At 45.0% G+C, this 228,242-nt stretch overlaps 1 protein-coding gene across 1 annotated transcript; it reads left to right on the top strand.

Moving 5' to 3' along the window:
• Positions 1-68,963: 68,963 nt before the first annotated feature.
• LOC144797937 (extracellular calcium-sensing receptor-like) lies at positions 68,964-223,474 on the top strand. The gene is made up of 7 exons (XM_078668740.1): positions 68,964-69,220; positions 126,201-126,492; positions 130,421-131,248; positions 176,685-176,912; positions 182,925-182,933; positions 186,918-187,041; positions 222,564-223,474. The coding sequence occupies exons 1-7, from the start codon at positions 68,964-68,966 to the stop codon at positions 223,472-223,474; spliced, it is 2,649 nt and encodes an 882-aa protein (XP_078524866.1).
• The last annotated feature ends 4,768 nt before the right edge of the window (positions 223,475-228,242 follow it).

The following is a 228,242-nucleotide window of genomic DNA, read 5'->3' as shown; positions in this document are numbered from 1 at the left end:
ATGTGGTGTGACCACATTGGGTTTTGAGCCATTTCCTGTCATGGGCGCTATGCCTACCCACACAAGTGAGGTACCATTTTTATTGGGAGACTTAGGGTAATTCAGATGTGTAAAGCAACTGTTATTACCTATTGATTTTTGATGCATTTCTGCCTTCCAAATGAAAGACATTGTGTAAAAATGACCGATAATTCTCATGCCAATACGAGTATTCCCAATTTCGAAAATGTGCAAATACGTACTTTTTCTAAACTCTATAATTTGTTCCCATTACAGAAATACATAGGTGTCTTTCATAGCGATTTTTCCATGTATACATTTTCCCACAATAAATGCTATATACCCGGTACATAATAAAAAGCCATTGAAAATTGCTGCTCAGTTTTTGACTCTGAGTTCATCTGGTTCTTGATGAACGTACAAGTCCTATATATCCCCTCAACCAGCAATGTCCTTTTAAAACTCAAAGAAGAATGATAACTAATTATAATATTATTGTTTGATCTCAGAAAAAAATTGAAACTACAATTCCACTATAATACTCACGCTCTCAAAAGACAACATCCCAACTGTCAGACTCAACTCACAACGACATCCAGGATGCGAAGCCCAATTTCTGTAGATCGCAGGTACAGGCTTTTGGTACGATTATTACATAGTATTTAAGACTGACAAAGTGGTTAAACAAACTCTTTAGAATCATTTGCTAAGGGTGCTTCTTGTTGCTTCACAGGTCGACTACAAGAACTCCATTAGCGTCCAAATGCGGCCCTCCTCCCTAATTATCATCATCAACCTCTAGTGTGTCATATAAATCACGGATTGTAGGATAGGGTTCCTGAGTGTTTGGCCCATAGAGTCTCTGCAAAACTCTACTAAGCACCTTACAGGTGAGAGTCCAGGACTAATCAGGTAAGAGTGCCTTGGTAACCTTGACAACCCTGGCCCTTACCCATACCAATACCCTCTTCCCAAACCTATGCAAGGCACACACAATCATTTGCGCACAGCCACTCACACAGAGCCTAGCATCACATCCACACATAAGCAGAAACCCTAGAAAAATGCATGCATTGAAACAGACAGACACCACACCACTGACCACATCCACAGGGTCCCTCATCACCATCACATCCACAACCACCAATCATGACAGCACTCCCACATCCTCACGCCACTCCCCCATCACATTGGTACACAGCACAGATGACAGCACACACTACAACCCCACCACCACATCCACAGCCAGCATACAAAACAGCACACCTACTCCCAACCACCATCGCTCCCATACACACACCACACAACACCCAGCATTTCCACTGCTGTGACATCTAATCAATCAATCAATCATGCCATTTGTATAGCGCACTACTCACCCGGGAGCGTCTGAAGGCGCTTGGGGGGAGGGGTATGCTACTGCTCGAACAGCCAGGTCTTGAGTTGTTTCCTGAAGGCGAGATGGTCCTGGGTCAGCCGAAGGTGGATGGGGAGGGAGTTCCAAGTCTTGGCAGCCAGGTAAGAGAAGGATCTTCCTCCGGCGGTGGCTCTTCGGATGCGTGGTACGGCTGCGAGGACGAGGCTGGTGGACCGTAGCTGGCGGGTGGGCGTGTAGAAGGTCAGGCGGTCGTTGAGGTACATGGGGCCCAGGTCGTGGAGAGACTTGTGTGCGTGGGTGAGGAGCCGGAACGTGATCCTCTTGTCGACGGGGAGCCAGTGCACGTTCCTCAGGTGGCTGGAGATGTGGCTGCGTCGGGGGACATCCAGGATGAGTCGGGCGGAGGCGTTCTGGATGCGCTGGAGTCTTTTCTGTAGCTTGGCTGTGGTTCCGGCGTAGAGGGCGTTTCCGTAGTCCAGTCGGCTGGTGACGAGTGCCTGGGTGACAGTCTTCCTGGTCTCGGTCGGGATCCAGCGGAAGATCTTGCGAAGCATACGCAGGATGTTGAAGCACGATGAGGAGACGGCTTGACTTGTCTGGTCATCGAGAGGGAGGGGTCCAGGATGAAGCCCAGGTTGCGTGCGTGGTCGGTTGGCTTGGGTGCGGTGCCCAGGGCTGGGGGCCACCAGGAGTCGTCCCAGGCGGAGGGCGAAGATCCCAGGATGAGGACTTCCGTCTTGTCCGAGTTCAGTTTCAGGCGGCTGTCCTTCATCCACTCGGCGACGTCTTTCATCCCTTCGTGTAGGCAGGTTCTGGCGGTGTCGGGGTCTCTGGTGAGCGAGAGGATCAGCTGGGTGTCGTCGGCGTAAGAGATGATGTTGAGGTTGTGCTGGCGTGTGATGGCTGCGAGAGGTTTCATGTAGATGTTGAAGAGGGTGGGGCTGAGTGAAGATCCTTGCGGGATGCCGCAGATGACTTCGGTGGCCTCGGAGCGAAACGGGGGAGGCGGACTCTTTGTGTTCTTCCGGCGAGGAACGAGATGATCCACTCCAGTGCCTTCTCTTGGATACCGATGTTGCTGAGGCGCTGGACTAGGGTGCGGTGGCAGACCGTGTCGAACGCAGCGGAGAGGTCCAGGAGGATGAGGGCCACTGTTTCCTCCTTGTCGAGCAGGGTCCGGATGTCGTCGGTGGCTGCGATGAGGGCGGTCTCGGTGCTGTGGTTGGCTCTGAAGCCGGACTGCGAGGGGTCGAGGGATCCGTTCGTCTCGAGGAAGGCGGTCAGCTGTCTGTTGATGATCTTCTCGATGACTTTAGCAGGAAAAGGGAGGAGCGAGATGGGGCGGAAGTTTTTGAGATCGGTGGGGTCCGCTGTAGGTTTCTTCAGGAGGGCGCTGCTCTCGGCGTGCTTCCAGCTCTCCGGGAAGGTGGCGGTGTTGAAGGAGGCGTTGATGATGTTCCGGAGTTAGGGTGCGATGGTGGAGTCGGCCTTGTTGAAGACGTGGTGTGGGCAGGGGTCGGTCGGTGATCCGGAGTGGATGGTGTTCATCGTGCGGGCTGTGTCTTCGGTGGTCACCGTGGTCCAGGTGCGAAGGGTGGCGGTGGGGGGTGTTGGTTCGACGGTTGGGTGCGTGGGTGGGGCGCCGAAGCTGTTGTGGATGTCGGCGATCTTGCGGTGGAAGAACGAGGCGAGGGAGTCGCAGAGGTCTTGTGACGGAGTGATGTCGTTGGTGCCGGTGCTGGGGTTGGAGAACTCCTTGACGATAGTGAAGATCTCTTTGCTGTCGTGGGCGTTGTTGTCCAGTCGTTCCTTCAGGGATTTCTTCTTGGTGGTGCGGATGAGCTGGTGGTGCTTGCGGGTAGCGTGTTTGAGGGCGGTCATGTTGTCGGTGGTCCGGTCGAGGAGCCAGGCTTTCTCGAGGGTGCGGCAGGTCTTCTTGGAGTCCTTGAGGTCATCGGTGAACCAGGATGCCTTCTTGCTTCTGGGTCTGCTGGGAGCGTTCTTTAGTGGTGCAAGGTCGTCGGCGCAGGCGGTCAGCCACTGTGTGAAGTTGCGGGCTGCTTCGTTGGGGTTCGTTGTGTTGGCGGGTGGGCTCTGGCTGAGGGAGGTGGTGAGCTGGTCTGCGGTGATCTTGCTCCAATTCCTGTGAGGTACCTGTTGCGGGTGGTGGTGGGTCATGGTTCTTTTGAAGCTGAAGTGGACGCAGCTGTGGTCAGTCCAGTGGAGTCCGGTGGCGTGGCTGAAGGTGATGTACTTGCTGGAAGAGAAGACGGGATCAAGCGTGTGGCCGGCGTAGTGGGTGGGGGTGTTGACCAGTTGCTTGAGTCCAAGGTTGGCGAAGTTTTCCAGCAGGGCGGTGGTGTTGCGGTCCTTGTTGTTCTCCAGGTGGAAGTTGAGGTCCCTGAGGAGGATGTAGGGGAGGGGAGGGCATGCGGGCTGATGAAGTCTGTGATGTCTTCGCTGAATTGTGTGCGTGGTTCCGGGGGTCTGTAGATGAGGGTGCCTCTGAGGGTCGTCTTAGGGTCGGTGTGAATCTGGAAGTGGAGATGTTTGGCTGCGGCGAAGGAGTCGTTGGCGTCGGTCGTGATGCGGATGGTGTTCCTGTGGACGATGGCGATGCCACCTCCGGTCTGATTGATGCCGTCCCTCCTGATGATCTTGTACCCGTCCGGGATGGCGATGGCGATGTCGGGTGCAGAGGAGGCGTTCATCCAGGTTTTCGTGAGGAAGGCGACGTCCGGTGATGTAGCGTCGAGGAGGTTCCAGAGTTCCACGGCGTGTCTGTGGACAGAGCGGGTGTTGATCAGGATGCACTTGAGGTGGTTGCTGCTGGTGTTTGTCTTGGCGGGTGCGGGGCAGGTTCGTAGGCAGGTGAACTTGCAGGTGCAGCAGGTGAAGGGTCCGTGGGTGCGTCTCGGGGTGGCTCAGCAGCAGGCGTGGGTCCGGCCGGCATTGAGTGCGTTGAGAGTGGTGGCATCGTAGGTCAGTCGGGTCGTCTTGCCTCGGCGGGGAGGGCCAGGGGTCCTGGCGCTGGGCGTGGGCCAGGCCCGGACGGGCGCAGAGGGGCTTACCTTTGGCGCACCTTCGGCGCTCCCGCTGCGTGCGTCCGCTGCGCGGTCGCTCTGGGGGCGTCATAAGTAAGGAGCCGGGCGGGAGGAGCAGCTGGGTGGCGGGAGCGGGGCGGCGAATGGAATCACAGGGGGGCGGGGCCGCAGGGAGGCAGCGGCGGGAAATTCCAAGAAGCAGCGGGCAGCGGGAAATTCCCAGGAGCAGCGGGAAATTTCCAGGAGCAGCGGGCAGCGAGCGAAGGAATCTGCAGGCAGGAGGCGGCAAAGGCAGGCAGGAGCGGCAGCAGTGAGTGGGGCGACCAAGCCCTGTGGAGGGCTGAGCGGTCACACTCTGTGGTCCCCTACGGTCCCCTTAAGTAAGGAGCCGGGAGGGAGGAGCAGCTGGGTGGCGGGAGCGGGGGGGCGAATGTTATCACAGGGGGGCGGGGCTGCAGGGAGGCAGCGGCGGGAAATTCCAAGAAGCAGCAGGCAGCGGGAAATTCCCAGGAGCAGCGAGAAATTCCCAGGAGCAGCGGGCAGCGAGCGAAGGAATCTGCAGGCAGGAGGCGGCAAAGGCAGGCAGGAGCGGCAGCAGTGAGTGGGGCGACCAAGCGCTGTGGAGGGCTGAGCGTTCACACCTCAGATGCACCAGTCACATTCTACACACATAAGAAATACCGACACACACAATCAAGCACCACAGAAACTAATCACACCCCTACTTGTAGCACATACACCTGACACACAACCATCTACACCCTCAACAGACCCAAGCACATCACACACAGTCACTACCTTCATCTCAAGACCCCACTCATTACCATTCTCACTACTGAGTACCCTGTAGAATATCCTTAATTTCCCCTTGCCCTCATCCCTCCCAAACCACCAACCAAAACTTCCAAGGACCTTAATACCCCTTACACATGCAGGGCCACCTCTCCCACCTCCAAATTCAATGCTATTAATGGCCCATCCCCTCCACTTCCCAAGGCACCCCTGCCAAATGTCCCTGCTCTTCACATTCCAAAGTCCCCCTCCTAAACATATGTCCACCCTTTCCACTTCCAAAAGAGCCACTTCTGTACCCAAGGACAATCATCCAAAAACAACAAAAGTCCCCATCCCAAATAACATTTTTGAGGTGCCTGTTCTGCCCTCCTATGCATGCCCAATTGTGAGGAGCTTACTAAGCATGGGTGGATTTTGAGAATTGGCAATCCGCGAAATTGCGTATTTACGGATTCACAATCCGTAAAATCTGCGAACTCTCGCAAATTTTGCGGATTCCTTTTTTTTGTGTTCGCAAGTGTTTCTGCCATTTCGCAAGGGTTTTTTACCAGTTCTCAAACGCGAACTTACTTGTCGGGTAGCAACGGTCGCGACCATGTTGTTTCTACGTCTGTTTCACCACTGCCACCCTCTGTTTCACCACTGCCGCCCTCTGGCACACCCATGCCACCCTCTGGCTCACCCATGCCACCCTCTAGTTCATCACTGTAGATTATGGGGGGGAAAGCACACCTGCCCTGCCTCAACTGACATGAATAAATTAGGGGCTGATTAATGTGTCACTGAATTTGAACTTCCAGGCTGGCACCTGCTTCCTTATCTGTAATTGCTTTCTGTTGCAGTGTAATGTTTTTAACAGGACCTTTGCTGTATACTTGTAGCTATTCTCTGAGCCTGCTGTGAGGGTCAGAGCAGGGTCATAGAATAGTTGCAAGTAGGCAACTGAACTCTGAAGGGGCCCCTCAGGAAGCACTACAGGAAATGGTTACTAATGATAAGATTGAACATTTGCACCTGCTGAGTGCTTTCAGTTTTGCAAAAATCCAAATATCCAGCAGCATCCACAAAAAGTAATCCTTCCAGGTCAAGATCCAAATCAAAGTGACCAGCACATGAAGAAAGCACTAGGAGGAGCCTGCTGGACAGGAACAGGAAGTTGGAGACTGTGGGGCACTTCCTTCCTCCCACCCCCCCCCAAAATGGACTCCTTGCAGAAAAAAAAGTGCAGGCAAATGTCAACCTGAGGAGTTATTCTGATAAAAATCATAATTTTCAAGGTTTATGCTGCCTGCTGGTGGATTTCTGGTGCGAAATTGCAAATTTTGCACTCTCGCAATTGCGAGATTGTTGCTGCCCGCCACATCTACGTGTTCGCAAGTGTTTACTCCCGCGATGCGTGATCACGGGCCTTTATGACGTACTCGCGTTGCCAAACTCTCGCTGTGCAAGGTGGCAAGCCGCGATGACATCGACAAACTCCCGCGGGATCCCGCAGCAAGATCCAAAATGGCGAGCACACGCAAACATGGAGAAAAACAACTCTGCAAACGCTGAATGACGGTAAGTGAACGCTGCGCGCCGCAAAATTGTATAGTATTCTAGTTGGCAAGTGCGACCAAGCAAAAAATCCGCTTAACGCGGATTTGCGAATTTTCGACAAATTCGCGAGAGTTCGCGGATTGCGAATTTGCCGAATATCCGCAAGATCCGCGAGCGGAACGGATTTTACACCCATGCTTAGAGCTTACCCTACCAGTGTCTTTTAGGCAAGTTTTGTGAGACTGCAGTGTGGTAAGCCACACAATTTCTCCATGGACTGGGTATTGGCCTTCTGCTCTGTTTTGTCTGTGTAGTTTGTTCAGACAAATACATTCTGCTTCGTTTTTGAATACATTAGTCCTGGCATTACTTTTTCTGAGCTATTTCTGAGAACATAGCAATGTTTCAGAGGTCAGATTGTTACCCAATCTTATTGTGTTTACATATTTTGGCAGGCTATACTACATATATTTTTAGAATGTACTTTGTTTTGCACATGCACAATTTGATATCATATGTGATTAGTTTTTATGGGCAGGGATTCATCAAAGTGATGACCACTTGTACAACCTAATTCATGTGATTTGATACATTGGAATGTGTGACTACAGATGTGTTTGTTTCACCCTGATTGGTGATGAATATGAACAGGTTTTTTTTATTTAGAGCTTTGAACCAATTCAAGAGTCACACAGGGCAAAGGGAAGTGTTCCATGGATTGATAAGCGTTATGAATCCAAATTGGGCCAAACATTGATTTGGGTTGTATTTCAAATGGAATAGGTTTCAGCTTGTCTTGAGAAATGTTCATATCCGTTTGCATGCACTTCTCCCTTTGATATGTGTTGAATATATGTTTAATGTGTGTAAGTTAGTTATTTGTTTAGCCACACCTGGAGGCTGGTTAGTTGACATAACTTTTTGTCTTATGTTTTTGGACATGTGTCCATTATTTTGTGTGTTCCTTCCACTTACGTTAGTTCTATGAGAAGAATGCTGTTACTGATGTTTCTGTTCTAATATCTTGCACTTACATATTACACACATATATGCATGGCACTTGGTGATGCTATTGATTGTCCCTGATATACTTAAAGCCAGGGGACCAGTACAGAGAGACGTTTAGAGGCATGAGCAAAGTGAATTCTGGACTAGAGAGCCAGACTTTTAGAGTGCCCCCTGATTGAGCCTGCTTTGTTCCATAGAGAGTTGTTCCATAATGACATTGAAATGCTTCTTGAACAGATTTTTTTAATCAATATTTTCCAAAAACGACTTTTTAATGAAGGTACCTCAAGAAACTTCCGGCCCATCTCCCTGCTCCCGTTCCTGGCAAAGGTGACAGAGAAGATTGTCAACAAACAGATAAACCCGCTACCTTGAAGACAACAACATCCTGGACCCTTCTCAATCAGCACCGAGACCGCCCTCATCGCCGCCACCGACGACATCAGGATCCTGATGGAAAAGGGAGAAACAGCCGCCCTCATCCTCCTGGACCTATCAGCAGCCTTCGACACGGTCTGCCACCGCACCTTAGCAGCACGCCTCCATGACGCTGGAATCCAAGAGAAGGCCCTGGCCTGGACCACATCCTTCCTCTCCGGCAGAACCTAGAGCATCCGTCTCCCACCCTTCCGCTCAAAAAACACCGAGATCATCTGCGGCATCCTTCAGGGGTCCTCCCTCAGCCCGACGCTGTTAAATATCTACATGGCACCGCTCGCCCACGTCGCACGACAACATAACCTCAACATCATCTCCTACGCTGACGACACCCAGCTGATCATCTCCCTCACCAAAAACCCCCACACCGCCAAAGCCAATCTCCACAAAGGAATGAAGGCCGACTGGATGAAGGACAGCAGACTGAAGCTGAACTCAGACAAGACGGAGGTCCTCATCCTCGGACCCACCCCATCAGCCTGGGACGACTCCTGGTGGCCCACATCGCTAGGCACTGCCCCGGAACCCATCGACCACTCACGCAACCTGGGGGGTCATCCTCAACTCCGCCCTCTCCATGACCAAGCAAGTCAACGCCGTCCCCGCGTCATGCTTCAACACCCTCCAAATGGTCCACAGGATCTTCAAATGGATGCCCCCCCGACACGAGAAAACCCGTCACCCAGGCCCTCGTCACCAGCAGACTCGACTACGGGAATGCCCTCTACTCAGGAACAACAACCAAGCTCCTGAGACGACTACAACAAATTCAGAATGCCTCGGCACGGCTGATCCTCGACGTTCCCCGATGCAGCCACATCACAACCCATCTGAGAGGCCTACAATGGCTCCCCGTCAACAAGAGGATCACCTTCAAACTCCTCATCCACGCACACAAAGTGCTACACAACACCGGACCTACATACCTCAACGACCAACTCAGCTTCCACACCCCCACCCGTAGCCTCCACTCTGCCAGCCTCGCCCTCGCCTCAGTTCCTGGTATCCGGAAAACCACCGCCGGCGGCAGATTCTTCTCCTACCTCGCCCCCAAGACCTGGAACACTCTCCCTACCAGCCTATGACAGACCCAGGACCTGCTGGCCTTCAGAGGACTCCTCAAGACCTGGCTCTTCGATCAGTAGCAGCCCCGCACCCCTCCCCCCCAGTGCCTTGCGACCCTCACGGGTATGTAGCGCACTTTAGAAATGCAGTGATTGATTGATTGATTGATGTGTGAGAGTCTACTACAGAAATTTTGCAGAGACGGTGTTCTTTCATATCAAAACAAGACCTAGCATGTGAGAAAGGGAGGGTGTCACAGAGATTATTTTCTCAAATATAAGTGAGGAGCTGCTGTTGTGTTTCAAAATTAAAAACACATGTCACTATCCATGATTATTAGAAGTGTGCACATTTTGCATTTAGAAGACTGTGCCTGTACAGTTTCGATGACCTGGCCAAAGAGCGCATCAGAGTGCTAATTTTGGATCAGAAATACATAGCTTTTTCGAACAGGGACACACAAAATAGGTTTGCCCCAGGCCCCTCCAGAAACATTAAAAGTCTCTGCCTGTGCACAGAAGTCAACAGAAATGGGTTAGATTGTGGCTTACTGTCGGTTGCATCCACAATGGTGTCAGTTTTGGACATCATCAAGCAGCAGCAGCAGAACGTGTACACGGCAGCACAGGACGTGTGAAGCAGAGTATATGTGAGTTTCTGCCTTATATCTATCCCTTTTCACTAACTCAGGTGTGGAGGTTTTTCCGCCACAGTAACATCTGAGGGAAGGGGCATCGTAATTGGGCTGGCGGGGAAACTGTCTGTCTGCCCTCCAACAGATGCATTGGCCCATCAGGCCGCCTTCATGGTTGAGATTTCCTGATGGTGATGGCAGTGCTGGAGCGGTCTATAGTTTATGCACTGCTTACTTCGAAATTCATCTGGCAGACTTCCAGATTGGTTGGCGAGGAATCCAAAGCCCTATATATGGTGAATTTGTGGTACAGTGTTCATGAAGCTCTTATTATTTTTTACCACCAGTGTCAGGCATGCTCAAAGCAGGGAAGGAGTTGCAAGTGGTGATAATGAAGTGGAAGGAAGTCCTATCTATCATCTCTGGCTACAATGATGTTTGCTGCTGCTTACTGGGGCTGAAATCATTGAGGGAGTTATCTGGCTATTTCAACAGTACAATGGGAGCAGTGGATATGATTAATCATACATCCCAGTTGTAAAGGCTGTAATGGAAACAAGCACATTTTTTTAAAACAGGATTTAATTGAAGGGTGCTACATTAGATAAACACCTTGCTACCATAAGGCTTCAACTCAGATGTAAAGGAAAATACCCAACCCCAAAATACTATCTATCTATTTCAGTCTGGAGCACACCAAAACAAACATATGAAGAAATGAAAGTAAGCAATCAGACCCTGCAATACTATTTTGTTCACACAATCAGTTAGGGTTGCAATATATTTAAGCAAAATAAAGTTCATGCGGGAAGTTATGTAAAATGTTGAGATAAGTCTTAGTAAATGAAAGCACAAGCCTCTAATCATATGGCACTGGTTAATGCTCTGCAGTAGGATTCTTGTTATAAGAAGGTCAACAGTTCAGAATTCACAGCCAGATGATAATTGCCAACTTGTCAAAGCAGTCATGACGGAGGTGCGCATGGAACAGGTGCTACATGGTCACCTGCCCACGACTCTCCAGACCCTCCAGTGCCTTTTGGATGAGGAAAAGCAGACATACCCCCTTCTCTCATGTTTGGTGGTCAGAGGTTGTAGCACAGGAGAAGGAGAGCAGGAGGGTGAGTCCGTAGACCTTTTCTTTGTCTGTAATTCAGGGGCATATTTAGAAGTGAAAGGGATTTTGCCTTATTTACAAGCCAGCATTAGCCATTAATGTGGCTTAACGATGCCTTATAAATAAACGAAAATAAACAATATCTCCACTGGTATCACTAAGAGAGTCAGTTAAACGAGTATGTGCAATACATTACGAGGAAAGAAGAAGGGAGACTCTTGATACGTTTTTGAAATGTGCACATGGCATCATATATTTTCCATAACAAACAAAAAAAGGGTACAGTTGTAACAGCACTGTAGGCATAGAATGCAAAGGCTGCCCGAATTGGACTTGGTGCACAATTGTGATCGTGACACAAATAAGTGGCAACGCAAGTGCCAATGTGTAATCAGCGAATAGGCGCAAGGTGACAAAAATAGTGTAATATATTCAGTGAACTTTGCGGTTCAAAAGAACGATTTACAATATTAGGGTATGTAATAACTGAGCAATTTAATTGAACCTCAAGAGGGTTTCCATTGCAACACCATTATTTGTGCAATAAATCACCCAGTTCATCTTTGTTGGATCTGGCACTTTCCAGTTGGCTGAGGCGATGCCCTAGCCAGGCAGAACCCACCACTCCTGTCAGGAGTAGGTTATTACACTCACTGCATAACCTTGCTCACCCTTAGGTAGCTTGTCACTGAGCAGTCAGGCTTATGGAGGCAATGTGCAAAGCATTGGTACAGCAGTATTTTCATGCAATAAGCACACTGAGCGCAAAAAAGTGACTTCACACGTGGGGTATGTAAAGTAAATTCTGTATTCAACACACACATTTATTAACACAACATGAAGATCCTGTATTTCTGGGCATAAATCACATTTTGAAATATCAATAGCAATACTAGGCCAACAGTGTTAAAATGACATCAGTATTATGCACACTTGGGAAAGAGCCTATTTTACCCCTAGAAGCATTATGCAGTGCAAAATGTTGCCAGAACAAGGCCCACCCTGGTATTTGTTACAATTCAATACCACACAGTTATAGGGTGCACCCCACATCACAACAATATAAAAAATGTGTCCACAAAGATAATTACAACAATTTTAAACAGCACTGTGGGCCAAGGTTGCCCGGGTAGAAAACAATGTCAAATGTTGCATTATTTTGGCAAGGAATGAACACGTAAAGCAACACCGCCATGTGGTGTAATTAATACCAGGCGGTCGTCATGCAGTCATTCCCACATGCTCACACAGCACCGCTGCACAGTGCAACGGATATCATTCATGTCCGTATGGAGTGCAATATCACACATGTCCGTAATGCAGCGCAACTGATATCTGGATGGTCAATGGATAATACACATGCGGGCTCCGTGGGCCAATCCCTGCTCCACCCTCCAGATTACCCCAGCTACTACGTGTGCATGGGATGGAGATAAAACAAAAACCTCCCCTTGATACTGGTCCGATTGTGGTCACACTTAATCAGGGTCGCAGGGAAGAAGGTGAGGGTAGGTAGCATGGCTATTTAGGTGGCAGTTAAAAAATGGGGGATTGGCTACCACCCGAGAAGTTCACCCACGCTATGCATAGCAGAAGCAGGCTGAGGACAATAATTGTTCAATCAAAGGGTTCTACAAATGGACTTCTGGCACCAGTCCAGTACTGTGAAGCACAGGGGGTGGGGGTGTCCTGCAGTCTCTTGACCTGCTTTCAATCACTTTTGGAAGCATTCTTATCCCAGTCAATTACTCTCACTACCCAGGCCCGATCCGAGCAATACAATCTGGCAACACAAAGTATTTGGGGCTGGGACGAGGCAAGGGCAGTTGAGCTACCGCACTGATGTTACAAAAGGAACAATTGACAAATAGGTGGTGAATCAGGAGAGTCTCTGGGACGAAGGATGTACCCCGTCAGACTCACGTTGATCAAACTAGCACCCAGGAAATCCAGGCACAACTGAACATGAATCCACTTCTCCGTGCCTCCATGGAAATGAGGCACGACATCTGGTGTGCTTAGATACGAGTCACATCAGATGGCTCTGGTCACACACAATGAAGAGTTGCACACTTAATAGTAACTCTTTGTAAATGAGGCACGTTTGGTGCGCATTTATCTTAGTCACACCGGACAATACCGGTCACACGCAATGGAGAGTTGCAAATTATGTACCTCCCTGGCAAAGAGGCACCACATCTTGGTCGCGTTGATACGTAGAGAATACCATTGACACACAACAAAGAGTTCCAAATTCTATATCTCCCTGGAAATGAGGCACAAAGCCTGGTGGTGTTGATATGGGTTGCACCAGACAAATCTGATCACACACACAGACACGAGTTTAGCAGTGCCACACAAGGTAAAATGAGGCACTTCTACAGGTATGCCTGCCCTCGAGGGTCACAATCTGTGAATCAGACACTGCACGCAATGAGCATCCAGTTGGCGTGTCACATGAGAGAGATGCAGTACGATTGATGATGCGGGCCGCACTGGATCCTGCAACTGGCAAATCCGCTCACCACAAATAACACACATATGTGTGTTGAGGCCCCTGCGATGCAAGGGCCACACTACTTAGATGTGGGCAATACTTTTGGGGCTCCTCAAAATGCAAAGTGGCCTCCAGGCACAATACTTAGTTTCATGTTCACGCCCAACCACCAGTGGGATTCAGTCGATGGTGTAGGCACTTAATAGTGCACTGATCTCCAGGTATCACAAGTAGACAGTGTGGGTCCCTTGCAGCAGGTCTTTGATGTCCTTGAGACCTCGACAAGGGAACAGTGGGCAAGACAACAAGCCCTTGGAGAGTACACTTCAGGGTGTCACACAATAGTAGGTAGTCAACCCAGGCGAGCTACTATTCAGGAGGGGTGCACAGTCAATTCCAATTGCAATAATTCTCTTTGTGAACAACAGATCCCTGTGGCAGTGTACACCACGCTGTTCCTGGATGTGTGGTTCCTTGTCCCCACAAGTGTATCTCTGCCCTGCTGAATTATAGCACCAGTAGTTCTGCTGCAATGTGCCTTTGAAGTTGGGGGTGGTTCAGAAGGTTCTCATTGAACCACAGATGTCTACCCTAAATGTCTGTCCTGTCTGCCATGATACAGTGGAATGCAGATCTTAATCTTTAGTGGGGCCATGATGTGGCTTCCCAGAGACCAAGTGTCAAAACCTCTTCCTCCAATCTATCCAGCCAAGCCCTCAGAAGGCAGAGGTCTGTCATTCGAGTTGAATGCCAAATAGCTGTCATTGGGGAATGCACAGATGTGCTCCCAAGCCTCCAGTGTGTGCTGAAGTCAAACTAAAACGATTCAGAAAAGGGGGTGGTGATGAACAGAGTGTCTAATTAAGCAGACCACTCTTACCCAGTCCAAAGATCAGGGCTTGATCCATCACCGTTATTTAGCTCACTGCCCCATCCCAGCTCAGAACCTGCCTATATGCAAATTAGTCTGTCCCTGGCCCAGTGCATCATGGGAACAGGGCAGACCAAACTACCAAGCCAATTCTTCACCAGAAAGGAGACAAGCTACCGGGGACCGGTTTCTGGCATTTCAGCCTCGTCGGCCCGGCTTGCTTGAATCCTGATGGAGCAGTGAGCAAGGGACTCATGTCTGAGTATACCCTGCCACACCTATAGTGGCCAAAAACGATTCAGAAAAGGGGGTGGTGATGAACAGAGTGTCTGAATTAAGCAGACCACTCTTACCCAGTCCAAAGATCAGGCTTGATCCACCACCACAAGTGTGGAAGGGTATACTCAGATGTGAGTCCCTTGCTCACTGCACCATCAGGATTCAAGCAACACGGGCCGAAGACGGCTGCAATGCCAGAAACCGGTCCCCGGAAGCTTGTTTCCTTTCCAGTAAAGAATTGGCTTGGTAGTTTGGTCTGCCCTGTTCCCATGATGCACTGGGCCAGAGCCAGACTAATTTGCATGTAGCCAGGTTCTGAACTGGGATGGTGCAGTGAGCTAAAAACCGGTGATGGATCAAGCCCTGATCTTTTGACTGGGTAGGAGTGTTCTGCTTTATTCAGATACTCTGTCCATCACCACCCCCTGTTATGAATCGTTTTGGCCACCACAAGTGTGGAAGGGTATACTCAGATGTGAGTCCCTTGCTCACTGCACCATCAGGATTCAAGAAAGCCGGGCCGAAGACGGCTGCAATGCCAGAAACCAGTCCCCGGAAGCTTGTTTCCTTTCCAGTAAAGAATTGGCTTGGTAGTTTGGTCTGCCCTGTTCCCATGATGCACTGGGCCAGGGCCAGACTAATTTGCATGTAGCCAGGTTCTGAACTGGGATGGTGCAGTGAGCTAAAAACCGGTGATGGATCAAGCCCTGATCTTTTGACTGGGTAGGAGTGTTCTGCTTTATTCAGATACTCTGTCCATCACCACCCCCTGTTATGAATCGTTTTGGCCACCACAAGTGTGGAAGGGTATACTCAGATGTGAGTCCCTTGCTCACTGCACCATCAGGATTCAAGCAAGCCGGGCCGAAGACGGCTGCAATGCCAGAAACCGGTCCCCGGAAGCTTGTTTCCTTTCCAGTAAAGAATTGGCTTGGTAGTTTGGTCTGCCCTGTTCCCATGATGCACTGGGCCAGGGCCAGACTAATTTGCATGTAGCCAGGTTCTGAACTGGGATGGTGCAGTGAGCTAAAAACCGGTGATGGATCAAGCCCTGATCTTTTGACTGGGTAGGAGTGTTCTGCTTTATTCAGATACTCTGTCCATCACCACCCCCTGTTATGAATCGTTTTGGCCACCACAAGTGTGGAAGGGTATACTCAGATGTGAGTCCCTTGCTCACTGCACCATCAGGATTCAAGCAAGCCGGGCCGAAGACGGCTGCAATGCCAGAAACCGGTCCCCGGAAGCTTGTTTCCTTTCCAGTAAAGAATTGGCTTGGTAGTTTGGTCTGCCCTGTTCCCATGATGCACTGGGCCAGGGCCAGACTAATTTGCATGTAGCCATGTTCTGAACTGGGATGGTGCAGTTAGCTAAAAACCGGTGATGGATCAAGCCCTGATCTTTTGACTGGGTAGGAGTGTTCTGCTTTATTCAGATACTCTGTCCATCACCACCCCCTGTTATGAATCGTTTTGGCCACCACAAGTGTGGAAGGGTATACTCAGATGTGAGTCCCTTGCTCACTGCACCATCAGGATTCAAGCAAGCCGTGCGGAAGACGGCTGCAATACCAGAAACCGGTCCCCGGAAGCTTGTTTCCTTTCCAGTAAAGAATTGGCTTGGTAGTTTGGTCTGCCCTGTTCCCATGATGCACTGGGCCAGGGCCAGACTAATTTGCATGTAGCCAGGTTCTGAACTGGGATGGTGCAGTTAGCTAAAAACCGGTGATGGATCAAGCCCTGATCTTTTGACTGGGTAGGAGTGTTCTGCTTTATTCAGATACTCTGTCCATCACCACCCCCTGTTATGAATCGTTTTGGCCACCACAAGTGTGGAAGGGTATACTCAGATGTGAGTCCCTTGCTCACTGCACCATCAGGATTCAAGCAAGCCGGGCCGAAGACGGCTGCAATGCCAGAAACCGGTCCCCGGAAGCTTGTTTCCTTTCCAGTAAAGAATTGGCTTGGTAGTTTGGTCTGCCCTGTTCCCATGATGCACTGGGCCAGGGCCAGACTAATTTGCATGTAGCCAGGTTCTGAACTGGGATGGTGCAGTGAGCTAAAAACCGGTGATGGATCAAGCCCTGATCTTTTGACTGGGTAGGAGTGTTCTGCTTTATTCAGATACTCTGTCCATCACCACCCCCTGTTATGAATCGTTTTGGCCACCACAAGTGTGGAAGGGTATACTCAGATGTGAGTCCCTTGCTCACTGCACCATCAGGATTCAAGCAAGCCGGGCCGAAGACGGCTGCAATGCCAGAAACCGGTCCCCGGAAGCTTGTTTCCTTTCTAGTAAAGAATTGGCTTGGTAGTTTGGTCTGCCCTGTTCCCATGATGCACTGGGCCAGGGCCAGACTAATTTGCATGTAGCCAGGTTCTGAACTGGGATGGTGCAGTTAGCTAAAAACCGGTGATGGATCAAGCCCTGATCTTTTGACTGGGTAGGAGTATTCTGCTTTATTCAGATACTCTGTCCATCACCACCCCCTGTTATGAATCGTTTTGGCCACCACAAGTGTGGAAGGGTATACTCAGATGTGAGTCCCTTGCTCACTGCACCATCAGGATTCAAGCAAGCCGGGTGGAAGACGGCTGCAATACCAGAAACCGGTCCCCGGAAGCTTGTTTCCTTTCCAGTAAAGAATTGGCCTGGTAGTTTGGTCTGCCCTGTTCCCATGATGCACTGGGCCAGGGCCAGACTAATTTGCATGTAGCCAGGTTCTGAACTGGGATGGTGCAGTTAGCTAAAAACCGGTGATGGATCAAGCCCTGATCTTTTGACTGGGTAGGAGTGTTCTGCTTTATTCAGATACTCTGTCCATCACCACCCACTGTTATGAATCGTTTTGGCCACCACAAGTGTGGAAGGGTATACTCAGATGTGAGTCCCTTGCTCACTGCACCATCAGGATTCAAGCAAGCCAGGCCGAAGACGGCTGCAATGCCAGAAACCTGTCCCCGGAAGCTTGTTTCCTTTCCAGTAAAGAATTGGCTTGGTAGTTTGGTCTGCCCTGTTCCCATGATGCACTGGGCCAGGGCCAGGGCCAGACTAATTTGCATGTAGCCAGGTTCTGAACTGGAATGGTGCAGTGAGCTAAAAACCGGTGATGGATCAAGCCCTGATCTTTTGACTGGGTAGGAGTGTTCTGCTTTATTCAGATACTCTGTCCATCACCACCCCCTGTTATGAATCGTTTTGGCCACCACAAGTGTGGAAGGGTATACTCAGATGTGAGTCCCTTGCTCACTGCACCATCAGGATTCAAGCAAGCCGGGCCGAAGACGGCTGCAATGCCAGAAACCGGTCCCCGGAAGCTTGTTTCCTTTCCAGTAAAGAATTGGCTTGGTAGTTTGGTCTGCCCTGTTCCCATGATGCACTGGGCCAGGGCCAGACTAATTTGCATGTAGCCAGGTTCTGAACTGGGATGGTGCAGTGAGCTAAAAACCGGTGATGGATCAAGCCCTGATCTTTTGACTGGGTAGGAGTGTTCTGCTTTATTCAGATACTCTGTCCATCACCAACCCCTGTTATGAATCGTTTTGGCCATCACAAGTGTGGAAGGGTATACTCAGATGTGAGTCCCTTGCTCACTGCACCATCAGGATTCAAGCAAGCCGGGCCGAAGACGGCTGCAATGCCAGAAACCGGTCCCCGGAAGCTTGTTTCCTTTCCAGTAAAGAATTGGCTTGGTAGTTTGGTCTGCCCTGTTCCCATGATGCACTGGGCCAGGGCCAGACTAATTTGCATGTAGCCAGGTTCTGAACTGGGATTGTGCAGTGAGCTAAAAACCGGTGATGGATCAAGCCCTGATCTTTTGACTGGGTAGGAGTGTTCTGCTTTATTCAGATACTCTGTCCATCACCACCCCCTGTTATGAATCGTTTTGGCCACCACAAGTGTGGAAGGGTATACTCAGATGTGAGTCCCTTGCTCACTGCACCATCAGGATTCAAGCAAGCCGGGCCGAAGACGGCTGCAATGCCAGAAACCGGTCCCCGGAAGCTTGTTTCCTTTCCAGTAAAGAATTGGCTTGGTAGTTTGGTCTGCCCTGTTTCCATGATGCACTGGGCCAGGGCCAGACTAATTTGCATGTAGCCAGGTTCTGAACTGGGATGGTCCAGTGAGCTAAAAACCGGTGATGGATCAAGCCCTGATCTTTTGACTGGGTAGGAGTGTTCTGCTTTAGTCAGATACTCTGTCCATCACCACCCCCTGTTATGAATCGTTTTGGCCACCACAAGTGTGGAAGGGTATACTCAGATGTGAGTCCCTTGCTCACTGCACCATCAGGATTCAAGCAAGCCGGGCCGAAGACGGCTGCAATGCCAGAAACCGGTCCCCGGAAGCTTGTTTCCTTTCCAGTAAAGAATTGGCTTGGTAGTTTGGTCTGTCCTGTTCCCATGATGCACTGGGCCAGGGCCAGACTAATTTGCATGTAGCCAGGTTCTGAACTGGGATGGTGCCGTGAGCTAAAAACCGGTGATGGATCAAGCCCTGATCTTTTGACTGGGTAGGAGTGTTCTGCTTTATTCAGATACTCTGTCCATCACCACCCCCTGTTTTGAATCGTTTTGGCCACCACAAGTGTTGAAGGGTATACTCAGATGTGAGTCCCTTGCTCACTGCACCATCAGGATTCAAGCAAGCCGGGCCGAAGACGGCTGCAATGCCAGAAACCCGTCCCCGGAAGCTTGTTTCCTTTCCAGTAAAGAATTGGCTTGGTAGTTTGGTCTGCCCTGTTCCCATGATGCACTGGGCCAGGGCCAGACTAATTTGCATGTAGCCAGGTGTAGTTACCGGGTTTTTGGCTCTATTTCTGAGTGATGGTGACTTTAAGCTTGCTACCATCCTGGATCCCTATTCTTAGCTTGTTTTGGTCCTTTTAGGCCTCTTTTCAGACCTAGAAGCATAAACTAGAGGATAGCTGCTTTATATGATGATAGATCCCTTATTCCTGACTCTAATCCATCTATTGCTTATTGGCTTTGACATGATTCTGTGCCTTTTTCCCCTTAGTTAGGCCTGAAGGCCCGAAAACCAGAGGACAGCCATCTTGTATGACTGTCTCATCCATTTTAGATGGCTGCTTCTGCTGACTGAGGCCTTGCAGAGTAAAGGTGATGTTTATAGTTAGCCTGTTGTGCACTAGTTAGAAACCGGTGAGGACCGGCCCTTTATCGAAGGAATGTGTTTTTCCTGAGCTCCAGACTCAACCACAGGTGGCCACTGTGTGAGAGCAGAGGAGCCAGGACTTGGCACAGGAATTCGGTGGGAGGCCGGGGTGCTTGCTGGAAATTTCCACGAGTAGAGAGCACTCTATATTATCAAATTACAGAGAGGCGGAGTTAGGCAGTTGGATCTTGGAAGAGAAGAGGACAGTCAGATGGAGAGCTCTTGAAGTTGCAGAGCATTGAGTCAGTTGGTTCTTGAACAGAGAGAAGTCAGTGAGTTGAAGCTGGAGAGAGAAGTGAGATGGTGTTTGGAATGGAGAGAGCAGTCAGATGAATCCTGGAATGAAGTTGGAACTGTCAGCTGGAGCTGCCAGTTTATCAGGATGCATTAAAGCAGTTACCAGTCAGATGGCCGTGGTGACGGAGGGAGAGAGAGAGCCCTGATTCTACCCGAGAGTGAAACAGACAGTACAAATAATAGGAAAGAGAGGTTCCGGTGACCTGGAGGGAAGCAGAGAGGAGACAGAGCATAGCGGTGCAGACGTGTATCCGTGACTGCAGGGGTGATCCCAGAGATGGTCCAGGGCACAGACAAGCAGGAACCCGAGATGACGACTGAGTCCAGACCCCGTACTCATAAGGTGAAGTCTGCCCTTTCTTAGTAGTGTGCATATATCTATTCTAATTCTCTTATTGCTTTCTAGGTTATATGTTTATTAGTGTTATTGTTGATATTGTGCAATAAAAGGGACCCCAGGTTTATAATGAACCAATGTGTATAAGTTATTGTATCGAACTAACCTTTTCTTCTAGCTGGATGCTGCTTTGTGGACGGATGCTTCTCCCGTCCGGGTAAGTGGTGTGCGGATAAATAGGAAGATGGGAGAGTTTGGGTTGTTCAGCAATTCCTATACACCATGATTTTGGCCATCTTTGTGTGAGAGGATTGGATCACTGATCCACTGCATACAGAATTCCAAATATATATATTATATACCACATAGTAGATATAGATAGTGATGTGTCCGATATAGATAAGGAGGTTTGCATAGGAAGAAATCACCGCGGTGTAATGTGGCCAACGCCGGATTGTGTTGGTCGTGTGAGGTACCGGAAGGAGACGGTACGTGGCAGTGCGTGAGACGCTGGGAGGATACAGCGTTGTATACCCGACGGAAGACTGCGGCTTGCGTGAGCACCAACCAGGGTTGGTGTGTAATAGTAATCTCATAGGAACTGCTCCTTCACGGGTGGAGGTTGGTAGTATGGCTTGGGTATGACTTACCGCGAGGCCACTAAGTATAAATAAGTGTAGTTTAGGATAGCAATTTGGTAAGTATTATCATTAGCAACCCCTATAGATTTAGAGATATTGTATATATATATATATGTATATTATGTGCATGTATATTGCTAATTCCCCATCCTCAGGTAGGTACCCAGGTGCCTGGATGAATGGGTCCTGAGGAGGGAGGTGGTTACGTTTTGGCTGGGTGAGTGGTATTTTGGTGAGCTGATTCTATCTAGTCCGAAAATCCAGTCATTACACCAGGTTCTGAACTGGGATGGTGCAGTGAGCTAAAAACCGGTGATGGATCAAGCCCTGATCTTTTGACTGGGTAGGAGTGTTCTGCTTTATTCAGATACTCTGTCCATCACCACCCCCTGTTATGAATCGTTTTGGCGACCACAAGTGTGGAAGGGTATACTCAGATGTGAGTCCCTTGCTCACTGCACCATCAGGATTCAAGCAAGCCGGGCCGAAGACGGCTGCAATGCCAGAAACCGGTCCCCGGAAGCTTGTTTCCTTTCCAGTAAAGAATTGGCTTGGTAGTTTGGTCTGCCCTGTTCCCATGATGCACTGGGCCAGGGCCAGATTAATTTGCATGTAGCCAGGTTCTGAACTGGGATGGTGCAGTGAGCTAAAAACCGGTGATGGATCAAGCCCTGATCTTTTGACTGGGTAGGAGTGTTCTGCTTTATTCAGATACTCTGTCCATCACCACCCCCTGTTGTGAATCGTTTTGGCCACCACAAGTGTGGAAGGGTATACTCAGATGTGAGTCCCTTGCTCACTGCACCATCAGGATTCAAGCAAGCCGGGCCGAAGACGGCTGCAATGCCAGAAACCGGTCCCCGGAAGCTTGTTTCCTTTCCAGTAAAGAATTGGCTTGGTAGTTTGGTCTGCCCTGTTCCCATGATGCACTGGGCCAGGGCCAGACTAATTTGCATGTACCCAGGTTCTGAACTGGGATGGTGCAGTTAGCTAAAAACCGGTGATGGATCAAGCCCTGATCTTTTGACTGGGTAGGAGTGTTCTGCTTTATTCAGATACTCTGTCCATCACCACCCCCTGTTATGAATCGTTTTGGCCACCACAAGTGTGGAAGGGTATACTCAGATGTGAGTCCCTTGCTCACTGCACCATCAGGATTCAAGCAAGCCGGGCGGAAGACGGCTGCAATACCAGAAACCGGTCCCCGGAAGCTTGTTTCCTTTCCAGTAAAGAATTGGCTTGGTAGTTTGGTCTGCCCTGTTCCCATGATGCACTGGGCCAGGGCCAGACTAATTTGCATGTAGCCAGGTTCTGAACTGGGATGGTGCAGTTAGCTAAAAACCGGTGATGGATCAAGCCCTGATCTTTTGACTGGGTAGGAGTGTTCTGCTTATTCAGATACTTTGTCCATCACCACCCCCTGTTATGAATCGTTTTGGCCACCACAAGTGTGGAAGGGTATACTCAGATGTGAGTCCTTTGCTCACTGCACCATCAGGATTCAAGCAAGCCGAGCCGAAGACGGCTGCAATGCCAGAAACCGGTCCCCGGAAGCTTGTTTCCTTTCCAGTAAAGAATTGGCTTGGTAGTTTGGTCTGCCCTGTTCCCATGATGCACTGGGCCAGGGCCAGACTAATTTGCATGTAGCCAGGTTCTGAACTGGGATGGTGCAGTGAGCTAAAAACCGGTGATGGATCAAGCCCTGATCTTTTGACTGGGTAGGAGTGTTCTGCTTTATTCAGATACTCTGTCCATCACCACCCCCTGTTATGAATCGTTTTGGCCACCACAAGTGTGGAAGGGTATACTCAGATGTGAGTCCCTTGCTCACTGCACCATCAGGATTCAAGCAAGCCGGGCCGAAGAAGACTGCAATGCTGGAAACCGGTCCCCGGAAGCTTGTTTCCTATCCAGTAAAGAATTGGCTTGGTAGTTTGGTCTGCCCTGTTCCCATGATGCACTGGGCCAGGGCCAGACTAATTTGCATGTAGCCAGGTTCTGAACTGGGATGGTGCAGTGAGCTAAAAACCGGTGATGGATCAAGCCCTGATCTTTTGACTGGGTAGGAGTGTTCTGCTTTATTCAGATACTCTGTCCATCACCAACCCCTGTTATGAATCGTTTTGGCCACCACAAGTGTGGAAGGGTATACTCAGATGTGAGTCCCTTGCTCACTGCACCATCAAGATTCAAGCAAGCCGGGCCGAAGACGGCTGCAATGCCAGAAACCGGTCCCCGGAAGCTTGTTTCCTTTCCAGTAAAGAATTGGCTTGGTAGTTTGGTCTGCCCTGTTCCCATGATGCACTGGGCCAGGGCCAGACTAATTTGCATGTAGCCAGGTTCTGAACTGGGATGGTGCAGTGAGCTAAAAACCGGTGATGGATCAAGCCCTGATCTTTTGACTGGGAAGGAGTGTTCGGCTTTATTCAGATACTCTGTCCATCACCACCCCCTGTTATGAATCGTTTTGGCCACCACAAGTGTGGAAGGGTATACTCAGATGTGAGTCCCTTGCTCACTGCACCATCAGGATTCAAGCAAGCCGGGCCGAAGACGGCTGCAATGCCAGAAACCGGTCCCCGGAAGCTTGTTTCCTTTCCAGTAAAGAATTGGCTTGGTAGTTTGGTCTGCCCTGTTCCCATGATGTACTGGGCCAGGGCCAGACTAATTTGCATGTAGCCAGGTTCTGAACTGGGATGGTCCAGTGAGCTAAAAACCGGTGATGGATCAAGCCCTGATCTTTTGACTGGGTAGGAGTGTTCTGCTTTAGTCAGATACTCTGTCCATCACCACCCCCTGTTATGAATCGTTTTGGCCACCACAAGTGTGGAAGGGTATACTCAGATGTGAGTCCCTTGCTCACTGCACCATCAGGATTCAAGCAAGCCGGGCCGAAGAAGGCTGCAATGCCAGAAACCGGTCCCCGGAAGCTTGTTTCCTTTCCAGTAAAGAATTGGCTTGGTATTTTGGTCTGCCCTGTTCCCATGATGCACTGGGCCAGGGCCAGACTAATTTGCATGTAGCCAGGTTCTGAACTGGGATGGTGCCGTGAGCTAAAAACCGGTGATGGATCAAGCCCTGATCTTTTGACTGGGTAGGAGTGTTCTGCTTTATTCAGATACTCTGTCCATCACCACCCCCTGTTTTGAATCGTTTTGGCCACCACAAGTGTGGAAGGGTATACTCAGATGTGAGTCCCTTGCTCACTGCACCATCAGGATTCAAGCAAGCCGGGCCGAAGACGGCTGCAATGCCAGAAACCGGTCCCCGGAAGTTTGTTTCCTTTCCAGTAAAGAATTGGCTTGGTAGTTTGGTCTGCCCTGTTCCCATGATGCACTGGGCCAGGGCCAGACTAATTTGCATGTAGCCAGGTGTAGTGACCGGGTTTCTGGCTCTATTTCTGAGTGATGGTGACTTTAAGCTTGCTGCCATCCTGGATCCCTATTCTTAGCTTGTTTTGGTCCTTTTAGGCCTCTTTTCAGACCTAGAAGCATAAACTAGAGGATAGCTGCTTTATATGATGATAGATCCCTTATTCCTGACTCTAATCCATCTATTGCTTATTGGCTTTGACATGATTCTGTGCCTTTTTCCCCTTAGTTAGGACTGAAGGCCCGAAAACCAGAGGACAGCCATCTTGTATGACTGTCTCATCCATTTTAGATGGCTGCTTCTGCTGACTGAGGCCTTGCAGAGTAAAGGTGATGTTTATAGTTAGCCTGTTGTGCACTAGTTAGAAACCGGTGAGGACCGGCCCTTTATCGAAGGAATGTGTTTTTCCTGAGCTCCAGACTCAACCACAGGTGGCCACTGTGTGAGAGCAGAGGAGCCAGGACTTGGCACAGGAATTCGGTGGGAGGCCGGGGTGCTTGCTGGAAATTTCCACGAGTAGAGAGCACTCTATATTATCAAATTACAGAGAGGCGGAGTTAGGCAGTTGGATCTTGGAAGAGAAGAGGACAGTCAGATGGAGAGCTCTTGAAGTTGCAGAGCATTGAGTCAGTTGGTTCTTGAACAGAGAGAAGTCAGTGAGTTGAAGCTGGAGAGAGAAGTGAGATGGTGTTTGGAATGGAGAGAGCAGTCAGATGAATCCTGGAAAGAAGTTGGAACTGTCAGCTGGAGCTGCCAGTTTATCAGGATGCATTAAAGCAGTTACCAGTCAGATGGCCGTGGTGACGGAGGGAGAGAGAGAGCCCTGATTCTACCCGAGAGTGAAACAGACAGTACAAATAATAGGAAAGAGAGGTTCCGGTGACCTGGAGGGAAGCAGAGAGGAGACAGAGCATAGCGGTGCAGACGTGTATCCGTGACTGCAGGGGTGATCCCAGAGATGGTCCAGGGCACAGACAAGCAGGAACCCGAGATGACGACTGAGTCCAGACCCCGTACTCATAAGGTGAAGTCTGCCCTTTCTTAGTAGTGTGCATATATCTATTCTAATTCTCTTATTGCTTTCTAGGTTATATGTTTATTAGTGTTATTGTTGATATTGTGCAATAAAAGGGACCCCAGGTTTATAATGAACCAATGTGTATAAGTTATTGTATCGAACTAACCTTTTCTTCTAGCTGGATGCTGCTTTGTGGACGGATGCTTCTCCCGTCCGGGTAAGTGGTGTGTGGATAAATAGGAAGATGGGAGAGTTTGGGTTGTTCAGCAATTCCTATACACCATGATTTTGGCCATCTTTGTGTGAGAGGATTGGATCACTGATCCACTGCATACAGAATTCCAAATATATATATTATATACCACATAGTAGATATAGATAGTGATGTGTCCCTTATAGATAAGGAGGTTTGCATAGGAAGAAATCACCGCGGTGTAATGTGGCCAACGCCGGATTGTGTTGGTCGTGTGAGGTACCGGGAGGAGACGGTACGTGGCAGTGCGTGAGACGCTGGGAGGATACAGCGTTGTATACCCGACGGAAGACTGCGGCTTGCGTGAGCACCAACCAGGGTTGGTGTGTAATAGTAATCTCATAGGAACTGCTCCTTCACGGGTGGAGGTTGGTAGTATGGCTTGGGTATGACTTACCGCGAGGCCACTAAGTATAAATAAGTGTCGTTTAGGATAGCAATTTGGTAAGTATTATCATTAGCAACCCCTATAGATTTAGAGATATTGTATATATATATATATGTATATATATGTATATTATGTGCATGTATATTGCTAATTCCCCATCCTCAGGTAGGTACCCAGGTGCCTGGATGAATGGGTCCTGAGGAGGGAGGTGGTTACGTTTTGGCTAGGTGAGTGGTATTTTGGTGAGCTGATTCTATCTAGTCCGAAAATCCAGTCATTACACCAGGTTCTGAACTGGGATGGTGCAGTGAGCTAAAAACCGGTGATGGATCAAGCCCTGATCTTTTGACTGGGTAGGAGTGTTCAGCTTTATTCAGATACTCTGTCCATCACCACCCCCTGTTATGAATCGTTTTGGCCACCACAAGTGTGGAAGGGTATACTCAGATGTGAGTCCCTTGCTCACTGCACCATCAGGATTCAAGCAAGCCGGGCCGAAGACGGCTGCAATGCCAGAAACCGGTCCCCGGAAGCTTGTTTCCTTTCCAGTAAAGAATTGGCTTGGTAGTTTGGTCTGCCCTGTTCCCATGATGCACTGGGCCAGGGCCAGACTAATTTGCATGTAGCCAGGTTCTGAACTGGGATGGTGCAGTGAGCTAAAAACCGGTGATGGATCAAGCCCTGATCTTTTGACTGGGTAGGAGTGTTCTGCTTTATTCAGATACTCTGTCCATCACCACCCCCTGTTGTGAATCGTTTTGGCCACCACAAGTGTGGAAGGGTATACTCAGATGTGAGTCCCTTGCTCACTGCACCATCAGGATTCAAGCAAGCCGGGTCGAAGACGGCTACAATGCCAGAAACCGGTCCCCGGAAGCTTGTTTCCTTTCCAGTAAAGAATTGCCTTGGTAGTTTGGTCTGCCCTGTTCCCATGAAGCACTGGGCCAGGGCTAGACTAATTTGCATGTAGCCAGGTTCTGAACTGGGATGGTCCAGTGAGCTAAAAACCGGTGATGGATCAAGCCCTGATCTTTTGGCTGGGTAGGAGTGTTCTGCTTTATTCAGATACTCTGTCCATCACCACCCCCTGTTATGAATCGTTTTGGCCACCACAAGTGTGGAAGGGTATACTCATATGTGAGTCCCTTGCTCACTGCACCATCAGGATTCAAGCAAGCCGGGCCGAAGACGGCTGCAATGCCAGAAACCGGTCCCCGGAAGCTTGTTTCCTTTCCAGTAAAGAATTGGCTTGGTAGTTTGGTCTGCCCTGTTCCCATGATGCACTGGGCCAGGGCCAGACTAATTTGCATGTAGCCAGGTTCTGAACTGGGATGGTGCAGTGAGCTAAAAACCGGTGATGGATCAAGCCCTGATCTTTTGACTGGGTAGGAGTGTTCTGCTTTATTCAGATACTCTGTCCATCACCAACCCCTGTTATGAATCGTTTTGGCCACCACAAGTGTGGAAGGGTATACTCAGATGTGAGTCCCTTGCTCACTGCACCATCAGGATTCAAGCAAGCCGGGCCGAAGACGGCTGCAATGCGAGAAACCGGTCCCCGGAAGCTTGTTTCCTTTCCAGTAAAGAATTGGCTTGGTAGTTTGGTCTGCCCTGTTCCCATGATGCACTGGGCCAGGGCCAGACTAATTTGCATGTAGCCAGGTTCTGAACTGGGATGGTGCAGTGAGCTAAAAACCGGTGATGGATCAAGCCCTGATCTTTTGACTGGGTAGGAGTGTTCTGCTTTATTCAGATACTCTGTCCATCACCACCCCCTGTTATGAATCGTTTTGGCCACCACAAGTGTGGAAGGGTATACTCAGATGTGAGTCCCTTGCTCACTGCACCATCAGGATTCAAGCAAGCCGGGCCGAAGACGGCTGCAATGCCAGAAACCGGTCCCCGGAAGCTTGTTTCCTTTCCAGTAAAGAATTGGCTTGGTAGTTTGGTCTACCCTGTTCCCATGATGCACTGGGCCAGGGCCAGACTAATTTGCATGTAGCCAGGTTCCTAACTGGGATGGTGCAGTGAGCTGAAAACCGGTGATGGATCAAGCCCTGATCTTTTGACTGGGTAGGAGTGTTCTGCTTTATTCAGATACTCTGTCCATCACCACCCCCTGTTATGAATCGTTTTGGCCACCACAAGTGTGGAAGGGTATACTCAGATGTGAGTCCCTTGCTCACTGCACCATCAGGATTCAAGCAAGCCGGGCCGAAGACGGCTGCAATGCCAGAAACCGGTCCCCAGAAGCTTTTTTCCTTTCCAGTAAAGAATTGGCTTGGTAGTTTGGTCTGCCCTGTTCCCATGATGCACTGGGCCAGGGCCAGACTAATTTGCATGTAGCCAGGTTCTGAACTGGGATGGTGCAGTGAGCTAAAAACCGGTGATGGATCAAGCCCTGATCTTTTGACTGGGTAGGAGTGTTCTGCTTTATTCAGATACTCTGTCCATCACCACCCCCTGTTATGAATCGTTTTGGCCACCACAAGTGTGGAAGGGTATACTCAGATGTGAGTCCCTTGCTCACTGCACCATCAGGATTCAAGCAAGCCGGGCCAAAGACGGCTGCAATGCCAGAAACCGGTCCCCGGAAGCTTGTTTCCTTTCCAGTAAAGAATTGGCTTGGTAGTTTGGTCTGCCCTGTTCCCATGATGCACTGGGCCAGGGCCAGACTAATTTGCATGTAGCCAGGTTCTGAACTGGGATGGTGCAGTGAGCTAAAAACCGGTGATGGATCAAGCCCTGATCTTTTGACTGGGTAGGAGTGTTCTGCTTTATTCAGATACTCTGTCCATCACCACCCCCTGTTATGAATCGTTTTGGCCACCACAAGTGTGGAAGGGTATACTCAGATGTGAGTCCCTTGCTCACTGCACCATCAGGATTCAAGCAAGCCGGGCCGATGCCAGAAACCGGTCCCCAGAAGCTTTTTTCCTTTCCAGTAAAGAATTGGCTTGGTAGTTTGGTCTGCCCTGTTCCCATGATGCACTGGGCCAGGGCCAGACTAATTTGCATGTATCCAGGTTCTGAACTGGGATGGTTCAGTGAGCTAAAAACCGGTGATGGATCAAGCCCTGATCTTTTGACTGGGTAGGAGTGTTCTGCTTTATTCAGATACTCTGTCCATCACCACCCCCTGTTATGAATCGTTTTGGCCACCACAAGTGTGGAAGGGTATACTCAGATGTGAGTCCCTTGCTCACTGCACCATCAGGATTCAAGCAAGCCGGGCCGAAGACGGCTGCAATGCCAGAAACCGGTCCCCGGAAGCTTGTTTCCTTTCCAGTAAAGAATTGGCTTGGTAGTTTGGTCTGCCCTGTTCCCATGATGCACTGGGCCAGGGCCAGACTAATTTGCATGTAGCCAGGTTCTGAACTGGGATGGTGCAGTGAGCTAAAAACCGGTGATGGATCAAGCCCTGATCTTTTGACTGGGTAGGAGTGTTCTGCTTTATTCAGATACTCTGTCCATCACCACCCCCTGTTATGATTCGTTTTGGCCACCACAAGTGTGGAAGGGTATACTCAGATGTGAGTCCCTTGCTCACTGCACCATCAGGATTCAAGCAAGCCGGGCCAAAGACGGCTGCAATGCCAGAAACCGGTCCCCGGAAGCTTGTTTCCTTTCCAGTAAAGAATTGGCTTGGTAGTTTGGTCTGCCCTGTTCCCATGATGCACTGGGCCAGGGCCAGACTAATTTGCATGTAGCCAGGTTCTGAACTGGGATGGTGCAGTGAGCTAAAAACGGGTGATGGATCAAGCCCTGATCTTTTGACTGGGTAGGAGTGTTCTGCTTTATTCAGATACTCTGTCCATCACCACCCCCTGTTATGAATCGTTTTGGCCACCACAAGTGTGGAAGGGTATACTCAGATGTGAGTCCCTTGCTCACTGCACCATCAGGATTCAAGCAAGCCGGGCCGAAGACGGCTGCAATGCCAGAAACCGGTCCCCGGAAGCTTGTTTCCTTTCCAGTAAAGAATTGGCTTGGTAGTTTGGTCTGCCCTGTTCCCATGATGCACTGGGCCAGGGCCAGACTAATTTGCATGTAGCCAGGTTCTGAACTGGGATGGTGCCGTGAGCTAAAAACCGGTGATGGATCAAGCCCTGATCTTTTGACTGGGTAGGAGTGTTCTGCTTTATTCAGATACTCTGTCCATCACCACCCCCTGTTTTGAATCGTTTTGGCCACCACAAGTGTTGAAGGGTATACTCAGATGTGAGTCCCTTGCTCACTGCACCATCAGGATTCAAGCAAGCCGGGCCGAAGACGGCTGCAATGCCAGGAACCGGTCCCCGGAAGCTTGTTTCCTTTCCTGTAAAGAATTGGCTTGGTAGTTTGGTCTGCCCTGTTCCCATGATGCACTGGGCCAGGGCCAGACTAATTTGCATGTAGCCAGGTGTAGTGACCGGGTTTCTGGCTCTATTTCTGAGTGATGGTGACTTTAAGCTTGCTACCATCCTGGATCCCTATTCTTAGCTTGTTTTGGTCCTTTTAGGCCTCTTTTCAGACCTCGAAGCATAAACTAGAGGATAGCTGCTTTATATGATGATAGATCCCTTATTCCTGACTCTAATCCATCTATTGCTTATTGGCTTTGACATGATTCTGTGCCTTTTTCCCCTTAGTTAGGCCTGAAGGCCCGAAAACCAGAGGACAGCCATCTTGTATGACTGTCTCATCCATTTTAGATGGCTGCTTCTGCTGACTGAGGCCTTGCAGAGTAAAGGTGATGTTTATAGTTAGCCTGTTGTGCACTAGTTAGAAACCGGTGAGGACCGGCCCTTTATCGAAGGAATGTGTTTTTCCTGAGCTCCAGACTCAACCACAGGTGGCCACTGTGTGAGAGCAGAGGAGCCAGGACTTGGCACAGGAATTCGGTGGGAGGCCGGGGTGCTTGCTGGAAATTTCCACGAGTAGAGAGCACTCTATATTATCAAATTACAGAGAGGCGGAGTTAGGCAGTTGGATCTTGGAAGAGAAGAGGACAGTCAGATGGAGAGCTCTTGAAGTTGCAGAGCATTGAGTCAGTTGGTTCTTGAACAGAGAGAAGTCAGTGAGTTGAAGCTGGAGAGAGAAGTGAGATGGTGTTTGGAATGGAGAGAGCAGTCAGATGAATCCTGGAATGAAGTTGGAACTGTCAGCTGGAGCTGCCAGTTTATCAGGATGCATTAAAGCAGTTACCAGTCAGATGGCCGTGGTGACGGAGGGAGAGAGAGAGCCCTGATTCTACCCGAGAGTGAAACAGACAGTACAAATAATAGGAAAGAGAGGTTCCGGTGACCTGGAGGGAAGCAGAGAGGAGACAGAGCATAGCGGTGCAGACGTGTATCCGTGTCTGCAGGGGTGATCCCAGAGATGGTCCAGGGCACAGACAAGCAGGAACCCGAGATGACGACTGAGTCCAGACCCCGTACTCATAAGGTGAAGTCTGCCCTTTCTTAGTAGTGTGCATATATCTATTCTAATTCTCTTATTGCTTTCTAGGTTATATGTTTATTAGTGTTATTGTTGATATTGTGCAATAAAAGGGACCCCAGGTTTATAATGAACCAATGTGTATAAGTTATTGTATCGAACTAACCTTTTCTTCTAGCTGGATGCTGCTTTGTGGACGGATGCTTCTCCCGTCCGGGTAAGTGGTGTGCGGATAAATAGGAAGATGGGAGAGTTTGGGTTGTTCAGCAATTCCTATACACCATGATTTTGGCCATCTTTGTGTGAGAGGATTGGATCACTGATCCACTGCATACAGAATTCCAAATATATATATTATATACCACATAGTAGATATAGATAGTGATGTGTCCCATATAGATAAGGAGGTTTGCATAGGAAGAAATCACCGCGGTGTAATGTGGCCAACGCCGGATTGTGTTGGTCGTGTGAGGTACCGGGAGGAGACGGTACGTGGCAGTGCGTGAGACGCTGGGAGGATACAGCATTGTATACCCGACGGAAGACTGCGGCTTGCGTGAGCACCAACCAGGGTTGGTGTGTAATAGTAATCTCATAGGAACTGCTCCTTCACGGGTGGAGGTTGGTAGTATGGCTTGGGTATGACTTACCGCGAGGCCACTAAGTATAAATAAGTGTAGTTTAGGATAGCAATTTGGTAAGTATTATCATTAGCAACCCCTATAGATTTAGAGATATTGTATATATTACCTACTGGCGGTCGCCAGTAGGTATATATAGTTAGGATTTTTTCTCTATGGGTTTTTTGAAAATTCTATGTCTAATAACTTTGGCGTTTGTGGACGGAATTGGCTGAAATTTTCAGGAAAATGGCACATTTTGTTTCTGAGCAGCCCCTGAAAATTTTGGGGGGGTTCGTCAAGGGGGGGCCGAGAAAAAAGGGGGGTCCCAAAACGCGTTTTTCCCATGTTAATTTCCATAGGGCGGTTGGCCTCACTTTTAGCCCGAACGGCTGAATGGATTTGCACGAAACTTGGCAAAATTGTAGGGACTGGTAGCCCGATGTGCCTTTTGTAGGTCTCAATATATGTGCTTCAGTGGATTTTGAGAAATTAATGTTCAAAAAAAGATATATATCTGTAACAGCGGACTGGGCAGCGCTCCGCTACGCGTACTTTTCGCGCAACGGAGCTTTGTGAAGCGAAGCTGATTGGTTCTCCGGCGTCTGTCAACATTCCAAACAGTCCGTAGCGGCCGCCATCTTGTCTCTCGGTAGGATCGAGAGACAAGAGGAGGCCAAAGCGAAGGGGCAAATGACCATAAGGGGGCATAGTACATTGTCGCTCACCCCCTAGGTTTGATGTGGAGGTTTTAAAAGGGCCCCGCGGGGCAAAAAAAAAATAAAATAATAATAATCGAACAGCTGAATGGATTTGCACGAAACTTGTCAAAATTGTAGGGACTGGTAGCCCGATGTGCCTTTGCTAGATCTAAATATATGTGCTCCAGTGGATTTTGAGAAATTAACGTTCAAAAAAAGGTATATATCTGTAACAGCGCACCGCTTCGCGTACTTTTCGCGTTACGGAGCTTTGCGAAGCGAAGCTGATTGGCTCTCCGGTGTCTGTAAACATTCCAAACAGTCCGTAGCGGCCGCCATCTTGTCTCTCGGTAGGATCGAACAGCTGAATGGATTTGCACGAAACTTGGCAAAATTGTAGGGACTGGTAGCCCGATGTGCCTTTGCTAGGTCTCAATATATGTGCTTCAGTGCATTTTGAGAAATTAACGTTCAGAAACAAGATATATATCTGTAACAGCGCTCCGCTTCGCGGAGATAAAATTATATGTGTATTACCTAGCTGTTGCTAACACCAGTTAGCGACGGCTAGTAGAAGATAGCGACCATCTTGGGCCCCACTTTGCATGTGAGTGATATTTATCACTAATGACATGCAAAGTGGGCATGCCAAGATGTTAGCGACTGGAAACAGTCGCTAACATCGCTATCTCCTATTATCAACTTTTGGAAATATTCGAGATAAGGGCGAATATCTCCAAAAGCTACCACCTGCCCTGAGCAGTTCTTAGCCATGTTATCCAATGGGAGGTGGATAACATGGCTAAGAGCATTAGCTCGGTAATGCATGAATATCGCTGAGTTTTCAGCGATATTAATGCATTGCGGTCGTTTTTTATCGTATTTCCGATAAACCTTGATAATAGCAAGGTTTATCTGCGATAATTTCTGACGGTAAAAAAATCGTTGCTAAGCATCGTTAGGGATAAATATCGCTTAACTTTGGTAATATGCCCCAACGTCTGTTAACGTTCGATTCGAAGGAAATCAGGAAGTGTTGAAAAACATTGTCTGCGCCATCTTGTCTTTTTTCAAATGCCACACTTTTGTCGTGCACGGCAGCCATTTTAGATGCCTTGACCAGACCCACTCTGTGCACGCTGTCGATCCTTAGCATGGCTCCCCACCCTCGCAAGCATCTCCCCCAGGCAGTGGTCACCCCCGCTCTCTGTCTTATGCATGGGTAATAAACCTCCCCCATCTGCGCTGCTGTTCCCTGAGAATCACACCCTGTGCCCGCCCGACACCTCCCTTTCGCCCTATTCACTACCGCACCCTCTGACACTCCTTCTCCTCTGTGTCCGATTGTCCAGGCTGGTCCTAGGGTATCAGCTAGCCCTGCAGATGTAGTTTATGGCCACAGCTGTAAAGAATCACCCCTCTTCAAAGGAGTTATAGTAGATCAAGGCCCACACTCGATGAGATCCGTCACAGCAGAAGCGTTGCTATTATCTGAAAACCATCCTGTATTGTGATTGGGGAGGGGACCGAGCCTGAAGCGGAAGATTCCAGGGATGACTGTTTGTACATCAAAGTTTTTACAATTATGTGTCACATTAAAAATATATAGCACTCCGACAAAGTAGTAAGATTATAAAACTTTAATAATTTATAAATATATACAAGAAAACAAAAATAGTAATAACATATAAACATTTTTAGGGAAAAACAACGAAGTAGCGGTCGGCTGTGCGAATAGTCCCAACGCAGCACAACGTCCAGATTTCCGGCGTGGGGCGTCGCGGGGGGTGGGTCATCAGTAGCAAACTGTTGTGCGAATAGTTCCAAGGCAGCAGAACGCGCCGAAATCTAGATGACACGAAAGTGATGTCTAGTAAGTTGCCACCCAGCAAATAACGGCATGGGGCGTCGCGGGGGGTGGGTCATCAGTAGCAAACTGTTGCGCGAATAGTTCCAAGGCAGCAGAACGATGGCACCAAGGTGATGTCCAGTAAGTTGCCGCACTGGTTTTGGTGTCCTACAATGCTGCTCCGAATAACGGCGTGGAGCGCCCCGGGGGAGGCGGCGTGAACGGGCCTCTCCAGGTGGAGTGTCATCTGTTGTAGTGGGGCGCCCCTTTACCGTTTCAGTTGCCATTCCGTCCGTTTTTGGTCCACTGTGTCAAAAGCCGCAATTCAGCTGAGTTGCGCCCACTCTTGCGGTGCAGCGATAGGCGGCTGTCACAGGACTCTCAAAATGGCGGCAGGCTGTTTCCTTTTTGGGCCTGGTCCACTGAAATGGCCCTGGGACACCTTGGAAATCGGACGCTTGTCTGCTAGGTCTTGGACCCCATTCTCGAAAGCGTCCCCTCCGCCTTGAGAATTCATCAAAAGTTTTGGGGGCTCCGACTCCTGCAGGCTTCTGGTGGGGAGCGGCTGCCATGATTGCTCGCGGAATGACCACGACTGAGCTACGAGATGGTGGTGCTTTCATGCTGACGCCAGCTTCAGTCTGAAACATCCAGAAACAAGGTGGGGCTTTCATCGTTTGGGAAAAAAAAAAAGTTTTCATCCTATGAAAAGTGTTGTTTTTAGGTCACATGATCATGCCTTCCATCATTAGGAAACCAAAAGTAAAATGAACCAATGAAAAGTTTTATAAACAAGTCACATGACCTGTTATGCGGCATAGGGTGTAAAATGCGGAGAAAATACGTTGGCACGTGAGGCGGCGTCAGTAGCGGACCGATGTGCGAATAGGCCGAAGGCAACACAACGCGCCAAGATCCGGATGGCACCGAGGTGGTGTCCAGCAAGTTGCAGCACTGGTGTGGCCATCCTACAATGCTGAAAGTCGGTGTGGGGCGCCCCGTTGGCCTGTGAGTTTGCGTCAGTAGCGGACCGATGTGCGAATAGGCCGAAGGCAGCACAACGCGCCAAGATCCGGATGGCACCGAGGTGGTGTCTAGTAAGTTGCCGCACTGGTGTGGCTATCCAACAATGCTGAAAGTCGGCGTGGGGCGCCCCGTTGGCCTGTGAGTTTGCGTCAGTAGCGGACCGATGTGCGAATAGGCCGAAGGCAGCACAACGCGCCAAGATCCGGATGGCACCGAGGTGGTGTCTAGTAAGTTGCCGCACTGGTGTGGCCATCCAACAATGCTGAAAGTCGGCATGGGGCGCCCCGTTGGCCTGTGAGTTTGCGTCAGTAGCGGACCAATGTGCGAATAGGCCGAAGGCAGCACAACGCGCCAAGATCCGGATGGCACCGAGGTGGTGTCTAGTAAGTTGCCGCACTGGTGTGGCCATCCTACAATGCTGAAAGTCGGCGTGGGGCGCCCCGTTGGCCTGTGAGTTTGCGTCAGTAGCGGACCGATGTGCGAATAGGCCGAAGGCAGCACAACGCGCCAAGATCCGGATGGCACCGAGGTGGTGTCTAGTAAGTTGCCGCACTGGTGTGGCCATCCTACAATGCTGAAAGTCAGCGTGGGGCGCCCCGTTGGCCTGTGAGATGGCGTCAGTAGCGGACCGATGTGCGAATGGGGCCAAAGGCAGCGCAACAATATTTTCTGATTTGAAGACACCACAAGGCGCTGAGATGCCAAGATCCGGATGGCACCGAGGTGGTGTCTAGCAAGTTGTGGCACTGGTGTGGCCATCGTACAATGGTAAAAGTCGGCGTGGGGCGCCCTGTTGGCCTGTGAGATGGTGTCAGTAGCGGACTGATGTGTGAATGGGGCCAAAGGCAGCGCAACAAAATTTTCTACTATATTTTCGGAGTAGAAGACACCACAAGGCGCTGAGATGCCAAGATCCGGATGGCACCGAGGTGATGTGTAAGTTGCGGACCGATGTGCGAATGGGGCCAAAGGCAGCTCAACAATATTTTCTGAAGAGAATACACCACAAGGCGCTGAGATGCCAAGATCCGGATGGCACCGAGGTGATGTCTAAGTTGCGGACCGATGTGCGAATGGGGCCAAAGGTAGCGTAACAAGATTTTCTGTATGGAAGATACCACTAGGCGTTGAGATGCCAAGATTCGGATGGCACCGAGGTGATGTCTAGCAAGTTGTGCCACTGGTGTGGCCATCGTACAATGGTAAAAGTCGGCGTGGGGCGCCCTATTGGCCTGTGAGATGGTGTCAGTAGCGGACTGATGTGCGAATGGGGCCAAAGGCAGCGCAACAATATTTTCTGACTGACACCACAAGGCGCTGAGATGCCAAGATCCGGATGGCATCGAGGTGATGTCTAAGTTGCGGACTGATGTGCGAATGGGGCCAAAGGCAGCGTAACAATATTTTCTGTATGGAAGATACCACTAGGCGTTGAGATGCCAAGATTCGGATGGCACCGAGGTGATGTCTAGCAAGTTGGTGTGGTCATCCTACAATGCTGAAACTCGGCGTGGGTCACCCCATTAGCCTGTGAGATGGCGTCAGTAGCGGACCGATGTGCGAATAGGCCGAAGGCAGCACAACGCGCCAAGATCCGGATGTCACCGTGGTGGTTTCATAGTTGAGAGGCACTTCATCTGCAGTGGGGCGCCGAGATCCGGATGGCACCGAGGTAATGTCTAGCAAGTTGCTGTACTTGTGTGGTCATCCTACAATGCTGAAACTCGGCGTGGGTCGCCCCATTAGCCTGTGAGATGGCTGTTCTTTGGATTTGGGCCTGGTCCACTAAAATGGCCCTGGGACACCTTAGAACTCGGACGCTCGATTTTTTTTCCTTTCCTGTACATGCAAAAAAAGGTAAATGCCCGGTATGTTACACGCTTCATCTGCCACGATGAACTCTCCAGAGGAACCGAAAAAAAATATAGTTGTGGTAACTATACCATGCATCGTCATATGGAGAGGTGGCACCAATTAATTATAGTGCTGCATAAAAGAGAGATTTGGAGGAGAACCCCTGACCTGCTAGTACATTCATCAAAGAAGTGGCACTGAGAGCTTCAGAGGCAAGGGAAACGGTCCCAAATATTTAGAAGAACTTTGGAAAGATTAAAATGACATGTTTAGATTGTGGTAAATTAATTTCATGTGGGCAGATGAGTGTTACTCTAATAAATACAGCATATGAACATCATCATAGTCGATGGTTGGTAGAGACATTTTGACTATATCCTGGACCTGCCCGTCCTCGCCCAAAATGGCGCCGGAATAAATGGGACTCGTAACTCCTTGTTGTGTACTGGTTGCAGAACCTTGAAATCACGAGATACGTATGCAGTTTTGAAGCACATGGCGGGCGGGGACGAGAATTGATTGAATATTTCGACATCCCTATTGATATTAAGTTCTGATGTGTTATTGATTACTGTACTGTTGAAAATTCGAATTAACGTCACCCATGGTACTTGCCCGCAAATGTATATCTAGATAATTTTATTGTAACTGGCCCTGTCGTATTTTAATTATAAAATGTACGTCCACCGATTCCGTAACTGTTAGACACCTTAGTTTTTGCAACCTAATGGCCCGCCCGTTACGTTCCTCTACAGTGTAAATGTCTATTCATCATATACGATTACAGTTTGCTCCGTGGCAGGCCCACGTGGTTATAGGCTCGTATTTGTATAATGAAATTTTCACAATAAAGGTTTTTAAAAGAAAACATGGTAATAGTGTATACATTGGTAAAGTTTTTAATAATAGTCACTGTTTTAGAATCATTAAAAGGCAAGTGAAATAAAGCAGACCAATTACATGAAGGGTAAAAGGTATAATACGAAGGAACGCAGTAAAGATAAATGGTCAAGGGCTGTTGTGTTTTCTATTCCTGCAACATAAAGTGATCGATAAGAATCTCATATTCAGGCGTATCGGCGACTAAGACAGCAGGTCGACCCTCTTTTGCTCAACGGCTCCGTCATGGGACGAAGAAACGCTCTTTTTCTCGAAAAAAGAATATATTTTACTTGCAGGACAGTTGTAAAATTTCCGGGAAAGTACATTAGCCTGGAACATTATAACATATATTTAAGAGAAAATAATGTTCGGAAGTAATTAAAAGCGTAATTTTTAGGTGATATGACCAAGGCTTTCATCATTAGAATAAGAAAAGTAAAATGAACCAATGAAAAGTTTTATTAACAAGTCACATGACTTGTTATGCCTACGTTACGCGCTGCGCGCCCCGGATGACTTCCGGATGCGCTAACGCGGCGCGTCATATGACGCATTACGCGACAACGCAGGTCCAGAATATAGTCAAAATGTCTCCACCAACCAGCGGTCGAAACACAACCCCTTTCAGCAGGCTAAATAGTTCTGTTAAATGACAACAGAAGGGACAGGCAACAAGAACCATCAGTCAAAGAGGGGAGGGCTAGTTCTTCTCTACCGGGTTACATTGGGGCGCTACCGGAACTGATCGAATTGGTAGTCTACAGTGTTTCTGGATGTTTCAGACCGAAGCTGGGGTTAGCATGAGAGCAGCACCATTTCGTAGCTCCGTTGTGGCCATTCCGCAACCAATCATGGCAGCCGCTCTTTATCGTTATTTTGGGCGGGGTGGGTGGCGGAGCCGAGCTGTTTTGCAGCCATCATTGTGTGGAGTTCAGTTCATCTCACTAGTTTTGTATTTGTCATGAGGGGTTGTTCCTAATGTTTCTATTTTAGCGAGGTCAAAAAGAGATCCCATTAGTGGCCTACTGATTTTGCTCGATTCCTTTTCTTTTTTTTTACACGATTTTTCGTTATCTGCAAAGACTAAACAGAGTATTGCGACTCTGTGTTTGTTTGTAAATAGAGAATGAAGCAAAGAGAACTAATTCTAAAACAGTAAATACTTGGATAACAATCAATCAAATGGAGAGAGAAGCAGGCACGACGGATTACAACGGGGGCAAAGGCCTGCGTTAACTACCTTTCACTATCTGCAAAGAGAGAGTACTCCTAATAGAAATGAGGGGGGGGGGGCACCATTCAAAGCAGATCAGTGTGCATAAACACGAAAAAATTTTCACTTACCACGTACTTGACATTCGACAGCTTATGATATTTGCTATTAAAAAACCATTGAAATTCACTGAAAAAACCATAGGTTATAGACCATATATAGTTAGGAATTAGCATTTACAAAACCTTGAAAATTCACTGAAAAAACCATAGGTTATAGACCATATATAGTTAGGAATTAGCATTTAAAAAACCTTATTTTACTCACACAAAACCATTGAAATTCCATATATAGTTAGTTGCACTAACTATATATCGCGCACCCGCAATCCACTGCTGATCATGTCACATATTACATCATTCATGACATGGTCAGTGACATCACTGATGACATCACTGATGACATCTCAAATGACATCACTGATGACATCACTGATGACATCTCATTTGACATCAATGACCACATCACTGATGATATCATTCATGTGACAATACAATGCATCTCCTCACATTTTAATATAACCTCTGTTTCACCCAGTGTTAAATACAGAGTATAATTTTTGAAACCATTGACACACCAATACTAGTTACTACATACGTACTCACTGATTCCTACGTCTACACACACATTCACTCATTCACCCATACAATAATTCATACATACAATCACTCATCTTTACAACACTATCATATGCACTCATACACCTATACAGACACTCACACTCTGCCACTCATCCATGGAGTTACTCACACACCTAGTCAGTCCTGTAAAGAATCAATCACACTTCCATTTTCTTGTCTATACAGTTAAACATAGAGCACCTTACATTTTCAAACATATAGTAACACATACTTACTTTCTTATACAATCATTGATACAAGTACACATTGATCTGCACAGAGTCACACACCTCCCAGCCAGCCACACACACACTCAGTCTCCCATACAAATACTTGGACAATCAATCAATAACCCATATAGTTAATCATATAGCTACTGATCAACACATGCAGTAGTTTACAGAACAACAGACATAATGATGCACAAATTAAGACAGTTTAGTCACTAACCCATGCACTCAGTGAGACACATTTAATCACTCACTCATACATTCAGTCATGCACCTACTAAATCCTTCGTCCAGACAGTTATACATCTACTCATTCTTCAATATCTAAAACATATTTAAACTTTACAGAAACACACAGTCACTGGATGATGTCATCAGTGATGTCATCAGTGATGTCATTTGAGATGTCATCAGTGATGTCATCAGTGATGTCACTGACCATGTCATGAATGATGTAATATGTGACATGATCAGCAGTGGATTGCGGGTGCGCGATATATAGTTAGTGCAACTAACTATATATGGAATTTCAATGGTTTTGTGTGAGTAAAATAAGGTTTTTTAAATGCTAATTCCTAACTATATATGGTCTATAACCTATGGTTTTTTCAGTGAATTTTCAAGGTTTTGTAAATGCTAATTCCTAACTATATATGGTCTATAACCTATGGTTTTTTCAGTGAATATATATATGTATATATATGTATATTATGTGCATGTATATTGCTAATTCCCCATCCTCAGGTAGGTACCCAGGTGCCTGGATGAATGGGTCCTGAGGAGGGAGGTGGTTACGTTTTGGCTGGGTGAGTGGTATTTTGGTGAGCTGATTCTATCTAGTCCGAAAATCCAGTCATTACACCAGGTTCTGAACTGGGATGGTGCAGTGAGCTAAAAACCGGTGATGGATCAAGCCCTGATCTTTTGACTGGGTAGGAGTGTTCTGCTTTATTCAGATACTCTGTCCATCACCACCCCCTGTTAAGAATCGTTTTGGCCACCACAAGTGTGGAAGGGTATACTCAGATGTGAGTCCCTTGCTCACTGCACCATCAGGATTCAAGCAAGCCGGGCCGAAGACGGCTGCAATGCCAGAAACCGGTCCCCGGAAGCTTGTTTCCTTTCCAGTAAAGAATTGGCTTGGTAGTTTGGTCTGCCCTGTTCCCATGATGCACTGGGCCAGGGCCAGACTAATTTGCATGTAGCCAGGTTCTGAACTGGGATGGTGCAGGGAGCTAAAAACCGGTGATGGATCAAGCCCTGATCTTTTGACTGGGTAGGAGTGTTCTGCTTTATTCAGATACTCTGTCCATCACCACCCCCTGTTATGAATCGTTTTGGCCACCACAAGTGTGGAAGGGTATACTCAGATGTGAGTCCCTTGCTCACTGCACCATCAGGATTCAAGCAAGCCGGGCCGAAGACGGCTGCAATGCCAGAAACCGGTCCCCGGAAGCTTGTTTCCTTTCCAGTAAAGAATTGGCTTGGTAGTTTGGTCTGCCCTGTTCCCATGATGCACTGGGCCAGGGCCAGACTAATTTGCATGTAGCCAGGTTCTGAACTGGGATGGTGCAGTGAGCTAAAAACCGGTGATGGATCAAGCCCTGATCTTTTGACTGGGTAGGAGTGTTCTGCTTTATTCAGATACTCTGTCCATCACCACCCCCTGTTATGAATCGTTTTGGCCACCACAAGTGTGGAAGGGTATACTCAGATGTGAGTCCCTTGCTCACTGCACCATCAGGATTCAAGCAAGCCGGGCCGAAGACGGCTGCAATGCCAGAAACCGGTCCCCGGAAGCTTGTTTCCTTTCCAGTAAAGAATTGGCTTGGCAGTTTGGTCTGCCCTGTTCCCATGATGCACTGGGCCAGGGCCAGACTAATTTGCATGTAGCCAGGTTCTGAACTGGGATGGTGCAGTGAGCTAAAAACCGGTGATGGATCAAGCCCTGATCTTTTGACTGGGTAGGAGTGTTCTGCTTTATTCAGATACTCTGTCCATCACCACCCCCTGTTATGAATCGTTTTGGCCACCACAAGTGTGGAAGGGTATACTCAGATGTGAGTCCCTTGCTCACTGCACCATCAGGATTCAAGCAAGCCGGGCCGATGCCAGAAACCGGTCCCCAGAAGCTTTTTTCCTTTCCAGTAAAGAATTGGCTTGGTAGTTTGGTCTGCCCTGTTCCCATGATGCACTGGGCCAGGGCCAGACTAATTTGCATGTAGCCAGGTTCTGAACTGGGATGGTGCAGTGAGCTAAAAACCGGTGATGGATCAAGCCCTGATCTTTTGACTGGGTAGGAGTGTTCTGCTTTATTCAGATACTCTGTCCATCACCACCCCCTGTTATGAATCGTTTTGGCCACCACAAGTGTGGAAGGGTATACTCAGATGTGAGTCCCTTGCTCACTGCACCATCAGGATTCAAGCAAGCCGGGCCGAAGACGGCTGCAATGCCAGAAACCGGTCCCCGGAAGCTTGTTTCCTTTCCAGTAAAGAATTGGCTTGGTATTTTGGTCTGCCCTGTTCCCATGATGCACTGGGCCAGGGCCAGACTAATTTGCATGTAGCCAGGTTCTGAACTGGGATGGTGCAGTGAGCTAAAAACCGGTGATGGATCAAGCCCTGGTCTTTTGACTGGGTAGGAGTGTTCTGCTTTATTCAGATACTCTGTCCATCACCACCCCCTGTTATGAATCGTTTTGGCCACCACAAGTGTGGAAGGGTATACTCAGATGTGAGTCCCTTGCTCACTGCACCATCAGGATTCAAGCAAGCCGGGCCGAAGACGGCTGCAATGCCAGAAACCGGTCCCCGGAAGCTTGTTTCCTTTCCAGTAAAGAATTGGCTTGGTAGTTTGGTCTGCCCTGTACCCATGATGCACTGGGCCAGGGCCAGACTTATTTACATGTAGCCAGGTTCTGAACTGGGATGGTGCAGTGAGCTAAAAACCGGTGATGGATCAAGCCCTGATCTTTTGACTGGGTAGGAGTGTTCTGCTTTATTCAGATACTCTGTCCATCACCACCCCCTGTTATGATTCGTTTTTGCCACCACAAGTGTGGAAGGGTATACTCAGATGTGAGTCCCTTGCTCACTGCACCATCAGGATTCAAGCAAGCCGGGCCAAAGACGGCTGCAATGCCAGAAACCGGTCCCCGGAAGCTTGTTTCCTTTCCAGTAAAGAATTGGCTTGGTAGTTTGGTCTGCCCTGTTCCCATGATGCACTGGGCCAGGGCCAGACTAATTTGCATGTAGCCAGGTTCTGAACTGGGATGGTGCAGTGAGCTAAAAACGGGTGATGGATCAAGCCCTGATCTTTTGACTGGGTAGGAGTGTTCTGCTTTATTCAGATACTCTGTCCATCACCACCCCCTGTTATGAATCGTTTTGGCCACCACAAGTGTGGAAGGGTATACTCAGATGTGAGTCCCTTGCTCACTGCACCATCAGGATTCAAGCAAGCCGGGCCGAAGACGGCTGCAATGCCAGAAACCGGTCCCCGGAAGCTTGTTTCCTTTCCAGTAAAGAATTGGCTTGGTAGTTTGGTCTGCCCTGTTCCCATGATGCACTGGGCCAGGGCCAGACTAATTTGCATGTAGCCAGGTTCTGAACTGGGATGGTGCAGTGAGCTAAAAAACGGTGATGGATCAAGCCCTGATCTTTTGACTGGGTAGGAGTGTTCTGCTTTATTCAGATACTCTGTCCATCACCACCCCCTGTTATGAATCGTTTTGGCCACCACAAGTGTGGAAGGGTATACTCAGATGTGAGTCCCTTGCTCACTGCACCATCAGGATTCAAGCAAGCCGGGCCGAAGACGGCTGCAATGCCAGAAACCGGTCCCCAGAAGCTTGTTTCCTTTCCAGTAAAGAATTGGCTTGGTAGTTTGGTCTGCCCTGTTCCCATGATGCACTGGGCCAGGGCCAGACTAATTTGCATGTAGCCAGGTTCTGAACTGGGATGGTGCAGTGAGCTAAAAACCGGTGATGGATCAAGCCCTGATATTTTGACTGGGTAGGAGTGTTCTGCTTTATTCAGATACTCTGTCCATCACCACCCCCTGTTATGAATCGTTTTGGCCACCACAAGTGTGGAAGGGTATACTCAGATGTGAGTCCCTTGCTCACTGCACCATCAGGATTCAAGCAAGCCGGGCCGAAGACGGCTGCAATGCCAGAAACCGGTCCCCGGAAGCTTGTTTCCTTTCCAGTAAGGAATTGGCTTGGTAGTTTGGTCTGCCCTGTTCCCATGATGCACTGGGCCAGGGCCAGACTAATTTGCATGTAGCCAGGTTCTGAACTGGGATGGTGCAGTGAGCTAAAAACCGGTGATGGATCAAGCCCATATCTTTTGACTGGGTAGGAGTGTTCTGCTTTATTCAGATACTCTGTCCATCACCACCCCCTGTTATGAATCGTTTTGGCCACCACAAGTGTGGAAGGGTATACTCAGATGTGAGTCCCTTGCTCACTGCACCATCAGGATTCAAGCAAGCCGGGCCGAAGACGGCTGCAATGCCAGAAACCGGTCCCCGGAAGCTTGTTTCCTTTCCAGTAAAGAATTCGCTTGGTAGTTTGGTCTGCCCTGTTCCCATGATGCACTGGGCCAGGGCCAGACTAATTTGCATGTAGCCAGGTTCTGAACTGGGATGGTGCAGTGAGCTAAAAACCGGTGATAGATCAAGCCCTGATCTTTTGACTGGGTAGGAGTGTTCTGCTTTATTCAGATACTCTGTCCATCACCACCCCCTGTTATGAATCGTTTTGGCCACCACAAGTGTGGAAGGGTATACTCAGATGTGAGTCCCTTGCTCACTGCACCATCAGGATTCAATCGAGCCGGGCCGATGCCAGAAACCGGTCCCCAGAAGCTTTTTTCCTTTCCAGTAAAGAATTGGCTTGGTAGTTTGGTCTGCCCTGTTCCCATGATGCACTGGGCCAGGGCCAGACTAATTTGCATGTAGCCAGGTTCTGAACTGGGATGGTGCAGTGAGCTAAAAACCGGTGATGGATCAAGCCCTGATCTTTTGACTGGGTAGGAGTGTTCTGCTTTATTCAGATACTCTGTCCATCACCACCCCCTGTTATGAATCGTTTTGGCCACCACAAGTGTGGAAGGGTATACTCAGATGTGAGTCCCTTGCTCACTGCACCATCAGGATTCAAGCAAGCCGGGCCGAAGACGGCTGCAATGCCAGAAACCGGTCCCCGGAAGCTTGTTTCCTTTCCAGTAAGGAATTGGCTTGGTAGTTTGGTCTGCCCTGTTCCCATGATGCACTGGGCCAGGGCCAGACTAATTTGCATGTAGCCAGGTTCTGAACTGGGATGGTGCAATGAGCTAAAAACCGGTGATGGATCAAGCCCATATCTTTTGACTGGGTAGGAGTGTTCTGCTTTATTCAGATACTCTGTCCATCACCACCCCCTGTTATGAATCGTTTTGGCCACCACAAGTGTGGAAGGGTATACTCAGATGTGAGTCCCTTGCTCACTGCACCATCAGGATTCAAGCAAGCTGGGCCGAAGACGGCTGCAATGCCAGAAACCGGTCCCCGGAAGCTTGTTTCCTTTCCAGTAAAGAATTGGCTTGGTAGTTTGGTCTGCCCTGTTCCCATGATGCACTGGGCCAGGGCCAGACTAATTTGCATGTAGCCAGGTTCTGAACTGGGATGGTGCAGTGAGCTAAAAAACGGTGATGGATCAAGCCCTGATCTTTTGACTGGGTAGGAGTGTTCTGCTTTATTCAGATACTCTGTCCATCACCACCCCCTGTTATGAATCGTTTTGGCCACCACAAGTGTGGAAGGGTATACTCAGATGTGAGTCCCTTGCTCACTGCACCATCAGGATTCAAGCAAGCCGGGCCGAAGACGGCTGCAATGCCAGAAACCGGTCCCCAGAAGCTTGTTTCCTTTCCAGTAAAGAATTGGCTTGGTAGTTTGGTCTGCCCTGTTCGCATGATGCACTGGGCCAGGGCCAGACTAATTTGCATGTAGCCAGGTTCTGAACTGGGATGGTGCAGTGAGCTAAAAACCGGTGATGGATCAAGCCCTGATATTTTGACTGGGTAGGAGTGTTCTGCTTTATTCAGATACTCTGTCCATCACCACCCCCTGTTATGAATCGTTTTGGCCACCACAAGTGTGGAAGGGTATACTCAGATGTGAGTCCCTTGCTCACTGCACCATCAGGATTCAAGCAAGCCGGGCCGAAGACGGCTGCAATGCCAGAAACCGGTCCCCGGAAGCTTGTTTCCTTTCCAGTAAGGAATTGGCTTGGTAGTTTGGTCTGCCCTGTTCCCATGATGCACTGGGCCAGGGCCAGACTAATTTGCATGTAGCCAGGTTCTGAACTGGGATGGTGCAGTGAGCTAAAAACCGGTGATGGATCAAGCCCATATCTTTTGACTGGGTAGGAGTGTTCTGCTTTATTCAGATACTCTGTCCATCACCACCCCCTGTTATGAATCGTTTTGGCCACCACAAGTGTGGAAGGGTATACTCAGATGTGAGTCCCTTGCTCACTGCACCATCAGGATTCAAGCAAGCCGGGCCGAAGACGGCTGCAATGCCAGAAACCGGTCCCCGGAAGCTTGTTTCCTTTCCAGTAAAGAATTGGCTTGGTAGTTTGGTCTGCCCTGTTCCCATGATGCACTGGGCCAGGGCCAGACTAATTTGCATGTAGCCAGGTTCTGAACTGGGATGGTGCAGTGAGCTAAAAACCGGTGATAGATCAAGCCCTGATCTTTTGACTGGGTAGGAGTGTTCTGCTTTATTCAGATACTCTGTCCATCACCACCCCCTGTTATGAATCGTTTTGGCCACCACAAGTGTGAAAGGGTATACTCAGATGTGAGTCCCTTGCTCACTGCACCATCAGGATTCAATCAAGCCGGGCCGATGCCAGAAACCGGTCCCCAGAGCTTTTTTCCTTTCCAGTAAAGAATTGGCTTGGTAGTTTGGTCTGCCCTGTTCCCATGATGCACTGGGCCAGGGCCAGACTAATTTGCATGTAGCCAGGTTCTGAACTGGGATGGTGCAGTGAGCTAAAAACCGGTGATGGATCAAGCCCTGATCTTTTGACTGGGTAGGAGTGTTCTGCTTTATTCAGATACTCTGTCCATCACCACCCCCTGTTGTGAATCGTTTTGGCCACCACAAGTGTGGAAGGGTATACTCAGATGTGAGTCCCTTGCTCACTGCACCATCAGGATTCAAGCAAGCCGGGCCGAAGACGGCTGCAATGCCAGAAACCGGTCCCCGGAAGCTTGTTTCCTTTCCAGTAAAGAATTGGCTTGGTAGTTTGGTCTGCCATGTTCCCATGATGCACTGAGCCAGGGCCAGACTAATTTGCATGTAGCCAGGTTCTGAACTGGGATGGTGCAGTGAGCTAAAAACCGGTGATGGATCAAGCCCTGATCTTTTGACTGGGTAGGAGTGTTCTGCTTTATTCAGATACTCTGTCCATCACCACCCCCTGTTATGAATCGTTTTGGCCACCACAAGTGTGGAAGGGTATACTCAGATGTGAGTCCCTTGCTCACTGCACCATCAGGATTCAAGCAAGCCGGGCCGAAGACGGCTGCAATGCCAGAAACAGGTCCCCGGAAGCTTGTTTCCTTTCCAGTAAAGAATTGGCTTGGTAGTTTGGTCTGCCCTGTTCCCATGATGCGCTGGGCCAGGACCAGACTAATTTGCATGTAGCCAGGTTCTGAACTGGGATGGTGCAGTGAGCTAAAAACCGGTGATGGATCAAGCCCTGATCTTTTGACTGGGTAGGAGTGTTCTGCTTTATTCAGATACTCTGTCCATCACCACCCCCTGTTATGAATCGAAGTCAAACTAAAAGGCACACAAAGAGTTTTAGAGCAGAAAAAGTGCCACTTTCAAGAAGTAGCATTTCTAAGCTATTAAAGACAAATCTACCTTTACCACAAAAGAGGGTTTGTCATTGTGAATCCAATGAAAGTTAACATTATGAGGCTGCTCCACTGCAAGCCACTATTGCAGCTTAAAGTAATTTCATCCATTCCCCCATGTTAACCTATGGGAAGAGTACACCTCACACATAGTGAAAAGACACATGGGTATTCTTCACTACCTGGGCAGGGAGCTCACATCAGTACCTGCCGTGCCTTTCACCTACCACTTGCTTCACCCCCCATGACGTATCCTACGGATGCTCTAACAGTAGTGAAAGGTCCCCTAAGGACTGGCCAGTGGTTTAGACAGGTCAAACTGAGCATAAGTGCAATTGCAACGGTAGGCTTGAGACAGTTTTAAACACATCAGGTAGGCACCACTTCCTAAAATGTGTATGAAGGACGTGCTCACTTTCATATCGCATTACATTGGGTAAATGTCCAGAGCCCTAAGAACACGAAAATAGAATCAGCAACCCCAGTGTTGTCCCATGAAAAGAGCTGACTTTCTTGGGAGGGAAAACCCACATAGGGGGTTTTCAATATGTGAGCATCGAACACCCATGTGCTCTAATGGTAGAGGAAGGCCCACTCAGGGTTGGAAATTAGAAATGCTGCTCTATGCATAAGCCCACCTGCACACCCACAGGCCTGCAATGGCAGGCTTAATACATGTTTGAGAGGCTAAAATGGTATTCTGGTGGGTGGCACAACCAGTGCTGCAGCCCACTATTAGATAGTGCATTACCTGCCCTGGGTATGTGGCATACCTTTTTACAGTCCACTCAAAGGTACAACACCTAAGCCAATCAAGTAAGCACCACTTCCTGGCATGTGTAGGAAATATGCCCAGAGCCATTAGGCCATGGCAAGAGAATCAGGAAAAACCAGGAGGGTAAAAAAGCAACAATCTTGCCATGCAAGTTTCTAGTAAGTAAATTAACAGCGCTCGAATAACAAATTGAACAGATTAATGTTCTCTATTGATCCTGTTTTAAGTGAAACATCTGCTATAACCTGGTTAACAATCTGTTTATTGCTAATGTCTACAACATTGATCAAGAGGGTGGGTTTGGAACCTCCACAGATCTAACTGTAGAGCGTGTAGCACCAGTGTCAATTAGAACTAATAAGGGGTGGCAATCCCCCCCCACCATCTACATATGGGGCATTCTCCTCCCGCTCTAAGTCACTGTCACTGGGAATTACTCTCTGTTAAAAACTGAGAAAATCATTATTCAGCGTAAATGAATTGTGCTGGTAACTTGAAGTGTAAAGCATTTCATTTATCATGTTTTACTGCATCACTGGAACTACTTATTGATATGGAACTGCCCTTCATTTTGCACATTTTGCACAGGAGCTGGCTGTACTGGGGTCACTACCTGGTTCTGCATATGATTTGTATTTCACTGAATCTGGGGAACAAATTCATTCTGGATTGGGTCTGGATTCTGCCTGCACTCACTTTTCAAATGCTAAATTGTAGAGCAGAAATAACAAACAGTGTTCTTCAGCAAATTCATATTTTCATTCATTACAAAATTGTAAACAATTCCTCTACTGCACCACAGCCTTCTGCATGATCGCATGTCCCATTTTCAGACCTCAAATGGGATTTCAAATGTATCAGGTTCCACAAAATTTAAATCAGAACTCATCATCTGATTAGTACCACTTATTTAAATCTGTTTAGTCTGAAAAATCATCCAATTTCAGGATATCAGCGGTACCCTTAATCTGCCAACACATCACACTCTGCTGAATATGCAAACTAAACTTGGATTGTGAATCTATAACAAAAGCTGATATTAAACCACTAGCACCTTCTTTCTTGGGATCTTCAATGCTGGTGTGTTTTTTTGATAAATCTTCTTTATCCTCCCATAGTAGGCATGCACTGCCTCCTTTTGCTCTTCTATATCTCTCAGAATCTTGGGTGTGGCCTTCGCACTAAATGGCCGCGTAGCCGAGAGACTCAGCTCTACAGAGCCTGTTCGAGACGAATCCCATCCTTTAATCAGCTTTAATCCTCACTGAAATTTTCACCAACTGCTTCGGAACCTCCATAGAGAGACCCGATAGAGAAACAAATGAAATTGGGTGAAGGAAAGTGGAGCTTGTCTCAGTTCTGTCCTGAGTTGAGCCAACAACACCGCAGCTGTAGAGGAGGAGGGACGCTGTGAGATCCAAGGCAGCTGCGAACATCTGAAAGTCGGCATCGTAAGACCCCCCCAAAAAAGATGATGAAACAACCCCTACACTGCAACCTCCCGATATCTATTACGGCTGAGAGCCCAGATGGCGCGCGAACAGCAGTGACAGAGCCCCTAGAAGAACCACGTCGGCGTTGGAGACTCACAGGGGCACAACCGGGAACAGCGAGCGCTGGTAGGTGCCAAGGCACGACGGATGGACTCAGGTGAGGGCATGGTTTCGCAGAGAGACTGCCGGCTGTGCTGCGGTCCGCACCCCCCTCCCCAGAATGGCCAAGCACAATTATTGGCCCGAGAGACTTGTGGCCCGCAAAGCAATCGGTGGAGCCGTAAGGAGAAATCAAACTTACGGCTTGTAACTGCTCCTCTGCTGCCTTATGTAATTCAGCAACTTCCCGCACAACACACGGGCTGGCCTACACACAAGATGGCAACTGAGCAGTTTTGAAGCCAAGATTTTCACGCAGCACACCTTCTTGCTTCTTTGATTAGAAATCTCATTTCATCTATATTGTAAGACATCAGCCTACTTAAAACAACTATTTCTTCTAAAATGTCCCCAAATCAGTTTTTTAAAGCCCAATATGTGTTTCACTCTCCTTAGTAATACATTTTTATTAATTGATTAATTTATCATTATTTTAATTATAATTAATTTATTATTCTTTTTTATTTATTGTTATTGTTAATGAATGTATTGTAAATGTATTATAGTAATTTTTAATCTCTTTGCTATCCAACATTTTCCCTACTGTTGCACTCACTGGAGTGGGAATAGTAATTTTTACCCCTACCCTATCCAACACGTTCCCTACTTTTGCACTCCCTGGAGTGGGAATAATAATTTTAACCAGTATGCTATCCAACACTTTCCCTACTGTTGCACTCCCTGGAGTGGAAATAGTAATTTTTACCCTTACGCTAACCAATTTTTTCCCTACTGTTGCGCTCACTGGAGTGTGAATAGTAATTTTAACCCTTACGCTATCCAACACTTTCCCTACTTTTGCACTCCCTGGAGTATGAATAGTAATTTTAAACCCTACGCTATCCAACACTTTCCCTACTGTTGCACTCACTGGAGTGGGAATAGTAATTTTTACCCTTATGCTAGCCAACACTTTCCCTACTGTTGCACTCACTGGAGTGGGAATAGTAATTTTTACCCCTACGCTATCCAACACTTTCCCCACTGTTCCACTGTTTGGAGTTGGAATAGTAATGTTATGGAGTGTGAATAGTAATTTTAACCCTTACGCTATCCAACACTTTCCCTACTTTTGCACTCCCTGGAGTATGAATAGTAATTTTAAACCCTACGCTATCCAACACTTTCCCTACTGTTGCACTCACTGGAGTGGGAATAGTAATTTTTACCCTTATGCTAGCCAACACTTTCCCTACTGTTGCACTCACTGGAGTGGGAATAGTAATTTTTACCCCTACGCGATCCAACACTTTCCCCACTGTTCCACTGTTTGGAGTTGGAATAGTAATGTAACCTGCACTTCTGTTTAAATCCCATCCATATACTAAGGAGGTTTGGAATCTAAAAGATCATTTAAAAAGTTATCCTCCTCATCTGAATTCTGTTCTTTCTTGCTGCTGGCTGCTTCTTTGACCATACACATTTATGTGTATAGATGTATTTATAATGTTGGATATTTTTTACCAATGTATACGTTATAAAAATAATTATAACAAAATATTAGTAAGTATATATATTACATGTGTATGTTGAATTTATTTTTTACATTATATATATTAGTTATAGTTTTAAAAATGTTGAACTATTTTAAAATATGTTTATTTTAATTATATGCATTATTTACTTTATTTCACAACTATATTTTTGACATCAATATTTTTGACATTGATATTTTTGTACTTACCATAATGTAGATAGGATGTCAATATTCTTGACTTTCAAATTCTTCTGTCGATATTTCTGTATGTCGATATTCTGACCTTCGATATTCTGTCAGTGATTCTTTAAAGTCATCAATGTATTCTAGGGTGGGGCACTCCCTGATCCACTTTCTATGGCAAGTGCTGTCAATGCTTGTGCCTATATACTTGTATCTTCTCCCGTTGCACCCATAACAGGTACTGTTGAAACATGCACTTCTGTCTAAATCCCATCCATATACTACGGAGGTTTGGAATCCAAAAGATCATTTAAAAAGTTATCCTCCTCATCTGAATTCTGTTCTTTCTTGCTGCTGGCTGCTTCTTTGACCATTGCAGAGAAAACACTCCTTCTACCATAACCTCTCTCCTGCTCCTCTCCTGATTGTCCCACTTTCTCTAACCATTGTCTGAAGGAACTCTTCCCCTGCTTTTTCATTTTCTATCTCCCCTTCTCTGTGGCCATTCAATTCCATTTATTCAATGCCTCTGATGGAGCGAGTTTCTGAAAATATATTTATTTTGACTCGCAAAGTTAAACTTCTATAATAAAAGTAATTGTATTAATAGACATGGAGTGAATATTACTAATCAACCTAGATTAAATTGCAAAACATGACATAAGGGACTAATACATGTGCTCATATATGTGCTCTATGTTGCAAATGCATGTACGTGAAAAATAATAAACTAATTCTGTCTATTATCTTTGTCATTATTAAATGTGGCTTTTTTTATTAATGGCATGTGCTTATTTGTGTGTGCTTATGTTTTGTCTTTTCGTCTTTGTTTGGCACAATCCTGTTTGTTGCTAAAATGCTTTGGCTAGGTAACATTTGTTAATGGGTTAATAATTAGTAAAGGTGGGTGGGTAACAGAACGAATTCTAATTCTTTCATTAATTATTCCTTTGTGTTTGTTTGAATAATAGTCACCAAGAAAGAGGCTTGAGGCCTAGCGTTTCTAAAGATGGTGTTGTCGAGTCCTGTCCAGAAAGAGCAAGAGCCCTGCATGGAACATTTTATCACGTTTAAAAAATGCAAGTTCTATTGAAAATTGTTTTATACGTGCTCTTGGAAGGACTAAACCAAGGACGGAAACCGGCAGAGATTGCCAAGCTAAGGAAGTCACGGACTGTCATTTACAAATGTTTCATTTTGGAGGAAGCTGCGTGACTTGTGAATAGGAGACAATAGACTCTAAGAAAAAGTCTGAACCAGGCTTCAAAAAGTTGATGACACCATGTGGGTTGACATCTGTCAACCAATGAGAACTTTGGAGGGCAGGAAAGAATGAATACATTTTAGTGAGATTAGTTAGGGAAAAAGGTATAAAAACTGTCCCCCTTGGAGGGAGGGCGCTTCTCGCTTTCCGAATCCTGTTAGGCGATAATAGGGTTAAATTACTTTTCCTTTATTTCATTAGGTGCAGTGAGTTTTAGACAGGGAAAATAGGGCTTAAGTGATGGAAACTGTTATTCTTCTATAATCATGCTAATTGATTATGCTTGAAACTGACAGTCTAATTTCCTTATCCTCAAATAAAGCTGCTAAATGTTATGCAAATAAAGAGAATTTAATAAAATGCACTTTCTTCGAATAAATAGTCAATAAATAAGATTTTTGAAAAGACAAGCTGGTCTTGTTTATTCATGGTCTTGTTACCATTAGCAGATCCATTTGCCTAAGTGACTTAATTAAATGATGAGTTTTACAAAATCCATGGTGAAATCATTTTACTGCAGTTGTATATAAATGTGTATATATATTTTGTGAATAGGTTTATTAATTAGGTCACATGATTCAGTTGCCCAAAATATGCCCCGTTAGTTTATGGGCCTTGTGAGTATTTTATGATTAATGGAGTTGGGTAGCATTGCTATGACATATTTTCTATAGGGGCGCTGGATCAAATCTGTGGTAGCAGAGTCCGGTTGCTATGGTAACTGACATGTTACATGGTAATTACATAGGATCAATGACTAAAACATGTTAAGTTTTTCAAAGTTGTTATATGTTGTCGAAAGGTTTTTTCCAGCAGTGTGAAAATTCCTAGTTGTGCCGGCATATGAGTAGTGCGACAAGTGAAGTTGCACAGTGCATTTGTTCTGTTTCAAAATAGTGGTATTGTCATCACTAGTGTTGTGGACGTACAGCGCAAGCTTAGGGATTTCAGGTGTGCTAGGTAGAATGTATAGTGAGGATTGTCTATGAAATTGTAGCTTTCGAGTATAGGGACTTGGAGCCTGTTTTAAAACTCACTGCGAAAAGACTAGTAGAATTAACCAAACTTGAGTGAAGGGTAAGGTAACGTTGTTTATTTTACTGACGAATGTGGATTTCTATGGTTGGTTAAAGTCCTACCAGGATTTCATGTATGCATGGTTAGCGAAACTTTCCGTTTGAAAGTGCGTAAATGATTTTGTATTTCCGTTCGAGTCAAACTTTGAATTGTTACTTTATGTGCATTCAAAGGGAAACAAGTTCGTTATTACCTGTTAGAAGGGTTACTTTACCAACGATTGAATATTCTGTGAGAGTAGCGTCGTCTATTCCACGCAAAAGAATACTTGAATGACTGTAAAAGCTATCACTTCATTTTAGCGAAACAGACAAATGGTTTGTTTTTCTGTTGTTATTTACTGAAATTCATTGAAAAAGTTTTCTTAAAATGGCGCTTTGAAAAGATTGTGTAAAGGAGGGGTGAGCTCTAGGAGTGAGAGACGAGAAGCTGCAGCGGCAGTGTACGTCACAGGGTCTGCGCTGTGAATGGCTAACATACGTCACAGCTAGCGCACTGATTGATTCGTGTGACTAAGTCAAGCTGTAAGCTGATTGGCTTGTCCCGAAAGCAGCAATTCTATTGGTTGAGCAAAGTGGTGACGTAGCTTAACCTGATTGGCTTGTTGGTGAGTTTCGCGCACAGATTGGCTGATTTTGCGGAACAACCAGGAAAAATTTACGATCATTTAGAATTAAGCGGATTTGATTAAAAACATGAGTTATTACTACAGAAAAGAAGAAAAGAAGCTTACATGGCTTCAGAAAATTGCTTCATAAGTACAAAACACCTGCAGCTTATATGGAAGGTGAATATGGCTATCATACTTGCCTTTGGTTTGATAATTGGATGGATTATACCAAAAATGATGGTGTGTTAGCATGGCCAGAAGATGGTTCATTTAATATGAGGGTTTTGAAAAATTTGAGGGAAAAAATGATGGCTCTTGTGCCGAAGCCTAGACCTACACAATTTGAAGCTTTAGTTGAATGGGAGGATGAGATGTTTGAACTTCAGCGAGAAACGAGAGGTATAACAAGAGGTCCGAAATCAAACACCAATAGAGAAACTCATGAGGACAGAATGCATCGATGGAGACAGGCAGACATGTGTGATGGTTTGTACCCAGTAAGAGTGATGGTTACTGAAATACCAGGTCAAAAGAATACCCAAAAGAAAAATAATATTGAAGAAAGTGAATTAGAAGATCAAGTTTTAGAAGAAATTTACATTACAAATCAGAAACAGACTCCTTTTAAACCAGCTTGTACATGGTCTACCCCGATGGTTTCTCCAGGAACCACTCCAAGTGCACCACCACTTAATGAGGAATCACCCAGATTATACCCGAATAATTCAGAATCTCCCGAAAGACTAGAAACAAGAACTCATTCTAGTGTATATGGTGAAAATAGAAATTTCCCTGAAACCCCAGTTTTGGGAAATGAGACTTCTAGAAATCTAATGAGAACAGAAAGAGTTGAGGAAATTCCAAGTACTTCAAAATATTTACGATCAAAAGAAGAATTAATACGACAGTTAACTGAAGGCATGGAAGCGGTGACAGTACCAGTAACAATGGGTCCTGTTCAACCAGTATTTGATCAGGGAGAAATCAGACATCCAGGCTTAACTATTCCATTAAATGCAGAAATTCAGAAAGTGGCTGAAAAATTTTACTCAGATTTAACTGAAATACACGGAGAGAAAACAATGATGCCTGATTTAACTTTTAATCAAAGTTCGTCATGCAGAACTCCAGCAGGTGCAGAGTCAGATACCGAAACTCCAGAAAAGAGTGTTGAGAAAACAGATTCAACCCCAAAACTTGATGTTGCGAGACTAAAAGCAGATTTAGAGGAATTAATCATTGGCACAATTGGACCTGACAATTTGAAGCATTATCAAGATGATGAATTGTTATTCATTTGTAAAAGTGTACAGTGGAAAACGAAAAATAAATATGAACAGTTAGAAGAATTGGGTGCAGAATTAGAGATTGACTTGAGCAAACAGAAAAATTTGGGAAAACATTACAGATTAGAATTTTCTGAAAGAGATATTGAGAACTTTAATTCAATGGGAAGAATTCTGCATATAAAAGATTTGATAGTGTACATAAAAAGATTGGGAGATTTAAGCAAATGGAGGGTGAAATGGACAAAAAAAAGAGAGAAAGAAAGGAGAGAAAGAGGCATGGTGGCAAATCAGTATCCAATGAGGGAAATAGCAGGAGGTGGATATGTGCATGTTCCCTGGTCAAGACAGGACATCTTGTTGTTCACAAATGATTTTCCTCGGCTAAGAGAAAAGCCTGTGGAATGGTATTGACAGGTGGACAGATTCATAAAGATTTCAAAAGTTCAGTGGATTGATCTTGATGGATTCTTTGACATTGTTGTCCCATCAGATCTTTGGACAGAATGTAAAATTGCTGTAACTTGGCCAAAAGTAGAACCTGCTTGAGATGCTTCAACAGGTGCTCCATCATCAGAGGTCATGGGACTGTATGATAAAGTGATTTACTGGTTGAAAAATAAGATTTCCCCGAAAGAAGTTGATTGGGTTAAAATAGACAAAACAAATCAGGAGCCAAAAGAGTCAGTACATTCATTCTATGAGAGATTACTGTTGGTTTTTAAACAGTACAGTGGCTATGAAAAATTAAGTGAAAAGGACATGAGCCACTTCATATACAGATTTGCTTATGGCCTGAGACCTGAAATTGGTGAGATGATCAGAAACGGAATTGTAGGTTGGCAATCACTCTCAGTTGACGACATTCTGAGAAAAGCAAAATATTGCAGTGACGAGATAGATGCGAAGTAAAAGAAGCTTAAGGAAAAGGCAATGTGGGCACAGGTGAAAGTAGCTGAACAGCAAATTGCAAATTTGGAAAACAAAAATGTCAATGTTAATCAGAATCAGAATCAAGGAAAATGTAAGGGTAATCTTAATAAACCAAAATTCTCCGTTAATATTGAAGAGCTGAAACAAAAGCTGCCTTGTTTTAATTGCGGCGAAATTGGACACTGGAAGCGTGAATGTAAAAATCCGCCCAGAAATTTAAAAAAATGCATCATTAAATCCACAGATGCAGAATGATGTAAATCTGCAGCAACAGCTATAGCGACAGTTAAATTAGCTGAATTTGCAACAACAGCTACAGCGACAGTTAGTGAATCAGCAGAGTCAGATTTCACAACCACCACTTCCAAACTGTGTGAATGGTCAGAGGTACAATTCGGAAACAGGATTCTGCGGAGGTGATCAGGTAATCAGACCGCAAAGAGTGAATGTGCCAAATGTTTCTCAACAATTTTTGATGACAGAAAATGGTGGAAGTGATTCTGAGGATTACTTATGACGGTGCCTGAGAAAGGGGGAAGAGTGTGTGCTTGGAGCCACTCTTGAGGTTGACCAGTCTGGTCCATTTGTAAATGGTAAAGTGAATGATGTAGAAATCACTTTTCTTGTGGACAATGGTGCTACCCGTTCTACTGTAAGATCAGTGGAAATAGAAAACCTGCCTCTCTCTGGGGAATCAATCCAAGTAGTTGGTGTAGCTAGTCAAAAAATTAAAACAGATTTGACAGAGCCTGTTAAGGTCGAGATTGGCAAATTTAAAGACAAGCACAGATTTATAGTTTGTAACAGCAGTCCTGTAAACTTGTTAGGAAGGGACATTTTGTGTAAGATGAACTGCAAAATATACTGCTCACCGGAGGGTATTGAGCTTCAAACACTAGAAGAAGATGGGCTGTACAAATTGACAATGTTAATGGTTGAAGCAGAGGAAAGTAAATTATTTCCTGCGTTTGATAAAGATAATCTACCTGAAGAACTGAAAAAGACAGTCAAAACTGAAATTTGGGATTTGACAGGAAGTGAGATGGGTTCGATGAAAAATGTAGACCCAGTTAAAATTAGAGTAAAAGAAGGAATAGATTTTCCAAACATTCCTCAGTACAAAATGAAAGCAGAAACAATTGAAGGTGTCATTCCTGTAATTGACAAATTCATAAAACAAGGTGTTCTAAAAGAAATTGAAAGCAGTCCTTGTAATTCACCGGTTATGGAGATCCAAAAAGCCAAACGGAACGTACAGGATAGTTCAGGACCTGGGAAAGGTTAATCAAATAGTTGTTCCATGTTGCCCAGTTGTTCCAAACCCAGCAGTGATTCTTTACCAGATTCCGCATGATGCAGAATGGTATACAGTCATTGACCTTTGCAATGCGTTCTTTACTATTCCATTGCATCCAGACAGCCAGCAAATGTTTGCGTTACGGTTCCAAGATTGCATATTAGCATGGTGTTGTATCCCTCAAGGGTATACAGAGAGTCCATCCATCTTTAATCAGTTGCTAAAGAAATCTTTGGAGAATCTAGAGTTACCTGGAAAATCGACATTGGTTCAATACATAGATGACCTCCTTGTAGCAGCAAAAACACGAGATTACTGTAACACAGATACCATTACTCTTTTGAATCATCTGGCAGATGAGGGACATAAAGTATCACCTGCAAAATTACAGTTTTGCAAACAAGAAGTAAAATACCTTGGTCATAGAGTTGCAAAAGGAATCAGACAGGTGACAATTGAAAGAATAAAAATGATTCAGGGGATGCAACCTCCAAAAATACAGAGACAGGTCAGACTATTACTAGGGATGGTTGGCTATTGTCGCCAATGGATTAGTGGATTTTCAGTAATTGCAAAACCACTGCAGAGATTAACAAAAGCAGACATAAAAGACCCAATTGTTCTCACAGAAATTGAGATGGAAGCTTTCGAAAAGCTAAAAAGAAGCTTGTGTGAAGCTCCAGCTCTAGGCATGCCAGATTATGAAAAGGATTTTGAGCTGTACTGCAGTGAGAGGGAAGGATGTGCATTGTCAGTTCTAATTCAGAGACATGGGAAACTGAGAAAGCCAATAGCATATTACTCAGCGGTACTTGATCCTGTTGCAAAAGCATTACCAGGCTGTTTAAAAGCAGTAGCTGCAATTAGTGTGAGCCTTGAGCAAAGTGAGGGAATTATAATGGGATTTCCTGTAAAAGTCTACGTACCCCATTCTGTTGAAATTCTCCTTACCAGAAGCAAAACACCGCATTTGACAAGTAACAGGCTTACCAAATACGAGAAGGTTATTCTGGGATCAGATAATGTCTCGATAGCAAGGTGTGTGAATTTAAATCCTTCCACATTGTTGCCTGATGGTACTGTAACAAAAAACAGAAATGAGAAAGACATTGACCATGAGTGCTTGGATGTTTTGGAATATTGCACCAAGCCTAGGCAGGACATTAAAGATGTTCCTTTGCCTGAGTCAGATTTTGTTTATTTTGTTGATGGCTCGTGCTTGAGAACGGAAGAGGGTTTTCTGAGAGCAGCATATTCAGTATGCACAGTTGCAAGTGTGGTTGAAGCATCATGTCTCGAAGGAATTCGTTCAGCTCAAGAAGCAGAATTGATTGCTTTGATTCGTGCTTGTGAAAGAGCAAAAGAGTTAAAAATCACCATAGTGACTGACAGCCAATACGGATACGGAGTTGTTCATGATTATGGTCAGCTCTGGTCTCAAAGAGGTTATTTAACCTCTGCAGGAAGACCCATTAGAAATGCAAATTTGATTAAGAGATTGATTGATAGCATTCAGTTACCAGAAAAAATTGCTGTCGTGAAATGTGCAGCACATAAAAAGGGTGAGGATTATATCACAAAAGGAAATGCCTATGCAGATCAAATCGCAAAGTATTGCGCGAAAAACAATTGTTCAATTAATCGGGAAAAGGATGATGAACATGTTTTGAGTTCACTCATGCTAACATCTGTAGTTGAAACATGGCAGGGAGTAAAAGATTTACAAGATGAGGCAAGTGATGAGGAAAAAAACACATGGTTAAAAGCAGGTTGCAGACAGCAAGAAGAAGATGAGATTCGGGTTTATAAGGACGACAGACCAGTTTTACCAAATAGCATGATTGCTGACATGGCTAGGATGTATCATGGTCCAGGACATATTGAAAGAGATTCCATGATTAGGCTATTCAGACAGGCTTGGTTTAACCCAAAGTTCAGAATAATTGCAGAATCTTTTTGCCAAAGGTGCTTAGTTTGCCAATAAATGAACCCTAACAGAAAAACAGTTGTGAGGATGGGAACCATAGGACGGGAGGGTGGTCCTTTCACAAGGTTACAAATGGATTTCATTGACATGCCACCCCACAACAAACTACGTTATGTCCTTGTGATAATCTGTTTGTTTTCAAGGTGGGTTGAAGCGTTCCCAACACGTCACAATGATTCAGTTACAGTTGCAAAATTACTTTTAAGAGAGATCATACCAAGGTACGGTTTTCCGGTGACTGTGGAAACAGATCGTGGAACACATTTTGAAAACAGACTATTGCAAATGATTTGTGAAGCATTAAACATAAAACAGAAAGTACATTGTGCATACAGACCAGAAGCATCAGGTGTTGTTGAGCAAGTGAATGGAACGATTAAGAATAGAATTGGCAAAATGTGTCTAGCTACAGGAATGAAGTGGACAGATGCACTTCCACTTGTCTTGATGTCTTTGAGAAGTACCCCTGATAAAAAGACAGGTCTAAGCCACATGATATTGTTATGGGCAGAGTCATCAGACAAGCATTTATACCAGTAGGGAAGTTGATGAGTATAAATGATAGCGTCATTTTGGAATACTGCAGGAACCTTTCTGACGTCGTGACTTCTGTGTTCCATCAGGTGGGAACCGAAGTGCTAACAAGAGAAAAAGAGCAAGCACATGATCTGTTACAAGTCATTAGTAGTAGGGCAAAGAGAGTTGTGAAACCTAACCAGAAGTACAAGTCCCATGAATGGACTTACATCATCATCCCACCTGTGGTGAAGGTGAACAGCAGTAGTCAGGAAGAGATAGATGACAATAGTGACAACGATTGAAGTGTCTTCTGTTAAAATTTGAGGTTTTTGTTTTTGGCATAAGGCTGAATACCTAACTCTAGATGTTCCATTTTAAGGAGATGCTGTAAAATGTATTTGATTTGTGTGATTCTAATAATCTTGCTTTGGTTAGTTTTAGCTGTCATTTTCCCTTTTGGAATTGACAAGGAAATGTACAAGGCTAATATGTCGAGTAAAGCTTCAGTTAGACAAGATAAACATGGTGCAACAGGCAAAACTAACAGAGTTATTGATCACAAACCAGAGATCCACCAAGACCGATCTGTTGGTGATTTTTCTAGCAATACTTTTTCAAGGCTTCTGGCTGAGTATGTAAAAGTCATGGAGGTTAAAGACTGTTATATATGTGTGAAATTGCCTGCTTCTGTTTCGGAGGGAGTAACATATAACATGCTTCCTCTCACTTATGGCATAACCTGCAGTGTGATAGCTAGCTTATTTTATCAGACTGGTCGTTTAGAATATTACTATTCGAATCATGACGAGATCTTTGCAAACCTGAAAATTGACAAAAGCTTAAATAAGCACAAACAAGCTAAACAGATGAGGGAATTTTTCACTGTAACAAATGAACTCACCTATGAGTATGCTTTTAAAAACAATTTGACTTGTAAATTAAGAAATGAGGAAAGATCTTTCCTGAATTTAGTTGAGGAGAGAAGAGCAATTTATAAAAGAAATGAGATGCTCAAACAGACCAAATCAAAATTCTGGCAGTTAGAGGATGAAAAGCTTAATGGTACATCTTTTGAAAATGTTGCTATTCACATAGACAAACCAGTTAGTGGAAAATGTTGTATTAGGAGAGATAATACATTGTTTGACAATTACTTTGTGGGTGCAAGTCATTGTGAAGACACTTATCAAATCATGGGGGGTTGGGGATTCAAAGGTGGCAAGGATCCAATTTTTCCTGGAATTTATTTTGTATGTGGAGACAAAGCTTACTACAACCTCCCAGATCACTGGTATGGGATGTGTTTTGTTGGATTAGTTTTTCCAAAAATATTCCATGTTGACAGAAATGCAGAAGGTTCATTTGAGATCAGCAATCATCTGAATAGATTTAAAAGAGAGAGTTTCTCAGAAATTTTGGGAGACATTTTTGAAGCAGTAATACCTTTAGTGGGTATAACCCTGAATGCAGGAAAAATCTGAAAATTATCCACAATTGTTGACAGGTTGTCAACTAATACAGCTAGTGGCTTTCAATTAGTGGATACTGAGCTCATTGCAATTAGGTCTATGGTAATGCAGAACCGACTTGCTCTAGACATTCTGCTGGCAAAAGAGGGAGGAGTTTGTGGTATTTTACATGTCCAACATTGCTGCACCTATATCCCTGATAAGAGCCAGAATATCGAGATGTACATTAAAAACATCACTGAGTTGCAATCTGAAATTGTACCTTTAGAAGAGGAAGATTTCTCAGAACGTTTGAGCAAAAAATTAGCAGCAATCAAAACTTGGTTTCAAGAGATTGGTGGTTCAATTCTTGGCAAAATACTGACACCTTTATTAGTTATAGTCTTTGTGATACTGTTGTTGAAGATCAGTTGTATGCTACACAAGAGAAAGAAATACGTGAGGGAAAAGAAGAGAATCTATAAGCTCAGAAAGGAGCAGGAGAGAGAAATAGAACTAGAAGAGTTTCGTAGAACTCAATATGAGAGTTGCAGACAAACAGCTGAGACAAGACTTTAGAGATACTAACACAGTGAAAATCAAAACATGTTCTTCTGAAGGTTAAAATGTTGCTAAATTTTTGGGTGTAGTTTGGTGATTTTGAAATCACCAGATGAGGGAGTTGATGGAGCGAGTTTCAGAAAATATATTTATTTTGATTTGCAAAGTTAAACTTCCATAATAAAAGTAATTGTATTAATAGGCATGGAGTGAATATTACTAATCAACCTAGATTAAATTGCAAAACATGACATAAGGGACTAATACATGTGCTCATATATGTGCTCTATGTTGCAAATGCATGTACGTGAAAAATAATAAACTAATTCTGTCTATTGTCTTTGTCATTATTAAATGCGGCTGTTTTTATTAATGGCATGTGCTTATTTGTGTGTGCTTATGTTTTGTCTTTTCGTCTTTGTGTGGCACAATCCTGTTTGTTGCTAAAATGTTTGGCTAGGTAACATTTATTAATGGGTTAATAATTAGTAAAGGTGGGTGGGTAACAGAACGAATTCTAATTCTTTCATTAATTATTCTTTTGTGTTTGTTTGAATAATAGTCACCAAGAAAGAGGCTTGAGGCCTAGCGTTTCTAAAGATGGTGTTGTCGAGTCCTGTCCAGAAAGAGCAAGAGCCCTACATGGAAAGTTTATCACGTTTAAAAAATGCAAGTTCTATTGAAAATAGTTTTATATGTGCTCTTGGAAGGACTAAACCAAGGACAGAAACCGGCAGAGATTGCCAAGCTAAGGAAGTCACAGACTGTCATTTACAAATGTTTCATTTTGGAGGAAGCTGCGTGACTTGTGAATAAGAGACAATAGACTCTAAGAGAAAGTCTGAACCAGGCTTAGAAAAGTTGATGACACCATGTGGGTTGACATCTGTCAACCAATGAGAACTTTGGATGGCAGGAAAGAAAGAATACATTTTAGTGAGATTAGTTAGGGAAAAAGGTATAAAAACTGTCCCCCTTGGAGGGAGGGCGCTTCTCGCTTTCCGAATCCTGTTAGGCGTGACGTGCTGACGGACTCTTTGGAGCACGTAAGGATAATAGGGTTAAATGACTTTTCCTTTATTTCATTAGGTGAAGTGAGTTTTAGACAGGGAAAATAGGGCTTAAGTGATGGAAACTGTTTATTCTTCTATAATCATGCTAATTGATTTTGCTTGAAACTGACAGTCTAATTTGCTTATCCTCAAATAAAGCTGCACAATTTTATGCAAATAAAGAGAATTTAATAAAATGCGCTTTCTTCGAATAAATAGTTAATAAATAAGATTTTTGAAAAGACAAGCTGGTCTTGTTTATTCATGGTCTTGTTACCATTAGCAGATCCATTTGCTTAAGTGACTTAATTAAATGATGAGTTTTACAAAATCCATGGTGAAATCATTTTACTGCAGTTGTATATAAATGTGTATATATATTTTGTGAATAGGTTTATTAATTAGGTCACATGATTCAGTTGCCCAAAATATGTCCCGTTAGTTTATGGGCCTTGTGAGTATTTTATGATTAATGGTGAGTATTGTGGAGTTGCGTAGCGTTGCTATGACAGATTTTCTATAGGGGCGCTGGATCACCTCAAATCGACAGATCTCGGTAATGGCTTTCTCTCATTCATTGTCTGCCTTAAGAAACATACTTTTCTAGGAAGGAAATTATAAGTCATTGTCACCAGAGGTGTATGCATGCCAAATGAGAATCCAAGTACACGTAAGGAACATTTGTCAACATTTCCAATGCAGGTGAACTCTTTTAAGGTATTTTCTGTCCCTCCATAGCAAGTACAGTTGGAGTTTTAAATGTTTCAACGCAGCACACATTATTCTTACTCAAAATAACCTAATACCACAAAAAACAAGAAGGCAATTACTAACCAATCCCAGTGCAGCTATGTTGAAGGTCAATCAATGACAGCACGACTGACATCACCTGACCAATGACAGGGCAACTCTTTAGTAATGTCTAACCAATCCCTTTGCGACTCCTCGACCAATTGCAGAGACGATTTCTCTGTGAATTGGAAAACAATTGGGCAACCTCTTCTCAATGAACACACACAAATAAACAAAAACAGATCTTGTCTGCTCAGCCTATACAGGGGAAAATCAGTAAGCTAGAATTAAATAAATCTTGCAAACAATAGAAAAGAGACTCGTACTTCTGCAGCACTTGTCAAACTCAATTCACATTTAAGCAGACTCCCTTCCAGGGCAATCTATTTCTGCTTAATGTACTTACTCCTGTGCACTAAAGAGCAAATAATTCCAACCTTTTTAGACATACACACCCTACAAAGGAAACTCATTAGTTCAGGAAAAGTCTTATTTCTGTGAATGTGGCACCTCACAAAGCACGCTACCTTTTCTGAAGAAAGTTCAACAATAATATCTCAAGATCTTGAATTTTAATGAATACATTTACCAAATCAACCAATAATTAGATAAAAAGTTCTTTGACGCAAAATCACAAATATGTCAAATACATTCAAATGAGTGGTCAGACCACTGACTTAACCAAGAATCAACATCACTTAACCTAAAATCTCACTTGCAGCTTAATAATCCATTACACAACACAAATCACAATACTTTATTAACATACCAAATCATTCTCCGTCCCAACCATTATTCTGTCATATTTATACTTACAATCCCCTTTGCTCAGCAGTGCTGATCAGGAACTTCTCAAGTAAATCCACTTCAGTAACAGTAAGGACAGACCTAAAAGACAATTTCTAATGTAGAAACGGTGGTGCTGCTATCTCGTAACCATCCTCTGCTACCTAAGTTCTTGCCCTAAATTTGTATACTCCAAAATATTACCTCAATACTCGCCCATGGGTTGATAAATCGAAGACGGTGTTAAACTCAACTTAATTTGTTCAAGAGAAAAAGCACCCAACAACATACTGAAATAAAGTCAATTAAATAAGGGCCAGCTCAATAATTGAGATCTAGAGCTTGAATAAATATTTTAAGGATTTGTTACAAAAGGTCAAACGGTTCTAGTACAAAAATCCTAAATGCAGATCATGAAGTCATTGCAATGAAGGCTTTTAGTAAATAGCACAATGCAGATTGATATACAGTCAGGAAAAATCTGGAAAAATTCTAATCCCAAGTGAGTAGCAAATTCAATAAGAACTTAGGCAATATCCCTAGTAGGATCAGAAAGACTTCAGGAAAGCTCTTACTCACCACCAAAATCAAGGGTTTATATGCAGTTTTCTTGCATATGACATCACATTTTGCAAAATCATCATGTTGTGAGCTAAAGCGTGACATTTTCAGCAAATCAGAGCACAATAGTTTTAAACTTCATATTGCCTTAGCATCTAGGCACTATCCCACTACATGAATATTGATTCTGTCCACTCTATACTAATGTCATCTGGAGACGACAAGACATATAGGTTACATGAACAACAGCAAAACTATTGTGAATGAATGAGGTACAGTGAGATAGTGGAAGGGCCTTGAGAAATGTAAAATTACTGTGTCCATGTTGGAAAGTTTTCTTTGAGAACAGGAAATAAACAAACGTGACTGCTTGACTGTGTGCTGCAGAAATAATGAACAGAGTCTATGCAGGAGAAGACAACCATTTTGAACAAGATTTAATCAAGGCCTAAATTGAGGCCTTGTTTACATAAGCCATAATAACATTAGGTGGCAGAACTCCACGGAGTTACATAAAAACTCTGTGAGATTCCACAGAGTTCAGTCAGTGGGTGGAAACAAGGCGTGTCACTCTTCTCATGGTGGGATTTAGGGGATGTAGCAAGCTGCAAGAGCATGCAGACACTAAAATTGATTTTGCTGCCGCTTGAGTTTAAAATCCATTCGAGAAGCAGCCCTCTAACCTGATCGGTCATGTTAGTAAATCACGCTGGAAGGCTCCTCACGACTGGATATCACGCTACAGGACCACAAATCTCTCCCACATTTGCCTGTTTGCTTGCTGGACCCTTCCATTGTTCCCGTTGTTATTGTGTTGCTCGAACGGAAAATAAAATCCACCATGCAGTGATTGGCGGAATTTCGACGGAACTCTACATTGAAACAGTAACGCAGAGGCGCCAAATTCCTCCAATTCTGCAAGCGGAATTAAAAATTCTGCCTGGAGCTAAAAAACACACTTTCGCAAGACATATCAAACTCATTTCAAACGTAATAGCACCATATCAGTATCCCCATTTAATTTTGAAAAATAAATCTGCGTTGTGCACGCTGTTACAAAAGCATACAATGCACACACACACTTTAGCGTGTTTCATCTTGTTGACAGGTAATTTATCTCTCTGTTCAATTGTTTGCCCTTTCATAATGTATTGATCGCAGGGCACCCAGTGTCCAACAATGGTATTACTCAACTTGTTTTTAGTTTACTTTCACTCTGTTATTGTTGCGAAAGTGCGCAGCACTTAATGCAAGAGTGCCTCTGGGGACAGCAGATTGGTTTGAGCATCATTTCTCACCAGTGCACGTAAAAATGTCTCGCAAGGCAATTCATTTATGTTAATGAAGTTATGACGTAATGAAGCCAGCTGCACATATGGTCGCTCCTATTCCCCGCACACAATCTAATCTAAGCCTGAGGGCTTTATAAAGGCGGCCAGTGCCAGCACCCTGATAGCACAGGGCACGCGGCCAGGGCAAGATTACCTCGACTCGTGTGTATGCGGTGTGAACGTGTTAGCCAGGACTAGAGCAGGTCATGTGTCCACGCTGCCCACTGATGAACGAGCCTTCCTGACTTCACCAATTGCAGGACAATGTGTAAATTGTGTTGTCGTTCTCTGCCTTGGTGACCTTAGACATGTGTTAACCAGTAAGATTAGGGCTTAGACTGATCTCATTAGTTGAGGTATGAAACCAGCAGAACTTCTAACACCCATAATTCTCCAACAGAATCTCAAGTATAGCTTAAGTAAACCAGTCACCGCACCCCTATGGATGCTCTGTGTGTTCTTGGCCAACTCACTGCCAGGGCCATTGTAGTGATATCTGAAGCTTTATGTGAAATTGCATTTCCTGGCTCCTACTGGCTCGTGTGCCATATTTGATGCTTTCAGGGGCTCTTTGGCACCCACCTCTGTTTGTGGCTTTCTTGTTACTCAGTGACACTGAAGGTGTCGACAGTGAGTATGTGAGGTAGGCTCCCTATTCATCAGACGTGTATATTTGTATGAAATTCAATTGGACGTTTTGTGCAGGTTTAGGGGAAGAGGCGTCTCTAGACCCCACCAGTCATTTCTAATACCATGGAGTAGGACAATCTTTGCCCTCCACCCAAGGACACACATCCACCCCTTCAGGGAGGAGGCATCCAGCCTCAGACCATGGAGAGTTGGCTGCTAAGAAGACACACAAACCACTTCTTGAGTCAGAAGGTGCTGCTGTATCTGCTGACCCACTGCCTGGTCCCAGCCTCATCGGACCCGGGTGTGGACCCCAGGTGCCGGCTGCCCACCCCGGGGGTGAGCGGGCTCTCCAGAGATGGGGACATCATCCTGGGCGGAATCTTTGTGGTGCACGATGACATAGAGTTGCAGGAGACCACCTTCACGTCAACGCCTGCGCCCATCACCTGTCAAAGGTAAGATGAGAAATGATCACGGCAATAATAATAGCTACATGTGTATGAAGAGCTATCTGCGGCTTCTGGGTGCTTAAAAAATGAAATCAGAATGACCCCCTCTTAAAGACATGGATCTTTTTGTAATTACTTCTGCAGGATGTAAAGTTCCCGTTGCTTACTGTCAAACCAAAATATAATAAAAGTCAGGGGGGCAATTTTACAAGCCCCTTGCGCCTCTTTTACCCCGCCGTTGCTTCACTTTTGTGACGCAGTGGCAGCGCAAAGCCAGCGCCTTGCTGCCGGGTATTTACAACGTGACACATCTGGGAGATGCGTCACGTTGTAAAGCCCTGCGCCACATGTAGGTGTTCCGGCGCAGGGGGGGGCGTTCCGCCGCATGAACGCCTCCTAAAAGTGACTGAGTGAAATCTACAAGATTTCACTCAGTCACTTTTGGGCCCATGCTGCGTCAAAACCCTGCGCCTGCTTGAAGCAGACGTAAGGATTGATGCAGCATGTTAAAGATAGGGCACCCCCGAGCCAGCAATGCACCGCCTTTACGGCAGCAGATGCGTCATGCATCTGTCCATTCTTGCCCCATGGTGCGTCACATTGTAAATGTGGCGCATCCATGGTGGCGCAGCCGTGATGCCCAATAACTGGCGCATCCCTGCTGATATGCAGGGATGCGCCAGTTATTGTAAATCTGCCACCCTGAGACCATGAACTGGGAGTTCCCACACAGATTGAACGAAACTTGTATTTATATCTGAGTTTAATTGTATATCCTGGTGCATGCTTTTATAGCTCCTCGTCAGGTTTCACACTTGCTAGAGACTCACCGAGGGAGTTCTACAAAGCCGAAGGGGCAGCAGGGAGCTGAACAGACACAGTTTCAGGGTCTTTGCTGAATCTGTTCAATGGGTTCGCATCAGGAACTCGCAGTGAGCAGCAGGTCACAACTGAGGTGCATTGGTGGGATAACTAATGGGGTTCAAAGAACCCAATGATAGCTGAGTGCTGAAGGTCACACCGAGCGCTATAGCTTGAAAGGTCGAAGTGGCGTGAGGCAATCACAGAGTGCAGCTGGCCAGGATGAAAGTGCATTGCTGGCTCCGTGAATGAGGCACATGTAATTGAACAGAGAATGAATGAGGTGCGCTGGTAGAGCTATCAATGCATGTATATCAGTTAATAACAGAGGAGCAGGGCATGATGGAGGTGCCCCGATGGAGCGCTGTGATGGGCCTATCAGTTCCTAGCAGAGCACGTCAATCAGAGAACCGCTCATGTGGTTCATGTATATTAACAACAGGGCATGGATTCGGTCAATCAATAACAGTGCAATGGTTTGGGTCAATTAATACCAGTGCAATGAATTAGGTGAATTAGGGCATTGACTGATCAACTGATGTATATGTCTCTAGATGTTTTTCTCTTTTAAATACCATCTCATTGTAGATGCTTTTTTAGATGCTTTTTTTAACTGACCTACTGTTTTAACTATGATAGTAACATGCATTACGTTTGTACATGATTTTAGGTAATCATACAATAAAGTATATGTATTGTGATTGTATATTGTGATATATTGTATATTGTGAGGTGAATTAATAACGTGCGTTGGTTTGGGTCAATTAATACCAATGCAATGCATTAGGACAAATAATAGTGCAATGGTTTGGGTCTATTAATACCAGGGCAATGATTTAGGTCAATTAATAACGTGCAACAGGTCAGTTTTCAGTTGTATTGGTGAAACTTTAATGTGGTTTGTATCAGTTCGTGTCAGTCAGCAGAAATACGCTCAATGATGAAGTCAGAAGTGCCTGTTATCGGTTTCTTAAAAGAATTGTAACCGTTTTAAGCGACAAGCTTTTCGTTCGAAACACTTTTTAGGCTCTCTTTTAGGACCACAACCCAAGACCTTGCATTAAGCCGCCCTGTTCTTTAAATTCATACCAGCTCAATAAGACTGTCTCCGAGCCTCGACTCCAAACCTGTCAACACTTGGCCTACTTTGAGACACTTCTATGCGCTATGAAACATCATCAGCTCGCTCCTTTAAATGACAGGTTTCTTCAGGCAAACAAGCAAGTCTGCGATGGAGATCCTGCACATATAGTGAGATGTGTGTGGAGGGTGGGGGGAGGGAGGGGTGGAAGGATGTGTATCTCAATCGCGTGAAGCTGGAAGATTTTTTCAAACTTATTCCAAACTAAAACGCTTTTGCTCTGGTACCAGTGCGATTGCATCCTGGCAGGTAACCTGGCATGCTCACCATCACCGACGCAGGATACTGTTCAGCATCTCCGTTTTCTTTCAGACTTAATTTGAATTTGATGCTTCTATCATGAACTGTTATTATGTTTCATGTATGTATGTGTCCGTATTGAGTGATGTATTTCGTCGCTTGGAAGAACATATTTGGCCCTGCCATTTGCTGCACTTCATCAGCAAAATAAAAAATGTGTTCCCGTGAAACTCATCGATCACTTCTCGGAGCTGCATTAACCCTTTCATGGCGCAGGTGGTAATGCACCTGCCAGCAAGAGCTGTGTTCCAAAAGGCGGTGCTCGGTGGTTTAAACATATTGTACCTCTTCAGTCTCTTTCTGCACCCAAGCACACTATATGTTGTGTTTTTGGGAAAATTCTAGACAAGCGGTGCAAACCCCATATCAGCTTAATGATCAATAATGTTTGTTTAAAGCCCCCAGAATTTGCCTGGCCTTACAGGCAATCCAGAAAATTAATTTGATTTTAAAATCAATGTATAGCGCGTGTCTAGCTTACATGAAACTTTGCTTCCTTGTTTTACTAGCTGAGCATGCTAAAATACAAGTAAAGTGCATTTGTAATAAAACTGAGAATTTCCGGTGTCAGTCTGATTATTTACTTTCTGCCCAGCTGTGAGTTACGGTCTGTAGGTCTCTGAATCCCTTTACTAACACAATTGTCCTGGCAATACTGCTAAAGGGAGCCTAATGTGTTAATTCAGGCAATCAGTGATAACCAACTGTGTAGTCTCCTTCTTGCAGTAGCGATTTTGCACAAGGGGATGGGAATGGCATTTCTACCCCTTTGAGGTAGCCTCATTGAGGTGCTTCTGCTTTCATAGCTTGATCGTGAGCGCGTAGAAACTTTATCATTTTGCAGTCCGTTTGGGAGTCGGATGGATCCAATCCTCTAATGAAGGCAGATCTACAGGAATTTATTCCTCTGTCCAAGAAAGCTCTCCTTAAGAAAGTGACTTGTGCTGGTTGTAATTTCTTACAGTGACAAATAATCTGAATGAGGTCTTTTATTTGACTGCCTCACAAACGCACTCCTTTGAATCAATGTGCTTCGAGTATGCTGCATCAGTGTAGGGAATTTCTCAAACCGCAGTGCCTTTAATTGTCTTTTTATGTGCTTAGAAAATGTAGAATCTAGGTAGGCTGCCGGTTTGAGGACTTTATAGTTGTTAATAACAGCCCATGAGTGAGATCTTTGGGAGAAAATGCTTTTATCCCGTATCAAGATGGTGACTGTAAAAATTCAGGGCAAAGGATCCATATTCTGGACAAAAATTCAGGACAGAAGGTAAAAATTCAAATGTTTGGGACAAAAGGTAAGTTTTACAGACACATTAGTGTAGTTCACGCAATAGTATATAAGTAAGTAAATAGACAACTGACATAAGTACAAGTCAGAATACGTTCATATCAGGTGGACAAAATCATGCACTTCCCGTTTTTTGGTATGCGCGCATCTTTGAGCAACTGTGCAGGTCTTTTTGTGGTATTTCATATAATCACAATCTTTATATATAGTTACTGCACTGGGTTGTCCGGTTTGATATTTTGTTTACAGTTTGTGGTCCTGAGCAAGCATGTTTGGTGAGAGAAGTGGTTGGGAAGATCTGCTCGGATAGACTTTGTTACTAACATCTCATATCTCAGTGCCATTGTGACATGTAAAGCGGCACACATAGGATGTAGCTAATTGGGACCTGCAGTGCTGGAATAGAGTGCCGTTTTCGGATTGGCCAGCTTTATGTGTCAGATCTCTTCAGGTATTCCATGTCTGTTCAGCTGGTGATGAGGTACAGTACTGAGTGATGGAAAAGACCCATAGCAAACAGGTCTTGAGTGAGGGTAAGAGCATTAAGCAAAAACAGGGAGTTATTAATCAGCCTGCATGAGCTATAATTGGCACTGATGAGTGATATGGGCCAGAATAGTTATATAGGAGTTGAGATTACTATATATTACCCTGGCTCGCCATAGACCAGCCCTCCATATTTTAGCTGTATATGGAGAATAGTATACTGATTGAGCTGTTTCATTTATGTGAGCTGGAAACTTCAGATTCTCAATGTTGCAAGAAGTGTACTACAGCCTAGAAACTGTATACGTTGTTGAGGCATTATTGTGGGTCAGAAGGAGGCATTGTCTTTAACATACATAGCATGTTCCATTGAATGGAAGCAAAATGCCAACATGCAGTTTTACTGATAAAACGATGTAGCCAACAAACAATAATGGGTGGAAATGTGGTCTCAGCAAACATGTATCATTTGAACATCACCAAGTAAATTGTCTTGATGGTTTTGATCCTTTTAAAACTCTGTTTCCAGCACATTTCTGAATTACAAACAAGTACTCCATTTGTGGGTTCCTAACAGTTCATTTATAGGTACTTAAAAGTTGTTGTGTGCTACAAAAAAACTGACAGTTTACAGCCATTGGTTTCACATGCTCTTTTCCTCCACATCAAGACTGTAAACTCGTCCACTTTACTATTCAGTCTTTGACTGCAAAGTTAGAGAATTTTGTAAACACCAATCCACATGTTAAAGGAAGTAGCAGACATTTGTCAGGCAATGTAGCCTGGCATTTGGCCTCTATTCTCGAAGGCATAGCACTTGTGACAAGCTGGAACCACAATTTAAAGACATGTTCCTTGCCCATTCATTTTCTCAATTCAAATTCATGATAAGTCTGGGATGTTTTTGTGATAGTTTGCTAGGCTTTGTCCACTTGGTCCTAGGCTGGTTGTGCAAGGGTCAGTAATGGCTGCTCTTATTTTGAGGAGGTGGTGGGGTACGGGATGAGGGGAAGATATATATATTCTTTAAACTTGCCTGCTCCTGTGGGCACTGCCTCTGTGCTTCTCTTCCAACACTGGTCCTGCTGCACAGGCTCCCAGGGGTCGATCATGGGACTCCTCTCATGCTGGTAACACCGGCATGAGAGCAGCGCTGAGATTGGCCTGAGCGGGCTGAGTTGATGGTCATGCAGGCCCAGGGAGCCTGGGGCTTTTCTCCAACCCAGATGTACAACACAGCTTGGTTGAAAACTTGTCTGTTTGGCCAGCCTGAGACAGCCGTCAAAACTGACCTGTGCACTTACAAGTGTCCAAACACTCCTCCCTGACCATGACTCTCAGCAGGATGGCCATGCTCTAACACTGGCTGAGAGTAATGAAAAAATAAATGATGCTAACGTGGTTTTATCATCATTTTATTTTTCAGCTGGTTGATGCTCCTCCGCCACAACAGAGAAGGATGCAAGGTTGTGAAGTTGGTATATTTAGGATGTTCTTGTGGCTATTGCTGTAGAGGAGATCCGTGGTGTTCCGTTGCACATCCTCTCATTAATTCTGTTAATTATGTTTTGCCATTATCAGTACCCAATTGTTTGATGTAGAAAGATTGAAGGCGAAAGGCAGCATTACTGGGTTTGATTCACCTGTCCTGCATTGGGACTCAGTGAAGTGAGTACATGGTGGCAGAGGGGTAGGGGAACTTACAGGATGAAAGCATATGCCTCTGTAAATAAATTAAATTTTGTCTTGGCTTGTCTCAAGTGGGTCTACAGGCAATTCAGAACTTTGGCATCCTCTGTTAAGGACATTACCCACCTCCGGCTAGAAAGTGTGGGGTGAATTTCTAGCCCACACTTCTGTTGTGCCTCATATCTCCAATTTAGACATTCAGACACTATATTTCCACTTGTATGGAGTTCCTACTACTATACAATCATGTTTGAATGGGAAGGTTCAGTGGGTTACACCCTCGGAGATTAGCACAGACACCGCAAGTTATTTTGATGTGAAAGATGGTTGACACATCTCTGTTGTAGGCTGTGTCTTCACATCGCAATGAGGTTAAGAGGACTTTCATCAATGAGGCTTGATGCATATTCATACACCATTGAAAATTGGATGTCCTCAGATGGGGAGACAGTTAACTCCTTACACAACAGTAACTATTTGAAAAGTAATGACAAATAACGAGTATTCTCCCATTCTATTATGTTACACCTCAAGCAATCCACTATGTGTTGCAGTACCCAGTCGTATTTTATTCTTGTTACGCCTGCCAGAGTCTACATATCCTATAAACTGGTAATTTACATGCTCCTTCATGAGGCTCGCCCAAACATGTGCTTAAAGATCTCCATTCAATATCAATGTTGTGTATTACCCCATTATTGCACTCCAAGATAACCAGAGGATGTCCTAATACAATTCATCGTAGCCTCAACTACACATTACTAAGCCAATTTAAATACTGTTTCTGCAAGGGCAGTCCATATTAATCCAAATATGCACCAAGCAGCCTCCTAAATAGCCCCCCATGCACTCTACAAGGTATACTAATGTACAGTTTAAAAGATATTAAGTGGTGGGCTAGCTCAAACCCTATTGTAGCATAACTCGACAAAGACTTGGCACATATGAAACATCAAGCATCAGACTACCCATAAAAGTAGTCTGAGTGATAGCACTGTTGACATGTGATAGCAGCCACATCACACTGTCAACCATCATACAGTAGCCTGGTCACATTTCACCATCAGACAACTCACTGAGACTAAGTAAGCCTTCGGACAGACAGAGAATCATCATGTACCAACCTGATCAAACCATGAATATTCATTCAGCAGCTTGAATACACAGTGTACAATTTCACACCAGCCTGCACACATAGAGATTTATAAGACACAATGCTAGACACAGTGAACCTCTGGACATCACCCTGGTCCCACAACCAGCCATATGAGAGTAGACTGGCAATGCTATGGACCAAATGATCTAAGGAATGACAAAGTATAATATAGTTAGTGGCATGGGAAGCCATTGAAAAGCATCATTTCGCATAGTGGAGATAATGAGGGAGAGCTCATTATCATGAAGTTCAGGATGGGTAGATTCATAGCATGCTTCATATTTAACCTTGTAAAAAAATATCACTCTTGCATCCATTGTGGAATACAGCAACATTGCCTACATTCTACTATACATAAACTGTTGAGTCAGTGGTGGGGCATTTCTTGGTAAAATGGTTTGCAGAGCTTTCTGCAGCCTCACAAACAGAAGTACTCCAGTCTCTGGTTCTTCACCAATCTAGCAGTCATATTTAAAAAAAACTGAGACTGGAACATCAAAATAAAGATCAAGTCACACATCTTTTAAAGCTGACAGTGCTAACTTAACTCACCCATAGCACTGGACTTCAGTGTATTATTCTCAGCCTTTGTTTGTTTGTTTGGGGACATGTACATACTATTGCAGCACATGTGAACATTGAACAAAATTGCAAGTAGATCGTGGCAAAGTTTGAGGTGAAGGAGGGCCCTGGGAGTGGGAGCTAGGAGAGAAAGAGAGAGGTTTTGTTCCAAGTTGCATGGATAGGCTGCACATAAAACGAGGGTAAAAGGTGCCAAGGAGGAGGCACACAGAAAATGGAGGAAAAGCTAGGAGGTAGCAGTGAAAAAGAGAGAACAGAAAGGAGGAGGCAAACAAAAAACAGGGGAACCAGAAAGAGAAAGCAGTGAAAAGGAGAGTAAAGCACTTTGCTTCAACTCCTCTTTGAAAAGTTGATAGCAGGGGGTGCATCTCAATGATCTAAAGTAACCCAAGATTGGGTAGCCTAAAGCTTTTCTCATTGTCCCAGAAGCAGTCATGCAGTAGAGAAGCAATCACTAGGATTGGCTGAAGGCTTTCAGGCCAATCCTTGCTAGCTTTTTAGGCTCTCTATTCAAGATCCTGGGAGACATTTGGAGGATGAAACATGCCACTTCTTTGTCTGTCAGCCAAAACCATTAAAATTGCAGATCAATGGTGTAGGAAAGTTCCCCTTTTTTCATGGTTGCCCCCCCCCACATTTTGCCTAATGTTGATGTACTTTGACTGAGTGTGCCCCAGGTTCCTGCCTACCAGATACCCAGAGCATATGTTCATTCCCTAAACTGTACTGATGCAACACCCAACTGGCAACTCTCTGGCTACATGTAAGCCCCTTGTAAAGTGCACCATAGGTAATAAGGGCACTGTGACCAGAAAAGGCCCCTAAGGGCTGAAGCACTTATTGTTCCACCCTTTGAGGCCCTGTACCTTTAAGCCCACCCACTGCCGGTGCAGGCTGCATGTTTTGGTGCAGAACAAAGTGAAAAGTCGATATGGCACACATCCCTGTGTGCCATGACTACAATCCACTGCCCTGGCATAGGTCAGCCACCCCTCTAGCTGGGTGCACTATAACAGCAGTGAAGGTACAGGGGCATGAGCCATGTACCCCTACAGTGTCTAAGCCAATTCTTCGACATTGCAAGTCCACTAATGCCATTAAGAGTATATGGTGCTGGGAGTTTGTCATTATGAACTCCACAGCACCATAATGGCTTTACGGAAAACTGAGAAGTTCGGTATCAAACATTCGTATTCGTATATCTGGCTAATTAACTGGACCCCTCCTGAGGCGATAAGCCGGGAGGTAGACTGTTACTGAATTTTGTCTGTTAACTTGCTGAATGCGAGCGTATGTTAACTGCATTTTAAACGGCGATTTTTTAAAACTTATTTTCATTTACTGCACCTACCTAGAATTCTGCCCTCACTTTACCTTTTCCCTGCACATCGACGGTAACTGCCGATTTTCGGGGCTAAGTACCGAGTTCAAGGGAACATACTCCCAAACGGCAGACATCTTAGGTGGGAGGCGTGAGCTTCGTCAGCGCTCTAGCCATCCCTACATAAGGAAACGGTAATCCTCCGCGATAGCGGACGCGATTTGTGGACGCGCCTTCTTCAGCGCCGGAGTCACGCCAGAGTCAGCCCGTCTGTGCCCGTCCGCGCCTCGGACGAGCCCGACGGCCATGGCTCTGAATCTCTTGCATCCCAGATACTTATCACAGGTACCAACTAGTAAAGTAATAAACACACCCTATACAACTCCCTGCCTCGTAAAATATAGTCCCGAGCAATTAATGGCTCTGAGACCCCTTATACAACCGCCCTGCTGTCTTTTTGAGTTAGCCAGGGAGAATAATGTTTGTCACAACTGTACTCTTGCTATAAACTCTGCTGGAACCAAAAATATGGAGGATAGAATCCATAAGAAATATCCTAATCCTGATTCTGGATCATTTACATTTCTTAGTCTGAATTGCCGTTCCCTACCAAAACACAAGACTGAGATATTTAACCTATTACTAGATGAAGCTCCTGACGCCTTGTTCGTAACTGAAACCTGGCTTCAGGAAAGTTCCGGACCTGATGTTGTCATGGCTCTTCCGGATTCATATGCGATTACACGACTTGACCGAATAAATAAGTTGGGTGGTGGCATAGCCATCATTTTAAAAAAAATCTACAACTGTGATTTCCAAAAACTCCCATGCGCCGGGTGCGAAGGTGCCATTTTAAAAATCATTCTTGCCCCTAATTTCACCTTTTCAGGAGCACTTATCTATCGACCGCCAGGTGCGGCATCAAACTGGCTGACCAATATGTCAGAACTGATTGGCCCCCTAGTAATGAAGGCTGCTAATTTCACAATTATCGGTGATTTGAATCTACATCTGGACAAAGATCACTGTATAAATGCCACCGAATTGATTGCTGATCTTGCATCTCTTAACCTAACCTTGAAAAATTCTGGTCCCACGCACATCGCCGGTCATCTATTGGATCCAATTTTCTCCAATATTACTAATTTTGACACTTCCCCCGCCTTACCCATTCCTTGGTCAGACCACTTTCCCATTAAATTCTCATTTCGAGTACAACTGTTAAATAAGGACATATCACCAGTTCCAACCCATGCTGTTAGGAAATGGAAAAGATTAGATATTAATATTCTGAATACTTTTTTAGAAGACACTACACCTTGCACTAAATCAAGAGTGAAAAGTCTTTCGACATCCGTCCAAACACTGCTCATGACAGCCATTGACTTATGTCTGCCCAAAACTAAGCTAAAAGGTCAAAATCAGCGCCCCCCTGCCCCATGGTTCAATGAATCTTTAAAGCAAGGAAAAACAAAATGTACAAATGTTGAATGTCGATGGAGGAAGACTTACTCCCTGGAAACTAAGAAGGAATATAAAATAAAACTAACACACTATCAAATGATGTGTAGCAAAGCTAAAGCAGATTTTGTATGCACCAAAATTACACAAGCCTTAAAATCAATCTAAAACACTTTTTAAAATAGTGAAAGAGCTGGCTGGCTCAAATACTTCACAAACCCCACCTGACCTCAATAAAACACAATGTGACCAACTAGCTACCTTCTTTGTAAACAAAGTGGATAAAATATATCAGAGCATCGAACAAGCACAGAATGAACAAAAACAAAGCTAATATGGATGTTCATAATTCTTCCCTTGACAGACCGAGCGATCTTACTGATATACTAGGCCCTAGTGTCTGTGACATTCATACCGCTTCACTAGAAAATTGGCCCTTGCTCAATATTGATACTGTTAATGACCTAATTAACACGATCAAATCAGGATCACCAAGAGACCCGTTACCATGCCCTATCCTAAAACTACTTAGTAGGAAAGCTATGTCTATTATCACCGACCTCTTAAATACATCCCTGCAGGAAGAACATGTGCCGGATGAATGGAAACATGCAATGATCCATCCACTGTTAAAAAAAGCTGATGCTGATCCAAACCTGCCTTCTAGCTTCCGGCCAATTTCTCTCCTCCCCATTTTTGCTAAGATTCTGGAAAAACACGTCCACCGATCACTCACGGATTTTATAACCACGCACGACCTGTTGCCCTCCCATCAGTCAGGTTTTCGTGCAGGTTTCTCTACTGAGACTACCTTGTTGGGTGTGACAGAGAGTATCCGAGCCTTGATAGATAGAGGAGAAACGGTGGCACTTGTGCTTCTTGACCTTAGTGCCGCATTTGATACGGTGTCACATGCGGTACTAATGCAGACACTCTATTCGATAGGCATTCGTGGCGCTGCCTTAAATTGGATCAAATCATTGCTAGAGAATAGAACGTTCCAAGTCTTCTCTCAATCTGCCTGTTCGGATACCCTGACCTTCAAACACGGAGTACCACAGGGCTCGATTTTAAGTCCGCTACTTTTTAATTTGTAAACGGAGGGAGCACACTCCTGACCTCTCAGCCGGGCCATGTCTCGGGTCTAGAGATTACCAAACTTTCTAGAGCTGATTTGCACCAACTAAGGTGATACACTTTGAACTCTCCGGTTTCCTGTGCTACTCACACTACGTATTCCAGAATGCTGAGGGGCGAACCGGTGGAGAGTCCAGCAGTGTCGCGCCCATCTTTGCTTTTTACTTAAGGGCTTTTGCGAGCCTCCAAAGCCGACGGGCTTTTTGGGAAACGCACCTGCGTGCCGAGCAGGCAACAAAGCCCTTGATGGATCTACGGCGGCTTTCTTCACCACCCCTGAACTTTATCTCTACTGATGAGGGATATAAATCCCGAAACCCGGGCCATGTCTCGGGTCTAGAGATTACCAAACTTTCTAGAGCTGATTTGCACCAACTAAGGTGATACACTTTGAACTCTCCGGTTTCCTGTGCTACTCGCACTACGTATTCCAGAATGCTGAGGGGCGATCTGGTGGAGAGGCCAGCAGTGTCGCGCCCATTTTTGCTTTTTACTTTTTAATTTGTACATGAGTCCGCTCGCAAAAGTAGTAGAAGAGACTGGATTGCTGATGTTCTCCTATGCTGACGACTCTCAGCTTCTTTTCTCTCTTTCCTCCACGGAAAGCGTTAATCCCTCCACCTTAAATCTAGGATTGGGAAAGATTGCAGGGTGGATGCAAGAAAACTTCCTCAAATTAAACGGTGATAAAACCGAGTTAATTGTCCTTGGAAAAAACAAAGAACTTTGGGGGCCCCAACATTGGCCATTAGAAATGGGTACTCCCCCGATTCCAACTAAACAGGCTCGTAATCTAGGTTTCATTGTGGATGACTCGTTGAATATGCATCAGCAAGCTGTGAAAACATCGGCTACTTGCTTCGTAGTTCTGAAATGGCTAAAAAAATATGCTGGATGCTACCTGAACACACCAAAAAAACGGTCATCAATGCCTTAATAACATCCAGGCTTGATTACGGCAATGTGCTATATTTGGGGGCAAAAAAGGCAACGATCCGCAGACTGCAAACAGTGCAGAACGCAGCGGCGAGATTGTTAGGGAAAATTCCCATCTTCTCATCCACCTCCAAATTCATCCGAGAGCTGCATTGGCTGAGAATAGAGAACCGGATCAAATTCAAATCCCTATGCTTCATGCACAAGATCTCTACCAAAAAAGCCCCCAAGTATTTACAAAATCTAGTCCGCCCTTACCACCCTTCTCGGACTCTAAGATCTACAACAGCCAACAATTTTGTTATCCCTAAAATAAAACTATCACGCATGGGTGGCAAATCCTTTGCTTTCCTTGGACCCTCACTGTGGAATACTATGCCACATGCTCTGCGCTCTGAGGTGAGCTATATGAAATTCAGGAAAGCCTTAAAAACTTGGCTATTCAACATCTAGGTTGGTTGTCCTGTCATTTACTACTGAATCATAGCGCCGGGAAACCCTTTGTTGGGTAGCTGTTGCGCTATATAAGCTAAATAAATGAATAAACATCTCAGCACATTAAACCCACACTGATGCCAGTGTGGGACTAATGAAAAATGCACTCAGAGGGCATCTTAGAGATGCCCCCTGAAAATGACCTAACACTAGTGTCCAGACTGAGTGGCTGCTCACCAGGTGCCATCACCAGACATGTTTCTGGACCCCTGGGTTGAGAGCCTGCTGATCTTGGGGGTCTGAAACAATGCACATCCTGGGACAAGGTGCCAAGCCTCCTCCCCAGAAAGGGCAGAGGTTCAGGAAAGGGAAGCTTCAAAGGCTTATCAACTTTGTGAGCTACCTCAGGCCTTAGCTACTTCCAACAACTGGCTCCAACGGTTCTGACCCCCACTTTTGGTGGGAGAATCAACAGGAAAACCAAGTGAGGCAGGAAGAGGTGCCCACCTTTGCTAACCTCACCCCTCAGGTAGGGGAGGTGAGGTGGAGCACAACTCTCAGTCCCCACCATCCTGAAGATGGGGGGACCTAGCCAACCAGAGAGAGGCATAGAGGGTGGCATCGTTGGGGGTGTACCCACCCCACGGAAGGGACCCATTGGTCCCAACCTTTTACTTACCTGTAACACCCTTCAATTTAGTATAAAGGGGCAACCCTGAACGTTGCCTCCTCAGACAAGAACCGACAAGAAGAAGAAGGACGGAAGAAACCATGCTGAAACTAAGAAGTGGAGGATGCCCACTTACTTAGCCCCAGCGCTATAGGCCTCTGGTGTGTCCTGTAGCCAAAAGCCTCAAGAACCTGAATGACCTGCCCTGCCTTCCAAGCCAAAGACTTTGTCCCCTGTGCGCACCGGATTTGCTCACCTACAGACTCAGACTCCAGCCAAAACAGTGAGTCTGCACCCCTCAGTACCCGATGCCCATGGCCCAAGTTTGAGTTGCCCAACTCCATGAGGAAGTCTCCCCAGTGATCCTGACCTGAGATCTTGTCATCTCGGACCTGCCTCAAATCTCCAACCGAAGCCTGCATCCTCTTTCTAAAGGATCCCCCCTGACCGGAGCTGGTATGAAAACCCAATGCCTTAAGACACCCCTAACCCAACGCCACACGTCCTTGAGTGGCCCAACCGATGGTGTCCTAGCATCCCTAGGAAACCCAACTTACCTCTCCAACCAGTGGTCACCTCCAGAAGATCTTCATCCCCGAGCCTGCAGTCTTTGTTGCAACCAGAGAATCCCCATTGAAAACAACAGGGCAACCAACCCCAAAACAGCATCCTACACCCAGCCTCCCCTGCGCCGCTCCAGGTGTACCTTGGGTGCAAACTCAGATCCACCTTTGCAATGAGCCTTACACTAGGAGCTTTGCTCCCACAACCCTGTGGCCTGCTTGTGAGCAGATACCAACCGGAGGCCCCCTATCTCCCAATTGATTACATTGGTCCTCAGCACTCTGCACCCGGCCGTGTTAGTGCTGCTAAGGGTGCTTTAAGAGGGCATCCTTGACCCTAGAGGAACCCTGGTTCTAACTCCAGAATACAAAATCAAAAAACGTAAATACTTACAGTTAAAGTAATAACACCTTTTTCTCCATTAGGACTGCATTGACTGCTTTTCTGTGAAAAATCTTCTAATCGTGGAGTTGGTTTGTATGAAATCTTGAAAAACTGCAAATGTACAAAAACTGAATTATTTACCTTTTCTCTAGTCAATGTCCCAGTGTGAAATCTAGGCATATCACACTGAGTGGAAAAATAAATTAAAAACAAATCTGAAAAGTAACGTACAAAGTGATCTCCAAATTAACTGTAAACTAATTTTGACTATTGACTTACCTGTAAGCAAACCAGTTGCATCCAACTGCATTTCAATTGTGTTCAACTGCATTATACCTGCAAAAGTATTATTTCACTTAGAAATAAAATTACTAAATAACATTTTTATACAAGCAAATTGGTCTGAGCTCAGTCTTTGAGTGTATGAAATCATTTCTTGCCTGAGTGTGTACAATAAAGGCTCAATACTACCCTCCGATTAAGCCTTTCTGCTCAGCCACACTACTACAAATAGGGAGTAATGTATTATCTACTTTTACCACTACCTACCTTTGGGGTCACACTGCAATCTGTGCACACCATACCTTACTTTCGTATAGTACATAGAGAGCCTGTTTCCTACATTGGTGGGTCAGCGGTGGGGTCTACAACTTTGCATTTGTCGGACTGATATGGCCATAACCGATCACATAACAGAACTCCTAAATTGTCTTTAGAACATCGGATTTTTGAATTGACAAATTTTTCCAAATTACTAAAAGTCTTGTTAGGGCCTTGATTCCGTCCTTTTAGAATTTATTTATAAAAATAAATAATCACTGTAGATAGGGTTCATTTTTGTTAGAATGTATCTTAACAAGAACCCAGCTATTTGTGCAAATATAACCAATGACATAGAGAACATTGTTGAGGAGCTCAACCTCACCCTTTATCTCCACTTAGAATTTAGGGAGTTAAGGTCTCTATGTAAACTTAAAAACATTACGATGGGGTTTCATCCATCCAAACAAAGGCTTCGGGAGCTGTGCAAACGGTATGCTAAGGAACATCTCTCTGAGCAAGGTGAAGACCTCTCAGAAGAGAAGAAGATGGAGGGGATGAGGATAACTTCCAACCCTCCTCCCCACTTCCTAGGGAGATCAGGGCCCCTGACCCCAAGAATTTGACTCACAGCACCTAGATCCCACACATGTGGGTCAGGTGCTTCTGCGTCCATTGAAGACAGCCTCAATGAGGAGACCAACCTCTTAGTGAGGTTGACCAAACGATTGGATCTAGAGACCAGACTCCTGGCTCTGGAAAAAGAGAGAACAGAGATGGTATTCGCTCCCATCAATGATGGCACAACTTAATAAATAGGGACAGAGAGTGATCTTATGATCCCAAAATACCCAAAGATTTTGTCCCCAAATTTAAGGAAGGTGATGACATCACAAAATGGTTCACAGCTTTTGAAAGAGTTTGTGAAATGAGGAAAGTGGGGAAGTCAGACTGGGGGGCACTCCTTTGAGAACTGTTCACTGGTATCTGCAGGGACAGACTCCTGACCCTCACAGGGGCAGATGCTGGGTTTATGACCTCATGAAGAACACTCTGATTGAAAGCTTTGGACTCACAACTGAGAAATATAGGATTAGATTCAGGGGGGCTCACAAAACCAAAAACCAATCCTGGATTGACTTCATAGATTATTCAGTTAAGACACGAGATGGATGGTTAACAGGAAACAATGTGCATGATTCAAATGAACTTTACAATCTTTTTATGAAAGATATGAAAGAACATATTTTGAGTAATTGCACTACTGAAAAGTTACATCTACATCTGGTAGATTTAGGTCTAATTTCTCCCCAAGAATTGGGAAAGCAGGCAGGCCACTGGGTCAAGATTAGGGTAACCAAAATAACCACTGTTTTTAACAAAAAGAAAGGGGTTATAAAACCTCCTCAGGGGAAAGGGAGTGAGAATCCCAAAGATAAAAAGACAGAGTCTTCTCAAGGGCCCCAAAAACCTGCTCAGGGGGGTGGGTCCCAAATCTTTTTCCAGTCTAATGGTAGGTGCAAAGGGAAGAACTTTGATCCCCAAAGGCCTGGTGTTTCAAAATAGGAAGTTGGGACCGTTAGCCCCAGAGCAATACCTGATTGGAAAATCTTATCCAGTCACCAACGCTGACAGTGTTACTACTAACCATGCGATGGCTATGGTAACATTAGATTAAGAGGGGGGGCATAGTTTACTGACCTGAAACACATAGTGGTCTCTCCAAAACTGCCAGCAGCATGTCTGCTTGGAAACGGCCTGGAGACCTCAGCATGGGCTGAGGAAGAATTGAAAACCCATGCAGTAATGATGGACATCCCTGGGATTTGGCACAGAGGCGAAAGCAGGGTGATAAAGAAGTGTTGGAGCCTAAAAGAATTACCCTGCCTTCCAAGAGGGAAGGTAAGAAGACTATGAAACCAGCTTCTGAACAACTAAAGGATCAGGGCCCCTCTACTTAGGTAGAGGACTTGGAAGCCCCAGAGGGAACTGAGCCATGGAACGTGACCCTTACCAGATTGAGCTCTTAGGCTCAGGGGGACCCATTAGGGAACAACTGTGCCTTGGACAGCAGACCTGTTCAACTCTTGAAAGCCTGAGGCAGCAAGCTGCTGCATTAGAAAAATGAGATGTCAGTGGTCCCCACAGAGCCTATTGGGTGGAGGGACTCCTGTACACTAAGGCCAGAGACCTCAACCTTGGTGCCACTAGTAAAGTGGAAGTGCCTCAGATGTACAGATAGTTTTTACTCACTGTAGCTCATGACATCCCCCTAGCTGGGCATATCGGCCACACCAACACTTAGGAAAGGCTAGTTAGACACTTTTACTGGCTGCAGTTGTCCCAGAAAGTCAATGAGTTTGCCAGCTCCTGTGTCACCTTCAAGCCAGTGGCAAAACAGGTGAACACCCAAAGGCCCCTTAATTCTACTACCAGTGGTTTGGGTTCCCTTTGAAAGGGTAGGTGTGGACATAGTAAGTCCACTTGTGACTCCACAGCATCAGGAAACCTATTTATACTGATGGTAGTAGATCATGCCACCAGGTATCCTGAGGCAATTCCCCTAAGAACTACTACAGCTCATGCAGTAGCCAAGGCCCTCATTGGTATCTTCACCAGGATAGGGTTTCCTAACAAGGTAATCTCAGACAGAGGGTCAAACTCCATGTCTGCATACCCCAAACACATGCGGAATGAGTATGGAGTGCAGTACACATTTACTACACCCTACCACCCACACACCAATGGTCTTGTTGAAAGTTTCAACAAGACATTGAAGGGTATGATCATGGGACTCCCTGAAAAACTCAAAAGGAGGAGGAATGCCCTATTGCCATGCTTGCTTTTCACCTACAGGGAGGTGCCTCAGAAGGGAGTAGGGTTTTCCCCTTTTGAATGTCCCTTTGGCCATCCTGTTAGGGGACCACTCTGTCTTGCTAAAGTGGGTTGGGAAAAGCCTCTTCAAAAACCCAAGCAGGATATTGTGGACTATGTACTAGGCCTAAGGTCCACAATGGCAGAGTACATGAGAAAAGCTTCCAAAAATCTTGAGGCTACCCAGGAGCTCCAGAAGTCCTGGTATGACCAGAAAGCTGCACTGGTGGAATTCCAACAAGGGCAAAGGGTGTTGTATTTGGAGCCTCTGGCACCAAGGGCTGTCAAGCACAAATGGAGTGGCCCTTACCCCATCATAGAAAAGAAAGGTGAGGTCACCTACTTGGTAGATCTGGGCACAAGCAGGACCCCCAAAAGGGTGATCCATGTGAACAGCCTAAAGATGTTCCATGTCAGGGCTGACATAACCATGCTGATGGTTACTGATGAGGCTCAGGAGACAGAAAGTGAGCCTCTCACTGACCTCCTCTCTTACAGACCCAAAGATGGATCAGTTTATGGAGTTGTCTATTCAAACACCCTCCCTACCCAACAGTAGGCTGACTGTAAAAGAGCCTTACAACAGTATGCTAAGCTATTCTCCTTCACCCGTGCCCAGACAAACTGGTGTACCCATGATGTGGACACTGGGGACAGTGCGCCTGTCAAAAACAAAAGCTATTGACAGTCTGATCAAGTCAAGGAGAGCACTAAAGCTGAAGTTAGCCAGATGCTGGACTTAGGGGTCATTGAACCCTCTGAGAGCACCTGGGCCAGCCCAGTGGTTCTAGTCGCCAAACCTCATCTACAGGGTGGAGAGAGAGAAATGAGGTTCATTGTGGACTATAGAAGACTCAACCCTTTCATCAAAGCAGCTGCTCACCCTGCCCAAGAGCTGGTTAGTTGATAGGGTGCAGCCAAATCTCTAAGTACCTCTGACTTGACTGCAGGGTCCTGGCAGATTGGCATTGCCCCAGGAGCTAAAGAGAAATAAGCACTCTTCACAGCTGATGAGCATTATCAGTTCACTGTTATGCCCTTTGGTTTAAAGAATGCCCCTGCCACTTTCCAAAGGTTGGTGAGCAAAGTCCTTGCTGGAATGGAGGCCTTTAGTGCACCTTATCTTGATGATATTGCTGTATTTAGCTCCACCTTGCAGGAACACCTAATCCACCCAGGGTAGGTATTGAAAGCCTTGCAAACCTGCAAGCCTACCTATCAAGGCATCCAAATGCCAGGTGGGGCAGGGAACAGTTGTATACTTGGGCCACCTTGTGGGTGGAGGCCAAGTGCAACCTTTACAACCCAAGATCCAGGCCATCCTGGAATGGGAATCTCCAACATCAAGACACAAGCCAGGGCATTCCTTGTCTTGATAAGGGACTTCAGGAGGTGTGTGAAAGGGCATGGGTCCATTGTGACAAAAAGGTAAACTGACAGTTATCTGTCAAAAGGCATTTGACAGCCTGAAAGAGGCAATGTGCTCACCACCATCTCTCAAAGCTTCATACTACACCAAGCAGTTCATTGTGCAGACTGATGCCACTGAGCTAGGGATAGGAGCAGTTCTATCCCAGACCAATGATGATGGCCAAGACCAGCCTGTTGCTCTTATAAGCAGGAGGTTACTCCCCAGGGAGAAGCTTTGGAGGGCCATTGAGAGAGAGACCTTTGCTGCGGTTTGGTCCCTAAAGAAAAACACACAAGATGATGGACGGAATGTTGCACAATGGCAAAATATTCACCCCCAGTCACAGATCTGGGTTCAATCCATCGTTATTTTTCTCACCAAGCCACCCCAGTTCTGACATGGCCATATGCAAATCAGTCTTGACCCTGTGCCTAATGGGAACAGTCCAGCCCGAACGTCCAAGCCATGTCTTCCCTGGACCAGAAATCAAGCATCCTAGGACCGGTTTCTGGCTATCAGCCGTCTTCAGCCAGGATAGCTTGACTCCAGTGGCGTAGTGAGCACTGGACCCACGTCTGGGCATACCCTTCCCACATAGGGTGAATAGCAGAACACACAAGATGGTGGACGGAATGTTGCACAATGGCAAAACACTCACCCCCAGTCACAGATCTGGGTTTAATCCATAGTTAATTTGCTCACCAAGCCACCCCAGTTCAGACATGGCCATATGCAAATCAGTCTTGACCCTGTGCCTCATGCGAACAGTCCGGCCTGAACTTCCAAGAATTTGAGACCATGCTTGCTTGTTACTCACTTCGCAGTTCAAACTGACCACAGACCTCTCAAATGGCTAATGAAAATGAAGGGTGAAAATCCCAAACTTCTGAGTTGGTCCATCTTCTACTGGGAATGGAATTTACAGTGGAACATAGACCTGGGACTGCCCATGCCAATGCAGATGGACTTTCCACGTTCTTCCACTTAGACAATGAAGACTCTCTAGGGAAAGGTTAGTCTCATCCTCTTTTGTTTTGGGGAGATTGTGTAGGAAAGTGCCCCTTTTCTGCATGGTTGACCCCTCCTACTTTTTGCCTAATATTGATGTACTTTGACTGAGTGTGCCCTGGGTTCCTACTAATCAGGTACCCAGTGCCTATGTTCTTTCCCTAAACTGAACTGATTCAACACCCAATTGGCAACTCTCTGACCATATATAAATCCCTTGTAAAGGGTACCATAGGTACCAAGGGCATTGTGACCAGTGAAGGCCCCTGAGGGCTGCTGCACTTACTGTGCCACCCTTAGAGGCCCTGTACTTTACTCTCACACACTGCCAGTACAGGCTGCGTGTTTTGGTGCAAAACAAATTGTAGATTCAACATGGCATACATCCCTGTGTGTCATGCCTACAACCCACTGCCTGGCATAGGTAAGCGACCCCTTTAGCTGGGTGCACTATACCAATGGTGAGTGTACAGACAGGGGCATGAACCCTGTACTCCTACAGTGTCTATTTCAACTTATAGACATTGTAATTGCAGCAATGCCATAAAGAGTATATGGTGCTGGGATGTTGTCATTACAAACTCCACAGCACCATAATGGCTTTACTGAAAACAGGGAAGTTTGGTATCAAACTTCTCGGCACATTAATCCTACACTGATGCCAGTGTGAGCTCTAATGGAAAATGCACTTAATGGGCATCTTAGAGATGCCCCCTGAGAAACGACTTAGGTCTAGAGTCCTAGCTGAGTGACTGCTCACCAGCGGCCACCACCAGACATATTTCTGGACCCCTGGGTCGAGAGCTTACTGCTCTCGGGGTCCTGAATCAAAGCACATCCTGGGACAAGGTGCCAAGCATCCTCCCCTAGGATGAGCAGGGTCCACGGAGGGGAAGCTTCAAAGGCTTGTCACCTTTGTGTGCTACCCCAGCCATTTGCTGCTCCCAGCAACTGGCCCCCACTGGTTCTGACCCCCACTTTGGGTGGGAGAATCGGTGGGTAAAACAATTTAGGAGGAGAGGTTTGCCCACCTTTGCCAATCCCATCCCTCAGGTGGGGGAGGCGAGGTGAAGCACAACTCTCAGTCCTTGTCATCTTGCAGATGGGGGGACTGAGCCGATCAGAGTGAGGCTTATGCCCCACTCCCACTGGAGGGTGGCATAATAGGGGGTGTACCCATCATAGGAAGAGACCCATTGGTCCCGACCTGTACCTACCTGTAAAGCCCCTAAATTTAGTATTATGGGACAACCCTGAACCTTGCCTCCTCAGACAAGAAGAGAGAAGAAGGAGGACCAAAGAAGCCATGCTGAAAGAAGAAGAGGAGGACACCAACTTATTGGCCCCCGCCCTATCGGCCTATCCCAACCTTGAACCTGCTTCAGCTAAATCCCTGTGAGTCCAGCAGCCAGCATCCTTCAAGAACCAAGAGGACCTGCCATGCCTTCCCAAATCAGACTTGGTTACCCATGAACACTGGATTTGCTCACCAACAGTCTCTGGCTCTGGCGAATTCCACGAGTCTGCATCACTCTACACCTGATGCCGTCGGCCAGAGTTTGAGTGGCCCAACACCACAAGGCGGTTTCCCCAGCAATCCTGACCTGGGATCTGGTGATTCCTGCCCTACCTCAGATCTTCATCCCCGAGCCTGCTGTGTTTGTTGCAACCTGAGAATCCCCATTAAAATCGACTGGGTACCCAACATCAAAACAGCAACCTGCACCTGGCTGCCCCTGTGCTGCTGTGGGTGCCCCCTTGTGTGCTAAATTGGATCCCCCTTTGATCTGTTCCTAACACAAGGAACTTTGCTCCCACAACCTTGTGGCCTGCTCGTGAGCAGATGCCAACCGGAGGCACCCTATCCCTCAATGGATAACATTGGGCTTCAGCACTCTACACCCAGCCGCCCTAGTGCCGCTAAGGGTGCTTTGAGAGTGCATCCTCGACCCTGGAGGAACCCTGGTTCTAACCCCAGAATACCAACTCCAAAACCTAGGTACTTACCGATAAACCGATAACACTGTTTTCTCCAATAGGACTGCATTGACTGCTTTTCTGTGAAAAAGTGTGGAGTTGATTGTATGAAACCTTGAAAAACTGCAAATGTACACACACTGAATTACTTACATTTTCTCTAGGGAATGTCCCAGTGCAATATCTAGGCATATCACACTGAGTAGAAAAAGTAACAAAAAAAGTAATCTGAAAAGTAACATACAACGTCATCTCAAAAGCACTGTAAAGTCATTTTAAATATTGACTCATCTGTAAGCAAACCAGTTGCATCCAACTGCATTTCAATTGTATTCAACTGCATTATACCAGCAAAAGTGTTATTTCACTTGCCTTCACCAGGTTCTAGAAATAAAAAAACAAAATAATATTTTTATACAAACAAATTGGTCAGTCTTTCAGTGTGTGAAACAATTTCTTGCCTGAGTGTGTACAATAAATGATTGGCACTACCCTCTGATGATGTCTTACTGCTCACCAACACTACCGCAAATAGAGAGTAAGGTATTATCTTCTTTTACCTCTACCTACCTTTGTGGTTCCACTGGACTTTGTGCACATTATACCTTCCTTTGGTATAGTATCCACAAAGCCAGCATCCTACAAATGGTATCTGTTAAAGAAATTATCACAGACAATGAACAGACGGCCAGAATTCTGGACTGTCCATTAAATGTATGGATGGTTGGTCATCCTAGATCTGTGCTACTTATGTGCTCAACTCTTACCATGGAAGGATAGATGTTACTGGAAAAACATCAATAGATTTGTTCAGATGCAAGCAGCATGTGGATATTTGTATGTACAAAACAACAAATCCCACTGGGAAACAGCAAAGACATCCACAGAATACATTAGACAAAACATTGAGAACACATTCCACACAGTTCAGATGTTCCATACAGTTGAGCATCACCATGCTCAAAATTGTTTCAACCATAATAAGCTCTAACGCTCTCCTCCTAGTCCCTCCCTTACTAAAAAAGAAATCCACACAGTCTTGCTCCTTTTCCGGCAATTACACAATCATCTGGAATGCGATCCCAAAAGACCTATGTTGTAACCCCTCCTACTCCAGCTTTAAAAAAGAACTCAACTTACACCTCTTCTGTAAATGTTGGGGTGTCTAATCTGCACCATGGGTGAACAACCTTTACAACGCAACCTTTACCACACAGTGCCTTTACGACGCAACTTTTACAACGCAAACCATTACAACGCATTGTGCTGGGGGCGCTCTAGGATAGGGAATAGGTTTAATGTACTATCCAACACCTTCCCTACTATCCACGGGGACTGGAATTGGAATAGTAAATTAAACTAGTCACTATCCAGCGCCCATAAGCATTATGCGTTGTAAAGGTATTCGTTGTAAATACCACGTTGTAAAGGCATGCGATGTAAAAGCATGCGTTGTAATGTCATACATCCTGCACCATGATCCAATGCCCAATAGTCATAGACTCGCCCTTCTCCCCTTCTAATCTCCTTGGCCCCCCATTTAATTTTTAACATTCTCTCTCTTCCCCCACCCACCACCCCCTTGCCGCCACATCCTACTGACGTGGATTTCTCTCCTCCCCTCCTCCTTCCTCCTCTAATTCTCTCAGTTCTCTTACTCGCCCATCCCTTCCCACCTTAGTTTTCCCCTATGCCTCCCTGTTTGCTCTTCTAACCTCCCACCCCCAGCTGTTCACTTGCCTTTCCCCATTTCATGCCACCACTCTAAACATGTTCTTTCACATCTTGATATCACTGATGTATATTGCACTAGCTCTCTCTATTGGTGTTCTGCAATGTTTGTTGACTTATGCAGTTTCTAGTTTTTTAACATGTTGATTTGTTTTTTTCTCATGCTGTTGATTTATAGTTCTGCAATGTGACCTCTTTCCTACCCTTGAAAAGCGCTCTGATACCTCCGGGTCCAGCCAGAGCTATATAAAACGTCTAAATAAATGAATAAATAAATAACAATCATAGTCTGCAAAACAACATAGCAATTCACACTCAGCTAGCAGAGTTCAAATATTCTGGATATCTGTTTTTGTTATTAGTTTGTATTACACATTGGAGTGTTGAGCAAACAGTCCCAAATAGCAGGACAGATTTAAAGATGAAAAAGCTAGTAAACATATACACTCCAAGCAGAATTTGACAGCCAACACAAGAGGCAGATTTCACAATTCTACCCCGTACCATGAATGATAGTTCTGGAAGCATCGCTCTGTTACTGAACATTGACTTAGAATTCAAAGGCAGTAGGACTATTAAAGAGTGTGAAAAACAGAGGGAAATGATGGTGAGACACGAGAAAAGACCATATGCTGAGGGGGAAAGATAGATGGTTGGAACAGTGAGAATGAACAGTGAGAGAAGACTAAAGAAAGCTAGTGCCTGCCACCTGAGAGAAAGAACAGATAGTGAAAAGGGAAAAGATGATAACAGAAGGAATTGGAACAGAGATAAGACCAAAAAACATATACAGGAATATGGTGAGGGTGACACAGAAAAGGTTGACAAGAGGAAAAAGGGTACACATAAATGGCAAGGTAGGTGGAACATAGAGAAAGCATGTGGGAGGAGAGAGGCAGAGACGAATAGCAAAGTAGGGGCGAGGAGGGAACAGATACAAAAAAGGGAATCAAGAGGTGAAAAGGTTGAATAAGGAGTGAGCAAAGAGATTAAGTGAGGGTTCAGTTTGTAGTTTGCATGTAAGACTTTTCAATCCTAATTCCAATGCACCATATCTTTACAAATATGGTGCTACTCTACTCTCTCCCTTTTACGCAATGCAGCTAAACTTCACTTACTGTGCCGTGTTGTGTGAAATGTTAGTAAGTATATCCCTCAAAGATTTAGCGTAGGTTTTCAGACTTGGAGTCTAATTTAGAAGTCGGTGGAGGTAATACTCCATTACAAACGTGACAGATATCCTGTCCACTATATTATGATCCCTAAAGGACAGAATTTTATTGTAATACGGTGGACGGGGTATCTGTCTCATTTGTGACAGAGTATTCCCTCTGCCACTTCTAAATCAGTCCCTTAACTTTTGTCTTGGACTTTGTGCAGTGCTCCTCTGCCTTCTGACTGGTGTTGCCCACATACAGGCAGAAAATCACTTTTAGAAAAAGGCTATTTTGCAAGGAATGAGGGAGAAATCCATCCAAGGTTTCAGACTGGAGCATTTGTCTGGGAGGTTAAGGGGGACACTAAAAGATTCTGGGTTTGGGGACATCCGCTTTGTTATGTAGGCATTTCTCATTTGTGCTCTTCATTCTCCATTACCTGGAAATGTTGAAATAATAACTTTACAGAAACACAGATTACAATAACAATGAAATCCCTCCGTTCAAACAGTATGCCTTTCTACCAGCCCATCCCACAATCAGCAGCAGTGTCTATTCCTCAGGCACTGGGGCACTGCACAGGCTGCACTGGCTGCAGAATGATCACTACACCACTGAGAAGGCTCCAGTGATAGTGCCAGACAGTGTGGGAATCTTTGTTGCTCCCCCCCGAAGACTTACTTCTCCAAGGATTCAATCAGTACCACCATCCAATGGTGCCCCTCATCTCTACATAGATCCGCATTCATGTGTAGTTCATTTTTCTTAAACTGCAATTCATTTCAAGTATGTAGATTGGAGTAGGTTGTTAAAGTGTGTTATGTCCCACACATATTATACAGACACAATGGCTTGTATAAGTGTGTAAACCGATGTATAGGGAATGTAACTTGAGACCAGGGCCACTGGAATTATTCAACTGTCCGGACGCTGCGATTTTCACATAATTATAGATTTGCTGCATTTACCATATAATCCCTCATCTGCCGTATATTCTGCAGATTTTAGCTGAAACGATTTAAAAGTTACTAAAAAGCAGCAACACATTTTTCGGTGCAGTGAAAGGCTCTTTGCAATGGGTGACTAGTCACTGCGCTGTTGCTTATTGCTATATTTGGGTGTTAAACTGGTACTAATGAGGTGTAACCCGTGTCCAAACAGTGTTAACAAGTTTAAAAATGGTAAAATATTGAGTAATAGAATTACAAAATCTCATGCATTATGACACATAATTTGCTATTTCTTGCTGCATGACTTACTCAACCCTGCTGTATAATTTGGCCTTTCCTGGACCCACTTTAAGAGATCTAGAATGACATACTGCTGATGCACTTGGAGAACCGCTATTGTTTTTTAAACTGTCTTGGAGCACTGCTCCTTTTTAAAATTGTGAATCTGTAAAAATGTATTGTTTGCTCGAAATATTGTTTTTGAGATCAGTTTGCCTAAATATTGGTCACTGGCACCACGCTCCCCCAAATTTCGCATTGCCTGCACTATAATAGGAAATAACAGCATATTTCACCATTTTGGTGATTCCCTCGCCGCCTCACGCCGTCCGCCATCTTGGATGTGTGCTTGAGACGCTGACACCACGCTTTGGTGGGTAGCGGGCTAGTCTTTAGCGAGGGCCTCAGGCAAAGCTATTTAGCTGGGCACTCGGCGAGCGCGCCGATTAGATCTAGAATGACATACTGCTGATGCACGTGGAGAACCGCTACTGTTTTTTAAACTGTCTTGGAGCACTGCTCCTTTTTAAAATTGTGAATCTGTAAAAATGTATTGTTTGCTCGAAATATTGTTTTTGAGATCAGTTTGCCTAAATATTGGTCACTGACACCACGCTCCCCCAAATTTCGCATTGCCTGCACTATAATAGGAAATAACAGCATATTTCACCATTTTGGTGATTCCCTCGCCGCCTCACGCCGTCCGCCATCTTGGATGTGTGCTTGAGACGCTGACACCACGCTTTGGTGGGTAGCGGGCTAGTCTTTAGCGAGGGCCTCAGGCAAAGCTATTTAGCTGGGCACTCGGCGAGCGCGCCGATTAGATCTAGAATGACATACTCAAAGGGATTTGGAGCACCCTGCTGACACGTCACAGCTGAATTACCTCATGCATCATGGTCGATGTGGTTCAGTGTTACTCGCTTCACACACAGTTCTCACAGTTTGTTGGCCAGTGCCAGTGCCAATACCAGTATTCTTTTCAAGTGTATCCCCAGACACGTGTTTCTAGATTCCTCTTTCATCAGTGGGGAAAATGTTCATAGGTCGCTGGACGTGCTGCCGCAGTTTCCTCAGGGTTAGTGCCACTCTCAGCACGCAGGTGCTCACAGAGCTCGTCAGCTCACGGCCCACGGGAGCCATCTTAAACAATCAAAGGGATTTGGAGCACCCTGCTGACACGTCACAGCTGAATTACCTCATGCATCATGGTCGATGTGGTTCAGTGTTACTCGCTTCACACACAGTTCTCACAGTTTGTTGGCCAGTGCCAATACCAGTATTCTTTTCAAGTGTATCCCCAGACACGTGTTTCTAGATTCCTCTTTCATCAGTGGGGAAAATGTTCATAGGTCGCTGGACGTGCTGCCGCAGTTTCCTCAGGGTTAGTGCCACTCTCAGCACGCAGGTGCTCACAGAGCTCGTCAGCTCACGGCTCACGGGAGCCATCTTAAACAATCAAACGGATTTGGAGCACCCTGCTGACACGTCACAGCTGAATTACCTCATGCATCATGGTCGATGTGGTTCAGTGTTACTCGCTTCACACACAGTTCTCACAGTTTGTTGGCCAGTGCCAGTGCCAATACCAGTATTCTTTTCAAGTGTATCCCCAGACACGTGTTTCTAGATTCCTCTTTCATCAGTGGGGAAAATGTTCATAGGTCGCTGGACGTGCTGCCGCAGTTTCCTCAGGGTTAGTGCCACTCTCAGCACGCAGGTGCTCACAGAGCTCATCAGCTCACGGCCCACGGGAGCCATCTTAAACAATCAAAGGGATTTGGAGCACCCTGCTGACACGTCACAGCTGAATTACCTCATGCATCATGGTCGATGTGGTTCAGTGTTACTCGCTTCACACACAGTTCTCACAGTTTGTTGGCCAGTGCCAGTGCCAATACCAGTATTCTTTTCAAGTGTATCCCCAGACACGTGTTTCTAGATTCCTCTTTCATCAGTGGGGAAAATGTTCAAAGGTCGCTGGACGTGCTGCCGCAGTTTCCTCAGGGTTAGTGCCACTCTCAGCACGCAGCTGCTCACAGAGCTCGTCAGCTCACGGCCCACGGGAGCCATCTTAAACAATCAAAGGGATTTGGAGCACCCTGCTGACACGTCATAGCTGAATTACCTCATGCATCATGGTCGATGTGGTTCAGTGTTACTCGCTTCACACACAGTTCTCACAGTTTGTTGGCTAGTGCCAATACCAGTATTCTTTTCAAGTGTATCCCCAGACACGTGTTTCTAGATTCCTCTTTCATCAGTGGGGGAAATGTTCATAGGTCGCTGGACGTACTGCCGCAGTTTCCTCAGGGTTAGTGCCACTCTCAGCACGCAGGTGCTCACAGAGCTCATCAGCTCACGGCCCACGGGAGCCATCTTAAACAATCAAAGGGATTTGGAGCACCCTGCTGACACGTCACATCTGAATTACCTCATGCATCATGGTCGATGTGGTTCAGTGTTACTCGCTTCACACACAGTTCTCACAGTTTGTTGGCCAGTGCCAGTGCCAATAGCAGTATTCTTTTCAAGTGTATCCCCAGACACGTGTTTCTAGATTCCTCTTTCATCAGTGGGGAAAATATTCATAGGTCGCTGGACGTGCTGCCGCAGTTTCCTCAGGGTTAGTGCCACTCTCAGCACGCAGGTGCTCACAGAGCTCGTCAGCTCACGGCCCACGGGAGCCATCTTAAACAATCAAAGGGATTTGGAGCACCCTGCTGACACGTCACAGCTGAATTACCTCATGCATCATGGTCGAAGTGGTTCAGTGTTACTCGCTTCACTCACAGTTTGTTGGCCAGTGCCAGTGCCAATACCAGTATTCTTTTCAAGTGTATCCCCAGACACGTGTTTCTAGATTCCTCTTTCATCAGTGGGGAAAATGTTCATAGGTCGCTGGACGTGCTGCCGCAGTTTCCTCAGGGTTAGTGCCACTCTCAGCACGCAGGTGCTCACAGAGCTCGTCAGCTCACGGCCCACGGGAGCCATCTTAAACAATCAAAGGGATTTGGAGCACCCTGCTGACACGTCACAGCTGAATTACCTCATGCATCATGGTCGATGTGGTTCAGTGTTACTCGCTTCACACACAGTTCTCACAGTTTGTTGGCCAGTGCCAGTGCCAATACCAGTATTCTTTTCAAGTGTATCCCCAGACACGTGTTTCTAGATTCCTCTTTCATCAGTGGGGAAAATGTTCATAGGTCGCTGGACGTGCTGCCGCATTTTCCTCAGGGTTAGTGCCACTCTCAGCACGCAGGTGCTCACAGAGCTCGTCAGCTCACGGCCCACTGGAGCCATCTTAAACAATCGAAGGGATTTGGAGCACCCTGCTGACACGTCACAGCTGAATTACCTCATGCATCATGGTCGATGTGGTTCAGTGTTACTCGCTTCACACACAGTTCTCACAGTTTGTTGGCCAGTGCCAGTGCCAATACCAGTATTCTTTTCAAGTGTATCCCCAGACACGTGTTTCTAGATTCCTCTTTCATCAGTGGGGAAAATGTTCATAGGTCGCTGGACGTGCTGCCGCAGTTTCCTCAGGGTTAGTGCCACTCTCAGCACGCAGGTGCTCACAGAGCTCGTCAGCTCACGGCCCACGGGAGCCATCTTAAACAATCAAAGGGATTTGGAGCACCCTGCTGACACGTCACAGCTGAATTACCTCATGCATCATGGTCGAAGTGGTTCAGTGTTACTCGCTTCACTCACAGTTTGTTGGCCAGTGCCAGTGCCAATACCAGTATTCTTTTCAAGTGTATCCCCAGACACGTGTTTCTAGATTCCTCTTTCATCAGTGGGGAAAATGTTCATAGGTCGCTGGACGTGCTGCCGCAGTTTCCTCAGGGTTAGTGCCACTCTCAGCACGCAGGTGCTCACAGAGCTCGTCAGCTCACGGCCCACGGGAGCCATCTTAAACAATCAAAGGGATTTGGAGCACCCTGCTGACACGTCACAGCTGAATTACCTCATGCATCATGGTCGATGTGGTTCAGTGTTACTCGCTTCACACACAGTTCTCACAGTTTGTTGGCCAGTGCCAGTGCCAATACCAGTATTCTTTTCAAGTGTATCCCCAGACACGTGTTTCTAGATTCCTCTTTCATCAGTGGGGAAAATGTTCATAGGTCGCTGGACGTGCTGCCGCATTTTCCTCAGGGTTAGTGCCACTCTCAGCACGCAGGTGCTCACAGAGCTCGTCAGCTCACGGCCCACTGGAGCCATCTTAAACAATCGAAGGGATTTGGAGCACCCTGCTGACACGTCACAGCTGAATTACCTCATGCATCATGGTCGATGTGGTTCAGTGTTACTCGCTTCACACACAGTTCTCACAGTTTGTTGGCCAGTGCCAGTGCCAATACCAGTATTCTTTTCAAGTGTATCCCCAGACACGTGTTTCTAGATTCCTCTTTCATCAGTGGGGAAAATGTTCATAGGTCGCTGGACGTGCTGCCGCAGTTTCCTCAGGGTTAGTGCCACTCTCAGCACGCAGGTGCTCACAGAGCTCGTCAGCTCACGGCCCACGGGAGCCATCTTAAACAATCAAAGGGATTTGGAGCACCCTGCTGACACGTCACAGCTGAATTACCTCATGCATCATGGTCGATGTGGTTCAGTGTTACTCGCTTCACACACAGTTCTCACAGTTTGTTGGCCAGTGCCAGTGCCAATACCAGTATTCTTTTCAAGCGTATCCCTTTGACTAGAATGACATACTGCTGATGCACTTGGAGAACCGCTATTGTTTTTTAAACTGTCTTGGAGCACTGCTCCTTTTTAAAATTGTGAATCTGTAAAAATGTATTGTTTGCTCGAAATATTGTTTTTGAGATCAGTTTGCCTAAATATTGGTCACTGACACCACGCTCCCCCAAATTTCGCATTGCCTGCACTATAATAGGAAATAACAGCATATTTCACCATTTTGGTGATTCCCTCGCCGCCTCACGCCGTCCGCCATCTTGGATGTGTGCTTGAGACGCTGACACCACGCTTTGGTGGGTAGCGGGCTAGTCTTTAGCGAGGGCCTCAGGCAAAGCTATTTAGCTGGGCACTCGGCGAGCGTGCCGATTAGATCTAGAATGACATACTGCTGATGCACTTGGAGAACCGCTATTGTTTTTTAAACTGTCTTGGAGCACTGCTCCTTTTTAAAATTGTGAATCTGTAAAAATGTATTGTTTGCTCGAAATATTGTTTTTGAGATCAGTTTGCCTAAATATTGGTCACTGACACCACGCTCCCCCAAATTTTGCATTGCCTGCACTATAATAGGAAATAACAGCATATTTCACCATTTTGGTGATTCCCTCGCCGCCTCACGCCGTCCGCCATCTTGGATGTGTGCTTGAGACGCTGACACCACGCTTTGGTGGGTAGCGGGCTAGTCTTTAGCGAGGGCCTCAGGCAAAGCTATTTAGCTGGGCACTCGGCGAGCGCGCCGATTAGATCTAGAATGACATACTGCTGATGCACTTGGAGAACCGCTACTGTTTTTTAAACTGTCTTGGAGCACTGCTCCTTTTTAAAATTGTGAATCTGTAAAAATGTATTGTTTGCTCGAAATATTGTTTTTGAGATCAGTTTGCCTAAATATTGGTCACTGACACCACGCTCCCCCGAATTTCGCATTGCCTGCACTATAATAGGAAATTACAGCATATTTCACCATTTTGGTGATTCCCTCGCCGCCTCACGCCGTCCGCCATCTTGGATGTGTGCTTGAGACGCTGACACCACGCTTTGGTGGGTAGCGGGCTAGTCTTTAGCGAGGGCCTCAGGCAAAGCTATTTAGCTGGGCACTCGGCGAGCGCGCCGATTAGATCTAGAATGACATACTCAAAGGGATTTGGAGCACCCTGCTGACACGTCACAGCTGAATTACCTCATGCATCATGGTCGATGTGGTTCAGTGTTACTCGCTTCACACACAGTTCTCACAGTTTGTTGGCCAGTGCCAGTGCCAATACCAGTATTCTTTTCAAGTGTATCCCCAGACACGTGTTTCTAGATTCCTCTTTCATCAGTGGGGAAAATGTTCATAGGTCGCTGGACGTGCTGCCGCAGTTTCCTCAGGGTTAGTGCCACTCTCAGCACGCAGGTGCTCACAGAGCTCGTCAGCTCACGGCCCACGGGAGCCATCTTAAACAATCAAAGGGATTTGGAGCACCCTGCTGACACGTCACAGCTGAATTACCTCATGCATCATGGTCGATGTGGTTCAGTGTTACTCGCTTCACACACAGTTCTCACAGTTTGTTGGCCAGTGCCAGTGCCAAAACCAGTATTCTTTTCAAGTGTATCCCCAGACACGTGTTTCTAGATTCCTCTTTCATCAGTGGGGAAAATGTTCATAGGTCGCTGGACGTGCTGCCGCAGTTTCCTCAGGGTTAGTGCCACTCTCAGCACGCAGGTGCTCACAGAGCTCGTCAGCTCACGGCTCACGGGAGCCATCTTAAACAATCAAAGGGATTTGGAGCACCCTGCTGACACGTCACAGCTGAATTACCTCATGCATCATGGTCGATGTGGTTCAGTGTTACTCGCTTCACACACAGTTCTCACAGTTTGTTGGCCAGTGCCAGTGCCAATACCAGTATTCTTTTCAAGTGTATCCCCAGACACGTGTTTCTAGATTCCTCTTTCATCAGTGGGGAAAATGTTCATAGGTCGCTGGACGTGCTGCCGCAGTTTCCTCAGGGTTAGTGCCACTCTCAGCACGCAGGTGCTCACAGAGCTCGTCAGCTCACGGCCCACGGGAGCCATCTTAAACAATCAAAGGAATTTGGAGCACCCTGCTGACACATCACAGCTGAATTACCTCATGCATCATGGTCGATGTGGTTCAGTGTTACTCGCTTCACACACAGTTCTCACAGTTTGTTGGCCAGTGCCAGTGCCAATACCAGTATTCTTTTCAAGTGTATCCCCAGACACGTGTTTCTAGATTCCTCTTTCATCAGTGGGGAAAATGTTCATAGGTCACTGGACGTGCTGCCGCAGTTTCCTCAGGGTTAGTGCCACTCTCAGCGCGCAGGTGCTCACAGAGCTCGTCAGCTCACGGCCCACGGGAGCCATCTTAAACAATCAAAGGGATTTGGAGCACCCTGCTGACACGTCACAGCTGTATTACCTCATGCAACATGGTCGATGTGGTTCAGTGTTACTCGCTTCACACACAGTTCTCACAGTTTGTTGGCCAGTGCCAGTGCCAATACCAGTATTCTTTTCAAGTGTATCCCCAGACACGTGTTTCTAGATTCCTCTTTCATCAGTGGGCAAAATGTTCATAGGTCGCTGGACGTGCTGCCGCAGTTTCCTCAGGGTTAGTGCCACTCTCAGCACGCAGGTGCTCACAGAGCTCATCAGCTCACGGCCCACGGGAGCCATCTTAAACAATCAAAGGGATTTGGAGCACCCTGCTGACACGTCACAGCTGAATTACCTCATGCATCATGGTCGATGTGGTTCAGTGTTACTCGCTTCACACACAGTTCTCACAGTTTGTTGGCCAGTGCCAGTGCCAATACCAGTATTCTTTTCAAGTGTATCCCCAGACACGTGTTTCTAGATTCCTCTTTCATCAGTGGGGAAAATGTTCAAAGGTCGCTGGACGTGCTGCCGCAGTTTCCTCAGGGTTAGTGCCACTCTCAGCACGCAGCTGCTCACAGAGCTCGTCAGCTCACGGCCCACGGGAGCCATCTTAAACAATCAAAGGGATTTGGAGCACCCTGCTGACACGTCATAGCTGAATTACCTCATGCATCATGGTCGATGTGGTTCAGTGTTACTCGCTTCACACACAGTTCTCACAGTTTGTTGGCTAGTGCCAATACCAGTATTCTTTTCAAGTGTATCCCCAGACACGTGTTTCTAGATTCCTCTTTCATCAGTGGGGGAAATGTTCATAGGTCGCTGGACGTACTGCCGCAGTTTCCTCAGGGTTAGTGCCACTCTCAGCACGCAGGTGCTCACAGAGCTCGTCAGCTCACGGCCCACGGGAGCCATCTTAAACAATCAAAGGGATTTGGAGCACCCTGCTGACACGTCACATCTGAATTACCTCATGCATCATGGTCGATGTGGTTCACTGTTACTCGCTTCACACACAGTTCTCACAGTTTGTTGGCCAGTGCCAGTGCCAATAGCAGTATTCTTTTCAAGTGTATCCCCAGACACGTGTTTCTAGATTCCTCTTTCATCAGTGGGGAAAATATTCATAGGTCGCTGGACGTGCTGCCGCAGTTTCCTCAGGGTTAGTGCCATTCTCAGCACGCAGGTGCTCACAGAGCTCGTCAGCTCACGGCCCACGGGAGCCATCTTAAACAATCAAAGGGATTTGGAGCACCCTGCTGACACGTCACAGCTGAATTACCTCATGCATCATGGTCGATGTGGTTCAGTGTTACTCGCTTCACTCACAGTTTGTTGGCCAGTGCCAGTGCCAATACCAGTATTCTTTTCAAGTGTATCCCCAGACACGTGTTTCTAGATTCCTCTTTCATCAGTGGGGAAAATGTTCATAGGTCGCTGGACGTGCTGCCGCAGTTTCCTCAGGGTTAGTGCCACTCTCAGCACGCAGGTGCTCACAGAGCTCGTCAGCTCACGGCCCACGGGAGCCATCTTAAACAATCAAAGGGATTTGGAGCACCCTGCTGACACGTCACAGCTGAATTACCTCATGCATCATGGTCGATGTGGTTCAGTGTTACTCGCTTCACACACAGTTCTCACAGTTTGTTGGCCAGTGCCAGTGCCAATACCAGTATTCTTTTCAAGTGTATCCCCAGACACGTGTTTCTAGATTCCTCTTTCATCAGTGGGGAAAATGTTCATAGGTCGCTGGACGTGCTGCCGCAGTTTCCTCAGGGTTAGTGCCACTCTCAGCACGCAGGTGCTCACAGAGCTCGTCAGCTCACGGCCCACGGGAGCCATCTTAAACAATCGAAGGGATTTGGAGCACCCTGCTGACACGTCACAGCTGAATTACCTCATGCATCATGGTCGATGTGGTTCAGTGTTACTCGCTTCACACACAGTTCTCACAGTTTGTTGGCCAGTGCCAGTGCCAATACCAGTATTCTTTTCAAGTGTATCCCCAGACACGTGTTTCTAGATTCCTCTTTCATCAGTGGGGAAAATGTTCATAGGTCGCTGGACGTGCTCCCGCAGTTTCCTCAGGGTTAGTGCCACTCTCAGCACGCAGGTGCTCACAGAGCTCGTCAGCTCACGGCCCACGGGAGCCATCTTAAACAATCAAAGGGATTTGGAGCACCCTGCTGACACGTCACAGCTGAATTACCTCATGCATCATGGTCGATGTGGTTCAGTGTTACTCGCTTCACACACAGTTCTCACAGTTTGTTGGCCAGTGCCAGTGCCAATACCAGTATTCTTTTCAAGCGTATCCCTTTGACTAGAATGACATACTGCTGATGCACTTGGAGAACCGCTATTGTTTTTTAAACTGTCTTGGAGCACTGCTCCTTTTTAAAATTGTGAATCTGTAAAAATGTATTGTTTGCTCGAAATATTGTTTTTGAGATCAGTTTGCCTAAATATTGGTCACTGACACCACGCTCCCCCAAATTTCGCATTGCCTGCACTATAATAGGAAATAACAGCATATTTCACCATTTTGGTGATTCCCTCGCCGCCTCACGCCGTCCGCCATCTTGGATGTGTGCTTGAGACGCTGACACCACGCTTTGGTGGGTAGCGGGCTAGTCTTTAGCGAGGGCCTCAGGCAAAGCTATTTAGCTGGGCACTCGGCGAGCGTGCCGATTAGATCTAGAATGACATACTGCTGATGCACTTGGAGAACCGCTATTGTTTTTTAAACTGTCTTGGAGCACTGCTCCTTTTTAAAATTGTGAATCTGTAAAAATGTATTGTTTGCTCGAAATATTGTTTTTGAGATCAGTTTGCCTAAATATTGGTCACTGACACCACGCTCCCCCAAATTTTGCATTGCCTGCACTATAATAGGAAATAACAGCATATTTCACCATTTTGGTGATTCCCTCGCCGCCTCACGCCGTCCGCCATCTTGGATGTGTGCTTGAGACGCTGACACCACGCTTTGGTGGGTAGCGGGCTAGTCTTTAGCGAGGGCCTCAGGCAAAGCTATTTAGCTGGGCACTCGGCGAGCGCGCCGATTAGATCTAGAATGACATACTGCTGATGCACTTGGAGAACCGCTACTGTTTTTTAAACTGTCTTGGAGCACTGCTCCTTTTTAAAATTGTGAATCTGTAAAAATGTATTGTTTGCTCGAAATATTGTTTTTGAGATCAGTTTGCCTAAATATTGGTCACTGACACCACGCTCCCCCAAATTTCGCATTGCCTGCACTATAATAGGAAATAACAGCATATTTCACCATTTTGGTGATTCTTTCGCCGCCTCACGCCGTCCGCCATCTTGGATGTGTGCTTGAGACGCTGACACCACGCTTTGGTGGGTAGCGGGCTAGTCTTTAGCGAGGGCCTCAGGCAAAGCTATTTAGCTGGGCACTCGGCGAGCGCGCCGATTAGATCTAGAATGACATACTCAAAGGGATTTGGAGCACCCTGCTGACACGTCACAGCTGAATTACCTCATGCATCATGGTCGATGTGGTTCAGTGTTACTCGCTTCACACACAGTTCTCACAGTTTGTTGGCCAGTGCCAGTGCCAATACCAGTATTCTTTTCAAGTGTATCCCCAGACACGTGTTTCTAGATTCCTCTTTCATCAGTGGGGAAAATGTTCATAGGTCGCTGGACGTGCTGCCGCAGTTTCCTCAGGGTTAGTGCCACTCTCAGCACGCAGGTGCTCACAGAGCTCGTCAGCTCACGGCCCACGGGAGCCATCTTAAACAATCAAAGGGATTTGGAGCACCCTGCTGACACGTCACAGCTGAATTACCTCATGCATCATGGTCGATGTGGTTCAGTGTTACTCGCTTCACACACAGTTCTCACAGTTTGTTGGCCAGTGCCAGTGCCAATACCAGTATTCTTTTCAAGTGTATCCCCAGACACGTGTTTCTAGATTCCTCTTTCATCAGTGGGGAAAATGTTCATAGGTCGCTGGACGTGCTGCCGCAGTTTCCTCAGGGTTGGTGCCACTCTCAGCACGCAGGTGCTCACAGAGCTCATCAGCTCACGGCCCACGGGAGCCATCTTAAACAATCAAAGGGATTTGGAGCACCCTGCTGACACGTCACAGCTGAATTACCTCATGCATCATGGTCGATGTGGTTCAGTGTTACTCGCTTCACACACAGTTCTCACAGTTTGTTGGCCAGTGCCAGTGCCAATACCAGTATTCTTTTCAAGTGTATCCCCAGACACGTGTTTCTAGATTCCTCTTTCATCAGTGGGGAAAATGTTCAAAGGTCGCTGGACGTGCTGCCGCAGTTTCCTCAGGGTTAGTGCCACTCTCAGCACGCAGCTGCTCACAGAGCTCGTCAGCTCACGGCCCACGGGAGCCATCTTAAACAATCAAAGGGATTTGGAGCACCCTGCTGACACGTCATAGCTGAATTACCTCATGCATCATGGTCGATGTGGTTCAGTGTTACTCGCTTCACACACAGTTCTCACAGTTTGTTGGCTAGTGCCAATACCAGTATTCTTTTCAAGTGTATCCCCAGACACGTGTTTCTAGATTCCTCTTTCATCAGTGGGGGAAATGTTCATAGGTCGCTGGACGTACTGCCGCAGTTTCCTCAGGGTTAGTGCCACTCTCAGCACGCAGGTGCTCACAGAGCTCGTCAGCTCACGGCCCACGGGAGCCATCTTAAACAATCAAAGGGATTTGGAGCACCCTGCTGACACGTCACATCTGAATTACCTCATGCATCATGGTCGATGTGGTTCACTGTTACTCGCTTCACACACAGTTCTCACAGTTTGTTGGCCAGTGCCAGTGCCAATAGCAGTATTCTTTTCAAGTGTATCCCCAGACACGTGTTTCTAGATTCCTCTTTCATCAGTGGGGAAAATATTCATAGGTCGCTGGACGTGCTGCCGCAGTTTCCTCAGGGTTAGTGCCACTCTCAGCACGCAGGTGCTCACAGAGCTCGTCAGCTCACGGCCCACGGGAGCCATCTTAAACAATCAAAGGGATTTGGAGCACCCTGCTGACACGTCACAGCTGAATTACCTCATGCATCATGGTCGATGTGGTTCAGTGTTACTCGCTTCACTCACAGTTTGTTGGCCAGTGCCAGTGCCAATACCAGTATTCTTTTCAAGTGTATCCCCAGACACGTGTTTCTAGATTCCTCTTTCATCAGTGGGGAAAATGTTCATAGGTCGCTGGACGTGCTGCCGCAGTTTCCTCAGGGTTAGTGCCACTCTCAGCACGCAGGTGCTCACAGAGCTCGTCAGCTCACGGCCCACGGGAGCCATCTTAAACAATCAAAGGGATTTGGAGCACCCTGCTGACACGTCACAGCTGAATTACCTCATGCATCATGGTCGATGTGGTTCAGTGTTACTCGCTTCACACACAGTTCTCACAGTTTGTTGGCCAGTGCCAGTGCCAATACCAGTATTCTTTTCAAGTGTATCCCCAGACACGTGTTTCTAGATTCCTCTTTCATCAGTGGGGAAAATGTTCATAGGTCGCTGGACGTGCTGCCGCAGTTTCCTCAGGGTTAGTGCCACTCTCAGCACGCAGGTGCTCACAGAGCTCGTCAGCTCACGGCCCACGGGAGCCATCTTAAACAATCGAAGGGATTTGGAGCACCCTGCTGACACGTCACAGCTGAATTACCTCATGCATCATGGTCGATGTGGTTCAGTGTTACTCGCTTCACACACAGTTCTCACAGTTTGTTGGCCAGTGCCAGTGCCAATACCAGTATTCTTTTCAAGTGTATCCCCAGACACGTGTTTCTAGATTCCTCTTTCATCAGTGGGGAAAATGTTCATAGGTCGCTGGACGTGCTGCCGCAGTTTCCTCAGGGTTAGTGCCACTCTCAGCACGCAGGTGCTCACAGAGCTCGTCAGCTCACGGCCCACGGGAGCCATCTTAAACAATCAAAGGGATTTGGAGCACCCTGCTGACACGTCACAGCTGAATTACCTCATGCATCATGGTCGATGTGGTTCAGTGTTACTCGCTTCACACACAGTTCTCACAGTTTGTTGGCCAGTGCCAGTGCCAATACCAGTATTCTTTTCAAGCGTATCCCTTTGACTAGAATGACATACTGCTGATGCACTTGGAGAACCGCTATTGTTTTTTAAACTGTCTTGGAGCACTGCTCCTTTTTAAAATTGTGAATCTGTAAAAATTTATTGTTTGCTCGAAATATTGTTTTTGAGATCAGTTTGCCTAAATATTGGTCACTGACACCACGCTCCCCCAAATTTCGCATTGCCTGCACTATAATAGGAAATAACAGCATATTTCACCATTTTGGTGATTCCCTCGCCGCCTCACGCCGTCCGCCATCTTGGATGTGTGCTTGAGACGCTGACACCACGCTTTGGTGGGTAGCGGGCTAGTCTTTAGCGAGGGCCTCAGGCAAAGCTATTTAGCTGGGCACTCGGCGAGCGTGCCGATTAGATCTAGAATGACATACTGCTGATGCACTTGGAGAACCGCTATTGTTTTTTAAACTGTCTTGGAGCACTGCTCCTTTTTAAAATTGTGAATCTGTAAAAATGTATTGTTTGCTCGAAATATTGTTTTTGAGATCAGTTTGCCTAAATATTGGTCACTGACACCACGCTCCCCCAAATTTTGCATTGCCTGCACTATAATAGGAAATAACAGCATATTTCACCATTTTGGTGATTCCCTCGCCGCCTCACGCCGTCCGCCATCTTGGATGTGTGCTTGAGACGCTGACACCACGCTTTGGTGGGTAGCGGGCTAGTCTTTAGCGAGGGCCTCAGGCAAAGCTATTTAGCTGGGCACTCGGCGAGCGTGCCGATTAGATCTAGAATGACATACTGCTGATGCACTTGGAGAACCGCTATTGTTTTTTAAACTGTCTTGGAGCACTGCTCCTTTTTAAAATTGTGAATCTGTAAAAATGTATTGTTTGCTCGAAATATTGTTTTTGAGATCAGTTTGCCTAAATATTGGTCACTGACACCACGCTCCCCCAAATTTTGCATTGCCTGCACTATAATAGGAAATAACAGCATATTTCACCATTTTGGTGATTCCCTCGCCGCCTCACGCCGTCCGCCATCTTGGATGTGTGCTTGAGACGCTGACACCACGCTTTGGTGGGTAGCGGGCTAGTCTTTAGCGAGGGCCTCAGGCAAAGCTATTTAGCTGGGCACTCGGCGAGCGCGCCGATTAGATCTAGAAGGACATACTGCTGATGCACTTGGAGAACCGCTACTGTTTTTTAAACTGTCTTGGAGCACTGCTCCTTTTTAAAATTGTGAATCTGTAAAAATGTATTGTTTGCTCGAAATATTGTTTTTGAGATCAGTTTGCCTAAATATTGGTCACTGACACCACGCTCCCCCAAATTTCGCATTGCCTGCACTATAATAGGAAATAACAGCATATTTCACCATTTTGGTGATTCTTTCGCCGCCTCACGCCGTCCGCCATCTTGGATGTGTGCTTGAGACGCTGACACCACGCTTTGGTGGGTAGCGGGCTAGTCTTTAGCGAGGGCCTCAGGCAAAGCTATTTAGCTGGGCACTCGGCGAGCGCGCCGATTAGATCTAGAATGACATACTCAAAGGGATTTGGAGCACCCTGCTGACACGTCACAGCTGAATTACCTCATGCATCATGGTCGATGTGGTTCAGTGTTACTCGCTTCACACACAGTTCTCACAGTTTGTTGGCCAGTGCCAGTGCCAATACCAGTATTCTTTTCAAGTGTATCCCCAGACACGTGTTTCTAGATTCCTCTTTCATCAGTGGGGAAAATGTTCATAGGTCGCTGGACGTGCTGCCGCAGTTTCCTCAGGGTTAGTGCCACTCTCAGCACGCAGGTGCTCACAGAGCTCGTCAGCTCACGGCCCACGGGAGCCATCTTAAACAATCAAAGGGATTTGGAGCACCCTGCTGACACGTCACAGCTGAATTACCTCATGCATCATGGTCGATGTGGTTCAGTGTTACTCGCTTCACACACAGTTCTCACAGTTTGTTGGCCAGTGCCAGTGCCAATACCAGTATTCTTTTCTAGTGTATCCCCAGACACGTGTTTCTAGATTCCTCTTTCATCAGTGGGGAAAATGTTCATAGGTCGCTGGACGTGCTGCCGCAGTTTCCTCAGGGTTAGTGCCACTCTCAGCACGCAGGTGCTCACAGAGCTCGTCAGCTCACGGCTCACGGGAGCCATCTTAAACAATCAAAGGGATTTGGAGCACCCTGCTGACACGTCACAGCTGAATTACCTCATGCATCATGGTCGATGTGGTTCAGTGTTACTCGCTTCACACACAGTTCTCACAGTTTGTTGGCCAGTGCCAGTGCCAATACCAGTATTCTTTTCAAGTGTATCCCCAGACACGTGTTTCTAGATTCCTCTTTCATCAGTGGGGAAAATGTTCATAGGTCGCTGGACGTGCTGCCGCAGTTTCCTCAGGGTTAGTGCCACTCTCAGCACGCAGGTGCTCACAGAGCTTGTCAGCTCACGGCCCACGGGAGCCATCTTAAACAATCAAAGGAATTTGGAGCACCCTGCTGACACATCACAGCTGAATTACCTCATGCATCATGGTCGATGTGGTTCAGTGTTACTCGCTTCACACACAGTTCTCACAGTTTGTTGGCCAGTGCCAGTGCCAATACCAGTATTCTTTTCAAGTGTATCCCCAGACACGTGTTTCTAGATTCCTCTTTCATCAGTGGGGAAAATGTTCATAGGTCACTGGACGTGCTGCCGCAGTTTCCTCAGGGTTAGTGCCACTCTCAGCACGCAGGTGCTCACAGAGCTCGTCAGCTCACGGCCCACGGGAGCCATCTTAAACAATCAAAGGGATTTGGAGCACCCTGCTGACACGTCACAGCTGAATTACCTCATGCAACATGGTCGATGTGGTTCAGTGTTACTCGCTTCACACACAGTTCTCACAGTTTGTTGGCCAGTGCCAGTGCCAATACCAGTATTCTTTTCAAGTGTATCCCCAGACACGTGTTTCTAGATTCCTCTTTCATCAGTGGGCAAAATGTTCATAGGTCGCTGGACGTGCTGCCGCAGTTTCCTCAGGGTTAGTGCCACTCTCAGCACGCAGGTGCTCACAGAGCTCATCAGCTCACGGCCCACGGGAGCCATCTTAAACAATCAAAGGGATTTGGAGCACCCTGCTGACACGTCACAGCTGAATTACCTCATGCATCATGGTCGATGTGGTTCAGTGTTACTCGCTTCACACACAGTTCTCACAGTTTGTTGGCCAGTGCCAGTGCCAATACCAGTATTCTTTTCAAGTGTATCCCCAGACACGTGTTTCTAGATTCCTCTTTCATCAGTGGGGAAAATGTTCATAGGTCGCTGGACGTGCTGCCGCAGTTTCCTCAGGGTTAGTGCCACTCTCAGCACGCAGGTGCTCACAGAGCTCGTCAGCTCACGGCCCACGGGAGCCATCTTAAACAATCAAAGGGATTTGGAGCACCCTGCTGACACGTCACAGCTGAATTACCTCATGCATCATGGTCGATGTGGTTCAGTGTTACTCGCTTCACACACAGTTCTCACAGTTTGTTGGCCAGTGCCAGTGCCAATACCAGTATTCTTTTCAAGCGTATCCCTTTGACTAGAATGACATACTGCTGATGCACTTGGAGAACCGCTATTGTTTTTTAAACTGTCTTGGAGCACTGCTCCTTTTTAAAATTGTGAATCTGTAAAAATGTATTGTTTGCTCGAAATATTGTTTTTGAGATCAGTTTGCCTAAATATTGGTCACTGACACCACGCTCCCCCAAATTTCGCATTGCCTGCACTATAATAGGAAATAACAGCATATTTCACCATTTTGGTGATTCCCTCGCCGCCTCACGCCGTCCGCCATCTTGGATGTGTGCTTGAGACGCTGACACCACGCTTTGGTGGGTAGCGGGCTAGTCTTTAGCGAGGGCCTCAGGCAAAGCTATTTAGCTGGGCACTCGGCGAGCGCGCCGATTAGATCTAGAATGACATACTGCTGATGCACTTGGAGAACCGCTACTGTTTTTTAAACTGTCTTGGAGCACTGCTCCTTTTTAAAATTGTGAATCTGTAAAAATGTATTGTTTGCTCGAAATATTGTTTTTGAGATCAGTTTGCCTAAATATTGGTCACTGACACCACGCTCCCCCAAATTTCGCATTGCCTGCACTATAATAGGAAATAACAGCATATTTCACCATTTTGGTGATTCCCTCGCCGCCTCACGCCGTCCTCCATCTTGGATGTGTGCTTGAGACGCTGACACCACGCTTTGGTGGGTAGCGGGCTAGTCTTTAGCAAGGGCCTCAGGCAAAGCTATTTAGCTGGGCACTCGGCGAGCGCGCCGATTAGATCTAGAATGACATACTCAAAGGGATTTGGAGCACCCTGCTGACACGTCACAGCTGAATTACCTCATGCATCATGGTCGATGTGGTTCAGTGTTACCCGCTTCACACACAGTTCTCACAGTTTGTTGGCCAGTGCCAGTGCCAATACCAGTATTCTTTTCAAGTGTATCCCCAGACACGTGTTTCTAGATTCCTCTTTCATCAGTGGGGAAAATGTTCATAGGTCGCTGGACGTGCTGCCGCAGTTTCCTCAGGGTTAGTGCCACTCTCAGCACGCAGGTGCTCACAGAGCTCGTCAGCTCACGGCCCACGGGAGCCATCTTAAACAATCAAAGGGATTTGGAGCACCCTGCTGACACGTCACAGCTGAATTACCTCATGCATCATGGTCGATGTGGTTCAGTGTTACTCGCTTCACACACAGTTCTCACAGTTTGTTGGCCAGTGCCAGTGCCAATACCAGTATTCTTTTCAAGTGTATCCCCAGACACGTGTTTCTAGATTCCTCTTTCATCAGTGGGGAAAATGTTCATAGGTCGCTGGACGTGCTGCCGCAGTTTCCTCAGGGTTAGTGCCACTCTCAGCACGCAGGTGCTCACAGAGCTCGTCAGCTCACGGCTCACGGGAGCCATCTTAAACAATCAAAGGGATTTGGAGCACCCTGCTGACACGTCACAGCTGAATTACCTCATGCATCATGGTCGATGTGGTTCAGTGTTACTCGCTTCACACACAGTTCTCACAGTTTGTTGGCCAGTGCCAGTGCCAATACCAGTATTCTTTTCAAGTGTATCCCCAGACACGTGTTTCTAGATTCCTCTTTCATCAGTGGGGAAAATGTTCATAGGTCGCTGGACGTGCTGCCGCAGTTTCCTCAGGGTTAGTGCCACTCTCAGCACGCAGGTGCTCACAGAGCTCGTCAGCTCACGGCCCACGGGAGCCATCTTAAACAATCAAAGGAATTTGGAGCACCCTGCTGACACATCACAGCTGAATTACCTCATGCATCATGGTCGATGTGGTTCAGTGTTACTCGCTTCACACACAGTTCTCACAGTTTGTTGGCCAGTGCCAGTGCCAATACCAGTATTCTTTTCAAGTGTATCCCCAGACACGTGTTTCTAGATTCCTCTTTCATCAGTGGGGAAAATGTTCAAAGGTCGCTGGACGTGCTGCCGCAGTTTCCTCAGGGTTAGTGCCACTCTCAGCACGCAGCTGCTCACAGAGCTCGTCAGCTCACGGCCCACGGGAGCCATCTTAAACAATCAAAGGGATTTGGAGCACCCTGCTGACACGTCATAGCTGAATTACCTCATGCATCATGGTCGATGTGGTTCAGTGTTACTCGCTTCACACACAGTTCTCACAGTTTGTTGGCTAGTGCCAATACCAGTATTCTTTTCAAGTGTATCCCCAGACACGTGTTTCTAGATTCCTCTTTCATCAGTGGGGGAAATGTTCATAGGTCGCTGGACGTACTTCCGCAGTTTCCTCAGGGTTAGTGCCACTCTCAGCACGCAGGTGCTCACAGAGCTCGTCAGCTCACGGCCCACGGGAGCCATCTTAAACAATCAAAGGGATTTGGAGCACCCTGCTGACATGTCACATCTGAATTACCTCATGCATCATGGTCGATGTGGTTCAGTGTTACTCGCTTCACACACAGTTCTCACAGTTTGTTGGCCAGTGCCAGTGCCAATAGCAGTATTCTTTTCAAGTGTATCCCCAGACACGTGTTTCTAGATTCCTCTTTCATCAGTGGGGAAAATATTCATAGGTCGCTGGACATGCTGCCGCAGTTTCCTCAGGGTTAGTGCCACTCTCAGCACGCAGGTGCTCACAGAGCTCGTCAGCTCACGGCCCACGGGAGCCATCTTAAACAATCAAAGGGATTTGGAGCACCCTGCTGACACGTCACAGCTGAATTACCTCATGCATCATGGTCGATGTGGTTCAGTGTTACTCGCTTCACTCACAGTTTGTTGGCCAGTGCCAGTGCCAATACCAGTATTCTTTTCAAGTGTATCCCCAGACACGTGTTTCTAGATTCCTCTTTCATCAGTGGGGAAAATGTTCATAGGTCGCTGGACGTGCTGCCGCAGTTTCCTCAGGGTTAGTGCCACTCTCAGCACGCAGATGCTCACAGAGCTCGTCAGCTCACGGCCCACGGGAGCCATCTTAAACAATCAAAGGGATTTGGAGCACCCTGCTGACACGTCACAGCTGAATTACCTCATGCATCATGGTCGATGTGGTTCAGTGTTACTCGCTTCACACACAGTTCTCACAGTTTGTTGGCCAGTGCCAGTGCCAATACCAGTATTCTTTTCAAGTGTATCCCCAGACACGTGTTTCTAGATTCCTCTTTCATCAGTGGGGAAAATGTTCATAGGTCGCTGGACGTGCTGCCGCAGTTTCCTCAGGGTTAGTGCCACTCTCAGCACGCAGGTGCTCACAGAGCTCGTCAGCTCACGGCCCACGGGAGCCATCTTAAACAATCGAAGGGATTTGGAGCACCCTGCTGACACGTCACAGCTGAATTACCTCATGTATCATGGTCGATGTGGTTCAGTGTTACTCGCTTCACACACAGTTCTCACAGTTTGTTGGCCAGTGCCAGTGCCAATACCAGTATTCTTTTCAAGTGTATCCCCAGACACGTGTTTCTAGATTCCTCTTTCATCAGTGGGGTAAATGTTCATAGGTCGCTGGACGTGCTGCCGCAGTTTCCTCAGGGTTAGTGCCACTCTCAGCACGCAGGTGCTCACAGAGCTCGTCAGCTCACGGCCCACGGGAGCCATCTTAAACAATCAAAGGGATTTGGAGCACCCTGCTGACACGTCACAGCTGAATTACCTCATGCATCATGGTCGATGTGGTTCAGTGTTACTCGCTTCACACACAGTTCTCACAGTTTGTTGGCCAGTGCCAGTGCCAATACCAGTATTCTTTTCAAGCGTATCCCTTTGACTAGAATGACATACTGCTGATGCACTTGGAGAACCGCTATTGTTTTTTAAACTGTCTTGGAGCACTGCTCCTTTTTAAAATTGTGAATCTGTAAAAATGTATTGTTTGCTCGAAATATTGTTTTTGAGATCAGTTTGCCTAAATATTGGTCACTGACACCACGCTCCCCCAAATTTCGCATTGCCTGCACTATAATAGGAAATAACAGCATATTTCACCATTTTGGTGATTCCCTCGCCGCCTCACGCCGTCCGCCATCTTGGATGTGTGCTTGAGACGCTGACACCACGCTTTGGTGGGTAGCGGGCTAGTCTTTAGCGAGGGCCTCAGGCAAAGCTATTTAGCTGGGCACTCGGCGAGCGTGCCGATTAGATCTAGAATGACATACTGCTGATGCACTTGGAGAACCGCTATTGTTTTTTAAACTGTCTTGGAGCACTGCTCCTTTTTAAAATTGTGAATCTGTAAAAATGTATTGTTTGCTCGAAATATTGTTTTTGAGATCAGTTTGCCTAAATATTGGTCACTGACACCACGCTCCCCCAAATTTTGCATTGCCTGCACTATAATACGAAATAACAGCATATTTCACCATTTTGGTGATTCCCTCGCCGCCTCACGCCGTCCGCCATCTTGGATGTGTGCTTGAGACGCTGACACCACGCTTTGGTGGGTAGCGGGCTAGTCTTTAGCGAGGGCCTCAGGCAAAGCTATTTAGCTGGGCACTCGGCGAGCGCGCCGATTAGATCTAGAATGACATACTGCTGATGCACTTGGAGAACCGCTACTGTTTTTTAAACTGTCTTGGAGCACTGCTCCTTTTTAAAATTGTGAATCTGTAAAAATGTATTGTTTGCTCGAAATATTGTTTTTGAGATCAGTTTGCCTAAATATTGGTCACTGACACCACGCTCCCCCAAATTTCGCATTGCCTGCACTATAATAGGAAATAACAGCATATTTCACCATTTTGGTGATTCCCTCGCCGCCTCACGCCGTCCGCCATCTTGGATGTGTGCTTGAGACGCTGACACCACGCTTTGGTGGGTAGCGGGCTAGTCTTTAGCGAGGGCCTCAGGCAAAGCTATTTAGCTGGGCACTCGGCGAGCGCGCCGATTAGATCTAGAATGACATACTCAAAGGGATTTGGAGCACCCTGCTGACACGTCACAGCTGAATTACCTCATGCATCATGGTCGATGTGGTTCAGTGTTACTCGCTTCACACACAGTTCTCACAGTTTGTTGGCCAGTGCCAGTGCCAATACCAGTATTCTTTTCAAGTGTATCCCCAGACACGTGTTTCTAGATTCCTCTTTCATCAGTGGGGAAAATGTTCATAGGTCGCTGGACGTGCTGCCGCAGTTTCCTCAGGGTTAGTGCCACTCTCAGCACGCAGGTGCTCACAGAGCTCGTCAGCTCACGGCCCACGGGAGCCATCTTAAACAATCAAAGGGATTTGGAGCACCCTGCTGACACGTCACAGCTGAATTACCTCATGCATCATGGTCGATGTGGTTCAGTGTTACTCGCTTCACACACAGTTCTCACAGTTTGTTGGCCAGTGCCAGTGCCAATACCAGTATTCTTTTCAAGTGTATCCCCAGACACGTGTTTCTAGATTCCTCTTTCATCAGTGGGGAAAATGTTCATAGGTCGCTGGACGTGCTGCCGCAGTTTCCTCAGGGTTAGTGCCACTCTCAGCACGCAGGTGCTCACAGAGCTCGTCAGCTCACGGCTCACGGGAGCCATCTTAAACAATCAAAGGGATTTGGAGCACCCTGCTGACACGTCACAGCTGAATTACCTCATGCATCATGGTCGATGTGGTTCAGTGTTACTCGCTTCACACACAGTTCTCACAGTTTGTTGGCCAGTGCCAGTGCCAATACCAGTATTCTTTTCAAGTGTATCCCCAGACACGTGTTTCTAGATTCCTCTTTCATCAGTGGGGAAAATGTTCATAGGTCGCTGGACGTGCTGCCGCAGTTTCCTCAGGGTTAGTGACACTCTCAGCACGCAGGTGCTCACAGAGCTCGTCAGCCCACGGCCCACGGGAGCCATCTTAAACAATCAAAGGAATTTGGAGCACCCTGCTGACACATCACAGCTGAATTACCTCATGCATCATGGTCGATGTGGTTCAGTGTTACTCGCTTCACACACAGTTCTCACAGTTTGTTGGCCAGTGCCAGTGCCAATACCAGTATTCTTTTCAAGTGTATCCCCAGACACGTGTTTCTAGATTCCTCTTTCATCAGTGGGGAAAATGTTCATAGGTCACTGGACGTGCTGCCGCAGTTTCCTCAGGGTTAGTGCCACTCTCAGCGCGCAGGTGCTCACAGAGCTCGTCAGCTCACGGCCCACGGGAGCCATCTTAAACAATCAAAGGGATTTGGAGCACCCTGCTGACACGTCACAGCTGAATTACCTCATGCAACATGGTCGATGTGGTTCAGTGTTACTCGCTTCACACACAGTTCTCACAGTTTGTTGGCCAGTGCCAGTGCCAATACCAGTATTCTTTTCAAGTGTATCCCCAGACACGTGTTTCTAGATTCCTCTTTCATCAGTGGGCAAAATGTTCATAGGTCGCTGGACGTGCTGCCGCAGTTTCCTCAGGGTTAGTGCCACTCTCAGCACGCAGGTGCTCACAGAGCTCATCAGCTCACGGCCCACGGGAGCCATCTTAAACAATCAAAGGGATTTGGAGCACCCTGCTGACACGTCACAGCTGAATTACCTCATGCATCATGGTCGATGTGGTTCAGTGTTACTCGCTTCACACACAGTTCTCACAGTTTGTTGGCCAGTGCCAGTGCCAATACCAGTATTCTTTTCAAGTGTATCCCCAGACACGTGTTTCTAGATTCCTCTTTCATCAGTGGGGAAAATGTTCAAAGGTCGCTGGACGTGCTGCCGCAGTTTCCTCAGGGTTAGTGCCACTCTCAGCACGCAGCTGCTCACAGAGCTCGTCAGCTCACGGCCCACGGGAGCCATCTTAAACAATCAAAGGGATTTGGAGCACCCTGCTGACACGTCATAGCTGAATTACCTCATGCATCATGGTCGATGTGGTTCAGTGTTACTCGCTTCACACACAGTTCTCACAGTTTGTTGGCTAGTGCCAATACCAGTATTCTTTTCAAGTGTATCCCCAGACACGTGTTTCTAGATTCCTCTTTCATCAGTGGGGGAAATGTTCATAGGTCGCTGGACGTACTGCCGCAGTTTCCTCAGGGTTAGTGCCACTCTCAGCACGCAGGTGCTCACAGAGCTCGTCAGCTCACGGCCCACGGGAGCCATCTTAAACAATCAAAGGGATTTGGAGCACCCTGCTGACACGTCACATCTGAATTACCTCATGCATCATGGTCGATGTGGTTCAGTGTTACTCGCTTCACACACAGTTCTCACAGTTTGTTGGCCAGTGCCAGTGCCAATAGCAGTATTCTTTTCAAGTGTATCCCCAGACACGTGTTTCTAGATTCCTCTTTCATCAGTGGGGAAAATATTCATAGGTCGCTGGACGTGCTGCCGCAGTTTCCTCAGGGTTAGTGCCACTCTCAGCACGCAGGTGCTCACAGAGCTCGTCAGCTCACGGCCCACGGGAGCCATCTTAAACAATCAAAGGGATTTGGAGCACCCTGCTGACACGTCACAGCTGAATTACCTCATGCATCATGGTCGATGTGGTTCAGTGTTACTCGCTTCACTCACAGTTTGTTGGCCAGTGCCAGTGCCAATACCAGTATTCTTTTCAAGTGTATCCCCAGACACGTGTTTCTAGATTCCTCTTTCATCAGTGGGGAAAATGTTCATAGGTCGCTGGACGTGCTGCCGCAGTTTCCTCAGGGTTAGTGCCACTCTCAGCACGCAGGTGCTCACAGAGCTCGTCAGCTCACGGCCCACGGGAGCCATCTTAAACAATCAAAGGGATTTGGAGCACCCTGCTGACACGTCACAGCTGAATTACCTCATGCATCATGGTCGATGTGGTTCAGTGTTACTCGCTTCACACACAGTTCTCACAGTTTGTTGGCCAGTGCCAGTGCCAATACCAGTATTCTTTTCAAGTGTATCCCCAGACACGTGTTTCTAGATTCCTCTTTCATCAGTGGGGAAAATGTTCATAGGTCGCTGGACGTGCTGCCGCAGTTTCCTCAGGGTTAGTGCCACTCTCAGCACGCAGGTGCTCACAGAGCTCGTCAGCTCACGGCCCACGGGAGCCATCTTAAACAATCGAAGGGATTTGGAGCACCCTGCTGACACGTCACAGCTGAATTACCTCATGCATCATGGTCGATGTGGTTCAGTGTTACTCGCTTCACACACAGTTCTCACAGTTTGTTGGCCAGTGCCAGTGCCAATACCAGTATTCTTTTCAAGTGTATCCCCAGACACGTGTTTCTAGATTCCTCTTTCATCAGTGGGGAAAATGTTCATAGGTCGCTGGACGTGCTGCCGCAGTTTCCTCAGGGTTAGTGCCACTCTCAGCACGCAGGTGCTCACAGAGCTCGTCAGCTCACGGCCCACGGGAGCCATCTTAAACAATCAAAGGGATTTGGAGCACCCTGCTGACACGTCACAGCTGAATTACCTCATGCATCATGGTCGATGTGGTTCAGTGTTACTCGCTTCACACACAGTTCTCACAGTTTGTTGGCCAGTGCCAGTGCCAATACCAGTATTCTTTTCAAGCGTATCCCTTTGACTAGAATGACATACTGCTGATGCACTTGGAGAACCGCTATTGTTTTTTAAACTGTCTTGGAGCACTGCTCCTTTTTAAAATTGTGAATCTGTAAAAATGTATTGTTTGCTCGAAATATTGTTTTTGAGATCAGTTTGCCTAAATATTGGTCACTGACACCACGCTCCCCCAAATTTCGCATTGCCTGCACTATAATAGGAAATAACAGCATATTTCACCATTTTGGTGATTCCCTCGCTGCCTCACGCCGTCCGCCATCTTGGATGTGTGCTTGAGACGCTGACACCACGCTTTGGTGGGTAGCGGGCTAGTCTTTAGCGAGGGCCTCAGGCAAAGCTATTTAGCTGGGCACTCGGCGAGCGTGCCGATTAGATCTAGAATGACATACTGCTGATGCACTTGGAGAACCGCTATTGTTTTTTAAACTGTCTTGGAGCACTGCTCCTTTTTAAAATTGTGAATCTGTAAAAATGTATTGTTTGCTCGAAATATTGTTTTTGAGATCAGTTTGCCTAAATATTGGTCACTGACACCACGCTCCCCCAAATTTTGCATTGCCTGCACTATAATAGGAAATAACAGCATATTTCACCATTTTGGTGATTCCCTCGCCGCCTCACGCCGTCCGCCATCTTGGATGTGTGCTTGAGACGCTGACACCACGCTTTGGTGGGTAGCGGGCTAGTCTTTAGCGAGGGCCGCAGCCATACTCTATATATTAACATTGGTATGCTGGCGCGCAGCGATCGCGCGCAGCATCGCGCCGGAGGAGCGCCTGAGGAAAGCCCGTCTGTGCCCGTCCGGGCCAGGACGGGCCCAGGGGCCACAAATTCTGGTCAAATTCGCACATACTCGCCCAATGCTCTATGGGCATTAAAGCCTGAATCGACCTGTCTAGATGAAAGTACCTTGGTCAATTTGCAAGCTGATGCTCTGGTGCAGACCACAGGTACAGGCCCCAGGTTTCGCCCTATTTTTGCTGGTCAGCAGTCACATGGCCTTAGACTAGCGATACTTAATATGCAGTCTTTACAAAAGCACCATCTAGAAGTCTTCTCCCTACTGCTTGATGGAGACATTAATATCCTTGCCCTTTCAGAGACATGGCTGGGCTCTGCCTCCCTGCCCGACATTCTGGCTGCCCTACCCCCAGATTATGACGCGCTTTGGTATAATCGCCCAAATGATTGTAAAGGGGGGGTGTGGCCGTTCTGTTTAAGAAATGTCTCGTAGTGAAAGAGATTGTAGCACAAAATTGTGCCAGTGCAGAGCTGTTAGGGATAAAAGTCTCGTTTAAATCCTCATGTATAATAATACTGGTGGTCTATCGCCCGCCACAAAGTTCTCCGGATTTCAGTGACGTCTTTTTTGACCTTCTAACGGACTTGGCTACTAGATACAAGTCCCTTTTGGTGGTGGGTGATTTCAATTTCCACTGGGACAAGGCACCCAGAGGCCCCACGGAGACTGAGTTCGAAGCCAATCTTTCGTTGCTCAATCTGCAACAGCTAGTGGTGGGCCCAACTCACGTGAAAGGCCATACACCTGACCTTGTTTGGTCCTCCTTGCCCAACACAGAAATAACGGAGATTAGTCCATGTATTTGGTCAGATCACTTCATGATAAAATGTTGGGTTCCAGGGGACCTTGTCAGGGTTGTCCCTAATAAGTCACGGAGGAAAATCCGATCCTGGAGTAAGGTGGAAGCCAACCTCCTAACCTCGACCCTGCTCTCCTCTACCCCCCCCATTATGCATGGTACAGATCTGGACCATGATGCTAGGATGTTAAAGACCTGGTTACTCGCCGCTCTGGACAAACTCGTCCCTGAGCAGATGGAGAGCACTAGAACTAAAGGGAGAGGAGCACCCTGGTTTGATGCCTCCTTGAAACAGAAGAAGCTAGCCCTCCGTAAGGCAGAGAGAAGGTGGAGACTTCACTATAGCCAATCAGAGGCCGAAACTTTCAAAACTCTGCTGTCAAAATATAAGGCAGACATCCTAGAAAGAAAGGCTGCTTTCTATGAGGGAAGAATCAGGGAGGCAACTAACCTACAGCGAGAGACATTTACGATACTAAGGGAACTCACACAACGAGAAGGGAAAATCTCGGTGGGCGACCAACCTGACTGTGACTCCTTCCAAACCTTCTTTCTACAGAAGGTACAGGACATTATTGCTGACATCAATGCACGAACAGCCATAACCATGCCGCCTAGCCAGATTGCTCAGGCGCCATTCATGACTTTGAACAGCTTTCCGCCCATCGACGACAAATGCCTAGTGGAACTGGTCGGTCAAATTAAGTCAGGTTCTAACATAGATCCTTGCCCCCCTAAAATCTTCAAAATGGCCTTGCCAGGCATCCAGCGTCAGGTACTGAGTCTACTGAATGAATCACTTAATTCAGGTTATCTGCCAACTCAGATGAAAGAAGCTAGGGTCTCCCCACTCTTGAAGAAAGCAGGAACGGACACGACAGCCTTAAAAAACTACAGGCCCATCTCGCAGTTGCCTTTTCTAAGCAAGATCTTGGCACTCTAGCCGGCCATCTGGAAGAACACCATCTCCTTCACACCAGGCAGGCTGGGTTCCGGCCCCAACATAGCACAGAATTAGTCATGGCCTCGGTCGCCGATGAGCTGAGAGTCAGGGCAGATAATAAACAGCCATGTGCCCTGAGTCTATTAGACTTATCGGCGGCCTTCGACACGGTCAGCCATACCATCTTGCTGGACCGTGTCGCGAAATTGGGGATCACAGGCCAGGTGCTCAAGTGCCTAGAATCCTTCCTGTCAGGTCGAACCCAGAGAGTGCAGCTTGGAGACCAACTGTCTAAGATCTGCAACGTGACCTGGGGGGTGCCCCAGGGGTCGGCTCTATCCCCCCTGCTTTTTAACATCTATCTACAACCACTGGTGGAGGAGCTTATGCGGATGAACTGCGAAATTTTCAATTACGCAGATGATACTCAGCTTCTAGTCCGGCTGGATAACACCAAGGAAGACCAGGAATCAGTGAGGAACCTGCTCTCATTCACAGTCAATTGGATGACCACCAATCTTTAGAAAGTGAATGCTGACAAAACGGAGGTGCTGGTGATCAGTAACAAAGAGGATCCCTGGAGTGACCTGTACTGGCCCCCCGAATTGGGAACCACACCGCATCCTGGTACTGTAGTAAAAAGCTTAGGGTTAAGGATCGATGCAGATCTCTCAATGGCCCCTCAAGTTTCTGCCGTGGTTGGATCCTGCATAGGTGTGTTGAGGCAGTTGCGAAAGCTAGTCCCCATCCTATCTGCTTCCACCATGCAATCCATCGTATCCGCCACAGTCATCTCGAGACTTGATTATGGTAATGCCCTATACCTAGGCCTGCCTCAGAAGCTGTTGAGGAAGCTGCAGGTAATACAGAACGATGCAGCCAGGCTGATCCATTCTCTGCCTAGAAACTCGCACGTAACCCCCCTGCTTCAGAAGCTGCACTGGCTGCCAGTAAAATTCCGAGTCCAGTTCAAATGTCTCTGTGTGGCCCACAAGGCACTCTTCGGGAAAGCCCCAGAGTACATCAAGCAACGTCTGAAAAGGTACATCCCCGGGAGACCATTGCGCTCAGGAACCACCTCCAACCTGATTCAACCTAGGTTCAAATTAAAGACCAAAGGAGGCAGGGCCCTGTCTGTGCTTCTCCCGCAACTGTGGAATGAGCTCCCGCCCACCTTGAAAGAGGAATCGCAGCTCCTTCCCTTTAGAAAGAAATTAAAAACTCACCTTTTCAGAAAGGCTTTCATGGCAGTATAGGAGGTGAAACAACTGAGGTTCTAAGGGCATTAGTGTGTTATGTTTCTTTCTGGTAAGCGCTTAGAGACCGGTGGTGATAGGCGCTATACAAATAGTCCTTAACATAACATAACATAACAATGCGGACTACAAAGTAGGAGTCAAATGTCGTCCATACTGGCAGGCATTATATGTTAAGACTGCTTGGTCTGAAGAAGTTCAAACTCATGGTTTAAAACAGAACATTGAAGATTTATTTGCTAATAAGTAATTATTATCCAAAGGAACCCTATTTAACAACCTTGGGAAAATAATTAAGGCTGCTATTTGATTTTTTTTCTTAGCTCACTGTGTTATATTATGATTGTATTTTATGATTAAGAAAAGGGTCGCCGTGACAAAAATAGTAACCAACTGAGCTTTCTAGATTTAAAAAAAAACGATTCTTTGATCTCAATGTTTCACATTGTGCTTCACTGAAGGTACACTATCAGACAAGACAAAGCTCAGATCTCTCAAACAGACACATTAATCACTAGAGTTAAACTGATGTTTTTAGCACATAAATTGCTGGCACACAACAGATCAGAAGTCTGGGCCTTTGCACCTGTAAGAAGTGTCAAATTGCAATCCCCCACCTCCTCAGAGCTTGAGAGGTTGGTCTCTAGTGAGGTGACACCAGGCCCTGAACAAAAGCAGAATGTTATGCCCCAGGTTTGGGCAGGAGGAGGCCCAGCCAATGATGTAACTGCACAGACAGGCCCAATATCATTCTATATGTGATAATCACCAACAAACAAATGGATAATGGGCCAGTAGAAGTCTTTGCCCTGGAGGGGCTGCTGCAGGCCCTTCAGTTCACAGTAGGGTTGCGAGTTGCCCATATAGTGAGAGTTGCAGAACTCAGAATTTCGTGCGAGGGCAATGCAGCTCACTCCAGTGTCCAGAATTACAGACAAAATGCGTCCATGAAAGGGATCACCATGGACAAGAGACCCAAATAATGGATGTCCATGAAATTTGGTTGGTCACCCTACCTTCCAGCGAACACCCATGGAAGCCTAAGCCTAACATAGCTTTTCATGTATGTCCATGGAAATGTTTTTGAATTTCAGAAAGTCATAAATCTACACACATGCGTATGTGTAAATCTGCAAGCATAGATCTGTGACTTTCTGTGCATGAGGTTCCTCGTTTTTAGTCTCCCTAAATTTGCTTTAATTAGAGTTTCATTTTCAAGTAATGCATGGTCAGAAATCAGTGAAGGCTTTTTTGAAGTGTTTTAGGGGGATCAAAGAGAAGGATTGTAGACTATGGCTCAATCACCAATGACCACTAAAGGGACTGGAGATGATAATCCATCTTAACTCTCATGTGCTGTGCAGGTCAAGAAGGGAGTTCCCCTGAAAGGCTGTCTTGACTGTTTAGCAAGAGGTGATTTGCTATGTAGTGATTGAGAAACATTGCTAAAAGTGTTTTGAGTCTCAGCCAAAGCATGTTTTGCAAAACAAAGTGCAATGTCAAATGCAGTGGCAGGGAAATGCTCTCATTGTCCACTCCCAAGGCACTAGAATGTTATTAAAACCAACACAAAATGTTTTCTCAAAGTGCATGCCCATTTTGTAAACTATTTTTAAACTTACAAATAATTTAAATGATTCTTTGTAACAACAAACCTTTTTGCTTGTTTCAGGTTTGGTTTACAGAATTACCAGTTTATGCAAGCTATGGTGTTTGCAATTGATGAAATCAATAGCAATCCCCACTTCCTGCCCAACATTACCTTGGGATTCTGGATTTATGATTCCTGCGCCATGATGCGACGGGCTCTTGAGGGCGTACTATGGATACTAACTGGTCAAGGTGAGCTTGTTCCGAATTTTCGATGTCAAAGTAGCCTACCACTCCTTGGCATCATGGGAGATGCTGGTTCATCATGCTCCATCGTCATGGCTCGAGTGTTAGGCCTGTACAGATTTCCCCAGGTATGAATGAATGTGACATCCATGTATATAATATATATATATATATATATTTTTTTTAAACATGCAACATCTAATGAGTTAGCTATACAATACCTATTTGGGGAAAGTGCTGATGGACAATAGTGTTGGGTCCATATCATCAAAGCTCAAATAACTACAGGAATCTGAACCATGAAAAGCAATCAAACAAACTTGTCAGTGTAGGTTCATTCTACTGGTTTAGTAATTAGTTATCTAAGTATTCATTTATTTATTCAAGAGGTGTGTAGAGTCTTATGTATTGTCTCTCAGTGACCTCAGGGGTCTATGATTGGGCCTGGCAAAGTACTTTTCGAGAAGGAGGAAGTAAACCAGTGAGTGAAAGGGAGACTCCACCTGATATTTTTCAATCACAAACATGTGTGATCCAAATATTTTCAGTTTTCACACTCTTCCAGATGTGTGTATATATTCACTCAGGGGTCCCTCGGGGTATTAAATTGTATTGTGCCTCCATTTTCCATCTTTTTGAAATCTCTTTTGAAGTTTCCATACGAAGGTTCACTAAAAGTTGAAGCCTTTGAACGCTGCATTATCTGAGGAATGGAGGTGATGAAAAGTGCTATAAGGCTTCTCACTTTTGACAAGGTGGAATGAGCTGAGACAAGTTGGGGAAGGACGGCAGAAGAATGGTTGCTCCTCCTTATGCCATGACCTTAGCTATGACTTTAGCTTAGTGCTGGTTCAGTTCATCCACTGGATGATCTATTTGATTAAGAGAACAACGTGGTACATTCTTATTCTAATGTTATAATGTCTGGTTTCTGATCAATGTCCAGCTGGGAATAGACTAGGATGTTGTTGTTCTATATCAAGAGCCTCAACTAATACATAACACATGATGGGTGTATGTGGAGTAAAGGAATCTTTTCCATTTCAAGGTGGTTCCAGACTATCCACCCCATACAAGGGACTTTGTGGTCGATGGTATCATAACCTACTGTAAGCTTGAAAAGTATGACCCTGATTGTATTTATTTGAGGAATCTAATAGTTCTGGACCAGGGTAGATGTGACTGTCATAATTCTGAATCTAGACTGATTATCATAAATAATGTAGCATGGTTACAGATAGTCTTGTAGTTGTCCCATAAACTGCTTTTTTAGGATGTACTGGGACTAGGAGATCAGAGATTTGACTGAAGGCAGCAAGATCCCTCAAGTCAGATGCTGATTTCTTCACATGGGGCAATATAACGGTTTCTTCAGAGATTTTGGAACTTATTACTTCCATAGAGAGGCCTTGCTTTGGTATGGTGATGTAAATTCTGGAACTTTTCTTCAGAACTGCAGGGGTGTGATTTTAAACCCATGTTGCAGTGACTCAGTACAGTGCACAGAGAGTTAGAGATGTCAAATCGATTGCAGACCTAAAGCAAAGCCAACAAGCTAATCTTTTGCTCAGGCAGTGTTTTCAGGTTACTTATCAGCAGTCCTGGTAACCGGGTTCAGAGACACAGTGGTCTTCAAAACAATTTGTTTTTCTTGTAGACAAGACACTCAAACTTTCCACTAAGATATTGGGACTTGTAGTTTTACAAGTATATTTTAAAAGACTTGATCTAGTGCAAATACAATAAATGGTAAATACACAGAAAGAGAATAAGAGTGCAGTTAAAGTGTTACTAATATTGACAACAATAATATTGCAAGCATGTTTCCAAGCTAGATAGCATCCTAGACCCTACAGCCAAACCCATATCTCATCCCAGCTCCTGCAGCTGGCTCTCTCGATGTAGTACTCTGGTTGACAGCTGAGTCTGGATGAGAAATCAGCAAATTGACATGGTCTCTGGTGATAATCTCTATGATAAATACTTCTAATCAATGATCGAAACTCTGGAATTTTTATTGGGATTCGACCACTGATTTGATCTAATGTTTTCAAAATAAATCACAGTTTGAGAAATTGTTACCATCTTAGTCTAAAATATTATAGTCTAAAATACAAAATCTTAACTCCACATATTTGCATTTGAGGACAGAGGAATGTTAGATTTGAGCACTCATAGAGAACTTCCATGTTATCATGTACGTAAACGTGCTTAGTCAAGCAAGATGTCAGCCTACAATGAAGAGTTCTATTGTGAAGATGAAAATTGAAACAAGAAATGTCTGCCTGCACTTGAGGCATTTGTGTTTATCAGCAGTTTGCATGCAGAAGGAATCTGACACTTTCTAATGCAACTACAACTATGATTTAACCCGTTTGCTATGGGGGTCTGCCAACGGCCGTCGCAAGCACTACCTCGGTAGTGCTGCGCACGTCCCTTGGCCGACACGGCCCGCCCGTTTATTAGAACGTTACGCACTGGTGCTGAATGTTCGAAGCAGTTAAGGTATTTCTAAAGAATGGCATGTTAGCTAGAGCCCTGATGACCAAGTTTCCCCTCAACGGGTAATTTCCTAGGGCATCACATCATCCCTGTTTTCTTCAGGAAGCTCCTTCCCAGATTGTTTAAGAGACTTCCACTTTGAGACCCCATGTTAATACCATGGAAACTTACTGGATTCAGAATGCAGTTGAGAGACAGTTTCTTAGTTTACCAATACAGACTTTGAACATGCAATGGTGCAAGATCATTAAAAGACTCCTGGAAATCTGGTCTAAGAGCTCATTCCCTTCTACTAACCATTGATGCTATAGAACCCATTGCCACTTTTGTGACAAACACACAACTCAAATTGTTTTAGGCTCCTTTTCGGCAAAATATTGTTAATCCTTTGGTCCCTTTCCCAAAGGGTGGATTATAGAACGAAGAGCACCAGTGTTACACAAGTGATGATCGCTCTGCCCAATGTATGCTTCATTTACTGTTTATTTTGTACATTTCATAAGATACTTCAGAAGTGGTATTTGATACTGATGCTTAGCACCATAAATGGACAATGCCTTCTGAAGCCATTTGTTTAGAAGTAATTAATTTTGCAGCTGGCAATCAAACCAGGAAAAAGTTTACAATAGTATGCATTTTAAGTCTGTGTTCTACATGTTAGTAGTTTTGATTAACTTTTTACTAATGTGTTTTAGAACATGAACTGCTTTACTAATTTTCATTTATTGTTTTCGACTTTTGATACATTTTTTATTAATATCTTCTGTATATGTTTTATGATTTTATTAGGCTAAATAGCGTATTTGATGATGCTCATACCCCAGGGAAATTGCAGAAAACTCAGATTGCAGCTGACAGACAGCTTCTTACCCTACCAATGTGAACTCACATGATGCCAGCCATCCTATCCCTACATTGGCCTTTTCGCCCCACTTTTGACTGTGCCACTCTTGAAAAAGTCACAGTGAAGCACATGCATCTCTATCCAGATGCCAAATCTCCGAAACTTGATCTCTGTACATATAAAAATATTCAACAATGACCATGATGGTAGCGATCACTAAAACTTGCCTGACCCCAATCTTACAATGAGAAGATACAGATAACATTCTATATAAATTGCAATGTAGATATGCTTGAATGCGTTTATTCTCAAACCCTCCATAATAGGTCATCCGTATGTTCATTGATGTGCACTGCAGCGTATTTGAAACATCCTGGACCTTCATGTAGTGCCTTCAACAAGCCCTATATATGGCATGCAGCAGCCTGTAGCCAATACATTCTGAAAGATAAGTTCAGCTTTGACTGGGGACCTAGATGAAATTTCTAAAAACATTTTAAGCAACTGTACATTACCAATCGTTGTTACCAGTACTGTGTAACCAATGTTAAAAGTGTGTTACCAATAGTCATTTCACAGCCGGTAATTATCTTATAGTCATATATGGTAGACTGAAAATATTGATTGATAGATACAATGGAATTAGAGGATATTTTCCAAAGATCAAGACTTGATGTTAATCTTTAAAAAAGTGCTTTTTCCTTTTGCAGATCAGCTATTTCTCATCAAGTCCTGCCTTGAGTGACCGTAACCAGTTCCCCTCTTTTTTCCGGACTATTCCAAGTGATGATTTCCAATCCCATGGACTGGCACAGTTACTGGTGCACTTCGGCTGGACTTGGGTAGGCCTTTTAATTGAAGACAATGACTATGGGCAACAAGGAGTTCAGAAATTAAGGCAAGAACTGGCTAAAACTGAGGTTTGCATTGCCTTCTCAGAAAACATTGTCTTAAACCAAGCAGACAGAAATGCCCTGCACATTATACAGGTTATCAAGAGCTCGACTGCTGATGCTGTTGTCATCTTCTGCAGTGATGCTGGTTTGATTCCATTGATAGATGAGATGGTGGCACATAATGTGACTGGGAAGACCTGGATAGCCAGTGAAGCTTGGTCTACCTCTGCCCCTCTTTCAATGGCTAAATACAGAAAATTCCTTGCGGGCACCATAGGGTTTGCAATTCGTAGTGGAGCTCTGCCAGGATTTGAACAGCATCTCACCAGTATTCATCCCTCAAGATCATCAACCAATGGATTTATCGGCAGGTTTTGGGAAGAAGTGTTTGGATGCAAGTGGCTTGACCATAAACTGCACAGTTACTCTTTGGATAACAGATCCATACTGTGCACTGGAGAGGAGAATCTGGAGGGACTTCATAATGACTATACCCTTGTATCTAATTCAAGAGTTGCTTACAATGTATATAATGCTGTTTATGCAACTGCATGGGCGCTACAGAATCTGAAATTCTGCAACAACAGTGAATCTGCATTGATGGATAACTGTGGTGACAATACAGACTTCCAGCCATGGCAGGTACACTGAACATGTTCTTTTGGAAAAATGCATATTGTATATAGAATGAGCATTCCCAAGGTAATGATTAACAGTCATTATCACCTTAACATCTATTTATGGAACTGTAAATATGGTACAGATCATGATATGCCTTGTATAGTCAAACATATTAGACTATAAACAGTATTTATAAAACCAGGTTTAAATTGATTTGATGAGTTTCATTAAGCATACTAAAGGTTCTATGACTGCAAATTGACATACTGCCTAGTATTGGTGCATTTACTATTCTGACATTGTACATCAAAGAAAGGGAGCAATCCGTACCTACACACTAAATTGTGAGAATGGATTTCATTCATCCTAGACAATACCAACAAGCAAATACTGCTTCTGAGGCTCCCAGATTTTAACAATACATGAAATTATCTCATATTAAGTAGCTATAAGGAGGTTTGGAGCTGAGTTTTCCAACTAGATAAATGGGTTTGCAGGTAATTAACACACAGAGCATTGCCCCATACCTTTTTGTTGAGTTTCCCAACTTAAAGGTAAACTTCCTCAAAAAAAGAAACTAACACTAAATAGAACAGAGAGATCAACAGAAGAAAGACGTTTTGTTTGTGTATGATTAATTGAGCACTGTGTCTCACTTGAGGCTACATTTAAACCCTAGTAATAGTGGTAAAAAAAAGCAAATTGTATCCAGAATTGTATCCAAAAGCTCTTTCCTAGTGTCCTGCTGCTTTCAATAAATAGGGTTAAATTCCAGAAGTTGTCTGTAAGATAACTATGGATTTAGGGACATACGTGTAAAACTTCAATTTTTCATTTTCTGCATAGCGAATCATAAGAAATCGCTATTTAGGAAATGGAATGTACAAAAACAACGATTCATGCTGATTGCAATAGCAATTTGGAAATCGCCTGTTAGTAAATGGAAACCCATTAGTCCCTATGGGCCTAAGGCCCATAGGTATGAATGGTTTTGCATAACCAAACTAATAGGAGATTGCAAATTTTTGAATGCAAAAGCATTCCTACCCAAGGGCCTTAAGCTCCCTGTCAAATAAAAAGGGGAAAATTGGTGCTATAGGACCGTAATCCTAAGAATTTAGGTATCTCTATCCCTTTTCTTCATCCAATACTTCCATGGACTTTGGACTGGCAGCATTAAGGGGGGTATAGGCCCAGGAATTCACACTTGCACCATTTTAAGTAATGAAAGTTACCATGCCGCCACAATGACTGTTTGGTTTGTTACAATACCATACAACCACATTAACGCTGTCACAATGATAAGTCACACAATTTCACTAGTGCTTTCCAAGCACAGTTTTGTTCCTCGTTTGATAAAGATTGTTTTTCTATAATAAATCTTTGACGCGTTAGACATTATGTTTAAAACAACTTGGGTTTCCCCCTTTTTTAAGAAATCATGTCTACCGTGCTGCTTTTGCCTAATTTACATGTCTCAATGGGTATCTGGCAATGGCGTTAATTGTCTTATACCCACTTTAATACAATTGTGTATCTTATATATTTCTTAGCCCTGAAAAAGTCGCTATGTACTTCATGGTAGCAACGAAACACGTGTTGGCTAGGCTAAGACTCTGTAACAAGGAACGGACAACAAGGATAATAAATCCTAGAACCACACAGAGCAGTGGATAAATAGTGTTTCTTTCTTTCCTACACTCATTACTGTACTAACTTAAATCTATGTACTACTAGGGTGTGCAGGGGACCTTGGAGTTCTTTCTCTGTGGTTTACCATAATCTAGGAGTAGTTCTACATACCCTTTTGCACCGCACTTGCACCTAAGTTTACCCTATAATATCTGTGTACTGCCTTATAGCACCATCACCCCACTAGACCAACCCCTGGGCGTGCAGTGACTAATAGTAAGTCAATTTAGATTTGCATGTGCCTTGTGCCAAACCGAGAGCCAAAGCAAAACTGAGGCAAGTTTAATAAAATCATCTAAATAAAAAAGTCCCAACTCCTCATATATGTAGCTGGAGCTAGAAGGAGTAAGCCCCAAAAGTTGTTGAAGACAATGATTCTATTTTTACTGTACCAACTTTGTATTGGCAAAGCTCCAGTCTCCTACCCCAGTGTTATTGCCAAGGGAACAAATTGTCTCTTATATATCTTGAGTATTGTTGCAAGGGGCTTATTTCCAATTGCAGACAATAGATTAAACCGAGCTCCCAAACTGTCTCAATTTTCAATACTTGACAGAAAGTCTATGCCTCTACAAGGCAGAAGAGTCAAAAATAGTCCCTAATGGGAGAGCTGAGAGACATTCATCAATTTATTACAGTCTATAAAGACATCTCACAAAGACGAGCTGTGTGAGCTACATACCAATAGTTGGGATTTGTTAAAATTAGTATCCAAATCTAAAACAGACATGAATTTGTAGAAATCTCCAACCAATAACTGCAGGCTCTTTGGGGTGCATGCCATTAAAACTCTGTTGTCTGCATACAATAAGGCCAGGACCACTATGGACTTAATTTTGCACAACTTCACTGTAAGCTACTCAACTTTACGCACCTCCAGTGTACAACAATCACCTTCAGTGTATGCTACTCCATTCAATTCTGCTCCACTCTATGACACTCCACTCTGCTCTATTCTAGTGTATACAACTACATTCTACAGCACTGCTTGCCACTTTACTTTAGCAAACTGTACCACATTCCAGTCTATTCTACCTCACTCTACTGTACAACAGTGTACGCCACTCTATGTCAGTACACTGTACTTCACTCTATGACAGTTTCACACACTCTACAACACGGCATACCACTCCACTATACAACACGCAACTCCACTCTATAACACCTTACTTTACTACATGCTCTACCATTACAATGTACTAGACTCCACGGTACTGTACTATATAAGATACCACTTAACTACATGACACGTTTGTCCACTCTACGCTACGCCACTCCTCTTAATTACACTGTATGACAGTTTAGCCTATTGTACACCATTGTACGACACTCCACTCTACAACAATCTGCTGTACTCTATAAAATGCACTCTACAATACTCTATCAGAGTGTATGCCACATTATGACACAGTAGAACACTGTATACCCCCACACTGGGAAACAACATTTACAACGCAGTCATTACATCACACTACCTTTACATAGCAGTCATTACATCACAACATCCTTTACATAGCATGTCAATACAACGCAGCCATTGCATTGTATGTCTCTACAACGCATGTCACTACAATTCAGGCATTACATCGCAAGTCAACACAATGTATACCATTACAAAGCATAGTACCCTTACACTATCCAACACTTACCCTACTGTTGCACTCACTGGCATTCTACGACACTCTACTTAACTCTCTACCACTCGACGACACTCCAGTCCAGTCCACTCCAATGCACTCCATGACACTAAACTGCACAAAACCACAGTCAACGATACTCCACGGTTACGATTCTCAACTGTACTGTATGAATTGCCACTCTACTTTATAACACGCCACTATACTCTACAATATGCCACTGTACTCTACAGTAGTCCACTCCATTATACGACACACAATGTCTGTTTACTATGTAACAATTTACCACACTATACACAGTGCCACTCAACCTTACTCTACTCTACTGTATTCCACTCCAAAACACTCGACTGTATGACACTGCACTGTCTTTTAGTTTACTCTACAACACTACACTTAAGAACATTCAACTAATTGACACTTAACTCTGATTTCAAACACATTTTTAATAAAAAAAGCATTCAAATTTATTGACAAAACAAAGTTTTAAGCTAAGTTATAGTTAAGAAAACGTTATTTAACCTTCATATACAAACCCAACAAAAGCTATACAAACAGGAGAAATTCTAAAGTTATATTATGTACCACTAGCTAGAACCTATATTTATAAGTAATGCATCACCTTCAATTTACAATACACTGTGCATCGCCATACATATGCTGCTACCATCAGACGCCACACTTCATTAACTATAACTTGCACCTCTACTGCACTGTGTTCTGAGAAGTGATGTCATTTCAGATGTAATGTGTCCTATTAAAACTGCTATCCTTCCACAAGGTATAAGTTATATAATATGCAAGGGTATAAACAGTGCAAAGAAAAAGAAAAACCGCAGGCTGATTTGTAATCGTCACAAAAATCTGGGATTGGATTTCAGCAGTGGGGATCAAAAATATGAATCTTAAGAACGGATTCCTCCAATCATCATTTAATTCTTTGTCAAATTTCAGAAGTCAATGTTCAACACCCTTCCTGAGCCATACTATGGCTTGCCACAACACATCACAAACGTCATATGGAGATGTGCTGTCCACATGCTCTTCCCTAGTGTAAAGAACGACATGAAAACTTCAGCTGTAAGCAGGTAATTAGTATCCGATGTATCCCAGCCACAGACTCCTCCAAATAGCACTATCAACTGTCACCACCTTCCACTTCATCGCTCTGTAACATTCTATCAGCTCAATATTATTGTATGACACAATACAGAAAACAAAAATATTGAAAAACAGAAAAATCACCAAAATAATATTGATAACAAAAGTATTGTCATCCTATACTCAAACAGAAAAAAAAATGAATACCGACTACAAAAATCACCCTAAAAATATCTAAAATACCCAAATATTGAAAACAAAAATATAATCACAAAAATATTCAGAACACTACTCAAATATAGAAAATATAATTATTGACAACCAGAATATTGTTGACAATTAATTAAAATAACTATAATTAAAATCCACTTCAATACTAATTTAAAATGCCATAAACTGCTAACTAGCACATTAACATGTTTAAAATCCTAATTATTTAACGAAATAAACACAAAATAAAATATTTCTACAGAATAAATAAAACAAATAAAATTAATACTTTGCTAAATATACATAACATAACATCAAACCAACATGAAATCAAAGTTATAAGATTAAACAAACCATTACAGCACCTATACAAATATTTATTTAGTAAACCAATAATAAAGAAAATTAAGTTAAATAAGTATAACTTTGAAAATAAATATATATATATATAGGGATAAAACAATAACACATAAACACTAATTAGCATACGACAATAGGGATTAAACCAAATACGTGAATTAAAATATCGAATAAAACAAACAATGAACTGAAACTCAAAAAAAACTAGCCAATACAAAAACATTACAAACTAAATAACAACTATGAGAATAGCACAAAATGTATATTAATTTTCAGCACAAATGCCAACACTTCAAGAAGGTGAAACTATCTCAGATTCTGCACAGAAATATTGAAGAAGCCAACTGCAAGAAGAAAGTAAAGCTAACTCTGAAAAGTAATTAATATAAATAAATTTTAACTAAATAACACCAACAGCCAAACATTTAAATGAAACCCACAAAATAAATATATTGCTTTCCATTTAGCAAACACCAATGATGCAAAGCCAAAAATTAGAAGCCAAAAATAAGAATATCTTCTTTCTAAACTCCCAACTTGACAAACAAACTTTGACAAACAGGTGAAAATAACTATAAGGCAACCAAAAATCTTTATAGTTTAAAAAACGAAAGTAAAATAAAATTAGACAAAAAGATAAATTATTTTTAAACATCTAATGCTCACAATTAACGTTTTTAAACTTGAAAAAATCAAGCACCCATCCCATATTGTTCTATCAAATTGAAGACCACAACAAATATGTTTACAAAATAAAACAACTTCAAATCTGAACGTACAACATTTAAAAATTGTAATGCATGTTTAAATATTGATGCTAATTAAAAATCCAGATATTACAAACATATTGTTACCATATCATCCTAAAACCCACAGATGCAATTTCCGATGTCCCCAAATATCAAAAAGGTATACTGTTACATGGCAAATACTTGACGGTTAGCAAGGACCAGGTTGCTAGCCAAAAAATCGACACTTACACTAAAACCTTTGGCTATTCTGGCACCCTTGTACTTTTCTGACAAAGCCATATGTATGAACCTAAAACAGCAATGCTACTTTTGCAATTCCATGATCAAACTTTTGATCTGTACATTTGCACTTAAAAACACCTTTCTACCAGGACCTTGTAAGGTCTCTAGGCAAGCCCCGTGCCTGACAATCCCAGAAAGTATTTTTAAAATATAATTTTACATATCCTTTTCATTCTATATGTTGGTAATCTCAGGACTCTGGGGCTGATCAATACCTTATGTGACAACACTGATGCTGCTCAGACTTTGGATACCTGCACCGCAGGATGGTGTTTTAACTGAACTTGCATTTAAAACAGTTGAAAATGATGAGATGAGTATGTAATACACATAACCGAGATATCCACAATAAAGAGGAAATGGCTCAAAACTATTGCCATGCACACACATCTCCCAAACTGTGCACCAAACACCATGCACCAGGGTCATCCATCTTGCCAGTACATTCCCACTCACTGTCAGGAAAGCAGAGTTCCAGGTAGGCAGGCAGGTTGGGAAGGTGTGTGCAGGACAGAGCCTGATGGGAGATGTTGTCATTGCAAACACCCATCCTAAATTCAAAATCCATGAGTTGTGTATGCATAAAGGTAAGCAGTGACACGTTTTTGTCCTTAGGGGGCAGTCAATCAAGGATCATGAATTGGAAATAATAAGCACATCTCTCACACCAGGATTACAAAATTACTGGGAAAGAGACGGACTGTGAGTGTGTAGGCAGCCACACCTATGTGACTGATGATTCATGGACACAAGTCAGACAAAATCAACATTAGGAACTAAAGAGTACGTATGTCATTGACATTCTACAGATGTGGAGCACACAAATCCAACAGTCTACAGAGTGTTAGGTACAAGTTAAGGTCAGTGAACACGTAATAAGAACTAAACAGAACATGGCCATTCCTGCACATAGGTGGAGCTGATAACCAATACACATCTTTACAAAGTTGCATTGTATATCTCAAACGTAGGCAAACATCATGGATAAAGGAGGCCAATAAATCATCATAAATTCATTCTTTGGGCTGTCTTTACGTAATGGTTACCATGTGATTAGGACATTCACATAATTGACTGTGTAATTTTTCTACCTACTAAGCAAGGTGGAACATTACAGTGCACAATGATGACAGATAGGCCTACACTACAGCGGACAACAAGCTCTCCACCAGCATTGACGGCTCTCACTCATCCTTGGACGAGGATTAGCAACTAGGCCCATCAGGTTTGGGTCGGCAGACAGCTTCAGCAGCTTCAGCAGGATCCAATGGAACAACTCCGCCTCAGCAACCTACACCGAGCTGACCCCAACCCAAACAGACAAAACTACCACGGCTACCGACAGCAACATAGAGCACTCTAGAGTTGACCAACGACAACAACACAGTCAACAAGGAAGGAGGCTCAGGGTTGACTGGGCCACCACAAACTGTGCATTTCCGTGGGGTAGGGGTAGTGTGGATCCATGCCATCAATGACCACCCAAACCCCTCCCATGTAATCAATGAATAACTGTGGATATGCTCCCTTGGATTTCATCAGCAGACACTCTCAACTCCAATCTGCACTCTTGTTTATTAGTAAAGCAGCATTATGTGGCTTCAACTATGCAGTATGTTTTCACAAATAAAACAATTTACACAGCAATTCTAGCTCAAGTTGTGACTTTGACTTCAAAATGAAAATATTGTCATCACCTTTTTATCATAATGATGGAAGTGTCACCAACATAGGAAATCAAGTACTTGTAAGTAGTAAACTGAGTGCCAGTAAGTAAATTAACTTTTGCACAGGATGATAGATATATCCAACCAGAGTATAAGACAGACTGTAGTACAAGTCAATTGTCCACACAAATATCCCTTTTTGCCAGCCAAAACAAGAATCATTATTAGCCAACTATTTCATCATTGTCAAACTATGATCAGAATTTGTTTGGATGTGTGATATCAGACAAGGCACGCCTCAATGTGGAACACATTTCTATTGGCAAGATACAACCTGGGGCCTGAACACAAACTGCAATTATGTAATACAGTACTGAAAGGCACTAAAGGCAAAAACAACAGACTAGTATGTGTGAAGGAAGTGTGTGCTAGGGAGTCCAGCAAATATATACATGCTGTGTCTGTAACAGCATCATATGTCTGGAGATGTCACAACTCTGCAAGTTCACTCTGTAGATGACATGGCAAAGTACCCTAGTAAAAAAGCACACAGAACAGAGTTTAGCAATCATAAATAATGTATCACAAATCAGAGAAGTTTTATATCTCAACCACAACAATGTCATTGTTAACACTAGCTAGTCTTTACTTAAACACTGTACATGTACAATTCAACATTTCAATAACCTGTCTCCAAAAATTCTTCAGGACACTTATCCTACACTCTCAAGAATACATACACATTATCAACCAACTACACAACACCCAATGGTGGTCAGTCACCTCCTCTAATTGCATATTTACAGTCATGTAAAAATGTTGTGGATATGCTGTTGTCTAAAATCCACTCTATCATCATCATAACCACTGTCATTGCCCAGTCCTGGATCCTCCATAGGTGGCACCTGCTGCTCTCTTTCGTCCTCAATTAGAGGAATGTTCTTACATATTACTACGTTGTGTAGCATGCAGCAAGATGGGATTATCTTGCACACCATCCCTGATGCATATTGGAGGGCTCCTCCCGTCTTATCCAGACAGCAGAATCTTGACTTCAGGATGCCAAATGTCTGTTCCACTACCTGCCTGATCCGGCCATAGGCCTCATTAAAGTGCACTTCTGCTGGGGTGACTGGGTTGCGCAGTGGTGTCAGTAACCATGGCTGGTTGGGGTATCCCGAGTCTCCTATATTGAATACAGAAAACAGTTTAGTTGTCAAAAAACATCTCACTATGTGACATACACCCAACATACACTACAACATTCATATACAACATCACCTACCAACAATCCTGGCACTTTCCGAATCACCTGCACTTTCCGGCTGCAGGTGATTCATCAAAAGTGGGATGATGCTGTTATGCAGTAGTTTAGAAAGGTTTTTTTGTTATGTGGTTAAAAACCCTTACAATATAAAAACAGTTGCAGCATATTCTTTAAAAGAAAAAACAGTATATAAAATTACACAGAAGTCCAAAATTTGCATTGTACTTTGGAACTTTGGAGACCTTCTTGGCGATTAATGTTCCAACCAAGGGCCAGCTTAGGGTCGGCAGGTTTTTAGTAGTCAAGGAACAGATGCTGAACCCAGAGATGGGGTGCCACGCTGCCGTAATGGGGAGTGGTTGGGAACATTAACGGCTTCCAACTGTTTTAGCGCCTTTGTTACAAGTTTTGTTAATCCGATGTTCAGCTTTGTGTTGCTTGGGTTTAAAGCTGCTATTATGGCTTGGCGGCATGAGCAAATTCTGAGCCTGTTCCATTCTCCACGCAGTAAAAAATGTCTGACGTTGAGCAATGCGGGACATAGGCAAAGTATGTGTTCCAGTCCTTCGCTGTGGTAGCCACACAGTCTACAATGAGTGTAGTTTCTGGCAGATTCATTAAAAAAGGCATTCACCCATCCTTAGGGTCAAAAACTTTCTTTTTTTTAAAAGTGCAAATGTACTTGATAAATAGGGGGGTACAACCCCGGGTTTAAAATTCATGATCATTGCCCAGGTGTGTTTCCTTTTTGACAGTATTGCCCTGTCCGAATGGAAGGACCACAGCCTGACGCTCTTCTTAATGACTACTTTTATTGCAGACTGGGAGAGACTTGTTCCCCAGAATTCCTCAACACCCAGTTGCTGTAAACTATGGTCCAGGTGGAGCCGATATTTATTACTGGCTTGACATTTCTGGATTTCTTGCCAGAGTCTGGCCTCCAAAGAGCCCTCCCTGGCATGACGCAGTCGATTACAAAACTTTATGAATGCACCAGCCTCTATGCCGTGGTGGTTGAGTAGACCTAGTTCAAGGCGAACCTGTGCAGTGGATACTGACTTTGGCAAATGAACTTCACGTTTTAATTATTATGTTATTAATTTATTTAAGAGGGTATTTGTGGAGCCCATCATGATGTCTTGACCATACATTAATTAATTAGTTATCTTGGCGTTCATCACCTTCAACAGTGGGATTAACCTGGGGCCAAGTAGCTTTTTGGAAAGTTTCGTGGCGACAACCGCCAAAGCCAGAGCTTTGGTCCTCAGTGCTTCTTTCTGTTTGACAAAAGAATTTCTGGAGTCAAGAAATATGTCCAGATATTTATAGTCAGTTGTTGAGTCAATTTTTACCTTGTTGAAATACCACCCACCACACGTTTCCTATGCTTCCCAAAGGAGATTGTTTTTGACAGATTCAACTCTAGGAAGTTGCATTTAGTGTAGGGGAGCAGTTCATCAATTAGCCTCTGTAGGCCCACTTTCGTGTGGCTAAACAGCACCAGATTGTCGGTGTATAAAAGGTTAGTAATATTACTCCAGCTAGTTGGAGCCGGTGGCTGTTAACGCTGTCGAGAAATTGTGAGAGATCCGATATGAACAGGTTAAAAAGGAGTGGTGCCAGCACGCAGCCTTGTTTTACCCCCCTTCTCGTCTCGATCTTTCTTGAGACATGAGAGCCTTCACCCAGCTTCATTTAAGTCCATGTTTCGCAATGGAGTTGAGCTATCTCAAGTAGTAGAGACCGGGGTGTGCCCCAAGACTTTAATTTTTGCCACAGTAGGTCCCGGGGCACTCGATCCAAAGCCGCTTTAAATTCTACAAAGCAGCAGTGCAGTTGGGATTGTTGGACTGACGCTTTCTCTATCAAAACGGATAGGGTTAGTAGGTTAGTTGTTGTACCAGAATTGGCCACAAACCCAGTCTGATTAAATGGGAGGCGCCTAGTTTCCTTGGTCCAGGCCAGTAGCTCGTCCAACAGAATACTGGCGTAGTATTTAGACTCAACGTCTAAAAGTACTATCATTCGGTAGTTGCTGGGGTCGTTTCTCTTCCCACCCTTATATATGGGATGAATGATGGCACCTCTCCAGGACTCGGGGACAGTGTTGTTTACCCTGCAATAAGAAAACAGGGGGGTCAGGTGAACTGACCAGAAATCAGCTTCCAATTTAAACAGGGCCTGGGGGAGACCATTTGGCCCGGGTGCACCATCAGCTCTAGCTTTCTTAATTAAACATATAATCTTATGATTTAGTTCTTCTGGTGTCGCTGTCATCTCTGAGAGGGAAACGATGTTATTCACACGAACCGCATTTATGGGTGCTAGTGATGTACTTATGAATGAAGAGCTGAGTCCCGGCCGTGTTGGTTTCGTAGCCTCCAAGGCTGGTACCTTTGCTTTAGGCGTGGTAGAAGGGTTGGCTTCCTTATCATTACTCATGAAATGAGATGATAAATAGAGGGCCCATTCATCTGCACTGATGTTTGCACTGCCATGGCCACTTCCATCTAGCTGACCCCTATTTACAAGACTCCAGAATTTTATTGAGTTTGGGCTCTTGCTTTCGTAGAGGAGCTTCACCCAGAATTGATCTGTGGCTGCTTGTTTTTCCCTACGTGCTGTGAACTTGAAAGCTGCTTGAACTTGCTTGTAGTTCTTAAGAGCGGTTTTGTTACCTGGGCTCTTCCTGCATTTCCGAAGGGCCCGATTTCTGCATAGCTTTAGCTTTTTTGTAGCAGTTGAAGTGTGTGGTCGAGATTCAAAGTGGTCAGTGCCCCTCTTAAGTGGGACTGCTTCTAATAGTTGGTCAATAAAGCTAGCCCAGGTGCAGACAAGAGAGAAATCGGTGCCGGATGGTTGGGTTAAAAATGTTCTACATTTTTCAATTAAAAAGGATGCTGCGTTATCTGACCATTTCATCCTTTTTACATTCTCCGGGTAGCATTCTGCATGTGTATGAGCAAGCTCCTGGTGATGCGGGATGTTGGCACGAATTGTTATAATTAAGCATGGGCGGATTTTGCGGATTCGCAATCCGCGAATTTGCGGATTTGCGAATTTGCGGATTGCGAAAATACGCAAAATCCGCAAATTCTCGTGGATTTTGCGGATTTTTTGGGGGGGGTGTGTTCGCACGGGTTTCTGCAAGTTCGCGAGAGTTTTGTACAATTTCGCAAATTGCGAACTTACTTGTCGGGTCGCCAGTTTTTCGAACTTGTTGTTTCTAGGTGCCCAGCCTGTTTGCAAGGCTTTCTTCATCACTGCCACCCTCTGTCACCACTGGCACTCTCTTTGTTCACCCATGCCACCCTCTGGCTCACCCATGTCACCCTCTGTGTCATCACAGCACCCTCTGGTTCACCAGTGTACATTATTGGGGCAAAGCAAAACACTGCCATCCTCTGTCAACACTGGCACTCTGGTTCACCCATGCCACCCTCTGGCTGGCACACCCATGCCACCCTCGGTGTCATCACAGCACCCTCTGATTGACCAGTGAGTGTACATTATTGTGGCAAAGCAAAGCACACCTGCTAAGTGCTTTAAGTTTTGCAAACAACAACACCTGCCCTGCCCCAACTGACATTAATGAAGGCTGGCACCTGCTTGTCTGCTCCCTTTCCTTTTTGTTGCAATGTACATTTTTTTTAACAGGATGCAATGGCATACTTCTAACTATTCTGTGACTGTCAGAGCAGGGTCACACAATAGTTGCAAGTAGGCAACCGGATTCTGGAGGGCCCCTTCAGGAAGCACTACAGGGAAATGGTTACAAATGATGAGCTCGAACTTTTGCACCTGCTCGTTTGTTTTGCTTTTGCAAAACTCGTTTTTCGGTAATTTCGCCCTATTCGCGAGGCGCGGCGTTGTGTGAAATCGACCGTGGAAGCCGCAAACTCGTGCGAGTTACCCCAAGGTTGAGTACGGGCGCCGCCATTTTGTTTCCGTGACGTATTTCCGTTTCCGTCCGCTATGTGTAATCTCGCGGAATGAGCACCTTGCGAATGCAAGTTCGCACGAGTTCGCGAGAGATATCGCGTGCGAACTTACTTACGCGCACGTGATCGGGCCGCCATCTTGTTTTTCATTCATTCCTATGTGTCTGGGCATGGTGTTTCTATCCTCTCTATATCTCTGCCATCCTTTGCTTGTTTTAATATTTTTTTGATCTATTTAACTTTTTTCTATCCCTCTAGTTTTCTAGGTCTATATTTTTGTGTTTTAGTCTACTTTTGTTTACTTTTCTACTACTTTTTAAAACTTTTATTTTCTTCTTCCCTAGTCTTATTATTTTTCATTTTGCCTCCTTGTTGCTAACACCTGCCCAGACCATGGTGAAGACAGCTGTGAAGCTGCCCAAGACGGGCCCCGCAGCCCGTGCCCGGCTCCCGTGTGGCCGTTTGAGGGCGGAAATGGTGGTGCCCAGGGAGATCTTCAGCCCTGAGGAGGTGGGCGCACTCGTTTTCTATGTACAGCGCCACCTCCCCAGGACCATCGCGGCAGGCGGCAGGATCGCTGGTGGCTACACCAACCGCCAGGAGCGACGGAAGCGGTGGGAGCAGGTGTGCCGGGCCCTGTTTGACATCTCGGGGGTCCAGCGCCCCTACAACCAGGTGACCCACCGCTGGACCGATATCCTGGACCGGGAGCGTGACCTGCTCGACCTGCTGGGAGTGGAGGTCCCCGGGCTTGGTGAGTAGTAGTAGCAATTTTTTCATCACTCACTACTCTGTTTTTTCTCCTGCTCTGTGTGTTATATTGCAAATGTTTGCTTTAACTTTTTTACAAAGAGCAATAATGCTGCCGATTACATTGATAGGAGAGGTAAATTAATATTTCAAAATCTTCTGTGCATTTCAGGTGCACTGCTCTCCTTCTCTGTGGCGGTGCCACTGCTTATTTGTTTTCTATTTTGTGTTCATTTAATTGGGCTGAGTAATGTATGAGTGTACTTTACAGAACTGCGTAATGCTAGACACAAAGGGGCAGATTTACAAGCCCCTTGCGCCACGTTTACGCTGCCTTACCTGACGCACAGCGACGTAAACGTGGCGCATCCCTGCGAGTCATGTACAACGTGATGCATCTAGAGAGATGCGCCACGTTAAGGCCTGGGCCTGCGCCAGAATGGGTGCGTTCCCACGCAGGGGGGGGGGGGGGGGGTGGTCAGGCAGCTGTGCGCCTCGCAAAAGTGCCTGCTGAAATCTACAAGATTTAACGCAGGCATTTCCGTGACGCTACTATGTCAATTCTTTATGCCTGCTTGCTTGAAGCAGGCGTAAGGACTGATGCGGTATGTTGAGTATTGTGCAGCCCTGAGCATTGCTAGAGTTGCATCGCGCCTGCGACGCGACTCTAGAGATGCGCCCCTCTTTCGTCACGAGATGCGTCACGCATCTGCCTACCCTTGCGCCAGGGTTTGCCGCATTGTAATTGCGGCGCATCTGCCGTGACGCAAGGTTAGTTTTGCGTTACGCATTTGTTCTGGTGCACCTCTGGAGGTGTGCAGCCCAGAACTCATAAGTATGCCCCTAAGTGTCAGATTAGCAATTACCTGCGCATCCCTGCAAAGTGTGCGGCACGCCAGCACTACCCATGGTGCGCCGTATTTACAATGCGGCACACCATGGTCCCAAAACGTCACCGAAGCGTTACGCATCGGTGCCGTAAAGGCGGCTCATTGATGGAGTTGCGTTGCAACGATGGCGCAGCTCCAGCAATGCTGCGTCAAGTCTTACGTCTGCTTCATGCAGGCGCAGGGTTTCAGTGACGTATCATTGTCCTAAATGACTGATTGAAATTTTATATATTCCCCATAGCCACTTTTAGCATGCGTTCCTGCGCAGGAACGCCCTCCCTTGCGCTGGAACGCTCCCTTATGGCGCAGGGCATTAGAATGGGATGCATCTCCCATATGCGTCACGTTGTTAATATACGCCACACCATGGCGCCTCTCTTGTTGTGGCGCTGCGTCACAAAAGTGACGCAAGAACGGAGCAAAAGAGCTGCAAGGGGCTTGTAAATCTGCCCCTAGAGTAGAGGCTCAGGTGCAGTCCTTCCTTTGTAGCCCTCTTTTTGGCTGAAATAGTTGGTTCTTGTTCTTTCTAAATGTTTGATTTGGTTGACAAGGACATCGACAAGCAGCAATCATCAATGTTTTCTGTTCTTTCTTTCATGTTGTACGTCAGGTCCGCCCAGGGGCAAGCGGACGGAAAAGGAGGATGCTGTGGCTCCAAAGGAGGAGGATGCAGGCCAGGGCGGCGAGTGCTCCTTTGCTGGCCCCAGTAAGATTTCATTTAAATATAGAGGACCTATTGTTGTCCAAGCGTTCCTAATTTAATTTTTTCAACATAGTGTTTAGATAGGAGCAAAATCCATAATACTACTGTTGCAGGGACAATTCTCCACAAACCGAACTATGGACACCAAATACCAGAGTAATAATATTTCAGAGTGGCGTGTTTGGCACACTGTATAAACCTGGTAGTGTCAGCGGCACGGACTCCTCCTTGCAAAAATTGCAAAACCTTTCGCTCAGTCACTCTAGTCTGGAGGACCAAAAACCACAGAGTCTATTCAAGTTTAAAAGCTTTATTAAAAGTAAAAGTAAATACATATATTAAAATAAAGTTAGCTGGAAATGGAAAAGTGCTTGGTGCTGAGTTGATGAGTAATGGAACACATTTCTTGTGGTGTAGCCGAGCTTTCACCTGGTTTGAAGTTGATGTTGCTCTTGTCCTTAGAAGTCCAGCTTCTGTCTGTTCAGAGAAAAATGGTGTGTGTTAAAATTAAGCAAGCATTCATCAATTGTGACAAAAAAGTGCAGCAAGACAACAGCCTTCCCTGGAAGGAGGGACATTTTTACTTTAGACTAGACAGTCAATTACTTTTTCTGTTGTTTTCACATTTCTTCATTCCTAGACCAAATACTAGTGAGTGGTGTAATCTAACATTCTTAAATCTACTTTGTAGGTGGAACATCTGGTGGCGGGGCCAGCTCGGATGTGGTGGTGGTGATCGACTCCGAGTCCGAGGACAACTCTGCGGAGGAGGCGGCGCAAGAGGGCCAAGAACAGACTGTGAGGAAGCAGACAGTGGTGGTGGCGAGTACAGGTAAGCTGGATCATGGTACTATCTGACTCTTAGATAGCATATGATGTGTATCTACAGAGAGTAGATGGTCACTGGATGAACTACGAAAATACTATGAAATGTTTCCAGGGGGGGGGGGGGTGCAACATCATCACCATCTCCTGAGTCCTACTCCTGACATGATTGAGCACAAGTATTAAATACATTTTTTTTAAATCTAACACAACATAGAGCTTAAATAAACAAAGAACCCCATAGGGGGAAGAGAAAAATCTTGTGCGGCACCACAGCAGACGACCTGGCAACTACATTAAAACAGAGGGAAAAACAAAAAATGCCAGAAAAAAACAATTCAATCTAAATCAGGAGGATGTGGTTATAGAGCATGGGTCCTCAGAAACTTTCTCTAGGGGCCAAATTGACAGTGTGGTTTGTGGCCAAGGGCCGCACCGAAGGGGGCAGGGTCAGTGGGGGAGGGGGGTGGATCTAGAGCAACAAAAAAACTATGACCATGAGGTTGAACTCATGCCCCTGCAGCGGATGCCTTCGTCCACTGAGCCACCAGACCTGGCATACACATTACACACATCTTTCTTTCTCTCTCTCCCTCCCTCTCTCTCTGTCTCCCTCCCTCTCTCTCTGTCTCCCTCCCTCTCTCTGTTTCCCTCTCTCGTTCTCTCTCTGTCTCCCTCTTTCTGTCTCCCTGTGTCTCCCTCTATCTCGCTGTCTCTCTCTCTCTGTCTCCCTCCCTCACCCTCCCTCTGTCACCCTCTGGCTCCCTCCCTCTCTCTCTCTCCTTCTGTCTTCCTCTCTCTCTGTCTCTGCCTCTATCTGTCTGTCGGTCCCAGCCTGCTGTAATTACCATATTGTAATTTGTCACTGGGCCAGCACTGGATTGACCTGCGATCCAGGGGGGGTCAAGCGCCCCCCCTTGCCCCTCCCTGCGGACGCCCATGATACTGGCCTGAATAGTTTTGTACTGCGCTGGCTAGTTGCTAGTTGTACTGTGACTCAACTTCCTGCTGAATCATTTTGTGTTAATCATATTCTTAAAGAGCATTGGTTACAGATTATGTCTTTCTTTCTTCATATAGTTGGGCATACTAAAACATCAAAACCAACAAGGAGTATGCAGGCTGTACTGGCCCGGCAACGGAGGCTGGATGCTACTGTTGCCCAATATCGGCGGCTGGTGGAACTGGAGGGGGACGACACGCAGTCCAGTACATCGAATGGGACATCTGCATCCTCCTCCGTGACCCCACGTTCTGCCGGTCAGCGCAGTGCTCCGGCGAAACGGAGCCGTGCTGGCAGACGCCACCGCCGAGCAGCAAAGGCTGCCCCACACAGTACTCTAAAGGCTCGCTTGCGCCGTGCAATCCACAGAGTGTCCGACCTGGAGGCGGAGGTCCGGAAATTGAAAAAATATCAAAATTTGTTGGAGGGCCTCCGGTTAGACCACGCCACCCTCCGGCAGCAGTACGATGCCCTGGCCCTAAGGCATGATGCCCTGGAGGCCAAAGTCAACACCATGCATCCCTAGAGTGTCCCTTGCCCCTTTTTTAGAGACTTTTGGGGGGTGGGAATTGGGAGTTGGGGTTTTTGGGGACTTTTGAAGGACTATTTATTTGTTGGGGTTAGGGAGGGTCTTGCGGGAGTTTATTTTGTTAGGGATATAAAAATATACTTTTTCAAACTTTATCTGAGCATACCTGTTTTTTACTACTTTTGAGCCTGGTGGGTGGTGGTTTTGCAGTAAGTTCGTTTTACTGAACACTGTCATCGTGTTGGTTCACGTGTAATTGGCCAAATGTTTTCCAAAGTAAATGCCTGTCACAGAGTTTGTTAATTCAAGAGTCCTAGGACTTTACTACTAGTACCACTGTCACTCTCTCGCCTCTCCTAATACTCCATTATACTACCTCCCATCCAAACGCTTATCTTACCTGTAATTTGTATTTGAGGGCTGGCTCCACCTGGAATTCACATTGTCCTAAAGCGTTCTGCAGCAGGGCCCCAACTGGAGTTTCCCGGCGTGGATTTTCTGCAAAACAAAAGCAATCAACATTAGAAATGTGGCAGCGGTGCTCACAGACCCCGAAAACCTAGAAGCCCCACAGACAGCACCCCTAAGACAGGCAAGCGAGCAATAATAACGCCTAAAAGTTCACGTGTAATTGGCCAAATGTTTTCCAAAGTAAATGCCTAACCAATTTCATCCCTTAATAGACCTTGCCAGCAATGGCCCAGCCAAGACCCGTAAACCCAAGCGCAAACAAGTTTGCCACCCCCCAAACAGCCAAAAAGCAACTCGGGGAAAAAAAGTCACACTTAGCAAAATGTATTTAAATGAGGACTCACTACTTCCAGTCCCTCTTTAGGGGACTCGTCAACGTAAGTTTCTTCATTGTGCAGAATCCAGGCATCAGCATTACGGGAAATGGATAGGGTGAGTCTGGAGGAGGAGGATAGACGACCAGGACTGAGTTCTTGTCAACTAACTGTTGTGAACCTGAGGAATGCTGCGGTATCAAAATCAAGACAGTTCTGCTGATGGGCTTGTTGTTTGATTGGGTGATTACAGTTTTGTTGTGAATGTGATGAAGCACTTGCTAAACAAAGAAAGACAGACACACAGGAATAAAAGTGAATAAGGACGAAAAATAAAGTAAATGAATAATTGACTCATTTTCAGAACTCGCTGTCAGGGAAGCAGAGCTCGTCCTCAAACTCTGCAAATTGAGTCGGTAGTACTTCTGGTAACTGAGGAGAACTTTCCTCGGGTAGGTCGGTGTCCTCTTCTTCCTGCGTGCATTCTCGTACTTTGTAATCTGGTGGTATGAAGTGCTGGTTCATCTTTATCATGGTGAGCCGCTCCACATTTGCGGGCAAGAGGCGGGACCTTTTGCAAGTCACAATGCCACCAGCAGAACTAAAAACACGTTCTGAAGACACGCTTGCGAGTGGGCAAGACAAGTAATTGATAGCCAGGTTGGTGAGCTCTCGCCATATGTTTCTTTTCCCATGCCAATACGCCAATGGGTCCTCAGTAATATTGACCGCTGTTGAGTCATCCAGATAGGCCTGCACCATTGAAAGAATGTCCTCCCGGATTCCTGTACTTTGCACTTCTGTGTCCTTTCTGGGACAAGGAAACCCTAGCTCACTTAGCCAATCCACTTCAGACATATCGCCTGGGCCTGGTGCAGATGATACGGTTGCTGGTGTGGTTAACGGCTCAGAGGAAAAGTCACTCACTTCTGCCACAGGCACAGATGCAGCAGTGTTTTTTTGGGACGCCTGATGGCCTGCTGATTCACTAGTAGTACTGTCTTCTCCTACAGTTTCCTTCCGCTCTCTTTCAAAACAAATGGCTGACTGAGCTAGCCAACCTTTGTACTCTGTAACATCTGATGTTTCAAAAGGAATTATTACTTTGCCAAACAATGGCTTTTTGTAACGTGGATCCAGAATAGTAGCACAAATGTAGTGCTGTTGTTTCTTGATATTTACAAGCCGTTTATTGCTAACTAGGTGTTGTAATAATCTCTGCGCCAACTCATATGCTTCATTCTTTCCAGCATCTTTTAATTCTGAAGACACCACTTTGACTTGGTGCTCGAGCTTCAGCAACAATGGGATAGCTTTGCTCAAAGAACAGTCCTCCCTGCTGACGTCACGCGTGAAGACCTCAAAAGGACGAAGCATGTCTGTCAGGCTTTTAACTAGCTGCCATTGCTCCACCGCTAGCATAATTTCTGTCGTATCACCACCCAGGTTGTAGAAATACTCATTGACTACTGGAAACAGCTCATGCAGACGCTCAAGCATGTAGAAGGTTGAGTTCCAACGTGTTGCCACCTCCTGGATAAGTGCTTTCACTGGCATTCTACGTACATTTTGCTGGCGCCTCAGCTCCTTCCGGGCCTTAAAAGAATGGTTGAAATGTGTGCATATTCTTCTGCAGATGGTCAGTATTTTGTCGACGGCAAGTTCTTTTTTCAAGAACTTTTGCACGACAAGGTTCATACAGTGCACCAAACACGGCACTCTGAAATAGTAACCGTTCTCCATGGACTTAACTACATTGCTGCCATTATCAGTAGAAACATAACCAACCTTGCAATTTCTTGGGGACAGCCATTGCGAGACCTTTTTGTTAAAGTCATCCAAAATGTTGGCTGCAGTATGAGTTTTCTCCATGCCAAACATGGCTAATGTTGCATGTTTACGAGCACCCTTAAAAATCTCGAACAAGTCACCACCTGCATTTATCTGTTTTGCAACCCCTGAAAAAGAGACCCAGTGTGCAGTGATGCAGATGTAATCAAGGGCTTGGCAACTGGTCCACATGTCTGTTGTCAGGTGTATAGTGTGAACAGCACTCGTCTGCAAAGCTGCCCCAACCAACTCAAGCACCTCTTTATGTAGTGCTGGAACAGCAACCCTGGCAAAATAGAACCGGCTAGGAACCTTCCATTTAGGGGCCAGTGTTGCCACGAGTTCAAGAAAACCCACACCTTCGACAAACGAAAAAGGGAGAAGGTCCACCGCTAGCATTTTAGCCAGCTTAGTGTTATACAGGCGTACAATTGGGTGGTTGCGTTGAAATTGCGCATCTGAGGAGAACATGTTTTTAATGGTGCGCTGGACAAATTTACTGGATGATGCTGATGCCTTCTTTGACCCACTTCTGCTCAGTGTTGACATTTTCCGCATTGGTGTGTCTCCCAGACTCTCAGTGTGCCTCCTATGTGTTCCGGAGGGTGTGGTGCTGCCAGGGTTACTGGGTGCAACCGGACAAATGTCTGACGCTTCTTCTACCTCCCCGTCATCTTCAGATGAAACACCTAGTATGGGTATATTTTGGCCACTTGCCCTTTGGGATTGCTTTCCCTTGATGTTTGCTAGGTGCGCAAACCATACGACAGCGTGCCTTCTTTTAAGATGACCTATCTGGCCTCCGGTTCCATAGTTGGTACCAGTCTTACCACGGCTAACTCTAGTCTTACAAATGCAACAAACCGCTATGTTATCATACTTTGTATGGACACTAAAAAAGTTCCAAACTGGGGACTGGAAACTTCTGGTTTTGCCGCACGAGATGATACTGTCAATGCCAGATGAAGCAGTGGTGGATGAGCCTTGCAGACATCTACTGGGTTGTGCAATTATTGCAGCAACCCTACTTGAGGGAGTCGAGCTGGATGGAGTCCCTCTCTGGGGAGAAAATATGGGAGCTGTAGGTTTTGTTGAACTTGTTGTACTACTTGACTGCGTTGGTGGTGCTACCAGTGCCACGTCGCCAGGGTCACGCTCAGCATGACGTCGGGATAGGGTATAAATGTCTGTCTGCTGCATGGCCGGTGTGGCTGGAATGACGTGTGTGATGACTAGGTCATTGCTGTCATCCTGTTCAACAACATCAGAATGCACCACTTCATCAAGTCCGACGTTCGGATCCATAAGTATGAGCTTTCCGGGGCCCTTCCTTTTAACATTTGATACCTTTCGCAGCTCATGGTGTGTCTCCCTCTCAGACGTTGGAGATGGTTGCCAATCTAGATCCAGATCATCTGATAGAGCGGGGCTAGAAGAGGAACTTCTACACACACTCCTTGATCTTTTCCTTGCTGGGGAGCTGGGAGAAAATGAATCATCAGGAGGAGTGCCTTCGTCTTCCTGACATGATACCCCGGCTCCAAAGTCAATTTCCTCCTGTGCCCCTACTTCTGGAAGAACAACCATTGTGGGCACTTGCACCGCTCCATGCGCCGCTACATGGGCCTCTTCACTGACCTCTACTTGCAACTCTCCATGGACCTCTCCTTCTCGGCCTTCTCCTTCTCGGCCTTCTCCTTCTCGGCCAGCTCCTTCTCGACCAGCTCCTTCTCGACCAGCTCCTTCTCGACCAGCTCCTTCTCGACCAGCTCCTTCTCGGCCAGCTCCTTCTCGGCCAGCTCCTTCTCGGACAGCTCCTTCTCGGACAGCTCCTTCTCGGCCAGCTCCTTGCGCATGTACTTGTGCTTGTACTAGTAGCCCATGCAGTTGTTGTTGCGGCTTTGCTTGTTGAATAGTACTTGTGAGATGAGTTACAACCTGTGTTGATGGTGTGCTGCTACTTTCTTGCGATGAGCCAACATCACTGGTCGTTGGTGATTGAACCAGTAAACAGGCTACCTGTGCAGCACTCATGGTGGGCCTTTGTTTTTTCCACAAAAATGTAGTGGTCGAGCCACCAGTCTCCTTGGTAAGTGGTGCCACTTGCTTCTTCTTCTCCTTAGTAGAGACATCTCTCTTGCAAGAGGAGCTACGGGCACCTCTTTTTGGAGCCATCTTCTTCAGATGTCGGAACAGCAGGCCGCAGCAGGACTTCTTCCTGGCACTGATGCTCAACGATGATGCGGAGTTATTGACTTTGTGCACCTAAAAGCAAACGAAGACAGAGGAACATCAGTAAATATATGTTGCATATGTAGGGCTTCAATAAATAGTTTGCAAGTAGGCATTTATGAATACACACGTGCACACCACACAATATGGAAATTTCAAAATTAAGAATTGCTAAATTTTTGGGAAACAGGAATTTAACATTGATCCAAGAGAGCACACACAGAGAGGGTTATAGTTTCATGTACCACTGACTCCCCCTGGGCACAATGGGTGAAAGCAAGGCAAAATGGGTGCAGGCCTATGGCACAAAGCTCACTGCCTGCCTTCAAAATGGCCGCTTGACCCCCATCCACATGGCCAGGACCATGCCTCAAAATGGCCCCCACCAACATAGCCAGCCCCCAACCCCTACTCCAAAAAGTCAAAAAACACAACACCAATCAAATCACCACAATCCAATGCCATCCATCAAGTTTCAGAAGGTTTATGCTGCCTGCTTGTGGTTTTCTGGTGCAGAATTGCAATTTTTTCAATTTCGCGAGTGCGAGATTGTTGCTTCACGACGCGAAAGTGGCGAAAAACCAGCAAAATCCGCGAACAGACCGATTCTGGGCCCCCTGGGCATGATAAAATCACAGCACACTGGGTGCAGGCCTATGGCACAAAGCACACAAACTGGCTTAAAAATGGCCCCTAGACCCCCACCCACATGGGACCAGGCAATAAAATGGCCCCCACCCACATAGCAAGCCCCCAACACCACCCCAAAAAGTCGTAAAACACAAAAAAATAACCACAATCCAATGCCATCCATGCCCTGGCCAGAATCATGTTAAAATTCAACAAAACAGTTGTATCATGCTTGCACCCATAACTAAGCCTGGTAGTTTTCAATTCATGTGCAGAATTGTAATTTTTTCAATTTCGCGAGTGCGAGATTGTTGCTGCGCGGGACGCGAGCAGTGCGAACACAGGCAACATTTTTTTTTAAAAATCCGATTTTCGGGTAATCCGCGGGAGTTCTAGGCCCCCTGGGCATAATGAAAGAAATCAGAGCTTGACCCCATCCACATGGCCAGGACCTGCAGGACCATGCCTCCAAATGGCCTCCCACCAACATAGCCAGCCCCCAACCCCATCCCAAAAAGTCGAAAAACACACACAAAAATCACCACAAACAAACAACATCAACTTATCAACTTACTTGTGAAATCAAATTTCGAATCCAAAAGTAATCCAAAAGGCCTCAAAGCCAAATCTCCAGCATCATCCACAAAAAGTAATCCTTCCCAGTCAAGATCGAATTCAAAGTGGCCAGGAAATGGACTAAGCAATGGGAGGAGCTTGCTGGACAGGAACAGGAAGTTGGAGACTGGGTCACTTCCTTCACCCCTCCCCAATTGTAATTTTTGTAATTTCGCGAGTGCGAGATTGTTGCTGCCCGCGCCGCGGACCGCGAGCAGTGCGAACACAAGCAAAAAATCCGCTGCACGCGGATTTGCGTATTTTCGCTACATCCGCGAGAGTTCGCGGATTGCGGATTTACAGAAAATCCGAAAAATCCGGATTTTATGCCCATGCTTAGTTATAATTTGGGGCCGGTGGTCACTCTCACCTTGTGGTGCAATACGATAGCTCTCTATAAAAGGGAGAAGTTCTATGCTACCTAGGGAATAATCCAGAAAGGAGAAAATACGGCCATTGGTTCGGGTCCAGGCTGGAGGAGTATCCGTGTGGAAACAACCATTCAGTAGGATATAGCCTATGCTGTCTAACTGGGTAACTGCATACTCGCCCAGTTTTGAGGGTCTGTTTCCTACGGGAGTTGACTTTGTGACAAGGTGTAATGGAACCATAGAGAGGGCTGATTTTGGTTCTTCGAGGAAGTTACAGTGAAGGTTGGTGTTAAATATATGTAAACGTTCAGAAGAAGGAACTCGCTGTCGATCTCATGATTACCCTAAAGGATTCCGGAGAGCCAGTTTTCCTCAAATTTTAACTGCTTAATGGACTGTTAAAGTTTAGTTGACACGTAAATCGCCAGGCCGCCACTCGGCCTGCCAAATTTGGATTGTCTTGTTGCGAGAGATGCAAATTCAAGGTAGCCATCGATAGAATAGCTGTCTGTTGCCCAGGTTTCCTGCAGTAGAATAATATCATGTTCCTTTAGAAAATCAAGGGTATCTGCTGATTGGATTTTGTGACCAAGGCCGCTTATGTTCCAGGAACATATTGACAGACCGAGGTTGGGGTTTTTTCGGTCATTCCGGCTCCTTACTAGGGCTCCAGGGAGCCATGACCAATCGACATTTTCTGGGTTTTGCTGGGTTATTGGGTACTCCTGGGTTGCTGTAGGAGAGCGACTTCTTGCTGACTTTAATACTGAAAAAGGGACCGAGCTGTCACTTGGGGCCTGGGTCTGGTTATTTTCCAAAATTGATGGATAAAGAGGGGAGCTAAACATTGACATTGTTATGCCCCAATTTTTTAATTGTCAGTTTTTTAAATGGACTAGTTCTCGAATTGTTGAGGACCCAATCGTTAATTCAGTTGTATCGCCCGCGTTAGTACCAGTTGGTGGAATAAATTTGATGGAGATTATATCTTGGACCTGCAGGGAACACAAGTCGGGAAATGATTTGAGAAGTCTTGGTATGTTCCCTCGATTTAAAATGTAGTGGAGGCCTTTTGAAACATACTCTGGAGTTAGCAATAATACAGTGCCTGGGTTAGAGGGAGGCTGAGCAGGAACTTCGTTGATCATTAAAGGCTTTGATTTCTTTGCGCTATCAACCTGAACTTACTTCATCGAACATGCAACTGTCGATGAAGTAGATGGATCGCAGTATCTAGTTGATGGGGGTAAGGTGGAGAGACTTTTGCTCATAGGCACCAACTGTTGATCGCTTGAAGCGTTTGAAATCTGGTAAACGGGTTCATTTGACTGCACATTGTGGGACGTGGAGGGGCTTACCCACCTCTGTTGAACAATAATTTGGGTAGGTAACTGAGGGGAAAGTCATGGGAATTTCGGTTCCCAGTTATTCTGTAGCTGGCATAGGCACGGCTATTGCAGGTCGACTGAATCCAGGTGTTGCTTGCGCGAGGTGCTGTGAATGGGGCTGTTGGTCTTGAAAGATGTCCTCTTGCTTGGTGTGGGGGAGTGAGCAGTCTCTTTGGGAAGTCGGGCTTTTTGCTACAGAGCTCGAAGACAGGTTTATCCCAGAGGTATGTAACGGCACACTGCTTGGTCTAAGTTGGCAGTGATGAGACTACTATCATTTAAGGTTTTAGTTTCGATTGTATGTTCGTTCCGGCTCTTCCGTAGTCTTTTTCTTTCCTGTTTGGCAGCCTATGTTTATTATATTGTTAAAATAATTGGATGGGAGTTGATTTACTGTCTCCAGGCTCCATGGAACGCGGGGAGGTGGATGAAAATTGGTCTTCAATGTGGTGGGCCCCTTGCCGGTGTTAGGAGCGGAGGCGCGAGGTCTGGTGACTCTGGCAATGGGAGTTTCTTTATTTCTGTTGGTTCTGAGGAAAGAAATTGTGGTAGAGATGATAAGGAATCGATTATGGGGGGACAGCAGCACACCGACTGTACCATTTGGACTTGAGATTGGGCTTTCGTGATGAGCTGATTGAGAGCCTCTAGTTTTTTGTCAATTCCTGCAGTGTACACCACTAGCGTGTTCAAAAGGTGCACCTGCAGGTCCATCTTGTCCGAGTGATAAGCTAGGGCTGCTGCCTAAGTTTGGAGAGTTTGCAATAACTGAGACCAGAGATCATTGATGCCGCTTGGAGGTCTTGCCTGAACGACAGGTTTTTGAGGAGCTGATGGAAAAAACGAGAGATCCAGAGGGGAAAGGATAACATTCTCACCCAGTCCCTCTGAATTACCGGTTTGGTCACCTTGATCGGCCTTTTCCGTGTTGGGATTGTCAAATTGGGGGCGGAAATGAGACACAACTTGAGGGGTCAAGAACCTAGTGATCTTTTTTTGGCTGTCGGGTAGAGTTACAGGTGTCAATTTTGATGCTAATGGGGAAAACTGACTTAGATTCTGAACTGGGTGAGCAATTGGCGGATTGGCAACATTAAAAGAGGGTACTTTAGAGAGAATCGGTTCAATTGAAACTGAATTTTGATCCAAAAAGGGCTGTCCAGATGACTGAGACAGTTGTTTTCCTTCTGGGGCTTCTGCAGAAACCGTGCTTTGGGAGGCCGTCTTTGATGTAGAATATTGTAGCAAGCAACTTTCACCTTCATTAGCAACTGTGTGAATCATAGGCTAAATCAAAGTTTGGTTCAAAGACGCAATAGTTTTCTTTGGCGGGGTAATCTGAGGTGGGTCTGCTGTGCTGGGATTTCTCTTCAAGGACGCCGATGGTGCTAGGCTCATAAAGTAGTCCCTTAATGTAAGTTGTTTAATCGTTGACTTGGGCTTGGGGGGGTCTGTTGTGCCCGGTTTCAGTCCTTCTATTCTCTGATGTTCCTGCGCTGCAGCCATCCCATCAACTGCGGAATGTGGCGGGTGTGCTTTGGAAAGTTGGTCTTGTGAGAAGTAGTTGTGAGAAGTAGTTGTTGTGATTGTTCGGGGGGTTCGGGAAATTCGTCCAACCCTTCCAAATTACTCAGAGGTGATTTTACTCCTGTGTTTTTTTCCCCAGACCTTGCTGGTACTTTCCGCACCCACCCCGATCTCATGCTTTAAAAGAAAAAAAAAACTCTTGCTGAGAGGGGGTGCAACCGCCCTTCCTGGGGAATTCGGCTATGCGGGCGCTTAACATAGGAAGATTGGAGAAACTGGGGTAGACAAAGTGCGTTCGAGTAGTCTGAGACAAAAAGAAACAAAAAGGACTAGGAGCAAGAAGGGCACCAGAAATCGGTGCGAGCCACTGGCTGTTGGCTGTTGGCTGTTGGCTGTTGGCTGAGGGCTGATGGCTGTGAACTGTAAGCTGTGAGGTGTGGGCTGGAAGCTGAACACTGAGCTGAGCTAGAAACCGTAGGTTGGTGGATTCTGGATGCTGGATGCAAAGTGCTGAATGCTGGGTGGCTGCTGGGAGGGTGGCTGCTGGGAGGGTGCTGTGACTGGGACGGCTTCAGGCGGCTTCAGGGTTCAAAGTGCGGGCATTCTCAGGTTCAAGTGTAGCAGAATGTGGCAAGTGGGGCTCACAAGGCAGTTGCGGGCTTCAGGCTGCACCAGATCTATCGGGTTGCCACCGCAAACTACCAGGGGCACTCTCTTGGTGAGGCCGCCTGCTAAAGGGCAGCAGCGCTTGCTCTTGAGATTGCTCCGATGACCGTGACCTCCAACCACCAAGTTGTGACCTGATTTGCTGGGGATCCGGGCGATGGAGGGGGGTGAGGCGGGGCGGGGGGAAGCTATAGAGTGCTGGGCTGGGCTGGGAGATTTAATCGGTCAAACAGTCATACAGACCGCCGGACGCACGGAACCAAACCCAAGCCCGCTTCCGACGGCCTCACCATTATTCACTTGCCGTCCCTCAGCCCGCCGTTCTCCCACGTTCAGCTTTCACCTTTCCCTTTTCACCTATCCTGCCCCTGGACGACTCCCACTGGTTGACCCTCGCTGGTTGAACAGGTCAGGTCCGGTCCTGGCTCGGTGCACGGAGCTGCACTCTCCGCTCCACTCTGCTCTGCTTTGCGAACGTCTGTCACATGAGTAACCCTGGGCGTAGTGTGCGGAGTGGGGCTTCGCGGAGCTACGTGAAGTGGGCGCAAAACTACGCCCACCCGCGCACTCCGCGTAGCCCCACTACGCGCCGCCCGCCTCCCTCCCGCCCTCCCTAAATATTTAAATAAAAGGAGTCAAACTGGTTTTAAAAACACTTACCTGTCCGCCGCGTCCCCGGGGCTCCCTCTCCCGTCCCTGGATTCGCGCCGCCGCCATTTCGGATACTAATGCGCATGCGCGGGCGGCCGCGCATGCGCATTTCTCATGAGAAATGCGCATGCGCGGCCGCCCGCGCATGCGCATTAGTATCGGAAATGGCGGCGGTGCGAATCCAGGGACGGGAGAGGGAGCCCCGGGGACGCGGCGGACAGGTAAGTGTTTTTAAAACCTTTCAATCCTTTTATTTAAATGTTTAGGGAGGGCGGGAGGGAGGCGGGTGGCGGCCGGCTACGCTCCGTCTGCGGAGCGCGCGTAGTGCCGCCTGGCTACGCCCGCTACGCAAAATGCGTAGAAGACGGCACTCCGTGCACCCCGTGCACGGAGCGTAGCTGGCCGCCCACCCTTACACATGAGTCACGGGTGAGGACGATCTCCGCAGGGTAAGGTTACTGTATAGTAGCACCGGGCCTTCAACCGAGTTACTGTTATGCAGTATATATGCAACATGTGCAGACCCCGGAAATCGTGCATAGACATGGGAAATGCACATTTAAGGCCAACACATCACCTGAACATTGATGTTGTGGAAATGATTCCTGTTGCGACACACTTGTTCATTGGCCTTTGGGGGTACCAAGGCAACACGAGTGCCATCAATAGATCCAATTATATGGGGCACCTGTCCTACTGTATAGAAATCACCCTTGATGTCGGACAATTCTCCAGGTTTTGGAAACTTGATATAAGGGTCCATGTATTGGGTCAATGCCTTCAACACATGCAAAAGAAATAATTGATGGACGGAATACTGGACAATGTAAGCATTCAACCCGAGTCACAAGGATCTGGGTTATATTTCCATCATTCTTTTGCTCACCACAGCACTCCACTTTAAGCCCAGCCATATGCAAATCCATCTTGACCCTGTTCCTTGTGCGAACAGTCCAGCATGAACTGCCAAGCCAGGTCCTCCCTGGGCCGCAAACAAGCATCCTTGGACCGGTTTCAGGGCATCCCCCTTCATCAGCCAGACTAGCTTGAATCCAGTGGTGTAGTGAGCACGGAACCCACGTCTGGGAATCCCCTTTCCACTTAGGGCGACATATGCAAAAGAAACAATTGATGAACGGACTGCTGGACAATACAAGCATTCACCCCCAGTCACAAGGATCTGGGTTTAATCCATCATTATTTTGCTCTCCACCCAACCCCAGTTTAGACCCAGGCATATGAAAATCAGTCTTGACCCTGTTCCTTGTGGAAACAGTCCAGCCCGAACTGCCAAGACCGGTCTTACATGGACCGGAAACAAGAATCCTGGGACCGGTTGCAGTGCATCACCCTTCATCAGCCAGGCTAGCTTGAATCCAGTGGTGTAGTGAGCACGGGACCCACGTCTGGGCATACCCTTGCAACTTAGGGCGACATATGCAAAAGAAACAATTGATGGATGGAATGCTGGACAATGCAAGCATTCACCTCCAGTAACAAGGATCTGTGTTAAATCCATCATTCTTTTGCTCACCACACCACCCCAGTTTAGAACCAGCCATATGCAAACAATAATAATAATAATAATAATAATAATAATAATAATAATAATAATAATAATAATAATAGGTAAGCTTGTTATGTGCATGGTTAGACCTGCTGGTGTGTCCCCGCGCTGAGGCACAGACTCTTCAGATGTAAAGGGGCAGGAAAACAGAAAAAAGGGCCCTATGTGCGGGAGAGCCAGGTTTTCAATTTCTTTTGAAAGAGTGACTTTGATGGTTCAGCACTTAGGAAGAGAGGAATTGTGTTACAATGCTTATAGGCCAGGTAGCTGAAGGAGCGAGCTCCCATTCTTGCTTTTTTAACACTAGGGACCTTGACCAAGCGGGTACCGGTCGATCTCAGATGCTGTGTTGGAGTATAGGGAGTGAGTAGATTGTGTAAATAGCTAGGCCCCTTCTCCTGCAAGATGGGTGGCTGATACACAAGGTTTTAAAAAATATTCTTTCCATAAGTGGTAGCCAGTGTAGAACAGAGAGAGCTTTCCTGGAATAGGTTCTCCTAGAAAGCATCAGAACAAGGCGAGCAGCCATGTTCTGAATGCATTGAAGCCTATGCAAGCATTTGCTAGTTGCTCCTAGGTATAGAGCATTACCGTAGTCCAGTATTGGACCTGTTCCTTGTGGGAACAGTCCAGCCCGGCCTGACCGAGCCAGGTCAAGCTATCATGGCTGATGAGGGCTGAAAGCCTGAAACCGGTCGTTGGATGCTTTATTCCAGTCCAGAGAGGACCTGGCCTCACAGTTCAGGCTGGACTGTTCCTATTGGGTGCAGGGTAAAGACTGATTTGCATCTGGCTGGGTCCAAACTGAAATGGCTTGGTGAGCAAAATAATGATGGAGTTAGGCCCAGATCTCTGCACTGGGGTGAATGTCTGACATTGTTCTGCATTCTGTCCATCAATTGTTCTTTTTGCAAATGCCTTCAACACACCATAAGGAACATTACTGAACATGGGTTGGGACATTCCACCTGATGTTCCCACTGTGTACTGGAGTGTTCCAGTGGCAATGAAATGCAGTGCGGCCATCACCTTTACCTTGGGGGTTAGTGATGTTAGATAGGTGCGCTGAGGCCGCAAATTAGATGGCGACTGCTTGCACAACTCATCCATTGTTGCCCCTTTGAGACAGTATTTATTAATGATGTCAAGCTCTTCCAATATTTGTACGTCTGCAAAGGGCATGTACACAGGAGACTGTCTTCTTTGCTACTCCGCGACACCTATGTGTGTAGGTTATTCACAGTTGGTGTTAGTTCACTATGGACCAAGTAGCATGCACTTAGACCATCAGTGTTAGAAATGGGGGACTTTAGTTGGCAGAGGAAGGGACCCTTGTTTCTAGTCAGGATACACGCTTTAGATAACCCCTGCTCACCGCCCAGGTAGCTTGGCACAAGTACACAGGCCCATCCCAAAGGCAATGTTTAAAGTAATTCAGTGATGACATCACAAATGGGAACCACACCGGTTTAGAAAAAAAAGTATCTTTATCCAAACTCAACAAGGCCAAAACACAAGTATTAAGAAAATGACTTTTGAAATGGGTTTAAAAAGGGTTTATGCAACTGGGTCTACAGAAAACTGCTTGCGTGATTTCTCTCAAAATACCTGTAGTTGTGACAAAATTCAAAAGGCCAAACAGCCATAAAGATCAGAAGCATCAAGACCACAAAGATGCATCAGTTCCTGACAACATGGGGAGGCATGCAACAGTTCTGCTGCATGCAGGAAAAGATGATGTGTCATGTCTGGTCTGTAGGGGGAAGTGATGTATCGATTCCAAGAAGTTTCTGGTCCGTGGGTGATGCGTCAAGAAAACTTGCCACACAGGTACGATGCGTGGAAATCCGGGATGCGTCTGAGATCGATGCAGCAGCGTCGAGTGGCGCTGCATCGGTTTCTTCAGCCACAATCCCTGGATGTGTTGGTTCTTGCAGCAGTGACAGGTGCTGCATCAGTTTCAGCAGTGGCACGGCAATGCTTGAAGATTCTTCTCGTGCCACGATGCTGCGTTAAAAGAACTTCCGCAAGAAGAGCGATGCATAGATTTACTTGTAGTTGCATTGCTTTTCCAGTTCCCAACAGAAGAAACAACCTCCAGAGGCCTAACACAGTCACAGACATCTCCTGGCAGGTGGTAACTCCTAGCAAGGAAGTTCAGGGGAGCTGGGGTGAAGTCTTTTGTCTCTGAGACTTCAAATCGGGAGGCTAGCTCTTCTCAAGCCCTTAGATATCTTCTTCAAGCAGGGATCACCGCACACAGCAAAGTCCTTCTCCTTCCCTTGGAAGAAACAGCTACTAACGGCCAACTCGAGAAGAACAGCAAAGGGGCAGTACTTTTCCACTGTTTCTCCAGCTCTTTTCCTTGGCACAGGTCCTGCTTGATTCTAGAAGTAGTCTAATGTCAGTGGTTTTAGGTCTAATACTTATACCCCAAAATGTCTTTGTTCTCTTTGTGCAAGTGCCTCTGTGCCCAGTCTAAACCAGTTCTGTCCTCACGAGTGAAGAATGACCACATGGGGTGGAGACAGCATTGCGCAAGGGACACAGGCCCTATTCAGGTGCAAGGAAATCTCCTCCCGCCACTCTAAATTCAACCAAGCCTCATTCATCTCAGGTCTGAGTCTTTCAGGAAGGGCCAGGCATACCTCAACCCCCCAGTGGCTGTCTATATTGAACGCACATCCACAGCAACTGTCCCTTCCAAACCACACAGTCAATGCACAAAGAGGCAGAGGAACACAGCATGTTTAAACAAGAAAATGACTACTATCTTAAGGTGGCATTTTCAAACACACAATTTAAAAAACATCTTTGCTAAACAATGTGTTACTAAATTCTGAATTCAGAGAGTCTTAACTTTATTTCTCTATCTTGTTCCTATGGAAAGGTTATATTTGTAATATGTTATAAACAAACTCCCATGCAGGCCTATTGGGCAAGATTGCCTTTCAATAGTGAAAAACTAAATTGGCAGTATTTCACTATCAGGACATGTCACATACACCTTTACATGTCCTACGTTTCACATACAATGCACCCTGTCGGGGGGCAGTACCTTGGGCCTACTATACGGGTGCCTTAGATGTAAGAAAAGGGAAGGTTAGTGCTTGGCAATGGGTGCACTTGCTAAGTCGACATGGCAGTTAACAACTGCGCACAAGCACTGCAGTGGGAGGCCTGAGTTACCTTTTCAGACCTACTCATGTGGGTGGCATAATCAGTGCTTTAGGTCTACTAGTAGCATTTAATTTACAAGACCTGGCACACTCAGTGCACTTTACTAGGGACTTACCAGTAACTCAAATATGCCAACCAGGGAAAACAAATTGTAACAACAATTTACACATGGAGTACTTGCACTTTGACACTGATCAGCAGTGGCAAAGTGCCCAAAGCATCTAAGCCAGCAAAAACGAAATCCAGCACAGCATCATAAATACAGGAGGTAGAGTCAAAAAGTCAGGGGAAACCACATCAAATATGCCAAGTCTAAACTGTCAAGCTACGGAGAACTACCCACCCTCTTGGGAGTTCTCATCACTTAGGTGGAAAAATGTTGACAGACCATCAGCATTGGCGTGTTCTGTACCAGGGTGGTGTTCCACGGTAAAGTCCATTCTCTGTAGGGACATGGACCACAGCAACAGTTTTGGGTTCTCACCCCTCATCTGCACCATCCATCTGAGGGGCCTGTGGTCTGTCTGAACCCAGACGTGAGTCCCAAGTAAGTAGGGCCTTAGGTTCTTTAGCGCCCATACCACAGCAAAAGCTTCTCTTTCAACTGCACTCCACCTCTGGTCCCTAGGAAGTAAAGTCCTACTAATGAAAGTTATGGGTTGGTCCAAACCATTGTCTTTCAATTGTAAGAGTACTGCTTCCACACCATGCTCTTAAGTATCTGTCTCCACAACAGATTCTTGGGAGAAGTTGGGTGCCTTGAACATGGGCGCTGTGTACATAGCATATTTCAGGGCATCTTCAACAGTGTGACAGGCATCAGTCCAGATCACTATCCTTGGCTGCTTCCTTGAAGTCAGATCTGTCATGGAGGCCACTGTGGTGCCATATCCCTTGACATACAGTCTGTAATACCCAGTGAGTCCTAAAAAGGCTCTCACCTCTGTCTGGATCTTGGTGGTCCCCCAGGCCAGAATGGTGTCTATCTTAGGTTGCGTGGGCACCACCTGGCCGCTTCTTACCTGTTGCCCTACGTCCACCACTGAACCCTACCCTATCTGGCACTTACTAGCCTTGATAGTGAGGCCTGCCTTCTGCAGAGCCTTCAACACTTCACAGAGGTGTTTCAAGTGTTCCTCCCAGCTGAACACAGCAATGTCATTCAGGTATGCAACACTGAAGTCCTCTAGTGCGGACAGTACTTGGTTGACCAGTCTCTGGAATGTGGCAGAGGTGTTTTTCAACCCAAAGGGTGTGACACAGAACTGGTAGTGCCCCTCTGGCGTTGAAAACGCAGACCTCTCTCTCACCCATTGGTCATGGCAATCGGCTAGTAGCCAGACGTTAGATCAAACATGCTAAGGTACCAGGCAGCTCCAAGCCAATCAATGAGCTCATCAGCTCTGGGTATGGAGTGCATGTCGGTTCTGGTAATGAAATTGAGCCCACGGTAGTCAACACAGACCCTGGTACCCCTGCTTTACCCTTCACACCCTCCCACCCCCAGGCCACCACAAAAACAAATACCCCCAAAGGTTCATGGAAAAGAAAATCCCCCTTTCCAAGAAGTCCCAACTGCCTCCTAAAACCCTGACTTTCACATTCCACCCCAGTACCTCACACCCAAAAAAAACAGCCCAGGCCCAAGAAAGCATCTGCCCTCCCTGTTCCCTTGCATACCCTGTAATATTACCATTTCCCCAAACTCCTGAAGCCCAGCCCATCTTCCCTCCATCTAGTCCTCCCACTGCAGTTGTCCCATCCTCCTCCATCGAAAGCCCCACTGCAGTTGTCCAACGCCCCCATCTGACCCTCCCATTGCAGTTGTCCAACCCCCTGCATCGGACCATCCCACTAAAGTCATCACATCCCCCCTCTTGATGTCATCCCTACCAAAATCCTACCCAGTCCTCCCCAGTCATGTCCCCTTGGTGCCTGGCCTGCTCCCTAAATGCCCCTCCCATGGGAGGTATCCCTTTGCAGGACTAGTGAAGGCAAGAGAAGATGGGCATGATGTTTGTGGCCCATGAAAGCAAGGAACATTTTTGGAATGGGCATTGCCCTTTTTTTTCATATTAAAATTCCCCTTATATTGCTTAAAAAAACATGTTCTAATTCTGTTTTAAGGTTAGTGTGTCCCCAAAATGTAGACTAATGTGTGTGCCTTTTATAGATTTGGTTGACTAGTTGCAATGACAACCTTGCCACAGGTGACATGCCACTGTAGGCAAACATCCTTTCAACACAATTACCCATATAATACATTTCCTGTTCCTATAGTGAGTGTGAGGTAGGTATTGTTAACAGTGTCTTGACCTTGTTGCCTTCCACGACTCCCCTTTCTAGAGATATTCCTGTTAGGCAGGGTGTCTGTGGTCTGTATTATCCAGAGCCTTGAAAACTGAATGTTAGCCATTACATCCTGATTTTGTTTGGGTACATCATGTGAATGGTGTGTTTGTCCAGGACATATCTTAGTTAGTTACAGTGTTTTGCTGTCCTCACAGAGACACAATTGTTGTATGTGTTAATTGTGTGTATGCACAGCTTATGGTACATGAATGGTTGTCATACAATTAGAATGCTTGTGATAACATGCTGTGATTGTAATGCTGTACTGTATATAGTGCTGTAATGTACATATCAATCTGCCCTTATGCCACAGTTACAGTGTGAGAGTCTGGCCGTTTCCCTAATATGTGAATTGGACAATGGCCACATCATGCATATGTGATGTTCCATTGGATTCTGTATTGGGGCACATATAGCAGCAGCATAGGGGCAGTATGACTTTGGCTTATGTATCCCAAGATTATGTTAGTTGCAATATGTTGTCCAAGCTTTTCAATGAGCATTTGTGAGATAATTGAAGTTGAGTTGGCCATAGAGCATGCGTGACAAAGCTAACTGTGACCAAGACAGAATGTGTAGTACTTCTGGGTTGTGGTTTTGTGGTTTATTCTACATGTGTTTTGCATTGTGACAAGCTTTATGTCATTTCTTGATGACACCTATTGTGTATATTAGTTTGACAAGGGTGTATTTGTGTGGAGTCATATGGATGTGCATCATGATTATGTGCCTACCTTTTCCACACAAATGAGCAACTTGCTAGTGCATTTCACATATAGACACTAGTTCTCAATGTTGTTTCAGGCATACGATGGTTCTGAGATAGGATATGACACACCTAATACTGTAACTAAGATGGCAACCAGTTTGTATTAGCCGAAGACTGTGATAGTCATATCAGTTAAGTGACACACATGTTACCTAGATCCATAGGGATTACGAGGCACGATACTGCCAGGAGTGGATTGTGCGTGTTGTTTCCAAGATATGTCCTCTACTTGTTCAGGGAAACTGGTGGGTGCTGCATGGTGTAAGTGTGTCATCTATGTTTCACAGAATTATCCTATGTATATACATTTCAAAGGGTATGTATGTACATCAAATTGCCCTGTGGGGAAAGCTAGGTTATGTCAACTCCTGTGAATACATTATGAGTGTACAACATTTGTCTGTGCTTAGTCATCAAATGCCCCTTCTAGCCCCGTCATGTGACACAGATGGTATACCTTTTCTGGATGACAATGCAAATCAACAATATTATTCTTGGCTCAGTTCATGCAAGCAGACTGACCTCAGTCATTAATAACAGGAGTGGTGTAGAATGGATTTAGTACAGGGTGGATGCTGTGTGCCAGCCCGGGCTGATGCTGCCCGTGGATACAGAGCCCGGCAACAGAGCACTGACTTTAGTGGGCAGTCAGTGTTATGAGCTACATTTGGACAGACACCTCCCTTGACTTTTTTAGCCATTGTGCATCAGGGTGATGCACAATGAACGCGCAACATCCCTCACCAGGGTTCCTTAGGAATGGGCTGAGATGTCAATCTGCTTGGCACAAACAGCCTTTCAGTTTACAGACTTAAATGAGAATGTTTAATCTGAGTTTCTTGTCCTGCCAGACTTGACTTGCTCTAACCCCTCTCTCGGCGTACAAATTGCATTGTCATCATTACAGCATATAGCCACATCACTTGAGGGTGCTATGGATGTGACAGGCACCTGCCTCTGCCTGGATGAAGATCGTGGAATCCTATGGTACGCCCACACAACTGAAGTTTGGCAGCCATAATGGCATCATAGCACAATGGGCACTGCTCAACAGGGATGGGGCCAGAGGGGGAAGAGTGGAGAGTTGATGGGAGATTGGTTTTTTCCTACTTTTCCACAAAAAAATAATTTGTTTGCACATGTAGGACTATATAAATGTATCCACAAATCATTTGTAGTTGAACATATGATAGGTGTGTATATAGTCATTTGTGTATTGAAAACAATGGAGGGCTTTTGAGATATACTTGATGCTGGCCAGGATCACACAGAGATGAACTTAGAGTGTTGTTAGCCCTTTCGCTGCTAGGCCTTTTGCCCCTCTGTGCTAAGCCTTTTTTGTCTATTTGGAGTAGTTATCGCTTAGGCCCCTGTAACTTTTTGTCCACATAAGGTATTCATGTCAAATCTCCGTCCTTTTCTTCCAACCAACACCCTGTAGATTCTAAAAGTATGCTGGAGGGGACCCAGAAATTAGCCAAAATACATCTACATTTCTTTGGAACAAATGGGAGAAAAGTGCTGCAGAAGAAACGGTCTGTTTTTGTCCATGCAAATGACATCAATAAAGGTTTTGTGGTGCTGAAATCACCATCTTCTCAGCTTTCAGGGACAGGCAGACGTTTGTCAGAAAAACAACATTTTCTACACAGTTTTGACAATTTACTGGGACATAGCCTATTTTTGCTATTTTTTGTGCTTTGAACGTCCTCCCAGTTAGAGGTAGAATTGGGTGTGAAGCAGTAATAGAACTCGGCGAGCTATACATTTCTGCAAAATTGACATGGGGTCATTTATGCAGATCCTTCCAGGTTTTTCTATATAGAAACTAACAGTGAAAAATAAAAAATAAAAAAATTGAGTTGAAAAAAACAGCCATTTGTGCCAACATTTTCATCTGTAAGTTCTCTTAAGTATGACAGATTTTTAAAAGCAATATACCCTTACATTCACTGGACCCTTTTGGTTGTGTGGATATATAGATCTTATAGGTTCACCAAGAATAGAGGTCCCAAGAGCTAATAATTGAGCCATGTCTTGCAATGCTTTTTCATTGTGTACCAGGTATATAGCAATTCATGTGGTAAAATATAAAGAGTGAAAAATAGGTACCAGGAAACATATATATTTCTGAAACGGGAACACTATAAAATTTAGAAGCAGTGGGTATTTGCACATCTCCAAAATTGTGGGCAGCCATACAAGCATGTGAATTGGAGGTCATTTTTCAAAATGGCTTATTTTTTTTAGAAATTGTCATACATTTGGAACTCAGAAATGAAAAGAAGTCAATTAGTAATAACACCTCTTCTACTATTCTGTGTTCCCCCAAGTCTCTCGATAAAAAAGCTACCTGACTTGTGTGGGTAGGCCTACTGCCCATGACAGGAAACAGCCCAAAATACATGGTGGACACATCACATTCTTCCAGTGAAAACCAAACCCTTTTTTGCAATCTGCCTAGCTGTGGATATTGAACAAAAGCTCAGCCTGAACCTAGGGAAACCAAGCTAACCTATAAATTTTGTAAAACTATACTCTCAGGGGAATCTAGAATAGAGTGACTTGACTTGCTCTCACCAGGTTCTGTTAACCATAATCCCTTGCAATCCTCAAACTTTGTAAAAAAAACACATTTTCCTCACATTTATGTGATGGAAAGGTCTGGAATATGTATGGATCCACAAACGTCCACTCACCCAGAATTCCTCAAAGTGTCCCAATAAAAATGGTACCTCACATGTGTCGGTGGGCCATATGCCTGTGGCTGGGAAAGGCCCAAAATGTATTGTGGTGGCATCACCAATCACAAAAGACCTAGTTTTGCAAGGGGGGGTCACCTGTGTTTTTTGTCCCAGGCTCGGCGTCCATCTATGGAAACATACCAAACCCAGAAATGTATGAAAACTAGACACCCAGTAGAGTCCAGGGAGGTATGGATCCCCCGACATTGTCCTACCCAGTTCTTCTGCACCCCTCAAATGTAGCTGAAAAAATAAAAAATTTCACACGTTTCTGTGTGGGAAAGTTGAGGGATTCCAAAATTTCCAAGTTTCCCACCTCCCAGCATTCCCCTAAGTCTCCCAATAAAAATGGTAACTCACTTGTGTGGCGTGGGCCGAGTACCTGCGGCAGGGAAGGGCTCAGAATGTTAAGTTAATCTATATAAATAAAAATGTAACTGTTCGTTTGTTCAAAATCTCAAATCTCCGAAAGTTCTTCACCGATTGCTTGAAAATTTTGGCACAACCTTGCATTCAAACACACAAGTGTTTTTATATACACAACGTTGGATTCAAATATGCGCGTGTCGAATGCACGCGTGTTTATAATCGAAAGCACCAACAGTCACATAAAAATGGCAATGTGCGTTTAATAAAAATCTTAAATCTATGAAAGTTCTTCACCGATTGATTTGAAATTTTGACACAACTTTGAATTGGAATAAGCACGTGTTTATATATACACAACGTTGGATTAGAATAACCGCGTGTCAAATACGCGCATGTTTTTAATCTAAAGGACGAACAGACCCTATCAATTGGGCTGCTGCGCAACAACTACAACAGACGCATAGAGACAATAGTCTACTTATATTAGGATGGACAGTTGTTGTCAGGATGGCAGAACGGGAAGTGGGTGGAGGGAGGGGGGAGGAGTTGATTTACTTGGCAACATTAAGAAAGGACGCATGGAGACAATAGTCTACATATAATAGGATGGGCAGTTGGTGTCAGGATGGCGGACCGTGAAGTGGGTGGCGGGAGGGGGGAGGAGTTGGATCATTTTGCAACATTAGCGTGTTTTTATATATACACAGAACCTTGGTTTTGAATACTAGCGTGTCCAATGCGCGCGTGTTTTAATCGACAGACCCTATCGATTTGGTTGCTAAGCAACAAATACAAGGGACGTATATAGACAATAGTCTACATATATTAGTATGGACAGTTGGTGTCAGGATGGCAGACCGGGAAGTGGGTGGAGGGAGGGGGGAGGAGTTGGTTCACTTTGCAACCCAAACAGACCCTATCGATTTGGTTGCTGCGCAACAAATACAAGGGATGCATATAGGCAATAGTCTACATATATTAGGATGGACAGTTGGTGTCAGGATGGCATACCGGGAAGTGGGTGGAGGGAGGAGGAAGGAGTTGGTTCACTTTGCAACATTAGCGTGTTTTTATATGTACAGAACGTTGGATTCGAATGTGCACATGTCCAATACGCGCGTGTCTTTAATCGAAAGGACGAACAGACCCTATAGATTTAGTTGCTGGGCAACAAATACAAGGGACGCATATAGACAATAGTCTACATATATTAAGATGGACAGTTGGTGTCAGGATGGCAGACCCGGAAGTGGGTGGAGGGAGAGGGGAGGAGTTGGTTCACTTTGCAACCCAATCAGACCCTATCGATTTGGTTGCTGCGCAATAGATACAAGGGACGCATATAGATAATAGTCTACATATATTAGGATGGACAAAAACATATTGTATACCCACAAGCATTGTGAAATTAAACATATTAGAAACGTGCATTACTCTTTTCTTTCTCTTCCATTTAACCAGACAGAGCCACAGCAACGCGTGGCCGGGTACAGCTAGTAAATAAATAAATAAAATGAATTACAGTGCACACGCTGCAACGCAAATGGCGTATACACCCTCCAAAACCAATTAGTTTAAAAATGTAAAAAAAATATATATAAAGAAAATATTATGAAATGGCCAAATCTATATTTGTTAAACTAATTTGTGTATACTTCTCACCTCTTTCCCCATATAAAACTAGCTCCTGCCACTGAAATAACAAAAATTAGACTAATAAAAACATCGGAAGAAATACCCCTACCAAAACAATATTCTGCTCTAATATATTTAAACACCGTAATTAAAAATTATGAAAAATATAATGTTTATAATAATACAACGATATAGAAATATTATATGAAGTACACATATATACACAAATGTGTTTAACAGTGATAATAAATACAGCACTTAAAAACAATGTTCATACCTTTGATATTCTAGTCAATATTTTGGATATCGCAATATAAAGGAAACAATATAATGGTAAGACAATGTTTGCAACTTGATATTCTGTTAAAACGCCTCCAATTATTCCACACGCAGACATAGTTTAAATATTTTCCGGCAGTGGAATTGTGTTGTACAGTACAGTACACATGCATGTTGGAAAAGTTAAGAGAAATTAAAATGTTTCTCCTTTTTTAATACCTCTCTCGATTAGGTATTGCATGTTTGGTAAGTATTGGATAGTGTAGGGGTAAAAATTAATATTCTAACTCCAGGGGGGTGTAACAGTAGGGAAACTAACAGTGAAAAATAAAAAATTAAAAAATTGAGTTGAAAAAAACAGCCATTTGTGCCAACATTTTCATCTGTAAGTTCTCTTAAGTATGACAGATTTTTAAAAGCAATATACCCTTACATTCACTGGACCCTTTTGGTTGTGTGGATATATAGATCTTATAGGTTCACCAAGAATAGAGGTCCCAAGAGCTAATAATTGAGCCATGTCTTGCAATGCTTTTTCATTGTGTACCAGGTATATAGCAATTCATGTGGTAAAATATAAAGAGTGAAAAATAGGTACCAGGAAACATATATATTTCTGAAACGGGAACACTATAAAATTTAGAAGCAGTGGGTATTTGCACATCTCCAAAATTGTGGGCTGCCGTACAAGCATGTGAATTGGAGGTCACTTTTCAAAATGGCTTATTTTTTTTAGAAATTGTCATACATTTGGAACTCAGAAATGAAAAGAAGTCAATTAGTAATAACACCTCTTCTACTATTCTGTGTTCCCCCAAGTCTCTCGATAAAAAAGCTACATGACTTGTGTGGGTAGGCCTACTGCCCATGGCAGGAAACAGCCCAAAATACATGGTGGACACATCACATTCTTCCAGTGAAAACCAAACCCTTTTTTGCAATCTGCCTAGCTGTGGATATTGAACAAAAGCTCAGCCTGAACCTAGGGAAACCAAGCTAACCTATACATTTTGTAAAACTATACTCTCAGGGGAATCTAGAATAGAGTGACTTGACTTGCTCTCACCAGGTTCTGTTAACCATAATCCCTTGCAATCCTCAAACTTTGTAAAAAAAACACATTTTCCTCACATTTATGTGATGGAAAGGTCTGGAATATGTATGGATCCACAAACGTCCACTCACCCAGAATTCCTCAAAGTGTCCCAATAAAAATGGTACCTCACATGTGTCGGTGGGCCATATGCCTGTGGCTGGGAAAGGACCAAAATGTATTGTGGTGACATCACCAATCACAAAAGACCTAGTTTTGCAAGGGGGGGTCACCTGTGTTTTTTGTCCCAGGCTCGGCGTCCATCTATGGAAACATACCAAACCCAGAAATGTATGAAAACTAGACACCCAGGAGAGTCCAGGGAGGTATGGCTTGCATGGATCCCCCGACATTGTCCTACCCAGTTCTTCTGCACCCCTCAAATGTAGCTGAAAAAATAAAAAATGTCACACGTTTCTGTGTGGGAAAGTTGAGGGATTCCAAAATTTCCAAGTTTCCCACCTCCCAGCATTCCCCTAAGTCTCCCAATAAAAATGGTAACTCACTTGTGTGGCGTGGGCCGAGTACCTGCGGCAGGGAAGGGCTCAGAATGTTAAGTTAATCTATATAAATAAAAATGTAACTGTTCGTTTGTTCAAAATCTCAAATCTCCGAAAGTTCTTCACCGATTGCTTGAAAATTTTGGCACAACCTTGCATTCAAACACACAAGTGTTTTTATATAAACAACATTGGATTCAAATTTGCGCGTGTCGAATGCACGCGTGTTTATAATCGAAAGCACAAACAGTCACATAAAAATGGCAATGTGCGTTTAATAAAAATCTTAAATCTATGAAAGTTCTTCACCGATTGATTTGAAATTTTGACACAACTTTGAATTGGAATAAGCACGTGTTTATATATACACAACGTTGGATTAGAATAACCGCGTGTCAAATACGCGCATGTTTTTAATCTAAAGGACGAACAGACCCTATCGATTGGGCTGCTGCGCAACAACTACAACAGACGCATAGAGACAATAGTCTACTTATATTAGGATGGACAGTTGTTGTCAGGATGGCAGAACGGGAAGTGGGTGGAGGGAGGGGGGAGGAGTTGATTTACTTGGCAACATTAAGAAAGGACGCATGGAGACAATAGTCTACATATAATAGGATGGGCAGTTGGTGTCAGGATGGCGGACCGTGAAGTGGGTGGCGGGAGGGGGGAGGAGTTGGATCATTTTGCAACATTAGCGTGTTTTTATATATACACAGAACCTTGGTTTTGAATACTAGCGTGTCCAATGCGCGCGTGTTTTAATCGACAGACCCTATCGATTTGGTTGCTAAGCAACAAATACAAGGGACGTATATAGACAATAGTCTACATATATTAGTATGGACAGTTGGTGTCAGGATGGCAGACCGGGAAGTGGGTGGAGGGAGGGGGGAGGAGTTGGTTCACTTTGCAACCCAAACAGACCCTATCGATTTGGTTGCTGCGCAACAAATACAAGGGATGCATATAGGCAATAGTCTACATATATTAGGATGGACAGTTGGTGTCAGGATGGCATACCGGGAAGTGGGTGGAGGGAGGAGGAAGGAGTTGGTTCACTTTGCAACATTAGCGTGTTTTTATATGTACAGAACGTTGGATTCGAATGTGCACATGTCCAATACGCGCGTGTCTTTAATCGAAAGGACGAACAGACCCTATAGATTTGGTTGCTGGGCAACAAATACAAGGGACGCATATAGACAATAGTCTACATATATTAAGATGGACAGTTGGTGTCAGGATGGCAGACCCGGAAGTGGGTGGAGGGAGAGGGGAGGAGTTGGTTCACTTTGCAACCCAATCAGACCCTATCGATTTGGTTGCTGTGCAATAGATACAAGGGACGCATATAGATAATAGTCTACATATATTAGGATGGACAAAAACATATTGTATACCCACAAGCATTGTGAAATTAAACATATTAGAAACGTGCATTACTCTTTTCTTTCTCTTCCATTTAACCAGACAGAGCCACAGCAACGCGTGGCCGGGTACAGCTAGTAAATAAATAAATAAAATGAATTACAGTGCACACGCTGCAACGCAAATGGCGTATACACCCTCCAAAACCAATTAGTTTAAAAATGTAAAAAAAATATATATAACGAAAATATTATGAAATGGCCAAATCTATATTTGTTAAACTCATTTGTGTATACTTCTCACCTCTTTCCCCATATAAAACTAGCTCCTGCCACTGAAATAACAAAAATTAGACTAATAAAAACATCAGAAGAAATACCCCTACCAAAACAATATTCTGCTCTAATATATTTAAACACCGTAATTAAAAATTATGAAAAATATAATGTTTATAATAATACAACGATATAGAAATATTATATGAAGTACACATATATACACAAATGTGTTTAACAGTGATAATAAATACAGCACTTAAAAACAATGTTCATACCTTTGATATTCTAGTCAATATTTTGGATATCGCAATATAAAGGAAACAATATAATGGTAAGACAATGTTTGCAACTTGATATTCTGTTAAAACGCCTCCAATTATTCCACACGCAGACATAGTTTAAATATTTTCCGGCAGTGGAATTGTGTTGTACAGTACAGTACACATGCATGTTGGAAAAGTTAAGAGAAATTAAAATGTTTCTCCTTTTTTAATACCTCTCTCGATTAGGTATTAATGTTTGGTGCAAATCTCTGTCTACAAATGTTAGTAGATAGTGCTTGGCATCTAAAACCAATGTTTACCGTCTTTAAACAATGGAGTGCTTGAGCTACTTCAAGTTACTTTAAGGGTAGTTTCCAGTGCAAATAAAGTTGAAAGTAATTCTCGAATCAACATTTATTACGCAAACCAATGAACTCCGTAAAAGCTTAGATTTTACATGGATTAATGTCGAGTGTTATTGCCGAAGGATGTTCTTGGATAGAGAACTGTTGAATCCCCAATGGTGGATTCTCTTTCAGTGGATAATTCCCTGGCTGACATACCCCCAATTATTCTCAATATTGTAGAGTAATTCCACTAGCAGTTTACATACCAGTTGAAGATCATCCTATAGAAGATTTATATCCTTAAATCAGATCTTTGCTAGAATAGAGACTCATATTTGTATAACTATGCTAATGTGTTTAAATCCCACACAAATTGTGTTAATATGGTTATCTCTCTTCCTAGCTCCTCCATTATGTTAAGAATGTGAGATTTCAAAGCAAAGTTGGGGCAGAGATATTTTTCAATAACAATGGTGAAGTTGGTGCTCAGTATGATATTGTAAACTGGCAACTGGATCCTGATGGCAACCTCAGACAAGTGACAGTTGGCATATACGACTACGGTGCTCCTGGAGGACAGACTCTCAAAATTAACACAAGTGCCATTCTGTGGTCCTCAGGGATCTCTCAGGTATGCCTATATGACTATCCATATTACATTTGCTCCAACTGATTGTTTTCACCGCATTTAATTTCTGGCAGTGGTTGTGAAGTATGTATTACAGAGAAATGAACGTAATTTATTTTAGCAAAAAGCAGGCAAGCTTTCATGGTTGAGAGAAAGTAGTCATTTCTTTAAGGAATGCACAATCAAAAGAAGCAGGAAACGATGGCACAATACATTTATATTACGCTATCATTGATTATTTGGAAAAGTAGAATCAAAGAATTCTTGGTTTCTTAACTGGCTTAGTTTTGCAAGTCATCCTTATAAACTTCACTGAAATCAGACTTTTGTACGAGTTTTTTAAAGATGTGGGTATTTATTTCCCCGATGCCATGCTTAAGCTACTACCATGGTACTTGCTATTCTGTAGAATCAATCAATCAGCAATAATATAGTGTTGCTAATCACCCTCTAGGTTACCCAGAAGCTTGCAGGTCCCAGAAACTCTTTTAAAAAACCAGCTCTTGAATGCCTTTGAGAATTTCATAAGTGCACAGATTTACAATTGACATAATTTGTTCTGAGCATGGCAATGAAGACATTTGTAATCATACATTAAAACGGATGTATGACGTTACGACGCACACTTTTACAACACATACCTTTACAACGCATTTTTTACAACGCAACATCCATTACAACGCATTCCCTTACAACGCATGCCATTACAACGAAATCTTAAAAACTACATTTACAACGCATTCCATTACAACGCATAATACCTTTACAACGCATACCATTACAACGCATAACATTACATTGCATATTTGGTAAGTATTGGATAGTGTAGGGGTAAAAATTACTATTCTAACTCCAGGGGGGTGTAACAGTAGGGTAAGTGTTGGATAGTGTAGGTGTAAAAATTACTATTCTAACTCCAGGGGGTGCAACAGTAGAGTAAGTGTTGGATAGTGTAGGGGTAAAAATTACTATTCTAACCCCAGGGGAGTGCAACATTAGGGTAAGTGTTGGATAGTGTAGGGGTAAAAATGACGATTCTAACTCCAGGCGGTGCAACAGTAGGGTAAGTGTTGGATAGTGTAGGGGTAAAAATTACTATTCTAACTCCAGGGGGTGCAACACTAGGGTAAGCGTTGGATGGTAATGTTGTGCGTTGTAATGATATGCGTTGTAATGACTGCGTTGTAATGACATGCGCTGTAGTGGTGTGCGTTGTAGTGCCATGCGTTGTAATGGTTGCGTTGTAATGGCATGTGTTGTAATGGATGTTGTGTTGTAAAAGTTTCGCTGTAATGGTAGTGCCTTGTAAAAGTTGCGTTGTAAAGGTTGTTTCTCCATTAAAACAACCATAGTTAAATTGAAAATTAAATTCAGTTGTAGCAAGAGGAATTTTTGGAGTTAAAATCTTTAAATGAAATGCAAATGTATTTCGGCACTTTTATTCTTTTAAAAAAAGTGAAGCTATTCACAAACTGATTTCTGTAATATATGTATTAGTACTACAGTAATAATACTCACCTGATACAAAATTCCAGTCACTAATCTACAGGTGGTGATCTTTGTTTCCTTCTATGATATCTTTCCTATGCAGAAAGCTCCACAGGTATAAGTCTTTTTTTTTAAATAAATGTATGAGATACCAAGAATGGTTGGATAACAAGAACATGTGAAACGAATATTATCAAAACTCCAGCAACATTGTTTCACTTCTAAGCAAGAAAATATCAATTTAAGGAGGATAGTATTAGTAACAAGGATTTTTTTAATGTATGCACTCATTCTATTGACCCAATGTCATGTTATGTTATCTTATGTTATGTTATGTTAAGTTAGACAATCTACCGAAAAATGGGCCTCCCAGCGCTGAAGGCAGGGAAGGTTGGTCAAGGTTTTAACCAAACTTGAATGGCTTTTACCTACAAATGCTAAAGAGATTCAAAGGTTTATTGGATTTGCAGTTTTTTGTGAATAATTTATTAGTGATTTTGCAATGATAAACCTGGACATCACCCATGACTTTAGGAAGGAAAATATGAAAAGAGTTTTTTTTGGGATGCTCAAGTTGAAAAGGCCTTTAATATAATTAAAAGAATGCTGATTTCAAGTCCAATGTAATGCCCTCAAGACAGCAATAATGCATTCATTGTAGAGGCTGATGCCATTGCTTGATATAGCATTGGCTAGCTATTAGGGTGAGAAAGCACACCCTGAATGAAGAGGCATGGGACCAACTGATGTACACCTGTAATATGGAAGACACTAAAGAATTCTGTAAGATATTTAAGGAGAGACAACTGTCCCCAGGTACCCCTTTGGACATAGGTACACATTTATCCCCAGAGCAGTGGTTAACCCACTTTACAACAATTTAGTCAATGGGAGCAAGGGAGCCATTGGATAGTATTGAGGAAACACCAAGGTTCTTATGAGATATTAAATTTGAGCTGGATGAAGTCAACTCCGTCATTCGAGTTAACACTTCCAATGAGGTCAGGGGCCCTGACGAGATCCTTCTAGACTTATATAAGTTGAATATTCCTTTTTTGGGCCCCACTAATTATGAATGCTGTATAAGGAATCCCCAAGGCATAGAAAGTTGCTACAATTGTACCTGTATTTAAAAAACTAAATAGTCAGGACCCAAGCTGTTGCAGGCCTATCTCCCTGTTAAACTCAATTGATAAAGTGGCAGGCAGAATTATTCTGAACCGAATTGATGAGTGGGACCAGCTTAATAATATTTTTAGGACAGGCCATTATGGGTTCGGGGAAGGTATGCGTACATTGGAGCAATGCCTGAAACTCAACCTGATGATACGGAAATATGATGTGGCATTCATGGACCTGACTAGCACCTTTGAACGAGTTAGTCATTCAAAGACTTGAGTTTTATTGCTAAATCTAGGAATGCGCCAAGCCCTGTTGAATTTACTACGAGCTCTACGCACAGATATTGCTGCCTTTGTTATGTACAGACAGGAGAGTGAATGTACAGAAGGTCTAAGACTTTCCCAAGGGGTCAGGCAGCTTTGGGTCTTTTTTTATTTTTGTTATATATTTACGTTCTGAATAATTTTTTGTCACTAAATGGAAGACATGCCAAAGGTCCTGACTCTGCTATATACTGAGGACGTGGTTCTGCTATCTCGTACCTCAAATGGTCTTACAGGCTTGGTGGACCTGTTTCTCAAATGTGTAGACAATACTGACCTTGATTCCAAGACTGCAAAAACCCATTATATGTTCTGTGGGAGGTAGTCCTCCAAAATGAGGCCTTTAACCATCAATGGGAAGGTTATCTCAAAGGTCAGTGTTTTTCCATGTTTGGCTGTAAAATTTGACCAACAAAGTAATTGGATTCCTCGTTTGGCCGTTAGAAGTCAGTGCTTCAATCGAGCATGTGGTGCCCTTTTAAAGTTTTTGTTACTAATTGGTAACAAGCCATATTTGCTCCAGATCCACAGAATAAATTGTTTGCTGGTTCTCACTTATCATGCCTCCATATGGGGCTATCACAATTGGGTGAGAATACAGCAAGAGGAGAATCGATTGTGCAGGAAATTGCTTGGAGTGGGTCTAGCTAGCCCGAGTTTTTTTCTTCAAGATGAACTGTGATAGGGTTATGCTGAAGAATATGCAAAATTAGCCCAACTGCTTCTATGGGTATATGTTTGAAGTTGAGAACACACAATCTTTAATAGAGAAGTGATCCAGGACTGTCTGAAGTGCCACCATGGGCATCAAATCCCGTAGCTGTCTTACATCAAAAATTCAGCTTCTCAGTTGGGATTGCCTGAATTTTACCAAGCCCCCCAGCTTATCACCAGAAGCGATGGGAAGAAGATTAAGGAGCTGTTTGTTAAAACAGGCAATCGAGAGCAGGGAATCAGTGCTTTGGAAAAGCAGATCATGAGAGCCTTTAAGATCATCCAGACTAGAGAGGGCCTTGAGCCCTACCTAGCTCAAGTCAGAAATCTTTGAGAGAGATCTCTGCTCCCTGAATTGTTGTTTGGTACGAGTTGATACAGGCTACGTTTTCCCCCGGACCATATGATCCCCACTCCATACTGAATTGCCCTTGTAATAATAGATCACCACACACCTTGGAACACTTAATTTTATTCTGTAAAATGTATGGATTCCCCCAAAGAAGGTACTTGTTGCCTATTTTAAGTTCAAGGAGCTTTTATCAATATAGATCATACTTTCTCCCTTTTCAGATGCTTGCAGATCCTGCTGTTATAATTTCTGTTGGGTGTTACTTGAAAAGTGCCCTGTCTTTGAATTTTGCATTGAATACATGATCCATGTATTAGGTTTTATTATGTAAATGTTAGTCCCATGGATCAGACTTACAATGTGCCTTAATATGATCTAATACTGTTTTACCCAGTTTTAATGGTTTATGTAATAACTTTGACCTTATCCTTTTTTTTGCTGTGATATATGAGTTTTAATGCCTATATTTTTTATCATGTACTTTTATGATTATTAATTAATATTAGGATAAAGATATTTTTTTCATATTTCAAAGCTAAAGAATTATACTTTTGTAGTGTTTTATTTCAATTACTCTGATAAAAGAATTATAATCCTTCAAGAGAGAGTCAGGACACGCCAAAAAGTTGTTGTTTCACACTGAGAAAATTCAGATACAAGGTATGCAGGGTAGTGATTTTTATTTTTGAGTGTTAATGACTCGCTTCAAGGATTCCGAGTCAGATCGCAAGAGAGGAGTAACAGCCAACACGTGTTTCGCCCCTTTACATGGAAATCCAGCCTGGGGCTTCCTCATGGCTGCACACATCAAGATGGAGAAATGACCCACAACAACAGCAAAAAACAAATCATACAAAGATAAGCAAAAACGTGCAGTGCGCGGGGGGTGCAGAATGGACCACAAACGCATATGTACAACATTTATAAAATGACTAGCTTACCCGTCGCGCGTTGCCTCGATCTCCGAAAGAAAGGAAATTCAAGGAAACTCGTTATGATAACATTCAATTTACATTGTGTTTTAATATGGAAAACATTTCAAAGTGTCGTTTTAATTCTATTTATTTATTCGAGTGCTTGTGGATACACGATTTTTTGTTTTTACGTCTGGTGCGTGCATCAGTATTCAAAAGATTATGAGGGCCCTGGGGGGCCGATATTTAAACAAATGTTATGCCAGAAACCTTTGCGGGAGTGTACTCAACAACTTCCCAAAGTTTCCTGGCGATCGGATAAATGGTGTTTTAATTCTATTTATTTATTCGAGTGCTTGTGGATACATGATTTGTTGTTTTTCCGTCTGGTGCGTACATCAGTATTCGAAAGATTCTGAGGGTCCTGGGGGGCCGATATTTTAAAAGATTTTATGCAAGAAACCTTCGCTGGAGTGTACTCAACAACTTCCCAAAGTTTCATGGCGATCGGATGAATGGTGTAGTAATGCATAAAGGACAAACAGACAGACAGACAGACAGACAGACATACATTCATTTTTATATATATAGATGTGGCATAAATATACATTTAAGAACGATCAATAAACAAATATGCAATTTGGTGTTAACAAAAGACAAAACAGAAATAAGGAGAAAAGGTTTTGGAGATATGTTTGCAGAAAAAGGGATTAGGATAGTCATGTGGGAGGGAAGGATAGTAGGAAAAAGACAACAAACTAAGAAAAAACCTAGAATGAGGAAAAGGAGAGGGTGGGGTTGGCAATAGTGGTACCAGGACAGTTCAAAGATATCGACAGACACGTATGTAAAGTCGCAATACGAGATTATGGCATGGTTGGACATTTGCTGCCATAATGAAAATGTGCATGTATTATATTTGTAGTATAGAGATAATCAGAGAGGTATGGTATGAAAATATGGCATTGATATACAATCATAACCATAAAGAGATATGCAAATAATTCATATATGTGTTGAAACAGTCAGAAGGTGCACACAAAATGTTAATTGAATGTTATGATAAAAGAAAAATGGTAGGGAAGAAAAGGCCAGTAAAGAGGGAGAGGAGGTCCATAAAGGAAACGAAAAAGGAGACCTCGAAAGAGCGGGGGATGGACGCCAACGGTCAGTGTTCAGAGCACAGAGTATATACACAAGAAAAAGTTTGTAAAGGACATAATTTGTTTCAAATAAAAGTCATTAGATAAGTCACATATTCAGACAGTTGATATGAACAATTGTTGGTATGTAGGTAGAGTTACATATATTCACATTGAAAGGTGAATTATCAGGTCCCATGTTCAAGTTCCAAGAACACGGTGGGGAGAAAACAAAGAGGTACTGGGGTTAATTCATGAATTGATGCTCAGAATAATAATCGAACAAAGGTGGACCTAGTAAGCTGTGAAAGCAGTCTAGGTCTATTGGTCCTGTGAACTTTGAGAGTTTGCAACCTTACGAAACTGAAGTTATGTGTGGTGCCCTGACCTGAGTGTTCTAAGGAAAAAAGAGGGTGCGTGTAATTAGTGTGGGTGGATTGCACGATATTATAAATGGGCCAGGCTAGGATAGGTCCCATTGGAAAAGTGTGCATGCGTTCTAATAATGCGCTTTTGGTCTAACGTGAAGCCTGGTAGCGTGCGGCACGTTCAAGCTTACCGCAAATTGCTTAGTACAGGACCGGTGGAATCTGCTCAATTTAAGTATTTCTGTTGGGGAAAAACCTGGGTAGAGGTCAGCATATGTTGCTGGCATCTGTAACAAGGTTGTGACACGTAGGACTCGGTTGTTACACCGGGTCCATAGCCATTTGCTCACATCAAAATGTCACAGCCATAATGCCCTCACTTCGGAAATCATCACAGTCGGTATCAGAATTGGACCACTCAGATCGTGGTCTTAAATACAGTGCTGACACTTTCTGTTTCCTGGTCAATAGTGACTGGTTTCAGTCTGGTTCCCGGAATATGGACGCCATATTTGAATGGGAAATGTGTGAAGCTACTATTGCGACTGGTTTCATGGAAAATCTATTACAATGATATGTATAAACGGGGCCCCCTGATGAAGTGACCTACTATCGCAAGTGAGTAGGAATTAAGATTCTAAGTCATTATGTACGGGTACAAGTTCACAGAGTTTGCGGGTTCTGAGGCTGTCCTTATGGTTATAGTAGTAATTGGTACTGGTGAACACCAAGACAGGTTGGTGACCTGATCTCCCTATAAGTACGATGAAGAAGAAACCTACTGCTAGGTCTCACAGAGGCTTCCGTGTCTTAAGGGCATATTATGGCCTATGTCCCAGTTGAACATGTACACCAGATATGGAGCACAAGGGGAGCATGATTTAATCTTCTCCCAACCACACGTGCATTTCTGCATCGTTTTTAAGTCCGAGTGTAACTGTATTGAACCTAAGGATGAGTTTGCTTTCTCTTCTTCTCAACTTCATTTTGCGGTCTCGTCCGCATTTGGCTGGGCGTATCACTTTCAGACCAAAGAAGAGGAAGTCTTTCTTGTGCAGATGTGTTAGATGAAAATGTTCTGTAAGTGGATGGCCAGTATTGTACTTATGTATATTTCTGTAATGTTCCTGTATGCGAATCCTAAGTGGCTGGATTGTACTTCCATTATATATGGTCGATTACAGGGGCAGAAAATCACATAGACTGCAAATTTGCTGTTGCAATCTATCCATTCCGTGATGGTGAATTTTTTTCCTTGTGGCATATCTAACCTTGTGGTTTCTTAAGCTGAGTTTGCATATACTGTAGTTGCGACATGTATGAAAACCTGGCGGCCTGCCCAGCCAGGTAGTGGTTTGTTTTCTCTTATCTTCGAATTCAGATCTACACAACATCCTTTTTTTAACTTTGGAGCTCTTTGGAAGGTCATTTCTGGTTAGTTCTTCAGATAGCCATTCAAACTCGGGGTATGTTGTAAAAGATGCCAGTGTCGTTTGAGTGTTTGTCTTATATGGTGATGGCCGTTATGGTAGTCAGTGATGAACCCGATCACAGCATTTTCCTCATGTTTGTTTTTGGGTTTAAGGGTGTTCATCCGCTCTATTTTGGAAACTGTGGTTAAGGTGTTAGTCAGTATGTTATGATCATATCCTCACTCTTCCAGTCTCAATATGGTATCCTTTCCTTTCTCCATGAATACCTGTTCCTCACTGCAGGTTCTACGAGTTCTTAGGAATCCCCCCTTCGGGATGTTCCTGACATTGTGTTTAGGGTGGCAGCTGTCTGCCCTAAGGATCGAATTAGCTGCTGTTTCTTTCCTGTGAAGTCTGGTGTGCAGAGTGTTTTCTTTGACATATAGTGTTAGGTCCAATAGGTTGATCTCCTTCTAGGAGAAATTGTAGGTGGATTGGATTCTCCAAGTATATATATCCAGAGATTCAAGAAATCATTGTAGCAGGGGTGTGTCTCCCTGCCAGATGTAGAGGATATCATCAATATACCGTCACCACAGTATAATGTGAGAAGTGAAGTCAGCAAAAAAAGGGTCCCACAGCCAAGATTTTTCAATGTAACTCACAAAGATGCATGCCTACGGCAGCGCACATTTGGCCCCCATGGCATTTCCATGTCTTGGCTTGTATATTTTTCCATTGAAGTTGAAAACATTGTTATCTAAGCAGAATTCTAGCATCTCTAGGATCATTTTATTGGTCTCTATGAAGTTGGCCGGTTGTGTCCAGAGTGATTGTTGTGCTGCCTTTTTTCCATCCTTGTGTTCAATTGATGTATAGAGACTCACAATGTTGATGCACACTAGTCCAAATTCTGGTTCCCATGTAATGTCCTGTAGTTGAAGAAGAATGTCTTTGGTATCTTGGATAAACAATGGAATCTCTTTCATACGCATCCTGTAGTTTTTCATCCACCTATTCTCCCAGTCTTGAGCATGGTGAATTGATGCCTGCTATGATGGGTCTACCTGGTGGCTGGTATGTGCCTTTGTGTATTGTCGGGAGGAGGTAGAATGTGGGCATCGTTGGGATTGCAATGTAGAGAAATGCTTTTTCGGCAAGGGATATTAGCTCTGATCCATACCTTTTCTCTTTCAGCTTGAGGATCTCAGGTGTGGGGTCTTGTGACAGGAGTTGGTAGCATTTTCCATCCGCAAGTTGACGATGTGCTTTGAGATTGTATTCATCAATGTGGAGTGCCACTGGATTACCTCCTTTATCTGCCTCATTCAGGATCAGATCTTGTCTTCATTGTGGTTTTTTATCACGGTTCTCTCATCCTTGGTAATATTTTGTGGTAGGTATTTAAGTTTCTTCTGGTATTTGGCATATTCCTGTTCGAGATCATGGGTGACTTCTAGTTGAAAGGCAAATCGACCTTATATAGGTCGATTGCATTCTGGTTGGATTCCATGAGGCTGTAGGACAGAAGGAAAGTCCCTTATTTAGGATACTTGTCTCCTGATCGGAGAATTTGATAGATGAAAGATTCTTAATCAGACTCCCCGTTGCTATATTTTTCTCTCTAGTTCTTTTTTCCTGGACCTGGTGGTCACCCCTGTTGATGGGGTGGGTGTTCGTCCGTATCGTGGAGAACCTCTAGTTGTTGAAGTATTTGGGACATTTGTTGTTTTGATACCCAGTCTGTAGCGCAGGACCTTCTAAAAAAATTCACCTTGCATTGTGAGGTGCCACCTTTCAAGTTGGGTGCTGGTGAATCTATCTCTGAGCTGGAAGGGCTCCAGAATGTTGGGCTGTTTGGTCTTCGTTTGTGTTGGGTGATAGTTTGACATCGTATAGTTTGGCAAACTTTTAATCCTTGACTGCTTGGAGAAATTCTGTTAGAGAATAATTGCATGATAAAAAGTTTGGGACTTGTGAATCTTTGAACTTAAAAATGGTCATGGAATAATAGTGGCAAACATAAACAAAAGCAAGCTGTATGTGTGGACCCTAAGGGTATGTCCTCCTACCATACATTTTAAAGATGTTTGATGTTCTTTCTTCCAGTATAAAGCATTATAAGCGATATATAGATATAGAAACATTTTCTGTATGTGGTTATGTGTTTCAGGTCCCCCCTTCAGTGTGCAGTCAAAGCTGCCTGCCTGGGTTCCGAAAAGCTGTGAGAGAAGGACAGCCAGTTTGTTGCTTTCTATGTGTCCCTTGTCCTCAGGGTGAGATCTCCAACCAGACAGGTACATTTATCTGCATTTTTGGTTCTTTACATTAATAAGTGACATACATTTTAGGTCCAGTGAACAAAGGTTTGCTTCTCAGCAGCACTAACAGGAAGACACAACACTTCAGGAAACCTTGCCATTAAGGCCTGCTTTTGTGATCCTGAATTATTTACTCCCTCCATTTCGAAGAAAGCTCTCATGTAAATCCCATAATATAGAATTCAATATCTTCAAAATCAAAGATCTATACTATGATCTAGGCACAATCCTTAAATTTCTTTACAGGAGAAATAATGTTGTCCAGTTTGTGAATACACTGAAGCTGCCACTGATATCAATTCTCTCCACTATCTGCCAGCTGCTTGCCTAAGCCATTCCAAGACTTCAGACTACAGTATTTCTCCATGAACACATCATTCTGCCATACCCGCCACCCAGACTACAGATATCAGCCTTGCAAAAACAAATTGATTATTCATAAAGCTTCATAAGGAGAACCTGGCAGTGGGTGCCCTCGGGCACAGAACTAATGCCCACTCAGCATTCTTGAAGCTAGAAAGTTAATTCCTCAAAGTCCATCCCTTTCACAAAATGGCAGTTGCAAGTTCTTCATCCTCTCAATGCACAGACGTTTCTCCTCTCATCACTGCTTACGCACTAGTGTTCCAACCCTCATGGGCAATTCAAAATGTTATGTACTTTATAATCATTTCAGCTTTGTCATCTTACTGTTATTTCTAAGAATGTCAAATATAAGGGTTTTCAAGGAATATTAGAGTTCTATTGGATGTATCCAACTACTTGTACAAGTCGCTAGATCCCAGGCTTTCCTGATTTTATCAACTATTAGAACACACACCTGACAAGGATTTAGAGGGAACCCTCCTCCCATCCTTCAGAGGCCCCTGGTGAGCCCACCCCGGGCTGACATTTGTTTATAGGGAAAGGGGGGACACAAGGCCCCCCTCCACAAGCCCCAAAGTCCCTGGTAACCCACCCCTGGGACTTAGTGGTTTCTCTGCCTACAGCAGCACGGGCAGGGAAACCTGTGTTTGCTTTCACTCGGCAGAAGCATTTTTGAATTTACCACCAAGCAGGAGCAAACACCGAGTATGCCCCCAGCTTGCAGGAGCTTTGAAAATGCTCCCATTGTCTGGGTAGCAGACTTTGGATCTGTTTCCCTGCCCACAGTGGCATACATATGCATTCACTAATATACTCACACAGTCACTCATACATAGTCAGAGACACCATAGGACTCACTTATACATAGACTGACATACTTATAGATGCGTTCATTCATTTACAAAAATAGTCACTCACTCATTCCAACACAAACTGCAAGACTCTAGTGCTAACTGATACATACACTAACACACCCATGGACACAACTATCCATTCACTAACTCATTCATGCACTTACTCATACACCCTAAAAAACCAGAGGAGTCACTGGTACATACACGTACACACCTATGGACACTCTAATCAGACCCCCCAGGATATAGCGGCATGGATTAGCAAATTTAGCGGCACATAAATGGAAATTTAGCGGCACAAATATGGAAATTTAGCGGCAATTTTGCGGCATTTTATTTGGCCATTTTTCCTACAACAAACACAGATATCTTCGTTTTTTTAGTTATTTAACAACATGAAGCTATGTATATTTGGTTTATTTACAATGTAGACACTTTGTTTCCCTCGAAAAGCAAAAGACTGCCCGTCAGCAGCCCAGGGCAGCAAAACAGCATTACAGGCGTCCCGTGTTGCGTGCGGCAAGGCGGTGCTTTATATCGCGGTGTCAGCGCCTCCCCAATGCAGCAGCTGTGCCCAATTCAGTGGTGGTGCACCCTGGGACCACAAGTCCCATCAGGGCTCAAAAGGTTTCCAGGTCCGTGCTTGAATTATCAACTAGTCCAGATTTTCACTTTGCATGTTGGGATTTTTAGCTCTGTAGTTATAATAGGGTAAACAAACTACAAGTTCCAAAACCCAAAGAAAAAGCTTGGTATGAATATAGGCCGTGTACACAGCGCTATCTATCTCCAGCGCGTCTAGCCTCCGTCCCAGCCACTCCTGGAAGCCAGACGACTCCATTCCACACTGGGACAGTGCTCTGACTGCCGGCCAGCCTCGCCACCTTTGCAGTGGGTGACCTGTTGACAGCCACTGGAGCTGTATTACGCACTGAGCTGTTCGAAGCCTATACTTGGAGCTGTGAATGGCATGCTCCTCTAGTCTACAGGGCACAACAGGAAGGATCCTGTGGGATGTAAGTAGCCATGAGTCGGGGGATTTTGTGAGCTGCAAGATGCTGAGAGCTGTGGGTTGGTAGGAACTGCATGCTGTGTGAAATCAATGATGTTGATGCCGTTGTGATGTAGTGCTTGGAGCTGTAGGAAGGTGCGAACTACAGGATGCCTGGATTGCTGTGAGGTGCTGTGGGTGTTTGCATTCGGTGAGCTGTAGCCTGCTGTGGACTGCATGTTTTGTCAGCTGTGGGATTCCGAGAGCTGGGTCTGCCGGCGCTCAGAGGGCTTTGAGCAGGTGGATGCTGTGAGCTGCAGGATGTAAACGTTCTGAGCACCAGGATCAGATGTCAGTATCCCTGTCCTTCCGTATGATCTCCCCTCTCCCAGGGCTGACACGAAATCACTTCAGACAACTCTCAAGACACCAAAGAGCAGGAGATCAGAGACACCCCTCCTCCCCTCCCGGGCTGCGACACCCTGCCTCTCCCTCCGCTCAGGCATGTGTCTGATGCATACAGGGTCAAGGGCAAGGTGCACCGCCCCCTCCAACAGCGAATTGTTAATTGTCTCCAGCCGAGCAAAATTAATCTGAGGGAATGATCGCCCACAGCGGCGCCCCTCACAGCTCTGTCTTTCTGACAGCTGACCCCCCTATCACCGTCTGTATCCTCAAACTCTGTCATAGATAACTCTGTCCACCACACATCCCTGCACTCCATTGCACCGCCACGCCCACTCTACACGGTACAGCTCTCGTTTCCAGATGTGCATCTGTCACAGCTCCCTGCTGCATTCACGGGTCTCGGTTCCGGCTCACATCCCCGCACTGCATTGCACCTCCACGCCCACTCTACACTGCACAGCTCTCGTTTCCAGAATAGGGTGGCCAACATGGCATGGGTGCAAATTCAAGACGGTAAGGTTAAAAATTCAGGACAGAGGGTCGAAATTCAGGACAAAATGTGAATAAATGTACTTTTTCCAGACACATCATAGGAAGTTGCACGATAGTATAAAAGTCAGACCCCCCAGGATATAGCGGCATGCATTATCTTTTGTAAAAATGCTGCGATTTCTACAAAAGTGCCGAAATCGCGAAATCCTGGAGGGTCTGTCTAATACATTCACTGACCCAAATATGTACTCACTCATTCATACAATCTTGCACCCTGGGCATTGGTAATACAGATCCTAACACACCCAAAGCCACATACCAACATACACAGAAAAGTACACAAAAGATAGCATGTGCCATTCTAAGTTTTAGTAACTTATACAAGCACTTTCAGACTGCTATGCTCACTTATATGTGCAGTGTTCTGCCCATAGTGTAACTCATAGCTATTAAGAAAAGGAAAGGGTCACTGATATACCCACTGAAACACTGAGTGGGCTGTTTATATATGCATGTACATAGCCAGGCAGCACTTATGATTTCAGTAGTATTGGATACAGTTTCACACAGGGTTCACACACTAAAAGCACGCACTTAACTTTTTCTTTTTCCCCCTCCCCACCCTGTTTCAACTGTTTCTACTCAACATATTTACTTACATATGTAGTGGGATACTGATAGAGGTAGTGATAAAATCAGTCAGATATGTAGTAAAATACTGAAACAATCTACTCACCTATGCACAGAAATACTACTTTAAACATGGTTGAGGGCTACTACTACAGAACCTTTGTATGCAGTTTTACTGCTAGCGCGGAATATTGAAAATGTATTTGCCATATTCTAAACTCTAGTTTAACTACAAATACCTCAGCTACAACCTAGGCAGTCAGTGAAACAGATGTATTTGATATCGAACTCACTCAAACACCTCTTTGTTAGTACTATGTAATGTAATTGTATTTTCTGTAGAGCTAAATGTATTTGTTATTTATTTCTACATATCTACTTGTAGTGAGAAAAAAATCCAATGCCAGATAAGAGACAAAGAAGAAATAAACAGAAGAAACAATACTACATAATTGAAACCGACAGTAAAAATACATTTTTGCAGTAAGAGCAGGAGTTTAAACAATAAACAGGAAGGACTACATGCTTCTAAAAATAGAAAATGGAATAGGAAAGACAGAATTTGACTTGGAGACAGAAACAGTTTAAGGAGATAAGAGTAAAAATGTTTCAAACTTGAGTAATTGGATTCCTACTGGGGGGTGAGCTGTGCACCGTGCACTGTAATGCTGGTAGAAGGACCACAACTCCCAGCATTCCTGCTGCCACCTAAGGCCTTACGCATTAAAATGCGCCACTGTTCCGCACTCACCGTAATTGATGTGGACTCCTGCTGGGGGCTGAGCTGCGCACTGTGACCTGCATTGCTTGGGAGAAGGACCACAACTCCCAGCATTCCGGCTGCCACCTAATGCCTCGCACATAAAAGTGTGCTGCTGTCCTAGGGCATGGGATGCGCCCGGGCCAAGGGCAGGCCCGTCCACGCCCGTCGGAGGCTGGGCTGGGCAATCCCTCTAACGCCTGCTACACGACCCCTGTTTGTTTGTTGTAACTGAAAGCTTGGCAGAGATGTGTAGAAAGAATACTACAGTGGAGGCTACGCCTGGGATAACTATAGCCACCCTTGATTAATTTTTAACTAATGCCATTTCCATGGAAATTGCTGTAGCAGAGTGAGAACTCTCACTGGGGGCGGGTGCTTGTGTTTCTTCAGAAGTCCCTGAGGATGTGATTCTCCCCACCAAGCCTAATGATAATCTTGGAAGACTGTTCCTTGTACTCAGAATCTGATAGTCTACCTTTATCGGTCCCGTTGACTTCAATGGTTAATGCCATGGATAATGTCACACTTATTACTCCAACCATACGAAGACAACCATTCTACTGCACGCAAGCGGTAAGAGGAAAAAAGGTCCGTATAAAGACTCAGCCCCTCAAAAACTAAAAAAGCAAGGAAAATCGACCCACTCCCAGTCAAGTCTAGTGCCCGATTCTGTCAACTGGGATTTAGCATGGATCATGGCTCCTCCGGAGGATCTGTACGTTTTTATTGTCTCAGTTTGGAGGCCATTGAACAGAAACTACAAGAGCTCTTAAGTCATAGCACAGCCCCTTAACAAATAAACTCTCTTGCTAATAATGTCATTCAACACCAAGATAATCTCTCTAACTTTCATCCTCTGCATTTAGGGGTGAATAGCTGCTCAACTGTGGGCAAACCCGGGCTTGGAGCAGTAAAAACACCCCGTACTATAATGACACAGTCGAATATCAGTGTGACGCAAACAAGTGTGAGAGACTTTCCACCAGTGATCAGATCCTTGGATGAAACCACTCTAGGCCCTTCTCTCCTAGTTGTTTGCAAGACTAGACCATCTATTCAAAATTCACAGAAAGAACCTCATCAGCCACAGGGGATTCTTGCAACCACACATTGGACCTTCCTCCAGCGGCATGTCGATATGTCTTAGTATTGGTCAAGTCTCCAGTCCTTAAATCCTCCCAAAGAGAATCTACCTCACATGAATGGACAAATCCAGGTAGTAGCTTTTTAATCATACAAGATCGGGGCACTTTTTAAAAAAAATAAATCTGCAATGAAAAAATCCCAATTACGGGGCAGCATTTCCCCACATTCTATAGAGCAGAATACTCTTCTACAATCGATCTCATTATCACAGACCATTGAAATAAGTTTCCCAGAGATAAATTCACAATTTACAGTCCTTAATGATCATGCCATTCTCTCTTGTGCTCTATGTTCGCATGATCCAAAATCTCGTAATGGCACCAGAGTTCCCGAACCTATTTTAGCTAGGAAAAATGGCTTTGTGTTAAAATGGTATAAAGTTGAAGACACAACGTTTTTTGCTTATCTTATTCTGGTAAATCAAGAGGACATTAATCTCTGTTTGGGCCCACTGGTAAACCAAACCTAGATGGTGGAGGCGTTCAGTAATCTCTTAACTAACATTAACCTACTATGGACACGTCTAGTATCGGTAAGAGCCTTTCCGCAGTACCGTTGGTTTGATAAGTCCTGTGTCACAGCCTCAAACAACCTACAGGTAGCTCTTAAGACCTTACCAAGGGACAGAGGCCATATTCGTACTTTGAGGGATGCATATATAACTGCAAGAGCTTCTAAAATTAAAACAGATTAAATCAGAGGCCTGGGATAACTTAAAGCATGCCTCCACACTTTGCTATAATATTGCATTTTTGAAGTTGATTAACACCCCTTTTTTAAATGATCATGGAGGACCTTAAATGGATACAAATATTGATGAAGCTCCGGGATAAGGTACTTCCAGGAAATCTTCAAAATTCCAGATGTTTTGAATTTGTCAGATAGCTGTTTACACAATAAGTTGCGTTCCTGCCTGTCATTTAAGCTTGAAGAAATCACACTGGTGCTGATTCAATCACCACACATGAAAGTGCCTATGGCCACTTTTCTCTTGAATGTCCCTTTTTGGGCTCCTTTGTTAAATGTGGTCTTTAATTCAATAGCTCAGCCCTGTCCCATGCCCTCCTAGAAATAATCTGTTATTATCCCAATTTTCAAGAAAGGGGACACTTCTTCCCCTGTCAACTATCGACTTATGTCATTGCTTGACAGCATGGCCAAGTTAATGGGCAGGTTATTGTTAAAAAAATTAGAAGCATAGACTGAGGATAACAATATCCTCCCAGAAGTACAGTATGGGTTCAGGAAGGGCAGGGGAACCATTGACCAGTGTCTTAATTTGACCCTGATGGTAGAAAAGTACACTCTGGCAAAAAAGGGTACCAAATACATGGCCTTCATGGACCTTTCCAAGGCCTTTGATTGGGTTGTGCTTAGCAAACTCTGGCTCATCTTGAAGGAAATGGGAGTAATCGAGGTAATCATAGAGTTTATTCAGGATTTGTACCTGGATGCTACCACCATGGTTTGCTATGGGAGGCATGGCGAATGCACAAATTCCTTCAAAATCAAAAGGGGCGTCAGACAAGGGTGCGTTTTGGTGCCGTTTTGTTTGCCCTCTAGACTAATAACTTAAGTATTTCCTGAGTAACACTGCAAAAGATACTCCACATGTACTGACAACCAGTAGCAGCCCATGGAGGGAGCTCCGCGGGGCAGGGGAGGGGCAGGTGGGGTGTAGTAAACACCGGAATATAGATGAATGGAGGTAAGTAAACAATTAAATAAATAAAATGAATTTCGTAGCGCGTGAAAAGTTTTGCAAAAATTGAACATTTCTTAATGGGACGGTTGGTGCTGCATGTCAGCTAATTACTTTTTAATGTTTGGTTTCATTTCGCGGTACAAGACTTCTACCCCTGCAAGGGCTGGACTGGGAACCCAAAGCCTTCCTGGCAAATGTCATCAGACCATCCCTCTTACAGTCCATACCAATTGAAGCGAGTGAGCCTGGCCACAACAAATGGGACCTTTGGGGTCTCTCCCCCCAAGAAGGTTTGGGAAAAAATGTTGCATTCTGCCACACATTTGTCATTATATATTGCATTATATTAGCTTTTAAAGCATAGTAAATTATGACCTTACTGTGCACCAGGATACAACTATCTTTGTTGGGGCTCTTCAGTGAATCTCTCACTAACACCCTCCAACAATGCCTTTCATATCACCTTAGCCCCTTTGTCACATTTATTTCTTCTGTTTTATAGCACCTCTCATACCATTGTAGGGTTTCAGTGCACTTTACAACACACACATACAGAGACAAATAATCATACATGTGTAAATCAGTGTATAGAAATGTGACATTAGGCAGAGGGGACTACAAGGTGTAGGATTTACATGTCATCATCCACACTGGTGTGCATTTTTTAAGAATGTATGGTCTGGAGAAGCACAAACTCGGGAGTTTGAAGATAACACAGTGGTTAGTGTTAACTTTTTATAAAACAAATGTATTTCTACCCACATTTTTGCTCTATAAGGATAATGAAAGACAGGGAAAAACATATTTTACTAAACTTACTAACTTCTACCATGGAGTTTGCATGCATTTCTTTGATGGCAATTCATTGCTCACTGTGCTAGATTACGATTGTAACTTATGAACTACACAGTAACAAAATCTCTGTGACAAAAGCAGTAATTCATGGTACACATTCTTTGCAGCAAGCATATTATCCAGCGATAGACTCAACTAAACTTACTAACCAACTAGTAAAGTATGCCTCAGAGATGGAAAACCCGATGTTTATTCTGACAGGGGACCCTAATCATTATCTTATCGGCTCGGCAGAAAGGGAGGAGGCATTGGCTTTAACTGAAATTCACAACATTCCCATACAATGCGTCTCATTGCATATGAAGAAGAAATGCTGCAATAGTCGCTTCTTTGATGACCTAGAACATTTGAATCTCCGAGCACTAAATGGAAGATTTCCTGAAGACTCTCCTCCAGATCAATCATTTTACTCTGCCATGTCAAGCTCCATATTGGACTATACCTTTGTAAGCCTCACACTGTTCCCATATATCCCTGGCTACAGAATGGGGAACAAGGGCGATAGTGACCATCGCCCCCAGGAAATTCAACTAACGGCCACCGCACACAGATCATTTAGGCCAGACGCAAGTTTGGGGCCTGCTTACACCTCAAACCTAAAAAGGATCATATGCACAACAAAAAATGCAAATTTGCAGGCCGATGCTGCAATTCAACTTTTTAACTCACAAGCTTCCAGCACAGATGATCAAATCGCTCATTGGGGACACTTCACTGCCACACTACAAGTGAAACTTACAGATACTTTCCCCACAAAAGTCAATACAGAAAGCTCAGAGAGTACAGCTAAAGTCACTGAAAAAATCAATAAACTCGACTGTGCGCAAGTGGAGAAGATCTCCAGGGAACATTAGCGCACGAGCATCCCTGAAGGACCAAAGGGCAGTGCTAAAAAAACTGAAATGGAACATCAGGAGAGACAGCGAGAATAAATCCTGGGCAAAACTCCTACATGCCACAAACTGTAACAACAGCGCCCGCTTCTGGAAAACTGTGAATGGGATCATGCGCCCACAACATAAGGGCATAGGGTCTCATATTCTGGAAGCTAACTGGATAAAACATCTCACTAGCCACTTCAACAACCAAATAAAAATTGCAGAGGCCCAAACCGCTAACGGCAGGTTCCCAGAGGGTCAAGTAGAAGCAAGCATAACTAAAAAAAAGGGAGCAGGGCTACCCAGCCATCAGGCGTAGCAAGCCACCCAGAGTCATTCTTAATTAAACAGCAGATCGCTAAAGGGAGGAAAGAAGGAGCCCCGGAACCAAATGGCATCCCACCTGCTCTGTTCAAAGTGAAAAGTGAAGATTGGGCGGATATCCTGCAACCTCTCTCTCTGGAAATCAGGCTGCTAAACAGAATACCAGAATCTTGGAGGGGCTCGACAATAGTCCCAATTTATAAAAAAGGAGACAAGGCCAAGCCCAACAACTACCGTTTAGTAGCCTTGATAGACAATGAAGCAAAATACTTTGCGGGCCCCATCCTAGAGGAGCTCACACTCTGGGCTGAGACGAATCAGATAATACAGCTGAATCAGACCGGCTTCCTCAAAATGGCCAGTACATCTACAAACATCCTTGCAATCTCTCTAATATTTGATGCAGCAAAAGCATGCAAGCAACCTCTGCACCTGTGCTATATTGACTTTAGTGCTGCCTTTGACAATGTAGAGAGAGGCAGACTGTGGGGGAAACCATCCGCGCTACCTTAGATGAGTCAAAACTGCCACTTGACTAAACTTCCATCTCTCTCCATCAGGTTCTCAACACTTTTTGTGTTGCCTGCCAACTGCTGATCATAAAAGGAGTGTTGCAGTGCTTTTAAAACTGATGCCTGTGGACCCCCTGGGGATGAGTTCGTACCCCTGGGGGTCCACGGACCACAGTTTGGGAACCATGGACTTAGACCATTTGAAACAGTATTTTTTATTTTGGACTTTTACCGAATTGTTTGCTATTAATCATAAATAGGCTAGCTTTTTAAAAAAAATCCATGGTGGACTTTCTTTTGTATTTATAACAGTGTAATTTATTTCATAACAAAAGCGTTCTTTTCTAATGTATGCAAAATGACTTCCAGAGGTAACTTGTGGTCCAGCATGATATGTAATTCTTTTAGTTGAGGAGTGTTCCCTTACCTAAAGAAATAGGGTCAAATTTAAAAGATAATTTTGGTAGAAAGCGTTTACCATATGCCATGGCCCTGCGCATTTGCTATCACCCTATGAGTCAGTTAATTTCCCGACTAATTACTTAATCAAAATACAGTATACATTTGTATGGAACAATGTATAAAAATTTTACCGTTTTGGGAGAATCATTAATAATAATTGATATATTATTCCTTTAATATATTTATTATAAATGTTTATATTAAAATCCCTTTTCATTGCAGTTTTATTACAGAATGCACAATTGTATAAGTAATCTTCAATTCCTTGCTAATGATGGCAACTCTTAAAAAAGTCAAATATTTCTCCATGCCCTATTGCATCCGATTTAGTCCATTCAAGCATCCATATTGACTGCTACAGATGCAGCCAACACACATTTGACAGTAATGAGATGCTTCTTCAGGACTGTACTACAGACAAATATAACATAAGCAAACACATAAGGAAAGCAGTTCAATTACAACTGAATTAGTGTCAAAGTTCGCTAAGTGAAGTATTAAATACACAGTAGCATCCTCAATTAGATGCAATAGATAAAAAATAAAATTGCAGCTTGACATATGTCAAGCTTCATTTATTTTATATATTGATATACATTTACTTTCAGTGATGTACATCAGTGATCTAAACCTTTAACCTCTTCAATATATGGACATTATTACTTTTTCCACATTCACACTAGGAGGAGTCGCATCTCCAGTACCTGAACATTTCAATGCATTTGTTATAAAATATGCCTACATGCATATATAGAAAGTTCTCCTGGTTATTTTAGACCTGCATTTAATCACTTCCCAGTCATATTAGTCCTCATATTTCATTTCCCATTTATTTTAAAACCTCAGTTATTCAAAATATATGTACATATGTGTGTTTATAGATTGTAGATGATGATGAAGTCAAGGCATCTGGTATTATCTGTGAGCTTGGTTGTAAAGATACAAAGTATTTGAATAGTCCTAGACATTGCACCTTCATTGGCAGTTTCACTCATCGGCAACTTCCACCGGGAGTCAGGACTTCGTTTCCAGAGACCCTCTGCAACAGGGACGCACTCTTAAAGCGCCGGCAGTCCCGCGCCTTTGTACAGCGCCATTGGCAGTTTCAACCCCAGGGGCAACTTCCACTGGGAGCCATGACTCAGTTTCCTGAGACCCTCTGCAACAGGGATGCACTCTTAAGGTGCCAGCAGTCCTGCGTCTTTGTACACCGCCACACTGGCAGTTTCACACACCTGCAACTTCCACCGGAAGCCAGGACTCAGTTTCCCGAGACCATCTGCAACAGTGATGTGCTCTTAAGGTGCTGGAAGTACTGCGCCTTTGTATAGAGCGACTGGCAGTTTCACTCTCCTGCAACTTCCACCGGGAGCCAGGACTCAGTTTCCCATGACACTCTGCAACAGGGACACGGTCTTAAGATGCCAGCAGTCCCGCGAAGCGGGACACATGCGGGGACGTGCACGGGCCAAGGGTGGGCCCGTCGAGGCCCATTGGAGGCTAGAAGGGGCTGGGCCTCCATCTATCAACCTGCATCAGACTAAAGGTATTGATCTCCCCTGTAGTTTTGTTTTGTATCATCATTATGGGAAAGTGCAAAGGTCCTACGGGAAGAACGGGTGATGGGTCTGTAGCAATGCTGGATGCATTCCTGTCTAGAGCAGCTAGCGTTCTCACCCAAGAAATTGAATGAACTCAGAGAAGCCTGTGAATGGAACCACTTCTTCCTCTCCTGGGGTCTCCCGCATGGAGAGCGCAGGAGGTCCTGCCACAAGCCTATTCACCTTGATCAACGATATCAGGTGACCTCCCACCAGGGCAACAGGAATCGTCACCGATAACTGATGCCCCGTCTGCAATATTTAGAAGGGATTTGGAGTCTTCAGCTCCCACCATTTCATCAAGTGAACATATAAACCATCCTCCTGAAAAGCAGTGCAAGGCTCGCGCAATTACCAAGCCCAAGCAAATTAAACCTACTTGTGCTCCCAAACCTAGGGGTATACCTCCTAAAGCCTCCACACTGAGTCATGTAACATCAGTAGAGACCCAAACTGGAAATATATTAGCCCTGCATTTAATGAGGCTTTATGGGCAGAAGCAAGTAAAAGGCTTACAGCGCTGTTGGACCCTATTTTGACAAAGTTATCACAGATTGAACAGTGACTCGTCGGTTTAGAATTACATAATATAACCGCCCATTCCTGAGTGAGCCCCAGAGAGTGCAACTTTTGTGTATACCCATAGATGCAACTTTATGATCAGATGAGGAGTCCTCATCTGACCGCGGCAGCCAGCACTAGGGAGCTTGTGGAGCCTGTGGATCCCCTGTGTTCGGGATCCTTACCACCACCGCCACCACGGACATCACTGCTGCCAGGGGAGGCAGCAGACTACAGCACCCAGCACGCCTTGCGGCAGGGTTGCCATGGACGCACTCAGTTTGTGCCAGGAGGTGCTTCAAAACCGGCCTGGGCTTCCCGCAGCACGGGAGTCCTCATCAGACCGCAGCAGCCAGCACTGGTGAGCTTGTGGAGCCTCTGGATTCCTTGTGTTCGGGATCCTTACTGGCACCGTCACCGTGGACATCACTGCTGCCAGGGGAGGCAGCAGACTACAGCCCCCAGTTCGCCTTGCAGCAGGGATGCCATGGGCACCCTCAGTTCGCGTCAGGAGGCACTTCCAAACTGGCTAGGGCTTCCCACAGTGCAGGACATGCGCGGACGTACTCGGGACGCGCCCAGGTGATGCCCGGGCCAAGGACGGGCCCGTCTGCGCCCTTCAGAGCCCAGAGGAGACCGGGCTGGGCCAACCCCCTGACATTTACTACAAAACTCTGGTTGAACAGTCGCTCCAAGCATCATTAGGTACTATGTCTTTGGCATTAAACACTTGCATTGTTATTGTGGGTCCCTTTTTAACATGAGTACTTTCTACCGAGGGCCCTCTACTTACTGGCAGTTTTGGTGTAGGCTTGGCTTCGGCAGGGATGGAGAAGAGCGAAACCACAGAGGGAGGAACAAGGGTCCCCATTAAGAAGGCAAAAAAGAAGCAAAAGTTATCAAGTCTAATGCCAGGAGGGGGGTACTAGATCACATTGTCAACCTTTAGGCAGAATGCAAGGTTCTTCTTAATCCACACAGCTCCACTTCCCCCTCTAAATCGGGCTGTGTGAACAATTTTTGTCAAGTCCTTTGCCCTCACGCCACATACCAGCTATGTTTAAAAAAGTGGGAGAAAGGAAGAATGCGTCGAATAAACCTGATTGGGCCTCAGCCAGGCCAGACTACGGTGAAGGAAATAAGTTAATGAATGTTGGGGATTTGTCTTCTTTTATTTGCCATATTAGTTTCTCACCACTGTTAGAATGTGCAGACCTAGAGGATGCACCTGAAACCCCAAATAGCGTAGTGCAACCTATGAGGCCACCATGGGACATATGCCCAAATGTGAATGCCTTACTAACTGATGGCGCATCTGCGAATAGTGGCAGTATAGCCACCAACTGCAAGGCTAAACTACCCAGTAGCCCACTAACCCACAGTACCGAGGCTCCTACCCAAAGATTGCTAGCACACCAAATTACGGCCATAGCTCAGGACATCAAATCACTTAAAATAGCTGCAGGTAACCTCGTAGCTTCCCTGAGTAAGATACATACCGAGGTACAGAGTATTCAAAATCAACTGCAGGTACAAGCAGCCACACAGAAGCACACTGAAGGGGGCATAAGCAGCACGAAGCAGCTGAACGGGGCTAGCATTAGTCGACACCCAGGAAGGCAAAGTAATAATCCAACAGAGCAGACCCACACCTTCGATATGTCCACTAGTAGTCACCCCATTCAAAGTACAGGAGGAAGCCAATCTAAATTTAGCAGAGGTCAATCAGATAATCTAAGTAACAACGAAAGATCCTGGGAAGGGCCTGTATGTCATTTAACAAGTCTCACACAAGCTCCATCATGCTCACACAAGCTTGCAAATACAGGAAAGATAATCTACTTAGTTAACGTTCCAAAGAATCAAGGGAGGTCAGAAACAGAGGATTAGTGCTCTTTAATTAAAAAATGCATCCATTGGATATGGAGAGTGAGAGGATGTTTGTCAATTATTCAGGAAGACATCATCGGGGCCAAAAGACAATCTAGTCGGGGGGCATGGGGTTGCTCACGATGTAATAGCTCTCACTCTGATGCACCACGATCTGGTATAACATTTGGCTGCCTTTGACTTATGCACCCAACACTTGGTTAATACAAAAATGCATTTCAAGTATAACTGCCCAGAAACACAATCGGCGCAAACCAATCATCATGAGTAGTGTCCCTAAACAATGGGTCTCCAATGAACGTGATCGATTGAAGGTTCAACTCGCCCTTTGCAGTACCCGTGTCCCAGGCCGATGCCCCAGTATATGCCATAACACAACCACAGCCGTACCATATTGACGACCCCCATGTAGAAGAACATAGGTTGACTAATTTGATGAACAAGCCAGATTGCACCTCAGAGGCTGCAGTCGCTACGGTTGGGTTTTTATTTCCACCCAACGGTCTATCACGCAGTCCAGAGGTAGTGTCATGGAATATTGCAGGATTGCAATCTAAGTGTCTCCTAACTGGAACTCCTTCGTTGAGGAATATGACATATGCATTTTCCAAGAAACATGGCTAATCGAAACGCTTTAAAAAAAAAAAAAAATGTGTGCATACTAGGAAGTTGCAGGACCCAAATTGTTAGCCCATTTGTCCCAAAGCCCCCAAAATCTAGTTATTTTCTTTGCCTTACAGCCCATATCTAACATGTGGATTCTTTTAACAGAGGACACCCAATCTAAAAACTTTGGAGAATTAGGTTAAATCCAATTTAGACAGATTTCTCTTCTTGCCAGAGGAATTTAAACAAACAATGGGGAAACTTGGAGATTTGACTGTTTGGTATTAGTACTGTCTTCGGGTAAAATACCCAAAATAATTATTACCAAGCTTACCTGAATTTCTTGGCCCATTACATCTGACATAGTCTTACCAACTTGCCTCCAGAAGCCCTGGATCTGAGGACAATGCATGAACATATGCACATCATCTGCGCTTCTCAGATTACATTTCACACAGAACTTCTCTCCGCCTCCCAGATTGGAAAACCTCTTCAGAGTGCAATAGGTTCTGTGGAGTGTGAACAAATGATTTATCCTCAATGATACAGCCTTAACAACCTTCCACAAAATGCATATAGATACTTGCCAGAAAGATGAAATGTCGCTGGAAGGCAGTTCTCTTCTCCAGGGCTCCTCCATAGGAATCAATTGCAGATCTCTTTAATCAAAATCCAGTACCATTTCACCACTTCTTTGCCTTAGTGACACAGGACTAAAAACCTGCTCTCCAGTTCCTCATATATAACTCAATTTTTGCCCTGATGTGTAGCACAGTGGGAGAGTTGATAAAATATTGAATCTGGATAACCTTTGATTTGTTTGAGATTTAAGCTCATCCCATTACAAAAGTTTGTTAACTCGCAGTAATTGGCCCCATTTCTGATATCCATTTTCCCATAAAGGGGCTGGAATCTGTCATTTAGGCATTCTGGAGTGCCTGGAGATTTCCATATGGGAGCACTAGCACAGTAATATGGAATTTTAAGCAGCTTCCTCATCTGGGACCATAATTCGCAGGCCGACTTTATCACCTTCACCTAAGTATTTAGGGTGACCGAATTTAAAAAGAAACCCATCACCCCCCTGCGGCACACTCTTAGACATAGCTAAGAGGCAAGGCGTAAAATAGGTGGAATTAAGAAGAAGGGATCTCATGTTCCTAAAAAGAAAAGCCCAACTGTAAAACTCAAAATCAGGACTAGCTATTCCCCCGGCTGCTTTCTCACATCTCAATTTCTTCCATGCAATCCTATCCCCTTTGTCAGTCCAGAGGAAACTATTTATGTCCAACTGCACGTTTTTTAAAGTTGCTGAACTAAATAGTAGAGAGATTGCATCAAAGATGAATGTCATTTTGGGCAAAACCGACATTTTGACAAGATTGGAACGGCCACGAATTGATAATGGGAGATTGCACCAAGATTTCAATAAGGCTCCGGTCTCCTTCCTTTTAACCTCTAAATTAACCTGGGCCAATTTGTTGATGTTCTGAGTGATTTGAAGTATCTTATTTGATGTTGTACTAAAGGCAAACTAGATTGCCAATTCCATGAGATAATCTCGTATTTTTGTGAGTTAATTTGGTAACCTGATATCTTCCAGAAATCTGTCAGGAGTTGTTCCAATTTTGGCAAAATTGCTGGTGATTCTTTTGTAAAAATCATCAGGTCTAACTTTTTTGACCATCCCCTATATTCAAATGGAGCAAAGAACTCACTGGACCTGATGATTTGCGCCAGTGGTTCTATGTACAAGTCAAAAAGGAGAGAGGAGAGAGGACAAGCCTGCCTAGTGCCTCGCTCTAAAGTAACTGAATTGGTTAGGTTTCCATTAACTATAATCCTAGCTGTGGGAGTTTTATAGATGTTCCTAATAGTTCTTGAGATATTTTCTCCTAGGCCAAACGCTTGAACTAAATGATGTAAGCAGGTTCAGTTCACCCAGTCAAAAGATTTGGCCACGTCAAATGCAAAAATCGTAAGTGGCAAATTATTGGCTGAAGCGATGTCGATAGCTCCTATCAGCTCATGAGTTAAGTCATGCAGTTGGTGCCTCTCATAAACCCCTTTTGATCTGGGTGAATTAATTTTCCCATTATATTATTCAATCGTTATGCTATAATTTGAGCAAAGATTTTATAGTCACAATTAAACAGGGAGATGGGTTTGTAAGACTCACATTTAAAAAAAATCTTTATTGGGTTTCAGGATCAGGGTAACAACTGCCTCGTTCCAGGAACTAGGGATTGGGGAATTAGTTGAAAAATGCTATCAAATAGTTTCTCCATGACCGGAGCAAGCGTCTTGTTAAGGGCGATATAAAACTCGTTAGGGATAGCATCTAGACCTGCAGCACCGCCTATCTTTAAATTTTTTATTGCAGCTCTGATTTCAGATAGTGAAAGCTTCCTATTAAGATGTTGAGCCCGGTCTTCAGGTAACAAATGTAAGGATGCTTTATCTAGATAATTTTTAATTTGGGAGTCAGTAACTACTAGGTCTTCCGTGTACAGATCTTAAAAGAATTGTTCAAACGCGTTTTCCATCTTGGCCATATCTGAAAACATCTCCCCTGTTTCTATATTGCATATCTCTTTACTCACATTTCTAGTTAGGTTTTGACTCGAGATTTCCAGGCCAGGAGCTTCCCACTGCCTTCTCCATATTCATAATTAGCAAGTTTGCTAACGTCCCACCTTCTTCTAATAATACTATCAAGATAGGTTGCCATATCTTGTCGCTGAGCTAGTAGCTCGGCACTTTCCTCCCTCTGTTCTACACTACTCCGATTGGTTGTTTGGTTAAGGCTCTGAGAATTTCGGCTTCCAATGGCTTAAATCTTTCTTTATTTTCCTTATTGATTTTAGCTGGATGCCAATAATTCTGCCTCTGATAAAAGCCTTATAGGCATTCCATATTATCTCCAAAGGGGCCAACCGATTGTTTAATTCAAAGAAAAACAAAGTGTCAGTTTTTAACTGTTCAACCACTGACTCATCTTTAAGGATAGCTTAATCGAAAGTTCATCTTTTCGTTTCTGATTGGCTAGAAAATTTGAGATTTATCTGGACCGCTGAGTGATCTCATAGATGTTCTGTGATGTGGGAAACTACCCTGACCTGTTCTATCAACCTGGAATCTATCAGGAAGTAGTCTATTCTGGAATGATATTTGTGTTTTTTATTATGAAAAGTAAAATTCTGGGGGCCAGTTATAGTCTTATTTTTTACTCTCCAAATATCTACAAGATTTGGATCACCCATACGGACTTTGATCAGGGAGCCCATTTCCACCCCCCTTGAACCTGTCAAGAGAGGGGTTCAAAAGAATACTAAAATATCCACCTATTATAATGGGGAAATTAGTATCAAGTAAGTGATTACACATCGTTCTAAGAGTTGACTCATCGTCTATGTTTGGGCCATATATCGCACCAAAGTCACCCACTCATTTCATATTTTAATGTCTCTTATTATCCTGCGCCCCCTGTTGTCTATCTTAGAGGAGCCCAAGATTGCTTTGTCAGATTTTTTAACAATAATGGCGACGCCTTTGGTACAGAAGGGTTGTGTGGTAAGAAGCGAACCGTCTGTCCATCTTTGCTTAGCGACCGCCAAATCCCATTCCTCAACTGTGAGGTTCCTTGTAAAATCATAATATCAAAGTCTACTTGCCTTGAGTATTGAAAGATCCTCCTTCGTCTACTTTGGACCCTTAAGCCAATAATATTCCAAGTACAAATTCTAAAGTCATTTGTGCCAGGGCAACGTATCCTAACTCTGGACCAGGAGTACTCGCTCCGTGTTTAGGCTATTCCTGTCTGGTTACCAACTTCCTTAAGAAAACTATGTAAATGAGGACTTTTTCTTTTTTTTCCTACTTTGCTCCCCACCCAGTGAAAAATTACCATTGCATTCTTCTCGTGTGTCCCCGCCCGTCCCCCCGGGACCCCTCCTATACCACATGAGGTTTGATGTAGAATAACCCCTATGAACTCACTACCCACCTACCCAGCAACCAATACTTATAATTCAACTTCTGTACACAATTATCCCTGAGCTTTAATTAGATCAACAAAGGCCCCTACCTCCTCAGGGTCCCTAAAATTAGACATTTTGTTTTTCCACTACACCCTAAGTAAGGCAGGGATCCTCAACTGCACCGTGGCACCCAGTTATCTTAAAATTGGCATGAATTTTCCCAATTCCCATTGTCTGCCGTGCGTAATTCTTGAAAGAAATAACATTGGACCCTCCTGAGGCTCAGCCGGGAGTAGACACGAACGCTCTCTGTTTTAAACTTGCTGTTTATTTGTTTTAAAACTTTCACTCACCAGCTTCCTTGCAGACGATTACTGTCTGCAAGCACTCCTTAAGGCAGCGGACTTTAGCGCTCAGAGGAGATTCCTGGGCAAATCCCAGCCGCCATTCCCCACGCTGTGACCAGGGACACGCCCACTTGAGGCCACGCCCCCCGCACAAACATAAAAGCGCGCTGATTCGCTAGCGCGTTAAATAACATTGGACCCTCCTGAGGCTCAGCCGGGAGTAGACACGAACGCTCTCTGTTTTAAACTTGCTGTTTATTTGTTTTAAAACTTTCACTCACCAGCTTCCTTGCAGACGATTACTGTCTGCAAGCACTCCTTAAGGCAGCGGACTTTAGCGCTCAGAGGAGATTCCTGGGCAAATCCCAGCCGCCATTCCCCACGCTGTGACCAGGGACACGCCCACTTGAGGCCACGCCCCCCGCACAAGCATAAAAGCGCGCTGATTCGCTAGCGCGTTAAATAACATTGGACCCTCCTGAGGCTCAGCCGGGAGTAGACACGAACGCTCTCTGTTTTAAACTTGCTGTTTATTTGTTTTAAAACTTTCACTCACCAGCTTCCTTGCAGACGATTACTGTCTGCAAGCAATCCTTAAGGCAGCGGACTTTAGCGCTCAGAGGAGATTCCTGGGCAAATCCCAGCCGCCATTCCCCACGCTGTGACCAGGGACACGCCCACCTTGAGGCCACGCCCCTTCCCTGACCTATAAGAATGTGCATCTACCGGAAGCGCAGCGGACGAGTGCAGCGGGCGCGACGATTGCGCGCCGAAGGCGCGCATAAGGCAAGCTCGTCTGAGCTCGTCCGCGCCGAGCCCGCGCCTAGGGCCATAACCCCTGCATTACAGTTACCAGAGCCCAGGTACTATAGTGCGGAAACTCTGTATAGCCTCAGGCCCCCTGTTATTGTTTGCACTCAGCATCCCTACTGCGCTGATCTTCTACCACAAGTCTGCCCGAAATGTAAGTGCTCCCTCAAACCCAAACCCCACCGCCGATTTAACCCATGACTTCCATATGTTCCTTCTGAACTGCCGTTCTCTGCCGAAACATAAGGCTGAAATTGCACTTCTGATAGAGGAGCATTCGCCAGACATATTGTTTCTGACAGAAACCTGGCTTACCTCTGAGTCCGACCCCGCCTTAGCCGTCGCCCTCCCTCCAGGCTTCCAAATCACGCGGCTAGATCGACCGAAAGGGAGGGGAGGAGGCCTAGCTATTATCTATAAGGAACGGTTTCAATGCCGAGTCACCTCTGAAACCATCCCAGACTGTGAGAGCCTTACTTTTGACATCGATCTCTCTCCTAATAGCTGCTTCTCAGGCACTCCTATTTACCGCCCCCCTGGTCCCTCTAAGCAGTTTCATGAGTGCCTACCTGCAAGCCTGGCGGAACGGGCTAGCACCTCGTCCAATTTCACCCTGCTAGGTGATTTTAATCTTCATTTTGATTCCTCCTCAGACCACACAGCCACTACCCTGGCTGACGATTTGGCAGCCCTGCAACTCACCCAGCATGTGAAGACCTCCACACATGTCAAGGGTCACCTGCTAGACCCTATTTTTAGCAACTGCATTGACCTTGTAGCCGGGCCACCAATCCCACTGCCTTGGACAGACCACTCACTGGTCCCCTTTGACTGGACCTCACTTAAGCCCCCCCCCGACTGGACCCACCACAAGGGTCATGCGAGCTTGGTCTCGCCTCTCAATTGACGACTGGTCTATCAAACTTGCCAGCAGCTACCCCCCCTTATAATGAAGACCCTTGCGTAGCCAACCAAACTTACGCTGATTGGATTACTCAAACCCTGGATGTCACACTACCAAAAAAGAAAATCACGCTAAAACGCCCTCACAAAACTGCTCCCTGGTATACTGAAGCTCTCAGGGACATGAAGCGTCAGTGCAGGAAATCGGAAAGACGTTGGCGTCTGGACTACTCGGTGGAGAATAAAACCCTCTACCGAGAGTCATTTAGCAAATATAAAGTAGAAGTTAAAACTGCTCAGGCTGCCTACTTCTCGAACAGGATTTTGCGTGCCAAATCACAGCCTAAAGAAATTTTTCAAATTGTGAAACAATTATCAAAACCCCCACCCAACCTACAAATCACTAAATCTTCTACCCATTGTAATAACATTGCCGAGTTCTTTCATCAAAAAGTGAATAAGATCTACTCAGCTTTCCCCCCCAGGGACATCACTTTCTCAGCCCAACCCAATGAAGCCTCAATCTTCCCCCACTGCAATCTCTAACTACCCTGACCCATTTCCCCTCCCTAGACCCTGCAACCCTTGAATCCATAGCCCGAAAAGTAAAGTCCGGATCCCCTGACGATCCAGCCCCTCCAGACATCATAATGGCAGCCTCACAGTTCACTCTGCCGACCATTAGGGATGTCTTAAATGCATCCATCACAGCCGGCATTGTCCCGCCCGCCTGGAAGCAGGCCATGGTCAGATCACTATTGAAGAAACCCAACTTAGACCCGACTGACCTTGGTAATTACCGGCCCATCTCCCTGCTCCCATGGGTGAGTAAGCTTCTGGAAAAATATATAAATCTCCAACTGGTAAACTTTCTAGAAGAGCAGCAATTACTAGATCCCACCCAGATGGGCTTCAGACCCAAACATGGGACCGAGACCGCCCTTCTTATGGTCACAGAGGAGTCCAGAAAGATCCTGGACCAAGGAGGATCAGTGGCAGTGATCCTCCTTGACCTCAGCGCGGCATTTGACACGGTCAGCCACGACATCTTGCTGCACCGCATATCCAACGCCGGATCAGGGACAAAGCCTGGCTGTGGTTCAAATCCTTTCTAGAGGATAGATCCTTCCGAGTCTTCGAGGGTGAGTCTGTGTCCACCTGTAGACCTTTAAAGTGCGATGTTCCTCAGGGCTCCTCTTTGAGCCCCGCACTGTTCAACATATACATGAGGCCACTGGCTGAGGTTGTCCGCCCTTTTGGGATTAAGATCATCTCCTATGCGGACGACACGCAGCTGGTGGTCTCACTGGCGCAGGAGGCCAACATGCCTGCGCCAGGCGGTCTCAAAGAATGCCTAGAAAAGGTCAAGGGCTGGATGTCCTCCTCATTCCTCAAACTGAATGGGGACAAAACAGAGCTGATGCTCCTAGGTTCCCCTGATCCCCGCCTCCCCAACTCTCTGTGGCCCCCGTGTCTAGGCCTTCCTCCAACCCCAAAAAATAACATCAAGAGCCTTGGGGTCTGGTTGGACAGATCCTTATCTTTTAGTACCCAGGCCACAAAACTCTCAGCCACCTGCTTTGGACTCATGAGGATGTTAAATAAAATCTTCCCTCTCCTTCCCATGGAGGCAAAACAAGTGGCTGTACAGGGTCTAATACAATCACGCCTAGACTTCAACAACGTGCTTTACCTCGGTGCCCCAGAATATACCATACACAGACTCCAGATAGTGCAGAACTGCGCAGCACGCCTGCTGCTCGAGATCCCTCGCAGACAATCAGTGAGGGCCGGGTTGGTCAGCCTTCATTGGCTACCAGTGCGCCAGAGAATTCTGTTTAAGGCCATGTGCATTGCACATCAGGCCTTTTGGGACACGGGCCCCAGGATTACCCGGGACCTAATTACCCACTACCTTCCCAGCAGAAACCTCCGCTCCAGCCAGACTTTCCTGGCGATGACACCAAGAATAAAAAGATCCAGATCTGGCGGCAGGACGTTTGCCTACAACGCATCCATGGCCTGGAACAACCTTCCCCTGCATCTGAGAGCCAATTCCAATCTTCCCACCTTCCGTAAACAGTAAAAAACTTTCCTTTTCAATTTGCCACACTAATCCCAGCTAGCCTCCCTTGTAGGTTCTTGGTTATTTCTAGCGCTTGGACGCCTCCGGGCAGCAATTCGCGCTCTATAAATCCACATCCATTTCCATTTCCATTCCCAAGATGTGACCTTATCTGGAAAGCCAAGTCATCCCTCGTGAAAGTACCAGCTTTTAAGGCTTCCGATTGTACATGCTCTTTTAGAGCATACGTTTTAAAATTAACCTGAATTCCCAGAGGATTTTTTCTATTTGGGTCCTTGGAGAATGGATCTCTGTGAATTCTCTGGATGTCTGTTTCTAGTTCCTTAACATCTACCGCAGGGATAAAGTCTTTTGACAGATTCATGACATAAATTTTAATGTCTTCCCCCCTGAGCCCTCCGGAATATTCATGACTTTAATGTTATGACGGATAGTATTATTTTCCCGTGTCTTCAGCTTATCTAATATGTCTTTTTCTCCCTTTTTTAATGCCTGAATCTCAGTACAGATCAGTTCCACTTGTTTATTCAAAGCTTCTATTGAGGCTTCCATTACACATATTCTTTCGGTAATTACCAACATTTTGGCTTCTAGGGATTCACATGAATCTTGGATTTTGGCCTGATTTGTCTCTGAGATGGCAAACTTACTCCGAATTTCTGATGAGAGGGCATCTAACATCTGTGCCAAATGTGGCTGGTCGAGGACAATTGACATTGATGATATGACCAGAGAGGTTGACGTGGAGTTGGAGGTATCAGAACCAGAGGCAGATCCCAGACCGTTTTTGCCTAATACCTCAAACAAATTATCTGTTGTAATGCTGACAAATTCCGCCCCACCAGGAACGGGGATAGTTTTCCTTGTATCCATTTTGGCCTCTACTATCTTTAGTATCTAGGTTGGTTATGTCTTTCCTCTGCCCTTACCTATGAAAGGCTGGGCCTCCTCCAGTGGCAGAGGGGGGATTAGTTGAGTTTTTTCCTGTACTTTGAAGAAAGATCTTAGAGATGTCGTAACTTTAAGTGTAGAGGTTTCCTTTAGATGTCGCGAAGACAGAGATGAGATAATTTGCTGATTTCCTTTAAAATTTTTGCCTGATTTTTTAATAGGTTTTTTAGTAACGAGATTCCCCACTGTAAGGACCAGAGCGGGAGTGATAGGGGAAGCTTCCAAGTGCTCCAACTGGTTGTAAATTTTATTATGTAAAGTGTACCTATGAAGGTGCACTGAGGTTATAGAACTCCCCTCTGTGACTGCTTGGGAATGCTGGCTCTCCAGTACTTCAGAAAATTCAGAAGATTCAGAGGGCTTAAGCAGGTTAGCGTCTTCGGATAGAACCCCCTTATTTACCCTGTCTGCACTATGTACTGGAATAAACTCCCGCTTTGACTGAGGATGGAACAATCAGAAACCAGATTTAGGAGTCTTCTTAAAACTCACCTGTTCTCTGATTAGTTCTTTAGGATGAGTTTTTGGGCCTGTGGCTTCCCTCTACTATTTTGAATGAGCCTCTTCTCCACAGCGCGGGGACACGCCGGAAGGCGTAACCAGGCGCTTTATAAACTCCAATATTATTATTATTACTTGGGGAGGTACCAGAGTTGGTAACCTAGGTTTTTCTTTTCTTGTTCTCTTAGGTGGCAGATTTGAGGGGGAGATCACATTACAGTCCCCTTTATTTGAAATGTTGGCTCATCTCGGAATCATAGGCTGGCTCAGGTTGAGACACCCCTATGATCCCGTATGGCTACACTAGAAAATGCTAGAAAACGGGAATATTTGAAAGACAATTCTGTGCCCTTGTAGATATTGTAAATATTGTATATATTGTATGTCTTATAAACGTTATAAGTCTGTCTGTTGTAAGTCTTAGGGGGAACATGGCGGCGGGCTAGGTCACGCCGTGAGGTCCTCTCCACATCCCGGCACTTTCCAAAAGATTCCTGAACATTAGGAACCAGGGGATACGATGAAATTGAGCTGAGGTCACTCACGAAAAGCAGCGGTTCCTTAAGGGCTGCCTGGCCTTTCCGCTTTCGCCATTGCGGTCTGTTTGTTGGCCGATCATAGCGTCCTCGGCGATTTAGGGAATCCGTCCTCTCTATCCGTCTGCTTCTTGCTACCTTTCGCGGCCTGGCGCAGTGGGGGTGGTATACAATCCAGCATGCAGTAGCTGGGCAGACCTGAACGTGGATCTGGATCAAGATCTGGTGCGGCTGAGCGTGGAGTCTGCGGCTGCTTACTCCAGGCACCGCACAAGCCGGATTGACTACCCGTTAATCAGCTTACAAATCTGGCACACAGTAGAAGACATGGTCATGACGGATAGAACCGAGAGCGACCATAATCTACTCTGCACCTCATTTTCACTTAAGGCTCTACAAGAGCAACAATAAGCCCCAATTTTACCCTCGACTGGTGAATTAGAACTGACAAATGAAATGCAACATCTTAAATGACCAATGGTAACTGAACGACCTGATATATTATCATCAATCAATTCTGACTTGGAATACACCCTAACCCAGATGTTGTCCTCTCACTATGATTCTAGCACACTGAAAGAAATAGCACTAACACATAACACCTTATTTGATAGAATATGCTCACATTTCCAAATCTCCAAAAGGCCCAAGATAAAGGGATTCCAATCACACCCACTTTGGTACAATAATGAATGCAAAAAAGCATGCAGTGCACTGAGGGGGCAACAAGATTAGGAGATCAGTGTAGAGTCCAACATACAAGAATGCTTTCTAAGAAGGAAAAGATGGGAGGACCTAAAAGAAGCATGTAAGGAGAGGAACATGCAATGCTTCTGGAGCCTTGTAAAATGGGGCACGGTAGCTCAGGGCAATCTCCCAAAAATTACGTGGACTCAGTAATGTGGGTAGTTTTTCTCAGACCAATATGCAGACAAAGACAACATACAACTCTATGCTCCTCTTTTCTTGTCTTCCTATACTTTTTTAAATGTTTTGCTTCTTAACCGAGACCTTGCTGTTTGGCCCTGGTCCGGCAGAGCTACCTGATAGCTAAAGAGGAGATGGGCTTTGGACTTCCCCCTTAGCCGTCACCTACCCAGCCGGATTCGAGGCAGACTTACTTTCGTCTCCCTGTCCTATATTCCCCTTCCTCACCTTCCCCACTCTTTATCCTTCTTCGCATCTATAATCTTGAAATGTTTTTCTAGCAACTGATGTTACTTGATTATATTGTACTGTTTAATTTTGTGGAACCTTATGCAATGCGCTCTGATACCTTTGGGTCTAGCCAGCGCTACATCGAGCATTTTGTCCCACGCCCGGTGGAGCTGCTGTGTTCATCTAATTGAGGAGATCGGCCTTGGTTTTTCCCCTGACCGTCACCTGCCCAGCTGGACAATGGACACTGTTTCTCCCCTTCTCCCTGTCTCGCCCTCCTCCCCTGCTTATTTCTGCCATTCTACCTTTCCATGTCTCCTTTCTTTCCATTTTTCTGACCAATACCCGTTGGAGCTTCCAAGAGAGCTATAGAGGAGACTGGCCTTGGATTATCTCCCTGGCTGTCACCTACCCACTCGGTCTTTGGGCTGACTTTCCCTTTATCCCTTTTCCATCTCCCCCCTCGTCCTCACCCTTCTCACTCCTCCTCTCCCCACTACCTCTCTTTTTGTCTCTCCGGACATTGGACACAGTTCTTCCTCCTCTCCCAGCTATGGCTCCTTCCTCCCCTCCTTTCCTATCAATTCTCTCAACCGCCTTGTTTGCTTACTGTACCTTACTACGCTATTGTTACTGATGTAATTTGTAGCACAATGTTGCTCTGCTATAGCCCTCTGATTCCCTCATGGTCTTGCCAGCGCTTTATAATCCTTTTGATGTATCTTCTAATACAACGTTTCCCTGGTTATGCGCTTTGATACCTCGGGTCTAGATAACGCTATATAACCTTCGCAAATTCAAATAAACTAAAAACAGTTTTTTCCTGAACGCTGAGACCTGAGCAACATGGCCGATGACCGGTGGAGCTGCTTGACAGCTAATGCGGAGTCTGGCCCTGGTTTTCCCCCTTGACCATCACCTACCCTCCCGGGCATTGGGCATTGTTCCTCCTCGTCTCCCCGCTTTTACTCCTTCCTCCTCTCCGTCCTACGAATTTTTGAAACATTGTTTATGTGTACTGTACCTTACTATGCTCTTGTATCTGATGTAACTTGTAACGCTACAGTCCTAAAGCGCTCTGATACCCTCTTGGTTCAAGTTTGCGCTATATACAACCTTATAAATAAACAAATAAATCAAATAAAATGGGCTAGGATTCTACTCGGGTTTATTTTAATCCAACCAACAATGTTTTTACTCTAGCTGATGTAACAGCTGCACTGGGTTCTATTACCAGTGGGAGAGCACTGGGTATCGACAAAGTGCCCGCTGACATCTTCCTTCAGAATGAGGCCAAATTGAGCCAGTATATTATTGCTCATGGAGACCCAATCCTGGATACCTGGCAAGGGGCAGAGATTATCCCGCTTTACAAAAAAAGGAGATAAATCCTTACCCGAGAATTATAGGCATATAAGACTTATAGATTTAATCCAGTCATAGCTCAACTTGCTCTAGTAAAGATTCAAGCCTGGATTGACGATAATGATATCTTGAGCCCCCTCCAGGCAGGATTTTTGCACATTTGAGCACCTTTGATCAAGTCTTTCATTTTATTCTAATCTACTCGCGGACAGTGACTTTCAGAAAAGGGAGTATTTACGCAGCCTTTGTTGAATTTAAGTCGGCCTTTGACCTAGTCTCACAGCCCAACTTATGGAGGGTATTGCAGGAGCTTGGGCTGCCACCTGATCTACTCTTTTTAATAGCTCGCCTCCATGAAAAAAACATTGCCCAAATTCGCTGGGGGGTTCATGGAAACAAGACCGATCTATTCCCAGTCAAGAAGGGAGTACGCCAGGGCTGTGTCCTGGTGCCTACATTGTTCTCAGTTTTTATCAATGGCATTACTATATTGATGTTTGCGGATGACATGCTTATATTGTTCAAAACACAGAGTGGGTTAAAGCATGCGCTGCAGCATTTTGAAGAATTATGCACACTGCTTGGTTTAAAAGGCAATACTGCAAAAACAGAGTTTATGACTTTCAACCAACACAGGTCATTCAAGTGGGGCAAGGTAATGGAGGGGGGCCTATTGAACGGGTTGATGCATTCACCTATTTAAGTATCACCATGCATAAAGGGCTCAGTTGGAGGCCATGCATTGACATGATAGCCTTAAAAAATAGACAAATTGCCGTTGTAATGATTAAGGAGTTTAAAACATTATTGACTAACCCTCTAACTCCGGTGCTGCAAATTTACTGCTCTAAAATACTGAGCTCAGCTCTGTATGGTGCCAAGTTATGAGGCTTCAAAAATTTGAATCCTCTAGCTGTATCCAGGAACAAGTTTTTACAAGGCGTTACAGGTTAGTCCCAAAGCTCTCCCATGCTCCCCTTGCACTACGATTTTGGGTAGAAAAGCCATAGCTGACTTAGCAAGACTGTGCCCATCCTCTAATTTTGCAGGATCTAGTCCACACCAGAACTCACCACCTATGCTGAAGGTCTTAAAGACCTAATGAAGGCTGATCAACTCCATAACATCAGCTGGTTGCGCGACATTAGAACTACCCTAACTAGTATGGGCATGTCATCTCTGTGGATCAATCCTAGTGGAACAGAGTTCTCATCGAAAAATCTGATCAAGCAAAGAAACTGAGTACTGATAATGCTAGAAGCCAATAGAGTAAATGACGCTGTCAGGAAAGTTCTTGCAAATAAAATCAAGGCTTTACATCGAGGACATAAATTGTACTTCCAGCTTAGAGTAGGTTGTTTACCCTTGAAGACCTTTACAGCCACATGGTCTACCACAGCTAATGATAAGTGTCTAGTTTGTACTAATGTGGAAGAAACATATGCACATGTTTTATTTGTCTGCCCTGCAGATGCTGCACCATGCAAAGCTTGGCTGGTACCGATCTGTAGGAACATGGGTACATACCAGTCAAGTGTAGCAATGTGTATGCTGTGCACAGACTCCTCATCCTCGGACAATCCCCTTCCACGCGGGACGACTCCTGGTGGCCCACGTCACTGGGCACAGCACCGACACCCACTGACCACGCACGCAACCTGGGATTCATCCTCGACTCCTCTCTCACGATGACCAAGCAAGTCAACGCAGTCTCGTCCTCGTGTTTCAACACCATGCACTTGCTCCGAAAGATCTTCCGGTGGATCCCCACCGAAACCAGAAAAACGGTCACGCAGGCCCTCGTCACCAGCCGACTGGACTACGGGAACGCCCTATACGCAGGAACCACAGTCAAACTTCAGAAACGCCTTCAGCTCATACAGAACGCCTCTGCACGACTCATCCTCGACATCCCCCGCCACAGCCACAAATCCGCCCACCTGAGAAACCTGCACTGGCTACTAGTCAGCAAGAGGATCACGTTCAGGCTGCTCACCCACGCACACAAAGCGCTTCACAACATGGGCCCCGAATACCTCAAGAACCGCATTTCGTTCCACACCCCCACCCGCCAAACCCGCTCCTCCAGCCTCGCCCTCACCACCGTCCCACGGATTCGCAGAACCACCTCGGGAGGAATATCGTTCTTCTACCTTGCAGCGAAGAAATGGAACTCCCTCCCCGCACACTTATCACTAACCCAGGACCATCTAACCTTCAGGAAACACCTCAAGACCTGGCTATTCGAGCAGTAGCAGCATCCCCCTTCTCCTCAGCGCCTTGAGACCCTCACGGGTGAGTAGCGCGCTCTACAAATGTATTGATTGATTAATTGATATGCGGTTCCAATGGCAAAGTTTTTAGTATGGATGTGGACAATCAGAACTAAACTATTAGCAGCAAACTGGACCATGTAGGCTCTTGATATTCTACCTGGAACTTGTAAATTATGTATTACTCTTCAGCATCAAAACTTATTAACAATATATTTACACATTTTTTAATGTTTCGAACCCATTTTTATAACACATTTTTATTGTAATAATCAATTTTTGAATCATGTGATTTATGGTTTCATTGTGATGTGCTTTTATGACATTTACTATCGAATAAAGCTTGAATTGAGTCTGCAACTTTAGCACACAATAGCGAGGCCCAAGCCTTGCCAAATCTATCACCGCTGGGCAATTCCATCAGCTCCGCCATACCGGTTTGTGGGCAGTCTTCCGCAACGAGTGGATATGCAAATGCTCAATGGGAGGCTCCAATTACACAAGATGTAGCACCAAGGGATTCATTGCAACAGGCATCTACAGCAAGGGAGGATTTAAGGACACTCCATCATGAAACAGGAGCACAAGATCCCATTGCCATGCCTGCAGATGACCTTCTCCCACCGGAAGCCTCCCCTTTCATATAGGTTTTGGCCAATGTACCCCCTCTCCGGGACAATCAGCCAGAATCCACAACACAGTTAATGAACAAATCTCTCCATTGGCTTTCCCACAATTTTAAGAACTCCGGAATACCGGAATATGGAACTATCAGCTGGCCAACAAAATGATCATGGCTAATAGAGTGGGGTTGGTGGGGAACTCATCAAAGATCATCGGGGGATTGTGTTGTGATACATTTTAATAACGTATATGTGGCTCATCTCCTCCTGGACAACCTTTATAGGTCTCCACTTAGGAGTACCCAAATTATTCCTTTACCATTGGAGCACATTTATAACCAGGCTTTAATCTCAGGAGTGTGAAAGATTGGTAGACTAAGGTCAGGTCCTTTATTCACGAGACATGCAGAGGGCCCCAATATTCCAAGGGGGTAAGTTGCAAAATAGATTTTCTCCCCTCTCTGACTTGGAATCATGTTATTGACTACCATCGCCCACAGGGAGAATAGAAATACCCGCTAGACCACCACATGTAGTTAAGACAAAACAAATGTCTCCTCCGCTGCGGGGCATAAGAGATAAAAATAGGACTACCTTTGTATCCTGGAGTGTGGCTGGTATTGCCTTGAAGGCAGGCAATGAACAATAACTCAACCTGGGACACACCGTGGCCCTCATCCTTCCAGACCTCTCTGCAGCATTCGGCAACGTCTCACATAGCACGCTCGCAGCCAGACTCCACAACACAGGAATACAAGGAGACGCCCTGGACTGGATCCAATCCTTTTTCTCCAGCCGAACCCAGAGGATCAGACTCCCTCCCTTCCTCTCCAAACCCATCGATATCAACTGCGGAGTACCCCAGGAATCCTCGCTCAGACCCACGCTCATCAACGTCTAGATGGCCCCCTCACAGCCATTGTCAGACAGCATGGGCTCAGCATCGTATCCTATGCCGACGACACCCAGCTCATCCTCCCACTGACTAAAAATCCCAAAGAAACCAGACTCAGCTTCCAGGAAGAAATGGAGAACGTAACAGCCTGGTTGAAAGACAGCTGCTTGAAGCTTAACACAGAGAAGACCAAGGTCCTCATCCTTGGACCCTTCACCTCCACCTAGGACAACACCTGGTGGCCCCTTGCCCTCGGGAATCCACCCACACGCACAAAACCTCGGTATCATCCTCGACTCCTCCCTCTCCATGAACCACCAGATCAACATCGTCACCTCCACCAGTTTCACCTGCCATCGCATCCTCCACAAGAACTTCAAATGGATCCCCCCCGACTGCAGAAAGACCGTCACCCACACACTCGTAACTAGCAGACTGGACTACAGCAACGCCCTATATGCTGGAATCAACAAAACCCGTCTACACAAACTCCAAACCATCCAGAACTCCGCAGCCAGACTTGTCCTCTGGACACTGCGTCACTTTAGTGCCTGTCGTCAAGGTTGGCAAAACCGAGATGACAGGCTGGTTTGCAAAATGGCCACCAAACCTTTGAGCGCATGCGCGGAGACTAACGCATGCGCATGAGTCGAGGAGGTGGCTCTTAAGCCCTCCTCTCGAACTCCTCGATGCATCGCGTTCGGGTTTGTTTCCTGTTTAGAGTGCTTCCCGGTCACGGTGATCGGTGGTGGCGTTTCGGGAGTTTGGCGTTTTCGGGAATTCGGAGCTTTCCCTTGGTTGATGCTATATCACTAGCTTCAGGATCTTCTTCCCCTGGGGTAGCGTGAGTAACTAAAAGACTTTTGATTACACGCCGAGATTCTGGTGCTTTGTTGGTATTTTTATTTCCTCGTGACTAACTTGCCCATGTAGTTGTATTGGACATTTCGTCTTGTGTATTCCTTTGTGAGCATTGTGAGAGGATACGGGCCATATGTAGTATATTCCAAACGGGCTTTTGGATTCAGTTATGCTCTGCATTGAAAAGAGCTAAAGCGATTATTGTTGTATTTCTGCACAGTTGTGCACTTTCTTTTTGGGGATTTTTATGTGCATCAGAGACAAGCAATAGGTGAGAGAAGACACATTAAAATACTAGTGTATATATTTTCTGTATATTCCTTATATAGTTGATCATTGTGTTAAAATTACCCAGAATAGTTTGTGATATCCTTGTGCCTCCTGCTGTTTATTCCAAGCAGTAAAGAACCTAGGACAAAGGTATATAACCAAAAATATAGCACACTTTTTATTTTTCTATATACATAGGATGATATTCACTGTTATGTTACTTTCCCTTCAAGAGCATTGATGTCTGCTGACAAGATATCATCTCCTTGATCTTAGAAGACCTTCCTGATGGTTGATCAAGAAGTCCCTGTATTGCTGTCCTGAAGGCTCATTACGAAGACCCTCTCTTCCCTACTTACCTTGTTTTGTTTTCCCTCCTTCCCCTTGAATACCACTATTAGTATTCCAGTGCCCCTTCTGGCATATGGTGGTGTTTTAGGGAAGTTGCAGACCTGTCTTCACTTCTGTGGCACTCCTGAGGCAACATAAGGTGAGAGCACGACAGCCACAAACACATGACCCAACACCTACGAGACCTCCACTGGCTCCCCGTTGAGAAGAGGATCACCATCAAACTCCTCACCCACGCCTACAAATCCCTCAACAACTCCGGACCCAAATACCTCAATGACAGATTATCCTTCCACGTACCCAAGAGGAACCTCCACTGTGCCGACCTCGCCCTGGCGTAGGTCCCCCGCATCCACAGAAACAGAGCAGGTGGGAGAGCCTTCTCCTACATCGCGGCTGAGACCTGGAACTAGCTCCCAGTGAACATCAGATGCTCCCAAACCCTACACACGTTCAAGAAGAACCTCAAGACCTGGCTCTTTGACTGATTGGGAGCTACCCTCCCAGCGCCTTGAGACCCTCAAGGGTGAGTAGCATTCTCTACAAACCCCTGATTGATTGATTGATTGATTTATTGAATTCCTGGAGATCATCTGCTTCAAAGAAACATGAGGTAAGGATCCGGCTTTCTTTCCTGGGTTCTGCACTTTCCACACTCTTGCAGTGCCCTCAAAGTCAGGCAGAGTGAAGGGTTTGTCTCCCATCAGAAGTTGTGGCAAATGTTGGCGAGGATGGGGGTTAATCCCTGATAATCCACTTTATTCGCCAGCTATACACTAGTGCTGCTGCCTGCGTCCAGTATGGCATGAATGTGAAATGTACACGCTCATTTAAGATCGAGAAGGGAGTCAGGCAGGGTTGTACCCTCATCCTGTTTCTTTCTTCCATCTACACAAACGGGGTAGAGGCCGCCCTGACTGGCTCACCTCTGGACGTCCCTACATTTGATAACATCCCCCTTTCAATACTGGCATACACTAACAATGCGGTCCTTATTGTTAGGATATGGGTGGCTTTACAATCTCTTATAACATCATAAATGCCTTCACTGGATCTTAGAGTAAATTAACCAAAATCATTAATTATCATAGCGGGAGCCAGAAGAGGAGCAAAACCCCCAGAATTTCAAGTTGGCCTCAAAGAAAATTTAAGTGGTAGACTCCTTTCCATATCTGGGAACCACTCCTGGAAAAATCTGGTGGTGGTAAGAGCACAGGTCACAGAAAGCAGCCTTCAGGCTATTAAGGGCTTTGCCAGGAAGACGGGGAGCCAGTCCTCTGGATGTGATTAAAAATATCTACTGTGCTAAAACAAAGGCAGCAGTAAGGTAAGGGGCGGGAGTCTGGGGCAAACTTGGATCAGCTCCAAAGGATAGAAGATATCTTTTTCAAAAATTGGGCTTCATGACCTCATTGTTATACCTCGAATTTGGATTACCCTATTTGCTTGATACCATCAGACTGGCCCCAATCCTGTTGTGGCCTTCGATTTGGTGGAGTTCCACTGTTAATTTAATGCAACGCATAATTGGCAGCTACATCAAGCTGGACCACTACAACAGGATCAGCTGGCTCAGATATGTAGAGGCCGAACTGACTGCAATCGAGCAGGTAAATTTATTCAGGGACCCCTCACTGTGCAGGAAGGTATCAAAGCAGCAAATCACTGAGTTGTATCTCCAGAGGGCTAACTTACTTCAGAGGGAAAAGAACCGACAACAAAAGGCAACAATTGCAATTGCATATGATCTTATTCCCCCAAGATTGGGGGAAGGATTTTCATACCTTTCGTGCATTAGCTGTGCACACCACAGATTCATTCTATTGTGTTTTTGCTTGAATTACATCCCTCTGATTCTAGCTCTCCCAGTGAGGAAGTTTAAACTTTCAGACTTGCCCCCCTGTCCTTGTGACAACTACTTGCCCCAAATGGAGCTACATGTAGTACTATTCTGCAAGTTTTATCATACTGAAAGAAAAGCTGTTATCCTTCCGATTTTATGGCGCTACAACCTTACACGGTGAAGGGTGGCATTGTAGTTTTTAAAGGCACTCTCCGACTCCTTTGTCTGCTTTTCTGTAGCAAGTTTTTTGTGAGCATGTGTGAGAAAAAGGAGAAATCTGATTTTGTTGAGATAACCTGCTGCACTAACAGGAATAACTGGTTTTATTTCCGTGAGGGGGACCTAAGAAGCAAAAAGAAAAAATAATGTTGTACAAAGACTATGATTGCTCCCACTTATGGGATTTAAATTGCCAACAATTGTATATAGATCTTAATTGTTCAAATTGTTTTTATACGGTTTTATAATGTTGTGCCATGGCTTATTTGATGAATTGACACTTTTATGATGTGTTTCAAAAAGAGATAGAATAAAGATTATGAAAAAAAGAATAGTCCTAGTCATTACTATCAAGGGTATTATATGACTCTGCTGTGGAATCTGTAATGTGTAAAGGTGATGCATAAATAGTACATTGTACATAAAGTCATGACATTTCTTCATTTATCACAATAACATTTTTTGGTACATTTCTCCCTCAGACGCAACTGAATGCTCCAAGTGTCCGTGGGATCAGTGGCCAAATTCCGAACAGGACAACTGCGTGCTGAAAGTCATTGAGTTCCTCTCCTATGAAGAGCCTTTAGGAGTTGGCTTAACAGCCATATGTATTTTTTTCTCACTAATGCCAGTTACCATTCTGGAGCTCTTTATTCATCATAGGAACGCCCCCATTGTCAAAGCCAATAACCGTTCTCTAAGCTACCTACTGCTATTTTCTCTTGCTCTATGCTTTCTCTGCTCACTGATCTTTATTGGTTATCCTACTACAGTGAAATGTCTCCTCCGCCAGGCTGCATTTGGCATCACTTTTGCTCTTTGCATTTCTTGCATCTTAGCCAAAACTATTATGGTAGTCATTGCTTTCAATGCCACAAGACCCAACAGTGACTTAAGGAGATGGGTTGGGCCCCAACTTTCATACATAGTGATTGGTGTCTGTACAATCATTCAAGTCCTCCTTTGTGCCTCCTGGCTGATTCTTTCTCCACCTTCCTCTGAATATAACATCAATTCTCAACCTGGAAAGATATTATATGAATGTAATGAAGGGTCTACAATTGCTTTCTGGTGTATGCTTGGATACCTTGGGCTTCTGGCCACTACAAGTTTTGTAGTGGCCTTCCTGGCTAGAAAACTGCCTGACAGCTTCAACGAGGCCAAATTCATTACCTTCAGCATGCTGGCCTTTCTTACCGTCTGGCTCTCATTTATTCCAGCCTATCTCAGCACCAAGGGCAAGTACATGGTTGCAATGGAGGTCTTTGCCATCTTGTCTTCCAGTTCTGCATTGGTTTCTTGCATATTTCTCCCAAAATGTTACATTATTCTGTTGAGACCTGAAATGAACACAAAGGAATATCTGATGGGAAAGGATGTTGGAAAGAAATAAGACACTACTTAGGCACTGTCGCTGTATGATACAATGTTCCTGATGACCCTCCATAATGTATTACACATATGCCCTGTTGTGTTCACAGTATGGGACAAAATAAATATCTTATAAAGGGTCAAAGTGTCAGTCTAGGCTAGATATATCCAGAAACAGCACATTAAATAATGAAAAGAATTGATTGTTCTGTTGTCATACCAGTTCAGAAAATCTTTTAAAGGTATTTACTTTTTCATACAAAGTGAATTAATTTTGGTTGAAAAAGTTTGTCTCCTTTAGTGGCTCTTGGGTAAGCAGGTTCACTACCTGCTACTTACACAAAAATCAAGCCTTCTAATGAGGCCTTTGGAATATTGTTTCATGAGCTGAGAGCATTAATAGTGATAGTGATTGAGTTGATAACCTAACTGTGATATGTTCACATTGAGTTCCACTCAATCAATCAATCAATATTTACTTTATTTGATTAGCTTCAGCCATCATAAAAGTACAATAGAAAGAGAACATCAATAAATGTCATTCCATAATATATAATCCACCAGAATATGTGATGTTACAACATGATCATTTACATCGTGGTACGTAACATCGCGGTTATTACAACACAAGTCGTTACAATGACATGCGCCGGAGGCGCTGGACTTAGGAATAGTATGATTTACTATTCCAACTCCAGTGTGTCTAACAGTAAGGAAGGTTTTAGACTAGTAAATCATATTATTTCTAAGTTTAAAGCGCCAACGTCTACAGTTGGAACTCACTTAGCATTATGAAGATATAATGTACACTTCATGTGACTATGGCCTAAGTGCCAGGAAAAAGCATCAATGCTAAAAGCAACCCTATTAAAGGATTGGGTGTGAGATTTCAATATTGGGTCCCAGGACAATTTATCATCCAGTAGTATGCCTAAATAGCTAAACTTGTATGCCTTACCTATATTGTTGTCCTTTAATGCATGGGTTTTAGTCTTAGTACCTCTAGGTCCTATGGTCATGTTATATGATTAACAATAATTAATTTTAAGACCTAGATTTTCCACAAAATCATAAAAACGACATAATAAAAGTTGCAGGCCATCCACATATAACAAGGCCGGAACCATTTTGTCTCCTATCCTTGGGACATCTTTGCAATGTTCCCTTAAAAACTGGTCTAGTTCAATTATATATAAAATGAAGAGGAGTGGACCTAAAATTCCACCCTGCTGCACCCCTTTCCTTAACTGAAAGTGCTTAATGCAGTCCCCTGATGGGCCATATCTTACCAATGGCTCAAGCCCCAAGTGCAAATTAGTTCTACTCTTCCTCATCACAATCCCTGAGGCGCATGAGTCCATATCCTGTGGTATGGTCTGGGTTCTGTAAATCCCATATCTGCACACATAAGTGCAAACATACCTGTGACACGGGTTGTTTTCCTTCTTTGTTGTTTCAATATTCACGATAAGTAAAATTTCTACTCACCTTCACTGTGTCTGTCTCTGAACTGTTGATGTTTCTATGCCTAGCAATTCAACTTTACCTCTACCTGAAATTGTAATTTAGGTAAGGCTTTCGCTAAAAACATCCATGCATTTTTTATGTGGATGTGAATAAAAGGTAAACCCCAAATCTTGTCCTTTTATTTTACCCCACACATCCACTAAGCCGTGATCCCGGGTTAGGTCATAAAGTGCTTTGAAAGCTTTAGGTTTCCGTCCAATGTATTTTTGGGGACCTTCCGATAAGGCCTGATTGGTCAGGTGGATTTTAATATCCCCACATATTACCAATGGGGTTGGCCATGTAGCTAGTTCTGTGTTCAAGTAAACCAAAATCCCAGGGTCGTCCAAATTGGACCCGTAGATAGTACAAAGCGTAAAACAATAACCCTCAACCCCACACTGAACAATAGCCCACCGGCCAAATTTATCAGCCAAGCTCGGCCCAATATTCACAGAGTTACCACTAGCTGAGATGGCTACCCCCCGAGTCGTACCCAGCTGACCCGACGCCAATAACAATGAGAATCCCAAATCTTTCAATAGCCCTCGATTAGGACAGGGTATATGCGTCTCCTGTATACAAAGTAAATCAGGCTGAATATGTCGAATTTCCGCTGCCACTTTTTGATGCTTTGCCCAGTTATTAAGACCTGACACTTTTAGTGTACACATTTTAATTCCATCACGTGACATTATTAAGGTTGTATGCTAAACTTCCCCCCACAAGCACTACTAACCTTAAGAAAAAAAAAACAAAGACCTGCCATCTGACCACGCCTACTGAGATTACTTGGATTTGAATCTTACAAACTAAACACTTTCTTGCCCTGTGAAATTGTTTCCCCTTTTTACGCCCCACCTACGTGCTACCCACCCCACCTTACCCCCCATGCCCCTCCGCCCCTTAACTACCTCCCTCCCACCACCCCCCTTAACGAGGCTTTAGGCCTCATAGTCCTGTGGATGCGAGCTCACCCTCATCCCCCTGCCTTTGCCTGTGGGTCTCAAACTCCAACCCCAAAATCAAATGAGCACTGAGGAAAGGAGAAAGGATTAAGAAGAGGACTCAAGAAGAGAAAAAATATAAAAGAGAAGAAAAAAAAGCAAAGAAACCCAAAACCAGAAGATTTCAAAAACACAATCCAGGGTTGGCTAAATAACAGACTAAATAGAGCCAAGGAATTCTTTAGCGGACCCAATATTAGTAAAAAAACCTGTACGTTCTTTATGTATCACTTTCAGCTTAGCGGGAAACATTAAATAAGCCTGGGCCCCCTTAGATTGGAATTCCGAGATCATATGCCGATACTGCCAACGTAACTCTACTGACTGTTGGCATAAATCAGGGCGCACAAAAAAATCAAAGTCAAGTTTACCTTTTATTCACATCCACATAAAAAAATTGTAAGGTTAAATTACATTTTTGCATCTACTTTTTTGTTAACTGGTGCAGCTATTCATGTATATCCGAGGATATCCTCTGATCATGCTCCCGTAGTTTTAGAATTAATGGTACCTAGGGCTAGGCGGCCCTGTAGCTCTTTCTCATTTGATAGGACACTATGCCTAAATAAAGAATTTAAGGAATATATGGGTTATTGGATTAAGGACTTCTTTTTAAATAATAACCTGTCTGCACCTATCACTATCATTTGGGATTCTTTTAAGGCCTGCTTTCGGGGGGAAGTTCTCAGTTTCAGCTTACATTTACAGAAAAAACGAAAGTTGGAGTTGGCTGGATATTACTAGGCTTTGAGAGTGGCGGAAGGCGCTCTAACTACAGGGATCGTGGTAGGTAAGCAGGATATTTCTGAGCTAGTGGATACTGTGCCTAAATGTCGCGCAAAGGTTTTGGGTTTTTGAAGTGAAGTGAATGCCAGGAAATATCTCACCTCGAAACAACAAATTCATGAGTTTGGCGAGACTATTGGAAGATCATTGGCGTTGCGACTTCGAATGAAGGGATCTGCTAGAACTATTCAAGCAATGAAAGATCAGAAGGGGGTGCTACATTCTGACCCTCAATAGATAATGTCTATTTTTCAGCAGTTTTACTCCACCCTTTACACCCACCAGAAAGCTTCAAGTGGGGGTGCAAGTGTGCCTGTCTGGGAAGAATTGGTACAGTTGGATCCTCTTTTGGCAGAGCAACTTGATTCTCCGATCTCTATGAAAGAACTAGAAATGGCTGTAAAAAGTTTAGCTCTAAGAAAAGCGGCGGGACCTGACAGGATACCTGTGGAGGTGTACAGGTTGTTCTTTCCTTTGATTAAAGACAAGATGCTGAAGGTTTTTCAGGTAGCACAGTCGGGGCAACCACCTAAATCTTGGTCAGAAGCTACAATTGCAGTTTTCTGCAAAAAGGGTAAACCTCCGGAGCTGGTTGGATCTTACCGTCCAATTTCCTTATTAAATTGCGATAATAAAATTTACTCCAAAATCCTGGCCAACCGACTTTCCACAGTGATCTCCTCTCTGGTATCCTTGAACCAACATGGCTTTATTCTGCAACGTGGAACTACTGAACATACTGAACATACTACTGATCATATTAATAAACATATTAATAAAGTAGTTACATTGTTCGATATTGCTAGTACGGAAAAAAGGGATTTAGCGTTGATCTTATTGGACGCAGAAAAAGCATGTGATCACGTGGAGTGGGGATATCTGTGGCAATTGATGGAAAGAAGTGGTTTCGGAGGAAAAGTTATATGAGCAATACAAGCTGTGTATGATGCCCCCAGTGCTAAGATTTCTGCTATGGGCTTTTTATCGGAGGTAGTCCCTATAACCCAAGGTACTCGTCAAGGATGCCCTTGCTCTCCCCTATTATTTGCCCTTTATATAAACCCTTTTATAGAATGATTATCGTATAATGCCCGTATTCCACCTATTTTGGTTCATGATTATCAATTCTCTGTTTTTGCATATGCAGACGACATAGCTATGATTACCGTGGACCCCGCTGGTGCAATGTGTGAAATCGAGCAATTAGCAACGGAGTTTGGGGTGATGCCAGGTGATAAGCTCAATGTGTCTAAAACACAAATTTTGTGTTCTCATAGTATTCAATGGAGGTATGAGCGAGTAATTAAAGAGGTGACATACTTGGATATGTAAATACGATCTTCTATATCTGAATTGATGGAAGTTAATTGGAATTTATTGATTGGTAATATTAAAAACTCTTTGGACAGATGGGGCGGCTACATTTTACTATCATAGTGTGATGTAACATCATTAAAATGAAGGTTTTACCCAAAGTTATTTATTTATTTC

The sequence above is a fragment of the Lissotriton helveticus genome, chromosome 12, assembly GCF_964261635.1.
Source record: "Lissotriton helveticus chromosome 12, aLisHel1.1, whole genome shotgun sequence".
Taxonomy (NCBI): Eukaryota; Metazoa; Chordata; class Amphibia; order Caudata; family Salamandridae; genus Lissotriton; species Lissotriton helveticus.
The sequence above is the reverse complement of the archived record's forward strand: the minus strand, read 5'-3'. Positions and strand labels throughout refer to the sequence as shown.

What these genes read in the sequence shown, in the direction of transcription:
- LOC144797937 (XM_078668740.1), top strand. Translation starts at nt 68,964, where the DNA reads ATGGAGAGTTGGCTGCTAAGAAGACACACAAACCACTTCTTGAGTCAG. An exon ending in GCGCCCATCACCTGTCAAAG is followed by an intron (nt 69,221 to 126,200) that starts GTAAGATGAGAA and finishes TGCTTGTTTCAG; the next exon opens with GTTTGGTTTACAGAATTACC. An exon ending in TGAGATCTCCAACCAGACAG is followed by an intron (nt 187,042 to 222,563) that starts GTACATTTATCT and finishes TTTCTCCCTCAG; the next exon opens with ACGCAACTGAATGCTCCAAG.